The sequence below is a fragment of the Calypte anna genome, chromosome 12 (assembly GCF_003957555.1).
Source record: "Calypte anna isolate BGI_N300 chromosome 12, bCalAnn1_v1.p, whole genome shotgun sequence".
Lineage (NCBI taxonomy): Eukaryota > Metazoa > Chordata > Aves > Apodiformes > Trochilidae > Calypte > Calypte anna.
In genome coordinates, this window is record NC_044258.1 from 4,204,443 (window position 1) to 4,481,086 (window position 276,644).

At 52.0% G+C, this 276,644-nt stretch overlaps 16 protein-coding genes and 1 long non-coding RNA gene across 32 annotated transcripts in view; 5 read left to right on the forward strand and 12 right to left on the reverse strand.

Annotated features, from left to right (window-relative positions):
- Positions 1-1,633: 1,633 nt before the first annotated feature.
- Positions 1,634-3,565, forward strand: LOC103525188 (G2/M phase-specific E3 ubiquitin-protein ligase). The gene is made up of 8 exons (XM_030458625.1): positions 1,634-1,655; positions 1,990-2,084; positions 2,174-2,278; positions 2,405-2,529; positions 2,618-2,780; positions 2,867-2,973; positions 3,181-3,291; positions 3,442-3,565. The coding sequence occupies exons 1-8, from the start codon at positions 1,634-1,636 to the stop codon at positions 3,563-3,565; spliced, it is 852 nt and encodes a 283-aa protein (XP_030314485.1).
- Positions 3,566-11,601: 8,036 nt separating this feature from the next.
- RNF123 (ring finger protein 123) lies at positions 11,602-59,182 on the forward strand. The gene is given in 47 exon segments (XM_030458578.1): positions 11,602-11,667; positions 13,842-14,031; positions 15,066-15,150; positions 17,650-17,729; positions 18,276-18,373; positions 19,539-19,593; positions 19,920-20,005; positions 20,751-20,837; positions 21,368-21,435; positions 22,299-22,424; positions 23,128-23,242; positions 23,344-23,347; positions 24,060-24,095; positions 24,098-24,159; positions 24,285-24,410; positions 25,605-25,628; positions 25,630-25,696; positions 25,895-25,970; positions 26,421-26,541; positions 26,994-27,018; positions 27,021-27,086; positions 27,556-27,626; positions 27,687-27,785; positions 28,458-28,480; positions 28,482-28,506; positions 28,508-28,581; positions 29,044-29,144; positions 30,346-30,452; positions 30,939-31,137; positions 31,490-31,635; positions 31,831-31,914; positions 32,504-32,611; positions 35,350-35,527; positions 36,499-36,573; positions 36,958-37,045; positions 37,256-37,343; positions 37,459-37,543; positions 44,785-44,924; positions 45,115-45,303; positions 46,432-46,507; positions 47,362-47,390; positions 47,392-47,447; positions 57,835-57,977; positions 58,335-58,429; positions 58,528-58,613; positions 58,707-58,723; positions 58,726-59,182. Coding segments are annotated over 46 exon segments (3,951 nt in total). The 5' UTR covers positions 11,602-11,667; positions 13,842-13,949; the 3' UTR covers positions 58,806-59,182.
- Positions 53,532-56,355, reverse strand: AMIGO3 (adhesion molecule with Ig like domain 3). Its single transcript, XM_008499014.2, has one exon. The coding sequence runs from the start codon at positions 55,942-55,944 to the stop codon at positions 54,436-54,438; it is 1,509 nt and encodes a 502-aa protein (XP_008497236.2). The 5' UTR covers positions 55,945-56,355; the 3' UTR covers positions 53,532-54,435.
- Positions 59,183-59,244: 62 nt separating the features above from the next.
- GMPPB (GDP-mannose pyrophosphorylase B) lies at positions 59,245-61,496 on the reverse strand. The gene is given in 10 exon segments (XM_030458579.1): positions 59,245-59,465; positions 59,515-59,757; positions 59,943-60,070; positions 60,142-60,193; positions 60,195-60,221; positions 60,223-60,240; positions 60,317-60,618; positions 61,047-61,095; positions 61,173-61,253; positions 61,340-61,496. Coding segments are annotated over 10 exon segments (1,191 nt in total). The 5' UTR covers positions 61,469-61,496; the 3' UTR covers positions 59,245-59,303.
- A 237-nt stretch (positions 61,497-61,733) lies between these two features.
- Positions 61,734-98,252, reverse strand: IP6K1 (inositol hexakisphosphate kinase 1). Of its 9 annotated transcripts, none has more exons than XM_030458572.1 (10): positions 98,196-98,252; positions 97,553-97,608; positions 97,004-97,006; positions 94,949-95,080; positions 93,080-93,179; positions 70,492-70,837; positions 68,013-68,223; positions 67,264-67,448; positions 65,161-65,336; positions 61,734-64,301 (listed from the first exon to the last, which is right to left on the reverse strand). In XM_030458572.1, the coding sequence occupies exons 6-10, from the start codon at positions 70,712-70,714 to the stop codon at positions 63,792-63,794; spliced, it is 1,305 nt and encodes a 434-aa protein (XP_030314432.1). In that variant the 5' UTR covers positions 70,715-70,837; positions 93,080-93,179; positions 94,949-95,080; positions 97,004-97,006; positions 97,553-97,608; positions 98,196-98,252; the 3' UTR covers positions 61,734-63,791. The 9 variants fall into 9 exon arrangements, with proteins under 9 accessions (XP_030314432.1, XP_030314431.1, XP_030314434.1 ...); XM_030458571.1 differs by having other exon boundaries at positions 98,152-98,241; XM_030458574.1 differs by lacking the exons at positions 94,949-95,080; positions 97,004-97,006.
- A 1,447-nt stretch (positions 98,253-99,699) lies between these two features.
- CDHR4 (cadherin related family member 4) lies at positions 99,700-105,658 on the reverse strand. Its single transcript, XM_030458626.1, has 20 exons — positions 105,598-105,658; positions 105,230-105,250; positions 104,881-105,071; positions 104,647-104,809; positions 104,476-104,561; positions 104,260-104,355; positions 103,690-103,793; positions 103,481-103,617; positions 103,241-103,406; positions 102,998-103,148; positions 102,657-102,759; positions 102,182-102,397; positions 101,973-102,112; positions 101,760-101,892; positions 101,489-101,691; positions 101,265-101,404; positions 101,130-101,165; positions 100,144-100,210; positions 100,023-100,053; positions 99,700-99,882 (listed from the first exon to the last, which is right to left on the reverse strand). The coding sequence occupies exons 1-20, from the start codon at positions 105,656-105,658 to the stop codon at positions 99,827-99,829; spliced, it is 2,301 nt and encodes a 766-aa protein (XP_030314486.1). The 3' UTR covers positions 99,700-99,826.
- INKA1 (inka box actin regulator 1) lies at positions 105,657-108,695 on the forward strand. The gene is made up of 3 exons (XM_030458627.1): positions 105,657-105,838; positions 106,029-106,497; positions 107,782-108,695. Exons 1-3 carry the CDS (start codon positions 105,657-105,659, stop codon positions 108,649-108,651), a joined length of 1,521 nt encoding a protein of 506 aa, XP_030314487.1. The 3' UTR covers positions 108,652-108,695.
- A 10-nt stretch (positions 108,696-108,705) lies between these two features.
- Positions 108,706-116,955, reverse strand: UBA7 (ubiquitin like modifier activating enzyme 7). Of its 3 annotated transcripts, none has more exons than XM_030458554.1 (24): positions 116,897-116,955; positions 116,654-116,819; positions 115,789-115,923; positions 115,605-115,711; positions 115,357-115,447; positions 115,118-115,259; positions 114,937-115,034; positions 114,676-114,822; positions 114,436-114,594; positions 114,219-114,326; positions 114,057-114,137; positions 113,824-113,979; positions 113,552-113,717; positions 113,279-113,475; positions 112,965-113,029; positions 112,646-112,829; positions 112,465-112,539; positions 111,989-112,175; positions 111,688-111,797; positions 111,489-111,575; positions 111,221-111,412; positions 109,456-109,557; positions 109,273-109,373; positions 108,706-108,977 (listed from the first exon to the last, which is right to left on the reverse strand). In XM_030458554.1, exons 1-24 carry the CDS (start codon positions 116,935-116,937, stop codon positions 108,851-108,853), a joined length of 3,024 nt encoding a protein of 1,007 aa, XP_030314414.1. In that variant the 5' UTR covers positions 116,938-116,955; the 3' UTR covers positions 108,706-108,850. The 3 variants fall into 3 exon arrangements, with proteins under 3 accessions (XP_030314414.1, XP_030314415.1, XP_030314416.1); XM_030458555.1 differs by having other exon boundaries at positions 115,605-115,675; positions 116,897-116,927; XM_030458556.1 differs by lacking the exon at positions 114,676-114,822 and having other exon boundaries at positions 114,964-115,034; positions 116,897-116,927.
- Positions 116,956-117,067: 112 nt separating this feature from the next.
- TCTA (T cell leukemia translocation altered) lies at positions 117,068-117,948 on the forward strand. Its single transcript, XM_030458397.1, has 2 exons — positions 117,068-117,400; positions 117,847-117,948. The coding sequence occupies exons 1-2, from the start codon at positions 117,069-117,071 to the stop codon at positions 117,887-117,889; spliced, it is 375 nt and encodes a 124-aa protein (XP_030314257.1). The 5' UTR covers position 117,068; the 3' UTR covers positions 117,890-117,948.
- A 47-nt stretch (positions 117,949-117,995) lies between these two features.
- Positions 117,996-120,131, reverse strand: AMT (aminomethyltransferase). Its single transcript, XM_008499026.2, has 8 exons — positions 119,893-120,131; positions 119,718-119,798; positions 119,470-119,601; positions 119,211-119,289; positions 118,932-119,077; positions 118,664-118,844; positions 118,344-118,499; positions 117,996-118,230 (listed from the first exon to the last, which is right to left on the reverse strand). The coding sequence occupies exons 1-8, from the start codon at positions 120,004-120,006 to the stop codon at positions 118,052-118,054; spliced, it is 1,068 nt and encodes a 355-aa protein (XP_008497248.2). The 5' UTR covers positions 120,007-120,131; the 3' UTR covers positions 117,996-118,051.
- Positions 120,132-120,531: 400 nt separating this feature from the next.
- Positions 120,532-124,120, reverse strand: NICN1 (nicolin 1). Its single transcript, XM_030458628.1, has 6 exons — positions 123,950-124,120; positions 123,286-123,450; positions 122,807-122,920; positions 122,297-122,368; positions 120,889-120,993; positions 120,532-120,762 (listed from the first exon to the last, which is right to left on the reverse strand). The coding sequence occupies exons 1-6, from the start codon at positions 124,118-124,120 to the stop codon at positions 120,721-120,723; spliced, it is 669 nt and encodes a 222-aa protein (XP_030314488.1). The 3' UTR covers positions 120,532-120,720.
- Positions 124,121-125,866: 1,746 nt separating this feature from the next.
- On the reverse strand, positions 125,867-177,298 carry DAG1 (dystroglycan 1). Its single transcript, XM_030458342.1, is given in 4 exon segments — positions 125,867-126,051; positions 126,053-128,368; positions 140,897-141,306; positions 177,216-177,298. Coding segments are annotated over 3 exon segments (2,691 nt in total). The 5' UTR covers positions 141,179-141,306; positions 177,216-177,298; the 3' UTR covers positions 125,867-125,958.
- Positions 177,299-177,619: 321 nt separating this feature from the next.
- Positions 177,620-182,198, forward strand: MST1 (macrophage stimulating 1). 5 transcript variants are annotated; one of them, XM_030458345.1, is made up of 18 exons: positions 177,620-177,731; positions 178,070-178,211; positions 178,337-178,449; positions 178,571-178,685; positions 178,894-179,033; positions 179,106-179,226; positions 179,327-179,445; positions 179,528-179,693; positions 179,793-179,923; positions 179,994-180,096; positions 180,347-180,483; positions 180,579-180,614; positions 180,690-180,801; positions 180,878-180,955; positions 181,023-181,169; positions 181,255-181,361; positions 181,743-181,882; positions 181,968-182,198. In XM_030458345.1, the coding sequence occupies exons 1-18, from the start codon at positions 177,680-177,682 to the stop codon at positions 182,127-182,129; spliced, it is 2,121 nt and encodes a 706-aa protein (XP_030314205.1). In that variant the 5' UTR covers positions 177,620-177,679; the 3' UTR covers positions 182,130-182,198. The 5 variants fall into 5 exon arrangements, with proteins under 5 accessions (XP_030314205.1, XP_030314207.1, XP_030314206.1 ...); XM_030458347.1 differs by having other exon boundaries at positions 179,531-179,693; XM_030458346.1 differs by having other exon boundaries at positions 178,897-179,033.
- Positions 182,183-186,972, reverse strand: LOC103533194 (acylamino-acid-releasing enzyme). Its single transcript, XM_030458344.1, has 22 exons — positions 186,885-186,972; positions 186,686-186,794; positions 186,488-186,614; positions 186,302-186,383; positions 186,128-186,203; positions 185,858-186,000; positions 185,412-185,549; positions 185,247-185,338; positions 185,097-185,137; positions 184,903-185,024; positions 184,710-184,770; positions 184,528-184,622; positions 184,393-184,444; positions 184,231-184,319; positions 183,804-183,921; positions 183,563-183,640; positions 183,410-183,490; positions 183,242-183,330; positions 182,930-183,120; positions 182,745-182,847; positions 182,572-182,678; positions 182,183-182,493 (listed from the first exon to the last, which is right to left on the reverse strand). The coding sequence occupies exons 1-22, from the start codon at positions 186,912-186,914 to the stop codon at positions 182,355-182,357; spliced, it is 2,163 nt and encodes a 720-aa protein (XP_030314204.1). The 5' UTR covers positions 186,915-186,972; the 3' UTR covers positions 182,183-182,354.
- A 171-nt stretch (positions 186,973-187,143) lies between these two features.
- LOC103533195 (acylamino-acid-releasing enzyme) lies at positions 187,144-191,725 on the reverse strand. Of its 2 annotated transcripts, XM_030458343.1 has the most exons (22): positions 191,635-191,725; positions 190,927-191,056; positions 190,711-190,837; positions 190,532-190,628; positions 190,362-190,437; positions 190,123-190,286; positions 189,915-190,052; positions 189,735-189,826; positions 189,618-189,658; positions 189,414-189,535; positions 189,206-189,266; positions 189,038-189,135; positions 188,913-188,964; positions 188,739-188,827; positions 188,526-188,664; positions 188,368-188,451; positions 188,207-188,287; positions 188,011-188,099; positions 187,710-187,900; positions 187,537-187,639; positions 187,363-187,469; positions 187,144-187,295 (listed from the first exon to the last, which is right to left on the reverse strand). In XM_030458343.1, exons 1-22 carry the CDS (start codon positions 191,644-191,646, stop codon positions 187,190-187,192), a joined length of 2,199 nt encoding a protein of 732 aa, XP_030314203.1. In that variant the 5' UTR covers positions 191,647-191,725; the 3' UTR covers positions 187,144-187,189. The 2 variants fall into 2 exon arrangements, 1 of the variants encoding a protein (XP_030314203.1); XR_003988061.1 differs by lacking the exon at positions 187,710-187,900 and having other exon boundaries at positions 187,204-187,295.
- Positions 191,726-192,261: 536 nt separating this feature from the next.
- Positions 192,262-195,483, reverse strand: LOC115598993. Its single transcript, XR_003988062.1, has 4 exons — positions 195,385-195,483; positions 195,152-195,206; positions 194,965-195,061; positions 192,262-194,409 (listed from the first exon to the last, which is right to left on the reverse strand). It is a non-coding gene; the product is annotated as an uncharacterized LOC115598993 (long non-coding RNA).
- A 67-nt stretch (positions 195,484-195,550) lies between these two features.
- BSN (bassoon presynaptic cytomatrix protein) overlaps positions 195,551-276,644 on the reverse strand; it is an 87,297-nt gene continuing 6,203 nt past the window's right edge. Inside the window, 9 exon segments of the mRNA XM_030458630.1 lie at positions 195,551-195,570; positions 195,674-195,743; positions 196,049-196,779; positions 197,086-199,204; positions 199,855-206,481; positions 207,516-207,968; positions 236,118-236,207; positions 236,209-236,901; positions 260,889-261,303. Coding sequence (XP_030314490.1) covers positions 195,551-195,570; positions 195,674-195,743; positions 196,049-196,779; positions 197,086-199,204; positions 199,855-206,481; positions 207,516-207,968; positions 236,118-236,207; positions 236,209-236,901; positions 260,889-261,303 — 11,218 coding nt within the window.

The following is a 276,644-nucleotide window of genomic DNA, read 5'->3' on the forward strand; positions in this document are numbered from 1 at the left end:
GGACTGAATACGATGGATCTCTTTGGTCCATCCAAGCCAGTCTGAAATCACTGCAACAAGCATTGTGCCCTGGAAAACTCCATTCTGCTGTAGTGGGATGGAACACGCTGCTGCTACTTTCCCCACCACTTCGGGGAAGATCCCTCAATTACAGTATCATCGATGTACTGATGTAGTTTCACAACTTGAGGACAGTGACTGCTTGCAAGACTTCAGCAAGTGCAGCATGAGCAGTGGTAGGAAAATGTTTATATCCCTGTGGGAGTTTCCGAAAGGTCTTAGGTACACCTTCCCAAGTAAAGGCAAATTTTCCTTCCTTTTTCCTGTAAGGGAAACTTACAGGAGTAAGGAGTACACCTTTTGTACCTAGCTCTGCCATCCGTGGGCATGCACCTGCTTGCAAAGGAACTGCAAAGTTCTAGAGACAGGCCATTTTTCTGATTCTTCTATTACTACAGAAATTCCCATTTGTGCAGCGACAGAAATTGGATAGTGTGGGACAGAAGTAATTTTTGAATCAGGGAGCGCAGCGGTTGCACGGACTGCAGCTTCCCGATTTCTGTCACGGTTCGTGTCAATGTTTGAAACCAAAGGACCCTGCACAGCTGTCCAGTAGGTGCCAGGTTTGGCTGTTCAAAACATCAAAGCTTAAAATATCGTCACTGTGTTCTTTAATTGCAAAACAAATGGATGAGGTACACATCTCACACAGGATCCACAAACAAACAGTCTGGCGAATAGCACTGGCTCCATTTCCTCTGGTGATCTTAACGCTTTGCCACTTAGGTTGTACGCCCAGCTTCTCACCATCCTGTTCTCCTACTACTGAAGTTGATGCTCTTGTATCTCTTAGACATTTTATCAATTGCTCTACAGGACCAATTAGAATCAGAACCCATTCTGCTTACATGATGGGTCTAGCTTCATATTCTGAGGGCAAATTAGTTATTTGGATCAGATTGAATGGTGCGATTTTTTACACCTGGAGGTGGCCAGTCCAGTCCCCCTGGGCCCATGCAGGTGCGAGATCACTCCCGTTCGTGACATTGGGTCCAGCATCCCTACAGCTCGGCCCCAGCACTGAGGGCCGAGAGAAGCAACCCCACCCAGGCATCAACAGGGACATCCCACAGCTCCCTCTCTTCTGAGACCAGCAGCCCCAGCTCTGTCAGCGACCTGACATCAGGAGCCTCCTGAAGCTTCCCAGGGCTTGAGAGCGGCAGCCACTCCAGACTCCCTGGCCTGTACGGGGGCAAGATCGCTCCTCTTCGTGACATCAGGCCCAAAACACAGACACCAATGACAGAGGTGACCGGCCCGTGTCTGGGGTGCACAGGTGCTGATGTCACAGAAGCCATTGTGACCCACAGGGCCAAGCCACCTATAAAAGGACACTGGGCTCAGGACAGGTGTCAGTGCGACCTGGTGAGGTGAGGACAGCACATAGGAGGGACGGGGCTGGTGCGGGGCTGCCAGGGGAGCAGGGGGACCCCACACGGAGGGGCTCTGGGTCAGTGCCACAAGCTCACCCGCCTCTTGCTTCTCCCTCACAGTGACCAGAGGAGCACTTCTTGGAGATAGCCCAGCGCCGCTGGAACCGTTATTCTCCAGACGCTCAACGCTCACGTGCGCCATGTCTGAGAGCACAGAGCGAGGTGAGAGCAAAGTGTCCCTCCCGCAGCCCGGCAGAGGGGCTGTGTGGGGACACTCAGCGTGGGGCCGAGAGCGGCAGAGGGGGAAGCCGGAGCTCCCCAGCCACCCCAGGCCAGGGATCCTCCTTCCCTCAGCAAGCGGGAGCCAGGCTGGGCAGGGGGCAGCTACTGGGACCCCCCTGCCTGCAGTGTCCCCTCTCCTCCAAGACTTTGAGAGCCCTGCCCCTCAGCCAGCTGGGCAGGGACAGAGCAGGTCCCGGGGACAATCACTCAGAGACGCTACCCCTGGCCCCTCAGAGCTGCTCATTCCTAGTGACATTTGCTCTCTCCCCTCCAGTATGCATGCTGTGTGGCCGGCCAGAGAGCCGCAGCCTCTACATCTGTGGTCCCATCCAGGAGGCACACGGGATCTCTGGCCACATCTATTGCCTGGTGAGTTACCCTGGGGCTCCCTCTGGCGTTCCAACAGGCAGTCCCTGCCTCGCTCCCCTCAATAGCTCCTTGTCTTCTCCCTTCTGCAGCTGTTTGCCAGCGGCCTCTTTGAGCACGGCACTCAGACAGGACATCGACGATGGGATTTTCCCATTGAAAATATTCAAAGTGTAATTGAGGAAGCAGCACGGAAGGTGAGAACCTAACAAAAACCAGAGAGATTTGTGCCAGGAGATGCTTGAAAAAGCTTAGCACAAACCTCGAGAAAGAAATCCCAGACCTGAGGCTGCCGCTGATGGGGGCTGCTCTGCTCTTTCCAGCGCTGCTTTGTCTGCAGTGAGAGCGGGGCCAGCATCACCTGTCGGGAGAGTGGGTGCGACCGCAGCTTCCATCTCCCCTGTGCCACGGAGGGTGAATGCATCACCCAGTTCATTCCTCCATTCAGGTATCTCTGCTCCCTTGCTCCCTTGCTCCCTTCCTTCCAGGAAGAACCCAGCACTGCTCACCTCCCATCCCTTTCCTCTTTTCCCCAGCTCCTTCTGCTGGGAGCACTGCCCACAGATGGCAGTCGATGTGGTCCCAGGGGACAACACCAGCTGTGTCATCTGCATGGAGCCTGTGGGAGACAGAGTCTCCTACAGCACCATGGTGTGCCTAGCATGCAGAAATGCCTGGTTCCACAGGAGCTGCATCCAGGTAGGAGCCATTCCCTCACCTGTGCAGCACAGCAGTCTCTCAGCAGCTCCAGGGCCTCACTCAGGCTCCTTCTGCTTCTCCTACAGGAGAACGCAATACACGCTGGTATTGTGTGTTTTGTGTGCCCGGCCTGCAGAGAAAGGAATGTCTTCGTTGTGCAAATGCTGATTATGGGAATCCTGATCCCATTAAGGTTGGTGTCCTTCTGCACAGCTCACAAGTCTCACTGTCCTGTGCTGTCCAGGCTGTCCCAGCAGTCCTGGCCATCCTCTGTCCCCTGAGTCTGGGCTTCAGCTTCCTGGAGGACTGGGAAAGAGGGCAGCAGGGGAAGAGAAGGGATGCCCTGAATCTGGTCTATGCTGAGGCAGCAGGGACTCAGCAATTTTGCTTTCCCCATTAGCCTGCCATCGTGGATCACAGAGGATTCTCCAGAGCCAGAGGAGAGGCACAGCCGCTGTGATGCCAGGGAGTGCCTCTGCCCAGGAGGCAGGGAGCAGGTGGAGGAAGAGGGGTAAGTTGCCCATGCTGCACCCTGGGGCTCTGCACGGGATCTGTCTCACCAAGGGCAGGAAGCAGAAGGACAAAGAACAAGAGCTGTGCTGGACAATCCTGTGCTACAGCCACTTTGTCCTCACAGTCATCAATCCATTTGCTTCCCCAGGTCCTGGCAACTGCTCCTGTGCTGCTCCTGTGCTGCTGAGGGCACCCATAGAGCCTGCTCCAATTTGGGGGACAGCACAACCAGCTGGGCAGTGCGCCGGCTGTGCTGGACCCAGCACCGGTAAGAGGCAAGGCAGCCAGGTGCCCTCCTGGGCAAAGGCAGGGCCCAGGCTGGGCTTGGCAAAGCCTTTGTGCTTCCGGAGAGCTGGAGGCCACACTCTGGCATGTCCTGACTCAGGCCTGAGGAACCATTCCTTTGACTTTCCTGCTTCCCCTTACAGCTTCCAGCATCACCACGGTGCTTGGTGGCTCCAGCTCCCCAAGCCAGGAGGCAGCAGGGGCCTCCGGCAACTCCCCAAGCCAGGAGGCAGCAGGGGCCTCCGGCAGCTCCCCAGCCCAGGAGGAACCACGGGCCTCCAGCAGCTCCCCAAGCCAGGAGGAAGCAGGGGCCTCCCACAGCTCCCCAGCGCTCGCAAGCGGCCGACGCTCCACTCCCCCAGGGCCCATGCGCGTGCGAGATCGCTCTCGTTCTCGACGTCGCGCCCAAAATCCCTACAGCCGGCCCAGACAACGCCCATCGGAGCCTGACAGCAGCGAGAGCAGCTCCCCGGGCCAGGCAGCAATAGAGGCCTCCAGCCGATCTCGCCTGCTCCAGAGCGGCCGCCGCTCCAGGTCTTCGGGGTCTGTACGGGTACAAGATCGCTCCCGATTGGGACGTCGGCCTCAAACTCCTGACTGCCAGCCCAGACAACGCCCTGGCAGGAGCCGCACAGCAGCACCAAGGGCTGAGAGCGGCTCCCCCAGCCAGATGGCAGCAGGGGCCTCCCGCAGCTCCCCAAGCCAGGAGGCAGCAGGGGTTTCCCGCAGCTTCCCAGCACTCGAGAGCAGCCGACGCTCCACTCCCCCAGGGCCCATGCGCGTGCGAGATCGCTCTCGTTCTCGACGTCGCGCCCAAAATCCCTACAGGCGGCCCAGACAACGCCCATCGGAGCCTGACAGCAGCGAGAGCAGCTCCCCCGGCCAGGCAGCAACAGAGGCCTCCAGCCAATCTCGCCTGCTCCAGAGCGGCCGCCGCTCCCGCCATTCTGGGTCTGTACGGGTGCGAGGTCGCTCCCGATCAGGACGTCAGGCTCAAACTCCTGACAGCCAGCCCAGACAACGCCGTGGCAGGAGCCGCACAACAGCACCAAGGGCTGAGAGCAGCTCCCCCAGCCAGACGGCAGCAGGGGCCTCCCGCAGCTCCACAGCGGGCAACAGCGGCCACCGCTCCAGTACTGGGCCCGTGCGGGTGCGAGATCGCTCACGGTTGCAACGTCGAGCCCAAGGACCATACAGCAGGCAGAGATAACACCTTGGCAGGAGCTGCAGAGTAGCACAGAGGGCTGGGAGCAGCAACTCCAACACGGCAGCAACGGGGACGTACCACAAATCTGTACAGCGGCCAAGGCAATGAAAGACCTGACATGTGCCATCCCCACCTTCTGGCCCTGATCCCCTGCAACCAATTATTTAAGTTATTGTATCTGTTATTATTTCTGTTATTAAAGCTGTTATTAGAGCTGTTAACCTCTGCAGTGGCAGGTTCCACAGTCATGTCTTTGCTTCCTCCTCCGCCGCTCCCTTTCTCCAGGGCCAGCGTTAAGGGCCTCTGTCCAGAGCATGGCTTCTCCCCGGGGCTTGGCTGCCTTGCAGGCTGGCCTTGACCGCCTGCCCAGCACTCTGCCCGTGTGCTTCGGGTACCTCTGGCCCCGGACTGTGCTCACTTTCCTCGGAGGAAGTTCACACGCACCCTCAGGCCCAGGAGTCTCTGCCCCTGCCCCTGGGGCATGGCCCGGCTCGGCCTCATCAGTGCCACCGCCTGTCTCCCCGGCAACGGGGTCTGTGCCCGCCCCTCCCGCCTGCCCCTTGTGGCCCGCAGCCCTACAGACCACAAACCCAGGCCGCAGCGATGCCCTTCGCCCCGGCGAGGCAAGAGGCAGGCATCGCCCCTGGGACGACTAAAGCAAAGCCTTGGCTGGGGCTGCCCCACGGTGGGCGCTTCGGCAGGACCTCCCCGGGAACACAGCCTCAGCCCCGGCTCCTGCCGGCAGGAGCCCCCGAGCCGCCTCGCAAGTGGCTGCTGGAGACGGCAAACTGCCTCGATGCCCGGGCTCCCCTCCAGGCAGCACCGGCACCCCCCGCCCCACATCCCCGAGCTCACCGGCCGCCGGCAGCAGGAGAAGGAGATCGAGGCCGAGGGAGACCCGGCACGGCGCCGTGAGCCTCAGGGCAGAAAGAGCAGGAAACCGCCTCGCTGAGGCCGTGGCTCCTGAGGTGAAGCGGTGCTCCGGGGAGCGGCTCCAGCACCTTGCCTGAGCCAGAGAGGGGCCGAGCTCGGGGCTGCCGTGTTTCCCTGGCCTGCGCTGCGCGGATGAGCTACGTCCTCTGCCGGCTTTCCTCATCAGCTTCAGCCCCTGCCCAAATTTTGTGTGGTAGCCCGAAAGTGTCCCACGTAGCCCAGTTCCCGTTCCTCAACAAGATGGCCGCCGCACCCACTGAACGCTTCCTTCTTGCATTTTAAGCCAAGAAATCCTTCTCCATAGAAGCAGCCAGCCCCAGCTGAGGAATTCCCTCTTTAAGGCTCAGGAGTATCGAGGTAGCACCTGTTCTGAGGGCTTCAGTCCCCTCAGATGCCCTTGAGAGTAAAAAAAACTCCACAGCAGGGTAACCCTAGCCAGTCCTCCTCCAGAGACTTTTGCAGAAAAAGCCCTTCTCTTGCAGAAGGATGGGAAGCTCAGGTCTGCTAGAGTATGACATTGGTAGAGATGAACGGTAAGCAACTGAGAGGCTTGTGCAAGTTTCTTCCACTGAGAATTCCTTGTTACTTTTTTCAGCTCAACCGGAGCTTAAATGGCAAGTCAATGACTGGGGAAACACACTGCGCAGATAAGAAAGCTGAAAGCTCTTGTCTGTACTGATTAGCATCAATAAAAGCAGTGAGGATCTCTACCTTGTGAGTTGCACTTGTCAATGTGTTAAATAATTAATCTGGTTTATGCTGGTGATGATGGCTCACAAGAAAAGGACAAACAATTCTGCAATGGCTAACCTGGTCTTGAGGAGGGATGTGTTGGTATCATTCCCAGTATCGCTCCTGGAAAGGGAAAACTAAAGCGTTGGCAGGGCTTTGCTGGTTGGCTTACCCTTTAAGTGGCTCAACTTGTTTAAACTGCTCGGAGCAGAAACAAGAGCTCTTTTCCCAATCTGGAATATCTCTGTTCTGTCTCCTCTAAATCCTCTGGACTGAATACGATGGATCTCTTTGGTCCATCCAAGCCAGTCTGAAATCACTGCAACAAGCATTGTGCCCTGGAAAACTCCATTCTGCTGTAGTGGGATGGAACACGCTGCTGCTACTTTCCCCACCACTTCGGGGAAGATCCCTCAATTACAGTATCATCGATGTACTGATGTAGTTTCACAACTTGAGGACAGTGACTGCTTGCAAGACTTCAGCAAGTGCAGCATGAGCAGTGGTAGGAAAATGTTTATATCCCTGTGGGAGTTTCCGAAAGGTCTTAGGTACACCTTCCCAAGTAAAGGCAAATTTTCCTTCCTTTTTCCTGTAAGGGAAACTTACAGGAGTAAGGAGTACACCTTTTGTACCTAGCTCTGCCATCCGTGGGCATGCACCTGCTTGCAAAGGAACTGCAAAGTTCTAGAGACAGGCCATTTTTCTGATTCTTCTATTACTACAGAAATTCCCATTTGTGCAGCGACAGAAATTGGATAGTGTGGGACAGAAGTAATTTTTGAATCAGGGAGCGCAGCGGTTGCACGGACTGCAGCTTCCCGATTTCTGTCACGGTTCGTGTCAATGTTTGAAACCAAAGGACCCTGCACAGCTGTCCAGTAGGTGCCAGGTTTGGCTGTTCAAAACATCAAAGCTTAAAATATCGTCACTGTGTTCTTTAATTGCAAAACAAATGGATGAGGTACACATCTCACACAGGATCCACAAACAAACAGTCTGGCGAATAGCACTGGCTCCATTTCCTCTGGTGATCTTAACGCTTTGCCACTTAGGTTGTACGCCCAGCTTCTCACCATCCTGTTCTCCTACTACTGAAGTTGATGCTCTTGTATCTCTTAGACATTTTATCAATTGCTCTACAGGACCAATTAGAATCAGAACCCATTCTGCTTACATGATGGGTCTAGCTTCATATTCTGAGGGCAAATTAGTTATTTGGATCAGATTGAATGGTGCGATTTTTTACACCTGGAGGTGGCCAGTCCAGTCCCCCTGGGCCCATGCAGGTGCGAGATCACTCCCGTTCGTGACATTGGGTCCAGCATCCCTACAGCTCGGCCCCAGCACTGAGGGCCGAGAGAAGCAACCCCACCCAGGCATCAACAGGGACATCCCACAGCTCCCTCTCTTCTGAGACCAGCAGCCCCAGCTCTGTCAGCGACCTGACATCAGGAGCCTCCTGAAGCTTCCCAGGGCTTGAGAGCGGCAGCCACTCCAGACTCCCTGGCCTGTACGGGGGCAAGATCGCTCCTCTTCGTGACATCAGGCCCAAAACACAGACACCAATGACAGAGGTGACCGGCCCGTGTCTGGGTGCACAGGTGCTGATGTCACAGAAGCCATTGTGACCCACAGGGCCAAGCCACCTATAAAAGGACACTGGGCTCAGGACAGGTGTCAGTGCGACCTGGTGAGGTGAGGACAGCACATAGGAGGGACGGGGCTGGTGCGGGGCTGCCAGGGAGCAGGGGGACCCCACACGGAGGGGCTCTGGGTCAGTGCCACAAGCTCACCCGCCTCTTGCTTCTCCCTCACAGTGACCAGAGGAGCACTTCTTGGAGATAGCCCAGCGCCGCTGGAACAGTTATTCTCCAGACGCTCAACGCTGATGTGCACCATGTCTGTGAGCACAGAGCAAGGTGAGAGCAAAGTGTCCCTCCCGCAGCCCGGCAGAGGGGCTGTGTGGGGACACTCAGCGTGGGGCCGAGAGCGGCAGAGGGGGAAGCCAGAGCTCCCCAGCCACCCCAGGCCAGGGATCCTCCTTCCCTCAGCAAGCGGGAGCCAGGCTGGGCAGGGGGCAGCTACTGGGACCCCCCTGCTTGCAGTGTCCCCTCCTCTCCAAGACTTTGAGAGCCCTGCCCCTCAGCCAGCTGGGCAGGGACAGAGCAGGTCCCGGGGACAATCACTCAGAGACGCTTCCCCTGGCCCCTCAGAGCTGCTCATTCCTAGTGACATTTGCTCTCTCCCCTCCAGTATGCATGCTGTGTGGCCGGCCAGAGAGCCGCAGCCTCTCCATCTATGGTCCCATGCTGGAGGAACACGGGATCTGTGGCCACACCTATTGCCTGGTGAGTTACCCTGGGGCTCCCTCTGGCGTTCCAACAGGCAGTCCCTGCCTCGCTCCTCTCAACAGCTCTTTCTCTTCTCCCTTCTGCAGCTGTTTGCCAACGGCCTCTTTGAGCACGGCACAGAGAGAGGACATGGACGATGGGATTTTCCCATTAAAAAGATTCAAAGTGTAATTGAGGAAGCAGCACGGAAGGTGAGAACCTAACAAAAACCAGGGAGATTTGTGCCAGGAGATGCTTGAAAAAGCTTAGCACAAACCTCGAGAAAGAAATCCCAGACCTGAGGCTGCCGCTGATGGGGGCTGCTCTGCTCTTTCCAGTGCTGCTTTGTCTGCAGTGAGAGCGGGGCCAGCATCACCTGTCGGGAGAGTGGGTGCGACCGCAGCTTCCATCTCCCCTGTGCCACGGAGGGTGAATGCATCACCCAGTTCTTCCCTCCATACAGGTATCTCTGCTCCCTTGGTCCCTTGCTCCCTTCCTTCCAGGAAGAACCCAGCACTGCTCACCTCCCATCCCTTTCCTCTTTTCCCCAGCTCCTTCTGCTGGGAGCACTGCCCACAGATGGCAGTTGATGTGGTCCCAGGGGACAACACCAGCTGTGTCATCTGCATGGAGCCTGTGGGAGACAGAGTCTCCTACAGCACCATGGTGTGCCCAGTATGCAGAACTGCCTGGTTCCACAGGAGCTGCATCCAGGTAGGAGACATTCCCTCACCTGTGCAGCACAGCAGTCTCTCAGCAGCTCCACGGCCTCACTCAGGCTCCTTCTTATTCTTCTACAGGAGAACGCTAAACATGCTGGCGTCATGTGTTTTATGTGCCCGGCCTGCAGAGAAAGGAATGTCTTCGTTGTGGAAATGATGACTATGGGAATCCTGATTCCATCAAGGTTGGTGTCCTTCTGCACAGCTCACAAGTTTCACTGTCCTGTGCCACGGGCTGTCCCAGCAGTCCTGGCCATCCTCTGTCCCCTGAGTCTGGGCTTCAGCTTCCTGGAGGACTGGGAAACAGGGCAGCAAGGGAAGAGAAGGGATGCCCTGGATCTGGTCTATGCTGGGGCAGCAGGGACTCAGCAATTTTGCTTTCTCCATTAGCCTGCCATCGTGGATCACAGATCCTTCTCCAGAATCAGACAGAAGGCACAGCCGCTGTGATGCCAGGGAGTGCCTTTGCCCAGGAGGCAGGGAGCAAGTGGAGGAAGAGGGGTAAGTTGCCCAATCTGCACCCTGGGGCTCTGCACGGGATCTGTCTCACCAAGGGCAGGAAGCAGAAGGACAAAGAACAAGAGCTGTGCTGGACAATCCTGTGCTACAGCCACTTTGTCCTCACAGTCATCAATCCATTTGCTTCCCCAGGTCCTGGCAACTGCTCCTGTGCTGCTCCTGTGCTGCTGAGGGCACCCATAGAGCCTGCTCCAATTTGGGGGACAGCACAACCAGCTGGCAGTGCGCCGGCTGTGCCAGCCCCAGCACCGGTAAGAGGCAAAGCAGCCAGGTGCCCTCCTGGGCAAAGGCAGGGCCCAGGCTGAGCTTGGCAAAGCCTTTGTGCTTCAGGAGAGCTGGAGGCCACACTCTGGCATGTCCTGACTCAGGCCTGAGGAACCATTCCCTTGACTTTCCTGCTTTCCCTTACAGCTTCCAGCATCACCACGGTGCTTGGTGGCTCCAGCTCCCCAAGCCAGGAGGCAGCAGCGGCCTCCGGCAGCTCCCCAAGCCAGGAGCAAGCAGGGGTCTCCCGCAGCTCCCCAAGCCAGGAGGCAGCAGGGGTTTCCCACAGCTTCCCAGCGCTCGCGAACGGCCAACGCTCCACTCCCCCAGGGCCCATGCGTGTGCGAGATCGCTCTCGTTCTCAACGTTGCGCCCAAAATCCCTACAGCAGGCCCAGACAACGCCGTGACTGGAGGCACTCAGCAGTACCACAGGCTGACAGCAGCGAGAGCAGCTCCCCCGGCCAGGCAGCAACAGAGGCCTCCAGCCAATCTCGCCTGCTCCAGAGCGGCCGCCGCTCCCGCCATTCTGGGTCTGTACGGGTGCGAGGTCGCTCCCGATCAGGACGTCAGGCTCAAACTCCTGACAGCCAGCCCAGACAACGCCGTGGCAGGAGCCGCACAACAGCACCAAGGGCTGAGAGCAGCTCCCCAGCCAGACGGCAGCAGGGGCCTCCCGCAGCTCCACAGCGGGCAACAGCGGCCACCGCTCCAGTACTGGGCCTGTGCGGGTGCGAGATCGCTCACGGTTGCAACGTCGAGCCCAAGGACCATACAGCAGGCAGAGATAACACCTTGGCAGGAGCTGCAGAGTAGCACAGAGGGCTGGGAGCAGCAACTCCAACACGGCAGCAACGGGGACGTACCACAAATCTGTACAGCGGCCAAGGCAATGAAAGACCTGACATGTGCCATCCCCACCTTCTGGCCCTGATCCCCTGCAACCAATTATTTAAGTTATTGTATCTGTTATTATTTCTGTTATTAAAGCTGTTATTAGAGCTGTTAACCTCTGCAGTGGCAGGTTCCACAGTCATGTCTTTGCTTCCTCCTCCGCCGCTCCCTTTCTCCAGGGCCAGCGTTAAGGGCCTCTGTCCAGAGCATGGCTTCTCCCCGGGGCTTGGCTGCCCCTTCCCCAGACTTCCCGCCTTGCAGGTTGGCCTTGACCGCCTGCCCAGAGCTCTGCCCGTGTGCTTCGGGTACCTCTGGTCCCGGACTGTGCTCACTTTCCACTGGCCCTCGAGTCTCTACCGCTGTCCCTGAGGGGGTGGCCCGGCCCGGTCCGCCCGCCTCCACCGCCCGTCTCTCAGCAACGCGGCCCGCCCGCCATGGCCCTCGCGGCTCGCCGTAGCGCGGTGGTGGTGGCGCGGCTGGGCAGGGGTGAGTTCAGCGGCCGCCGGGCCTGGTTTCCCCCCCCAGCCCCCGGGCTCTCCCACGCCCTCTCCAGCAGTGCGGGGCTCCTTCTTAGCCTGGCCCGGGGGCTTCATCTGCCGCTAAGGGCTGGGAGCTGGGATGGGGGGATCTCGGGGGTGCGGCCGGGTGTAGGAAGCGTCATCCGCTTTCGGGGTTTAGGCACCCGGTTGGGGAGTGTCTGGGGCTTGGAGGCTGTGGGAAGGTGCAGGGCTGCGCCCAGTTTTGAGGGTGTCTGCGGCTGCAGCAGCGCTGCCCGGTTGCTAGGTGTCTGTAGGTTTGGGGTGCTGCCGGCTGCGGGACGTGCCCGGTGTTGTGATCCGTTCCTGCATTGTTCAGTGGTGCCCGGTGATTCAGTTTGGGGGTGCTCCTGAGTTGGGGGTGCCACAGAGCCCCGCGCGGAAGGCGGAGCCGTTTCCCGAGGCACGGGGGTCCCTGGGCTGTCCCTGTCGCTGCCCTGGGGGAGTTCGGCTCGCTAAAGCTGTGTTTGCTGGTCCGGTTTCTCGGCCTCCTCGCCTGCCTCCAGCGGGCTCCGCTGAAGACCTGGCTTTCCCCCAGCTTGTTCCTTCTGCCCTTCTGCTGAACGAAGAGGGGAGGTTAACCCGTGGCCAAGCTTCTGCATGGCACATGGGACCAGCGAAGGGGCAGATGTGTGTCCCTCTGCTCTGCCCTTTCTGTGACCTGTTGAAAGCATCATCTGCTGAGGAAAAAACCCCACAAACCAAAAAAACAAACAAACAAACAAACAAACAAACAAACAAAAAAAAAAACCAAAAACCACCAATGAAACCAAGCCTTGCACGGCAGCAGAGCATCTGGTACGGTGCAGTGTGCCCATGCTGCACTCTGCCCGGGTGTTCAGGCTGCTCCAGCAAGCCGGGAACTAAGCGAGCCACCCTGGGCAGACCTGGGGGACTGGGGGCACTCTGCCACCCTCGGGTGTTTTTAATTTGTCCATACAGAGGTGGAATTATGCCTCATGTCTAGAGTACTTTCAGTGTAGCACACACTGGGCTGTCTGCTGGTTTGGTAGCAAATAGTGTGATTCTGTTTATAATTTAATTGTTTTATTCCTTATTTTGCATCTCTGATGCAGATCTCTGAGGGCTGTTGATCCAGGATGGCTTTTGCCTTTTTCCTGCAGTTTTGCTGGGCAGAGAGATGCTGGGCACTGCTGCTCACTGCTGGATGCTGGGGAGGCCCTGAGGAAAGGGTCTGTAGCAAATCCTGTCCTGGGTTTAGCTGAAGCTCAGGTGATCTGCCAGTGGAGCTGTTCTTGTGTTACTTGGCAAGCTCGAAACTTTCTTGATTCACCTTAATTTCTTCTCTGAATGAGACTGCTGGCAAGTGTTTAATTCTCGCAGCCTTTGTTCCTGTTGTGTCTTCCTGCTGCTCTGCACATCAGAGCTGTTAGTCTAGTGAATGAGGAGACTTCCTGTGATGTTTGGCTATCAGGGCAATCAGAAACAGGAGAGGAGTGCAATTGACATTTTGAAGCTGGGTGGCACTGGCAGCTGAATTTATTCTTTTTCTCCTGGAAGCTGTCACATCAGCTGTGATAGCAACCTTTGCATTCTAGGGACATCAGGAAGGGTCATGAATCTTTAGTCTCGTGGTAGATTTTCACCTGTAGATACTCCTACCTGCATTTGCTTTTGTGCCTGCAAACTGACAGCTGGTCTCTGGGTCTTTTGCTTGGTATTCCCTTGTAGTCCACTTTATCTGTATTTTTTTCTTTCTACTTTGGATAGCAGAGCAATGTAATAACCTTTTACGTAGAAGATTAACCAGATGCATATTTCTCAGAGAATACAGTGAGGGGAGAGAAGGGCCAAAGTATCTTATCAGGAGATGAGTAGAAGTGTGATGAAGTTGCTGGTGCCAGTGAGGTTTGGCAAAGGTGGTAGCTGCTGCCCAGAGCGCCTCTGGCTCAAACTCCGTGCAGAGGTTGCCTGATTTCCTGGTGTTGTTCTGCCTGTGCCTCTGGAGTGTGGCTTAATGCATTGTCCGCTTTGAGAGGATTTGAACTTTTGAACAGGTGGGACTGAGAGCAGGATTGGAGTTAGGTGGCTTTGGGCTCTTGAATGATGTTAGTGCAAGGACTGGCTATTTCTTTTTTTACTTACCCCTGTTGTTCAATCCAGGTACATTGATCTCTGAGAAAGGGAGAAATCTGAAGGCAGCATCCTCCCCAGCAGGTTTTGTTTTAGGAATCTGTCTTATGTTTGCTCTGGAAGTTGTGCTTGTGAAGAATGACATCGAGAGGTGCTGGGACTGCTTTCTCGAGGAAGAACTACAGGCTGAGCACCGAGCCAGAGAAATCCAAGGTCACAGGTATGGGCCTGTATGTGCCATGTAAAAGCAGCACCACTGTGGATCCGGTGAGTGCCTCTTGCCTCACTTGAGATCCACTGCCTTCCAGTTGCAGATACCTCACTGTTATGTGGGGTGAAGGGCTGAAACTGAGTAAATCCCTGAACTGAAATGAGGTTTTTGGAAGGGATGTTCCTGTAGTACTAAGAACTTCAGAAACTCATGCCACAGTGCCCTTTTTTCAGCACACAGCCCTGCCCCATGAGGCTGGAGAATGTCATGTTATCTACCTTTATCACATCTGATTCAGGGAGTTCCCTCTCCAGGGTGGATGGTTTCTCAGTTCCTCAGATAAATTATTTTCTAGGAAATTTTGGTACCTGCTAGACAGTCTTTTTCTTTGGACTTGCCAGTCCAGCAGAAGTGTGCTTATGAGTCAACAAATCTGGCATTTGAGGGCACTGTTGGACTCAGAAATAAAGTGTGCGGCATCAGTGGGACACTGGGGATTGTTCTGCACAATGGAAGCTCAGGTCATACCTTGTAAAGAAGGCTGTGGGTCAGACAAAATGAACTGCATCTGCAAGCCTCTCTGCCTCAGCATCTTGTAGTGCAGTTAAGAGATGTGGGTACTTAAAATGTCCCAGGTTTGAATAAGACATGAGGAATTGTAGTACTGGTAAAAAAATTTATTTTAATTTTTTTTGGAAATGAAATTGGATTCCTATCTCCAGCTTTTGAAGTTACTTTATCTGGAAGCAGTACAGCAGGATTCCTGAGGATGTAGGTCCACCTGTGGGGACTGTTTTATAGCCTCCCACCTGCTATTGTAAAGCAGCTCAAACTGGAAGGAGCCCGTGTTGTGGAGATGTACTCCATAATGCTCCTAGTGACGAAAGTAAGATGACGAATGACTTCTTGAAGCTATGTGTTCTACTGTGCTGAGCTACAAAGCTGAGCATCGTTTTCCCCTAGTTACCAATTTCTTGCATGAAATCAATGTTTGTATTCACCTCCTGGCTCCCTAAACTTACTTCCCCTCTGTTTTTCACAAGGGATTGTGAACAGCAGGCTGCTGAATGATTATCTGCATCGTGTCTTCACCAACACTGACGGGAACCAACCTGCAGCTGCTTACAGGTATCAGACTTCTTCTCATTCACTAGATGACAGTGCTGTGTCAGTCCCCAGACATACAATACTGTAGTGAAAGGAAAGATCTTTTAGTGCCACACAGTAATCTTTGTTAAAAGCAGAGCACCATGTTAGAGAAATGACTGTTAGGTCTTGTCCTTTAATGACTTTTAAATATTGCAGGGCTTGCTAGGAAGGATACTTCAGATTTTTTTTTTTTCATGAAAAACCCCTTATAGAAAATCACTAGGTGATATTTCTGAAACAGACAAGTAGGCATTCATCTTAGGGTTCCTGCTCCCTCTTCATGGTTTAGGAAGTGCAGAATGCACAGGTTTTAGGCACAGGAATGGAAAATAGGTCATCAGTGCCCTGTAAACTAAAAGCTAGGATATTACTGAATGCCGTACATTTCTCAGGGTGTGGAACTGTTGGTGCTTTTGTTAGTAGTAGTCAACAAAGGAAAAGGATACAAAATTCCTGTTCAGCATCTGTTTTCTTCTGCCTGTTTTCAGTTCTTCTTGACCTTGCAGTCCAGAAGCTTGTAGCTTTGGATGAGAAAAAATTGCCCTTGCGTTTAGCTCTTTAGCCAGAGGCAAGTCAGACAGGTTCAGGGCAGGTAGAGAGTGGTAGAGCAAAGCAGGCTTGTAGCTCCTTCTGGCTGACAGTGCAGCAGAGTGGCTGGAGTCACATTCCACGGGCTATACTTAGTGCTGCCAGCTCATATGTGAGCTCAGAGCTGCTAAAAATAGCTCTTGGCTCTTGCTGCTCTTGGTGAGCTCGGGTTATGGCCAGGGGAGGCAAAGTGGGTCATGTTTCTTTGCCATGAGCTCTCCTGCCAGCGTGCCTTGCAATATTCCATCTGCCTAGGCATTTTGCTTTTCAGTAGTTCTAATTTATTTGCCTGGTGATTAATAACTTGAAAGCACAGATTGGTACTTTGTTGTACTGGTCGCTTTCTGCTTTTTTTTCTCCCTTCCACCCTTTTCCCTGGACTTGGCTGTTTTGTAGAAAGCCCAGTAGCAGTCAAATAGGTCTTGAAAACAACATTCGCCATATGAGAGCAACATTTATGGTATGACGTTTTGTCTTCAGAGGACTAATTCCTCAGAGATGAGCTCACTGCTGACATCTCTCTGACTGTCTTATGCTCTCCTAAGCTCCTTCCAGAACTCTTCCTCCATGCTGGCTGCTGATGAGGCTGCTATGCTGAAGCCACCCTCTCTCATGCCAACCAAAACTGATTCTTTGATTTCACTTCTGTGCATCTCCATATCCATCTAGATTAAAAAAGGTCTCTCACCACTGTCTTATGGAAACACCTAGTCCTGGAGAAGTGGGAGATTGTTCCATAGGTGACTTTGGATACGGGAAGCAGGGATAGGAGCAACTGGTGACTCCCATGGTAAAAGGAGAGGGTCCCTCAGGAGCTGCAACATGACCTGTGCTATTCTGTGTATCCCTGGGAGACTTGGAAAGGGAGAGAGGATGAGGTGGGAAAGTTTGCTGCTGTTAAAGCAAAGTAAAGGTAAGGTGGCTGTGAGGCAGTGACTGGATAATGAAACTGTCTGTGAAACTCGGTGTAGGGAAATTCAAAGTGTTGTACTGAAAGGGGAAGAGCCTCAACATCATGCACGGAATGATAAGCCCTGAGCTGATTTTTTACTGGAAGGAATGAGATGGGAGTGGGAATACTGTCTTTATTAAGTCAGAAAAAGAAAGTAGGAAGTTAGAAGCTTATAGGAAGGGGATGCTGGATAAGGAAAACTATTGTGCCTCTGAATAAATTAGTGGCTTAATCTCATCTCGAGTAACAGGTGGTCTTGCCAACTCCAAAAGGGTATTTTAGAGCTTCAGAGGTTTTGAGAAAGGGTAAGTTAGATATCTGGAAAGGCACTTATACAAGACAGACAGACAAGACAAGACACTTATACAAATAAACCAGCCTTGGAAAGAGAGAACTAGGGGAAAGCAGTAGGAGAAAGTCCTCTAAAATAGTGGCCCAGAGGGACTGCATGAGAGACTTCTCAGTATGAAAACAAAGTGCTTTTGGCTGTAGTCAGAGAGAGGATGCTGGGCTAGCCTGACCTTTGTCTGAACTCCTACTGCTGCTGCTGTTGTCTTTTCTGTTTATTTGTAGTTTGAAATACTTGGGGGAAAAAAAGTAAACCTGACTTACGCCATGTTTTTGTGATGCTGGCTGCAGCAAAGTCACAGTCCACAGTGATTGGTAGTACAGCTGGTTTCTTACTGCCACAAAATACCCCTGAGCAGACTGAAGGCTTTAAGATCTTTTGTTACCTACTTTACTTGTTCACGTTATATTCAGTCCCTGCTGCATTTGTTGCCCCAACACGCTGGGCAGCAAATTCCTCACATTCATGAGAAGAAACACAGATTGACAGTGTGTCAGTCTGTCAATTTGGTTCATGTTTCACAGCACAGGACTATGTAGACACGTGTGTCTGTGCTGTAACTTCAAAACTTTGCATATTTCTTCCCTAGAAAGCACCTAACGTTCCAGAACCTGCAGGAGCACCTTGAGCGTTTGCTAGCAGAGGAGAATGGCTCCGACGACAGTCGAGGTAGGAGACACTGAGAGTCTGTCCAGTTTTTGCTTCTGCTTGTGGTGCCTAATTGGGAGGACAAGTTGTATCATGAAAGGCAGTTCCCTGAGTGAGTGTTGTTCAGCCCTCCTGTGCTCTATTTTAATGTACCTTTAAACCCTGCCTGTGAGGGGCTTATCAGTCATCCTTGGAGTGGGTCTGCTTGCAGATAGAGGAAGCATATTTCCAGGAAAAAAATGCCTGGAAAAGCAGTTTTGGGGCAAATGTTGAAGATATTTCACTGATGATGATATGCAGAGCCATTGCTGTCAGCAGCAGTGTGGAGTGCTATGCTCAGTGAGAATACAGAGGCTTGTTGGCAGTTTTTACATACTGGTCTCCACTGTGGGCCTCAGGCTGTTGCCTGTATTCTTGCTAGCATCTGTGTCCCTGAAGAAGTCAGTGTTCTTCTTGTGCTGTAGCAGGATCCACAAGCTGTTGTGTTCTAGCTGGAGGCGCTCATCAGGTTCCCAGTTAAATCCTGCACAACTTTTCCTAACAGGTTTTCTGCAACTCTTGTTTCAGATCAGGTAGCAGAGGGCCGGCTTGGTCCCTCTGCTGTGGTGTTGGACCACACAAGCGGTTTTGAGGGGCTCCTGCTTGTTGATGATGACTTACTTGGGGTGAGTGTGATGCTGAGTGCAGTAGAAAATGGTTTTGTGGGACTACAAACACTTTGGGCTTCTTGGTTTGCTCCTCATAACAGATCCCTGTTATCCCTACACTGGCTTTGTAGTGTGTTGCCAATGGAGTCTACCCTGAAAGCTGTGGGATCCTGGAAGAAATGAGCTCTCCTGGGAAAAGGGATAGCAGTACCCCTAAGTCTCAGCAATCACTGAGTGGAGCTGTGAGGAAGTGAAGGGATTACCCTGTGCCCAGGGGCTCACTGAATATCTTGGCTAAGCAGAGGAAAGGCCAGCAGCCAGCTTTCCTGTCCCTTCCTCCATCAGACTGCCTCTTCCTTCCTTCTGGGCTTCTCTAACAGTGGTGGGAGGCTGAAGATGAGGCTTTCCTTTCTCTTTGTTTCCACTAGCTCCCTGCTTGCCCTTTAGCTGATGTTTCTCATGCAGCAGTTCAGCTGAAAGACTGGACTGGAATTTAATCCTTTCCTACTTCAGTAATTTCTGCACTCTTTTCACCCTTTCACTGAGCACACACATCCTGTGCTCCTGTGCTCATTCTTTTCTTAATCTATGCATCCGTTTTTACCTCTTGCAGAGGAGGCTGCCCTGATGTCCTCTTTCCCACCCAAGCTTACCTTGGCTATACCTAAGTCTTACCCTCCCTTCAGAGCATGCTGGCTTGCCTGTGAATTCCCTATTGCTGCTTTCCTCTCTTCTTCATGTCTGTCTTCTTCAGGTCTGTCCTGAAACTGAGACAGTCAGGAGTTAACAGGGTTCAGCTTCTGGGCAGCATGTTACCTGCCAGTCCTAGGCTTGTGCCTGGACACCCCAAGTTTATAGTTTTGTTCTGACTTGTCCCAGATTCAGATGTCTTTCCGATGTATCAGTCACTTTTGCATCCCTGTCTCAAGTTCACTGAAACTGAGACCTCTGAGGTGATATGTCAACACATTGCCCTTGTACTGCTGCTGTGTTGGGGTTTACAGATGAGCTGTGGGAAGGACCTGGATGGTTCCCCAGGGCCTGCTGGCTCAAAGTACAGCTGCTGGGATGGGGAAGATGTCCCATCTTTCCCCTCCACTGTGTTCATGACTAGCTCTCCACCTCCCTTAGGATCAAAACTATCTTTTTGCCTGGCTAAAATATAATTTGTTTGTTGTTCCAGGTGATTGGCCACAGTAACTTTGGGTCCATCAGAGCCACAACATGTGTGTATAAAGGTAAGGAAAGAAACCAGGGATGGTTTGAGAAAAGACTCTAGGAAGAGTGTATGGGGAGTCCCACAGCTAGAGAGCTCAGGAAATCTGGAATATGTTCCAGATTTTGAGCCTTTTCTTCCCCAGTTCATCCACTAGCTTTTCCAGGTAGTCAGAAGGATGGAGAATTCTGTGATGTCAGAGCGAAGAGATAGGAGGGGAATGCTGAGGATGTCCCAGAGCTTCTTTTTGTGTCACAGCTGTTTCTGTGGGAGCAGTGTCAGGTTCTGTTTCTCTAAGAGTGAGCCAGGTGGCAATGATTTACTGTGTAGCATCTTTTTTTCTTTCAGGGAAATGGATTTACGAGGTGCTCATCTCCTCCCAGGGACTCATGCAGATTGGCTGGTGTACTCTCAACTGCAGGTTTAATCAGGAGGTAGTGTAGCTGCTGCACGTAGCACTGGGCTGCTCTCTGTTCCTCCATAGCTTTTTAGGTCAGTGTGGAGCATGTCATTGGTACTGTGCTCCTGCCCTGCTGGCAGTCTGTGCCAAGCACCAGGTCTGCTCTTTTAAAAAACTTTACTGTACTCTGGTCAGTTCAGAGACTGGTGCACAGCGTGAAGGCCTCACATGCAGGGTGCATAGCAGTGCTCCTGCTGCATATAACCACTGCTGGACATTGGCTTTCAGCTCATGTCTTCTCTGGAGGATGTGTAGGTCTGTGGTGCTACCAGCCTATCCCTCTGAATGCCCTCAGCAGCTGGTGCTATGGGGCTTTTTTGCCTAGGAGAGGCAGGCTCAGGCCAGCTCTTCTGACGCAGCAGGTGGGATGTTTGATGCTGGGAAGGGATGTCAGCTTCAGTTTCACTAAGTTGCCACTGCAACATGTGAAAGGGGAGATGATGGGCACCCTGGGTGTCTGCTTCCACAGAAGCTGGAAGTGTAGGATGCCAGTATTATTCTTCTGACCCAAAAATTAGTAGGGAGTGGTGTATTTATCCAAACCGAAGATCACAAGTCACTGGATTTACTCCTGGAGTGAGGACTTTTCACAGGCAGAACATGTACACTCTCAGCTGCTCTCCCTCTCTGCTGGTCTCCCCCTTAAAACCACTCTTGGAATGAGAATGGTCCTCTGTGCTTGGTCTGATCTGAGTCTCCTCTTTCATGCTTTGGTGCAGGAAGGAGTTGGAGATACACCCGATTCGTATGCGTACGATGGGAACAGGGTGCGCAAGTGGAATGTGACTACGACCAACTATGGCAAAGTGAGTAGCTGTCCTCCCAGGTATAGGATGTAGAGTCAGGAGAAGAAAGCAGGTGGCTCCTTCTCCTACCTGGCCTCTGCTGGGCCTTGTGAAATGCCCTCAAGCTGTTCTCCCTGCTTCAGTCTACTTGTGGGAAGGCTGTGTGCCAGCAATAGTTTGTACTTCAGGGGTGCTGAACGTGCTATGTAGGTGATTTGTTTAGCAGCCTCAGCAGACTGATTCCCAGCATAGTGCTGCTGTTGGTCTCTGGAAGGCTCTGGTTCTCTGTAGCATGTCAGAGGATGATGTAGTGTTGGGATAAATACACGTTTGATCCTGTGCATGTTACTAGCTCTGCAGGGAAAAATGATGCCAAGCAAAGGCCCAAGTGGCTTATGTGCAGCTTCCAGAAGTGTGTGAAAACACTTCATGAGTTGCTGTGAGAAGTACTTCTCCAACTGAACCACAAGGGATTGGTTGGGTTGCAGTCATTCTTCTGATGTGGGAACACCCTGGATATATGTTTAACCTTTTCTCTCCCTTTACTGCAGTCTTGGGCAGCAGGAGACATCGTCAGCTGTCTGATAGACCTCGATGAGGGCACCATTGCTTTCTGCTTGTAAGCATCTTTGCCCAGTTCCCTGCTTTGTTGATTTTCTGTGTGTAATATAAAGGTTTCCTCACTGCTCAGCAGGCTGCTGAGTCCTATTTCTCTACTGTAAGTTCCTTGGTAGTTCCAAGTCTTTGTTTTTCTGCTTTGTGTTCAGAAATCATATAAATTGGCTGTTAAGTCTCTTAAATTCAGAGGAGAGCATTTGACAGAAAGACTTTCCAGCTGCAAAGTCTGTAAAGTTTGTTAGGATTTTGGAGGAGAGGGCATCTCTTGTGATGCTTAATACTACAGCTGGTTGAGTCACACTAATGGCTTTTGTGGTCACTGTAGACCTTGCCTATCCTAGATTCACAAAGAGCTGTGAAAAGGCTGATAAATCTTCATCCTCCAACTCCAGTGCACAGTTCAGGCCAGGCTGAATAAGAATTGTTTCCTGGCCCTAAACTGCAGCTGACGATAAATCAGGTATATTGAAACACTTTTAGATGCTCCATGTCATCTTTAAGAGTAGATTGAGAGCATTATCCTTCTATTTCCACCAACACCAAAGGGGTGAGGCCAAGAATGTCTCCTGCCCTTAAAATGTCCTGCTGTTTAGGACATTTTGTAGAGATTTGGGTTGTCCTTGAAGCTGAGTGCATGTGGTGCAGTCTCCATTGCCATCCTGTGCTATGGAATGAGAACAGGAGTGCTGCTGTGCTTCCCATGGCTGGTACTCAGCAAAGCTGTGAACACGTGTCCCAGCTGAAGAGTGACAGGAGGTGTGACTGACTGATGTGTTTGGAGGGGAAGGCGAATACCTGGATTGCCCAGTTGACCTCAGAACCTTCCAACTGTGACTAAAATATTGTGGGTTTTCCTTCTTTCAGGAATGGCATATCCCTGGGAACCGCTTTCGATAACATCACGAGGGGTGCTGGAATGGCTTACTTCCCTGCCATCAGCCTCTCCTTCAAAGAGTCTGTTGCTTTTAACTTCGGCAGCCGCCCACTCCGATATCCTTTAGGTATGGGGAGAGGTCTGAAGGGAGAAGAGGCTCTCTTGAGACCATCTTTGTAGGCTATGGAATATGCATACCTGATCGCAGTTCGCTTTCTTCTGTGGGCACTTGGGCACAGAGCAAGGTCGAGGAGAGAAGCAGCAGATCCCCCCCTCAGCTGGAACAGAACTTCAGGGCACACAAACCTCATTGCTGGTCCCCAACAGTTTCTGAAATGGGATTTGTTTTAATCTCTGAATCAGCAGCTACTGCTGTAGCTGGAGCTGCCTTTTTCCAGGCACTCACAGCTTGCAAAAATCTCACTCTAGCTTGAAACCCCAGTGCTGCTGGGCCTCTTGCCTGCTGGTTGCTTCTACCTCCCTGCCACACAGGACCTCTGATGTGGGAGGTGCGCTGCCTGCTGACTTCCTATGCAAGCACCAAGACCTGCAGCTCCTGTTAGGGCTGTGCCTGTCTGTGACTGTAGTGGAGGCTGCTCTTGGCCTTTCTGGTGGGAGCGGGAGCGTGGTGCAAAGTCCTGGCTGCTTGCAGTAGTGAGGAAGAGGGGATAAGATCAGCTTGTGGCTGATCATCCTTTTAGAAGGCACTGTGGTTTGAACTGTGACCCAGGCATGAGCTGGTATAAAGTGAAATAGGTGCAGCCTAACAAAAGAAATCTCAAAAGGATCAGATTGCATCTTTCCTTAACACCTGCCTACTTATCCAGTGGAAGGTTACCGCCCCTTGCAAGATCCTCCCGTGGCAGACCTGGTGAAGGCTCGAAAGCTGTTGGGCTACTTGAAGAATGTGATCCATATTGGAATAGATGTGGCAGTAAGCTCATGTCACTGGGCAGGGCTGTGGGGCACCATGCTGGGAAATACTGTTCTGCACTTCTTGGCACATGCTGGCAGCTCAGATGTATTCTTACTCAGGAGGGTCTCAGTGCTTGCATGCTTTTGCCTGGGGCATGTGTGTCCCTGGAGCTCTTTAGCTTGCAAGACTCCTGATAGTTCCAGGACTGAAGCTAAATCATAGTGGGCTTTGTTGTTCTCAGTCCCTATGAAATTTCATTCCTAGGATGCAAGGGCTGATGTTACTTGGGATCAGAACTGCTGGATTTGATTTTGCAGCCTTTAAAGAAGAATTTCCATACCCAAAACTTTTTACTGATGTCCTGGTGCAGTGATGTGGTGAATTTTGGCAGATCTGCCTTGAGAACTGTTTTGGTTGTGGCACTTTTAGCTAGAAACCGTTTTTTTAGTGCTAGGATGAGAGATGATCTGTTTATGCCCAAAGCATAAGGAACACCATCTGCTCTGGTCTTGGCTTGACTGGCAGCCTGCTGTACTAGCTGACCTCCTCTGTAGGGATCCCTGTTTGCAAACGATCACGTGCACTTGAACTCTTTTGGAAAAGCAGACTGTCAAGGTGCTTGCATGTGGCTGATTGTACTGATACCTGGACTGCACTGCAGCTCTCCAGAGGCAAGGGCCTGGCTTTGCCAGACAGAATTCCCATATCCAAGGTTTTCAGTGCAGTCAGACACAGGACGCTAAACAGTAGCTGCTCCAGCCCACCAATTCATTCATATGGGTGAACTGGGCTGGATCCAAGCCCTGTGTTTTTTTTGGGTTTGTCATTGCAGGAGGGAAGCTGGTGGAGAAGGACACATCCATGTGGCAGCTGCAGGAGAACCCACAGTACTGATTACACTGGCACACATCTTCAATTATTTCTCTCCTCTCATGGTGAGTTTTGCCTTCCCGTTGAAAGTTTCTGTAGGTGCCTTGCACCTACTGTGCTTGCAAGGGGAGCTTTTGCTGGGAAGTGACTGTGCCTTGGAGGGACTGTTGACCTGACTGTCTGTCTGTAGTGCAAGGTGTACCTGGTAGAAGATGTGCTTATGACCTTCCTGTTGAGCATCCTTGAGCAAGGAGGGGCAGTGGAGGCCCATCCTCTTATTCAGCAGCTACTGGATCTCATGTGGCTTCTTATGGAGGTGAGTTTATTACAGTGCTGGTTCAACCCCAGGGATCACAGGGTGACCGTGGGACATGCTGAGGACATGAACTGTCCCTAGAAAATGCTAGTAGTGATCAGTTTCTTTCCCTTCCTGGTGACAAGATCCCTTTTTTTTGTGTTAGACGACCCTTCACCTAGCTCATCTGGTTGCTGCTTCACACCCAGGAGGGTTGAATGCAGAGTAAGTGGTAATGGTGACGCTGACAAAGAGCTAGCAAGGCATTGCTAAGCTTCTTCAACTGGTGAAGGGACATGTTGAATACCTTCCTGCTTCTGGGAATGTTAAAGTCATCAGTGAGAAATTTGTTGGTCTCTTGGATGTTCTTAATGCTCATGTGATTGTGGAGTTCTTAAGTGATGCCTGCCATGTGCCCCAAGAGATTGATCAGAGTGTGCAGGACTGGGGTGCAAATGGTCACTTTGCTGTCACCACCTCACACTGTTGGGGAAAAAACTCCTCCAACTTCACGTGCCCCATCCTGTTGAAGCTGGATGAGGTCACTCCTTTGTTTGAGGCAGCACTTATTAGTCCCTGGGAATCTAGGAGTGCTGGAGTGGTTACAGAGAGCCAATCCCCACCAGAGAGCTGGTTGGGGACAGCATGTCTGTCCTGTAGAGTAGCATTTAACAGATAATGGGTACTGGCCCAGCCAGCTGTCATGAAAAGTTGAAAAATATCATGACCTCCTCAGGCCCTTAGAAGTGAAGCTGAACACTCTGGCAGGCCTACTGTGTTTGTAGAAGAGTTGGCTCTCATCCTGCTGGTTGGCTATGAGTTGGACTGAGAAAGACAGCTCTTCCACTATTACATTTACAGAAGAGTAACTTCTTTCCTGTCTGGGTTGCATCTGACAACTCTATGTGTTGGGTAGGTTCAGAGTACACAGGGGTGGGTGACTCGCCCAGTAAATAGGACCTGGGACTGTTTTTTTTTGTAGATGACTTTTGGTTGTTTTGACTAGTGTAGAAGCTTGTTTTGCCTGTGGCAAAGCAATGGCACCAACTTCTGCTTGGACCCTCTCTTGTGGAGTCAGAGGGACAAACACTGTAGGTTCAGAACAGCAGTTTTTTCAGTTTAGAAGTGAATGCTTCCTTCTGAGGCCCCGCTCTGGAACTATAGCTGCTCCCAGTTTCAGCGGTTGCTGTTCAATGTATTTCTTACTTTTCTCAGGAATATGAAGTGCATGAGTGCCTCAAAGCAGCTTCTGATGTCCCTGCTGCGGGCTTACAGGTTCTCCCCCATCATCCCAGACCTGGGATTAACAAGTGAGTTACACTTCTGAATCCTCAGGAATCTGTGATTAACCAGCTTCTGTTAGTCCCCATGGCTAAAGGTTCATGATGGGTTTGGATTTTGCTGTTGTTTGATCCAGAGATAGCAATTCTGTAACACTCTACCTATTTGGAGAGTTGCAGTCCTGTTGTGTAGAGGGAGTCACTTGTTGCTTCTCCCATTTCCCTAGATTCACTACCTCCGGCTCACCATTGCAGTCTTGAAGCATGAGAAATCCAGGAAATATCTACTCAGCAATGTTCTGTATCCTTTGTGCCTCCTCTAGTCTCAGTCCCTCTGTCCTTAGTAGTGCAGCCAAGGAGACTGCAATGATCCGCAGGTCCTGGTGGCAGAAGCCACCTTATCTTTCAGAGGTTGTTTCTAATTTCTTGGGTCTCCTCTGTCTGCCTGACACCATTTCCCTACAAAGTCCTGCTTTGAGGAGGGGAGTGGTGCCATGTAGGTCACATCTTACTAACACAGAGGACTTCATTCCTGTCTGCCTGACCTCTCTGATGTCCCTAGAGCAAAAAGACTTTAAGAATATAGCATTTGGGCAGCTTGTGGTAGCTACGTGGGGCTCAGGAAAAGGGGTCTCTGGTCTTGCAGAGCTTTGAGTGGTGGTTTTGAAAAGGGGTCTCTACTAGAGCTCTGGAAGCATTCTCTGTACTTCTCCCAGCATAACTCCTGTTGCTTGCTTTAACTTGGCCACAGCTTTGATGTGCTCCGTTCAGTTGTGTTCTTCTACATAAAGAGCCCGCTGCGTGTTGAGGAGGCTGGTTTGCAGGAGCTCATTCCCACCACGTGGTGGCCAAACCGTTTCACCAAGGGGTGAGTAAGGGCACACCCTCTGAAGAGAGTGGAGAAATGTTATAGCCCCCTGTCCCCATTTTTTCTGTCTGAGGGAGTTGGATGACCCATGTTTCCAGCTCCAGCACTGGTGTGCTCTGCTGACCTGTGTGAGTTGTAGTCTGTCCATTGACATCTTGCCTCTGTTAACCCTTAGAGGTGATGTTTGGGTGTGTTGACAGGGGAGGGGACAATTTTCTGTGGCACAAGGTTTGGAAAGGAACCTCACAGCATCAAAGGAATGTGGGTTGAATTATTTGTCCTCAGAAGATCTCTTACCATTAAGTGTTCCAAGGCCTGGGAAGGCCTCTTTAGGCCCAGCTGCTATCAGCTGCAGTCACACACTGTCACTTGGTTTCAGGGAGTTTCTGCTCTCCATTGGCAAGACATTTTCCCTGTGCGGTGATCTCTTACTAATCAATGTCTTTCCCCAACCAGGGCAAGGAGAGTAAGGAGGTGAAGGAGGGAGTGCTGAGGAAAGGCTGAGGCGGCGGGCATACGAAAGAGGCTGCCAGCGGCTGAAGAAGCGCAATTGAAGGTCTGTGGGGAAGGAGAGGAATTGCCAGGATCCCAAACCTTCTGTGCAGCCAAGGGGACCAAGCCTCAAGCTGCTTCCAGACCCCTTTCACCACCTGACGGTCGGGCTTGTGTTCCTGCCAGGATGGGCCATGCTTCAGAGGCAGGGGTCAGCCATGCCCATATGTGGGGAGGGGTGCTGGGACCCCACTGTACGAGACCTTGCAGCATCCCGACCATGGGACAGCCACTGAAGTCTGCCCTTTAGGGACAGTGTTTAATCAGCTGTCAGTGAATTGTATTGCTAGGGATGGCAGAGGAGAAAATTCTCCACATGATGGTTTAGCAATTCTACTGTCACCGGTGCCTCCTTGGGCCCCCTCAACTTGAGGAGCTGGGGACAGGGTGCTGCAGGGTGGGAGTTAATGTGAAGGTAGTTGCCTCATCTCAAGTCGCTTGTTTTCTGATGCAATGTGTCTCCTATTTTGAGTGGTGGAAGGCCTCCAGGGTTCAGATTTGAAGGCTGCTTGCCTGAACAACAAAGACAGAGGAGGGGTAAGTGCTCTGTAGATCTTTTGCTCCAGTATCTCCACATCACAGGAACTGTAGGTGTAGGTTTAACATCCGCTTTTCCTCCTGCCAGGGGAAGCCTCCAGATACATCTTCCTCAACAAATTCCGCAAGTTTCTTCAGGAGAATGCTAGCAACAGAGGGGTAAGTCAGAGGGCCAGCTTTCCTCCAAGCCTCACCCTGAGAGCTCTCTGGCACCTTCAGGCTGGGAGCTCTGGCCTTTTGGCCAGGCTCCTCACACCAACTGATCAATGAGGTCTAGATGGTGAGGAGAGGGGAGGAGGGAGAAGATCTGAGGCTAGAAACCAAGTAGCTTATCCAAATCCTGTGTAGTGATTCATGGGAAAGTGGTATTTGGGAATAGCCTTGGGTGGGAGCTGAATATCCTACTAAAACCTCTCAGGAAGCATGGATGTAGTGCTCTGGCACAACTGGCCAGCTGATTTTGGCATCCTCTTTAATGCCTGGTTGGGTACTACTCCTTCTGGCCCTGGGTCTAGGCGTGTTGGTCTGCAGGTTTGGAAAGCAGCCATCTGCTGTTTGCAGGAGACCCTTCACTTGCATCTCTGTGTTCATGAAGCAGCCCCATCTTTCAAGGTGGAAGCATGGTGGTACCCATCCTGTTTGTCAGGTGGATCTCGTTTCAGCACCCATGACTTTTTTAGAGGTGGAAACTGGCACTCTCTCCAGTAGTGGGAAGGCTAAAGATGATAGAGGCTGAGCACACAGAATTTCTGCCTGCCCGATGTGGGCTCCACTGGGAATAAGCTGAACTTTCCATCCATGCCCTGGCTGAAACTCTCATTCTTGCCCTAGAACTTGACTGTGTTGTGCCCACTGATACATGGTGTGCTTCCTGCACCGGCCTGATCGCTGCCCTGCGTTTCTTCTGGATGGCCACAAAGTGAGGGACTCCGGCTGCCCTGACAGTGAAGGTAAGGCCTGGGGGGAGAAGGCTTTGGAGTATCTGTGGGGTTAAGACAAGGTTTGCTCCCTGGAAGTGCTGTCCAGGAGGCTGGAAATGTTGTTTCTCCTGGATGCTTGAGCCTTTTGTCACTGTGGCTGTAGTTCCCAGTCACCCTGGAAGTTCCTGTGTGGAGATCTATTCCAGTGAATGTCCAGACCTGGGGCTTGCAACAGGGCACCTCTACTGTTTGCTAGTTCCCATGGGATGCTCTGGACCAGAGTCCAGTGGTGATAATGAGTCTGTAGGATGTTGCTCTTGTTTCTGTGTGGATCTAATACTTGGTTTGTTGTAAAAATCACCTCTGCCTTAATGGCTTGTGCTTTAATGATGAAAAAAGTTGACACTCAGTGACAGACCCTGAGGTCTGTCTTAGGAGAGCTTACGTGTCTGGTCGGGTCCTGTGTGTGGGACTCAAACAAATCTTCTCTTCTTCAGAGCATATGTCCCTCCTCAGCTCTTCTATAATGGGAAGGTGGATTATTTTGACCTTCAGAGACTTGGAGGTCTCCTGTCTCATCTTAAGAAGACCCTGAAAGGTGAGTGCTCTCATTTCCAATAACTGCATCCAAGTCCTGGAGTTCACCCAAGAGACATCCCAGGATGGGAGCTGTGGGTAATGAATTGTGATAAAATTCAAGGAGAGGTGAATTTCAATAAGATGCAAGTTCTGCTGAAGAAGACACCATCCCCCTTGGATAGAATGTCCTTTAAGTTAAAAGTTTATTCATTATGTCCTTGACTGGGGCCTCTGGCTGGTTGGTGGAAGGAAGGGATAACCTGGAAATACCCTCTGGTGTGGTGCTCTTCCTACAGCACAGATGAGGGCTGGGAGCTGTCAAAACCCTGACCATCAGCCTGGCTCTGCTGGGTTTGAAGGATGTGAAGAATTTACTTGCTACACCACTTTGGGCAAGCATTAGTTGCCTTGTGGATATGCTGCAGCCACAGTGTGTTTCTCTGTAGCACACTACTCTGGCACCAAGCTTACAAAGCCTCCCTTTTGGAAGGGTTAGGAAACCCTTACTGTTTGGTCAGACTTGGTTTGTCTCTAGTTTCTGGCTTATAGGGCATTGCCTTTGGCTCAGATCTTTCCTTTCCCACTGTGTTTGCAAGATTAGGACCATTTTCCTGGTCTCAATTTGATCCTTGATTGTTCAAAATTAGGTTGCTTAACTCGAGAACCATGTAATCTCCCCTGGTCTCTCACCAAGATCTTCCTGGCCAGCTTTAAAGATGGGGCTATGGTCTAGAGGACACATATTCCAGGCTTTGCACAGCATAGCTGTCAGCATGGCCTTCCTCTGGACTGAGAACAATTTCTAGTCCGAGTCTCAGTCTTAGTGACCTAGGGACATCTCCCAGGACAGTATTGAAGAACTGGAGACTTAAAAAATGGCCTAAGGCCCTGAGACTCCTTTCCTGTGCTAGTTCAGTTTGTCTCTGGCAGTTGTCTCCTGGTTCCTTCGTTACTCTGTTTGTTACTGGTAGGAGCACAAACAGAACAGGCCCTGGGTGAGCAGCACTCGTCATTGCTCAGTTTCTGCTGCCTTAGCAAGGGCAAACCTGTTCCACCTAAAGAGGCTGGGGGGGAAGGTGAGCTTGCTCTGCTGCAGCATCCAACTTTGCTGGCTGCTTCTTGGCTGCTGAGAAGCAGGAAAGAGGATGAGCCGTGGGCTGCCCTATGGGAAGTGAGGGGTGACTCCTGCCTTCACAGCTGCTTTGGTATGCTCTCTGCAGATGACCTAGCTGCAAAAGCCAATGTCCTGATTGACCCTGCAGAGTTGCAGGCTGTGACTATGGATGATCTTGATGAAGATGAGGAATCTGCAACATCAGCAGCACAGGTGAGCCATGTATCCACCTGTGGGAACAGCAAGCTCAGCCACTGGCTAGAAAAGCTTTACTTTAGAGGAAGGGAGTGTCTGGGTCAGGACTCTGTGGTCAACCAGATAAATAGTTGCACTTTCATGAGGGTCACGGGAGAGCAGCAAGGTCCTGGAAGCACCAAGCTGGAACAGCAAAATTTTCTTCACTTTCTTGCTACCCCCTGTGCCCATTTCCCTCTGTGGTTGCTCTTGGTGCTTGCATTTGGGAGCGTGCAGGACAAACAGAACAGTGTCTTGCTGTGCAAATCTTATGGTTGTACCTGACACACGCCCTGAGAGGAAGGAATATCCACTTGCTAACGTGTTGCTGGCCCAGCCATGGTAGGAAGGGTATCTGCTCACCTAGTGACCACTGTGCATCTCTACCAACATCCTTGCAGGTACAAGGGAAGAACAGTGGGCAGCCAGACAATTAGAATTGTTTCTCCCTTGGTTTCCTTTCAGTCTCAGCGTCCCTCTGCTGCGCTGGCCATTGGTGGAGCCCTGGCCAGACCTGGTTGGCTCAGCTCTCCCACTCTGGGCCGTGCCAACCGGTTCCTCAGCACGGCAGCCGTCAGTCTGATGAACCCAAGGAGGCCTCTTGGTGCCCTGGAGAAGATCAAAGTGCGCACGTTAAGCGTGGAGCAGCGGACAGAGGAGGACAGTGAGTACTCCTGCTGTGTACTGGCGTGGCCCAGGTGATTTCTGGGAGGATGGTGCGTGCCTTCCAGCCCCCAGTACTCCCAAGAGGAGTGCAGTTTACTAACTGCCAGCATTGCTCCTTGCTTCTTAGGGTGTGCTGACACCCACAAGTCCACAGTTAACCACTTAGTCATCCTGAACATGATACTGGTGATGCTGTCACTCTCTGCATTTAAGGAGGTGCTGCCTTGGTTCCTGCAAGTGGAGCAAGACTTCACAAGGAAGTCTTTGGCTTCAGAGAGGTGCAGGCAGAAGCAGAGGTGCCAAAAATGCTTTGCTTAGAGCTTCTCTCCTGTCTTGGTGGTGCATTGCAGTTGAAGGCAGCCATGGAAATGAAGGTCTTTTACTGGGCAGACCCCCAGAGGAGCCAGACCAGCCCATCACAGAGAACTCCCTCCTGGAAATCCTGGATGGGATAGTGATGATGTACAACCTCAGTGTCCACCAGCAGCTTGGGAAGGTAAGTGGTGGGTGCTGTGCAGGAATCCATTCCCCCATCCACCATTCTTCTACACTGGCTCTGTTTTCTGCTTGTTTAGTGACTGTGTGTGCCCTTTCCTTCTCTTCCCAACCCTTAGGAGGGATCTGGTTGCATGCTTATGTGTCTAGGGAAAAAAATACCCTCGCTTATGGTTGGAATCTGCTTGATTTTCAGATGGTTGGTGTGTCAGATGATGTGAATGAATATGCCATGGCACTGAAAGACACAGAGGAGAAAATCAGCCGCTGCCCAAAGAGGGTAAGTTCTCTGGACTCCTGTCTTCCTTTTCTGGTAGAGTCTCAATAGCTGGCAGAAAGGACAAAGCTCAGTGGGTGATTTCTAGCCTTGGAGCAGACAGTGTTTTGACTGGGCTAGGAACCCATGCCTGGAGCTAGCAGCTGCCTTTCATACTGTGCCAACCCATTGTACCACTGCCTCAAGGAATGGGGGACTGAAGCAACAGCTTTGGCTTCTCCCAGACAAGCTGGGACATCTTGCAAACCTCCATGTGCTGCAGACACCTTGGAGCCAGTCTCTTGGAGTGGGGACCCTCCAGTGCTGGGCTGAGGCACATCTGTCCTATTCCAGCTGCTGGAAGCTGAGTGTATCTGATGATGCATTGAAAAAGTATCTGACAGTAGCTGACCCTAAAGCTGCTGCCCATGCTGGACCAGCGCCTGCTGATTACCGCTCCCTCTGCAGAAAAGCTGCTGATCCCTTTCCCTCCTGCCAGTACTCCCTAGCTAGCCCCAAGGGAGTGTTTGCTTTTGCACTGTTTGTCCAGCTCTGAAAAAGGATGCTATAAATGGCAGTGACAACTGCCCTCGCATCTCTGCTCTCTTTTCAGAGAAGAGACATTCATGAGGAACTGTTGAAGAGCCAAAAGGTCTTCTCTGAGAAGCTCAATCACCTAAGCCGACGTCTGGCCTGGATAAATGTCACCATTTATTCAAAGGTAGGTAGGAGCATAATGAGCCTCTCTGTGCTGCTCGGCTCACGTGTCACAAGGGTCATTTTTCCTGGTGCTGGAGCAATGCTGGTGATCTGTGGGTCTTGCTGTTCCTTTCATGGGCATCACAGATTCCTTCCTAGACCTGTCCCTCATCCTGTCCAGCCTTGGTGCCATAGTGTTTGTTAGTACACAGCCCAATCTGTTCTGTAGTCTTTCTCTTGGGGCATCAGGCCTCTGCACCATGGACACGAGGGTGCAGGTCAAAGGGAGATTCAGTTCTTGGGACTCTTTTGGAGCACAGAGGCTACTGGGAGCCATTTTCCTGAGTTGTGCTGTGCATCACGAGCAGGTCGAGCTACTGCTGCTCTTCCTGAAATATTTTCTTCAGGTGTCTCCCCTTCTTCAGTAGGTTCCCACACATAAAAGAGTGCATTCTGCATTTATCAGCACAATGACTGACTGCACAGGTTGTACCTTTTTTCCTGTGTTCACCATTTTCCAGGATAAAGTCTCAAGTCTGCTTTGTGGTGAGCAGTTTTGCTGTTACACTCAGCTGAGCTCCTATTCCTGTCTTCCTTTGCACATTGCCTCGCCCCATCTCCATTTGTAGCTTTTTTCTGCTGGGGAAGAAGACACATTTTTCCCAAAGATATGGTGGCAGCAGGGTCTCTGCCTGTGTCCTAAGGATACAGAGAGGGGGAGAGTGGTGGTTCCTGTGAGTGCATCTGGCAGAGCTGCAGTGGCTGAGCCTGACTCCTGTGCTCTGTGCTCATGCCAAGCAAGGCTGAAAGGCACAGGGCTGTGCTGCAGTAGCTCTCCAGCTGCATTAGCATAGCCCTGGCTTGCGAGAAAACAAAAACCTCTCTTCCTGGTCTGCTCTTGAAAGGCTGAGAGGCATTACCAGTGGTTTGCAGGGACCTCTGCCATCCCCCCATGGAGAGATACTATTCCCATCTCTAGATGATCTATTGTCATGTGAACCACAGGTACCTGCCTCCTGTCAGGAGTGCGGGATCATTTTTCTGGATGAGTGTCACCTTTCTGGATGAGTGTCACCTTGCTGGATGAGTGTCACCTTGCTGGATGAAGAAGCAGCACCTGGGAGTGAAGGTTACAGCCTTCTCCCCCCAGGCTGTGCTCCTGACTGGCAGCAGGGAGAGCAGACCACTCACTGGCTTGGGCTGTGAAATGTCCCTAGGAGCCAAGCAAACTGCTCTGGAGAGGACTGTGGCTGCATGGAGAATCTTGTCCATACTGCTGGTCCCTCCAGGGCTCTGTCTCACGGCTGTCACAGGTGCCTACAGTTTCCCACTGGTGACATCTGCTCAGGACATTTGTGTCCCTGGGACTTGTGTGCAGTGGAGGGACACATCTGCATGAGCATTGCAGGCACTGCTGGTGCTGATGGAGAGAAAAACACTGGCTCAGTCTGGAGGTGAAGTCCTGCTCTGTGGTGAGGTGTCAGAACACAGTAGAGGGTTCTCCTTCCTCAGGGAAATCAAGTCACCAGTTTATTCTGAGCTGAGGGATTCAAGGTTAGACGAAAGGGAGCACTACAGCTTAGAAACTCTTAGTTTTGCAGTAAATAATCCTGCCTTCAAAGCATTCCTGTGGGAAGACCGTTTCAGCTTATTTTATTACAACACTCTATTTATCCATCACACTGTGGGTAATTACATCTGTGTATCCTATTGGTGTAGGCTCTCTTCAAGCTTGGCAATACCTGAGATGATGTTTTGAGGTTATCAGGTTTTAATAAAACCAAACACAGCTTTCTTTACTTGTCTGCAGAATTGCTTTTTACCCTGAAAGCAACAGTTGAGCTGAGATGTGTGTTGGTGTCAAGATAAAGATGATTTTCAGTCAGTTTAGTTGATTTACACTAGTTCAGCCTCCTTTACATAACAAACCCATGTTAATCTCCTAAAGATGGTAGCTACATACTCTAGAAAATCCAGTAAGCAAATGAAATTACTTATCTGCACCTCTGATTTCAATTTTTTTAATTAGAAATGTAACCGTCTTCTGGTTTTATGCAAATTGCTGTTGCTTATGATATTTCTTGGCATTGCAGGATATGCAGTAATATTTCCTCTTTATATGGCTCTGTTGGTACAGATTTTTGTAGCTTAAGGTTATTGTAGATGTCCTTAAATTTCCTGGTTTTAATTTAGGACCCCCTGAGTTCTGCTTAGAGAAGCAAGAGAAACAGGAACAGTAAGTCTGGTTGAATGGCTGGCACTGAATCCATAAGGCTGTGGCTGCCTATTGCAACGATGTGAGTTGGCCTGTTCCCATTTAATTCCTACAAAGGACCAGCTCTCTTCTCAGAAGATTTATGCTGGGTTTATGCTAGTGTCTGCCTTTCTTTAACCAGTGTACTTGGAATAAAAACTACTTTTTATTCCTTTTCTGTGATCAGGCCTGAGAGAGCAAAGTAATAGTTCTTGTAGGGCTTCAAGGCTCAGTGAGACAGAGCCATAGATGGTCTGATGACACATTGGTGATGGTCTTGCTCTGGGCTTGATGTTGATGTAGACATCTCTGATTGCTCCTTCCACCTGATGTGTCTGTGGCTCTATGAAAGGACCCAATGGCATGGATGTAGTTAATGAGCTGAGAACAGGAGTTTGAGGAACATTTCAGACCACTGAGGTCTAAGCATGGTGCTGTCTGTTGTGTTTCTCCAAAGAAGAAGCAGGACAAAGCTGAACGGGGCTGGTTGTGTTCTCTCTTGGTAGGAGAAGATGCAGGATATATATTGGCTGCTGCGAGTGTGCATCCGCACCATCGAGCACGGCGACAGAACGGGCTCCCTGTTTGCCTTCATGCCAGAGTTCTACCTCAGTGTGGCTATGAACAGCTACAGTGCACTCAAGAACTACTTCAGCCCTGTAAACAGCATGGAGGAACTTCCAGGTAAAGGGATGCGGTGACCTTGCTAATTCTGGCCTGATCAGGTCCAAATAAAGCCATAACCTTATGGTGAAGTGGTAGTTGGGCATTGTCCCTTCTGTGTTCTCTCCCTGTTGTGATGTGCTACACCATGCTGTGTGCTGAGGGGCAGGTGCTCAGGGCAGTTCCTCCAGTAGGTATCTGCTGGTGAGCTGTGGCCATGACTGTGCTCAGGCAGGGAGCCTGTCCTGTGCCTGAAGTGAAAATCATGGGCAGCTATGGAATTTGTTTCCATGGAGGCATCAGGGATGGGCCTGGATGCTGGAATTGCTGTGATTGGCCCAGCAATGTGTGTGCTGGTTTCTGGGTGGGAGGAGATGTGCCACAAGTACTGGAATTGAGAATGCTTTTGAATCCCTCTGGGATATCAATATGTTCCTACGGAGATGACCACCTACTTGATGCCAAGCATCTGTGTTCAGGTGCATTCCCTCTGTGCACATTCTGTGCTTTTCCTGACTAAGTGAAAGCTCTTAGCAATTTGTTTTGTGCTTTCCAGAGCCTACGAAGGCAACAAGAGCTTCTGTTCCCACCAATAAGACAGACCTGAAGTGTTCATATCCATTAGGTGGGAGCTGTGCCTGCTGGGCAGGGAGCAGCAGAATTAAGCAGACTTCTGAAGGCTGGATATGGCTTTTCTGCATAGATGGAGGGTGTTTGTGTTGCTCAGCCTCTTCTGCACTAGGCGTCTCTCCCTGGCCATCTGACTCAGTTGCATGGTTCCATCTTTATCTGGGTAACTGGTTTAGACTGCAGACTGAGGCAAGCAGCTCTGTTGGAGATGAATGTGCTTTCCCAGCTGTCTGTTTAGACAGCTGGACAAAACTGCAAGCAGGAATGAATCCCATAGGCTGTGCTGTGCCCACAGAAATACTGGGGCCAGAGGGCTGCCCATCAGGCCTGTGGCATGACCTCTGCTCTCTCCTTTTTTGCAGGCTATGAGGAGACCCTGATGCGCCTTGCTGCCATCCTGGCCAAGCACTTTGCTGACTCGAGGATCGTGGGCACAGGTAAAGCTGCTTTGGTGTGGTGTGTTGCACATCTAGCCTGTCCCAAAGCCTGTGGCTCACCAGACTTCTGTTGGGATATATTTGCTGAATCTACTGAGTGTTTTATGCCTCCATGAACAGAGGGAGGGCTGGGCACTGCCCTTGTCTGGTGTCATCTGCCCACTCCAGGGTTAGATATGTGACCTGGGATACCCTTCTGAGAGCAGGACTCGTGTTCCAGCTACTTGCATGTCAAGTCTGGGGTTGTTTCTTAGCTGTCCAAGCACAGGCACACTCTCCATGTCAGCTGGACAGCAAACCTCTGTAAGTGAGGGCTGGTTTGTGGTGTTCTTGGCATGCTGTGTGCCTTGGGTCCTGGCCTAGCCCCATCCCATTCCTCCACAGATATCCGGGACTCCCTCATGCAGGCATTAGCCAGCTATGTCTGCTACCCCCACTCACTGCGTGCTGTGGAGAGGATCCCTGAAGAGCAGTAAGTGTTCCCAGGGAGCTGGGACAGGTCTGGGGTGGTGGCAAGGCAGGGTGGGGGAGCAGGTGGGCCAAGGGTTGGTTGGTGGGGGTTGGTCTGGGGAGCCTCCCCTCACCATTATATCAGTGGCTTTGCTCTGTCCCAGCTCTGTGGGTCCTATTTAATCTTCTGTCCCCAGTGCCTCTGTGGCTGACCTGTGTCTCTGTCTGGCAGGCGGATCTCCATGATGAAGAACCTCCTGGCTCCCTATGAGCAGCGTCCCTGGGCACAGACCAACTGGATCCTCGTCAGGCTGTGGCGGGTGAGCTTTCTGTATCCCTGTCCCCCTCACCATCTGGGACTAGGTGGATAATGAGCATTTCACTTTCCAGTAGCAGCAAAACCCAGCTGAGATCTTTCCTTACCTCTTTTGCCAGGGCTGTGGCTTTGGTTACAGATACACCCGGCTCCCACACCTGCTGAAAACCAAGCCTGAGGATGCCAGCCTCCCCAGCCTGCAGAGTGAGTGGGGCCCAAGGGTTGGCACTCAGGGTTATGATGGGTGGTGAGGGAGGAGAAGCCTCTTCCCTAGTAGCCATCTCTACCATGGGCCAGGCCAGCTGGTGAGATGGCTGCTGGAGTAGGGAGATCCTGGCCAAATATCCAGGCCTTACCTTTGCAACCATAATTACCTTTCCTGGACATCCCCAGTCTCTCTGCACTGGCTGGTGACTCTTTTGTGTGCTGGATTAGAAAGGGTTTTGCCCTTCAAGGGAGTGTTGAGAAGCCCTCACCAGAGCTTCATACAAAATGTAAGCCTGGGAGAAGGCTCTCTGATGTCTGCAGCAAGCAGCTGCTGTGGGGAGGAATTGGTGAGTATGCCAAGCAGTGGGTACCCTGTGAGAGGGAGTGGGTGCCTGAGGAGGCAGCGCACTGAACAGCTTTGCAAGCAAGGAGTCTTTTAATCAGGCATCTCAGAGCCTGTCCTGCCTTTGTCCCAGCAGTTTGGGTCTCAGCACTGTCACTGAACTGAGGGGTTCCTCAGCTCTGTTGTGGCTGAGAAGGTACCTTTCATGAGCTGAAGAACATCTCCCAGCTTCACCCTTGCAGAGTCTAGGCTTGTCCTGTTACATTTGTGACCCCTCTCTGCTGCAGGGGGAAGGCTTTGTGCCAGACCTTCTTCCTGGAGGTGCCAGACCCCCTCCCCAGGCTTGGGGTCAGAGCCTGCTGCAGCCTGAGGTGGGGAGGCAGCATGTGGAGGTGTGTGCTGACCCCTGCCCAGTGGGGAGAGCTCCCTGTCTGTTTTAACAGCACTCTTGTTCTCTTTCTCTCTCTCCTGCCTGTGGGTGCCCAGGAGATCTCTCTGTTGCTAGTTTCCAGAGTAAGTTTGTTGTGTTACCCTCTCCTCTCCTGTCTGGTGAAGTAGCTTTAGAGAGTTCCCTCCTTCCCCTCCTCTGCCTAGAGAGACCCTTCTTTGGGGAGCAGGGGGCTGCCCACAGTGATGGCTTTCCCAAGTTATCCCCTGGGAGGTGCTGGGGGACTGGTGCCCACATGGCAGTCTATGAAGCTGCATCTCAGACCTGCTCTTGCTCCTCTTTTGCCAGTGTTGCCTTTGGGGTCAGTGCCCTGCCACAGCCCTCTTTCTCCTGGAAGATGATGGAACATATGCTGGAAGGGACCTTGTACCTGTCCCCTCACCCTTCTACTGCACACACAAACACATGAGGGGCAGTGACCACGCTCCCCCAACCCCAGAGAGCTGGACCAGAGTTCCTCAGCTTCTGAGGCCTCTCTCCATCCATGTCTGGATGGCTCCGCAGAGTCTGAGCCTAGAGTAGGCAGGGCTGGCTACTGGGGACTTGCTCCTGGGATTGCTATTTTGAGGCACAACCAAATCAATAATGAATGCTGATTTAATTGAAGAGGGACATGGGACTCAGAGGTGTCCTTGAAATGCTGCCAGGGAAGGAGAAGATGACCCCCCTGTCTTCCCACACATCAGCCCTCACCTTGTTGCAGTTCGAGTGTTGGCAGGGACCACAGAACAAACTGCTGAGCTTAAAGAAATCCATGCTTGTCTGGGTCTGCCTCTGCAGGCCAGTCTGAAGGGAGCTTGGAGAGTGCCTCTTTGCTGCTCCAGCCTTGTCCCAGTCTCTTGCTTGGAGGACTCCTTACAGGTGGGGAAGAAATGCTGGTGTTGCTGTTGTGACCCCAGGATGCTGTTGTGACCCCAGGATCTCCTACACTGTCTTTTGTCCTGAGCAATGGGATGGCTGCCAGGGTTGTCTTAGGGAGGGGGGAGAGGCTGAGAAAGGCTCTGTATATTCCTCCTCGTGTTCCAAGTGGTTCCTTAGCCCTGCTGGCACCAAAGAGCTCTCATGCAAGCAGGGCTCTGCCTCCAGTTTGGCTCCTGAGAGCAGATGGGGCTCTGTGCAGAGGTGGGGGCTCAGATCTCTTCAGTGGCTGCTGTAGGAACTTGTTTTGCTTTGATGGTGGCTGGTAGGTGAGGTGGGTGCTGTTACAGCAAGTTCAGCAGCAGCAGCAATAGCCCTGTGCCAAGCCCAGCCTGTTTTAACCTGAGCTGCAGGGTGGCTTCAGGTTGCAGCTTCTCTGCTCCAGGCCTTCTGCCCACTCATCCATCAAGCAGCGGAGGGTGGGTGGATGGGAGGACCATGGAATCATTTAGCTGAGCTGTTGTGCAGTGTGGGCCAGAGAATTCACCTGTGTCCCCTTCCCAAGTCCAGCAAATTGTCTAAGCTGAAGAGGTCTTTCAAGAAGAGAAAGACTCTGTCTCTATTTTACAACATCAAAAGCATCATCTGGTGGCAGTTGAACTGTCCAAGCCCCTCTGATGGTGATTCCTCACCCTCAGAAATAAATCCATCACTTTTTCCTGTTGGGAATGTACCTAACCTCATCTTCTGTCTTCCATTGCTGCTGCTGCACCTTTCTCTGCTGGGGTAGAACCCTATGCATTACAACACTTTATTCTTCAAAAGTGCTTGTGTACTAAGGTAAACTCAATTCTTGGTTCTTTTTTATGGTGAAAAGAAAGTGCAACCTCTCTGTCTTATTCAGGAAGGGGATTTTGTTCCTTTGTGAGCCCCTATGTTTACTCTTCCCATGTTTTTAGCATCTCCAGAGCTGCGAGTTTCATGCTGTCTAGAAAACCTCTGTAATCTGCTGGTCACAGAGCCAAAACTTGCATTAGCCTGTTTGCCGGTGCTTTGCTCTAGGAGGTCCTCATGCCTTGCACTCAACCACCTCAAGTTCTCATCCCCTGCAGGCAGCAAAAGCAAAAGCTTGGTTTCCTCCTGCCTCACCCTGCAGTGTCCCCTTTGCTCCTCTCTAAATACACCTTTGGAGATGTCTTGGATTGCTGCATGCCCTGCTCACCTCTCCCATGGCTGTTCCCAGCAGCTTCCTCACATTTACACATGGATCGTTTTGAAAACTCAGATTAGTATTGGGTGAAACTGCTTTTCTTCTGATTCTGCTCCATTTGGGGCTTTCCTCCTGCATGCTCGCAGCTCTTCTGTGAATGCTGCAGCATCCAGAGCCTCTCTTGGGCTGCTGACCAAGAAGTCTCACAAGTAGCCCCATTATAAATCTTGGTTCATTAGCAAACGATAAAGTACATAATTATCTTCCTGTGATGAAAGTACATGACCCTGCTTCTTCACAATTATCTAGCAGGAGCATTTATTGAAGGCTTCCACTTTGTCTGCTTTATTAATTTTTAACTCTGTCTATTATCAGGCCTCTGCTTCTGTTGGACTTTCTCCCGTTACTCCTTTTTTTAATAGTTCTGCCAGAATTTTTTCCTATAGTTGAAACTTTGCATGTAGCATGGTTAGTCATGGATGTTTCTGTTATATCTTCTCCTGTTACTCCTTTTCCCTGTTTTTTCATCAACCTCTGTCTATATTTGATTGTGTTGCCTTTACCTTTTACATTTTAAGGGGTGTCTTTGCTTTATCCTGGTCTCAGTGAATCTTTTAACCCAAGTGCTTGCTGTAGCACTGGGGCTTTCTGGCTGCCTAATAATCTTGAAGAACCCTATGTTTTCATTCACTATTTTCCTCCCACCTGGATTTTTTTTTTCCTCTGACTATTTTGCCTATGTTTTTGTGGGAAGTTTCTGTTGTGGAAGCATCAGATATATTTATAGCCACTTGGGGCCATGCTGTATTGCCCACATTAAATGTATTGAGGTCATAATTTCTGGCCTTGGAAACCACCAATTTTGTTCCAATGACTGATCTTTATCTGCCATAATGAAGCCTTTAGCCAAGATTGAGTGGGTTTTGTATTAAGGAATTACAAATTTTAGAAATGCTAATGACACACCATTGCCAAGATCAGAAAAGCAACTTCCTGAGTATCCACAGACTCCCTGTGAAGTGATGTCTCTGTATGAAATGGCACATGTAAGGGCTGTGTCACTAGCCAGGAGGGCAGCAGTAACTGGGATGGGAGGGAGGTGGGTGGAAATGCCTCCACAAAGGTGTGAACATCTTGCAAATGAAGATGAACGTGGCACCAGCGTTAGGTTTTTAGATACCACTAATGACTGTCCCATGGAGAACCTGATCTGGGGACTCATGCAAGGGGTATAGCTGTTCTTGCTGTAATCCAGGGCTGGTTCCTTATGTCACTTTCAGGGAGGAAACAGTGATCAGAGCATCTCTGGATTTGGAATCTGCTTAGGAGCAACAAAAGCCAAAGAACTACCCTGTTTCCTGATGTTAGCTTAAAACCTTAAAAAAAAATGCTACATAACTGTGGAGAAGTTTGACAAGAAGAACTACTTTTTGATGCTTTTATAGACTGGCACGGTCTTTGCCAGCAGCAGGGAAAGCATTTAAGAACCTAGAATTGGAGGTTTGGAGCAAATTCACACCACTTACTGGAAAAAGACCATGAGGAAATAGTCATTGGCTAAAAATCAGGAAAAACAAGTTATTACAAGCATAAGAGCCTTCAAATGAAGAAGTCTTTGGTTGAGCAATTTGTGTTGAGTCAAAGTCAAGTCATCTTGACTTGAAAAGTTTGTAAAAGAGGCTTTGGCGACAGACCAACAGAACAACCTGCAGAGCTCATCCATGAGGAGTGGTGATCCTTGCCTTGAACTGCTTGGTACTTGAAGGCTGGAAGGGAGCTAGTTCACCAGCAAGGTTTTAGCAAAAAAAACCCTACTTTTTTCACATTAAAAGTCTGGGGAAAAGATAATACAAAATCTCAGCCTTGTGGAAGGACCTTCCAGTTCTGGAAGACTGGGAGAGAACACAGATGGAATTCAGCATCACCAGGTGTAGAGTGGTGAATGTGAAGGGAAAAGGAGTTTAAAGATCAGTGGGGCTGTGAGCTGAGCATAACCCTTAGAAACGATTGCAGGGTGAGCTCCCTGGGACCTGTCTGTGCATGTGCTGAGAGAAGAGCCATGGTATATCAGGTGTGACCTCCCCAGGGCCAAGCAAAGCAGTGGCACTTTTCCTCAGTCTGGTGAGCACATCTTCCTACTATCACTCAACTCTTAATTGTAGCAAGAGCCCTCACCTGCCCCTCTTCAAGCCAGGATCCTGCAAAACCCCATTATTGGATGGTGCCCAGAGCACTGTTTTCCAACCAGGACTGACAGTTTGGGTCATTCTTCCCTAGATGCAGAATTTTATCCTTGTGGAATACAATGTTTGTTTCTTTTCCCAGTCCTTAGGTTTTCCAGGGTGCCTCAAATACATTGAACAAAGTGTTATCTGCAGATTTGATAAGGGTGTGCTGTGCCCCATCATCCATCACTAATAGAGAAGATAATGGGGTGGGCTCCAGTGTTGACTCCTGGGCTTTTCCATTTGTGACTTGTGACCAACAAGTTCCTGACAATCTTGTACTATAATACTTGCAGAAGGGCTCTCTTTGAACTGTCATCCTAATGTCATCTTTTGGGAAATAACAGCTTGATGGCCAGTCAATGGAACAAATTACAGAGCAGAAATTATGAGGAAAGGAGCAGAGAACAAAACCAAACCACATTGTGCCTTTGTACAAATCTACCCTGTACTTGTGGTTTGGATTCTGCGTACACTTCCCATTCCATCTCCCCAGAGAAAATCTGGGAGAACCAGCAAGTCTCTGGGAGGAATGGTGAAGGAAACAAAGACATGACAGTTTCTGTATGAGAAACTGCACAGGCTGGAGCTGCTCCATTTGAAAGACTATTGTAAAGGTCTGAAACCTAGGCTAGCTGGAGGAAGTGGCTGGAAAACATCAACTCACTGTGTCTCCCACCAGAAGGAGGTTATTGCAGGGAAGAAATATCATCAAATAAAGCAAGTAGGAGCCAAGCTCAGATCTGAAATACTCCCACTGCACCTGACTGAGCTGTGAAATCTTTCTCCAGAACGTGTTCAATGTTAAAGGTTTACAGTTTCAGGGGATGTGGTGAGGAATTCACTGAGGACCACTAAATACATACAAAGGACATCTGGCTTGGACAGTCCCTGAGCCTTTTGTAGCCTAGGGCTGGGAAGGTACTTGCTGGTGGGAGTAGGACATCAAAGATGTTTGTTATGATGAAATCCCTCCAAAGATGTGCTTTTAGGCAGGACCAAAGCTGGGGCACTGGTCTGCCCAGACTGATTATACAGTTTGAGACACGAGCATGTCCTCTGTAACAACAGAAGCTTTGCATTGGCTAGTGGGTATCTACAGAATAATTTATCCTCTTCCCATCTGAGCAGATGATCTCCTGCCATTCCTCTCTTGACTTACTAATCCTAGCTAGAAATCTGCCTGTAGTTATGCCTTGCTTCTTGATCCATGGGGATGTGCTGGAGGTCTCCAAGCTTCTCCTTTGCCTGTGCTGGCCTTCCAAACAGGTTGCCACCCCACAGAGCTTCTGCAGTCACAACACAGCTTGTTCCTCTGGGCACCACCATGCTGGTGCTGCCAGAGCTTCCACCTCCTCTTACTCACTTACAGGTTCTAGTAGTTGGGGGGTAAGTAGTTAGATTGGAAGGAAGTCCCTATATTTGTTAAATCTGCTCAGGTTTCTTTCTCCAAGCCCTGTGGTTTGAACTCTGGTATTCTTCCCTCTTAGTGTTGAATGCATTTGTGAGCCTCTCACTGACAGCTGGTGAGAAACATCCATCCTGTTTGTGTCCCCTTCCTTTCCCTGCCCATCTATGGGGACAGGTGCCCCAACAACCCTGACTGTGTTCCCCAGCTTCTGGGTCTGACTCCATCTGTGAACAAGCTCAGCAGTGAGATGCCATGTACCATGGGGACTTGTCTGTGCTTGAGTTGAACATGACTGAGGAACACTCTCAGCTCTGTCTGATCCTACCAAGCCAGCCCCAGGTCTATGCAGAAACCTCCTGGGTGTGGGATTTACCATGTAACCTGGACACATGCAGGGCCACGTGAGGCCAAGGGTGGCTGTGCTGGCTCTGGACAGCTGCTGCCATGTTGGTATCAGGAGCAGTTAATGCTAAGCTGACAGTGGGCCTCTGCAGAGCTGAGCAGGAGGGATGCTGAGCTGCAGGGCAGCCCTCCTGTGCACAACAGCAAGCAGGCAGGGCTCCAAGAAGCACTGGGAGCCCTGACAGGGGAGGTCCCTGCTCAGAATGGCCCTGGCACCCCAGCTGGGGGCTCTGCCAGCTCTGCTAACTGTAAGACACAAACCATCATCTACTGAGCTCAGGACAGGGCTCGCACAGCCGCTCCAGAACCAGGCCACTGAAGCTGTTGCTCTCTGGTTCCAGAGCCGTGTCCCTCCACCTTGCTGCAGCGGCACATGGCAGACCTGCTCCGCAGCGACCGCGACCTGGCCCCCAGCTTCCTCAACAGTGTCCTCAACCAGCTGAACTGGGCCTTCTCAGAGTTCATTGGCATGATTCAGGAGGTGAGTGTGCCAACCAGGGCTGCAGGTCCTGCACTGCATGGGTGAAGTTCAGTACACAGCACTGAGGTTCAATGCACAGCTCTTGGGGCTGGGCATGTAGTGAGTCCCTGGCGTGGGTGGGAGCTGAGCCGGGGTTCTTGGCTTTCCTTTTGGGAAGGGACCCCTTGTTAATGTCTCTGTTGCTTGACAGATCCAGCAGGCAGCAGAGCGCTTGGAGAGGAACTTTGTGGACAGCCGGCAGCTGAAGGTGTGTGCCACCTGCTTTGACCTCTCAGTGAGCCTGCTCAGGGTGCTAGAAATGACCGTCACACTGGCGCCAGAGATCTTCCTCGACTGGAATCGCCCGTCATCAGAGCTGCTCCTTCGGAGGCTTGCCCAGGTATCAGAAAGGTGTGAGGAAGCCCCTCTGAAGGGACACAAGGGCCCCTCTGCCCTCTCTCCAGACATGCAGTGAAATGGTGGCTCCCGCCATTTCAAGTGCCCTACTACTACAGCAAACCCAGCTGCTGCAGAACAAGTGGTGCTTCCTAAAATGTCAGCTGCTCCTCTCCTTTGCAGCCAGTCTGGCCACAGCTGATTTCTACCTCTGCTGGGAGGAAGCAACCTGGTGTAGCAGGAGGTGTCCCTGCCCACGCAGGGAGATTGGAACTGGATGATCTTTAAGGTCCCTTCCAATCCAGAACAGTCTGTGATTATATAAAAGTGAGGGGCCCTTGGCAGGTGGTTTAGGCAAGCTGAGGAATGAGCAGCAGAGAGCAGGGTGCTGCAGCATCCCCCTTGTGCCCTGGTGTTGCTATAATCCATGTCCCATCCCTAGACTGGGATGCAGTGCTCTGCTCATCATGTATGAAGGCAGCAGAAAGAGGAATGATGCATCTGAGAGGTGGTGCTCAGCTTCCAGTGGTTATGTCTTGCCTGGACAGTGGGGCTTTGGGTGTCTGCAGTTGAATCTTTCTTTACTGTCATGGGCAGAAATCTCTGTCTGTAGTGATGATGTTCTGTCAAGCAGAGCAGCAGATTGCTCTCTGCTCTCATCCCATGCTTCAGGGCTGGTGGATCCATCTCTCTGCCAGCTCCAGGCAGCGCAGTGGACTGTGTGTCACCCCACTGATACTGCTTCTGCCCACAGCTTCAAGCATGCTCTTCACAGACTGTGGTTGTCCCCAGGACTGTAGCTTCTACTTGCCAAGGGCTTTGATCCACAGGAATAGCTTGGCTTTTGTAGGTGAACAGCCTACAAAAGCTGTAGGTGACAGATTTAGGTGGAAGATGCTGAGATTCAGGTATCTTGACTTCAAGCTGACTCTTCTCTGGGAGGTTTGGGTCTGATGCAACCAACTGTTTGTGGTGCTACTGTCTTCTGTGCCCAGGGCCAAGCTGTGAATCTCCCTCTCTGTATCCACCAGTTCCCAGTCACCAAGCCTGAACTCCAGGGATGCTCTTTGCATCCTGGTCACAGGAAGGCCCACTTAGAAAATACAAACCTTCTCTCCTTTTCCCTGCACAGCTCTTGAACCAGGTGCTGAACCGTGTGACAGCTGAAAGGAACTTGTTTGACAGAGTGGTCAACCTCCGTCTGCCAGGTGAGTCCATGTAGTAAATGTTCAGTCCCTCTACTTTGAAAACATGCTGGAGGCATTTCCTTGGGAAGTGAGGGATGGCTTGTAGTGAGGTGTGAGGGATCAGACCTCAGGCTGCCTTGTCCTTGGCTGGGAAGCCACTCTGGTCCCACAGGCTGCCACAAAAGTGCTGTCTTCAAAAGACAAGTAAACCTTCCAGGTGGACACAAGTGTTGGTGCTCTACCTAGAGCCTTAGCCTCTCTCTACCCAGCAACTCTGCTTCCATCCAAGATCTCTGTCATCAGGAGGCTGGTGCATGGGTCTGGCTGGCCATGGTGGAAGTGGCAGTCATGCTGTGCTTGGGAGATGTCTTGCCAGAGATTGATCTGCCACAGCTTAGGAGAGATGTGTTTGAAAGGCTCAAAGCCCTAAACAGATTGCAGGTGAGGTGGCAGGCTTGAGTACTGCCCTCCGCATCGAGTCAAGGGTGCACTGAATTGCTGGGGAAGCTGTTCTCAGAAACATCAGCCTCTCTAGAAGTGATGCAGGTGGCTGAGCTGGACCTGTTAGCAGAGACCAGCTCCAGGTGCTGTGTCATGGCATCCCGTAGTTCCTGTGCGTCAGCTGTATTTTCCTGCCTGCTTAGGAGAGACAGACCACCTTTTCCTCTTGAGGTCTGGAAGAGGCAGTGGCCTGAGTCTGGGGCTTGCATTAACAGGGGGCAGCGCCTAATCTGGGCTTGCATTAACAGGGACATCCCTCTGATGGGGACCACCCAGAGAGCCCAAGCCATGGTGGCTGCCTCCCTGGACAACTTCACCACCCTAGCCATGCCCTGTGGAGGCAATGGCTCTATCTTTTCTCTTTGCTTCTGTAGGGCTGGAGAGTGTGGACCATTACCCAATCCATTGTGGCTGTGACGGGCATACTGGTCCGGCTGCTTGTGGACACTGATGTTCAGGGGTGAAGTGGCTTTGATTTCCAAAGCACAGAGTCACTGTGTGGGGCATGGCTTTGGGTGCTGGTGTTGTCAATCGGGAGGTATTGCAGGGGCCCATTTAGGTGTGTGGAAACCTAAGCAAGGTGAGGTGGGTGTGCATGGAGAAGGCAGAAGCCAGAGAGCCATGGGTCCGCTGCAGCACCATCCAGTGCTGCTGCTGGGTGCCAGACTCCTTCCTGCCATACAAGAAAGCTCTGAGAGGTGCCATGAGGTGCTGTACCTACAGGACACATGCACCTCCCTCTCTGAGACAGGGTTCTGGCACTGCTGTGACAGGACAGCCAACTCTTGGAGGTTGCGAGTAAAAACATGTGAAGGCGTGCTGAGGTGTGACACAAAACAGTGCCTACAGAACACAGTGATGGGTGGAAAGGAAATTCATTAAAGCTAACTTTGCTCTGGCCTGTCTCAAGAAAGTATTAAAATGTGCAGAGCTCCCTGGCTGCCCAGACCTGTGGCACAAAGTGGGACAAATCCTGCAGGAACTTAAGTGATGCTGATTGTCAGATGAAAGCAAATATTGTCTTTATGGTAGCCAGTTAGTCAGTGGGACAAACACTGGGGGAGTGATGGCTGTAACCTGGTTGTTTCTGTGTGCCTTGTGCCTGCTTGTACTGGAGTCCTGCAAATGGTCCTTGTTCCCATACCCTCTGCAGCTCAGCTTTTGCTCCCTCCCCATATCATTGTAGGTATTGTGCTGACCACCATGGCCCTGTAGGGTTCTGTAGGAGATGGATCTCTTCTGTCTGTGCTGCACATCCTGCTTGTTTTCACATCTTGTCTCAAAACCGGTGGATAGTCTCCGGCTTTGCAGAGAGCAGAGCCCCATCTGGTTGAGCTGCTCAGCCCTGCAGCCAGTATTTCAGCTTCTTTTTCTCAAGGACTCAAAGATATACACAAATATATCTAATTAATATCCCGCCTCCCATGCTGCCGCACCATCCTCACAGCCCAGGTGTGACCCTGCAAAGAGCATAGCACAAGGTCATCCAATCAGTGGCCTTTCTGGACTGTGAACTGGGTGGATTCTTCTCAACCCCAGAATCCTGTTCCCTGGAAAGGGCAAATGTCATTAATTTGATGCCCTAGCCAGACACTTCTTCCTGGAGGGAAGGGGAGAGTGATAACACAGTTCCCTGCTTGCTAGGCAGGATGACAAGTCCTTCCTGGCTCCTCTCCCTTGAACATCTGTCCCAGCCCAGGTCACTTGTGGGGTCAAAGTGGGGAAGGGGTGAAGCTCTTTTCCCTGACCTCAAGTTTACGTGAAATCGAAGAACACTGGGGAGATTGTGGTGTGAGACAGTCACACCACACTCCTAGGCTGCAGGGAGTCCTGGGGACACAAGCTTACAGACTATCTCCTTTTCCTGAAAAGCCAGTTGTGCTTTGGGTTAGTGAGACCTGGCAGCCACTGTGAAAGGGGTTGTACAGCACCAAGTGGCACTGTCCCTGCCTGCCACCAGCACCAGAGGTGGCTATATACTGTGGTCTGTGTTGGGAAGTGTCAAGTCTCTGACTGATCTTCAAGGGCTTTTTAGTCACCTTGGGCAGTGGGAAGCCAGAAATAAATACAAAACAGAGAAATTGATGCATGAAAAGCACCATGTCCTTATGGTGGACTTAACTGAGCAGCAGTAGCACAGGATGGAAACAGGAGGAAGCTCAGGGAAAACTGTCCCATAAAATAAAATGCTTCTATGTGATTTTGCAAAGCCCTGCACTAAATCTGAGGTTTGATGCATCAGTGATCTATAAAAGGCAAGCAAAGCTTTCAGGGGAGGCCGTTGAGGTCAGTCAAGGCAAAAGAACTGAGGCTGGTGGCTGGAAGACCCCCTCCCGCTACCCAAACAGAGGGCATGGGCAGGCTGGTGGTCAAGATCAAGCATGATCATGGGCACAGTCCCTCACATGGAAGGGAAAACTGAGCCACCCACCTCTTTGCAGCACTCTGAATTGAGGACTGAGGTCTAAGTGTTGTACCCCGCTAATGGAGAGGTTCTGTGATGTGCAGGCACATTGAAAAAGAGCAAACAGGGACAGGATGGAGAAAGCAGCAGGTATGGGAGAAAACCCTGAGACTTTTCTACTGCCTTTGTGTTCCTCGAGGGTCAGTCCTTGTTATATCCTGTGTGCAAATCTCTTGGCACCATGACTGCAGGGTGCTGAAAGACCGGGAGGTTGCAGCTGGGATGAGCAGAGCCCCTGTAGGGATCTTCTCACCCACAGTCACCTCAAAACCAGGGAGATGAGTAGAGGCCAACATCATCTGGCCCCAGAGCAGGGCAGTGGGAACCATCTGTCTCAGGCACATGAATAAAAGGATGGTCTGTGGAATGGAAAAAGAGAGTTCAAACCTTTTTCTGTATGTTGCCATGGGAGATGATTGCCATGGGTCGTGTTGCTGCAAGGAAGTAGCGGAAGAGATTTAAAGGTTCCCATATGTAACCAAGCTTCCAGAGCTTTAATTTATACAAACTCAAGAGGAGACAGATTTCCTTGCTTCTTTGCTCCTTTTTTTTTCCCTTGTTCTCAGTGCAGTGAGCAGGATAACAGGATGGGGTTTTGTCCTTCCTTGTCAGCACTCTGCCAGGCACTGCTTGAAGCAGGTAGAAACCTCTTCCTGGTCCTGTTTGGTGACACTCAGGTTGCCAGAGGAAAATATCATTAACAGAGAGAGATCATCTGGCCAACATGTGCACCTGGAAACATCTCTGTGGGGATCACCTGGGACACTGTTACCCTGCCTGATTCCTGTGAGGAAGCTCTGCCCCAGAGGATGACAACTTGGGACAGGACCTGGGTGACTTCTTTGGCTTTTTTGTGGTTGTCTTTAGTGGCTGTGAAAGGTGCTGCAAGCTTTGCCCTGGGACAGAGAGGATGGGATCTTCTGGGAGGAGTGAGGTCCCATTTATTGGGCCAAATGCTCCCGAGGTAAGGGTGAGAGTGAAGAGAGCCAGGGCATTGCCAGCTCCTCTGGACACATTATCAGGAATGCAGTTGGATGCCTCAGCTGCCCCTTGCCCAGCACTGGACACTCAGCCAGGTATCGAGTCCTCTTGCTGCAGACTCCTGGCATCAAACAGAGCCATTAAGCACAAGGAAAGGGAACATTACCCAGGCTGGGATGTGATGAGACAGCTGATACATCACAACCCTTAGTCCCTGGATGGAGCAGGCTCTGCTTTTGAGAGAGCAGAAATGCATTTCCTCATTGGGTCAGGTCCAGCAGGACCGTGGGTGCTGCTTGTGGTGACCCAAAGCTTCAGTGCCCAACTCATCCAGGCTTATTCATCTTTGTAGCAGGGCCTGGGGGTTTCAGAGCTTGCCTCCCTCGATGTGACCCACTTTTTGCAAACTGGGGCCAAGGAGAATTGATGCAGAGCAGGGCTGGGGAGCTGCTAGCTCAAGCTGGGGTCCCTCAGCAGAGGCTCTTCTGGTTTCCAGGCAGGAAGGTGGAGATTGCCCTGTTGCAGGGAGTCTCAGCACTTGGCAGGGATGCCCATGTGCTGCCCCTTTGCCAGACCCTAAGGGCTGAGCCCTGGCTCCGTGAGGAGCAGAGGGAAGGTGGGGTCTGGCTGGCTGAGCCAGGAGTTGGGCTGATCCTTGGGTTGGCACCAGAGACCCTGGCTGCCTTCAGCTGTTATCATCCCCCCCGTTTGTCTGCTAAATAATTAAGCAGATTTTCTGTTAAAGCCTCCTTGGAGTGAGCTAATGGAGCTGCACTGGCCAGAGCTTGTGGGATGATCCTGGCAAGATCGAGGAGCAGGGGAAGGGCTGAGGCCCGAAGGTGAGGCTGCTGGTCCCTGTGTGTGAGGGCACGTTGAAGGTAGTACCAGGCATATGGGCTGGACCAGGCTTTGCAGAAAGTGAGTGGCCATCGCAGAGATGAGCCACATTGTGCCAGGGCATGGCCATTACTACACTCCTTGGGATTCCCCATGTCCTATAGCCCTGGACCATTGGAGGCAGGAGGAGTGAGGCCAGACAGCACATTCCTCAGTCCTGCCCATGACTGAAGCTCTCATGGTGAGTCTGGAGGGCTGGGGCACATGCAAGGGGCCAGCAAACTTGTCTGCAGGGCAGTTGGATAGGAAATGACCTAAGCAGCCTTGAAGCTGAAGTCCCATCTCCCAGGGACTTCTTGTGCGATTCTAAATTGTGACACTCTGTGATTTCTACCTGAATGCCCATGAAGACTTGGGGAAGACACTGTGGTTACCAGGAACATGCTGGTACCAGCCCACAGGGCATGGGATGGGGATCGTGGGTCAGAAACAACCACACTGTGCCAGCGGGAATGCTGAACACGAGCCAGCAGGACCGTGCCAGAAGGAATGGCCAGGCTGGGAGGCAGGAGCAGGCAATCATGCAGGAGCACCAGGCTTTGCTGTTTCCAGCTCTTTGGAAACTGAGTATCATGAGAAAAGGCTCCATTTCCACCCACGTACACGGTGCACCCAGCCCCAGCAGCAGGAGGACAGGAGGGGACAGGCAATCAGTGTTCTTGTGTTGTTCTGGCTAAGATGTGAAATACAAGGGGAGGCAGGAGTCAGCGTTGGAGGCTGGTCCCCAAATCCTGTCCCTGTCCCCATCTGGTGGGGTCATGCTTTGTGGCTGACTCATGACTTCACCCTGTGGGGTCATGGAGCAAGAGGTTGGTTTTGGCAGTGATCTGGGGCTATAATGTGCAGATGAGTGCGAGAGAGAACAGCATAGTCTTCAGGGACCATCCATTACATTCCCCAACTCCTGCCTGTTAGGGAGGCTGTGCTCCTGGCTGTGTTTTCCTTGCTAAGATGATTTGGCCATTCAGGCTGCTTAATGAACTGCTTTGACAGCTTCAACTGCCTTGCATTGCTTGGTGGAGCTGCAGTGTGATGTGGGGACCTCCATGTGAGTGCAGATTCAGGGGATGGCATCACCTCAGCTCCATCCTCAAAGAGCAGGGGTGCCCCTCACCTACCCATAAGGCACCCAGGCACCTCATCACCCACAGTGCATCCCAGCACGGCAGCTCAGCATCCTGGCTCATCAGGAACTCCATGCTAACACAGGGTGGCAGGGCCAGCAGCGGGGGTGCAGGAAGCCGGGGCACAGGCCAGCAGTGGCTGTCACTCCACATCCCATCGCCTGTGCCAGCCACCAGGCAGCAGCCACGGGACATGTATGGCATGAAGCTGTGCATGGTTGGCATCACAAGGGGTGCTGGTGGCTCCAGGGTGGCTGTTCTCCTCATGCTCTTCCCTCCTTGGATGGGTAGAGGGTTTCTGATAAGAGCTTTGGACATGGTTAAATTTTTGCTGGGAAAAAAAGCTGCTTGTTTCCTGGCTGAGGGACTGGCAGGATGGGTGCTGGTGCTGTACGGATGCTGCAGGGCTCGCTCTTTCTCACTGCCAGCAGCTTTTGTGACTGGGACACATGCCTGTGAGAGGCTGCAGTTTGAGGGGAAGGTGTGAAGAGTGTTGGACCATGTTTGTTCTGCCCAGGTTGCGTCTAAGTTATGCCCCTGCCAGTAGGGTAGCTCCAGAAGCCCCTGATAGCTACATGCTGTCATGTGGCTGGTGGTGGAGGGTGTCTTGACGGGTGTGGGGGGTTACACTCCCATCCCTCCATCCAGAGACAGTGTTGAGACTCATCCAGACAGGGCCAGTCTAATGCCCAGTGGGGCTCCCCAGGGTGTCTCTTCCCCACATCTAAAACCTCATCCCTTTTGAGGTCTGGATGTGCCCTTGTGTCCTTTGGCACTGCTCCCCAGCTGCCAGCTTCCCTGAAGGACCTGCCCTCCAGGGGACAAGCCACTGGACACTCCCTAGCAGCAGCCCCAGGCCACCAGCTCCATCTCAGCACATTTAACCCCTCACTAAGGCCACCCTAATGCCATTTAATGGGAACACAGGCTGTGAGTCCAGGGCACTTCACCCGGTTCCGTGTGCTGGGCAAGTGGGAATTCAGGGCTCCCTGAGACCCCCAGACTCCCCACTACTGTGCCCGTGGGATGCGGCTCCGCACGGCTGCCCTGCAAGGGCAAGGAGACACTCAGCCCAGCGTGAGCTTAAAAAAATAGGCATTTTTATTCCAATGTAACTAGAGAATTATGACCCAAGAGAGGAGAGGATTACTCACATTTATCGATGAGCTTATTAGATTACTGCCTAAGTAGCTGTGCTTTAGCAGCGCATTCGTCCGCCTCAAGGAGAAGCAGGGAAGGAGGTTGGTGCATCCGAGCCCTCATCGTCCTTGGTGGCACGAGGAGCTCTGAGCAATGCGGGCCGGGCGCGGTATTGCGGCATCTAATCCTGCCTCGATTATTTACAGCTTCTTGGGAGGCAAAAGCTTGTAATGTTTGCTTGGCTTCTTGGCTGGTCAGATGCTTAGCTTCATCTCTCCTTTGTGGCTATGTTTGGGGAGGGGGGATGTAACCTCCTTGTGATGAGCTCAAGGTCCCCCCATGTCCATGGCATGCTGATAGGGACTGGCACGAGCTGGGAGAGGATGGTGGCATCACCATCCCCAGGGGCCTCCCTGGCATGAGCAGGGACAGTGCCCCACTTGACATGGCTTTTCCTTGGCCTGGAGTCTGTGTTGGTGGTGCCAGGTTGAGTCTCATGTGCCCATGGAGGTGGCAGATGGCTGGCCCTGGTGTCACCATTGGGTAGTTGGCTGCCCGAATGAAGCAGAGATGTCTCAGGCGTGCTGGGTTCATCAGCGTTACCCTTGTGCTGATGAGGACATTGCCAGTGGCTCATGCAAGTTGCTCTCGTCAGGCACCCATGTGCCCCCAGCCCCAAAACCCACCAGGAGCTCATGGCTGAAGCAGTTACAGGTGATGCTAGTCACCCTCATGGGTCACAGTCAAGCCAGGAATTCAGGGTGCCAATAATCCTGCTTCTAGTAGTGATGGAGGACAACAGCTCTCAGGATGCCCTTGGCTCTCCTCCCAGTTCTGCCACGCTACGACACAATGGGGGTGTCTGAAAAGACGGAGCTGATGGACTCTGAGTCCGACTTGACCTGCAGGACCTTGGGGTGCTTGGCATCAGGGAAGTCCTCGCTGAGGGCCAGGCGGATCTTGCCATTCTGTGTCTCCCTGGCGGGCTCGAGGAAGACCACGTGCTTGCTGGCACTGACCTTGCGGTTTGGCCCATCGGTGGCAGGGGGGGTGGTGCTGAGGATGGAGGACTGGGCACTGCACTCCTGTGGAGGGCTGAGAGGAGCTGGCTTCTTGGAGCAGCTTAGGCAGCGGCAGGGTGTAAGGTACAAGTAGATGATCACAAGCACCAGGCTCACGATGCAGCCCAGCAGAGTGGTGAGGCCAGTGTTGAAGGTCTCTTCCTCCGGCTTGGGGTAGTAGACCGTCACGTTGACTTCACACAACCTGCTGAAATTGCGGGGGCTGTTGATGGCCAAGCCCACATAGACCCCAGAGTGCCAGGGCTTGGCCACTGCAATCTTCAGGCTGCCATTGTGGTAGAGCTCCAAGGAATGGTCTCTGTTCCCTGGGTACTTGATGGGCTCATGGTGAGGGGAGATCCACATGTAGGTGGTGGCCATGGCTGGCAGGCTGGTGTTGCAGGTGAGCAGGAGGCTGTGGCCCACCATCACAGGGAAGGGCACAGGGTGGACATCTTCAGGGCCCGCTGAGCAGTTCTCAAACATTTGGCTATACTTGAGGAACTTGATGAGGGACCTGGGCACGTTGTCAGACACCTTGCAGGTATGTTCCTCAAAGAAATCCTTCACAGAGCTGAAACCTCGCTGCTTCCAGTGCTGGAGCATCAGGTAGAGTGGGCAGCTGCACCTGACAGGGTTGTTGTGCAGGTACAGGCCATTCCTGATGTTTTCAGGCAGAGCTGCCAGCTCCTCCACAGGGATGCTGCTCAGGCTGTTGGAGGAGAGGTCCAGCGTGCGGAGACTGTAGATGCCCAGCCCTTGCACTGAGTGGAAGGGGAAGGTGGTCAGGTTGTTCCAGCTCAGGTAGACTTTTCGCAGGCCACTCAGTTTGGTGAAGGCGTTTTCATCCACTCGTGTAATGCGGTTGTTGTAGAGCAGGAGCTCCTCCAAACTCACCAGCGCGTCGAAGTAGTGCGTCTCGACAGCGTGCAGGTGGTTGGAGGACATGTCAAGATGCCGCAGGTAGGAGGCATTGTGAAAAGCCTGTGGAGAAATGTCCTTAATCTGGTTGTGGCTGATGTGGAGGGCCTCGAGGTGCGGGAGGGCGGCCAGCCAGTGGTCGTGGAGCTGGGTGAGGGCATTGTGGCTTAGGTCCAGCGTGGTGGCAGTGGGCGGCAGTGCCCGGGGCACGCGCTGCAAGGTCTGCCGGCTGCAGCTCAGCAGGTCGGAGGTGCAGATGCAGGTGGTGGGGCAGCGGTGGGGCGGCGGGGAGGCTCGAGGAGCACAGCCCTGGGAGCACAGCTGGAGCAGCAGCAACAGCTTCACCACCCGCCACCAGACCGGGGCCATGGTGCAGGGCAGGAGCCAGACGCGATGGGAGAGAAAGTGCGCTGCGGTCCCCGACTGCCCTGCGCTGGCTTGGGGGGGACTCTACCGAGCATTCGCCCCTTTGCACCCCGCAAAGGAAGATGCTCATTCCAGCCGTGGGGCTTGAAAGGAGTTAAAGCACAGCATCGTCCTGCCCGGCTCTGCCGCCTCTCACCTGCGCTCCTTCGGCCGTGGGCTACCCGCGTCCGGCATCAGCGAGCTGACCCGCTCCGGGCCGGGGCTGCGTTGGGGGGGGCTCGGCGACCGCCTCGCTGCCTCCCGGAGCCGCACATCCCCGGAGCACAAAGTTTCTCAGGGCTCAGTGCCACCGTGTCACATTCCCATTTCACCGGGCCCGCTGAGCCCCGGCCGGCACCTCCCGGGGACGCGGGCTGGCTGATGGGACGCGGTCCCGCTCCTGCCCTATTTACGTGCTGGCGATGCGCGGTGTGGGCCGGGCGGGATCCCATTGGTCCGGCACGGGGAGTGGTGGCCGCTGTGGTGGCCGTGCCCGTGGCCCTCCCTTGCCGTCCTGCCCCTGGGCAGGGCCATGCGCAGCGGGCACCGGCGCTGCCCGTTCGCTTGTCCTCAGGGCCACTTCGCCGATCATCCGGCTGGAGAATGACGAGCTCAGGCGGCTGTAATCGCCACGGCCGCCTGCTCCGCGACTGCCCAGTTCCGGGGCGAGGGCTGGAAGAATAAACTCACCCCACCGGCACCTCTGGGAGCCCCGCCTGTCCCGGGTGCACCCAGGCTGGCATCAGGGATGGCAGTCATCCACCTCCCCCGTTGCCCAGCACCCGGTCTTGGTCCTTCCGGCTGCTCTTGTCTCCATCACCCCCTGCATGTGCCAGCAGGGACCCCCGGCCGTGGGAGCGCGGGGCTCGGGGGATCCCCACAGCAGAGGGGGTACCGCGGGCTGTAGGTGGGGAGGAGGCGGCCGCAGGGTGAAGGACAAGAAGGAATGTCATTAGCGAGCGCTCCGGCGCGTTAATGGAAAGCAGAAAGCCGGGCTGGGGAATTGGTTTCCATTAAGGCAGCAAAAAGCTAATTTGGCGGCTGCGGCTGCCGTTAACCCCCTGCGCCCCGGCCCGGGCTCAGCCTGTGCTGACGGGCAACTTCTCACCCCCGAGGTGGCCGTGTGAGCCACCTCTGCTCCTCGCCGAGCCCGTGACGGGCCATGGCGCTGGTGTCCTGATGAAGACATCCATTAAGGTGCCCTTCATCTGTCTGGCTGTCCGCGCTGATGGCTGAGACTGTGGAGAGCCATAGCCGCTCCCTCCTGCCTTGTGGAGGCACCCCAAGGTGTCCCCGAGGTGCAGGGGTGACACGGGCCCCTGCACCAGCCCCTGCATTCCTCGTACTCTGGCTGTGCTGTAGAGTGAGGGTTATGCTGGCTGCCCTGTAGCTCCCGGGGCACCAGAGGCAGGGCTGCAGCCTCAGCAAGCGCTGATGCACCCCATCGATCCCACGGAACCTCCGAACGGGGGCGGAGGGGGAGGAGAAGGGGGCGTGGTCACTCTTCGGTTGCGTTTCAGCGTGTTTCCCCCACTCGGTGGTGGGAGCATGGGCTGCTGAGCTGTCTGTCCCCTGGGCTTAGCCCATGGGCACAGGAGTTCCATGGGCTAATTGGCACCATCAAATCACCCAAGGGCCCAGCCAGGGCTCCCACATCCCCACTGCCATCACCTCCCCAGGATGGGCACTGCATCCCTGCAGGCTGTGAAGCTTGTGGTGGCACACACCCACCTGGGCAAGGCGCTGGGGAGTTGGTGGCTCTGTGACCATAGGTGATGGGCAATGCCCAGGGAGACCCAGACAGCTCAGAGGGTGGTGGAATGGGGGCAGAGACCTGACCGTGTCTCTTTGCAGGGTCGAGCGTGCAACAGCAGTGCCTGCTGGCAGACCCTGTTTCCAGCTGCGCTCCATCCAGTACCTGCTGGGCCATGCAGAGCCCTCAGCCCTGGCAGCTGCTGCCCCAGCCACGGACAAGCGCCATTTCTCCCTCCAGACCTGTAAGTGTCAGCACCACGCTGGGGGATGGGCTGTAATCACCCCTCGTCCTCAGCCATGGCTGTGATGGGGGACAAGGCTGCTGGATCCATCCCAGTCCCTTCAGCCCTGGGGGAAGGGGTCTGTGGCTCCAGATGGGAATGTGTCCAATGGCTGTTTCTGACATCAGTTTTTGACTCCTCATAGCATCCACATCCACTTGCTGTCCCCAGCATGGAGATCCCTGTTCCCAGCACCAGGCTCCTCAGCCTTGCTGGTCCCCGAGGGCAGCTGCAGCCCCACCCCTGTGCATTGTTTAGCAGCTTTGGGGCAGCCCAAGGGTCACATTCACCCCACTGACACCCACTTTATCCCCACAGACACAGAATACATCAGCACAGAGGAGCTGGCAAAGGTGGAGAAGATGCTGAGCCACCTGAGTGAGGAGTCCAAGCAGGCGGCTGCCACCACGCTGGTGAGTCCCTCTGCCTGCTACCCCTGCTCAGCAGCAGCCTCAGCTTTGGATATGGGGCTTTTGCTGCTACCACTAACCACCTGGTGACCTCCCTACAGCCCACCAGCGAGGAGGACCTGTGCCCCATCTGCTACGCACACCCCATCTCAGCCATCTTCAGACCCTGCTCCCACAAGTCATGCAAGTGAGTAACTCAGGTGTGACCCTCACTGAGGTGACCACCAGCCTCCCACATGGTGCTGGGTGGGGGCTCATGCTCTTTCCTCCTCTGTCCCAGAGCCTGCATCAACCAGCACTGATGAACAACAAGGACTGCTTCTTCTGCAAGGCCACCATCACGGGGGTGGATGACTTCATCAAGCCTGCCACTTCATAGCGCCCAGCCCTGCACCATGGGCTCCCCCAGCTGCATGGGGCAACACCCTGTCCCCAACCACCACTGGCTTCTCCTTCACACAGGGCCAGGACTCAGCATGGGGCCATGCTGTAGGGCGGGGGGGGCTGATGCCAAGCTCTGGGGCCAGCATCCCCCCAGTCAGCCCCACTGCAGCCTCTGCCCACAGGCTGTTCTCAGGGAGGGGAGCCCAAGGCCTCGGCTCCGCTGGGAAATGTGCTGCAGCCCCGGGGCCAGGGCAGGGTGGCTGGGCTGGGCGTTCGGGCTGTTAATTTGCCCCTGGCTGGGGGCTGACTTCATGAAATGCAGCATTAAATTATTCTTCCTTATGTGATGCCCTGAAACATGGGGAGGGGAAGCCAAGCCAGCCCTGGCGAGTGACCCAGCACTTGGGCCAGGCTCAGATGATGCTCAGCAGCAAATGGAAATATAAATATTTAATCCAAGCAGAGCCAGGAGAGCAGGGCCCACCAGAGGCTGCTACATGATGATGCGCGGCTCTGGCACGGACTCGGCAATGGATTTGTGCGGCAGCACGTTGGCCCCATTGAGGTAGAGCTCGTCGTTGACAATGACATCCTCACCCAGCACTGTCACGTTCTCCATGCGCACCTGTCCCAGAGAGGCCCCATCACAATCCTGCTCCTGCTCCTGCCTGCCAGTGCATCCCTCCATCCCTTTGGCCACACACTGAGGAGGTGGGAGGGCAAGAGGTTGAGCCCCCATCCCTGCAGGGGCACCCAGGTCCTCACCCACTGCCCACGGAGCAGCTCCAGCCCACGATGCAGGATTCCAGCCAGGAATGGGAGCGGATACGGGCCCCTCCAGCACGGTGCAGCGTTTGATGCGCACGCCCGTCTTCCACCACCACGCCAGCCCCGATCGTCACGTTGGGGCCGATGACACAGTTTGCCCCGATTTTGGCGCTGGGATCCTGAAAGGAAGAGGGGCTGCACCAGGGCTGGGAGGGCAGCCAGAGCTCTTGGCATGGCCCCTGCCACTTGGCCAGTGTGGGGCCAGGAGGGTACAGCTCAAGGACCATAGTGAAGAGAGCAGCAAGAAGACACAGAGAGCCCATGGTGCATGCCCGGGGCTGGTGTGCTTGGGGCTGGCACTTACCACCAGCACATTCCCTACGACACCAGGCCCCGAGTGCAGCTTGTCAGGGTGCTGAGCCCGCAGCGCCTGCAGGTACATGCACATGCCTGTGAGGAAGTCCTTTGGTTGCCCAATGTCCATCCAGAAGCCTGTGGAGACAGAGCTGTGGTGACAGCCCCTGGAGTAGGGGCAGCAGTGCAGGCAAGACCCATCCCCCCACCCCATGTGCAGAGCCTTACCTGCAACTCCATGGCATAGAGCTGCCCATCCTGTGGCCATAGCTGGGAAGATCTCCTTCTCCGATGGAGGTGGGGCGCAGCTGCGAGGACAGGGTGCAGGGCTGAGCAGGGCACCCAGCACCCCAGCCCAGCCCAGCCTAGCCCCCAGGCCCTTACCTGGATGCGTTGCAGGATGCCAGGGCTGAAGATGTAGAGTCCAGCATTGATCTTGTTGGACACAAAGACTCGTGGCTTCTCCACAAAGCGGCAGATGCGGCCGGTGTCAGGTTCACTCACCACCACACCGTACTTGGCTGGCTCCTCCACACGGGTCACCACCAGCGAGCCCTCACCGCCATGCTGCCGGTGGAAACGGGCCAGCGCCGCAAAGGGGAACTCACAGATCACGTCGCTGTTGAGGACAAAGAAGGGCTCCCCGCCCTCGGCCAGAAGGTCCCGTGCCAGCGCCAGCGGCCCCGCTGCCCGGCCACGAGTGAATCCACAGGGATGGGGTGAGCCCAGTGCCGGCATCCTCCTGCTCCACGCTCTGCCCGTCCCAGTGTCCCTGCTCCCCACTGGCCCTCCCAGTCTCCCTGGTCCTCACCAGGCCCTGCTGTCCCTGGGCTTTTTTGTGCTGGCCCCACTCATCCTACCTATCCCATCCTGGCATATCCCCCCCCGATGCTCCCAGCCCTTCCCATCCCCGACCTGCTGCCTATTCTGTCCTCCTCCCAGTGTCACCAGCGTCCTCCAGCCCTACCCATCCACCCCCACTCTGCTGCCCGTAGTGTCCCCTCCCAGTATCACCAGTCTTACCCGTACACACACGGCTGCCCCAGGAGGCCCCTCCTGCTGCCCCATGGTATCCCCTCCCGTTCCCACCCCGCTATCCCCAGCCCTGCCCTACCTGTGCCCAGCGGCTCCTTCTCATGGGACAGGGAGATGCGGATCCCGAGCTGCGGGCAGAAGGTGAGCGGCGGGTGCGGAGCAGGGGGTCTTGGGGCACAGGGGTGGGGTCCGGGGGGGACCTTACCCGCTGCTCCTGCTCCCGCATGGCCGCCTCCAGCGTCTCCGACATGTAGCTGACCGCCAGCACCACATGGCTGACCCCGGCCTGCGGGGGGGAGCGCGGGTCAGCGAGAGGGGAGGACTCCCCGGCACCCCCTCCCCTGCCGGAGGGTCTCCAGCCCGGCCCCCCACCTGCCGGAGGGCCTCCAGCTGGTGCAGCAGCACCGCTTTGTTGCAGAACTCCACCAGCGGCTTCGGTCGGCTCAGGGTCAGCGGCCGCAGCCGCGTCCCGTAGCCGCCCACCAGGATCAGGGCCCGCATCCCCCCCACGGCCCGGACCGGCCGCGCCGACACGTCAGCGCCGCGCGCGCCTTCTACGTCCCTGCCGCGTCATCACTCCCTCACCGCCCCCGAGTCCTAGTGCCCGCCCCACACCCGGGGCCGCTGCTCTGCTCGGGGGCGGTCACCGAGCAGAGGGAGGGAGCGCGGCCGCACCCGACTCGTGGGGAGGTTGCACCACCCCCCCCCCACACACACACCATAACCCGGGCTCCGAGCCGGGGAAAGACAGGCACGGCACAGCATGGACAAAAACAGATTCTTTAATGGTTTTTGGTTCTCTGTGAAGCACAAACAGGGTGATTATCCATGTAAAAACAAAGGGGGACGGGAGGGCGGGGGGGAAGGCGAGGCTATGTACAAGCTGTGGAGTCCCACGGCGTGGTCCGAGGGGAAGGGGAGAGGGGGCTCCCCCGGGCACAGAAACCTCGCCCCTGCCTAGCACAGCGAGGAGGGGGAACGGCGGCGTCACCGGGGGTGCTCCCCAGGAGGAATGGCCCCAAGCCTGCCCGAGTGCAGCCCACCGGGGACATGGACATGCAGTAGGTGGGTCCGACAGAACACGCTGGGGCAGGGAGGGTCCGAGGTACCTACTGCTACTCCGCCTGCTCAACCTGCTCCCCAAAATCCCCTGAGCCCTGCCTGGAGGGCAGGGACTGGAAACAGCCATGAAGTAGTAGCCCAGGGCTAGCCCAGAACAGAGCAGTGTGGATGAAGGTCCTTATTCCGAGAGCTGGAGAGGATGAATGACTCAGGCAAGCCGGGAGACAGGCAGAGGGGTGCCCTTTAGGACAGAGGCAGCTCCTCCTCTGCCCCCTTCACAGCCGGTGCCACAGCCCTGTGCCTGCCCCGGTGACTCGGGCCAGCACCCACACTTCCCACGCAGGCTGTGCACACATGTGACATGCAGGGCCAGAACCCCTCAACAAGCTTTCCTGAAGCTAAAAAAAAACCAAAACAAAACCACAACAAAACAGCCCAGCCCTGGCCCGGCAGAGTGGCTCAGGCAGCCAGGGACACAGTAACACCATGGAACAAGCCAGTGACAGTGGGGAGGGTGCACTGGAAACAAAGGGGATGGTGATGCAGAGCAGGCTACAGTTTGGTACCACCACGCTACAGTGTCAACCGTTAATGCCCTCACCAAGGGAAGCCTTAGCAAAAGCATCAGCTGCAGGAGGGATCCCAGGCAGCTCAGTGCAGCCTGGCTGGCTCTTTCACCTGCAAACTCGTCATTTATTTTGGGAAAAGACTGACTCGGTGAAGGTAAGCTCAACAGTCAGGTCATGGCACTCACCGTTCAGCCAGGTTTCCCCTGTTCCCCTGGAGCCCCTTGTGGAGAAGGGGAGTGAGCCCTAGCCCTTGGCCTCCCCTTCTTACCTCTCCTTGGGCACAAGGGCAGCCCCAAGCTGCAGCCCCAGGGCCTGACAGCGGAAGGGAGATCCTCGCCTGCAGGACCAACATTACAGGAGGGGAAGGGCTGAAATGGTCCAAAAGGCCCCACTGCAGCACTGGGGTCGTGTTAACTGCTACAGATACTATTGCTAGCTCAGGAGCCGAGTTCTTGCGTGGTCAGTGGTCCAAGGCAGAGTTACTCTTGCAGAGCCCCTTGCCTGGGTCTGCCCATGCCACCTCAGGCTTGAGCACTACTCCAGGTGTGTGGCATTCCCTCCTGGCGCAGCTCTGCCAGGGGTTGCATTTGGTCATTTTATTTCCATGTTTGGGTTGGTTATTCACAGTGCCCAAACAGTGGAAAAAGGCAGAATCAAAAGCAAAGCCTCACCAGCAAAACCCAGGGCAAAGCCAGTGCAACCAAAAGCAAGGACCAGCACCTGTGCTGCTCACCATCAGCCCTACAGATGCTGCTTAACTCTGAGCTAAGTGCCCTTTCCAAATAACCCAGGAGAACTTCAAAGGGGAGGCTCTCCCAGGGGCTCCTGAGGCAGGAGGCTCCTCATGCCACAGCTCCAGCACACTGAAGAGCCCCATGCTCTCAGGCTTTCTCTTCCCTATGTCCAGATCCTCTCTCCAGAATGCACATGCAATGAGTGAAGAACTGGAACACCCAACGCCCAGCAGGCATCTGTAGAGCCTCCTCCAGAAGGCAGAACTAGTGTGGTCAGAACCATCTGGGTGGCATGAGAAGCTCTTCCATCCTGCCTCCCTCTCAGCTCTTCTATCCAAGTACATTTAAAAACAATGGAGCAATACAACTGTTTAAAACCAAAGTTGTCCGCTTTTTTTCCTGTGGTAGTAGGTGGTCTTGTCTGCTCCTGCCACAAGGACAAGAGGCGGCAGCCCAGGGCTACTGGTTTTCCTCACGCATCTGTTCCATGATGTTGATGAGGCTTTCCAGCCCGAACACGTAACCCATGTCAGGTCCATCATGCACAGTGGGATCATCACGAAAGCCTTTGAACGTGCTGTGTGCAAAGTCAATCATACGCACGTCCACCTTGGGCTGGGCAGAGGACCCGGGCTCCGTGCTGCTGCCATCCTGCAGGCTCTCCGGGAGGGAGCCCTCCACCCGCTTCAGGCGCATCTCTGGCCGGCGCTCCACAAACATCCCTGCCCTGCTGTCCTTCCCATCATAAATGATGAGGAGGGAGCTGGAGTAGAAGCGGTAGGAAGCCTGTCTCTCCAAAACTGCCTTCAGGCTTCGGAGTTTGGCCAGGACAGGCTCAAAGAGGTCCTTGCGCAGCTCGATGCCGTTGTGGAGATATTGGTAGAGGGCATTGCGGAAGCCCTCGATGGAAAGACCACGTCCATAGTATTTATTCCTGCATAAGTAATGCCCTGTGTCCAGCTGATAGACCTATAAAGCCAAAGGAAACACATGCATCAAGTGGGAGCAACAGGTTAAGGCCATGCACAGAAAGCCCTGAGCTGCCCAGCACTGACAGGGCAGAGGGGACTCGTGGTATCACCACCAGAGCCAAGGAGCAGGGAACAGCTCTGCCTGTACCCTGAATCCCAAAGCAGCTCATGGATGCATCCCACAGGCACAGTCAGGGTGCCTAAGAACTGGTTCTCTCCCAGGACACCCACAGGGTGGCTCATCAGTCCAAGTGTCCCCAAGAAGCATGATGCAACAAACTAAGTTGACAAGCCAAGTCTTACAGCAACTCAGACAATCCTCTGTCAACAGGAGCTGCCAACATGTGTTGCCATTATTATGTGGCATGTGATTAATGAGAAGCCCTCATTGCTTCAGAGTCTGTGTGCAGAAATCTGGATCACAAGATCCTCTGCGGGTGGGGAGAGGAACAAGTATTACACAACAGTACCAGCAGCAAATCCTTGTGTGCAGGGGGCAGCTGAAAGAAAAGACCAACTTCTGAACTCCCAAACAGCACCAAAGCAAATGCCAGCTGATGCTGGGATGGAGGTACACCTCCCTCCCCAGGCACCATGATATATGTGGCTGAACATAAGCCACAAAAATATCTTTATTAGAAAAATCCCCCAATTGTCTGTGAACAAAACAGCTCTGGGTAAAGGAGGCCACCTCAGGAGAAGCAGGTTTAAAAATAAAGACAAGCATGTAGCACCAATACTGGTGTACCTACCTGAAGTGGAAGGCTCTGTCAACTCTGCTCAGCAGAAAACACTAACTGGGAAGTGCAACGGGGCTGCAAGAAGGAATGTGCAGTTTGCTGCACTGAGGTCCCTACCTGCATCCCACACACACGCACACCCAAGGTGGCTGAAGTGCTCTGTTCACACTTCTTCATCTGCCTAGCAGCCTTCTCCTCAGATGCATCATCTCCATGCTGTCTGGTCCCCATCTTCAGATCAAGTACACAGGGAAGCTTGAAGTGATGCACCACATTCTCCAGCAACAGGAACTCTGTGAGGAACGTCAAGGAGGGCTCACCTGGCAATGAGACTGCTCCCCAGGGCCACCACGGGCAGGAACTTGGGCTAGCAGGAGACAGAGGCAGGCAACAAAGAACAAGGAACCAAAGAACAGAAAGAATGAACAGTTTGGGGAGGTAAAGAAAAGGACAAAAAAACAACTGCAGTGCCAGGACTTTGACATTTGGTAGAAGAAATCAACCTGGAATGTGAAACTGACCAACAGCAAGCCAGGACATCACATGTAGGTACACTGGAAACTCTGCAGGGGGAACTGAGGAGCAGAACACTACTACCAGGAAAGACATCTGCCAGTAAGAATTGCTGGTATGTTAATGGGAACTTGAACTTTAATCAAATTAACCATTTGACCATATGGATAAACAATACAATCCCCATGGACTGAGAACTCAAGGCTCAAGCAACGGCGCAGCTGACCTGCCCACAACAGCAGCACTGCCTGACACACAGGGGACACCGGAGAAGCAACAAAGGCAGGAAATGGAGCAGGAATAGGAGCCTTCCACTACCAGCAGGCACAAAGGGCAAACCCTCCATTAGGGCCCGGTGCAGAGAACAACCCCGGGACAATCAGTGCAGCAGCTTGTTCCAAAGGGGAAAAAATAACCCCGGGGTTTGCCACAAGTAGCTCTGCAGGGTATAGTTCTATGTGTGATGCTGGAGTGGCAGCCAGAGCACAGCAAGATTAAACCCAGGAGGAAGTTTAACATTTAGAAAAATCTATCATTGACTATGTTTGATTTTGAAAGAGGAACTTCATAAAAATAAGGAAGTGTGATTAAAAAGAATAGGGCAGCCAAAAACAATTACTTCTCTGTAAGTGATGCAGGCTGTTTAAAAATAAAAGCTCAAAGCACATGCTTGAGAATAGGAAAAGGAAGCCCAGACACTTAAGATGATGAAGAATACAGCTATTACAAGTAAGGCTGCTTGTATGTGAGGAGAACATAATCAAGCTCCTGCAGGTGAAACAAAAAAAAACCAATCAACCGAAAAGTTGGCAAGTTCAACACAAAAGCATGAGGTGTCATTTGTCAAGGCACAGAACTTAACAAATTCATCTTTAATCCCATGAAGCAGCCAGTCAGACTGCCTGCAGGGCTCAGACACAAAGTACAAAAGGAGATACATGGAAGGGGTTTGAGGTGGGGGTGTGTGAAGAGACCCCTAAGAAGAGCAAGATATTTTTACTGCTTTGTTCACAAGGGAAGAGCTACGGGGATTCCTGAGTGAGAAACTCTCAGAGTTCAGAGAATTCTCAAATGGTAATGCCCAGAGAAGAGACTGTATGTTGAACAGAAAATGAGAGGTGTAACTCATTTAACACTGCCTTAGTGCCAGGAGACTCAACAGGTGCTACAAAAGAGCTCAACTGTGAGACCTGGGGAACTACCAACCAGTGTGACTGGTCTCACAGCCAAAGTCATCAGCAGGGTCTTTGAGTGGAGATCACTGGTCCACCTCCATCCGCCAGATTGTGTGGAGCTCTGGTGACACTCTCAAAAAAGATAAAACAGAACTCAAATTAACTAAAAAAAGGTGATACGGATGAAGACAGCTCCCTCCCAAGGGATTACTGAACATGGTAGACCTGCATCTGCTTCTAGGCAAAGCCTGATGTGAAAAACTGGAGTTCAAAACACAAGCCAAAGAGAAGGACCAGAAAAGAAGAAAATGTGGGATCTAGCCATAACCATGGCTCCTCTGAACAGTGTCAGACATTAGTCTCACTGTGTGGGATGCAGGAAGGAATGAATAGTAAAAAGAACCATACAATACAGCTTTGCTTGTGTGAATGATGAGAAAGCCAAAGGAAATAATCTGCCTCAGGCAAAAACATGTCAGGCCAGAGGAGCAGCAGCACCCTGAAACACTCAGCTCTGCTTCATAAAGGATACTGTAGAGTTTTCGGTCCTTGGACTCTGACCGCATGCGGCTCAGCTGCTGCTTATGGCAGCGCAGGCTCCAGGGGTTGTAGCTGATCTTCTCAGAGCTCAGACCACTGTTCCCATCCAACATCTGGAATGGAACATCTGAATGGATGTGCAAGTCCACCCTGGGACTCTTTGCTTCCTGGATGCTGCTGGATAAAGACAGAACAAACCTGCCTGTTAAGAGTCCACACAGTCTTCAGATATCCTCCCCTTGCACATTACTCCTCCTCCAGAGGCCCACCTCACACAAAACAAACCCCCTGAACAGCAAATCCTCATCAATACCCTGGACTGTGGACCCCCACTCAAGGATCTGGTCTAACATCTCTCCTATGTTGTACTGTAATTAGCAGACTAAACAGGAGACCTGCTTCTCAGAGAGCTCTGCCTGGTGTGGGAGGGCAGAGATCTGTATTCAAAGTACCCTTGGAAGAAAACTTGGGGTTAATAACCAGGTGGACTGTGGAGTGTCTGAATTCACTCCATGCATTTTGGGTCCAAATCCAACAAACTGCCAAGGTTTACCCTGTGTCAGAAGCACTTCACATGGATGAGTTCATCCTGAATCCAGCAAAACTCCTGACACAGTTTGCAGTGCCACAGCCTGCTGACTGTATGGAAGTGCAAAATGCTCTCTATGAAGGGAGCACTAGAACTGGACAGGGAAGAGGAATTTTCCCGCATCATGTTGTCACTGGGCCTCAAAGTCTTACCTTTCAGTGCTGTCACTGGCCAGGCCAGGTTTTTCCTCCTTATGCTCAGTGCCACTGCTTGATCTGTGAAGGCTCCGACGCGAGTGCTTGCGTCGTGGCTGGTCCCTCTCTTGCATATCATCCTGCTCCAGAGCCTCATTCTCCACATAGGGATAGGCCACGAGGTTAATGTAGCCATCGCTGTCTCCCTCAAAACAGACAGATACCACACCTGCCAGAAAGAACAGCCAGGTCAGTCCTGTTCCACAGGGAGGAAATGCACAACCAGTGGAGCACAAACACTGTGCTGTGGAGCTCACAATCCAGAGCAATGAAAGGAGGTTTCAGCCTACAAGAACACAGCACAGAGAAAGAATCCCCCACACAGTGTTCTGTGTCACTACCTGAGGGAACAGTCAGCAGCAGGGGAAGCTCTGCCACCCACAGGAAATTAAGGATAAAAGCACAACTGGTAGGCTGAGGGGTGTGAATGTTTCCTTTCATTCAGACTCGCAGCAAATGTCAAACTGGAGAAAGTCAAGCACAATCTACCAAGACACTGAGTAGGACAATAGGTAAAAAATATATATATATCTAGTTCATTTGGGTGAGTATCTGTGTCATGCAGAAGCATTCCTGCTATTGACAAGGCCATCGCTGGGCAAGGTGTGTGCTTTCACTGCTGAAGTTCTCCAGCATCTCAGCTACAAAGTATGGAGCTGTGAGGCTGACACCTGCCATTCTTAGCACAAGTCAGCCAGTCTGGCAGAAAAGGGATCTGCAAGGTCCTAGTGTTCCTAGCGATAAAAACAGGAGGCCTTGGAAGCAGAACTATCTCAGCCAGGTGCAGAAAAGAAGCACCATGTGTCCTGTCCAGTTTTACCTACTGAAGGCTCCTGGAAAGCTACAGATCTTTCTCAGCACAGACTCTGAATATATCTAGCTGTTCAGTCACAGAGCAGGACTGCTGACACTTGAGTAAGGGTTGGAACTCCAAGCCTGAAAACAAGGCTATCAGCCTGTCTGCTAACTTGCAGTGACAAAAATCTTTTCTTAGCTTGCCACCAGTATCAAATAGCTGCCAGGAGTATTAGATGTCAGATGCACCAAATCAAATGGTTCATCACAAATGTGAGAAAACCTTGCACTGCTCAGTTGATGCAGGCCATCATATCACTGTCTTTCCTTTTTCCTTATCTGACAATGCTAACAAGGTTCAGAAGGCTTAACACAGTTTCAGAGCAGCTCAGGACTCCAGTGTGTCACTACATAAATGCCACGCCATGTGCTCTGGCTGCCTGGACATGCTCCTCAAAACATCTCTGTGAAAGGGCAATTTTACACTAACATCTGAGTGCTCGGGTAGGAAATATTATCTCTAATATTCCTCTCTCTCAGAACAGTAGGAACAATTCTGGGACTACCAGAAACCGTATAGAACTCTCAGATGACATGCAGCACTGGGGTGGAGGTGCATGTCCTCTGCCTTCAGGCTACCAGGAAGTATCTGACTTCAAGGAGATGGATCTCCATCTGGACCATCAGGACCATCAGCTGTTTTAAACACCTCTTCCAAGAAAAGCCTGACATTGTATCAATTTCAGTAACTACACAGGCTTCAGCTGGGATTTCTGATGGGTCACCAGAGCACCATATGGCCCTAGAGTGGCTTGAGGGTACAAGAGGACCCACCTGTTGACCATCTTTCATTCATGGTCTGCATGCAGACACAGGTAGGTAAGCTGACACTGCTTTGAGACCCTCAGGCTGCAACAAAGACCGAATGGCAAGACCCTGAACAGATGGTGGTCCCAGCTGTCCATGAAGCACTGTCCTTCCAGTGCTACCCGGTGACAATCAAGAAGAGGCAATAGGAACTATGAGTCCCCCAGAAGGCTACCTGCCAGTGTCACCATCCTGAGTAATATAGCTGAAAGGGTATCGAGCTTCAGAAGGACACAGATGAGCAGCCAACTTCCTGCCATGATACAGACACTGGAAAATTCCACTCCTTCAAAGCTGCTGGGGACAAGGCTTCACCTCAGCACTAGGAAAGCAATGCTTCCTGCTGCAGCAGCCTTCTGATACGGGTCCATAAATGAGATGGGATGAGGAAGTAACAAATTACAGGACTGGAATGTACAAATGCTCAGTAGATGATCTAACTTAATTTGCTCAAGGTCAAGGCTGTAATTGACAATAACTTGGAAGTAATTACTTCAGTTATGCATCCATAACCTTAAGGTTCAGACTGCAACATTCACAATGCTTATTCTCTGTCTAGAAAGAGGAGCACATTAAACTCTGCATGACTACAAAAAGGAAGACTTCCCTCTTTCCAACCTCTCCTACCAAACTGCTAGACTGGAAAAAAAAAAAAAAAAAAAAGAATTAGAAACAACAAATAAAATGACACCAAAAGACAGCAAGACATCAGTAGGTACAGGAAAATGATGGCTGCTTCTTCTTGAAGCACATAAGAGCAAACTGGAGGCCTCACCTTTGTACTCAGGTGTGAACTCCTTCATTTCTGGGGGCAGAGACTCATAGAAGCGCTGTTCTCTGGTGATGAGGGGCTTGCAGACAGTGTGGTCATCGTAGCGCATCATGCTGCTGTGCCCGCCCACCTGGTGAATGAAAGGCTCCAGCAGGACCCCCCGGTCTCCGGATCGAGTGGCATTCTTGCCATACTTGCCCACTTCCATGGTTTGACAAACACACATTGCGTTGGGCACCAGTTGCACTCCTGAAGCATGGGGAGAGCCACATGGGCTGGGAGGGGTAGCTCAGCAGCAGTCCGGTAGCCACAGGGGGGGGATCCCAGCAATCTGGTTCTTTACGATGATCTGAAAAAGCAAAGGAGGTTCCTGTCAGTGGGAGACCACTTGCATTATCTCCATATTTCCTAGGAAGAGGCTTTGACATTTATTTACATACATAACTTCTGTTCTTTGTTCCTATCCCAGTTGTTCCAGAACACTCCTCACCACCTCTTTTATCTTAGAGGTAAAGACTCTCTGGTTTGGAGGCAGCCTCATCTAGAGCTTCTCCATTAGAGTGACAGAAGAGAGGGAATGGAGGAGATATGAATACTTCGAGCCTCCCATATTTAAAAAATACCATTTTTTTCCTTCCGTTCATTTTATCAGTAAGGCAATACAATACAAGTAGTAAGGCAATACAAGCTACAAGACAAAACCAAGCCCACATCTGCCTATCAGTAATGGTGACAGAACAAACACAGGCAAAACAAACATTTCCAGAACTTAAATTCCACTCTTCATGCTTCTGCAACTTTAACATGCAAATAATTCTTCTGTGCCTCCTACTCTCACACTGTTCCCTCCTTTACTGACTTGCTTCTCTTCAAGCTATGACACAAAAGATTGTCAGAAAAGTCATTCTGTCACTGTGTGTATGCTGAAACAGAATACATTTCACTCAGATTCTCTCCTTCATTAGTCTTAAGCCCTCCAGGACAGCAGCTATTTCCTGATGCCTTCACAGAACTGACATGCACAACAGGCCCCTGATCTCCAGAGGTAGGCTAGAGAAACTGCTAAACCCAAAAGTGCTCTGGAAAAGACAGATGCTCTTTTAAGGTTTGTAAAGTGCCCAGTAAAGCCAGAGGATGATGGAAAAGCAAAGTCAAGACCTCCAAATTCTCTCTGAACGATTTGCCCTTCCCAGCTTAGATCATAGCTGCTCCTGAGGCTGCTGGGGAAAACATCACAGGATTTCCTCCCAGTGATGAGTTATCCAAAGGCTTTGGTACTTATGTTGACTACAGTTTCCAAATTCACCACTTTTCCAGTTTCTTAGCACAACAGCAGCCAACGGCAATAATTTATGAACTGAGGGATCCTGGAGGCCTGATCAAGGGACACAGTTCAAGCTGTTCCTCATTTGGCCACGGGATGTCTCTGCAGCTACATGACAGTGGCAGGCTGGGGGAAGTTCTGGATGAAGATGGATTCTTCTCCCTCCTCTCCATTTCAATCGCCCAAGAGATGCAGCTCAAGAGAAAGGAGGGGTAATTCTTCATAATCTGTTTAACTCAACCTAACCCAAGAGCCCCCTGCAGCAGGACAACGCTTTTCTCTCTGCCACACATTCCTGCTCACTCCCTCACAGTGGATTTTGGGACAGTATGAGTGTACGTGCATTTGAGTTGAATCATCTCTCTGATCCGATGGAAAAACACTTCCTTTTGTGGTTACATGACCACACAACAACATTCAGTGTTAAGGGGAACAATGTGAACATTTCATTGGCTTTAAACGTGGGGTTCAGAGCACAGGAGAAAAAAAGCCACCGTGTGATGGTTCCTTTCTGTAGCAATTCTTGTCAAAATATCTTTAAGTGTTCTTCGAAGTCTCCTCCTAAACTCACTCTAAGTCGTACCACAAAACCAAAACCATCATATTTCTCTTGTCCCTCTTATTTGCTTTATAACCAAGACATTTCAGCAGCTGAGGCTTGCTTAGGTCATATATGCTTTAGTTTGGTTTAATGTTAGTTAATATCCCAGCACAAGCAAGGTCCCAGTATCTGCAAAAGAACAGCACTTCGTATTTAAGACAGATGTGTTACAGACCTAAATCTCGCCTTGCTGAAGCAGCTTTGTCTTTGATTTGGTTTCTTTTATTTTGCCAATGACTAAAGCAGAGTTTTCAGTTATTCCAAACAACACAGGAGGCAAGTTTAACTTCGCTCCTTCCTGTAGTTTAAACTTTAGAGGACAAGAGAAATAAGAAATTAATCTGTGTGGTAACAGTAGCTGCCATCCTCAGAAGGCACGGATGCGATGCTCACATCTAGTCCCAGTTTTCACTGAAAGCTGATCACAAAATGTCTCAGGGTCTCAGTGCTTTAGAGAAGGGGGATAATCTAAGCACACTTGTTAGCTTCAGACAGTGATCACTTCATGGTGATCACAAACACCCAGGTACAGAATCTGCCAAGTTGAAATGGACCTGTCAGAATCAAGTTCAACTCCTGTCCCTGCATAGGACACCCCAGGAATCACACCGTGTGCTTGAGTCATCCAAATGCTTCTTGAACTCACGCAGGTTTGGTGACATCTACTTTCCTGGGGAACTCAACCACCCTCTGGGTGAAAAGCTTTTTCCTTATATCTAACCTAAACTTCCCCCAACACATCTTTCTGCCATTCCCTTGGGTGCTATCATCAGTCACCAGAGAAAAGAGGTCAGTGCCTGTTCCTTTTCCTTCCCTAGTGGGGAAGCAGTAAGCTGCAATGAGGTCTCCTCTCAGTCTCCTCCAGGCTAGACAGACCAAATGCCTTTAGCAGAGATCTGCACTGTGATAGGTGTGAGAATTACTGCAGACTGCACCATGGTGCTGATGTTCCCACTCTTTATAAAACCATCTTTTAAGGGGAAATCTGTGCACGCTTTATGACTCCACATTAAAGCTCTTTTCCAAAATGCTCTGTTAACTCACACCTCCCTTGCACATCCGTCTTTCCAGCATGGCCTTCCTGTGGCTCTAGGACTGTGGCCAGCCCTCAGGACCTGCTGAAGACGAAAGCAGATGGCCACTGATGATTCTGGAGTTGTGCCACAGGCAAGAAATAAATACTGACTTCATGGTCACTCTGACAAACACTGAACTTTCCCTTAACAACCCCAAAGCAGTTAGGAGCAAAGCACAACACAAACCACCAGTATACTAAGAAACAAGACTGCAGCATCTGCTTCTTATGATCTAGTCTTGATGGCAAAGAGCAGAAGCAACTACCATCTGTGCTGAAAAGTATGGTGCTTTCTAGTCACACTTGATTGGGTGACCCATCTTCTACAGAAGAAAATATAGTTCAAGAAAAAAATTCTCCCACTGTGCTGCAAGATCAGTTTCCCAGCACAAAAGCTGACCCAGAGGCCTGAGACATGTCTGTCTAGACAGCAGAAAATGGAGGTGACCCCTGGGATCTGGGCAGAGTACGTAACTCTGCAAGAACCTGCAGCAACATTTAAGAAGTAACCAGAAACATTTGGCCAGCGTGGTATCCAGGAAGTTACAAACCTTTTGAGCATACTTGAGTACCTCACTTTGAATGATGAGCTTCCCTCTGCATCTTTTCCAGTGCTTCCAGTATTACCAAATACAGCCCTTTCTGGACATGCTGCCCTTGCCAAGGCAAGCATGGCTCTTCAGACTGAGGGCAGATAGTGGAATACAATCCTTATGCATGCATCAAAAGCAAAACAAGTTTTAGGGAAAGCTGCTGAAGAATGCTAACTGAGAAAAAGAACACCAGCAGTGAGGGTGGTAGAGAATTGCTATGAAAAAGGCCAGAAAAGGACAATACCAATACTAGATGTGCTCTCCATCCCATGACATGAGCTGAACAAGGGCACACTTTCTTTACCAACACTTTTCCTGCCTCAACAATACACGAGCAGCTGAAGTGCACACAAGGGAAGAGACTGATCTAATTTAAGATAGAGCATGAGTGAACCTACAGAGAAGACCACAAAAAAAAGCTTGTACTGTGAGTCCCTAGGCACCCCTGGTGGTTTTGTCTCCTAGGGATCTGAAGGATGATTTTTTTGTGCCATGCACGTATCACTTCTGCCAGTGAGACCAAGAATTTTCTTCTCTTCCCTAAGAAAGGAGCAGAACCTAGCCTTTCCAGCTGTTTCTGAAGAGAGAGCCGAAATATGCGCTTTTAACTATGACTGGAGTGCTTTAACTACTCATTAAAACCTCCACCTATATCTGGGGTTAAAGAAGACTTTTTTCTTAGAGGCTAATGTAGAAGGAACCACAGAGACCCTTCTGCTGTCACCTACACGTAAAGCAAAGACTGCTTTCAAGGGGGGCTGAGGTACCCAACTCCTTGCTAGGGATCTGGACCCAGAGCACAGACACTGCCTGTTTTCTCACACTGGCACACTAGAGGTAAATCTTTTAAAATTATTATTATTACTAAATGCTAAGCCTCAGCACACAACAGTGTCTTGTGAAGGTCTATCATGTTGGCAGCACACAGGAGCAGGTGCTCTGCAACATTTTGTGAACATCTGCCATGAGCAGTCTGCAAGTGAGGGTAACCAAAGCCAGGGCTCAAACAGCCTCTTCCAGCTTGTATTCCTGTTTGGCTCAGTGCTGGAAAAGCTGGCACTACTGTGAACATCAGGCTGGAGAGCAGGAGAGGACTGCATGGAACAGGAGTGATATAGGCTGATTTAATTCCCTTGCTGCTCTTTTCTCCAGGCTTCCCCTTCTCCACTGGAGAAATGCAGTGCATTGGCAGGAGGGCACAGGCTGCCCTACCAGTGTCACTGCACTGGGGAGGCTGGAGGAAGGTCCCACCCTGTTTAGGTCATCACCACTCTTTCCTTTCCAGGAGGCAGGAAGGATGAGTACTGAATCCTGCTGCACCTCACCACAAATATACCCTACCTCGGCAGCAAAGGGCACCTTCCTTCTCTGTTCAGAAGCACTGGCTTCAGTCCAGAGTTTCCATAGCAGCAAGACCTGATCAAATACGTACATTAACAAAAGGCTGTTTTATCAGTGCTGGCCTAGATTTTCTTCCAAGCTTGTGCCGAGGAGAGCATGGCCATCCAATATCCGCTTTGCATTTTATAGGCAGGAGAATATCACACGTGCTTCCTAGAGAAGAGCTTAGAGGTGATCAGTGCTTGTGAGTCCTCATTGCTTAGCTTTCTGTGCACTTCTGGCTTCTCTTCATCTCATTTACAAAGAGGAAAAAACATCTCAGCTGGATACAGGTTATTTTTAAGCTATTCCAACACAAATGCTGCCGTTCAGCGTGGCTTTCAGATCCAACAGTCAGAGACAGTTAGAAAGGAACTCACTTTCAACAGTCACAAACCACAAGGAAGCCACCAAGAGCCCTTTCTTGTGAAGAGACTCACAGCAGAAAATTCACCAGCAGAAAACTGTACTTCTTGCATCCACAGGGAAAAAACGGAAAAAATGCACACCAAACCCACCAAGGAGGTTGGGCTCAGTGACTAACTTGGAAAGAATTTGTAACTCAACTTCTAGACTAAGTAAGCAGAGGGAACAATTTCATGTCCTGCCTAAAAATCCTGTGTCTGAAGTTTTCACTAATGCTATTAATAAAGAATATCTGCTCTTCAGTCAGACTACGGCCTCCTCCCTACCAGTGAGGCTTAAATAAACCAGCCACATCCCTAAGGAAATCCTGAAGGACTGCAGAGTCATCCAGGTAACTCCACCCAAATACGTCCCCAGGAGAGACAATGGAACAACTGTGCTGAGTTCAGCATGAGGAGGATGGCATTCAGAAAGGGTGCACTTTCATCTCAGCTGTGGGTACCAAAATCTACAACCTCAACAGCATCAGAAGGTGGGACAGATGAGCAGGTAAATGCATCACATTAATCTTGCTGACACTTAAGAGAGTGACTCAGTGCTGGTGGTGCTTGTGCTGAACCAGAGGACCAACACACTGCACAGAAAGCCAATGCTGGCAGAGAAAAGGAAGCTGTGACTTTGTGGTTAAGGTGCACAGAGCTCTGGCAGAGGGAGAGCACTGGGGAGGACTGCTGGGTGCCAGTGGCACAGTCCCAAATGGACAAGAGCTCACAGCAATCAGGTGAGGGGCAAAGTCACAGGTTTGTGCCACAACAGAGGCAAACAATACAATGAGCACCTCCTAAGTCAGTTCTTACCTCATCTCCTGGTTACAAATGCCCCATAAATCCTTGGAAATGTCAAGGTCAGAGCCAAGGAAGTCAGTTTGGCCTTGTCACTTACAGAGTAACTGGTGGCCCCCAAGGTGGAAGCATGCTGTTGTTACACTTGTGCAAGCATCTTTGGAGCTTGAGCTCCCACTCACCTCCACAGAATTGACAAGTAGAAAGGGTTGTACACCTTAGGCTGGTGTCCCTCAGGCTTCTAGCCAGTACCTGGAAGACTGGTGGGAAGATGGGACAAGATCTTCCCAGCTTGCGTGAGAGCAAGACAAAACCTCCAGCAAAAGCACCAAAATTCCAGAAAAGGGAAGAAATTTTGCAGCAATAAAATCAGCTTTCAGGCTTGAAAGGGCAGTTGACAGAAATGGAAAGAAACAGTCAATGTGCTGCACCTTACACCCACCACACACAGAAAGCAAAGCATGGAGGCCAAAGTGAAGATAAAACAGGAAAATGTCAGCTCTGAGGCAAGAGCAAGAGCACAAGCATAATGAACTCTCAGACCATATGTGGGCTGAAGAGGTGTTTTCTGTCTCTTTGCCCTCTGCTATCTTATAAGGAACCCTCAGATGAGGAAAAAGAGAAAAAAAAAAAAAAAACCACCAAACCAAAACCTACCCAGAAAAACAAAATACACAGTCTATTTGAAATTAAAAGTCAGGCAAAAGTTACATCTACCTGCACTTTGTAATTTTTCCCTGGTTTTGGAATGTGTAAAAACATTAGAAGAAGAGAACGTGGGTGAACAGCTAGGCCTCCAGCTCAGTCCAGGTATATGACAAGTCAATGACCATTCATCAAAAGCATGGTCTGCACAAGGAAGATGTGCATGTTGGTGCTTTGTTCATCCACCACATTCTCTATCGTTTGCTGAAACAGATTTTGGGGCAGGAAATAACTGCTTCTCTTGGTTGCTCTTTAAAGTGAATGACAATGAATCCAACCCCGTCCAAATGCCTGGCTTTAAGGAAAACAAACCTCACACGACTATATTCAGATTTCTTTTGGCACTGATGGAGCCAAATCACTTTATAACTCTTCCTCCAGTTATCTCTTCAGTCCATGGTTACACAGCAATCCTTTGACGGCTGCACCAGCATGAGCAGCACTCAACCCACTCAACTGTGCTGGTACAACTGTTTGCAGCGTCACCAGGAATCAAATTAGGGAACTGATCACAGTTAAAAATAAACCAGCACTTTGCTTTGTTTTTTCTAAGGATTACTTTTCAACCCAGCTCAGATCCCCAAACTATTGTACAGCTGTACAAACAGTTGTATCAGCACAAGGTGCCTGGATTGCTGATGGTTATCCTCCTGCCCAAAGCCAACGTTTGCAATTCCAGCTCACCTCTTATTTCATGGCTGCTGTGGAACAGGATCACTTACTGAACTGAACACGTAGGGTACTTCAGTGCTGCAGCTCACAACGGCACAGAGGGTCTCTTTAATGAGACAAAGTGAGGTCACACTGATGGGTACCTTACAAGTAAGGCATGGCTACAGAGCTCCCTTGAGCTGTTGCTTGTCCTAAATTATATATCATTTTTGCAGTCTGCATGCTGAAATAAATATAAAATCATGACTAACAAAGTCAGTGATGCGAGCGAACAGCTTTGGGCCAAGTTCTGAAGCAAAACTCTCTTAGAAATTGCATAACCATTAACTATCTTGGTAATCTTCCATTTAAAAAACTCAAGCCTACACGATGTGCAGATTCCCACTGATATTGAAGACTGTCATTCAAAAAGAGGGGAATCTTTCCACAGCTTTGGCAACTCTTCAGTTGCAGTTGAATTTTAACATGGAAATACAAAAAGATGGAAAACCAAAGTAAGCACTAAGCAATGGTGAAAAGCTAGCATGCTTTAGAAGTGACCATGAGAGAATCAGACTGAAGGTTCTTTTCCTAAATTATCAGCTCTAACACTGTTTGAAACAAAACCGACCAAAAATACTTCCTATTTGATGGCTGCCTGGCAACCTGCTCAAAAGGATCTGGTTCTCAGTTCTCTGCTTTCAGCTGTGACAGGTACCTACGTCAGACACACACCAGTATGCAAGGCCTCCTTGCTGAAAACAAGGCACAAAAAATTGAAAAACCATCAAGATTTGACTCCTGGACCAGGCATGTTAATGAAACACCTTCAGGAAATAAGATTTCTACAGTTTCTCTTGTGTCTGCTCTTGAAGGGAAGACTCAGAGCCTTTAAGCTGTTCAGGAAACTTGTTTTGTAGATGTCATCAAACCAATTCATGAGGACACAGAAAACTAGCAAAAATCAGTATTTGGCAAGTCTTACCCTTTGCTCTTTAACATGCATCTCAGGGTATAGCTCCATGACAGCTTAAATGAAATGTAAGTCAGCGCTTCTGAAATCCATCGTCCCTCCTGAGTCAGCACTGGCACTCGCTTGATCCTGCTCAGAAACTAGCCTGGCAAAAAAGCTTACCCGGAAAAAAAAAAGGTTGTTTTTGCCAATGTGGCTTCCTGGACTGGTTTAGTGCCAGTGCCCAATGAAAGTAAAAGGGGAGAACCATCCAGCAGGGCAAGGGCAAGCAGAAAAGCAGCAGTGCCAATTTCATTCAGGTTCAATTGCCCTGTGACCATGTGCTCAGAAAACAGTCTCACCCTGACTTTAAAGAGACGTGAGATTCTGCCCCCAGCAAAGAGATTGCTCAACTTTTTCATCTCTCTCCTGATGGTTTCTTTATACCAGCATCAGCACTCCTGCAGACAAGAAGATTAAGTACCTGACCTGGTAGGAAACTGAAACAGCAACTTATAAAACAAAAAGCTCTTAGTTTTCAGGAAATCATGTTCCTAACAGATCTGACCATGTTGTTCAACAGTTCCCCAGCATCAAAAGAAGGAAGAAGGTGGGAACTAAAGGCGAGGTGCCCTGTGACTAAAGGCGAGGAAAGGTTAAGCTTAACTTCAAGTGACTGCAAAGCTACAGTCTTACTCAACACAGACAAAATATCACAACAGGACTATGCAGCATTCAAGCAAAACAACTTCTGTACAAAAGATTTAAACTGTCCATTAAAAAAAACAAAAAAACCCAGAAGATCCAATTCTTCATGTTTTAATTTTCCACAACATACCACTAATACTTAAAATACCCTTATTTCCTCAAAACTAAATCTTTAATTTATTTGTTAGCAGCATTATTTTCAGAGCAAAAGAGCTACTAAAATATATAGGGAAGAGTGAGAAACAGCCTGTTGTGATTAACTAGGGCATGACAAACTGTAGCAACATGTGCAAGCAGTACTGGGGAGCAAACCCAGGAGGAACAGTGACAACATTATACAAACAACATTGATTCATGAACAACAAAGAATTCTTAGAAACTGCTGCCTGAGTTACATCCAAGGCTCTCTTTACCTTGGTTAAACTATTAAGAAAGTCACTTCAGAAAACTGACAGCTTCTGCTCAAGCAAAGTTTTCTGGAAACAAGCACTGATCCATCTAATGGGCTTTATGGAGGAAACACCCCAACAATTCCTGTGAAATGCTCTGTCAACAAACTGGTTTCAGCAGTAATGCCCATAACTTAAATTCAGGTACCACTCAGAGTAGTTGTCCATCAATATACCAGAACTCCCTGAGTGCCTTCATCCACATAAATGTGTAAGCTTCACCAGGTATGTTGCAGTGACACTAGAAGTGACCTGAAGCTGGAATTACTGATTTGTCCCCTGCCTCATCATGAGAGAGGTCTTATGCCATGACACCTCTGAAAGCTGCTTGTATGTAGCCCGCACCTGCTGGAGACCAAACACTTCAACATTTGCTCTGCACTGCCATACCTCATTGCTAGTGACACCACAGAGTGTTCTCAGACAAATTTTAGTTGTTCATAGGGTACATTTCATTACTTTAGCCTCACACCCATTTCCTTGTAGTAAGTATCTGTTTTAGCTCGCACTTGTCACTGCCTGTAACACCTGACTCAGGACACAGCACTGATTAGATAAAGGATTCCTGGAAGACCTAGTTTTGCCTGAGAGATGCAGCAAATTCAATTTCTATTTGCCACCTTGCTGCTACCTGGAGGACAGTACACTCAAAAAACAGCCTGGGCTACTTCTGAACACAATTCACTCTTCCAAAACTCAAAGTTAAAGCTGTGGCTGCTTCTTGAAGAAGCAGCAAGTTTCCAGCACCACTGTATTTGGACAATCTTGCAAAAACAGAAGGTCTTTTCAAACAAAACAGGATGTGCATGAGCAAATGCTACATCTCTGTTTCAACAAACCAGAAGCAAAAAGTTTATCTCAATACAATTTTGACTGATGACAATTAGTCACTCACATAGGAAGCATTTATCTTTAACATGCTAACCGATTTTAAACCATTAAGAAAGATCAGTACAACTATCACTTACAATTGGATTTCTCACAACTCTCCAACAGTAGTAAAATATAGGCAGGATAAAGTCAGGCAAAGGTAAAACTGATAAAGCTGCAGAGTGCCAAGCAGAAGCACCATGGTCCCATTTAGATCAAAGCATGCTCTGAGTGTCTCAGGAGCAACAGACTGGTGTCTGTACAGCATAAGACTTCATAATGCTGTCACATCAGACCATCAACCCATACACACACTGTCTTCTGGCAGGTAGTCTCTGTTTGTGCAAATTTGAGGCAGAAAAAATTTTTACAGAAGTCAGGACTTGCAGGATCCATCTAGATCTATTTTCCACTGCTGTGAGATGAAATATGAAAAGGGAGAGAAGCTGATCACAAAGAGGCAGCAGAGCTTTGGACTGCGACTGTTTCTCACCCTAAAAAAGGTGACCTCCCAAAGCCTCTCTGACTTGCCTCTTCTTTAAGAGGATTATGAATCCTACCTTTGGGAGACTGCTACTCAGCTACTGGCCAACTGATACTACACATTAATACTGTGTCTTCCTTCTTAACAGCACAGAAATATTAGAATTTATAAGGTCACTTGAAAGATGAGGACTTCAAAGGGAACTTGTAATTCAAGCAGGGAAAGCCACAGCCAGTGGCTCTTGGTGGGACCCTGCTCTGTGGCTGCCACACGCCCAGCTGCAGGTCTGCTGAGTGCTTTCCTGCTCAAATCCCAGTGCAGTTATTCACACATGCAGGCCACTGACTTCCCTCAGAAGTAGAGATTTCATCAAGGAGCAGCGCGAAACCGGAGATCATCATATGCTAAAAAAATTAAGGCAAGTCTAGTGAATGGGTTTCACAGCTCACACCCAGACTGTCCCAAAGGAAAGAGAAAATTCTCAGCAAGCACGAAGCCCAGGAGCATTTTCAAGAAGCAAGGAGCAGCAATGCACTGTGAGAACACACTGGCATCTCACATGGAAATCCAACGAGCAGACAGCAGCAAATTAAATTGCATACATCTTGGGTTTTCACAGACACCGGGAACACAAAGATTTGTGGACAATTTCCCCCTTATTCTTTTGCGTTTTACGCCTCCCAACAAGCCACCATTTTGACATTTCTGAATGGACTCTGAAACAAGTCTTCTATGATCCCCAGACAAGTGTTACCATTTCCCTTGCTACTTAATAGCACAGAAGTGAAACAATGTATGCTGACACACAGGTGAGCATCAGCAGTTCTTCCTTCAAAGTGATCAAAGTTAAAATGAATTACAAATTCCACAGTTACGAAACCTGTGAGGTCTGGACATGAAGATAAATCTCGACAGGTATGAACAAGTTGGCAGCAAGGATACAGAATCTCTGCGGATGGAGATTTAGGATGAGATTTTACATACAAGCTAACTCCAACGGACACAGTTCTGATTTGGGGTGAGCGGTAAAACATTCTCGGAACATAAAAAAAAAACCAAAAACCAACCAACCAAAAAAAAAAAAAAAACCAACGTAGCTAACACAACAGAAGATCTCAGAAACATCTGTAAGAGCACTCCACCCTTTTGGCTGTTTCAGACTACACAGCACAATAGGCAAGTAAAGCCAAGAGTTCAGAGATTTAAACAATACTGTTATGAAGCTACAGGGTTAACCACAGAAGCACATAAGCCACAAGGACCTAAATCCATGAAGAATTATTACAAAAGCTGTAAATGCAGAGAAGCTCAAATTACATTCCTTAAGTAGTTTTTGTAAAGCAAGAAGTATCTACAGCTTTACAAGAGGCCACTAACTGAAAGACAAACATAATGCTTGGATTTTTAATCTCTTCTTAACTTTTGAATTATGATGCTTTTAAAACAGAAAAAACCATCTTTGATTAAAATTATCAGTTGGTGCAGATAATTGATTTCCACAGGAAAATCCACTATTAAGACTAAACAGAATTTCTAATTGCTATTTTTAATTCTGCAGTGTCAAAAAACCTCAAGACAAATGGTATGTTAGACCATTAACCTCTGCTCATAACTGGCACCTTAATTTAGCACACTACCACACTAGATAACTTAAACTGAATTCTTAATGCTAAAACCCACTGCTGGCTGCAGGAAGGCAGTAACATCAATAATGGAAAGGGGAAAAAAATCCAAAGCAAAAAAGAAATACATTGAATTTTTCAATTACAGTTCCTTAGGCAGACACAGATATACCTGAGCTTGCTCACTACTAAAGAAATAGTGTTCATTCCAGATTGATTAGCCCAAAAAGATTATCAGATGCTCCTTAGTATTTTAGGAAAGCTGAAGAGAAATCAAAGAACACAGTAGATCTGGACTGACCGAAAACCTCCAGCTCACTTTTTATATCAGAAAGCAGGTCAAACCTGAAGAGGCTGCTGAAAAAGAAATTACTTCACATTTTGAGTGACTGTTTTTTCTTCTTTACAAGCCATCCTCTTCAATACTGTCTTCCATCCATTCTTATCACCCTGTAGCAAAGAAGGATGTTCAGGAATAAAACAAAGACTGATGAAGAGCCTACTTTCAGAAGCTATCATACTGCTGTGTGTAAAGAGCTGCTTTGTGAATCACCAGTTCATCCTCCTCTAACTCCATTTACTCTTCAGAATTCCCTGATGTGCTTGAATTCATAATCCACCCATCCTGACCGTAGTGTTCCAACTTGCATACAAAAATATTGTGGGAAACAGCATCAAAACACTCAGTAAGCTTAAGGAAAATGGCCTCTAGTGCTCTTCCTCATCCACAAATCCAATTATTTTGCCTTAGAAGACAATGAAGGGGATCACACACAACTTACTTTTGGTAAATCCATACTGACTCTTCCCAGAAAGGTGTACCAAAGGGATCTGAACCACCACTGTCACCAGGACTAAAGTGAGGCCGAGCAGCCTGCAGGTCCCTGAACTACTCTTCAGGCCTATTTTGAAAACAATGACAATATTTGCCATTGTCAAGTGATTGGAGAAATCCCAGCACTTCTGTAACTGTTCAAAGATGACCAAGACACAGCCAGTTCAGCACCTTTGGGTACAGCCCACCAGAAGCCATGGACTCAGACAGATCAAATTCTCCCAAGTCCATCCCTGACTCTCTTTTCATTTGTTTCCAGTTCCTGTGTCCTCTTTGAGCTCTGCCTCTAAACACAGGGGCTCAGGAGACCTTACCACTGAAGATTTCAGCATAAAAAGCACTTGAAAACCCAAAGCAAGTCTGTGCCAACCATCACTCATTCACCCACCTCATGCAATAGTCTTTGTTTAGCTTTTTACTGCTGATGCAGAGGTACAATTCACCTTGTAATTATCAGGGGTGTTGTAATAAGCACTGTCCTGAGAGAAAGTAGCTGTTTCCACAATCCAAAGACAGAAACGCAGACTCGCATAGCTGAGTTTGTTCTGTCTGTATTCCAGGTTGTCAAAGAAACCACATGTCTCTTTGCAGGATGTAAAACCAACTTGCTTGAGAGTTGCATGACCCCATTTCTAAAACACTTGGCTAAAAAGCCTCCCTTCTCACTGTCAGCCAGGATGAGAAATTTAGCAAAGGGAAGACAGCTCTGTAAAGAGCAAACCTAGGCCCTCCTGAAAATCCCTGAGTGTTTCATGAAGAAGCTTCTTTTCAGCACTGATCAAGAGGAAAAATCTAGATGATGGAATAAGGAATGAAGATTTTTCCCCAGGCAGGGTAAAAACTAGGCAGACTGCTCTAGGTACAGAAAAGGAAATCTTCATGATGACCCCATATTCTCATGTTTTTTTCATGCATAATATCTCATTGTATCAGATGAGGGGAAATGGCAGAAAAAACTGGAAGCTGTTGAAATGTTCCCCAAGAGAAAGGAGAACCAAAGGATTCAAGATTCTTGCAGCCCAGGTCCTTGCTGCAGGCTCCTGGCACTGAGCAGCCATCTCCTTGTGCCACGCTCACACTGCCAAGGGGATGGCAGTGCCTGCTGTGTCTGAAAGCTACGCACGGAAGCATAGCACAAGGAAACAAAAGTACATTTTATCAGATTCCAGAACTTGCAAGTCTCCCCTGCCCCCTTCTGGGAACACACTGGATTTGAAAACTTCAATATCCATTTCCAGTGATAAAATTGTTTACTTGGGCAAATAACCAAAAACCAGAAAGAACTTCTGCCTCTAGCAGGAATCCCTTCAGCAAAGACATGGATATTAATAAGCACATCTCCTTCAGCAGCAGAGGCAGACTCAAACTGTATTTTCCTTACCCATACACTGACACAAACTCATGCCTGCCAGAAAGTGGCCTGACAGTTCACTACAGCTGAACTGTTAGGATTAAGCCAATTAATTTCTCAGGTCATTTCTCAGATGAGCAGCACAAACTCTGTCCTTTACCCCAGTAACTCTGCTACTCACTTCCCCAAAAATTTAAAAAAAAAAAAAATAAAGAAAATGCAGCAACTAGAGCAAAACTTGCATGCTATGCATTAAATGTTCATAAACCCTCTCTGAAAGTTATGGAAACCACATTCTACTAAGCTGCCAACCAAGACTTTAAGAGTCCCTTTGCAGTGACTTGTCACCCCATGTATCCATCTTGAGAACTTAAGTACAAAAGGTAAAACTTCTACTGCTTGCCTCTTCCTCCCACTGCTAACAAGGAAAACACTGTGCTACTCCTTTGCATTTCATAATGTTTAAATAAAAAAAATAAAAAAAAAAAAAAAGAAAGAAAATGGAAGGGGCTGCACTTTACTCTTCACCTCCAGGGTGCAGTCCTGCAATACTCTGCTCTACTCAGAAAATGTCAGCAGGTATTCAAACACTTTTCCTTTGTCTCTGCTTTTCCTGTGGGCTACTGAGGAGGAAAGCAAAGCCAAAACCCCAGGAACCACTCCCAGCTGTGACAAGGGGAAGGGAATTTCCCAAGGAATAAAGCAGGGCTACTGTTAAGCAGCCACTGAGGATCTGTGAAGAGAAGTGTTTCCCATTTAGAAGAGACTGACCCCACCACAGAGATCCAGGAACTCTATCCAAAGAGAACACTGTCAGCAACAATATGTTCTGTGCTCTCCTCTCCCCTTGCAAAGTCAGTTGGTAAGGAGCAGATGCTGGCTCCAGTACTCAGGAAGCACCACAAATGTTTTGTTTCCTAGGAATTAGGACAACATCTAGATTTAAACCTATCAAGTCTGGGAGTTATACATCAAAGCCTAACACAAACTTGCCATGAAGAGCCATCACAAACAAGATAATGGCACCCTTAAGGCATTCCAAACCCAGCATTTAATTTGGTTTGCTCCAAGCTCACTGTAAAGCAACTTTACAACTGCTCTGATATGCTGTGGGCTGTGACACCCCTCTGATCCATCTCCTCCTCCGATCTATACATTGCCCTTTTTCTGAGATGAGAATTAATTATAAAGAAACGAACAGTGTCAGATAAAAAGTTTCTAAGCACTTGGCTCTCTTAAAAGAACTGAGGACTACAGGACCTCTGCCTTCAAGAAATCTGTAGCAATTCTCATTCAGTAAAACTTTTGCTGTTAGAAAGAGAACAAGCTTAAGCTCCAAACAGACATCAGTACTACACCCATCTTCTCACTCATGGCCAGTAACAAACATAAGCTTATCCACAGTGTGGGTCTTACCTCTGCTTCAGCACCACTACACCACACCTGAGTAGCATCCCAACCTGAGGAAGTTCTGCCAAAACTGCAGGTGCTACACAAACAGCAGTTCTGGACTAAAGTAAGATTAATGCTGTGACTTTATTACACTGTCTGTGTAAGCTCCACCTACCCCACCATGCAAAGCAAGGCAGCAGCAGAAGCTTCACAGGCATATGCCATGTGGAACCTCACCACCCAAGGGGACTTTAATCTCAAATACACAGGTAGAGATAGACCAAGGCATTTCATCAGTCAGAAGCAATTTTTAGAGTAAACAGAGGGGCACATGCAGATGAATTTTCTCTTTCTCTGTCTTACTGTAAAGCTCAACAAACATTTTGCTTCAGTTACACTTGTCTTTTCCTACATGGGAAAGGTGACATCACTCACATTTGGCAGGCCCCAAATGGCACTATGTGGTTTTACTGGATGGCCCAGCTTTTGTCTGAACACCATTAAAACATTAAAAGCCAGGAGAATTCAGCAATTCTTAGATCTCACCACTGACGTTTAACAGGTCAGCAAAGTGCTCAGTTGATTAGGTTAAGAGATTCTGTAGATAATCATGAGGTCAATATCTGAGGCCATCTAAATGGAAAAGAAAAAAACCTAGAGATTAGCTACTGGTTTTGGTGGTTACACTGAATGCTTCAATGACCTCAATCAAACCATTCAGTCCTGATGTACTTCAGCCATCAGTAAACAGCATTTGTGAGGGGCAGCAAGATAGTCAAGTGAATTATCTCTATGTTGTTTTGAAAAGACTGCAGTTTGGTGACCATTTTATTGTCCATTTCCCGCCCTGCACTCCATTTCAACCCACTCTTACCTGATAACTAATTTTTCAAGATTTTAACAACAGATGTCTAAGCCCATCAATATTTTAACTGAGTTTGTTAATACAAACTTAAATTAGGACACCTCTTTCAAGTGAATGAGATGCTGTGTTTGGCTGAAGAGCCAAAGGACAATCTAGGAGCACTTCAGTTCCACAAAGACTTAAGGGCATAAAAGCAATTTTATCCAAACAAATACCCTGGTAAACAAATTTTTGTGCCAAAAGCTACGTGGTGGTTTCTTCTGCTAAAGTATTTCTGAGACACTGACACTAAACAAAATCTGGGGCTTTCTTAAGCATCTGAAAAAGTCAGAGAAGACAGAGAAATCCAAGGCAGTCAGAGGTACAGTACTCCCGATTACATTAATGCCCAGGACACAGCTGAATTTACTGTATTAGAAAAGGGAACTGCAGGTTGCCCTGCAATGCTGAGCTGACACCCGTTCTGGAATAAAGACAGCAAGGTTTGTAGGGCTAGGCTAAATCTTGTACTAGTTTAGTAGTATCCTCTAGTTACTAGAACCTGCCCTTGGCTCCTCCTGCAACCCCTTCTATTTTTACACTGCTGATGAAAAAAACAAATTCATCTGGGAAAGGCATACTGTAAAGCCATACTTCTGTATCTAACCCTCATTCCTTGGAAAAAGTGCTGACAGCTCACTTGATAGTCACAATGACAAAATAAGCACTCACATCACTGTCTACCTTTCCCAGGAAAACCAGTGTAATTTTTAAAGTGTGGTTTTACCCTGTAACTGTATCTACATTAAGGGATTCCACTGGCAGAGCTACACATGCTGATTAATGCAGCTGTCCCAAGCATTTGTAGCAGAAATGACCTTATAAGCACGTCCACAGGGAGTTAAAGCCACATAATCACGTTGCAAATCCACGCCTCCTTGTTGGTATCAGTTTAATTTTCCTAAGCAGATGACCCTTACAGGTACCAGGCAAGAGAACATGAGTTGCAAATTCCCAACTTGACAGTTCTTCACTGTGACTTCTTCCAAGAGAAAGTAACAAATGAAGGTGCATTCTCATATACAATACATTCTCTTGTATAGTCAACTAAGGAAAGACACAAACAAACAAAAAGCACAGAGAGAAGAGAAAGAGAAAAATTAGTGACTTGCTAGAAAAAACAAAAACAAAAACAACACCTCACCAATTCAGTGCGGGAGCTGCAGGGAAGGAAACCATGCCATGGAAATCCAGGGATAAAGCAAAACATTTTGATGTTCTGAATAGAAAACAAATTAAAAGTTTTTACCATAAACACATCACGGACAAAGACCATGCACTAAAGTTAGTAAAAAATTTAAGTAAAATGTATGATTCATTATCTGATGGCCCTCACAGCTAAGGTAGCAGATTTTGTCTGAAAGCAGCTACAACTGTGAAGAGAATTTCACACAGGGATACTCTCACATCCCTGTGACATAAAAAAAAATCCAATATTGCAAAACATACTTGACACACAACTCAGGGTCATGGAAGTGATTTTGATCTGGGTCTTTTGTTATCCTGTTAGTCTTTTGGGGATAGGCAAAATCTGCAAGACTCTCAATCACTCATACTGAAAATCTCAAAGCTGTTAAAATACCTTTGGGGCTTTTTTTACAGCTTGCAGTATGTCCTGGAAGAAAAAAGGGCAAAGAATTAACTGAGATGCCCCCAACCAGTTGAGTGAAAATGAAAGGCAACCTGAACCTGAGGCTATCTTCTCAGAAGATATATGAATTGGATGGCTAGTCACAGCTTCCAGCTTGGCAAGATGCTCTGTGTTTTGAAGGGCAAAAAACCTAACCAAACAACCTTGGCATTTAAAAATGGCTACAAGATCATTTTACCTACCAGGAATCAGCACTGCCATCTTTGGTGCTTTATTCTAGCATATCTCATGCTTCCAAGGGATCCAATGTAACTTTGGCTTTGCAAAAAGGAATGTCCAAGGAGAAAAGAGCTCCTAGATGCCAAAGCAGCAGACCCTGAGCATGATTCATCCTACTGTACTTCTGATGCTCTTCCAAGGTCAAGGAACCTTTAATATTCAAAATCTCTCATTATTACTCTCCTTATATACTGACATTGGGTAGCAAGGCTCTTGAAATACTCCACCATACTGGCTGATTCTGTTCTGAACATTCAAAACAAGAAACTCCTTTTCAAATGAAGTGAGAAATCAGACAAACAAAGCCTATATTTAACTTCCTATTCACTGCAGCAGTCACAAACAAGTTCTTGTAAACACTCTACAGGTCACAAATTTCCAGTATCTTATCTAAATGTTAAGCTGCTGAAGTAGAGGTCAAAGCTCTTTCCAGCGGGATTTCTGGAGTGCCACTTTCAACAGCTGAGGCCACTAAGTAACAGAGCTGTAAAGCCAAAGCTGAAAGAAAATAATTTGTTAAATCTTGCAAATTGGCTTGTGTCTAATTATTCAGTGCAGCACCTGAATATATAAATAAATAAATAGCTTTTGCTAAAAAAGCACAACACATTTATTTGGAAGACATACTGACTGGGGAAAGTTTGCTTTTAATAGCTGATCTATCTCAGGTGTATAACCACTACCTTGACTTTTTACACTCGAAATTCCTCTGAAGATACTGTTGCAAACATCTGTCTGCTAAATCATATGCATCCTCACAGCCATCGGGGCTACAACATATCAAAGGCTATATACAGCTTGGGAAAGCAATTTTACTCTTTAATTTCTTTCTCCAGTTCAATACACAGTGGTAACAGGTGCCTCCAGGACCCCCTCTCAGACTGGAAGACACAAACCAACAAGCACCACGGGTAGGAAATGAGAGGCAGTTTTTTTCTTTGAAGATAAGAAAACTGCAAATGGTAGCAAACCTAGAACAGCAGAAACTTCTTTGCTCTCGTGGAAGAGTCAACCTGCCAAGCTCACTACCACAAGGCACTGACCTTATCAGAATTTTCACAAGGTTTTGAACTTTCTTCTGGTTTTCACATTATCACAAGATGAAGTACAAATACCACAAAGTCTGGAAACACTTCACAATCTGACTTGTTACCTTTAACTGCCAGGTCTTAGGAAGATATTTTAACTGCAGCAAATAAAGCTCTTGGTTTATTTTTTGACTGGTGAATGATGTAATACCCTTAACTATTTTAACTAAGCATATTTGAGTCAAGCTGCAATTAGAAATCAGAATTATTTATTAAGATGACTGGTTTTTGTTAATAGGTGAACCAAGCTGTCAACAGGCTCACTGAATCTCAGCTGCTGAAATACATACTCAGGTGTCAGTCTAAGGATGTTACATGACTAATGAAGAGACCACAGGAATAGAAATACCTGTGATGTTAGTTAACTAAAGATAAGAATAATTAAGGGGAAAAGCAGAAACCCCGAGTTCTGCTATTAAAGGAAAAAAAAAATACTAGAATACATAGCACCTGAAGAAGGAGTGAAAACTATTGTGACTCCACATGGTGCACAACAGTGGTACTTATTCAGCCTGACTAATGGAGTTAAAGGCTTTCTCTCAGTTCTGTAAAAATAAGATGTATAAAACATGCCCGATAACGCTTATTGGGTCAGATTTAGCTCACCTTCAAATTTTAATAAGTGCATTCAGGTCAACACTTGTGGTAAAAATGGTGAAATATTTAAGATCTCAATTACATAAGAAAATTTGTGCCCAGAGAAAGTATTACTTGCACAGCATAAGAAAAAACACTTAAGGATATTTGGTCCAAAAGGGAATAAAGCAAATCATTCCAAAATTTGCAAAAACAAGGGTATCCATAACCACTTTTTATTTGATCTTTAACTTAAACAAAATCTTCATATACAAGATTAACCTGATGTGGGTTTTATTGGGGGAGGTGTGGGGATGTTTAAGAAACTGTCTAAAAAACCTCTGCACATAAAGCATTTCAAGTCAAACTGAGCTCCAGCCTGCTTTAAATCTTTTTAGGACAGAATCCATAGACCAAAATTTAAAGATTTTTATTTTTTCCCCCCGACATTTGTGGGATGAGAGCCAATCCTCCTGAGTCTGATGAGCACACCTTCCTCAGGTCTGCTCTGGTCTGGAAAAGTCAATGTGACTTCCACTAGGCAGCAAGTGTTTAAGGCCAAAGATTCAGGACTTCAACCTGCTTCACTTACAATCCACAACAGCACATAAACCAACACAGGGCACAATTAGACCTCATCTTCTGCAAGTGCTCCAACATTAGGTTATTCTTTGGTTTGATTCAGCCACTGACTAAGCCACGGGACTATGCAGACCCCTAGGCTTCTCTTCCAAATCCTTCCTTCTTTAAATAACTCCCTGACATCTGCATTCACTGGGGGCACTGATTTTGGTGCTCGAAGCTGCTTATCGCCTATAGTTAGCTGTAATGAGATCATGACTGCTCCCCACACGTGCTTAAGCTGCTTAGACAGTACTGTCAAAGGACATAGAGCAAACAGCCAGCCTCCTATCTTCTTGTGCCTTCCAAACATTTCTAAACTCCCTTTTTGAAAGGCTTGATGACACTCTGATGCCCAGAGTGAACGATGCTAAATCCAATTAATGATTACATGATATTTTGCATAAAACCCCTCTGTCAGTTTAAAAAAAAAAAAACAGGAAAATGCAACTTCAGGGGAGGGAGAAGGGAAATGTCACAGTAGAGTGTATTAACTATACAATAGTTCACCTTTAGATCAGCACTTAATTCAGCTGTGACAAAGAAAGAGGAGCATCCTTTGCAGAGAAGGCACATCTCTCCTCTCCCTGCCCCAGGAAGGTAGCTGTGGAGCTTAGCATTGTCAGTCATTACCTGCTGCACCTCAAACTAGCACAGACCACTAACTACCAGGTCAGGAGCATCCCCAGCAGAAAAGTGATCTGTGTGACAGCCACTGTTTGAACACCTGTCCTCTCAAGAAAACCAGGTCATTTGAGTCTGTTGGCAAACAAGTGCTTACACCACAGGTACTACTACTGAGTCATATCTTTGTTGATAAAGAACTGGAGGAAAACAGGTAAGCTTGACTTTCTTCCAAACTTAGAATAGCACAAAGTAATTCCTTTCAGCCTGGAAGACTGTCAAGACTGTCATCGTTCAGCAAACTAAACTCAGAATAGAAAGAAAAAAATACCATATGACAATGACAGAGTTGCAAAATCATAAGATAATACAGCTGCAATTCAGCCACCTAAATGGCCAGAACTGCTAGGGTGTAAGAGTTACTTTTCAGATCTTGAAAGCCTAGTTTTTATATAGAACTGACAAAAGTTTGATAGAAAGTTAAATATAAACCAGGACTGAGCTTTTTACTCTGTTGCAGTGCACTTACCTGGGCATTCCTGCAGTATCCTTCACAGATGAGAGCATACATCTTAAAAAGTGTAGCTACACATACTGACTCAAAGGATAAAAGTACCAAGTGAGAGGCAAAAATGCAAGGAGCTTATTTCTCTCTGCATGGTCTTTAAGGTGGCTGCATGTGTATTCTGGGCAAAACAGAAAAGTTACCTTACAGATGTCACCCAAGCTCTCTCTGTTGAGCAGTCACTGGAATATGGACCCAGCCTCTCACAATCAAGAGGTAGCAGGACACCAGCAGCAAGTCAGCCTGCAAGATGTTGTACTGAAATGAGTTAGCAAGCACTCAGTTAGCTTCTATTTAGATCTCTGTTTGCTCACCAGTTCAGAACATTTGAGAAGATACTTTCCCCTGAGTCTAGAACCAGAATTTGCAGTGAGTTCCTTCCAGGAAGCAGATGCTCTCACTCATTCCTCTGGGTTCTGACAGATGCCCTTTACCAAAGGTACCACTGAGGGGACCACTGTCCCCAGCTGCCTCCTCCACCCCTCAGCTGAAGATCACCCACCAGGTGGTGGAACAAAATAGGATGGGTGCCTGTTTTTCATCTGGCCTGGTTCACCAGACTGTGATGGGTATTAATGAAGAAAGGCTGAAGTGTACTAAACTGTGGCAGCTGAACAGACCCTAATATAAGAGATGTAGTGTTTGGCAAAGAAGCAGGACAGCTGGTGGAGAAGATAACGTTTCTCACTACAAAAGTTAAACCAGAGACAGTTTATCTATTGGAGCTCTTAACCACGTGTAGTAACATCCCACCAGGACAGGCACATTACATCTCATAACATTTTTTACTGATTTTATCAGATTTGGTTGACACAGATCTCCTACTAATATAATTACGGCAGCTATGCCTATGTTATTTTTGAACAGAAACAACTGCATCAATGTTAAATCCCATGGATTTAATTCTACAGATATAGAGGCACCCTATAATAGCAAAGCTTATTCCTTTACTCCCAGAGAAGAATATTAAACAATTGCTGTGAACAAAACTGACCACACACTGATGGGTGTTAAGCAAAACAAAAGAAAGCTTACAGAAGATTGCCTTTTATACTCAGTTAATGCCACTCAAAACACACATAGATGAGCCTACCAAAATAAATGAAGACAAATTACTTACACCTTAGTACTATCTGCAGGGCAATTTGCACAGATGGGGACTATACAAGAAGCACAGACACCCCAACATGCCAATTAAGAGAACTGCATTCACTAGAAAGTACATCTACCCAAAGAGTGCTCTGGGAAAGCCAAAAATAACAGCTGCTGCCACATCAGAGCTGCACCAGCACTGCGCACCCGCGACGCCTGCAAAACAGAAACTAAGCAGCCATGCACAAACACTTCCTCTTCCTCCCCCACCACCCCTACCACAGCAGCAACAAACCTGAGATTAAACACTCGCCAGCACCCTGCTCTGCATTCCTGTCACATCAGGAATTTCAAAAAGGGAGACTGTTGCTGTTCCTTCATACATCTGAAGGGTTCCTTCAGCAAAGTAATACAAATACTCAACGTGATTCTTACAGAGGTTTCCATTGCAAATTATTTTCTTCCACACCTTTCCTCTAGATCACCCATTTCAGAGCACACTAGGAACCCATTGTATTTACTAAGTTTGGGTTTGATATGCTCTTTCTCAAAGACTGAGAAGTCTTTCCTAGGCAAGTCCCATTTTATAAACAAGCAAGAACAGAGCCATGGCTCTCCCTGAGCTGCCCCCCACCCACCCACCCAGTGAGTCAAGTTCAGGACTGACAGTATGACACTGCCCAATGCAAGAAGAAACAAATCAGGCAGCATAATACTAACTACTAATACTAACTTCCAAGACTACAAATCCCAGCATCAACACCCAACTACGATGCATGTCTCAAACATTACAAGCTGATTCCTGGTGGGTAGAGTGGGGGAATCCAATAGCACCAGGTAAAGAGCCCAACAATAAGGTTTCTGTCCAACCTTATATGGCTGCAGCAGCTGCATTTCAAACACAGACGGAAGCCACATACCTCCTCTAGAGCTCAGGTTGGGAATATTCAACTTCAAACTGAGTCCCTGCATTTCTGATGTCGATGGAATCCAGGAGACAGAGTTCCACCCCATGCCCCCGTGTGCCAGTCAGAACTCACCAGATACACAACCTTTAGACAGAGAAAAATCAACTCAACACCAAAATCTAGAAAGAGTAGTGATGAAACCTCTTCACACCCACTGAACCAAAGAGCCCATGTCCTGTAAGCAGACGGTTTACAGACATCCCCCCCATACGCTTGTCTTCTCACACGAGTCAAGCTCAACAAGGTTGTGTTTTCAGAGTTAGAGAATTCTACACAAAATTAATAAGCTCCATATGTGAGGACGGGCAGGAGAGAACTAAAAAACCAGGCAGCTCAGAGGGGATGAGAACAGCATGCAACTGCATGATTAAGAAAAAATCATAATGCTCGTTCAGAAGCCTAATTATCTGATTAAGGGTGCAGGTCCTAGTTCAGCCTGGGCATTTTTTGACCTCTGAGTCCTTGCTGGTCTAACCTTGACTTCTCTCTACATGCAATGCAACACGGAGTAACTTGCAAGTCAGTTGACTTACAGAGTCTGGCATGAGAGGGGATTCCAAAACACATCTAATTTTGCTTTATAGAATATTTTTGTAAGATGGAAATGCTCAGTACTGTCTTCCTGATGACAAAATGGTACTGTTCACAAAAGTAGCAGGAAAGAAGCATGGACACTACATTTCAAATTATTTTAAAATACCTGTAAACATGCATTTAAAGGCTGTAATTTTATATGAGTAAATAAACACCACTTTTGTTCCACTGTTTCACAGTTTCAGTGCAAGTTACCCTGAACAAGAATAAGATTCCATTCCACCACCAATCTACCAGTGGTTCCTACCACTGCCCATGCACCAGTAAAATCATTTAAGCACCCACAAAGCTGGGGAGAAAAAAAAATAGCTTGTTTTCAGCTTGATCAGTTCCTAAGTCAGGAAACTAATTCCACCAGCCCAAAGACCCCAACAGGCACCAGTGACAGGGCAGCAAGAACCTCTAGCTGGTTGCTGTCTATACTTACATGAACTTAAAGAGCCTCTGAAACTACACACAGGAGGTGCCACAATCCAAAGTCCTAGTGACTGAAAGTCAATACTATAAACTGTTCCCTTCTCAACAGTTAACCACACTCACTTATTCTTTTTCTATGCAAGAAACATGCAAAAGTGCCACAAGGTGCCTACTGGAAACCCAGAGTAGAAACTAACCTAGGAAAGACACACACCCTATTCAAAAAGGGTCATAGGAGCATATGCAACTCTTTCCACCCCTGTGATCACAATTACTTGTGGTAATGACCTCATATATTGCACCTTCACCCTCAAGGTGCCAAGCATCACCTCCCCTGCTGTCCCAAAAATCCTTATTAGATAGGAAACAAAGGCAACCCCATGAAAAGGACATTTCAGATCGGTCAAACAGGATCTAATCAGGATGTCACAGGCTGTTCATCCAGACAACTGGAAGTAGTCATGTTAAAAAAGCTGGAGAGGGTAAGAAACACCCTCTAGTGCTATTAAAAGAAAAATGAGGACTAGGACAACTGACAAAGCAAGACAAAACATTGTGTGGTTGAAACAGCAACCGAATGTTATCTGGCTCTATACAGAGTTCACACTTAATCTTTTCAAAACATATGACCTTCCTGCCGGCTCCAGAACAAAGCACTTACCTTGGTGTGAAACTAACCCAGCCACAAAAAATATTTCTCAATCTCAGTAAGAAGGAGCTGTTTCACAGGATTAGGATGTCCCTAACAGGCCTATTTAAATTATAGGGACAACACCTTATCACTGATAAACCCAATTCTAAAACACTTCCAACCTCTTGATGAAATTTCTGTAAAAAGGAAATCAAAGTCTTAATTCAGTGATATGTAACAAGAATACAGTATTCTTCTCCATCAAAATTCCTACCATATACAGACAGGTGAGTATATCAGCTGCTGCTGACAATTCAGTCCAAAGACATTTGCACAAGGCATTACAGTACATTATTTTGCGAGACAACCTACCAACTAAGCTTACACAAATAGGCCTACTGACTACAGAAATACTACACTAAGGATGAAAAGAGACCCAAGTCCACACCATTCTGGCAGCATTCAGTGCTTCATTAACTAATCTTGGAGTTCAGCTTTGAAAGCTCTGAATACCAAGCTAAGCAAGGCAAACCTGAAGAGAGGAAAAGCAGATGGAGCAGAAACACAGCAAGACAAGCTGAAATGAGACAAACAGCACACAGTAAAACATATAGCTGGCAAGAAAAATCGGGGCCTTGCTGATTCAGTCTTAAGATGGAGGGGCATCAGTTTAAACTCAAAGTAGCTGAAAACCAAACAGGAGTCAGTACCACCTCTCCTCAGCCCAGTCCTACTTGGAAATCCTGGGGAAGGTGTCTGGTTATGGTCCAGGTCTGCAGACCCAGGGGCACATCTGCCTCCAGAGACTGCCAGGCATCTTCCAGTAACCACTGGGGCAGACCACATCCCCTGCTCCGCAGAGGTGGCCGTAGGTGGGACACAGGAAGGGCCCCCAACCTCACCAGCTTCCTCACCATGTTGGCATCATGTTACCACCGTGGCTCGCCGAATTCCTTCCTGCGCGCTGCTCCTGTGGAAGGGAAGGGCACAAAGGGAGGGGACGCTCAATCTGCTGTCCGGGCAGGGCTCCCTGCAGGGACACGCTGCTGCCCAGGGGGCTGCTGCTGCCCAGCACCCTCCCCACTCCGGGGAACTGCCCCCCTGACCCAGCTGTGCCCCTGACGGGCCTCACAAGGGAAAGCACCGGGGTCTGACCCCATACCCCCCACACACACATCCCAAACACGAGGAGGCGCCCGGGTCCTCCCATCCCCTCCTCACGGGACCGCGCTTCCCCTCCTCCCCCCCTCCCCTCGCCCGTCCCTGCCCCCCCTCACAGCACGGAGCTCGGTCCCCTCCCTCTTCACGGGGCCGCCCCAGGCTCGCTTCCCACTCAGTGAGACCGCGCTGGGCTCTCCCCTCTCCCATCCCCCTCACGGGGCCGCACCCGGTTCTCCCCTTCCTCCCCCCACGACAGTGCGCCCGGCTCTCGCTCCCTCCCCTCAAGGCAGAATGCCCGGCTCAACTCTCCCAACCCTCAGCTCGCTCCTGGCGCTCGCCCGCTGCGGCTCACCGGAGCCGTCCCTGCCTGCCCAGCCCAGGGCTGGCGACACCGACCCCCGCACCACCGCCGCCCGCTCCCGGCCGTTCGAATCAACAACAAGATGGCGGCGGCCGAGGGGGCGGAGCCCCGATGCTGGCCGTCATAGCAACCGCGCCGTCCAAGACCCGCCCAGCCGCCTCTTTCGCCAATAAAACGCCGAGACCCACCCTCCTGGGGCACTCGGAAAATTCTGATAGGTCAATGCCGCCGTCACTCAAGCGCAAGGCAGCCCCGCCCCTTTCCGTGCTCGGACTGCCTCCGGATGGCCGCGCACGTTAGGCACACGTGACGCCCCACTCTGCCCCGCCCCTCGGAGGGCTGAACTGTCTCATTGGCTGTTGCCGCGGAGCGCTCGGCCAATGGGCGCGGGCGGCGGGTCCTGGCGGCCGTGTGAGGCGGGGCCTGGCGAGGCTGGCGCTGCGCTCCCCCGGGCTGGGGATGGGTCCGGTCCGGCCCAGCCCAGCCCAGAGCAGCCCACCCCACCCCACCCCACCCCATCCCATCCCATCCCATCCCATCCCATCCCATCCCATCCCATCCCATCCCATCCCATCCCATCCCATCCCATCCCATCCCATCCCATCCCATCCCATCCCATCATAACCGTCTTCCCCGGGGCCTCGGACGAGTGCGGTAGCCTCGCTTGGTGCGGTGCATCCTGCGGAGGTGGTTGAATTCAACCCAGCTCCGCCCGCCGAGGCTGGGCCCTGCGAAGCAGCGAGTAGCCCGTGTTCGCACACCGATCCGGTGCAATAATGTTTTAATCTGCGGTTCCTGTGAGCTCCCGGGACCCCCGGGCAGTCATTCGGGTGACCGGCTTGGCCGTGAAATTTCCTGGCTGGCTCCTGCCCTCCTCTTCGCTCCATCCAGCTTCCCTCTCCGTCTCCCTCCGCTCCCTCCCCCGGGAGCTGCCGGGACTTGGCGCGCTCCTTTGAAATTCACGCACTCGGTTTCCTACCCCCCCGGCGCCGAGCTGACTCCTCCACCTCCTCCCGCCCTTTCGCTAGGCCCTGCCCGCTTCCCCAGCACAACCGCACCCGTTCATTCGTTTTTTCTCCCTATTAAGAACCCCGGCTCCTCTGCTGGCCCCTCCGCTTGAGCCAGGACATGCTGGAGCGAGGGACATGGGACAAGGGGCAAAAGCTTCTCAAAATCACCAGTGATTGAGTTTTCTCGCCCTATCTGACCTTCTCTGCGGAGAACAGTCCCGGCTGGGTTGCATCCAGAGGCTACGGAGAAGCTGCCGTGGCCGGAGCAGATCCTGCCAAAGCCATCGCTACATTTGAGGTGTCAACCGCAGCCTGGGGCTGGTGCTGCCATAACAGCCATCCTGGTCCCGGGCTGTGTCACCCATGTCCCTAACGAGATGGCGCTAGTGACTGCCACAGGAGGACAGTCACCGGCGGGACCGCTCGGCCACGGCACTCCCCACAACACTCCGGGCAGCGAGTGCAATCTCTGCCATCATTTATTGGCTCTGCCTGGCCGCGGTGGGTCAGGGGCTGCCTGTGCCCTGTGGGCAGCGAATTCATACCCAGAAAAGGGATCCCCTCCTCCTTCTCCCACCTGCCAGCGCCTGGTGCTCTACCCAGCGCAGCACGTGGGAACTGAGGGTCACCGGGAGTCCCTTGGAAGGTGAAACTACTCAGATCCATCGCCGTGCCCCGGTCACGCTGTTGAACAGATAGTCCCTGCCGGTGCCTGATGTGGGAGGTAGCACTCAGTCCTGTGGCCGCTGCCCCAGGTGTTGATACCTGGTGACCACCTCTCCCGTTCCCGAGACCCCACTGCCCCAAGGGATACAGCCCGAGGCTGCTGGGGACATAGGAGAAAGCACTCACAGGGGTCCTGGGCACAGCCGTCAAACTGACCCTGTGCAGACGAGAGACCAGAGAAGGGTGCTGAGCGCCTGCCTGCACGCCCAGCATGGCACCCACCCTAGCCACCATGCCAGACGCTTACCAGGCTGCCAGTGTGGGGACGGCCTTGCTCCTCCTCATCACCCCTCTGCTCCACCACATCCCAGGGGCTGCGGGGGGAGTAAGAGGAGGCCACACTGTCAGTGACGGCCCCCAGCCTCGCCCTCGAGGGCTGCTGCTGGGAGCAGGTCACAAGCCAGGCTCTGCACTGCCGGCTGTGCTCACCAAACCCATCGCTCTGACTGATTTCCACCTACCTGGTCATCCCCTTACCCAGCCTGTGTGTCTCTGGCATGGTCACGGGTGCCAAAAGGGACAAGAACCACGCAAGCCGGTCTGCCAGCACGCCTGCTGGTTTCCCTGCATGACTCTGTACCGTTGTGGCACTCGGTGTGCTCAGCATCCTGCTATGCTGGGGTAGCTGCAGCCTGGGAACCCCCCTACTGCTGGGGGGCTGAGCCCAGGTCGTCTCCCTCTCATGGTCACTAACTACAGCACCAGGTCTCCAGTCTCACCAATGAACCTGGATCCAGCTCCGCATCAGCCTGGGGCAGTTACAGAGCTGGAGGCGGCTGCTGCCTTTCCCGCAGGCTCGCACGCCTGCTCCTCGCCATGCAGACGCCCGGCGCAGGCAGGGCTGGCTCCAGCGCTTCCTCGGGCTGTCCCCTCGCCACCTCTCACCCTTGGATCATCCTCCCAGGGGCGTGTGCAGCCTGCTCACCTCCTCCGTGGGTGCCTTCTCTGGCAAATTTGGGCTGCCAGGCAGCAGCAGCAACACCGTGCCATCCCACTTCACCCACCCCAGCCTTCCACCAACACGGCTGTCCCTCGGCCAAACTACCATCTCTGCAGCCACGGTTCCTATCAGTGCTGCACCCTCACCCTGGGACAGAACCACAGTCAAACATGGGATACATTAAACCTCCCCACACGTACTGCATCCCCCTAACTGCTTGCAAGGATGCTACAGAAGCCTGTGCCAATGTGTGTGCCGACCCCTTGCCACTGCCCCGGCCACACAGCACCCACCTCTTGCCCAGGACTAGCTTGCCAGGGTCTCGGTTGCTGCAGGAGGAGCAGAAGGCAGCCATGAGCCCCTGGCCTTGCTCACTGTGCTGTGCTGTGTCATACCATGCTGTGCCATGCCATGGGGCTGGGGCTCACCTGTGCAGCAGGCTTCGGGCCACACAGCCCAGGATGGCCAGCAGCAGGGCAGCAGAGATGGTCAGCACGGCCACAAACCAGGCTGGGGGGTGCCATGCCACCTCTGTCCTGGTGACCACCAGTGGCTCCTTCTGCAGGGTCTGCAGAGGTTGGAGGTGAGGGGGCAGGTGGGGATAGGGGCTCTGCCAGACCTCAGAGCATCCTGACCAGCAGGCTTTGCTCACCGTGTGCTGGGTGGTGGTGCTGGATGGCACTGGGGTGCTCCGCGGGGTGACATGCACCACCAATGCCACAACAGTGCTGCGGTGAGGGACACTAGGGTGGCCCCACACCTCCACCAGCAGCACAAAAGTGCGGGGCTCAGCCAGGTCATCAGGGAGGTAGAGGAGTGTGTTCCCTTCCAGCTGAAAGCGACCTTCCTCATTGCCTGGACGAGAGTCTGCTCAGTACCACATGGTGCTGAGGGGCTTGTGCTGTGTGTTGGCAGCTCCTCACCTCCAGCAATGGTGTATGTTAGCATGGTGCCCTGGCACACCAGGCGAGTGACAGTCTGGCGGCCACCCGCCCCACTTGTGATCTGCAACTCCTGCACCTCAGGGGTACACACTGGCGCCTGGTCCAGCACAGCCTGCCAGGATCAGGGGAGGTTGTATGGCACCCACTGTGCTCACACCCACCATGGTTCACCCACCAGCCCTCCACCCGCACCTGCAGGCTCACAGTCACATTGCACAGGCAGCTCCAGCGCTTTGCTGGGTTCAGGTCATTGTGGGTGTCTGTCAGCCTCACCGTCAGCCTGTATCTTTTCTGCCGCTGGGCGTCCAGGGGTCCCACCACGTGGATCTCACCTGTGGAGTGGCAGAAGCTGCTGGGTACCCATGGGTGCTGCAGGGGCTGGGGAGGGGCTGAGCACTTACCAGTGCGTGTGTCGATGGAGAAGGGCTGCGCGGGGCTGGTTCCACCCTCCAGGCTGTACTCCAGGCTGTTCCGTGGGTAGTCACGGTCAGTGCCAGCCACACGTCCCACAGCGCTGCCGAAAGTCGCTGTCTCTGGCACGGTGAAGGTGGCACTCCTGGGGCAGGCCGGTGTGAATTCATTGACAGGCGTCACTGTCACAAGCACGGGCACACGGGCTGTGTGGCAAAGGGTGGCTTAGCCATGCTGGCACCACAACCACGCATCCTGCATTGGGGTGGGCACGCTCCCCCTGGGCAGGCTGGAGGACATGAACACAGTGGCACCACCCTTGGGGGGAGCATTTCTGGGACAGGAGGGGAGAAACCTTTCCCCGGTGATCTGCTGGTTTTGGGGTTGGGAGGGGGCTTTTTCCACCTCCACCAGCCTGTGACCCGCCCCATTGCAAACTTCTCCTGCAGGGACAAGGGCACTCACTGCTCCGTAGGGGTTGCCCTCCTGCTGTCACCACAATGGTGGCTGTGAGCTGGAAGCCCACAGGGTCTGCAGCTTCTGAGTCACAATCCAGGGTGGTATTAACCTGCCGAGCCGGGGTGGGGGTGTGTCAGGCAGAGAAGAGGTGTCCCTCAAAGCCAGGGTGTCCCCCAGACTTGCAATGTCAGGGAAGCCAGAGGGAGAAAGGGGTGTGGGGGGGGAATCAGGCAGGCCTGGGAGGCAAAGAGCCTCAGAGTCCCCCAATGTGGCAGCAGGAGTCAGAGGGTCCCCACTGTCCCACTGGGCTCCCCTAGGTCCAGGATGCCACCCACGGCCCTGATCACCTGCAGCCTTGGCCCCTCCATGCAGAAACGAGAGCGGAAGGCCAGGGGCCCCTCAAGGGCATAGCGCAGGTCCCCGTCAGCACCAATGGGGTCAGTACACATCAGTGTCTCCAGGGTGCTTCCAGGGGACACTGTCTCGGGCACCTGGGACCTGTGGTGGGGAGACCAGAGGATCGGCTCCCATCCCTCATGTCCTGGGTATGGCAGAGCATTCCTGCACCCCACATTTCCCCTGAGCCATACACAGAGATAGCAGGGACACAGCTGGGTGCCTGCCAGTTGGTGCTATTCACAATGACATTGACGATGGCAGTGGCATAGTTATCAGGGCACTGGACACTGAAAGCCTGGACACGGAGCTGTGCGTTGGCCACCTCCAACTGGCGGATGTTGCGGATCTTACCTGTCCCTGCAGGAGAAGACACAGCCTGATGCTGGGCACAGGGACAGGGTGGCCCTGGGGACCCTTGCCACGCCACTCACTCTCATCAATGGTGAAGAGTGCAGGTGACACAGGAGTGAGGATGGCATAGCGGACATTTTCACCTGTGGCCTGGACCTGTGTGATGACCTCCAAGGGGCTGGTGCCCTCTGACACATACACATTCTGCTGTGGCTCACTGAAGGCAAGGCAGGCAGCATGGTGTGACCTGGTGCCACCAGCACTCCTTACCCTACCCGGCCACACTCACAGGAAAGTGACATTGGGACAGCGCGATGGCAGCACTTCCACCCACACAGCCCCGCTGCAGTTATGACTGTGATGATCCGTCACCTCGATCCCCAGCTTGAACCTCTGTGGAGCAGCACTGGGGGTGGCCATGGGACAGCCCCAAGTCCAGGGACAGACAGGATGGGGACTGGGGTGGTGTTGGAGACAGGGACAGGGATGGGGTGAGAATAGTAATGGGGACAGGATGGGACAGGACCAGGGACAGAGACAGGAAAGGGAAGAGAGACAGGGATGAGACAGGGGTATGGAGTAGGAAGAGTGGTGGGAATAGAGGAGATGGAAATGAGAATTAGATGCAGACTGGAATGGGGATGGGAATAGAGACAGGAATGAAGACTGGGACAGGACTCAAGATGCAGAAGGGGATGGAGTCGACGGTAAGGAAAAGGCTGGAACACTGTTGGAGCCAGGAGTACCCAGGTGCCTGATGGGAGGAGCACGATGTGCAAACTACAGGCAGTGCGAGAGAGCGTCAAAGCCCAGGTGGTCTGAGAGGTGGCTGTGACAATCCAAGGACACCACTACCCACCTGGGTTCTCTTGATGGGGCCAAAGCCGTTGTCAGGTACCAGTACCAGGCCCCAGCGGGTAAGTGTAAGTGGCGTATCATGGTTTTGGAGCCTGAACTGCAGAGTGACAGGCAGGGGGAGCAGGTTGGGAGCCCCTATCCCCCCTCCCCCCTAAGCCCGGCGTCCTGCCAACCCCAGAGCTAATGGGGGCTGCGGGACCCAGGGACAGATACTCACTGTCAGCTCGCCAAGTGACCCTGGCAGCACGCGGTACAGGGGGGTCCGGGGTGCCACATCTGCTGACACCTGTACCACAGCTCCCTCTGGGCACAGCACAACTATGGAAGCTCAGGCCCATTGGCACCTGTGGCTGCCACCACCCTACACACACAGCCCCCTGGCTCCTACCCATGCTGGCGAAGGGGGTGTCACAGTGCAGCGCCTGCCCTGGTTTCACCTGGACAAATAACTGCTCTTCCACTTCCTCCTCACCAGGACAGGCAGCCCACAAGGTCAGGGTGTACTGATTTGCCTGGTAGGCATCAAGCTCTGCACCCGCACGTAGTGTCACCTGCCACAGGGACAAAGTGCTCAGCAGCATGCCAGTGGGCTACATCCCCGCTCCTCATCCCCCAGCCGCACCTCTGTCTGAAACGTGGTGGCAGACATAGCGCTGATGGCAATGGGGTTGAAGGGGTGTCCGGGCTCCATACTGTGCAGGGTGACATTGGGGCTGCCACTTGCATTGCTGCAGGACACAGTCACCTTGGCCACAAGGGTGCCTGGCACCGAGTCCTCACTCAGGGTTACCACACGTGGCGTGTCAAGCAGGACTGGTGGGAGACCCCAGGATCTGGCCTCACCTCCAGGCAGTGCCACCCATGGCTTGCCAAGCGGTGCTCAAGGAGCCCTCTGCTCCTGCACTCAGGCACCCATGCAGGCACAGGTGTCCCTGCCAAGTGCAGCAGGGTCCAGAGCACTTGGCTCTTACCTGTTGCTCTGATGAAAGTCCCTGCAAAGAGGAGAGTGTCACCCCAGCCTGCCAGGTGTGCCCCAGAATTGGCCTGGGGAGGCTCCAGAGACACCCTCATCATGGTCCAGAGATGCCCCAGTGGTGTCTGGATATGACCCAGTACTTCCCCAGCAATGCACTGAGGACACCCTGGCAATGCCCTGGCCATGTGTCAGTTATGTCCCCTTCTGAACCTGCAGCTGACAGCCCCTCGGCTCATTCCTGGAGCCAGCCCCAGGCACATGGGAGCAGCAGAGGGACCTGTGCCCTGTCCCCCTCCTTTTGGTCCCCCCCATCCAGTGCCTGGCAAAGGGTGCCCCTGACCCTGGGGAGCCTCCAGCACTTACCTGGGGCATGGAGACCGAGGAGGAGGAGGAGAAGAAAGGAGAGGTGTCCGTGCATGCCCATGGCTCTCTGGCTGTTTGGGACAAGCTGGAGCCCGTTGCCACGGGTGCAGGGCACCACCCCGGACCAGCGTCACGCCAGACACCCGTGGCTGCTAGCCCGGCCCCAGGGCAGAGACAAGGTCATGGTCGGGTGCCCCCAGTCCCACACCCTCCTCTCTCAGCCCCACGCCGTGCCTGGCTGGTGTGGGACAGGGGGGCAGCAATACTCCATCAGGTGTTGCCAGCACATCGTGCTGCCCTGCCATGTGGCACGCTCGGGAACCGGGAAAATTAGCTGGGAGGTAATTTTTTACCATGTTCTCCTTCATTTGCAAACCAGAGCTGCTTCTCCTGGAACTCCTATTAAGCGTTATTAGCTCTCAATTAATAAGGGCTGGCGGAGAACGGCCCCTGTGGCGGGGATCACCCATCCCTCCTCCAGTGCTCAGACCTCCGCTGGCCGCCTCTCCGCCGAGTCCTCCCGGCCCCGGGACCCCCGGTTCCCGCGAGGCTAGGGTACTGCCCACCGAGACACTCGGTCCTACTCCCCACGGCGGTGCCCAGCCCCGCTGTGTCCGCAGCCGGGTGTTGGCGGGCGCGGGGCCCCGGGGCGGCGGGGCGGGGCCCCGGGCGGCGGTGCCGGTGCCGGTGAGGGCCGGGCTCACGTTACGGCGGCCCCATTGGCCACGGCGGGGCAGGGCGGGGCCGCCCGGGCAGCAACGGGAGGCGGTGGGCACAGCCGGGCGTTGCGCTGCTGCTCCGCCACCGGCACCGGCGGGACCGGCAGCGGGGCCGGCAGCTGGGCCGGGTATGCACGGCCCCCGCCTGCACGCCTGCCCGGGACAGCTCGGCGCGGACCGGGTGAGTGTCTCCGCGGGCACCGTGAGGGGATGGGGTCACCCTGCCCGCGCCGTCCTGGCATTGCCGTGATGTCAAAGCGGTGCCAGTGACATCACCGCGATGACATCACGCGCAGGGCTAAGGCAGCGCGGGGGACACGGGTGGCGGTGGGGACACTGGTGCCGCTGGGGACACGGGTGGCCATGGGACGCGGGTGCCTTGCCATCAGTGTGCCATCGGCATCGCCACCCTCGATGTGGCGTCGCGCGCCTGGGCTGCCCCGAGGGGTCCGGCGGTGACAGACAGGGTGGCCCAGCCGGCTTCCCCGGGTCTGCCGCACGCCTGCCCCGCTCGCCATAGCCAGCTGCGCCGAACTCCCCGGCCAGCGGCGGGCGGGACGGGACAGCTCGGGGCAGCGGCACGTCGCCAGCAGGGCTGGCTGAAGGGGTCCCAGCCGGTGGGGAGAGGACGGGGACCGTGATAAGAACGGGGACAAGGTGCTGCCGGGCTAGAAGTTCCATAGGGGACAGCCGGAGGGGGCTGGTGTACGAGGACGGGGAGCGATCCCCCTTACTCGATCCGCTTCCCGCAGCTCGGCGCGGAAAGGAAAGAGGACGGAACACCCTGCTTTTAGGGTCAGACAATAGGAATTCAAGAGCGAGGAGCGGCCCGGCTGCGGGAACCAGCCGCCCCTTCCCGCTCCCCTCAGCCCCAGCCCCCCACTCTCCGTCCCAGCGCTTTGGGGGGGCCCCGGCCCAGAGCACAGGCCTGGCTGCGCCCTGACGTCACCCAGGGTGGCCCCGGCTGGAGGGCACAGAGTGGGTGGGTTGGGTGGCCCTGCCAGCGCGTAGGGGGAGCGCCCCACCCCAGCACCCCTGGGTGCCTTGGGGCTGCAGCTGGCGCCGTGCCACTCTGCGGGGTCCCCCCGTCGGGGCGTCCCGGCTGCCATCCCAAGAGGGTGGGGGTGGGCGGGAGGTTAGGGGGGTATTGGGGCGCCCAGATCCTACGTGCCGTGATCTTGTGTCATTTCCCGCAGGCACGGCCGGGGCTGGGTGCCTGCTTGCTCACCCGACATGCCGCTGCACGCCGGCCGGCTTCGCGCCGGAGCCGCGGGAAAGCGGGGCCTGGGGCTGCAGGCAAGCCGGGACCTGCGGCCCGCTCCCCGCTGCACGCCCGGCCCTGCAAGCGGAGCCCCCCCGAGCCGGGGCTTTGGGGGCATGGAGTGCCAGGGGGTGGTGGGATGGGGGGCGCGGTGCGAGCTGGGGGAAGCGGGAACGCCCGCTCTGACCTGCCCTTTGCCCGCAGCAGTCCCGGCGGGAGGCGGGGGCGACGCCGCGGGAGCACATGCCCGGCACACGGCAGGCACCGCAGCACCCCGCCGGTGCTCCGGGGTCGGCCCCTCGTCTCCCGCGCCCCGGGTCGGCGGCGGACTCGGCCTGCAGCCTGGAACCGGGGGGCGAGGAGGAGGAAGTGGGGGGCCTGGCAGCCCGCTCGCCCCCAGCCAGCGAGCGCAGCCTGGAGTTCGACTCGGGGTACTCGGAGGCGTCGGGGGGCACATGGCGGGAGGACGAAGTGCCCGTACGGCGCCGGCACCCACCGCCCTGCCAGAGGGCACACCGGCTTTCCGCCGGCCCCGCTGCCCCGTCGCCCGCTCCCGCCCGCCGCATACGCCCCAAATCCACCTCGGACGCCTGCCTGGAGCAGTGGCGGGTGCTGGAGCCAGCTGACACGCAGGACTGGACCGTGGCATTGCTGTCACAGAGCCGGAACCGGCAGCCCCTGGTCTTGGGTGACAACTGCTTCGCCGACCTGGTGGAGAATTGGATGGACCTGCCCGAGGTGGGCACGGAACCCCGGCGCCGAAATCCCGCCGAGCCGTCCCGCCGGCTGGCCAAGCCCCCCGCCTTCCTCCTCAGCCTCTCGGGCAACGTACGCCGTAAACTGGCCAACATGGCCCGACCCCGGGGTGGCGAGGGTGCGCGACCGGGGGGTCGCGAAGCCACCAAGCGTTTTTCCTGCCCACTAGGGCTGGGGGGGCAGCCCAAGGGCGCCTGCTTCCACCAGTCCCATAGCAACATCGCCCAGCTGGCTACGGACTTCCACCGCTTCACTGCTCTCATGAACAGCCGCAGCCGCCAGCCCATCATCTGCAACGATGTTATCGGTTACATTTAGCCCTGCCCGCACCCTCCTCCGCTGTAAATAAACCCCCCTTTTGTACGGTTTGGGCACAGCAATGTTTATCAGGAAGGGGGGAGGCTGCCTGCACCCTAGCTGGAGGCAGTAGCAGGCAGAAGGGTTCTGTGATGAGGGCCAGTGTAGTAGAGCTCATCTGCAGCTTTTACAGGGAGGTAGGGGAGGCGGCCCCCCCCCCTCAGGGTAAGTAGCAGATGAGAGGGGGACCAGTCTCTTCAGCTTCAGCATCTTCTTCCTCACACACGTAGCTCAGCTCCAGTGCCTGCCGCAGCGGCTCTCCTGTATGTCCCAGGGTCTCTGATAACCTGTAGCAGGGAATGGGGTTTTGGGAAGCCTGACTTGTCCCCCCTAACCTGGCCAAGTGCCCCACGGGACCACAATGCTCCTCTGGAGCGCCTGGAGGGTCTGGGGGACTTGCAGGGGCCAGCAGCGAGGGGCCGGGCAGGGGTCCCAACACGGGAAGTGCTGCTGGCAGGATGTTTATCCAGCAGCCAGCTGGGAGCTGTGCTGCAGCTGAAGCAGCTCAGGATGGAGGGAAAAAGGGGTCTGGCAGCCCCCCCTTCCCTGGTGCAGGATTGGATCCTGAAGCCAGAGACCTACTTCTGTGATAGCAGCTGGGCCTGTGTTTCCTCATCGTCTTCACTGTTGTAGAGCATGGTGTAACCACACAGGAGCACACTCACAGTCCAGCCATATGTCCTCTGCAAGAGGGGGAGTGTCAGAATTTGACCCTGCATCCCCCCCCAGGGTGATCTGGCTGGGTGCTGCCTGTGTTGGGCTCACCTGAAGCCAGTCCAGCACCTCCTGTACCGTCATCTCCTGCCCATCTGCGCGAACTGCCTGCATCTCCAATTGGTCCCAGCAGCTCCACTCATGTCCGCAGTACTGCACAGAAGAGAGCAGGGTAGCTGATGGCACTGCCACCCCCTCAGCATAGGTGCCCAGCCCTACGGGGCAGGGACTGGTAGGACATGAGGGATGGGGTGCAGCTGGGTAGGCAAAGGGACCAATCTGGGGGCAGGGGGACTGCAGTGAGTCAGCAGCAATGGGTGGGTACAGCCATCTATGCCCCTGGCCCTGCTGGGGTCCAGGGACACCAAGGGGGGCGCATCCCTTCCCCTGGCAGAGTGGGGGCCAGGGTTGTTGTGGGGCTGGTGCTGCCCCCAGCCCGGAGCCAGGACGAGTGCACAAAGGGCCATTGAATCACTGCCCAGCCCCACACAATTGCCTCTTCTTGCGCCTGCAGCCCCCTGACCCCAGCTCTGGCCTGAGGGGGCCAATGAGGAGCCAACCTCAGGGCCGAGGGCAGGATGCAGCCCCGCACCGTCTGGCACAGCCACCCTGCCATCTGCCCTCCCCACAGGCAGTGCCAGTCCTGCCTGGTGCTGGCCCAGGTCTGCACGGGAAGGGGCTGTTGGCACCTGGCTGCTGCTCCTCCTGCCTTCTGCTGCCTTCTCACCTCCTGTCTTCTGCTGCCTTAGCTCCAATTGGAATGAAAAGGGCTTAACCCCATCCTCACCAAAGCAACTGCCCAGTGCAGAAGGGATGCCACTACCTGTCCCCCTGGCTGCGGCTGCCACCCAAGGCAGGCTCCCCAAGGGACAGCCAGTCACACTGAACAGGCCTGTGGGACATGTTCTCCCTCCACAGCCAAACACTGGGCACAAGATACCATGTTGGGTGTCCTTGCTACAGGACATGGAGGTGGGGGCTGCCGGGACTGGAGGGCATGGCCAGCCCCAGCAGCGCCCTCCACCCAAGGATGGCACCAACACGGGGCACCATGGCTGAGACTGCATGGGGCTAGGCAACCTCCAAGGAGGTTGTAGGGCGGCTGAGCAGCTCGAAGCAGTGCTGGAGCTGGCGCAAGGCTGTGGAAGAGCCTCCCTCCTTCCCTCCCTCCCCCTCTTCCTGCCCCCGGCCCTGGGCCCCCCAGGCCAATCTGGTTCCAATCGGCGCTTCCTGCCACGCCGGAAGGGCTGCCTCTGCCTCGCACGCCATAAACCCCCAGACAAAGGGGCCTCTATCGCCCAGACGGTCCCAATCTGGGCCTGCCCCCACCCCCGCTCTCCCTCTCCAGCCTCCCGCCGCCGGGACGCCCGGCCCCGCTCTCCCCCCCGGGCGGCCCTTCCCGGCCCGGTGCCAGCTGCTCTCCGGCTGCTGCAGCTGGTTTCTATAAGCCAGATGTGAGCGGCTGCTGTGGCCCCCTGCCCAATGGCTGCGGGGCTTGCAGTGGGGCCCAGTGTGGGGCAGCAGGGCTGCCCTCAGTCCCACAGGTACCCCAGAGCATCCTGAAACCAGGGCAGGCAGGATGGCAGTGGCAGCTGGGTGCCACGGTGTTGGCCACTGATTCCTTCCTGCCTGGTGGCACACCTGGCACTCGGATCCATTGCCAGAGCCCCATGACCAGGGTTGTGCCTCTGCAGGGCCACCTTCTTGCTCCTGGTTCCCCCTGGCATCCCTTCCCTGTGGCAGCCACCAGGTGCTGGGGCGCCCTAAAGACCCCTGAGCATCTCCCCACCTGCCCTGCCATGGGAGAGGCTCTTACCCAGTAGGTGTGGGGCGGTGGGGGCTGGAAGCGGAGCAGGAGGTAGCAGGATGGGAAGAGATTGCTGTTGCGATAGCAGCTGAGGTCTTGGCATCCCCATACCAGTTTGTAGACCTCCAGGCAAGCCAGCCCAGCCACGGCTGCCGTGGTGGTGATGATGGCAGGCACAATCCGCCCGGCAATCCGCTTGCTCTGAAGACAGGAGGGACATCACTGGTCGCCCCAAACAGCACAGAGACCCCTGACTCCAAGGGGCTGCCCCTCTCACCGTCAGCCAGTCGGCAGGGGGGATGCCATAGTTCTCTGCACGCAGGTTGGAGGCTGTTGTGATGAAGTCCACATGGATGTTGTCATCCTGCAGGGAAGAGTGTGAAAACATTAGTGCCTCATGAGGACACCAGTGTCCTGCAGGGACTAGCACCCAGCAGCCCCCTGGGATGAGCTGGACCCTGCCCAGCCCCAGGTACCTTCTCAAAGCGGATGGGCTCCATCAGAGGCATTTGCACCTCTTCATCAGCTAACAGCTCCTGTCTCTGCTGCATCAGGTCCTGGGTGAGCTCCACCCGCCGCATGTGGTCTGGGGACACACAGACCCCAGGGGTGGTACCCCTGTACTATAGCACTGCAGGGGGCATGGCATAGTGCCCTCCATCTTGGTTCAGGTCCTTTGGAGTGCTGGGGCAGGAACAAGCAGCACTGCAGCTCCACTGCCACCAAGCTGGACCTGGGGACACATCCCAGGGGATGCAGGGCCACAGGGAGCCTCACCAGCAGGTGCTTGCACCTCCTCCTGCTCTTCTGCAGTGATGATTTGGAGTCTCTCCTGGGGTGTGAAGGGTGGCAGGACCATGCTGCGGAGGAGGGTCTGGGCAGCCACCCGGTCGCTGCAGGGTGACACTTTGTACACTTGGGCAAAGAGGCGAGCAGCAGCCAGCACATACTCCATGTGGGTGTCCTGGAGGACAGAGAAGGGACCATGGGGTGCCTTGCCCCAGCAATCTATGAGCCTACATGGCTCAAAGCCACCTGCCTTGCCCCAAGGTGGAGATGGAGGTGCTTTTCTTTCTCCTGCAGAAGAGCATACATGGGCTGTTCCTTGCTGACCGAGGAGCAGACCCAGCCTAGGACTTGACAGGGTTCAGCCAACGCCCTGGTAGCCAACAGGCTGGGGGGACACAGGGGCCAGCAGCAAGGGGCAGGACAGAGGACAGGTGGGGGACCCAGCAGCTCTCCCCTGCACTCACATTGTCGGGGTCAAACGTCAGTGGATGGGGACAGGTCTTGTCCCCAGACCAGAAGGGGACACCTGGACTGGCTTCCTGGTGCAGGAGAGCAGAGTCAGTCACGGGGATGCCACCCCCCAGCTGTGATGAGACTGCAGATGGAGGGGAGGTTGTGTGGGGGGTGCCAGCCCCACAGGCTCACATGCTCAGGGGGGTAGAAGTGCAGCAGCTGGGCGATGCCGTCGTGGTAGCAACTCTGCCAGTGCCGGCGAGCCCAGCGCACACAGTCCCACCAGTCCCGTGGCCGCTCCCGCAGCCTGTCCCGCACTTGCTCCAGGATCTGCAGGGCTTTCTTTGCTGGCAGCTGCTCCAAGAAGGCAGGGTCTCTGCAAAATCAGGTGCTGCTGCTGGCCTGGGAGCAATCCCATGTGATGCCCTGGGTGGGATGTGGCAGTCTGTCCTCCTCTCCCCAACCCTGGCAGCAGCCACTGTCCTGACCCTGCTCCCCCAAGATCACTCACCCCATGAATGCGTTGACATACTCCATGGGCAGCTGGAAGAGCCCCTCAAACTCATCAAGGGCCCACTGTGGAGGGGAAACAGGGGCTGAGGACTGGGACACCCCTCTCCTGTAGTTCCCCCCAGGACCCCTAGCTCAAGCCCAGGGGAGGGAGTTTTACTGAGACCAGTGGCAGCGCTCAGACTGCCAGCAGGAAGCAGCTGGAGCCATATCCTGCCCATGGCCATGGCCATGGCCATGGCCGGAGGGGGAAATGGGAAAAGATGACAAAGGTGCCAGGGCTTCCTCACGTGTTGCTGGGGCAGCTCAGCCTACCTGCAGCGTGTGCTGAATGGTGTGGGGGAAGTTGTGCACAGTGCAGGAGGGGAAGCTGCTTTCCTCTGAGGCACCAGCTGGCCCATGTGGCTTAGTCAAGAAGGGCACCATGACCAACACATTGCCCCGAGGCCCCTCTGTGCCAGAGTCCAGCAGTGGCGTGCGGCAGCGGGAGCAGCGTCTCTCCAAGTAAGTGCCTGTAAGGAAGCAGGGGTGCCGGGCATCTGGGGAGCATGGCTGCTGGCTTGGCTCTTAGCTTCTCCCAGCACTCACGGGCCTCCAGTGTGTCCACAGCACTGGCAACACCATCCAGGTGCTGGAAGAACTCATCCCCATAGAGCATCTCAGTGGCAGGTCCCACCTGGTTCTGGTGAGCTGTCACCATGATCTCGGGGTTCATGTGCTTCACAGCTGCCGCAGCCACCACCGACTTTGGCTCCTGGTAGGGCAGAGAAGGGGTTGGCAGCTCTCCCCCACTCCATGGCTGTGAGGAGTCCCCAGGACAGCCATGGAGACCTCAGAGGAGAACTTTGTCCCTGCCTCACCGATATATCCACTGAGCGGTAGAGGAATTGCCGATGGAGGTTGGAGAGAGCGACGATGTCCATGTCAGTCACGATGAGGTCCCCATCTGGTCCTGCTGCCAGCCCCATCATGGCAAAGTTTTTGAGCAGCTCACAGCCAATGGCTCCAGCTCCCACCTGCCGGTGCAGAGTCAGTGTAGCTCCCTGGCCATGCCGCAGCCTCTCCCGGTGCTGTGGGGCCCACCCCAGCTCACCACCAGGTACTTCTGCTGGGCCAGCCGCTCCTGGAAAGCAGCCCCAAAGATGGCGATCTGGCCATCGTAGCGAGAGCCTCTCTGCCAGGATAGAGAAGCTACATGAGCACAGGCACCCACAGCACCCCAGGCACCCCGGAAGTGCTCAGCACCCACTCTCACCGGGGCACAGTCCTCCTCCGTCAGCGTCGCGGCCCCCTCCAGCGCCAGGCACTCCAAGGCGTCTAAGTACAACCACTGGTCCAGGGGCAGGAACTTCCCAGTGATGGCCTGGGGTGAATGAGCAGCAAGTGCCCTCTTCTGGTCACTGAACGCCACCGGATTGCCATGAGGACACGACCAGTGGGACTCCCGGTCCAGGGTCCCCCACTCTACTCACCTTCAGCACCTCCTGGGCTGCCAGGGCTCCGATGATGGAGGCTATGGGGCACAGGTCCCCTGCACTCACACTGGCAAAGGCTCGCACGAGGTCTTCGTCCAGGGAACCCTGCTGCATCCACAGGCTCCGTGCCAGCTCCAGCACTTGTTCAGCATCCGCCTGCAGGCAGAGAAGTGAGGACAGCCCTGGGCTGGCTAGCAGGATCTGGAGGGGCCAGGCTGGGGCAGGCTGGGGACTCACTGGTGCCCTGGGCCGAGGCAGGCGACCCTGCTCCCTGCAGAATGCATGCAGGGCCTGGAAGGCAGCATGCAGGCTGAGGCTGCGCGGCAGCTCCTGGAGAGCTGCCACCTGGATCTTGGGCTCCACCAGCGCCTGGCGCAGGGGCTCCTGCCGGCACAGTGCCAGGGCTTGGGTGAGTGCTTCCCTGGAGCCATAGTGGGCATGGAGTGGCACGGCAGTGCCTGAGCCTGGATGACACCACAGGGCAGAGGGGGGACTTACATAGGAGTGTGCCTGGGGCAGACAAACCTGTGAAACCAGCCCCCCACGGATGTAGGGTGAGAAGGAGCTGGTGTCACAAATCTCCAGCCTGAAGTCATCTGGGAATGAGATGAGGACTGGTGTTAAGGTCACAGCCAAGGTCCCCTGGGCTAGGGGAGCAGGGGCCCCCTAGGTGGCTCACCCAGCACGCGCACAGGGATGGGGTCCCGGCCGTTCAGCTCTGTCATCCCCTCCACACCAGAAAACATCACCAGGGTACCATCACAGAAGAGGTCATGGGGGCTGTTCTCTGCCCTCTTGTAGGTCACCACACCTGGGTTGCCCTGAGGAGGGGAGAGATGTGAAGCCGAGGCACTGTTTCCAGGTGTTACAAAGGCACAGGGGGATGCAGTAGTGGGTCTGCTGAGACCACCCTCTTACCTGGGAGATGTGCTGCACAGCAACACATGCTGGGTTCCCTTCTGCTGGGCTGTTGATGATGAAGTGCTCCCCAAAGTCACAGAACAGCTGTCTGGAGAGGAAGGATGGGGTTTTACTAGAGGAGCTACCTCACCAAGCTGCCCAGGCCGAGCAGCCCTGCCAGCAAGATGGGGACAAGCACGGCTGGGGGCTCTAAGGACAGCACAACCTGAAGACACCAGCAGGACCCTGTGGCAGAGATCCCTTACCCAGCCAGCCCTTTGGCATCAGCCACGATGAAGCAGATGCCGTGGGCATGGCAGAAGTCACCGATGCGGAGCTGCTCCTCCAGTGGAGACTCAGTCAGGACTACAACCTGCACCAGGGCCATCAGCAGGTGTTGCCATCTCAGGGGACACTGGGGTGCCCCAGGGTGCCAGGGTGCAGGCTCACCTGGAAGGAGGTGAGGAAGTCCTCTGACAGCTTCCCAGTGTGTGCTGACACTGTCACACGGGGGTTCAGCTCGGCCAGGACCCGCTGGGATGCCTCAGCACGGTTCTGACCTATGTCGCTCTCCCCCAAGAGGAACTGCAGGGTGGGCACATGGTGGGGCACCCATAGGTTTGGGGTGCTGCCGCGGAGCCCTGCCTTCACTGAGGGGGGACCCTCTACTGAGGACCACACCACAACACAGGACACCCTGAGGCCCTGCCTATAATGATGAGGGGCAGCTTGGGCCATACCCATGGCAGGGACCTCCCATTCTACACTACTTTCCAGAAACCCTGACCTGCACCTGTTATTGGGAGCCCCCACCTCACGACAGTACCTACTACAGGGATCCTCCAGCTGCACCCACACACGTTAATGGGACAGCCACCCACACCTGTGCCTGCTACTGGGACCCCCACTCATATCTGGACCCATTATGTGGATTCCCACTGATACCCACAGGCATCACTGAGACGCCAACCTCTACCTGTACCCATTACCTACACCTGCATCCATTATTAGGCCCCTTGTCCATACCTATACCCATTATGGGGACCCCACCCCTATTTGCACCCATTACCAGAACCCCCAGCTGTACCTGTACACATTACTGGGAGCCCTGCCTGCACCCGTACCTGTTACTGGGACCTCTACCCTAGCCCTGCCTGTCCCCATTACCAAGACACCCACCCATACCGAAACGCCCACCTATAGCCAAGCCCACCACCAGGATACTTGCCCATAACTCTGTTACTGAGACCCCTACCCGTACTGGTACCGGTTCCGGGCCCCCCGCCCGTAGCCGCTCTCCCTCCCGTCCCGGTACCTGCTGTGCGCGATCGGAGGTGCAGGCGGTGCCGCTATCGTGCAGGACAACGCGTCCGGTCCCCGCCAGCACCAGCGCCGCAGCCACCTGCGCTCCCGTCCCGCGCAGCCCCGACACCAGCACCTCCGCCCCGGCCAGACGCCGCGACCCATCGCCCAGCACGTACCTGCGGGGCGGGAGCCGTCAGCGGGAACCAGGGAACAAACCCTCCCGTCCAGTCCCCGCTCCCATCCCCGCACAAACATTTGGCGCGAATACAGCGCTTCCTCCTCCCTGCCCGCCATTCTGGCCCCACCGCCCCTCTATCCCCCGCCCCCTGAGCCCTCCGCCCCCGGGATGACCGCCCCGTCCCGCCCCGTAGCAGGCCGCACCCCCCGGAAGGCTGCGCCTCGGCAGCCCCGGCGCGGCCCGCAGCATGGCGGCGGGGCCCTGGCAGGCGCCGTGGCGGGCGCTGAGCGCGCTGGGCCGGGAGCTGGCGGCCGAGTGGGCGGCGCAGGACGTGCGGGCTGCGCTGTGTCAGCTGCTGCTGCTCTGGCTGGGCCTCAGCCTGCTGGGTGTCCGCCTGGCCTGGCGCGCTTACGGCGGGGCGGTGGCCGCGCTCTGCTACCGGACGGGGCCCTCCGCCCGCCGGACCCCCGGCACCGCCTCCGGCCCCGGTCCTACGCCTGCCCGGCCACGCGCGCACTCCCTCTCCCCCGCCGGCCCGGCCGGACGGAACGGCACCGCCGAGCGGCACTGCCCGCCCCGGTGAGTCCCCGCCGCCACCGGGCCCGATCCGCAGTCCTCGTCCCGGGCTCCCACGGGCCTGAGCGACACCGTCCCGGCCCACGCCCTCCCCGCTGTGACCCCGTCCCAGAGCACCTCCATGAGTGCCCCTTCCCAGCCCCGTCTGTCCAAGCGGTCGTCCTGGCTGCACCCCCAGCCCCCTCCAACCCAGTGAGTGTCCCCCAGCTGCACTCCCAAACCAGTGCACCCCAGTGAGTGGCCCCCCAGCCCAACATGCCCCAGCAAGCATCCTCTTGGTTACATCCCCAAACCAGTACCTCCCAGTGAACTTCCTCCCATCCATGCCCCACAGCCAGTTCATCCCAGCGCACCCCCAAACCAGTATGCCCCTGTAAGTGTAGCCCTATGCTGGGATGCCACGTGAGGGTGCTGCCCCTGTCGCACTCATGTTGTCCCTTCTCTTCCAGGGAGGGCTCAGCAGCAGAACCAGCAAAGACGCACCGGGAGTGAGGAGCACAAGGCCCGCCGGGCACATCCTGCACCATTAAAGTCTTGTGTTCCACCCTCCAGCCCTTGCTTCGGCACCTGCCACAGCCGCCATGGATGAGGCCGGGAGAGTAGGGCAGGGGTGTTTATTGGGGTCAGGGGCCATGGCTGCAGTGGGCACCAGCCTCACTTGGCCATATAGTACTGGGTGGGCACAAAGGGCATCTTGGTGACAAGGGCTGGGTGCTGCTTCTTACGGACCTCAACGGCAAGCGTGGTGCCAGCACGGCTGTGTGCTGTCTCCACGTAGCCCATGGCGATGTTCTTGCCCAGGGAGGGTGAGGGGCAGCCGCTGGTCACTGTGCCTGAGGACAAGAGGACACGAATGGGTGAGGAAGGGCTGGCAGGCCCAGCCCTGTCCCTTGCCATGGGTGCAGCTGTGGGCTGAGTCCATGCCAGCCCCACTGCCCCCACCTACCCACTGGTGTGCCCTCAGGGCCCAGAATGGCCATATGGGGCCTGATGGGGGGTCCCACCGACGTCAGCCCCACACGTTTGCGCTTCGGCTTCTCTTTCACTTGGGCCATGATGATGGCCGCGCCAGGGAAGTCCATGGCAGCGCGCCGGCGCTTCCCTGCAGGGCAGAGATAGGCAAGGGTTGGTGCAGGGCCTCACCACCCTTCATTATGCCAGTAGGTCTTGTTTTGGTGATGCCCACCTGGTCTCTTGAGCCCCGCTGGGGGCATGTCCCTGCTGTGCCCACCCCAAGGAGGTGGTGGGGATGAACATGGCACTTACCCAAGGTCCACAGCAGCCCAGCCTCAGCAGGCGTGATGGTCTCATCGATGTCATTGCCATAGAGGCAGAGCCCAGCCTCCAGGCGCAGGCTGTCCCTGGCTGCCAGTCCTGCCAGCCACACCTCAGGGACACCCAGCAGCTGCTCTGCAAGCTCCACTGCCTGCCCTGCGGGCACAGAGATCTGCAGGGGGGCAGGGTCAGGGTCAGCAGGGTATGGTGTTACCTTTGGTTACCACGATGGGGGGGGCCAGCACAGCTTCTGGGGTACCTCCACACCATCCTCGCCTGTGTAGCCACAGCGTGTGACCTGGCAGCCCAGCACACCAAAAACCGTCGTGGTGATGCTGTTCATGAAGGACAGCTTGGCCAGGTCATCTGATAGCCCTGCCTGCAGCACCCGTGCCATGGAGGGACCTGGGAAGGCAAGTGGCTCTGGGGGACAGCAGTGTCTGGGGAAGGGGGGGGATGTGGGGAGAGCACTGACATACATCGGGCAGGGACCCAGAGGAGGGTGAGGGCTGTGCCCCCCCGTGGTGATGCTCAGTACCTTGTAGAGCCAGCAGTGCGTTGTCTGACACCTCCAGGTGAACCTCAGCACCGGCAGCCTGCAGCTCCGCCACTCTGCCCTGCCAGGGTGACAGCCAGTGGCTAGCACAGGGACCAGGCTGGTGCCAGCCCTGCACGTGGCTGCGGCCACCTCGCCCCATGCAGCCACAGATGCCACTAAAAGGCGACGGGGGGAGGCCTCATTCCCGCTGGATGTCCCTGCTGTCCCCACCTCCCACGGGGCTGGGGCAGCCCTGTACCCTCATGACAGCCAAGTCCTTGTCGGCGCAGCCAGCGTTGGACACCACGTAGAGGTGATCTCCCACTGCGTTGGTGACGATGAGGTCGTCCACGATGCCACCCTTCTCGTTGGTGAGCAGTGTCAGGGTGCCCTGCGAATACAACCCTTGGGAAGATGGGCAGCCTGCCCATCCCCTCCAGTTCCCCTGCCCGCTCGGGGACCTCTGACCCCACCGGACGCCTGGTGCTCTCCTCCTGTATCCTGTACCTGTCCCAGCTTCAGCTCGGCGATGTCCCCCACCACCAGGCTCTCCATGAACCTGACACGGTCCCGGCCGTACACCCGGGTCTGGAAGGGGTGAATGGGGGTGTGAGGTGGTGTGGGTACCCCCACCCATATCCCCAGCCATACCCTCCCGGGTGCCCTCTAACTCCCCGGCTACCTGGAGCATGTGGGAGACGTCGAAAAGGGAGCAGTGGCGCCGGGTGTGCAGGTGGGACTGGAGGTGACCCTCGCCGTAGTGCAGGGGCATGCTCCAGCCGGCGAACGGCACCATCTTCCCGCCGTGGGCCCGGTGCAGATCGTCCAGCGGGGTCCGCTTGAGCCCCCCCGCCTCGCCCCCCCCGTAGCCGCTCAGTGGTGCCCAGCCCGGGGGGCGGCGGGGCAGCGCGGCGCGGCAGCCCGCCCGCAGCATCCTCCCTCCCGGTACGGCCTCACGGCCCCGGGGCCCCTGGGACATGGAGTCCGGCCGGCCCCCGCCCCGCCCCGCCCACCGGCACCGCCTCCCGCCCGCCCACCCGGGGGGATGCTGGCTCTGGGACACGGCCACCACCCCCTCCCCAAGAGAGAGGAAGGCACAGGCAAGACCAAGGTAGCAGCTTTTACTCGGGACCGAGCCTCCAATTCCCTCCAAGCCGCCCCCCCCCTCGGTCCCAGCACCCCCTTGTCCGCAGGAGCCTGGTCCTGCAGGCAGGGCCAGCGCCGCTCCACAGAGCAGAGGTGTGGAGGAAACAGGGCTCTGTCCGTGGCGACACGGGGCATGCCGAGAGCTGAGCCCTGGCAGCTGAATGGCAGAGGCTAACGGAGGCCTCTGGGGCGGCAGCGCTGCCCACGACTGCCAGCCAGCACAGGAGGAGCCAAGGAAAGGGCACGGGGAGAGCCTGGGCAGCTCCCAGGGCCGCAGGAACAAAGGCCGATGCAGGAGCACAGGAATCCGTTTGGGCCTCAGGAGCATGGAGGAGCTGGTGTCCTCCATCTGACACCTTGGGGCTCAGGTGTAGGAAAGCAGGTTGACATCGTAGCAGCCATCCACCTGGAAAAGAGAGAAACCATCTGTCCCTGCCCTGCCAGGGCACCTTGCCCCAAGCCCCCTCCCCATCCTGCCGGGAGCAGCCTCTCCAGGAGGGCTTCCTCAGTGGCACAGGGTGGTGGGACTCACATCAAAGCGCCCGATGCGGGCAGCTGCCTGGCGAGCCCGGATCACCTCTGTCAGCACCCACATTTGCTGCACCTCTGTTGACACCTTCTCTGGGTCAGGGAGCTCCTGGAAGGAAGAGGACATGATGCTCTGGAGAGCAGGGATGGCTGGGACGGGCTGGGTCACCCTGGGCTTGGGCAGTGGTGTGGCTGGGTGGCTATGCAACCCAGGCAGCTGGGCACTATCCCTGTGGTGCCCGTGCTCCCAACCCCCCTGTGGTTTCCCAGTATGTGGTGAGCAGAGCCCCGCTCTAGGAAAACAGTCAGCTGGGGAAATGGGTGACCCTGAGCCCTGGAGGAGGTGGTGCCAGCACAGCCTGTCTCTGCTGGCAGGTGTCCAGGGCAAGGACAGAAAGCAGACCACTGGCTAATGATTAAAAACCTAATCACACAGGACAGAGTTTCCCAACAGCCTCCCTCCAGGGCATTCCCCAGGCCCAGTGACAGAAACCTGGCCACAGGCTCTGTTTCCCCTGGGACTTTTAGCTAGGCAGGACGCACAGGCTCAGCAGCTGCTCTTCAGGCCAGGGTGAAGCCCTGTGCCACTTCTCTCCTGCCTGTGGGTGCCTCCTGGGGATGCTGGTAATGGCCAAGCTCAGAGTAACCCCCAGCATCTCTCCCAGCCCACCCCTTGGCCAAGGGAAACAGGATCTAAGTGATCAGCAAGGGACCAGGGTGGTCCCTCTGCTTGCTGGGCACCCTGTCAGGGACTGGAGCTCCCAGATCTGCTGGGGCTGGCAGAAGCCTTGCTGTGGCAGTGTGAGCTCTATAGCACTGCAGCCCAGTGGCAGAGCTGCACCAGCTGTGTTGGGGCTCATGGCACAGCTCCCATCCCATCCCTGCTCCTACAGGAGATGCCAGTGGCTGATTCATCAGGTTCCCATGGCCCAGACAGCTGCTTGCTGTGCCCAGCCTGGACTTTGCTCACTGAAGGCTGCTGGCCAGACAGATGTGGCCTGCAAGCTGTAAACATGCACTGTGGCTGTGACCTTGCTCTGCCCTAGCTGGGCAACGAGCTCCCCAGGGCAAACCTCAGCAAAGTGCCACCCCATCCTCATGCATCCCACCCACCAGCTGAGTGATGCTGTGCACCCACTGCTCCTACAGGGATGTTCCTGTCCCCAGAGGGCAATCAGACTTTGATATCCCCTCCAATGGCACATCCCCATGGACATATTTTCCTTCTGCACACTGCAAACTACCACAGCACAAGGTGGGGCATTTCAGGGCTCCACAGCTCTTCCTGGTCAGGGACTGAAGCTGATGGGGCAGGAAAGGGGCCAGCAGCCTCACAAGGGATGCTTGTGCCCATGGCCAACACCCCATGTGGGTCCCTCCATCACTGTAATATCTCATGGGGAATCACTCACCCCATGCAGGCTGGGTGGCTGCTCCGGAGGGGTCAGCTGGGAGAGCCAGGAGGGAAAATCCTTCTGGGGGCTCTGAAATAGATCCAGAGGGTCAGATAAGGGGTGTCCACTTCCACCCCTCATGCCGTGGAGCATGCTATGGGTTGGAGCCCACCTGGATTTATATTGCTTTGCATAGATGTATAACTTTACCGTCATTAAAGGGAATCTAGTTTTTAGGGTGGATGTAACCTGTAATTTGGTGCAGCAGCCTCCCGTTCTGTCCTGCTGCTCAGACACACCCACCTCTAAAACGGGCAGGGCTGGGGGTGGCTGGAGCAGCCCCTCCCCCAGCTCCCGAACGCCCCAGCAAAGGACAAGGACTCGGACCCACACCACTGTGTCCTCTGGAGGGAGCCTGAAGTCTTCGGAGCCAGGAAGAACAATGCCAGGCACAAGGGGGGGGACAGTGGCCTCTCCTGGACCTCCCTCCGCCCCCTGGCAGGGAGGGCGGCTCTGGAACCCGCTCACCTTCTGTCCAGGGGGGAAAATCTGCAGCTCTTCGATGGTGAAATGGAGCCAGACCGGTGAGGGCTGCCGCAGGATGAACCGCAACGCTGTCACCTGGCCCACGTCACACAGCATCTGCCGGGGCAGGGATGGGGGGAGCTGTCACCGACGGGGGCACAGCAGGGGCTGGCATTGCTCTGGGACAGCTTTTGGGTTTTGCGCCAAAAAAAAAACCCAACCTGCCCCAGGTGGTAGGAGCCCGAGGGAAACATCACCTCTAGGTGGCTGTTTGGGCCGAGCAGGGCACAGGCTGGCCCAGCATAGGACCCCTCACTGCTGGGGAAGGCTAACAGGGGCTGGAGGGGCACGAAGGGGGCCACTGGGCATGCTGCTGCATGGGGGTATGGTGGGGCACCAGCACGGGACCACAGGGAGTGAGAGCCATACTGGGGTAGTTGGCACAGGGGATGGTGCCATGGCTGCCGTCCGGCTGTGCCGACCTGTTGGCGGCAGAGGGAGAAGTAGTCTTGGGAGCCCTCCTCGGTGTGTGGGCAAGGCATCAGCCGGTAGTCCCGCAGGCAGGTCACCCAGCGCCGGGAGCCGGGGCGCTGCACCCGCACGCTCAGGAACGCTGTGTAGAAGTTCCTGAAGACGATCTCCTGCACCTGCGGGAGGGCGACCTCAGCCCCTGCGACACACCCCCATCGGTACCCTCCGGTGCCAGGAACGGCACCCGCATCCTCCCCATAATGATGGGACCAGGTCTGGCAACCCCACGTCTCCGTACTGGATCCACGACAGGCGTCCCCCACCTCCATACCGGAACCGGGACCAGCATCCCTCTCCCCCCATACCGGGACTGGCCGCGGTATCCCTCCCAACACTGGTACAGGTGCTGCCCCTGGCAGTGCTCCAGCAGCGGTCTCCCCTCACCTCTATACCAGCACTGCCGCCCGGCACCACTCCCAGTACCGGTACCGGTACATCCCCGCCACCGCCCCCAGCATCCTTCCCGCATACCGGGAATATGCCCGGTCTCCTCCCAATACCGTGACCGTATCCGCCCCCGCCATCTCCATCCCGCACGGGCACGCCCCCACATGCCCCCTCCGGGACCATCCCGGTGTCCATCCCCGGTTGCACTCCGGGCGAGGCCGCACTCACGTCGGCGGCAGCGCCGCGGGGGAAGCGGAGGTCGATGACGGCGACGCCGGGCCGGGCCGGCTCGGCCCCCCCGCCCAGCTGGAGCACGGCGGCGGGGCGGGGGGCGCAGGGCAGCGGGGAGCGACCCGGCCCGGCGGGCAGACCCGGCCCCGGCCCCGCCGCTCCCGACATGGCGGCGCCGCGCGGCCGCCCCCTCCTGGGCGGGGCCGGGGCGGGACCGTGCGTGATGGTGTCACCCACCGCACCTCGGACGGGAGGGGCCGGGAACCCCGCGCTGCCGCCAGAGGGCGCTGCGCTCCCGGTGTCCCGGGGCCGCCCCGAGCCGTGCCGGTGCCGGTGGAGGCGGTGCCGGGGGGCGTTTAGTTGACTGCGTGCGGATCATTACACAGAGCGGAAACCACCCAAACCACGCCGGGGGGTGTGTGCATTCCCCTGCCCCCGCCGCCCTCACACCGGGCGCGGCGGAGCGGGGACCGGGCTTTCGCCCAACCAACCGGACCCGCCCCCTCCCGCCCCGGGATAGGGGAGACTGTTCCCGCCCACAGGCCCCCCGGCGGGGACACATCAGGGAAACCAGTGGGTGACGTGATCCAGAGGAAAGAGAGGAAAAGAAGAACCATAAAGTGCAGGAAGGGGCAGCCGAGGGTGGCGCCGCGGCCCCCACCAGCTCGGCCGCATCGGGGCGGTGGGTCCCGGGAGCCGTCACCGGGAGCTGAGCTGGTACAAACTGCTGGCAGCGGCACACCGGTTTTTAAGTAATTTTTAATAAAACGATTTGAGGCTGTATCAAAAATTTAGTAAAAAATTAGATTTGAGAGTTCAGATTTTTTTTCACTATTAAAGATTCCTGGCGCTTTTATTTTTTTTTTCTGTATTTTTTTCTTTTTTTTTTTCTTCCCCTTTATTTTTTTTTACCTTTTTAAAAAACTTTTTTTCCAACAGTGCCCAGTGCGGAGCAGCGGTGAAGACGCGAGCAGCCCAGCGCTGGGTGCCGCCATTTCGGCAGTGCTCTCCAGGAGGATTCCCAAGAGCTTCCCGTAGCACCCTACTATGGAACAAACACCCCATCCTCGCCAAAATGCCTCATGGGGAGGGGTTTTGCTTAAAAAAAGACCACCGCAGCGCTTGCTGGGAAGCGGAGAGAAACCACTACAGCACGGGGCCGCAACCCTCCCGCTGCCTCAGCACAGAACTACAACCCAAAACATGGGCAGCTGCCCCCCCTGCTTAGCCAAAGGTACCCCTCAACTGACTTAGCACATAACTATTCCATGATGTGTGAGAAAAATAGGATTCCTTTCATTAGAAGAAAAATAATAGTAACAAAAGAACCAAGCCCTGACCCAAGAAATCCCCCCGAGGAGGAGAAGGAGGCTAGCTGTCCGTCAAGGGAGCTCTTAACCAACCCCGAATCGCCCTGGGAGCTCACCTGCAGTGCAGCACTGCCCTTCCCCTCCCCAAAACTACACATCCCGGTTTAGGTAAACAGCAGATTAAATGTAAAAACTTAAAAACATCGACTTCAGAAAGTCCCTTGAATTTAATTATTTTTAGGCTACCTTTCATGTTACGTCCTGTAGCTAGACACACGTGAATAGAAAAAACAGTACAGTTAGTGTTAAAGGCAAACAGCGGAGACCCAGAGTGCCACCCCAGTGCTGCCTGCTCCTCCCATCCCATCCCGGTCCCGTCCCATCCCATCCCCGCCCCCCTCCCTGCCCTTTGCCCCGGCCCCGGCCAGAAGCCCAGCCGCCGGGGAAGGCGTGTTTGAGCCGAGAATTTTTTTTTTTTCTATGAATAAAATAAAACCAAAGCTTGTTAGGCAAAAAATAAAACGAGTGTCCCCCCGAAAGTCCTGCGAGCGCTCGTGTGCAGCGGGCGCAGCCGGGGAGGGCCTGCTGGGGAGTGGGCTGGGGTTTCGGGTTCCCGGCTGGCAAGGGGGCTGCCGGCCCACAGACTGCACTGGTGTGGAGCTGGAGGCCCCTTCTCCCCCGAGAGCCTCCCATTTGTTAAGGGGGGACGTAGGGCGGCGGGGACCTGTATGGTGTCATGTTCTTCGGGCGGGAGCCTTTTCCCTCCATGGGTGCGGTGAAGGGGGGGGGGAGGCTGGTAGGGCGGCGCGTTGGGGTCCTCATCCCGCAGCGGCGTGTACTCCCCGATGGTGTCCTGGTTGAGAGGCGTGGTCTCTGGCATGCTCTGGTTGGGGTACTCTGGGGGGGGCAGTGGGGCTTTCTCCTCCTGGAGGATGAGGGGCATGCTGGAGGATGGCGGGGGCTTGGAGTCGTCCAGCTCATCAGCAAAGATGATGGGGACACCTTTCTTTATGAAGGTGGCCTGGTCTTCAATGGTCAGCTTCCCTTTCCTCTTCTTGCGGTAGCAGATCATGGCGATGATGCCAGCCACAAGGAGGATGGCAGCCACAACCACAGCAGGGATGACAGTGTGCAGGTATACATCATCCTCGCTGCTCTTCTCGGGGTCTTTGCCTGCCACCACTGTTGGTGTTGCCTCCGAAATCACCCTTCCATCCTTTGTCACTGGGATGAACTGGATGTGTCTACAGCTGCCAGAGCCAACCACTGACACATTCAAAGGCTTGAACTCGGGCTGCAAGACGTTGGAGAAAGCCAGGGTTGGCCCACCAGAGTCATCTGCAATTTTTTTGCTCAAAGTCCGGATCTGCTCCCGGGGGCAGGGTTCCAGGGGCAGCGTGTTGTTAGTCCACTCCACTATGATGGAGCCTTTGGTGATGTCCTGCACTGTGATGGTGCTGCTGTTCCTGTCACCAAATGCCAGAGCCAGCTTCTTCACCAGCATGATCTTCTTATTGATGTCATTCACCACTGCGGTGTGGTCCCCTTCCAGCCTGGCCTTAAACTTCACTGGAGATTTGTCCCCGTGTGGGCGTTTGTGGACATGAATTTCAAAAGCATCCACAGCAAAGAGCCCACCTTTGTCGGTGGCATACATGAAGTACTCGTGCTTCCCGATGTGGTTGTGGTCTGGCATGCCGTACATGAGCTGGCTGGTGCTGTTGAATTGTACCCACGAGTTCTCCTCTATCATTTGCTGCTCCTTCAGCTTCAAGGTCAGCTGCAGTTTGTCAGTGGTGGTATCTTCCTTGTCGTAGAAGGTATCTGATGGGATTTTAACCTCAAAGTAAGTGCCTTCCCATGCGTCAACCCTGTCAATGTGGTTGGTCAGCTTGGGTGGCTCATTTGGCTCCCAGGGCCGGGGCAGCCCACTGGCTGTGGTGCGCACACGGGTTGGTGGGGAGGCTGTTGTCAGCTTGGAGATGGGAGATCTGGTTGTGCTGGGAGGCTTTGTTGGACGTGGTGTTTTGGGTCTTCGAGTAGGCCTTCGTGTTGTTGCCGTGGAGGAATCCGTCGTGGATGGCGTGGCTGGCTTCAGAGTGGAGACTCTTGGTTTCTTTGTGGTAGTTGTGGGTGGTGTGATCACTGCGGTGGGCTCGATGTACCCAGGCATCGTGGGGCGAATTGGCACGGAGGCCGTGCCCGTGCCTTCTGCTACCCTGGTTGGCTGGATCGGTCCCAGAGTGGGTGTCTGGACAATGGGGCCCCTTGTTCTGATGGTGACCGTAGGCTTCCTTGGCAGTGGTATGGGCTCCCGGACAGGGGGTGCCATTGTCTCTGTGGGAGGTGCAATGGCAGGTGATGTTGGGGTGGGGACAATCCTGGTCGGTGGTTCTTGAGCAGCAGTGGTGGGCGGCCCAATGGCAGTCAAAGGCGTAGGGGTGGCGTTGATCTGCCGCCGCATCCTCTTTGGGAGGTGAGGTTTCTTGTTAGCAATGTGCCAGCCAACAACAGGGTAGCCAAGGCGGGCAGACATGGTTCCTTCCTTAGCTGGAGCCTCCACCTTGCTGATGTTGGGGACACTGTTTTGGCTCAGAGAACATCCCAGTTTCCATGAGAGTAAGGCCCCATTTTCTACCACCTTCTTTGCATTTCCCGGTCCAGCCATGAAGGCCGACATGTCAAAGAGTCTGTTATTTACAACAGGAACCAACTTCATGCTATGAATTTCGACCTCTGAAAAGCTTCTCATTCTGTTTAAGAGTTCAATCCTCTGCTTTGGTGTCATTTTTGTTAAGTCGGCATCCAAAATGACAGTCAGGATAGTGACTGGCTCTTCTGAGCCACACACGAAAGGTGCTGTGTCACCTGTGTCTTGGACAGCCGCTCGCACTGACTGAGGCTCACTGTGGTCTTCCTGGTGGACCTCAATGGAGAAGACATTTGCAGTTTGTGGCACATAACTCCCATTTGGGAAGGGCTGCAGCGTGGTCACCGAGATGTAGTGGACGCCCTTGTCTGTGTCAAGGGGCAGCCCTTCCAGGGAACTGCTCTCTGTGTTCCAGTGTAACCAAGAAGGCAAGGAGTCCTTCCCAGCTTCAGAGATCTACCAAATAAGAGAGAGAAGGTGCTTTTAGAAGCATTTAGCATTAATACAGCTTCTAGCAGAAGTAACATTTAATTTAAACGATTAAAGAAAAAAAAATCTGAAGTGTAACAAGTTGAGAAGGAACAGACTGTGTCTCCTTCTCCACATGGTGGCAAGGACGAGCTCTGCAGGGTACACTGGGTCCCAAGGGGCTTACAGAACCACAGGAGGTCATCAGGTCCTGCAGGTCTGCAGGCACCAGATCCCTAGCACTTGCTGTGCAACTTAAGCACACATGGTTAACTTTCTCCAAGGACAGAAGGCAAGTTCAAGTCATGGGGACAGCTATGAAGCTGAGCGTGAAGTTACATGATACAGGAAAGCTGATTCAACAGCTACCCTCCTCTTCCTTTTCCATCCCTGTCGTCTTGCTTCTTTCCTCCTGTCATCACATCCTGCAAGCCCATCAGTCCAACAGCTCAGCAAAAAATATTTTTTCTGTTAATTTTCTGCTTTTTCCCACTGTCCCTGACTGCCAGAAGCTGGAAAACTGGCTCGGGGTCAGCAAACTTCCTTCTGCAGATTAAAACCAATGGGGGGCTTTGGCCCAGACCACAAGGCACCTCAGGAGGCCAACACACTGGTTACTACTTCTTTTAAGTCAACAGCAACACTTTGTTTTTTTACACTTTGGTGGCACAGACTAGTGCTGCATGGTCCGGGAGCACAAGCTGCCCCTTGAAACTGTGCAGAGCAATGCACACAACGGCAGCATTTCCATCTGCTCCAGAGGAGGGAGCTGGTGGGAACCTTCCTGGCTGCCCTTGCTCCCCAACTTATTCATGCTTTTCCGAGCCTACTGTCCTCTTCCAGCCTTGGGTCCCCTTCCCTGCCAGCCCAGGTCTGGACCTTCTGGCTCCCCTGGCCATTTTGGTCTTGCAGAGCAGATGCTGGTCCTCTCCCCATTGCCACCAGCACAGCTGACACCCTACCAAGGTGCTCACCATCCCAGGCAGGGGAAAGCCACGTGTGCAGGAGGCCTGTGTGCTCCTGTCTCCCACCTGGGGAACAACTGAGGATGGACATAAACCCCCCAAGCTCCTGTTCCCAGCTGATGTCCATCTGTCTGTCTCTGCTACTGTCTGTGCCTGTCTGTCTTGCAGAGCTGCTTGGGCTGTGTGGTGGCAGGGGTGACACTGTCAGCTCGATGGGCTGTGACATTTTCAGGGGGCTGTAAGTACCCTAAAACAAGTAACCTGAATTTCACCACCCATCCAGGCTTGGAGACATTGGAAAACTGCCCTAGCTGGGCTTTTCAGAGCTCACCACGAGGCATCTCCCTCCACATTCAGAGGAAACAGGACATTTTAGGCCCCAGAGAGACAGACCAAGCCTCCTGGTTGAGGTGCTGGGCTTGCTGCAGTCCAATGCAGAGCCATGCTCCAGCTCTCCTCCCGAAAGGGTGCTTTAGTTCCTCCGCAGTTCTGTAAAGCTCATACATATTTCATAGTTTATCCAAACACAAAGCCAGCCAAGGAGCTTTGCAAGGAAACCTGCCTGGCAGGATTGCCCCTGTGCCCAGCAGTGGGTGCAGAGATGGGGCTGGACTCGCCTGGACATCTCCTGCCAGGGAAAGCCCCGGGATGGACAGATCCAGTGATGCTGGAGCTGTGGGGCTGGGTCCAGCTATGGACAGGGCTAGGCAGCCCACTGAAGGCAGGGCAGAAGGGTGCTCTGATCCTCTCCCTGCTGTGGGTTTCAGCACATGGAGGACTCTGGATATGTTTTTGAAGGGTGATGTAGGACCGGAAAGTCTTTTGATGAGAGAGCAGCACAAGAAAGCTTTTGTGCAAGAGCCACAGAAGGTTTCGGCCACGACTATAGGGGCAACACCCTCATTCCTCTCCTCTGTGAAGGATCAGCACTGCTTTTGGCCAGCCTGGACAAGCTGGAGAGCACATCATGAGACACACTCTGGGTACAGTTTATAGAGCAGAGTTTAAAGCTGTTAGCACAGCTTTTAGTTAACTCCTCAGTGGCAATGTCTGAGTAAAAGACATTCTGATTCCTGCTGACACCAGGCAAAGAAAGTCACTCCTAGGGGCCACACACCCTTATGTGTTCTACCTGAATGTCCTCCTCAGCTCTGCTCTTCACCTGCACCTCTGGCAGAGGTTTTGGCAGCACTACAGCTACGTGCACCCGCTCCCCCTGCAGCTAGAACAGGAGGTGCTCTGACCTCAGCCAGCCCAAAGGAAAACCAGCCCTTCACCTGAGAGGGACACACAGGAACAAAGGAGAACATTGTCTTTACTTAGCATTGCTACTGCCAAGAGAGGACAAAGTCAGGGGCTGATCTTGCCCAGCCAGAACTTTAATTCCTTTTTAAAAAAAAAAAAAAAAAAAAAAGTGTAATTTTATCACATCCTCTAAAAACTGAGGTGCCAGGACAGTGCCCAGCACAACCCAGCATTGAGCAGGAGCTGGCTAGTGCAGCATTTTATCCCCTTGTACCAAAATTAGCTGCAACTTGCCCACTGGGGAGAAGGAAGGGCAGGGCTGGGCACACGTTGGGAACAGAAACAGAAGGAACCAGGACAAAGCCGCAGCGTTACTGAGGCTTACACAATCAAGAAGAATAAAAACTTTAATAGTGGTTAAATGTGCACCAAATGTGTAATTTAAGGCTACATTTGGAACAAACCTTCCCTTTCTGTCTGTTCTGAAGAAGCCCTCAGTTACAGGATCACATCATCAGCTTTCCTGGGAGCCAGGGGGTTCCACTGCTCCCACTCCTCCAGCCATGGCCCAGAACTTGAGGAGGAACCTCATGTCACAAGGTGACTCTCTTCAATGATGTGTGCTTCTGTGTCTGAGAGGCAAACATACTTTGGAGAGGTGGCCAAAAGTGCAAAAGTGAGGGAGGCACAGGAATACTTCTCCTTGGAAAACTGTTCTTAAACTACAGTTTACATCAGTTTTTAGGGCTCACACTAGAAAATTAAACTGCAGATAGACAGATTCTCACCAAAAACTCAGCTCTCCTGCAAACCAAAAACAGGCCAGGCACTCACCCACTGGGACGGCTTGTTCTAGCAGGGATGCGATGGCTGCAGAACATTTATAAACCCACTTAAACTTGATTTAAAAAGAGCTGAGCTAGTTCAGCAGTATTCAGCCTGCGAGGAGATGTAGACTGTTTCTCAGGGTTCTGCAAGAGGTGATTCAGAAAATCGAATTTATGTGTGTTATGCCTATGAAGATGCCTGTGTCTCCCCAGGGAAATCTTCAGCAAGGCAACAAGTCCTCAATGCCACGGCTCTGCTTTAAACACAGCTACTGCCCTGGCAGCAGTATTTATCCATGTTCACGTGACAACGGAAAAGCCCCGCAAAGTTAGAGTAGATAATCAAAGCAGTTATTGGGCTGAATAAAAATACTTGCTCGGAAATGAACACTAACCGGCACAGACCTCAGTGTGGGTCTGTCCTTGTCACCGTTGTTTCTGTGCTCATGGTGGCATGAAACTGGGAGCAGGGAGCTCTGGACTCTGTTCTTGCAATTTTTCCTTCAGGTATTGCTTCAAAGGGGATGTGTTAAGGCTACACATAGTTAATGATTTGGGATCTCTAGTTTTCCTGTAAAAAGTTTCCCAGTTTTCTATGTACATAATAAATATCAGCCTTAAACCCTGCCATTTCCCTCAAGGGGTCTGGTTTCAAAATAACTCTTCCGTTGCTCAAGGAAAAAAGGCTGCCTTTGTTTTCCTATTATTTGAGATAACTGTAAATGAATGCTTATCTATGAAAGATTACACAAGCCTGGCAGTTTATTGAAGACCATTAAAAAATTAGCCACGTTCATGATTTTAAATACATACAGTGGTCTGGCTGGCTTTGAAGACCTTGTTCACAAAGTCCTTCCAGATATACATGGCCTGTTATTTTTAGGCCAGCAAGAGCAGTCAGCTCATGAAAGAAGATAGCTTGGTTTGATTTGTTTTTTTAAACTTGGATCTTAAAGCCCTGTAACCAACAAGACAAAGATAAGCAAAAGAGCAGTGAGCAAAACTGCTGTCTCCAAGGGAATGCAAGCAAACCCCACATTCTTGCCTACAAGAACGGCCCCTAATCCTCCAAGTATTTAGTCCTCCCACAGATGAATCCTCTGAAAACGAGGCAACAAGTCCTCTAACAGGAGACAGGTACCATAGGATCATGCTACAGTTCTGGTATGAAATCCTCCCGGCCCTGGAAGTATCCCTCAGGATCTCTCCAGCTCTGTTGCCAGACCTCCCATGGGGTAGCAGCAGCAGTCAAGGACTCTGCTCCTTCCTGTGCCCTTTCAAATCAGTCCCACAAAATCCCAGGCTGCTTTTGGAAAGGGGTGAGCACAGATACTCCTGCAGCTCTGCCAGATCTCCCCCTGCCCTGTGTCCAGCTGTTGCTAAAGACAGACCTTGTGCCAGGGATCTCATTTGGAGTATAATTACTGATGACAATTTCCTGCAGGACAGACCCCAATTCTGGGTTGCTCCTTCAGCATTATCCATTGGGCCAAAAATGATAAACACCCTGGTGGAGCCCCCACTCCACATGAGCAGAAGGCAAGCTGAACTGTGCTCAAATCGACTGACCTGAGCTGTTCTACTTCCTGCAAGCAATTAACCAGTGGGCAGGGGAAAGAAAATGGAAATTCAACCGCAATTCAAATGCAAATATAACTGCAGAGAAAGAGTCAAACCTAAGCTGTTTTCCTAAGCCCAAGCTTTATCTTAACTCCCTGCAGCAGTTCTGGGAAATTCTGTCAGCAGAGGCAACAGGTAGTCTCAGTCCTACACCAGACACACCAGCAGGCAGATTTTGGGCTGTGTTGTCCTGCATGGGCCAAACAAGTGGTGGCAGAGACATCAGATCCAGCCCAGTGCTGCTGGAACTGTGGGCACTGCCATGAGTCATGGTGCTGGTACAGCTGACCTGGGGCCAAGAGAATCCATGAGGTTCTGAGTCAGAGGATCAAGGCCTTCTTAGGGAGGCAGGCTCTGCCAGTGCATCCATTAAGTGTGTTCTTCTCCACCACCACCATGAGGATGGAGGCCAAGGAAGAGCCCTGAAAGGGAGGCTTGCCTGCATGCAACTGGGAGATGATGAAAAAAGGAGCCTTACAGATCCATTCCTTTACTCAAACACGGCAGAACTACAAACTAGGATGTCAGATAGGTCTTGCCTAGAAACCCAAGGCTCAGTAAACAGTGGTGAAAGGAGAGTGGGCACTTCTTGGAGCTTTCTGCTTGCTGGGCACAGTGGTGGTGCCACCATACAGTGCTGAGCAGTGGGGAAGCTTAGTCTCAAGAAAGGGAAGTTGTGTTCACTTGGCACAGCAAGCAGAGAGGAATCTCTGCAGAGGAGATCACGATACCTGCCACGGCTGGCTTTTGGGTGTCCTCAGCAGACAGTGCTCTTCCAATCTGCCCCATGCCTCAAATCTGTGAGGCACAGGAGCTCACAGATGAAAACAAGCTGCTCCAGGACATTTCATGCAGGTGCATCTGCCCCTGAAAATCTAAAAACAACCCTGAGACTTTGTTGCCTCTCAGAAATACGTCAGCATTGGTGACCTGAGTCGTCATTACCAGCAGGAGCTCACCTCTGCTGTTCAGATGTATGGGCAGAGCCAGTAATTGGAGCTTCCTTTGTGCATGGAGTAGGTCAGGGTGGTGAAACTAACCCTGCATTTCATCTGGTCCTGGCTAAAGCCCTGCAAAGCTCTTCCTGCATGTCTCTGTGCTCTGAAGCTCTTGTCTTAAGACAAACCAAACCTGTCAGCTCAGAAAGCTGAGCTCAGGTAGATCAAAACTTCATCACAGAATTGTGACAGTTGTTAAAACACCTCTAAGATCACTGAGTCCTGGCCCTGGCCTTCAAACTTCAGTCCCTGAAGGACTGGGCAGCAAAGCTATTTGAAGTAGCTGCTCTACTTGTATGTGCTCATGAAAACCCTGAACAAGAAGTTTACGTGTCTGCTGCTAATCTGCATTTTCCAACCACTGAACGGGCACGCAAAGCCTCATGCACGGAAAGCAGCCCTCCTCCTCTGTAGGGCTGTGCCAGGCCAGCCCCACCAGCAGTGCTTGTTCTCACCAACTCCTTCCTGACCTGTAAAATGGCTTCACCAGGGTGCAGGCCCAGAGGTGACGCCCAGCTCACGCCGTCCTTGCATACTCCTACCATGACAGCTTCTTTTCCAGATGCGCCTCTGTGTTTGCTATAAGGGCACCATTCAGCGGCCCACTCTGCCTGGGCAAGGGAACACAACAGCTGTTTCACTGGGAGGTCACTACAAAACATTGAGTGTCCCGAGAAATCCTCCTTTCATCAGTCCATGCAAGCAGCTTGGAAGGATTTGTTTAGCCTTATTGTTGGAGCGGGAAGGCGCAGCCCGCCCGCGCCGGGGTTGGGGTCAGCACGGACTGCCCACACCCCGCTTTCTCCCTTGTTTTGGGGGTGAGTGTGGGGCAGGAAAAGCCTCAAACAGCTCAAAAAAAAAAAAAAAGTTCAGTCGGGCTCTTCTTTCAGCATGACTTTTTATAAGGGAAAGGCCAAAGGGAAGCAAAAATACCACACAGAAGGGATGCCAAGAGCTGGGGGTTTAGTGCTGCCACTGCACAGCTAACCAGCCCTGGAGCTTTCCTGCCCTCAGCAGATTGCTGGAAAGCTGGCACCCAGAGCACAGCAAGGACAGGAGAGATGGAGCCACGATCTCAGGTTGGCTCCTTCGCAGGATTCTTCCTACCATCAGGTTCCTCAGTGTCCCTGGATGCTCAGGGCAACAACCCTTAAGAGCAGGACAAAACAAGGAACTTCCCAGCCTGTCTGAAAAGCTGGTTTATAATTAGATTGAGTCACATTTTCCACTCCTCCAAACTCAGAGCTTGTTACTAAGCGTGCACTGAAAATGCCAAATTCCCTGGCTTGGTCTTCTTGCAGGAAAAAGATAAGTGTCCCTTTCAGCCCCCCCTAGCAGAAATCTTATCAGCTCATCTTATTGCTAAGATCGTAGCATGACAGATAGGCAAAGCTCTGCTCGAGAAGTCCTTTGCCTGGACCTGTTCCAGGCCCTGTCATTTACCCCAGCACGCTCCCCTGTAAATAGCTGCTGTTGCTACACTGCCTGGTTAGTCAAAGTCCAGGAAAGCTGGGGACCCCAGGGACAAGTTGAAGCTCCTGTGCTTTGACACACAGAGCCTCTCAACATGCCCAGCTTGATGATGCAGCCCCTCAGGAGTGCTCTTTGCTTGTCTTCCTCCCCTGAGAAATGACACTTTAATAGAATTCACATTCGGTTAAAACTCTGTGAAATAAGGAGTGTTGCAAGAGAAAAAAATTAAACTAAAATAAAAAATAAATCACCATTTTGTGTTTTATTTCCCTGAGGCTGAGTGTGTCCTAGCACTGCAGGGTGGCTTCTGACATCCATCCCAGGCTGTGGTGCAGCCCAGCCCAGCAGCAGGTTCTCCACATCAGGACTCCTGCAACCCAACCTCTGCGATCCCATTTATAAAAGAAGGTCCCTGAAATTTGATGCGAGCAAAGCTGCTCCATAAAAGCCACTTCGACAGACAGCAAATAGAACCACCAGTGGAAAAAACAGGCTCCTGCTTTGCCCAGATAAATACCCACGGCTCCTATAACCGTCCCAAACCTGCGGTGCAGCTGCACTGGGTACATCAGCTACCTGAGTTAATTCCTTTGTTCTAATCACTTTGCCCCAGCTACGTTTGCATACAGCTACAGCTTGTTGAGGCCCCTGCTACGTGTTTTATCTGTCTTCCTGACAAAGTGCTGGTGAGACCATGCACTTGTAAATGGGAAAATATAATAAACAGGAGCCATGAGACTGCCAAGAGCAGCAAGACTGAGCTGTGTGCACCTAAAAACTTGTCCTTAGCACCAACCTACAGACTTGAGCTGCAGATCTGCTCCGTGGGGTTCACCCCACACCTAACACTCCTAGAACAAAGTTGGGTAGGCAGCTTTACCCATCTTCAAGGAAGGCACAGCACGTCGCCTGCTCATGCAGGGTTGTGCCTGGGGAAGCAGCATGCACCTGGACCTTCTCTATAAGGACCCACCTTTAAACAAATGCCACTAAAGTCCATGCCTTTATATATGGTGGGTGCCTGACTGTACAAGGCCTCAAACACCTTGTGTGGGTACACTGGTACTGGAGGGAACTGGATTTATCCCAAGGGATAGGAGTAATGCCAGTCAGTGGCTGTATTTAATACTCAGATCCAGGGCAGTGCCTGGTGTTTCTGGAGAGGTGCCTGCAGCCTGACTGTCTCCTGCTCATCACAGCCTCCAGCCCATGGCTCAGTCAGAAAGCCCTTGTCACAGACTGGGAGACGCCAGATGCTTTCTACAGCAGCTTCTGCCCCAAGTTAGATACATGTTCTGCATGCAGGATGGAAGTATCACCACCTAAATGCCCTCCTTTGTGTGGTTTCTCTCTCATGGACTAAGCCCAGTGTCAGCTTTCTCAGTTTGAGGCAGGGTACCATCACTGGTGGGATGAATGGAGACCTATGCTTTCATCAACAGCCACTATGCCAAAAACTGACAGAGGTGCTATTGGTGTTAGTGCTACTGTCCTCACCTTGATTAGTTGGGTGGTCAACAATGGCAGGCTTAGGTTTTCATACAGGAAAAATGGGACAGCCTTAGGGACAGGACTAGCTGACCTCAGGGGGACAAAGACCAACAGTGCAATATCAACATCTGTGCACCTTGGCTCATGTCCTCATGTGCGACCTCACTAAGTGGAAGCAGAAAAAAATGCAGACCCGGATACTTCAGCTGATGGCAAGATGTCTGAGCCAAAGCAAGACCGACATGGAAAAGCAAACAATCATAGGATATATCAAACAAGGTTATTTATAAAAGAGAAAAGGAAGTTTTGATGCCTTTATATGAGGCTCTGGCAAAATTTAATCTAAAGTTATTTTGTGTAGCTGTGGTCGTGCAAACATAAAAAAATAAACTCAAGCTTAAGAACTGCAGAAGACAGCTGCAAAGATGAGGAGAGGAAAAGAAAGCTTATTTTATGAAAAAGACTAAAGAGGTTGGCTTGCCTAACCTAATAAAATCAAGACAGGGAAATATGCCTGTCAGTTATAAATACATAAAGGAAGTAAATATTATGAAGGTAGAATTGATTTAAGCTAAAGGGCAGCACATACAAATATTTCTAGCCATCTCTAAATTTAGGCTAGAAGCTGCATTTTTAATCAGAGCAGTCAAATTCTGGAGCACCTTCAAATAGAAATGGCAGGAAGGGGAAGGCCACCTAGTCTTTGGTCTGATCACGATCTGTTCTTCAACAAGAATACCCAGCTGAAGGGTAAAGGGTCAGGCCCCACAAGGTCTCCTGTGGAAACGGGGTAAAGGAGATCGTGGTGAGGCTATCAGCACCAGCACCACTGGTTATCCTGCTCCAAGCCAGCATCTGCTGGGAGCCAGAAGGAACCTGCACACCTTCACCCTGCCTGTCTACACAGCAAGGGGCTTGCAAGAGAGATGGAGAGCAGATCTTTTAGCCAAACTCTTGCAAAAATGCCAAGATTACAGCATCAAACGTAGCAGAGGACTGCAAGCTGTTAACCCTTTTTGGAAGGTGCAGCAAAGAGTTCTCACGTTCAAGACACCTTCAGCCACCAGGAGAGCAATCTTGAAGCTTTGCTGCTGTGAGGAAGCTGCAGGAGAGCATCTGGACTGAACTGCCACCAAATTTAACAGCTGAACTGCCTGCAGCTCCCTTTCAGAGGACATCTCAATGCCTGCCCAAGGTGCCCACTCAGCAAGACAGGGCACTGGGGAAGGGGGTTTCTAATTGCAACAGCCACAGAGCCTGATGGCTGCTGGCTCCAAGCAACACAGAAACACGATGCTGAAACTAAGACATAAAACAGGTTTTACTTCTTTTCTGCGTGTCCACTTTTGCATCTTGACTAGCTCCCTGAACACGTTTGAATAAGCTCCCTTTTGCACTTGACCATAAAATCTGACCTGCTCCTGAGCACCTTGGGGGTGGCAATGAGAGCCTGGTGACTGCTCCCAGGAGCACATACCTGATTACACCCAGAGCCCACGGATCCATGCAGGAGTGCATGCCTGTGAGGCACTCCTCCGCCACGCTGCAGATGCCTGGCGTTGTTTCCATCCCACAACCAAGTTTGCAGAGAAAAGTATTTTGTCTACAGCTGGCTGGAATCTGCTAACAAGCAGGGAGAGGACCTGAGAAGCAGCTTGTAGGCAATCCCCACAATACAAATTGAGACTAGCAATAATCAGTGGAAATTATCTAGAAATGAGGCAATCACACCTTCTTCAAGCTCCAGATGGAAAGCTCCTGAAAGTTTAGGGACAGCAATTGTCAGCTTTAAAAAAAAAACAACAATAAACACATGAAATTGCAGCTGATTTGTTTGAAATGTAAGGGGACTGAGGACAGGCAACCACTTCTCATTGTAAACTCACACCCACCACTTCATCTCAAAGGGCACAGCCCTTATTCTTTCTTATTACTGTTTAAGTACACCAGCTAACATGACCCAGAGGTATTACACTTTTACTGCTCCAGCCTGAGAAAAAGACCAGAGCGACTTGCCCTGAAACATTCCACTAACACACAAAAGCACAACAGCACCCAAAATTGTCTACGCAGTTCTCGCAAGCCAGGAAACAAATCCCCACAGCAAAGGTCAGCTCTGCTCAGCAGCCAAGACACGTTCTCTGTGAGAGAGAGACCTTTCAGATACATCGGCTAAGCCAGGCTGCTATCGGTGCCCTGGAGCCTGCTTCTCTTTAAAATCAATTTCAAGGTGAACAGATGCAATGTGCACTTGGGCAAGCCCATGGAGGAGCGTGAAAATTGCTCCCAGCATTTGCTGAGCTACACACAACCAGAAACTGGTGGATCCTGCTCCAGAACAGTCCATTTGCTGCTCTTCAGGCATCTGTTGGTGTTGGCAAACATGCCTCAGAGCTGAAGCAGCCAAGGTATTGTTTGAAGCTATCAGATGGGGTTGAAATAAGCAATCAGAGGGTTTTGCCTCACCTACAGGAGCTATCACAGATAACTTTTGTGTCAGAAAAAGGAGATGGAGGAAGCTGTGGTGTTATCCAAACACTGAAAATTGTTCTTGCCAAAGACATTGTTCTTGCCATTAGACAACACCAGAAAAAGCCACTCCAATGGTGAAGCCCCAAACCGAAGTTACCATTTCCCTAACAAGACCTTGGGCTCACCACTCCTGTCCAGGCTGTTGCAGCCCAGTGCCATACAGGTGCCCCATGCTCCAGAAACTGGCTGTGGTTAGAGCACAGCAGAAACCACCACCACCACCCCATTTCCTTGGCCACAGAGGTAATTAAATGTCACAGACTTTGCTCTGAAGCCAGCCCGTCCCTTTCTCTGAGTTCTCTAGCTGGGGGCTCACCCACCACCTTTCCTCCTCCCCATCTGACTGCTGGTTGATAACAGATGCATTCTTCAGATTTTCTGCCTAGCGTTGGCACGTCAAGGCCCTGGCACCCGTGCTGGAGCCAGCAAGATCACATCTCCAGATCGAGATAACTGCGTGACAGCACACAGAGCCAAAACAAACCTGCCTTCAAGGAGAAGCTGAGGTGTCAGACTTTCTCTCGACTTGCTCTCCACCTTCCTCTGATCTTCTGAGAGACACCAGAAGGCTGTCTTTTTATAATGTTCTTTTAAAATGGATTTTTAAAGATATTTTTCAATTTTGCTCTCTGAAACAAATTCCAAGACTGGGAGTTAATTCTGTTTTCTTTAAAAAAAAAATTTTTTAAACTCACCATCCCTGCAAGCAGACACTAAGAAGACAGCTTCTCCACATCACCCAGGAAGGGGCTAAAGATGAGCAAGACAGTGCTCAGTAGTATTTCTACTCTCCTCTGGCCTATTCCGACACTTTCTTGCCCTCAGGGCTGATTCCAAAACTCAGTTTTCAGATGTCTGCAGTGCCAGAGGCACTGTAAAAAGAGATGGATAAAGAGAAAGGCTCCCATCTTTCCCAAGAGGACACTGAGATGAGGTCAGGAAAGACCGTGTCAAAGGCAGCCCAGAGCCCTGCTGGCAGAACAAGGCCTGTTTCTTCAGCAATGTTTTGCTGCCACAGTGAAGCAAACTCCCCAAGAGTCAGAGCAGCAGTCCCAGGGAACCCCTGGCTCCCCACATCCCAAGGCAACTTCTCCTTACGAATGTGACCATCATTCCAGAGGCAGAGCATCTCACAGTTTAAATACAGCCAACAAACCCTATCAGTCACCTCCAAGTAGTAGCATCCTCTCTTCATTACAGAAGAAAGGAACTTTACAATGAGGTGACAACCTTTCTGTTTTAAACCCTCCTCCTATAACCCTACAAAACCTTAAGGCTGCCTCACAGCACTCTCACGCCCCAGACTAGATTTTGACTCCCCACAAGAATAAAAGTGAAAACAAGCCTCAGAATGACATTTCTCACCTGGACAATTTCTCCATTGGAAGCAATTAAATCTGTGGGGATGGAGACTCTGAAGAAGCGTCCCACCACAGCAGAGCTGTCTGGTATGCCCACCACAGCTGGCACAGTCTCCCGGAGGTCCGAGAGCACGGAATGCATGGAGGCCTCCAGCTGGTTTTCCCAGTCCCGAACCACTTCTGCTGGCTCACTGGGCCAGTGGCAGTGAGCAGAGGCCGCCAGCAGCAGCACGGGGAGCCAAGTCCTCCCCAGGAATGGGGGCTGCAGTAGGCATCCAACAGTCATTCTTCCTGGCGGCCTCGGCGACGGTGCTTCAGCTGGAAAGGGGACCCCAGGGAACCTGCAGGCACCACAGCGTAGGCAGGGGATCCACTGGTCCTTCACAGCAGCCTCATCCTAGGAGTCCTGGGAACCTGGTTAAACAAAGGGAACCCAATCAGCACATTAATTGCACTACCCAAGCCAGCCAGCTAACATGCACAGACCTCCCTGTAATGGACAGAGCCCTACCTGCCCCCTTTGTTTCAGTTTTGTGATTTAATGGCCAGAGTTAACATTATCAGTCAAGAGAGCAAGAGTTTCTCAGCTCCTTTTCTGACATATGGCATCCCTAGAGAAACAAGATCCTCCTGATTTTCCATGCACATAGCCATGACTGCTGCTCTGGAGCCACAACATCCCAAAACAGCCACAAAGAGGGAGATGGCACCTGGGGAGATACAACTGAAGCTAAGAGCACAGCAGTGACAGGTGACCTTCTAAGTCAAGCTGAAGTCAGGCTGGGGCACCAGTGGATTTAAATGCCAGGTACCCAGTATGAAGGCCCCAAAAAACCTCTAGTACTCCAAAGCTGCCATCTTGATGAATGACAGATGCTTCTGCTCCTCTGACCCATCAGCCTGGCTTTCAAGCCATGTCCTCTCTCAGCTTCAGCTTTTGGTATTAGTGTTTAGACTCGATTTGGAGGCAAACAATACACAGCCAAGATTCAGGCTGGGGTAAGCTCTGCACACATTACTACCCACAGTTGAGCTCTCTGCTGCTTGCACAACTTGCCCAGCCCCACACCCTGCCAAGAAACATCTCCAGCTCTCCTTCCTATTGTTGTTTTCTTCTTGTACTTGCTCTGTTCCCATCCCCTTTTCTCTGCTCCCCAGATCAGAGCTTTCCTTGCCCTCCTCTGTTCCTTTGGCATGTTATTTCCTTCTTGTCCCCAGATGCTTCTCCCTCCAGCCTGTGTTCAGCCATGGCACGTAGGAGCCAAGGATCTGTACAGCCCCTGCCACGCTCCTCTTCACAGCCTGTCTGCAGGAGAGCCAGTGGGTTCACATTTGAGGTCCAGGGGGAAGCCGTACTACCCACTCCAAGCACTGCACTCTGCAGCCAGCACTGTCCACTGGGAAAGAGGGGGGGGCACTGGGTCACACAGGGCTGGAGAGCCAAGCATAGACCAGGTGCACAAGCATGGCCTCAGGAGCACGTGGACAGACACATGGACCAAGCAGGTGCTTCTCAGCCCCCTGAGCACATGGGACTGGGTTTCTTCAGACCAGGCACTTGCATGTAATGAAGCAACTCTTTTTTTCCAGGATGAGAGAAAAACATCTCTGAATTCCCAGAGTAAACCCAGCCCAGCTGCTCACAGCTGGCTGCCAGACCTCTGAGCAATGCTTCTATTTATTTTAGCCCATTCCAGCTGCCTTGGGTGATGCACATCAGACTGTCCCAACAGCCCCTGAGGCCAGACTGGGTGGGAAGGGACATACTACTGCAGCTTGTCCTTGCAGAGCTGCTGGGGAAACAGGACATCCAGACCAGCTGTGCTGCCATGCCACAGCCTGACCACCACCAATTGCCCACTGTGGGCTGGCATGTGTCCACACAGGCAACCAAAACCAAGGTGACCAAAATGCGCTCTAGGAATGACAGGAGAGATAAGATTGGTTTGCTCACCCTAAAACCTGCACTCTAGAGAAGCTGTGAGGTGGTATGCAAGGACTAGCACATGCTCACCCCTTGACAAGCCTTTTTACAACTAATGCAGAGGGGCTTATCCCAAGGTAACAGAGCAAGTGAGCATGGGTACAGCTAGCAAAGAGGACTGTGGGGAGTGGAAATTATGAGCTGAATGCAATAACCTCTGGCTATAGCATCCACACGGCAGATATCTGACCTGACCACCATCAGTCACAGAAAACCTGTCTCAAGTGAAAGGCAAAAGCAACAGTGGTGGCAGAACAACACTGCTGGAAACCGCAAGGCAGATAGGAGGATGGTGGGTGAGATGCCACCACCAGAAGAAAGCCCTTTCTCCTGCTGCTCTTCTTCCTGCTGTCCTGACTGACTGAGTCAAGTGGGACAAGAATACATGAGAAGAAACAACAGAAAAGCCAAGCCCAGGCTTTTCCCAAAGGCAACTGAGCACATGGTGGTCTTCACCCTGAGGGAGTGATGCCTGAGCTGCTCTTCCACAGGTTATCATAATGAAAGGTGAAGTGGCTGGGTGGGCAAGGACAAGTCACACTTCCTACAGGGCACATCTCTCCTACCAGGTCCCTGTGTGCTCAGAGAAGGATCTGACACACACCAATTGATTATGGATAAACCCAGAGCCACCTTAGCAAGTAGAAGATTACCACAGCAGATGTCTAGTGGAGAATATCCATCAGGCTGTGTGAATGAGCTACAGAGATAGAGTGGCCTGCTTCAAGAGGTTCTGAGGAGGTCACTGATCATCACAGTGGAGACTCCCATCTCTACACAGTGCCTCAAATAAGCAGAAAGAGGAACCACCTTCGGCCTCTATGGAACCTGGTGTATGGACACTGCAGGGATGATGCCTGTCCATGAGCTACTTCTCCTGTAACCCACTTGTTGGAAAGTCCTGATGTATGAGGGACCAGAAAGCAACCTGCATAGCAAGTACAGGCAGGATCAGAGATGCGCTGGGAGAAGAATGTGGCAGCAGCAGCATCCATCAGCCCCCTGGCTGAGATGTTATCAGCATGGAAATACAGCTGCCTCCCACAGCTCTGCTGAGCCTCACAACCAAGCAGAGGAGGAATGCCCCTTTCAACAGGAGACAGGAGACATCCAGCATATGACTGCACAGAGCTATAAAGACCCCTGGAGAGGTTCAGTCTTCAAGCCAGTCCCTGCCTCTGGCCTGTCATGGGTGCCAAGGAGTCCGTGCAGCACCGTGTTGCTCAACCAAGTGACATAATTTGGCCTGAGGCATTTTTTGTTGGATGAAGAGGAGTATTTAGAAAAAAGGGAGTAGGTTATGGGTATCTATGGTGAACAGGGGAGGAAGATGAAGTCATCACTCATTTCAGAAACAGTTATCAGAGCAGGCAACAAACACTGCCCCTCTGCTACGTGCCCCTCAGCCAAGCAATTCATGCAGGGGCCATGAAGATCTTGTGTGACAGCCACAGGTCGCACAAACTCAGAATTTAATTTTAGAGGATCTACAGAAGAACAGTCTCTGCACATGGAAGCAGAGCACACAGGAGGTACAGAAGGAATTCAGTAGCTGATAACAAAAGCAAAAAAAAAACCCAGAAGAGCTGAGAACAAACTTGCACCGCCAAAAAATCTCTTAACACAGCTCCACCTTACCAAACAATTGACAGAAACTGAAACAGTGCCAGGCTCTCACACTGTGTGCTAAGGAGGAAAGGGAGGGTGGTACAGCTGTCCAGAGCTGGAACAGGGCATTGCCCTGCACTGCTGAGGTCCACATGGACTACTGCTTCAAGGCAGAATGCTTTTCAGGACAGGAGGTCCTCTGCCTAAAAGCCAGTGGTCCTGCTCATCAAATCCACTGGTCACCAGAACTGCAGGCTTGTCTCAATGAAGAACAGAGCAACCATTCCCTGCAGTAAGGCTGGAACAAGCACTGGGGACCTATGTGGAGCCTCTGTCTAATTCAGGGGCCCACACCACTTCACATGGTACTATTATGAGCAAACCTCAGACTCCTATGTTTGAGAAATCATCCCAGTTCTATATGGGAAGAGTCAGTGTTGTGGGTCATTGTCCATGAGCAGCAAGTGGCATGGAGGACCAGAAATCACAATGCTTCACACCATTTCCCCCAAGCACAGAATGGGGTCAAAACACAAACACAGATGGCTTTCTGCAGGTGGTGGTCTGCATCCCAGAGAGATGCCTCTGGGAGGCATCAGGCCGTAGGGCTGACTGATTTAGTGCTTTCAAGTTACGAGGGAAGGCTAGACCACCCCTGCTTCCCTACATGGCACAGTGCTCCTTCTTCCAGCAGGATCTGTTCTGCAGAACAAAAGCAAAGGTTCAGGTTAGTCCTGAATTTCAAGATGTTTCGTTCCGTCTGATCTTCAGAAAGAACAGACTTTCTCTTTATCTTCCTGCTTCTGTGAGAGCATTTTTGGTCTCAACTTTGAGCCTCCAGAGCATTGGATGAAACATCAAAGTCAGCATCAACATCTGCTTCAGTCCCAGAGCTCAGTGCACGTGCCAATGTTGATGCCTGAGCTCCAGTGCCAAACCTCCCATCTCAGAGACCTGGAACTGGGCCTGCTTGGTGAAGTTATGTTGATATGATGCTGTGCTTGATATGATACTGACTTGTCAAGACAATGCTGGAGCTTGCTCCTTCTCCATGCAGCTACTAGGCCCACCAACATGTTAAGGCCATGTTCTACCTTCATTACTGAGGAAAGCAGAATAGCGCAGAGAGAAGATGGGACTCACAGCTGGACAGAGTAGCTACTCCCACCATGAATCTTCCCAGAGACCTTTCCTTCTGCTCATCAAAGAACTGGGGGTTCTGGGCCAGAGGAAGCATCCTGGCAGCTGGAGTGTGGCTGGCCAAGGACTCAGTCTTCCTCTGTGGCTGATTACACCACTGATGCTTCAGCAGGAACCAGTGAAAGTGAAGTCTCCATCCAGCTGCATCTAATCCAATTGCCCCAGTACACAATCACATCACTGGGCTGCGGTAATTAATCACTGCCAGCATATTAATGCCACGGAGCCTAGCATGCAGGAAGCTCATGCAACTGCCATGCAATTCCCCACTCCAGGTAAGATGGCATTTTGGAGAATTAAAGAGGAATCCCATGTACCTGACAGCTTATTTACCAATACCCTCATTAAAAGAAGAATTAAATGAGCAGCCTTTCTCTAAGGAAGACAACTTGGCTAAAAAAGGGCCAGTGCAACTTTCCAGAACAGAGCTATTGTCTCTGCAAAGATCTCTCGTGCGTGTTTCCACAGGAGGATCTCTGGGCAAGTCCTGTCAGCTACTGTGCCTCTGCGAGTCGAGGCAGGGAATGGGAGGGATGATGAAACCCAGCGTCACCAGCCAGGCACACAAAGATGGCACTCTGCCCCACGTGCTCCCTGCTCCAAAAGATGACAGCAGGCACCAGTGGTGCCAGCCCGGCGGCATGGGCCAGCCAGGGGTGGCTGGTGCTCCAGGCACGTCTGCACCAGGCTACAGGAGTCTGGGGAGGGGGACAGGGAGGAGAAACAGCTCGGAGGCAGCAGGTCTGGGCAGGGCAGCCCATCACAGAGTTTATGAACTAATAGATATTGTCTCCTCAAAACTACAAGCATGCCAGCCTGCACAAAGAACATTCTGGAGCGTGAAATTTAGGAAACAGCAAGAGTTTCCCTATTGCCCAGCTCCAGACATCCCCTGAGACAAAGGCAGCAGCCCCTCCAGCAGCCATGTTGTCACAGGCTACAGGAATGTGCTGCAAAAAGCCTCAATGGCTTCAGCCAGGTACGTTCACAGAAGATGATCCAGGCTCCAGACATTGCTGCACCAGGGATAAGTTACGGAAAGGGATGTCAAATGGATGCTGTGTTAAGTTCTGGAAACCCCAAGACAGGAAGGACATGGAGCTGCTGGAGTGAGTCCAGGAGAGGGCCACGAAGATGATCCAGGGGCTGGAACAACCTCTGCTCTGGAAACAAGGCTGAGAAAGCTGGGGTTGAACTGGCACGTCAAAATACACACACACAAAAAAGATGCTTTTATTCTGTTTTGTCCGCTCTTGTGTTTCCACATTGCTGATGGTGTCCGTAACAGGAAACCTGACACAAAAACAGGCTAAGGGGGGGAAAAAAAACCAAACAAAAACCCAAAATAACCCAAAACAGCGGTGCTTAAAATGTGTGCTGGGCAGGGAAACATGCAGCACCATCCTGCTGATGGGGGACGTGGCTGCAAACCATCACTGACTTGTTGCTTCAAGTCACACATACCACAAGCAGCTTGGTGAGGCTGTAAGGAAGTGGTCACTGCAATCAACACCTCACAGCAGTTTTCATTCTGCCAGAGTAAGCACCAAGTTACTCAATTTTCTTGCAGCTTTATGAAAGACGGTAGAGAGCTTTCTATGCCTTTTGTTTGAAGACTAGTTTTGTGCCACCAAGAAGGGATGAAGCCTTCCCACAGCCCTCTCATTTGCATCTAACATATCCCCTTGGCCAAAAAACCCCTCCTCACTGTTCTGCCCAGCGTGGGACCAGAGACACAGACTGACGCCTCTGCTCTGACTGATGGACAGTGGCTGTGGGCAGCTGGGCTGTTCCAGACACCATACGGGTTCTGTGTTCATTAAGACATGCTATCTCCAGCACTTCCTGCTGAGGGAAAGCAGAGGCAGCACCAAAATAGAGAGAAAAGATGCAAAAGAGCAGAATTTCCCTTTTTTCCCCTGTATTGCATATGCCTATTCAGAAGCTGAGCTGCTGCTCTTCCAGATGGCGACTCTGCTCCTGGGAAGACTCCTTGCCCTGGAAAAGGTGAGCACCAAGGATATTCTCCCAGTTGCCTTCCCTCAGGCAGGAGCTGTGCAGGAGGGGGAAGCACCTGGTAGCCCCCAGGACACCCAGCCAGGGCCCCTCCTGCAGAGGTGTGCACAAGGGGCACTGCTGAGCAGCACCACAGAGGCAACCAGAGCCCTTCTGCCAGCTGGACACAGAGTGTGTTTTTCTTTCCCTGCAGAGCACATTTCCCGTGCAAAAGGGCAGTGCTAAGATTTTGGAGGCAAACACCTTCCCCGGCCTTTGCAGCCCTGGGGAGGTACGGTGGGGGAGAGGAGCACACTGCCCACAAGCACCTCTTGACCACGTACTTTGCACACTGACCTGACTCCTGCAGCACTTCTTTGCAAAACAACCACATGGATGTCCCCCTGTGTGTCAGTCCTGCATCCGTGTGTGCTCCTTGTCCTAGGCTTAAACTGTGGCCTCTATGGCAATGCTCCTGACCCATGGCAGTGACCAGCAGCCGCAGGTTTTGGCTGGGTGAGACTCCTGACTCTTTGATGGAAGTTGCAGCAGCAACCACAATCAATCCCTTCCGCCCACTTTGTTATTCCCAGACAGCCAACTCGGATCCTATCTTCAAGTGCATTCAGTTGAAAGGAAACTCAGATATTATCTTCCCAAGTATTAAGAAGGCCTCAGAGATAATTTTTCCCCTGTAATTACAAACACTGCAGGTACAACTGCCATTTTACTGGGCTGGCAGCAAGCAAATTAGGATACAAACAGCCAGCAATGAGCCAAAGCAGGGGGACAGCTTCACCCGCCTTGCCCACAACCCGAGAGACCCATTGTGAGGAAGAGGTGGAGGAGAAATGTGACAGGGATCAAGGGCAGAAGATGGATCCTTCCTGAAGGAAGCCAGGAGAGAACAAAGCAGGATGCACTGGGGCATGAAGGCAATGGGGCATAAAAGCCGACGCTGACCTCTAATAAAAGGACCAGAAGCCAAACTAACCTGAATCAGGCTCAAACACAAACAAAATGGGGGTTTCCCCCAGGACCCAATGAGACTGTGAATATGAATGTTAAAACTTTATGTGAGTTAAAAAACAGTAAGTGGGATGGTACAATTTTCAAGAGGGGAGAGATACCAAAGCAGTGCCTCTGGCTCAAGCAGCACTCAGTAACAGATAGCAGGATCCTGGGCTGGCATTCAGGCTAAGGATGATTCACATTCCTCTCCAGGCATCTTCTCCTGACTGTAAAGGGCATACAGGCTAAATATACAGCTGTAGCAGGGCAAAGCAAGGGTCTGCTGCCTCAGGGCATGCAGTTTAACCTGGCTTTGGTTTTGCTTGTGTGGCCAGTGTGCACCAGCCAGGGGCAACCCTGAAAAACTCTACTTGAACTGCTGGTTTTGATGGGAAACAGAGTGAGAGACTGTAAAAATCCTAATATTTAATTCTATGTTTAAGGGAATGTAAGCTAAAGCTAGTACTAGAATCCACAGGAAATTAAACTATGAAAGGTTAAAACAAAAAAAACCAAACCCAACAACCAACCAAAAAAAAACATTGAGGGCTCAGAGCTCTTTCTATACAAATGCTATAAAAATGCATACTTTGAAGACAAACATGGCAGGCATGTATATATATACATGCATACAAATGCTTTATCAGTTTCCAAGATTTAGTAAAAACCAGAACCCAAGGCACCAAGATAAAACAGGCAGTTTTGACTCTAGATTTCTCTTTTGTCAAGAAACCTTCATGTCTTACTGCATTTGCCTGAAGTTAATTGCAAAGTGAAGGCAGAGGCATTACAGAAAAGCGTTTGAGCAGAAGCCATCCTGTGGGAGAGCCTGAGACAGATGAAACTTGGGCTGGCAGAAGTGCCTGGGGATGCAGCAGAAAGAGGCAGCCAACAGAAAAGACCAAAGCACCACTCTAAAACATCAGAGCAATTGTAATTTGGACCACGAAGGAGTTATTTCACTGGTTAGCAAGGCTGCAGAGCAGTCCCCATGACACCACGCTTGGATTTGAGGGGCACTAATTGCTAGAAACTTTGGAAGTAGAAGATTTAGGACTCAAGATAATTTCTAGAAACATTTCACAGATGTTTTTCACATGAACTTGCAGAAACAAAGATGAGTTTTATATAACTTTGAAACTAACAGACTTCTGTACTAAAATGCAAGTCCTCAAGTGTATCAAGTATACTCAGGTATCCCCAGGTATACTAAGCAGCCCAGACTGTGCCTCAGACATCCCCATCCATGAAAGGCACAAGTAATGATTTTTTAAAAAGCACAATAAACTTTGTCTAACCAAGGCTGTCCAAGAAGGTATCTAGAGAACCCCTCAACAGCTCTAGCCAGAAAGTATAGTTGAGGCACCCGACACCAAGAAGAGAAAGCACAACCCAGGACAGAAGATACAGGATGTCACCCTTTAAACACCAGGACAATGAGGAACCAGAGCCCAATCTTGTGTTCCTCAGCTGGCAGGTTGCTCCCAGAAGCATCGAAGGACACGTGCAAGAGCAGCCAGCGTGACTGTCACCACTGTGTGTCCTGTCCCCTCGTATCACTCATCATTCACCAGCTGTCTCAAGTCTAATTCACACCAGCTAATGACCTTTGAGAGAAGTCACCCGTCCGGAAAGCTGCTTTCTACTGAAGGTGTGCTTCAGAAACAGGTTTAAACTGAGGCACTGTCACCAACAGAGCTGAGTCTTTCCTCTTCCCCATGCTCCAAGGGACAAAATCATCCAGGAGCTTCCAGCAGCACCTGAAATCCCAGTTGGAGCCTGGAAAAATACTTCCTCCTCCCTGCTGTACCAAGCAGAAGATGCTCTCTTCAGATGTAGTCATGAGCACTGAAACCAACGGGGCTGAAAATATTTGCATCCCTTACTTGATTTCTTAATCGAATTAAAGGCTGAACAAAACCCCTTATGAGGTGTCAGAGAATCCACATGGAAGAGAAATGACAAATATCCTAATCAGAGAGGAAGCTTCCACTGGACATTTTGTCTTATTAAGTACTAAAGAGTCCACACAAAAAGAGAAAGACCCTGAGGGATAAAATCCCACGCTCAAGTTTCTGCCATGATTTGGCTTTCAGATCTCATCACACATGGCATCAGTCGCACAGAGGAGAGTGGTGAGCTTTGGGGTGTCCTTTTTGCCTAAACTCTTCCACCTACAAGGCTGCCTACTTTTATTTTAAAAAATAAAAAGAATCTAAAGCTCTTTCTGTTAAATTAGCAAGCAGAAGTTATTAAAGGGGTGAAGGACAGACTGTTGGGCAGGGCAGTCCTGCAAATCCCTTCCTTAGGAAACCTGATCATAATTCCAAATCCTGTTCTGAAGAAAACCCTCTTGAGGCTCCAGCTCTGGTGATACTCCTGAGCCTGGCCAGAGGGTTTGTGGCAGGACCTTGCCCACCTTTTGGCCACGCAATGACATGGCAGGGTACATTTTTTCATAACCAGAAGAGCCCTGTGCACCACAAAAATGACATTCAGGCTTCTCTAGGACATGCTGGAACCACATGGAGCATGTTGGGAGCACCCAAGAGCAGGCAACTTGGGCAGGCGTTCCTCTAGCGCAAGGAACAAACAGCCCAAGGATTGCAGGAGCCAAACACAAAGCTGAAGAAAAGAAAATCTTGATGAGGTTTCACAGTCAAGAGTTGCCTCAAAATGCTCTTTGGCTGGACTGCTTTACGGAGAGGCAGCCACATTTCAAGGGTTTATAATCACCACCTGGGTATTCCACAAAATTCCTGAGATAATGAAATATTTCAAGAGGGTTCTTGAAAGTATTTAAGCACCATAATTTCCTATTAGCTGATGTCACAACACCAAGGCTTCTGCACTAAGCTCAGGACTGGAAGGCAAGGCTTAGGATCTCTCCTCTACCTGCCAGGCAAAAGATCTGCTGCTGCTACCAAAGCAGTGTAAAGCACAAACAGCCAGTATTAAGTGGATGCAAGAAACAAGGCAAACACCACCAACAAAAAGCCATTTTCAGCACTTCAGTTACAAATGCAGCATCGTTTATGTTCTCTGTGGCAGCGTAACTAAGGGCAGGCACATTCTGTTTAGAAACATCCCACCATCCCATCAGCTTCACCACCCCACCCCTACAGCTCCAAGCCAAGGCATTAAGATTCAGCTTTCTGGAGTTGCTCAGCCCTGATTTATTACTCTGCTAGCAAGATGGTCACAGCTCTTCATTTAAATATATTTACTACCCAGTGATTTATGCAGAGCAGCCAGGGCATCAGCTGCAGACCTGCAACTTTCCATGTTTCTCATGAAAACTATTCTAAACACTTCTCGGCAGAAAGAGATGTAAGTGTTCCAACTTCAATCACCAAGCATAAAATGGGAAAGCTCAAAATGAAGCAGTGCTGCTCCCATGCCACAGAGGCAGGGGAAGCTTCAGAAGAAAGAATTAAAGCTCTTGAAGATCATGGCAGCTCCCAGCTGGGCACCACATTCTCTTAAACCTGGAGTCACCAAAAATCAACAAACTGATAACCCCTTCCAACAGGTGCACATTTTTATAAGTGCTTTCTCTCCTTGCTAGAGACCAGGGAGCAAAGGGCTGCCCTGCTTCAGTAAAACTGTCTGCTCTTCACAGCAGCCTCTGGCCCTAGCTGGTCAGCCTTTCGTTCACACAGTAAATCAAAAACAACAGATCACTGACAGCACAAGCTTACTGAGGCAGAAGGACAGTGCGTGGCTTCACAGGTCCATCTGCTCCACAATTGCTTGGCTGCAAGATTGATTAAAATGAAAAAGCAAAGACGAGGACCTTAAAAGACAAGACACTAACAGAGTCTGCATCACATTCCTGCAGCATTTATTTAACCACATTCTCTTTCAGCTAAATTACCTTGTTTACTTGCACTGCCTAATTAAAAAAGTAACCCTCCTCTGGTATTGGCTGTGGCCTTCTTGTCTTCAGCTAGAAGCAGAGAAGGCTGAAGTGGCTCACCACAGGTCCACTAATACAGAAATAACTCCAGCTTTTCTCCTCACCCTGCTTTGACAATGGGAAATCTAGAGACAAGGCGAATTATTTTAATGTGAGACCATCCAGACTATTTCACTTCATTCTGGATCTGTCCAAAAAGAGCTTGCCTTCGGAGAAACAACCCTGATGTGCAAAAAAACAGCACCATCAGCTAAATACATTGCAGGGTTAAGTGCCCCCCTCCCCAAGCAGCACAGCACTGCACCTGCCACATCAAAGAAGTTTCAAGGGTTGTTCCAAGAAACCCCCTGCAGCAATTCCAAGGTGAGCACATCCTGCCATTGCCAGTGCCCAAATTCCACAAACAAGAAAGTCAAAGGGACCAGAAAAAAAAAAAAGAAAGAAAGAAAAAAAAAAGCTTTCCAGAAAGCAAGGCTTTAAACCTATTTCTGAGAAGTTTTAGCTTAAATGAAACGAAAGACTTCATGTGGCAGTAAAGACCCTGCACGTGAGTTGCTGTAGACTTCTGACTTTTCCTGCTGGCAGTGGATAACTAAAAAAACCAGGATCACACTGATCTGCTCAGCCACTAGACTCATTATTTAAAACCAGGACCTGGATAAAAGCAGAAAAAGAGCAGGAAAAAGGGAAGGCAAAATGGCAGCATGGACAAAATGAGGAAAAGGGGCATTTTCCTTCCACAAGCAGCCAGAGAGCCACACAGTGTGACACGTTTGCAACAGGTATATAGCTAGCACCACACCTGCTCTGTTCTCAAAAAGTGGTCTTGAAGTTTTGCTACAGCAGAAAAACCCAGTAATTTCTTCCTTCCTCACAGGAAACTTGTCTTGTATGGACCAGAAAGGTTGGAAACAAGACCTTGGGTTTTCTTTGGGGCAAAAAATATCTCAAGTTAGTGTTTTCCAAATAGCATGCACACAAGCTGCACTCCTCTATTTTGACTTACCATTGCAGGTTTCATACAGAAGAGGAAAGACTGCAGCCTGCCTTCCCAGCATACTGACACCATGTCCTGCAGCACAGGTGACAGCAATCGGACAGGAGCACGGACCCACAGCTGCACACCCACCCGGAAGGTGGCAACAGCTGCTCCCTCCTTGACTCGAGTGGGGAGATGGAAGCACGAATTATAGTAGTAAAAAGAAAGAAAATGTACAGATTTCTTTCTCAGTGCAAAGCAACACAGTAAAGCATGTGATGACTACCAACTCCCTCTGCAAGAATCCCAGGAATGGGGACAAAGCCATCCCAGCTCCAGTGTATGCTCCAGGAAAACACAGTGGGATACCACTCGGAGGTAACATAGAAAATTAAACCAGCCTTCAGCTGGGATTTGCAACAGCTCAGGTGCCTATGGGCCAAGCATCCTATCTTTTTGCTCACCACATGTCCTTTGGGCACCTGCAACACCACTCTCTCCTTCATGCCTGCATTACTTAGATGTTAGATGTACTCAGACTTTGTAACCCCTTGCAAGAGCGCTGCCACTGTGCCCATATTTTCATTACTTGGAGTAATGCTGCTCCCTTTGAGGCACCGTCTCTGCCTTGAGGCACCAGAACAGAGCAGTCTGGCACAGTTTGTGCTGACCCTGGGAAGGGAAGCAGGGACCATCCACTTCACAGCTCAACCACCACCCACAACAGTGTCATAAGTGTTCCTGAGAGCTCCCAACAGCAAATACATTTGTCCTTAATCACTCCAAGCCTTTTCTTCTGAATCCACCCCCCCAAATCACTCTCTCTTTCATTTCTGCTCAGCACTCACTTGATCTTTATTACCAAGGTGATGGCCAGATCCCAGTGATCAGTTTGAGACGACATCCCCTTACTAACTCCTACCCAACTCTCCTCTCTGCTCATACACATTGGTGTGGCTGTTCTTATGTCTGAGGAAATCTGAATCACATCCCAGGAAAACCCAATGGCTCATGGCTATCAAACAGCTATGCAAGAGCACAAGGGCTGTACAGAGAGATGCTCCAGGAGAACACAGGCTGGGAGCTGAGGAGAAGCCAAGGCTCAGAGGGTGTGTTCAGCTTGCCTGCACTTTACGGCTGACCCAGATGTGGGGAACGAATTAACTGCTTATCACAGCACAGCCTGTCCAGAGCAATCCCAGGCCCCCAGTGGCAGGCGCAGCAGCAATTAGGTACCCAAACACCTGCACCATAGCCTGGCTTTGCTTATGGTATTTTGCATCAATGATTATATAGTGTTTCCTTGCCTTAATGTCATTAAGAGATCGTGGGTTCAGGTGTCAGCTGAGATCAGGATGGTCCCACAGAACCTGGTCCCACATTGTACCACATCTGAAGCATGAAGAACAGTCCAGATGTGGGCAGCAACTTAGAAGTCATTCAGCAGAGCCAGTTACAAAGCCTGGTCACAACTACAGCTTCTTCATCTTGAAGCTTAGGAATTAAAAAAGTAGTTATGCTGCAGCGGGGCTGCATAACAGCCCACCTCTGGAGAACAACTCTGGGTTGGTGCCTGAGCCTCTTCTGGGCTTAATAATGATTTATAGTGAAAAAGTGTGGGTTTAGCAGCTCAGTCCATCCCTTACAAAGTAGAGAGACTATGCCAAAAATAACCTGGCTTACTAGTCACCAAGTCCTCACTTCGCAGGTCTCTGATCAGGGACCACAACACGCAGCACCACAGCATCACCACTGCCACTGGCTGCACACTGTGGAGGAGAGGATGCTCTCCCCAACACCCCAAAGGGATTTCACCTAAAGCAGTTTGTAAAACGGCAGATAGCCAGATCTCATTTGCCAGCCTCTCCAAAGGAAGCATTTTCTTCCAGCTCAAACAAGATCTCTGCTGCAGCGTTGCTGCATCTCAGCCTTCCCACCAGACAGGCTGAACTCCTCAAGCAGAGTTTTGTACTTGGCACTTCCCAAAGTCACGCAGGACAACAGCTACGACAGCTGGTCAGCAGCTGAGCCAGGAGAGGGGAGCATCATCACCAAAGATGACTTCTCAAATATAACCATAAGTTCAGTGTTGTCCTCCAAAGGCCTCTGCTACTCTATTGCAGCAAAGTACTGAGCAGATGAAACCAGCTTACAGAACCTTCCACAGTTAAAAAACAGAACAAAAACAGGAGAAAAAAAGGCCTTCAAAGATAACAGCAGTGCCTCCCACCACAGGGCAGCAGCAGGAGACAGACTGCCTCTCATTTACTGTTCAAGACCTCATGCCAGCTGGGAAATCTGCTCGTTGCTGTAGGATGAGCCTAAAAACCCCTCTTCCAACAACATATGATGTTGCAGTAGGTGATGCAGACAATACCTAAAACCTCAAGGTTGCAAATAATTAGTTTTAAAAGTCAGAATACCTGAGAATTAAGGTTGTCTGTGAGCTGGTCATAGCAAGCACCACACTTCACTCCTTTTCTCCACCCCTCTTCCAACTTTTTGTTCTCTCTCCCTTTGAGACAGGGAAGCCCTTCAGCCATCCGTGGGTGTCAGAAGGCAGCACAGGACAGAGGGATCCTGCTCCCAGAGCTGGGGGTGGCCGGTGGCAGCACCTCCCTCCCACCCCAGCAACGATTCAGCCCCTCGGGCCCTGTACAGTCAGCATCTGAAAACCTTGGCTGTCTAAAAAGGATTGGTGACCTGGGAGCCTTTCAGACGCCTGTTAACTGATAAGATACATCAGATAGGGGCATTTCTTCTGGGAGAGGAGATGGCAGATCCTTTACAATCAGATCGGGCATGCCAATGTCCCAAGTACCTCTCAGTGCAAGCCATTAGGGTCTGTTTGGGTTTTTACATGCTGAAAACCTAAAGCCTTTTTTTTTTTTTTCTCTCCAGTCCTTTAAGTCATGGAAATGGCTTTACTGCTTTCTCTGAAAACCTGAAACAAAGCCAGAGACATAGCCTGGGAAATTCCAAAGCGAGCAATTAAGTTCAAGAGTTAAATGAATGCGGCTCCACATCCAGCCAGCCTCCACTGCAGGTGGTGTGACTGGTGTCACCCAAACTCTCACCAGGGTCACCCAGACTCTCAGGGCTGTTCCAGTCAGGCCTATGAATGAGGAACTGCCCCAGCAGCTGAAGCAGGCTGCCCCACACCCAGAGTTTTATTCTGAGTCCACTCCAAATGGGAACTAACTAAGGGAAGTCCTGCAGCAGGGAGCTCTGGCCAAATCACTGCAACTGGGAGGCAAATTCTGGGGAACGTGCTAAGGGGCTTCCAGCACCTGACCCTATATTCTCCTGGGTCCTGCAGCTACACCCTGCTCCCTCCAGGCCTCCACCTGGGAATTCTGCTAGAAGGCAGCTCCATGGGAACATTGCTCCCCAGCAGAACCAGGTCCAGTCGTGTTCTGTGGCAGGACCAGGGGGATGAGTGGCAGGACACAATGAGGATGCTGCCTCCAACCCCGACCATCCACCCTCAGGTTGCAATGCAAATGGCACCATGATAAGCATCACTGCTTAAATTACTGCCTTTGCTCCAGAATCTACACTAGTTTAAAACCTGGAGGAAGCACCTCCCAAATACAATCCCTGTTTAGTCAGAGAAGAGCTTGAAAATCCCTTTTCACTGCTGCAAAGTTAGGTTCCTGAGGTCTTGGTTCTGTGCTGCTCCCTTCAGCTTGCTGCTTTTCTTCCTTGGCAAAGTTATTTCTTTCACACACTGCTCCCTCACAAAATCAAGGAACAATCTGAAGAAAAACACATAAAAGGACCAGAGGCAGATGTGACTTCATCTACATCACCAATGTCCCAGTGAAGCCAAATCACTGAGAATGGAGATGGGTGCCCTGAAGGCCTACAGGCAACAGCCTTGTCCAGACCGGCTGGAGCAGCCCAGCAGAGCACCCAACAAGCAATTAAGGAGAGGTCGAACCACAGCACCTCCAAGCTTATGCCTTATTCTGGGTTTTGCAAGGACCAATGCACAGGTCTGGAGCACTTGAATAACACATCCGAGAGAACAGCCACCAGAATGAAAGCTCAGAGACTGGGAAAAACATCCCTAATGTCATCTCTGACAGCAGGTTCACTCTGCCTCTAACATACACTGCCAACACACCAGGGAAAGCTGCTTAGAGATCAACAGATAAAGGCTTTTCACCATTCAGCCTGCTATTTCATGTAAATCAGGTTGTTTTTCTACCAAAAGGCATCCTCAGCCCAAAGTGCTGGAAAGAATCAGGGGCAGCAGCAAAAATAAAGTTCTCTCACCATAGCTGAACCCCTTCAGAACTCCCTTCCTTGACCAGAAGGTCCCACTCTCCTTTTCATAAGTGCAATCTGGGGTGGCAGAGTCTCCTCACTTGTGAGTGCAGCTGATCTCAAAGCATCACCACCTTGAAGCAGTTTTGTCCACAGAAATTACTCTAGACTCCTATGAGGTATGAAGTCGTGTTTTGAAACGCAACGGTGCAGCAAATTCAATTAACTAATCAAGTTCTGCCTTCTACTTGGGCAATAGGGAACCAAGTTTTCCCAAAGTCCAGACCGAAGATGCAACACATTATTCACTGGGTATGCTGCTACGACCCTTCCAGCAGGATCTAGAGGGTCTGCCTCCACCACCCCCTTCTTCTGGACTCCTGAAGCAGGGTGTCCTGCACAGAGTGAGCCATATCCCTAAAAAAGTGAGAAAGCTACCCTGCTCTTATCTTCAAACCAGGTAAAATCTGGAGGGACATGGAGAGTGAGGGGGGCTTGCACAAATCAAGCCGGAGGCAAACAGTAGCTCTTTAGAGGAATAAAGCACGTCAGCCTGCCGTGATTGATAAGTACATCTGCCAGTCCCCACCTGCTGTTCACATTCCTGGCATTTCTTTCTGCAGCATTTTCTCCCGGACCGGCTGCTTATCAACTGCTGCAGAGGAGATTTGAAGGAAGGGAAACAGGCCCCAGCTTAAACAAAACGAAAGATTTCAGGCCCCAAGCATGCAGTTTTCTTGCATCAGATCAGGGAACCTGCCAAAGGGGGTTATTCCAGGAGCCCTTGCAGGTTCAGAAACTTACAATGGGTTTTAAACATTCCCCTTTGCTCGTTCCTGCCATCACACCTCTACTAAACTCCCAGCAGATAAAGCAGGGACCCCAAAATAGTCTCTACCCTGCAACTGCTCAAGCCAAATAATTTTCTGCATCAGTCAACCACCCCCTAGAATAAAAGGGAGATGAGGGTGAAAACACAGCAGCCTGACAGGGTGAAGGTTTTGCTGCCTTCCCTGTGGAGGAAGGCTGATGAGCACAACCAGCTGCAGCCTGGGTGGGACAGCTGTTCAGAGCAGCAACAGATATTTCTGGGAGTGAAGGAACAGGAATTTTCTTCTGGTGTTCAGTTCTGGACATAAGAGCTGCAAGTTCCTCCTTCAAGTTAGTTTTAACACTGCAAGAAGGTGAAAGAAAATAAGCCCACACAACTACAGTGAGGCCTCAAAGCAGAGGGCTGGAACACGAGCCTGTTGTTGTCAGCAGAAAAAGCAGCTCCAAGGAGCTCTCAAGAGCTCAGTGTCTTTAAGATCCTGACCTCTCTGTCAAAAGAGATCAAAGTTAACCATTAGCAGCAAATTTATTAGAGTGCATACCCATTCTGAAATCCGCTCAGCCTGGTTGCTGCAGGGAGCTAAGGTAAAGTGGGGTTTCTGGAGTCTGGGTGCCCTAGCACCCTCCTAAAAGTCACTTTGTTCACTGAAAGAGGCACAAACACAACTGCAAACAGGTCGATGAGTTTCTGCTTATTTGCAGTCACTGGGGAAGGAGGGAGAAGGCAGTGGGAAATAAACGCAGCTTTCCCCATGCCTGGAAGACGAGTGAAATGCAAACCAGCTTTTTATTTCAGACCAGGGTGGTTATTTTTGTCACCAGGCAGTACCACTCCCTTAAGGTACAGTGGTGTCTTTACAATCCAAGGAGAATGAAAACCAAAATCTGATGTATTCTGCACACTTCTGGGTAGAAACCAAACCCCGAGAGCCAGCTCGGCAAGCACCCCAAGCACCAGTCAGCCCCCTCCTCGGCAGAGCAGCTCCCTGATCACTTTTTTTGGGTGTTTCCCAAAGACGCCATGCTCACTCTCACAAAAGAGCCAAAAGTTAAGGGGAGAGGGGGTGCGGGTGAGCTGGGGGTGAGCAGGTTTGATTAGCTGGCTAACGGGTGCAGCTGTCCTCTGGATTTATGGCTCTTGGAGGAAATTTAAACAGGAACTTTCTATAAATTAACTGCCCATAAAATGAGCATGTTTTCTGAACACACCAGAAGGTCAGGAAAGGTCTGCTCAGCCCCCCTGTTCCCAGGACATGGCACACACCCTCTGCAGTTGCAGTTCTGAAGCAGGAGAACACAGATTTAGCCTGTGAGCTGGTACGAACGTGCTCGTGAAGCAGTCGGTTGTTCTCCATTCACACAGCAAACTAATAATTTATATTTCCCCTAAAACCCCCACTGCAGCCCAGATGACTAAGTAGCCTTTGTCCCAGAAAGTAAACTATGCAACAGCCTTGGGAAGACGGCCACAGCTCCACGTGCCAAATCCTTGCAAGGCTGTTTATTCTGCAGAAGCAACACACATATTGATTTCAACTCCTTCCAGGTGATAAAGTGGTTGTAGACACTGTCCCCAACCCTTCTGGCTTCCTCTTCCTCAAGAGGATTATTCAAGAGGTCAGAGTTGCCAGCTAGGGAGATTCTGGTGACAAAAATGCACCTGACAGGGACCCCAGTTTCAAGGAAACCAGGAAGATGGGAAGAGCCAGGGTGAAGCCAGCACAGTAAATGTGGGAAATAAAAGAAATACAGCAGATCAGTCAGGATGCTTTAGGAGGAGCAGTGTGCACAGTGGGGTACTCATTCCCTACGTTGTGAGAGAAGAGCCCTCAGCAGCAAGGATCCCAGGAAGGACAAGGGGTCAGGCTTCCTCATCCCAGGAAAGGAGGAGAGAGTCATTTGGCCAAAGGGCTGAATTCCTCTGGCAGCACATGGAGCACAAGCCTGCAGCTGCACCTGTCCCAGCGAAAGGGACCCATGCCAGCCGGGGACAGGACCTGCAACACCAGGTGGGCCCCCCAGCACCCTGTTCTGGGAGCACTGGGTTTCCTGTGCTGGTGGGCTCGGAGCAGATCCCTCCTGGCACACCAGCTCTCCCAGCTTGCCAGCAGCAGCCTGGGGGTGCAGCATGTGTAGGGAAATGCTGTCCAAAAGACCTATGAAAATGTTTGGAAGAGCTGAAAACAGAGTTTGGGAAGTGTACACTGACCAGCCCTCAACTCTTCCAGGTATATTGTAAAAATTACAGCTATCCTGTATATCCTGCATTCCTATCCTGGAGTGTATTTTCTATAAATAGTTATTTTAAGTCACTTTTGTTTCAAAAATATTTTATTAGTCAAGTGCAGTGCGATGCTTCAGATTTTCAAACTGCAGGCTGCCAGTTAAATTTGCTGATGATTTTTAAAACTGTGCTTTGTTACTTAGGGCTATAGCGCAGGATCATCTTTGAGGTTTTTTTCAGGTGCCTTTCTACTAACACATTTATTTTGTGTTATAACATCAGGTCCCTATCTTTGTTCACAAACCAACAACATTGGGTTTATTTTCAAATCTGGTTGTTTGGGGTTTTTTCCCTATATATATATAGGCCAATAAGCAAAAGAAAATATAACAGTAACTCTGCATGCAAAGAATCTCTCTGTACAAGTAGGTATTTTTTGTCATTGACAAAGCCAGAGTATGTGCAACTGGCAGCAATTTCTGGGAGCTCTGAGCAGTGCACAAGGCTGCCAGGACACAAGTACTGCACGTAACAAGCCAACTACACCACCGACGTGCCAGAGCTCCCCAAAGGCCCTTTTCCTCTCAAGACAGGGCAAAGCAGACCATCCCACATCCTGACCTGGGCACCCTGCCTGCAAACAGGTCCAGACCCATGCACTGCGATGCAGACGCACAGCGTGCACAGCGAGATCGAACCTTCCCACCAGACAGGTAAAAAGGGAAAACCCAGACGTGGCAGCTGTGGTTCTGAAAGGTCCAAAGCACTGGCAAGCAGCAGGGGAGGGCTAAGGGGAAAACCCACACCCTAGCTCTGCTGGAAGCTTTACCCCTCCAAGCTCCCACCCTATCAGGAATATGGGTTCCTGTGCACTGGAGAGACAGACAAAACATGGCTTAGCCTTCCAAGCACAGATTTCCACCAGTGCTTTACAGTACACAAATTATTAATATTCACAAATAAATCCAGGCCCGCTTAATCCAAAAAACACACAGCTGCAGCCAAGCATGTGTTTTCTTTGGAGAACAGACCAGACACTCCAAGCCTGGTCACCTTACCTAGTTTTGAAAGCCAGTATTAAGTCAACCAAGCAGACATCAACCAATATAAGAAAATATGACATACCAATCCCTACCACAAACCTCCTGCTCTTCCAAACTCGTGGCTGCTATTGAAAAGGGGAAAACACCCCCAAGGTATGGCAGTCACCTCTACCAGCCCTCCTGGGGAGATGGGGAGCAGGCATGCCTGCCAGGGCACGTCATTGCCTGCCAGTGAGCCTCACAAACTATCAGCTCAATTAGGTTAGAGGAGCCATGTTCCTTCACCCAAGGTACAGCAGTTCATTTCAGCAGGAACAGGGATAGATAACACCCCTCTATCTCCTTTCCCATCCTTACAGCTCAGGTTGTAAATTCTTCAGGGGCAGCTGTGAGCGGGAGTGGTGAAGCACCACTCCTCCACAGGGAGCCACAGCAGCCGTCCCAGCAGCTCCAGGGTAGGGTAAGGAAGCTAAAAACTGTGAAAAATGTTAATTTGTTGCACTGGTATGCAGACTGCACATAATAAACTGCTTGTGCTTCACTGGACATAGAGGAGTTGAGGCTAAAGTGATTTGTCTTGGGGAAGTTTACCTTGTGAGTAGGGTACCAGCATGAGCTAAACTGCAGTGGAGCTTTGGGGAGTTGCAAGGCCACCAGTACTGAGATGACCACTGCAGTGACACAGTCATACCAGGCTGAGATCCCCTAAGTACCAGAATGTTAGGTTGAAATCTGTGAGCAAAAAATAACAAGGGGCTGTTATCTGGGAGTGTGGGCAGAGAAAGAAAGGGTTGGGGCAACCAAGAGGTGGGTCCAGAAATAGAGGACTGTAAAAAAAAGAGAATAAGGTGTCATATTAAGAACAAAGGAGGGTCAATCTGCTTGTGGTTGGAGCAGGGACACACTGGGCCAGCCTTCACCCCAGTGTGCAGACTGAACCCCCATGATGGCAGGGAACGCCCCTGGACAGCCTGCCAAACTCTCCACTTGTGTCCGGAAGACTTGCCATGGAGGGCAAAGCAGGATGGACTCACACCCAGGCACAAAACGGCATGGGAGGTAAAGGCAACATTTGCAATTCAACAGTAGCACAATTCATCAGATTTAGCAGTAATAATTACTGGCTTAGAGCTGTAAGAGTCCAGAAAAGGCTCTGACTGTAAATTACTATCAGCCATGGGTTTTAGTGCATCAATTAAGTAGTCAATAACTCTGCTAGTTTCTTGGTCAAGTGCTGCTTTACAATTAACACCACAGTCTCTCGAAACAGCGACGTCTCCAGCCTGCACCCTACAGGGGCTGGAACCGCCCAGGGGCTCTGCTGGGATCTCCCAGCCAAGGCTGGGACTATCTGCTGTCTAGGTGTCTGGGATAACCAAAAGTGCTCTGTTAAGCCTGTGTGGGCAGATGCAGTCTGAGCCACTCGCATTACACATTTGTGCAGCACCCGACACAAAGAGGCTGTGACCGACCGCTGAAAACTGTGCACACTGCCACCACCACGGTGGGAATGCACCATTGGCCACACTTTTAATAGCTTCTAATAATAAACAGGGATAAAGAGCTTATAAGTTTGAAGTGGCAGCATAAAGCACACCTGCAATTAAAGGGACACTCCTTTGTCACACCACATCAGCAAGAGCAGAGCAGGAGACACGGGGCTGGGGACATGGCCACCTCGTGTCCTCCTGCTCTGCCAGCAGGACTGACCTACATCCTCCCTCTTTCAGACTTTGGTGGCAGCAGGAAAATGAGCCAGTCTCATTAATTTCACCTCCTGCTGCCTGGTGAACTTCTCCACAGAAAAAAAAAAAAAAAAAAGAAAAGAAAAGAAAGAAAAAGAAAAAATTTCAAAGATTCAAAGCTATGCTGGCAACCTGGCAACTCAAATCTTCTGTGGAGCAGGAGGTGGCAAGCAACCTGTGGCAGAATTGCTCACCTCATGGCCAAGCTCTGCCCTTCCTCTCCAGAGCTCCTCTAGGGACTGTGAAATCCAGCAAGGAACAAATGCTTCCCAGCAGGGCAGTTAATGCAACAGAAGGGCACACAGTCCATCTTCAGCTGGTGGTTCAGCAAAGCCACTCCTGACACACAGGAGACCCTGTGTCCGGCTGCATGACACTTGCAACGCCACCAACTCCTCCCTGCTGCTTCCTCAGAGCCTCACTGGAGACAAGAACACCGGGGCACCCTATTTTCCTGTGATTTCCAGAGTTCAAGTTTATTTTTTAATCTGATAGTAACAGAAGAAGACTATAAAAAAACCCCACACTGGCCTGAGTGGCTCGAGTCTAAAATAAACATGCCAAGCCCTATTTGTGATGGAGTAAAAATAGCTTCTCATCCCTTCCCAGGACCTCTGCTTCATACACAAAAGCTTCACAGGTTAACTATAAAAATACCAGACGTGCAAGGAATGTCTTGATTTGAGCTCTGCACTGTTTGGAGTTCAGAAACTCCCCTCAGCCTCACAGCAAAGGGACAGGGAAGGGCTCTCAAAGCTCCTCTGCCACCTCAGGGCTAAAGGCCAGGGTCTGCCAATTGCCTTTAATAGAAACAACTGTCCTCCTAATAAAAAAAAAAAATCCAAAAACCTCCACTGGAATTACATCTTGTGCTCTTTCTTGGCTGGATACTTCTTAAATTACACTTATTCCAAAGAGCATTAACCATGAAACACAGCACAAAGCCGTGCCACAGCCAGGACAGGCTCCCTGGGAAGCAAAGTGAGCACAACCAGAGTCTGCATGGAAAGGAGCAGAGACTGTGGCTGGTCTGGTTTGCAGCAGTAAACATCTCTTCATAGCAAGTTCTGCTGAATTAAACTTTTTTTCCCAGGGCTTAAGCCTGGGAATAATAATTAATATACCTCACCTGGCACCTGCAATGCTCAGGCCTGAAGAGAAGAGAAAAAGAGAAGAGAAAAAGAGAAGAGAAAAAGAGAAGAAAAGAGAAGAGAAAAAGAGAAGAGAAAAAGAGAAGAGAAAAAGAGAAGAGAAAAAGAGAAGAGAAAAAGAGAAGAGAAAAAGAGAAGAGAAAAAGAGAAGAGAAAAAGAGAAGAGAAAAAGAGAAGAGAAAAAGAGAAGAGAAAAAGAGAAGAGAAAAGAGAAGAGAAAAAGAGAAGAGAAAAAGAGAAGAGAAAAGAGAAGAGAAAAAGAGAAGAGAAAAAGAGAAGAGAAAGAGAAGAGAAAAGAGAAGAGAAAAGAGAAGAGAAAAAGAGAAGAGAAAAAGAGAAGAGAAAAGAGAAGAGAAAAAGAGAAGAGAAGAAGAGAAGAGAAAAGAGAAGAGAAGAGGAAGAGAAGAGGAAGAGAAGAGAAGAGAAGAGAAGAGAAGAGAAGAGAAGAGAAGAGAAGAGAAGAGAAGAGAAGAGAAGAGAAGAGAAGAGAAGAGAAGAGAAGAGAAGAGAAGAGAAGAGAAGAGAAGAGAAGAAGAGAAGAGAAGAGAAAAACAAGACCTAGGAGAGCAGCACTGCAGGAAAGTCACCACAACAGAGTTTATTCATTACAGCATTTCTAATGACAGATCAGCTGGTCCCACAGGCAAGCACCAACCTATTTATGATTCGGGCTTAAAAAAGGACTAGAGTTGAATCTGCAATGCATCTGAAACCTGCTGGTATTTATGTGTGCACTAAAATGCACCCTGGGTGTTCCCAGTGCTGTGGGCAAAGCTCACAGGAGCCACCAGCCCCTGGAGCCTTCCCAGAAATGGATGGCAGCTGGTCCAGGAGGGACAGGAAGGTCCCAGGCTGAGGCACATCTCCCTACAAGGCCATCTTGTCCTGACAGAAGCACATGCAGCCATCCATCTGCTGCTGTGCTCTCCTGCCTCACCCCAGCCTGAGAGCACACACCCAGCTTTAACCCACCCTGGACACCCTAAGTGCCAGATTAGTGTTTTGTGGCACCCCCAGGGACCACCTTTGCCAGCACACACCCACAAACACAGTGCCCCAGGGCCAGCTCTGCTTTCGTTATTTAAATTCGTCTCCAGAAACCCAGGCTCAGCTTGAGGCAGCATAAATTAAACACTGATTTGGGGCTTTGGGTGAGAGGCAGAAACATGGCAGAAGAGCTCTTAGCAAAGCCACACTCCTCTGTGGTGGGGACAAGAAAGCCAAATTTGTTTTCTAAATACATATTTAGTTGAGCTGGTCATATTGAGAAGCTCAACATTTGTAATTTAGATTATGTCCTCAAACATGCCTACACCACATTCAAGGGTACCTTTTAGTGAGATTTGTTACATGGGTCCCTGAAGTTTCCCTTGCTTGATTAAAGTGAATCATGAGTCAAAAACTTCAAGAGATGGCAAAGCTACAGGTATTCCTTCCCATTATTAAGCACCGTAGCAAATAAATGAGAAAAAAGTGCACCTGTCCAAGTATTGTCTGGCTTCCTCCTTCTCGTTATACACAGACTTCCATCATTTATGGTCAAAACCATTTCAGAGAACAAGCAGGGTAATCTGGCACATTCCAGCTTTCCCATCCCACCTGCCTACACACTATCACCCAAGAATCACCTTGCCAGATGCTTCAAGGTAAAAAAATCACAGCTTGTCTCATTTACATTAATATTTTGTGTTAACTGTTGCATAAATACTGCTGCTCTTAAATAAGGCTTCTCTCAAGTCCCCTGCTCTCCTCACCTGCCATCACTTCCCATTCTTTTAGCTTATTCTGTAAGGGCAGGACTCCTGCAAATAATTTTTTTTCTTATCTGGTATGCACTGGTGTAACACCCCAGCCACCAGATAAGCACTGAGTAACTGACCTGCCAATAGACTCACCTCGTACGTGCAGCCCAGGACTTCAGCTCATACTTCCACAGAACTAACTTCCCCCAACACAGGCACCACAATGATGCTCCCATCCCTGACGTGAGGCAATGTGGTGCATCATGCTTCCTTCCTACTCCAGTGCACTTTTCCTCCTATTCAATGGCCCACAAAGATCTCAGGAGATCATGAAACACGGGTCCCACAAGCAGCACGTGTTCTCCCATGGTGACAAACACTTGGAAACTCAACCTTTTGTAGGGAAAGAAATGTCTGAGCCTTCTTCCTGACTCTTCCTTCCAGGGCAGATGTGCCCTAACCTGCTGGAAGACCCATGGCAGCACAGCAGACAGCTCCACTCTCCTTTTTAGTCGGTGTTAATTCCAGAAAAAGGGTTTCCACCTCTCTCCCCTTTGTGCTGGTACAAGTGTCACAGTTGCACATAGAAGTGGATGAGGGAACTGACACATTAAAGAAGCCCAGCAAGAGACAAAGAAGAAGCAAGTTTCCACCTGGCTCAGCTTCCTGGCTGAATGTGTGGTCTGCAAGACCACTCTTTTCCCCTGCACCAGCACAAGGGGAACGCAGGACATCCGCCAGCAACACCAGCTCAAACCAAGATGCCAAGCACACCAAGCCTGGACCGTGTAAAAACCCATGCCATGCAAGAGCACTGTAGAGAGTCACCAAGGAAAATCCAAACAGTTCCAAAAGATAAAGGGAAAAATAAATTAAACTGGTTCCAGCTGGACATCTCCCATTATTTCCCACTATTGTCCTAACCAGCATCCAAGCAGCACACAGTGACAACGAGGGCCACCTCCTACAGGCAGCTGCATCCTGGTGGCATGCAGAGCAACTCCCCTACAGCAGAAGTCTCTAGCTGGATCTATTCCACATGAATAGTCCACTTGAGCACTTCTGGGCAAATTGCTGCAAGCAGGCAAGTGACCTGAAGCAGGTTTCTTTTCAGCTACTAAGCCACTTTAAAAGACATCTAAAAATACATTAAATGCTTTTCTCATGTGACTTTTCTATGCAAGAGTCTGCTCTGAAGCCTGCCAACAGCAAATGGAACCAGACACTGCTGCAAGACCTCTTTCCTGCATAAAGGGCCTCCAAATCATCAACTTGTACGGGTCCAGGAGACCAATGCAGTCTGCTTGGCAGTATCAGCTGCTGCTGCTCTAGCACCATTTTCCCTAACAGGCTGTGCTTCCGTTCAGGATCATCACCCAGATGGGAGCAGCAATGTTTTGTGTTGTTTCTGCTCCAGAAGGATCTTTAACTAGTTACACCCAGAACGGTTCAAATGGAAACCCCTCCCGACCAAGCCTGAAGAAGAAAAATTACTTCCCAACTCTGCTGACAGAGGCAATTCCTTTCCATTGAGGAGATGTGAGTTAAACAGGACAACTCTTTGCCTGGAAAAGTGCTGTGCAAATCAGTTCAGCTGGCTGCTCTCAAGAAGCCCCAACAGGAGGACACTGGCCACTTCAATTACTCCAGCTGTCCCTCAAGCTCACCTCCTTAGAGTAGATTTATGTCAGTGAGCTTCCCACCAAGCCTCTTCCTCCACTCCTAATGGGGAGCAAACAGCTTTTCTGCTCTGTTGAGATGCAGAGCTGTGGGTTTACAGCTCCTGTACATGTCTGGGTCTGCTGTGAAGGGAGCCTGCTCACAGATCAGCTCAGGCTGCTGAGCAGAGCCATCAGCTTCTACTGATACTTGAGGGTGATTTTTCCTCGCTCTAAACCAGACATCCAGCCATGTGCCCTGGCAGCTCCCAGCTTCAGCTGACCTTTTCCAGTTGGCACATCCTGAGACTGCTGGTCCCAAACAAACCTCACAAAGAATCATCATCTTAAGTCACTGCTTAAAGAAGAATCCCAGCCCTAAACACTTGCCTTGGGAGTTAGCTCAGCCAGACTGAATTCCCATATATGACCAGAAAATAGGACTTCAGCACATGGAACACTCTTCCCCGGGCTCTCAGCTGGAGTGACCAAGCCACATGCTTCACCAGTCCAAAAGACACTCTGAGGAAAGAGCTCTGCACTCAGACTTGCTCTCCATGCTCTCCCTCGTGCTGGTGGTGGGCTTCCAGCAGGATCTGAGCCAGCCAACTCATCGCAAAATGCAGGTATGTGTGGCCAAGGCACAAGGGCAGAACTGCCCCTGTTTGCAGGATCTTACTTTCATTTTAACTTCAGGAAAAATAAAAGCCTAAATCTCACTGCCTCCTCTGTTCTCTGATTTCCTTTACAAAGCAGAGAAGAAGCTGCCTCAGATGATCTTCTGGAACATCATACTAAGGCAATGGTTTCCAATGAAAAAAACATATTTAAAAGAAATGGCTTTCCTCAAGTCCACAGGACTCAGTTTGCCATACAAAGTTACAGGGAGAAGCTTTAAGAGCCTGGAAACCAGGGAAGAGAAAAGGGTCAGAGGCAGCTGAGCTGGGTGATGCCGGAATGAAGCACAGAGCACTGGGAGACCTGCAGGAAACAGCTCCTTCCTGTGAGGGCAGGACAGTACCACCACACCTCTCTCCTGGGAGCTGCCAGTGAGCAATGCATGGCCTGACCTGTCCCTGCAGGTCCTGACTCCAGCTCTGTTGGGGCAGGGGGGAAGGCAGGAGCACCCAAGGACTAGGATGTTTCAGGCTTTGAGCAGCAGCAGAGAACCAGAGTGGGAAGAAGGAAGAGTGGAAGTTCCAGTTTCCAGGAATAAGGGGCTGGGACGCTGGTTTGAGGGGAGGGTGGTGATTGAACCACATCACAGGTCTGGAGTTGTGCTTCTAGGCTCCAGGAGCTTGTCCACCTATGATGGAGGCTTTTAAGCAAACCTTCTCACGCCTATATTAGCCAAGGTAATCACAGAGTGCTTCAGACAGCCACGTTCAAACAGACAGAATTGCACACAACTTTCATCCCAGCTTATCACCATCACCATGAAGGGGAATACTGCTGCCTTCTCAGTGCTTTAAGTGCACAATATGCAATTTTACATCTTTGTCAGTAGCAGATGGAGCCCTTTTTCACATTCACTTTGATTACAAAGTTTTCACTAGGCTACAAAACCCTGTTCTTATACTTTTCTTACAAGCAGTTTACAACCCAGCGCTCATGGGGTTTTGCATGCAGTAGGGTTACAACACCCTTCTTTAGCTTCCTCAATTCTTTTTGAAAGGGGTTTGTATTTATTCTCAGCAACTGTTATTCACAGAAGATCAGACTCCTTATGTCTCTAAATGCTGACCCTTGATATTCAAACACTTTATTCCAAGATGTGATAAAATGTTTCCAGAAAGAGCAACCAGCAGAAGGCTGCTGGCATGCCGATAAACACAAAGCCCTGGCTTCACCAACACTGCTGCAAGCACCAAATGCCCCACACAGAGGACAAACAGGTGACTCTGGGGGACCTGAACTGACACAATGCAAACACCTACAGCACCATGGCACAGACCTTTACATTAGATTATGTGGGATTGTTAGTCCATTTAGGGGATTACATACTACCATCACCCAGCCAGATAAAATACCATTTACTGCCCTTTTCCTGATGCTTTATTACACAGAAGATGGGCAGATCCATGATGTGACCACACCAAGACTTGCAGGACCCCCTGAGCACCCTGTATGACAGCTATCCTGTGCACAAACACCCCGTGACAGAACTTTATGTGAACTCAGTCTGAGAACTAATGAAATAATTTTGTTGGTTTTTCATGCCTATCAAGTTCAGTTGTTGGCAGTACTACTGAAATTAATACTTTCCAACATGTCTTAACTGGACAGGATGCAGGAGAAAGGAAAGATGGTGAAGATTTTGGGAGCAGATTAACAAGGGAGGTTTGAATTTTAGGAAAAATACTAGAGAAAGTCTCCTCCTGCCAGTCTTTACCCTGCATCTCTGGAGGTACAAGTCTAATTTTTAGAGAAAAATAGGTAGGGCTACACTGATTCTGTATATCTTCCCAATAAGATCCTGCAGTTTTATTCAGGGAAGGTTTTTGAATAACCACCTTATATTCTCCAATGCTGGCCTCAGGCAGTATCATAAAAATTCCACTGGAAATATTTCCTTTGGGATGGGAAAACACCACACTTGGGCTGTCATGCAGGAATCAGCTCCTAGAGCAGAGAGAGCTCAGGCACACCACAGGTGTCAGGACCTAACTGGAAAGTCTCAGGGACAAGGGCAGGGAATCACTGCAGCCTCAAATATTTGCGTCACTGCAATCCTGATGCCAAGATTTTCCACTGGCAAACTCCATTTGTAGATGAGTGCCAAACCATCTGCTAGAAGAATCCCTTACTTTGGGAAAAGCAAAGTACTCACCCTCAGAGGAAGCAGCTCTATAGGGAGGGTCTTGGCCTTAGAGGACAAGGGAGTTCCACAGCATTCAGTATCCATACACACTTACACCTCTCATAGAAGCCCACACTTGCATAGGGTTTTCCTGTAGGAATCTCAGCCACAAAGACAACAGAAGATCTCAACTTAAATTTCTACACATTGTTTCAGCAATATTTAGAGAGGGCCTCATGGAACGTTTCCTTGCTGGAGAGGAAACTCTCAGCTAGAGACCAGTACTGAAGGGCTGCTGCAGAGAGTAAATTCACAGAAGAGGCACAGAAGCCACACTGGAAAAACTCAGCAACTGTTTCCATTTTGATTAAAGCAATATTTGAGCAGCCAAATCACTGAGCACTAAAGAAAGAGTGTTTTTGTCTGCCAGTCTTGGTCCCTCTTGCCCGTAACTGAAAAGTCCCAAAGCCTTGTGAACACAAGGAAATCCTTTGGGAACCCCACAGGATCTCTGGGAAGATACACTTCCCAAGAGCCTGGAAGAGTCCATCCTGAGTCTGATCTTGCACAAGGCAGAGGGAAGAAGCCTAAGCAGTGCCACCCTAGTGAGGGAGCAGCAGCACAGACAGCCTCCATGTCACAGTCTGAAGTTATGACAGTGACATAACGCTTCACATTCACTTGTAATTCAACACTCGAGTAGAAAACTGCTGGTTCAAACTATCACCCAGCCTCTTCTTACTCAAGCTCATCCAAAAATCAATCCTTAGCCCTTGGGACTGATACAAAATGATCAGTATCTGCTACTGGAAACTCATCAAAATTACTGAATGCTAATCCACGCCCTATAGGAACACACTTCACAGAAGATTAAGCTTTACAAAGTCTAAATGGACAATCTAGTTCAAAAAACAGAAAAGACTCAGTGTGAATTCATCCCCAATATGCATTCAGCACTCCCATGACCTATAACTATGCTTGAGTAAACTGAAACCTCTCCCGTAATCAGTTTTTCAGCCCCCAAGGAGGGAGGGGAGGAATGCCGCTCATCAGGTCCTTACTGAGGAGCATTTGCAAAATCAAGTATTGCTTGAAAAAGCTTCTAAGCCAATTTGTTGGAAAGCTCCAAGGAGGCAGGATACAAAATATTTCTGAAGCTGCCCATGCAACCATCTGTGAATTGAGCCCTTCTCAGAAAGCACAGTAGAAAATACAGACTATTCCCTTGCCTGGGGTTGCAGTGATGGCAAATGCCACAGCTGAGAACTGTGGTCAGACCACAACACAAGAAAAGGGGAAAAAAAGTTATCAGTGGGAACCTTCATTCAGATATCACTTTAGAGGTCAGATGAGGCAAGGAGTCTACTTTGCTAAAGGAAAACCCAAAACAAAGACAAACATTGCCTACCTACAAGGCTGGGGCAAGTTCTACCATTGTTCTGAAGCCCCATGTGAAGGTCTGCCAGAGAAAATGTGCTTTGAATCCCATCAAGAATTACTCTTCAGACCTAGAGGATACCTGAAGGCCAGTGAAACCACAGGGGACAACTCAACTCTGAGGAAGAAAGCATCACTTTTGGCTAAGAGACCTGTTCCAAGGGAGAGCTCTGCTGACACAATGGCTCCCTGCCTCTGAGGATGGTCCAGCTCCCCCTCAATTACTTTGCTAAGCCAGTGAAGAAAGGGTCTAGCTGAAAAAAGGAACAGTTTTATGCCAAGTTAGCAGGATTAGTTCACCAGTGCATCAGCTCGGCACCACAGCTGGCATGTGGGAGGAGGCAAGAGGGCAGAGAAAGAGAAGGGCCCTTTTAAGAACACCAAGCCATGAGGCTGGCTGAGTTAACTGCTTGTCCTGAACTAACCCACCACACTCCAGCACTGTGACCATGTCCACCTCTCCCTTCTCTACCCTGGGCCTTGGTTCCTTTCCACCTGCACTGCCAGGATGTTGACAGGCTCCATCTGGCTGGGACATTTACAAGCTCCTTCCATGGACACTTTAGGTTACTAATTTGCACTAAGTTAACCCAAGGGGGAAAAAAAAACCAACCCAAACAGCTCAGCGAAAAGACTGCAAACAACACACCCACATGCCCAGAGGTCAGACCTCACCCTTCCATAAGCAGAGCCTTCCCTCAGCTCAGCCACCCCATGCACTGCACTCTGTGGCTCATGGTGCCTCACAGGGGTGGTGGTGGTGGCACTGTCACTGGGATGGATGTTGCCAGCAGTGACAGCTCGGGAGGCCACATGGCAGAACACTATTTGTGTTTGGTGGGGCTGCTGTGAGCTCTCTGCAGATGGACACATGCAAGGGCCACCACAAGGAGCTGTGGGAGCACAGGTAGCTCAGCAGCCCCTCCAGCTCTCAGGTCCCAGCACGCTGCCCAAGGACACAGGAGAGCCACAAGTCCGGCACTGCCACTGTTGGAAGAGATTCCAGGGAATTTCCTAGCCTGCATCAAGCCTGGCTTGCAGAAGCCAGCACTGCTGTGTGACCTTGAGCAGGACAAGACACTCAGGACAAGAATGCATTCCTCATGTGCCTGGTACCACTCACACCCCAAATAGTAACTCAGGCAGAAGCTACCATCAGGCAAGAAGCTCCAATTTTCGCCCAAGTTGTGGGTGGCACAAGGCACACTTGCCCATCTAAGCAGGTCACTGCCAACAGAACAGGTCCCCACTAATTCCCACCTCCTGAACAAAGCCATGCCTGACACCCTGCCCTATCTCCTCATCATCAGACACCCAGCACACCACACAGCACAGGCAGCTTGCTGGGTGTCCCAGGTGACCAGCTCATGGGCCCAGCAGGCACCTGTACCAGGAAAGGAGCAAACCTACCTGTCCAGGGGACCTGGATCAGCTCCTGTGGACAGCACTGCAGCAGCAGATCAGCTGAGACACTCATGAAAAATGCAGCAACAAAGAAAAGCAGTGACATCAAATATATATAGCCATCTTTCCCAATGGCAAGCTAAAAATTTTACCCCAGGAAAGCTGAACCGGTGACAGTATAAGACAACAGATGAGAGCAGGAAGATAAACAAATAGAAACAAGACAATGTAGTGCACATACCTAATGCAGTCAGGCAGGCTGATGTGTTAACTTTCCATCCAGCAGCACCTTAGTAGTTTGCTCCAAGCATCCAACCTCACAGAACCAGCCCTAAAAGCAGAGATTCTTTGAGCTGATCCTTTATTTTTCACGGGTTACGCATGGTCACGGTTCTCTGCAAATAGGGTTTAAGGTACAGAGCTCTCTACACTGCACAAACATCCTAAGAACAAACATTTTCAGCATACCAAGACCTCAGATACGTTAGGTCAATCCATCCAACTGTGTTTATTTGTATTTTGCCCAAATCACTGCTGAAGTCCTCAGAGCTCAAGGAGCAACAGCCTCCCACTGATTCAGCAAGAGACTAGAAGTAATTGGTAGACAGTCTGCAAGCACCACAAAGAATGCCAGAGGCAGTTATTTACATGACCCCTGCTTGCCCAAGGAGATTCCAGAGTTTGCATTTTCCTTATTGAAATTAATCATTACTAGAATTAAATCCTCCATACTACTCCTCAGCTAACAGTAGGAAGCCACACATCACCCAAAACTATCCTTGCAATAAAACCTTCCAGATAACTGTCATGTCACTGCTGAAACCAGACAGACAGTTTTACTCCCATCAGCTGGAGTTCCTCCCCAGGCTGGCACAGCACCCAGACATCTCTCCAGGACAATCTCTCTTTTTATCTCACCATAGGAGATGGAAAAAACAAGACAACACCATCCCTGGAGCACCTCACACCTGTGCCACACACACTAAAGTGTGAAAATTCCTGCAGGACCTTGCTGCTGCAGCCATGAGGTCCCCTTCTCTTCAGGCCCAAGTGGGACACGATGGTTTTCAGTGCAAAGCACCTCTGATGCCTGTCAGCTGGCACACTCACACCAGCAGGAGGCAGAGCTCCCGCCAACCTTACCCCCTCGCTGCCAGGGGACAGTTCTGTGACCAGGCACACCAGAATTCCTCCAGATAAGTTACAGTCAGAGCTCTGAGACGTTTCTAGCCATGCACTTTACCACTGAAGCTAGAAACAAGTCTCACTCTACCTGCCACACATCTTCCTTCACTTCTGGTTGCAGCCAAGCCCAGGGCACCAGGCAGGGAGAAAGGAGAGAAGAGAGAGGTGGACATGCAGCACTCGAGCTAGCAATGAGCACCAGCCATTTCCAAAAGCAGAGGAATGCTTGAGGTTAAGAAAAAAAAAAAAATCACATAAAACCTACTGGAACAGAGTGAGTTGCAGAACACCTTTACTGGTATCAGCCCCAGAGCTTTTGCCAACTCTTCAGGCCTAGTACCAACAATATAGGCAGGATTTACTACCACTTTACACAATGGTGGAAGAAATGGGCATTTCTAAACTAGCATGTGCTGTCCACATCTTTTAGTTATTAAAGACTTTGTGCCAGCTCCCAAAGAAGTGAGCACAAACTCCTGCAGCAAGAAGACAGCATGACCCGGAATCAGCCAGGCTTTGCTGATTACTCCTCTGAGTAAACAGTGGTGTTCCCAGCACTTCAGCTTGCTCTCAAGCTTCTCCTGTTGGCATACTACCCTATATTTAGAAGAGTGCAATGACAAGCATTGGGAAGAATGAGTAAGTGGTTTAGGATGCTCGGAATAGAGACAGAGACAGTGAAGAGACCTATGCTGAACTAGAAACTCTGGAAGAGAGGTAAGGAATTGGTAAAGCTATGGATGGGAAGGCACAGCATTGCATATAGAAGGTTAAACAGCTAATTTTGTGATGGCAAGTATCCCCAAGGAAAGAGATGCTAGCAGTCATCCTCTAACAGCAGCAGGCAGAGGAAAGAAACCCCTGACTAAGAGGAGCTGAGAGCAGATTAGCCAATATTTGGTCTTTTCATACAAAGGAGAGGATTTTATTTCATTTTGGACAAGCAAGCGATGCGAATGCCATTTTCCCAAGTCTAGGAGCCCAAAACTCCTGGAACCAGGGGAGACACACCACCCCAGGGTGTGACTGTGCCCTGCCTGCATCTTCCTATCCCCCTCCTCTCAGAAACACAGACCAGCTTAGGCTCTGAAAGCACACACGGGGGGTTTACAGCCTGCAAAGCTGTGGCCAAACTGGCTAAGCACATCCTCGCTGACTGATCGGGCACGGGGCAAGCTGCTCCACAGCCTGTTGCTTCTGAGGAGCCAGAGAGGCCAGGGAACATTCTGCTTTTATGCCTTTTTGTTCAGCAAAACTTACTTACCCGTATTTAGTCAGCCGAAGCACTGACTGACTGAAAAGCTGAACTGTGGGTCAGCGGTGCCTGGAACAGGCTCTGCTCTCAGGCATGCCTGCAGGGTGGTGCCCCGGGATACGAGGGCTTAGCCCAGAGCTCCCTGCGTGAGCCCATCCCGAAGACGGGTGAGGGCCGAGGGGCTGCCCCACCACGCCCGCCCAGAACCCCCCTGGCCCCGCCAGACACCTGCAAAGCTCCCGGCCGGTCCCGGGGAGAGCCACTGGAGCCCCGCGCTGGGCCCAGCCCGGACAGCCCAGGCAGACTCCGGCACACCCCACGGCACGTCCCGGGACCGACTGCCGCCACCGCCGACCCGGGGGCCGCTCCCACCTCCCCCGCCGGCGGCTGCAGCGAAGCCCCACGCCGCACCCGATACAGCCCGACTGGCCCCATCCCTTGGAGCCCTGGGCCCACTCCGCCACCCGCCCGCCGGCAGGGCCGACCCCGCAGGGCACCTCCGGAGGCGCCCACCCATGCCCGGGCCGGCGGCCGAGCAGCGGCCGGGCAGGGGGCGGCGGGAAAGCCGCGGCGGGGGTACACAAGCGGCCAGCACGGACTGGACCCCACCGCCAGCCCGGGGCGCCGCCCGCGCCCGGCTCCGGCAAGGCCGCGAAGGGCGCGCCGGGTGCTGAGGCGGCGGCGGGGCGGGCCGAGCCGCCCCGCTACCCGCGCACCGGGAGGCCCCGGGCTCGCCGCCGCCTCAACTCAGGCCGCGCCGCCGTTCCCGGCCCGGCCCGCCCGGTAGGCCAAGGGCAGGTCGGCCCGGCAGGTGCTGCCCATCCCCGCGCCGCCACTACCGGGCACAAGGCCGGCTCCCCGAGTCCCCACGGCTGCTCACCGTGCGACGGCCGGGCCCGGAGGCCGCTCCCCGCCGGCTCTCGCCGCCAGCGGCCCCGACGCACCGAGCGGGCGGCGCGGAGCGAGCGCGACCCCGCGCGGGCACGTACCTGGGGGAGGGGCGCCCGGCGCTTAGCAACCGCCGGCACGAGCGCGACGCGGCCAATCGCCGCCCGCGGCCCGCGGCAGCCCCGCCCCTCTCCGCCCCGCCCCACCTGGGCCCGCGCGGCCCCGCCTCCCCCCCGCGCGCCCTGCCGCCGTCCCGCGGGGCCCCGCCCTCCACCTCGCCCCGCCCCAGGACACGCCCTCGCCTGCAAAGTCCCGCCCCTCTCCCAGCCCCGAGCCCCGCCCCCTCTCGCCCCCTGTGGCGGTGACCCCGGCCCCGCCTGGCCCCGGGCCACCGGGTAAATATTTGCCCTAGGTCGGCCCCGCGCTCCAGCAGCCCGGGGACGCGGGGCGGCCGCCATGCAGCCCGTGCTGGGGGTCCTGCTCGCCCTGGCCGCGGCCCTGGGCTCAGGTAGGGCCCCGGGCTGAACCGCTCTGGGGCTGCCGTGGGGGCTGGGGGTGCGGGGCAGGGCTGGGGCCAAGAGCTGGAGACCTCTGCGGCGGAGGGCTCGGACACCCTGCTTTGTAGGGCTGGAGTCCCACTGCTCCATGGGGCATGAATCCTGCTGCTCCGTGGGGCAGGGGTCCCACATTCCATGGGGCAGGGATCCTGTTCTCTGTAGGACAGGGATCTCACTGCTCTGTGGGACATGAATCCCATGCGGTGTGGGGCAGAGGTCCCCATCTCTGTGGGGCCCAGGTGTCCCCGCTGTGCCCCACAGGCACGCTGAACTCCGCCCCACTCCCCAGGCCACCGCTCGCCCCTCAATGACTTCCAGCGCCTTCGAGCCACCGAGCTGCTGGCAGCGCCCGCGGCCCCCTTGCTGCTGCTGCCGGAGCCGGGCTCTGCCGAGCAATGTGCCCGGCGCTGTGCCGCCAGCCGGACCTGCCGGTGAGCGGGAAGTGGTGGGTGTGCGTGGGTCTGTGATACCGGAGTCACTCCATGTGCGTGGGTGCTTGGAGCTCATGTGTGCTCCCACGGGACCCACCGTGCCAGACTCCCGCTGTGCCTCCCAGGGCTTTCCACCACGACCGGCAGGGTCAGCTGTGCCAGCTGCTACCTTGGACCCAGCACTCGCCCCATGTCCAGCTTCAGAAAAACATCCACTACGACCTGTACCAGAAGAAAGGTGGGCTGGTGCTGTGGGTGGGCATGGGCACAACACAGACTGGGCACGTGCCACCCACTGCAGGGTTCCCACTGCCCTGGCTCGGCCATGGGGTTCTGATGTGGTGCCCGGCTCTGCCCAGACTACCTGCGGGACTGCATCGTGGCTGATGGCACCAGCTACCGTGGCACCCGGGCCACCACGGAGAAGGGGCTGCGCTGCCAGCACTGGCAAGCAACCACACCCCACGACCACAGGTGGCCCCGTGTCCCCTGCTGCCCTGGGCAGTGTGGGGCACCAGGGAATGGGCTAGCGTCAGGCAGTATGGGGATAGTGGTAGCAGCATTGGGTCAATGGGGACAGTGTGGGGGCAATAGCAGTGACCAGGGGTGGGCACACCACTGTGGCTGTGCCCACCCCACCGTGAGGGGCTCCCAGCAGCCCTCCTAGCCACCCCGCCACCAGCAGGTTCCTGCCATCCCCCCGCAATGGGCTGGAGGAGAATTACTGCCGAAACCCTGACCGGGACAAGCGGGGCCCATGGTGTTACACTGTTGACCCAAACATCCGTCACCAGAGTTGTGGCATCAAGAAGTGTGAGGATGGTGAGTGCCACAGCCTGGGGGTGCTCCATGCCATGTGTGTCACTCCCCCTTGAGCCCCTTGGTTGTCAGCAGCTGTCTGCATGACCTGCAATGGGGAGGATTATCGTGGCACTGTGGACCACACTGAGTCGGGGACAGAGTGCCAGCGCTGGGACCTGCAGCACCCACACAAGCACCCCTACCACCCCAACAAGTACTGGTCCCTGCCCCAGGCAGCGCACACCCCCCCCTGGCCCTGCCAGGTGCCACAGTGATGGTGCCATCCTCAGCCACCACTCCCATCTCTATCCCAGGTACCCTGACAAGGGTCTGGATGACAACTACTGCCGCAACCCTGACAGCTCGGAGCGGCCTTGGTGCTACACCACCGACCCTGAGCGGGAGCGCGAGTTCTGCCACATCCGCCTCTGCAGTAAGGCCCTGGCCAGTGTCACCGTGTGGCTGGGACTGGGTGTCATGGGTATCACCCTGACGCTGCTGCTCTGCCTCACAAGCAGAGAAACGCCCACGAACCCCCAATATCACCACCAGCTGCTTCAGGGGCAAGGGCGAAAGCTACCGGGGGCGGGTGAATGTCACTGTGTCAGGGATCCCCTGCCAGCGATGGGATGCCCAGACCCCCCACCGCCATCACTTTGTGCCTGAGAAGTACCCATGCAAGTAAGGGGATGGGGGAATGTGCCCAGGAAGGGTGCTAAGTGGACAGCACCCATGGGTGCAGGCTGGGCAGGGGGGGACCCACATGACCCCCTCCACCAGGGACCTGCAGGAGAACTACTGCCGCAATCCCGATGGCTCAGAGGCACCATGGTGCTTCACCTCTCGCCCTACCATCCGCATCGCCTTCTGCTTTCAAATCCGCCGCTGCCCTGACGAGCTGGACACCCAAGGTGAGCCACCCCCAGGCACCTACCCCTGGGGTGCCTGCTGGAGATGCCAGCCCTCCCTGCCTGTCCCCAGAGTGCTATCATGGTCGCGGTCAGCACTACCATGGCCACATCAGCAAAACACGCAAGGGCATCACCTGCCAGCCCTGGGCTGCCCAGGCACCACACGTACCCCAGTGAGTGTGCGAGGGAACGGGGATGGGATGGGCATGGATGACATGGATGGGCATGGATCTCCATATGGATGGAGATGGGATGGGAATGGGCATGGTGGTGGGAATGGGGATGGAGATTAAGATATGGATGGGGATGAGGATGGAGATGATGATGTGGATGGGAATGGGGATAGAGATGGAGATGATGACATGGATTGAAATGGGGGTGGAGACGATGACAGCAATGGTGATGATCATTTCCTCCTGGCAGAATCTCACCCATCACCCATCCTGAGGCACACCTGGAGGAGAACTACTGCCGCAACCCTGATAATGACAGTCATGGCCCCTGGTGCTACACCATGGATCCCCGCACCCCTTTTGACTACTGTGCCATCAAGCCCTGCTGTGAGCCCTTACCTGCACCCCTGCAAAGACAGGTTTTGGTCCCCCCAGGATGGCTGGGTCCTGCTCTGATGCCACCATATGCTTTCTCTCCACAGCCGGCAACACCGTGCCGTCCATCCTGGAGAATGCAGGTGGGTGCTGGGTGGGTGTGTGCTGTGGGGCAGGTGCCATGTGATGGTCACAGCTAATGCCCACCCTGCCCTCAGACACAGTGGCCTTCGAGCAGTGCGGCCGGCGGGATGAGAGGCTGCAGCTCAAAGGGCGAATCGTTGGCGGTCAGCCTGGCAACTCTCCCTGGACTGTCAGCATCCGCAACCGGTGAGTGGGTGCTGTCCCAGCACTGCCACGTGGCTGGTGTCAAACCCCCCCAGGTGCTCACCCCCTGTCTCCACAGGGCTGGCATGCACTTCTGCGGGGGGTCCCTGGTGAAGGAGCAGTGGGTTATCAGCACACGCCAGTGCTTCTCTTCCTGGTAGGTCCCCTGGGGCCAGGGTGTGGGTGCAGGGGGCTCCCTGCACCCTCACATCCCTGTTCCATAGTGACGCTGACCTTGTGGGCTACGAGGTACAGCTGGGGACACTCTTCAAGGACCCTGGCCCTGGGGACCCTGACCAGCAGACCATCCCCATCGCACGGATCGTTTGTGGCCCCTCCGAGTCCCAGCTGGTGATGCTGCAGCTGGCGAGGTGAGGGGCCCTGCCCCATCCCCTGCCATGCCCTGCTGCCCCCGGACTGGGCATCAACCATCTCCTGCTGCCCCTCTCACTGCAGGCCAGCCACACTGAACACACGCGTGGCCCTGATCTGCCTGCCACCCGAGCGCTACATTGTGCCTGCTGGCACCCTCTGTGAGATCGCTGGCTGGGGAGAAACCAGAGGTACCTGCTGTGGGCATCCTATGCCATTTCCCTGAAATGGCATCCCCTTGCTCATAGCACCCTGCTGCTTGAAGTATTCCATGTCCCTGGTATCTCCCTGCTTGCAGCATCCAATTCCATGTCATCTCTCTTCCATGGCATTTTCCTGCCCATGCCATTCTGCCCATACATTTCCCTGCCCATGACATCTCCCTGCCCACACCATTCCCTTTCCATGATAATCCTGCCCTCACTGTTCCCCCTCACATGTAGTGTGACCCCACCCATGGCACCCCTCTGCCACGATGCCCTCTGTCAATGCCATCTCCCCCTTCCACAGCATCCCCTACCCCAGCACCCCCAGCCCATGCCCCAGCTGCCCCACACGCTTACTGCCCGCAGGCACGGGGGATGGCAGCATGCTGAACGTGGCGCGGCTGCCGGTGCTGGCCCATGGCGAGTGCCACGCAGCGCTGCGTGGGCGCCTGAAGGAGAGCGAGCTGTGCACGGCCCCACTGCGTGCTGGGGTGGGGGCCTGCGAGGTGAGCTGGGATGGGGACCTCACCTTGGGTATCCCCTGGGCACCAGCAGCAGCAGTGTGACACCACTGCTCTCTGGGTGCTGCAGGGGGATTATGGAGGGCCGCTGGCCTGCCTCACTGCAGACTGCTGGGTGCTGGAGGGGGTGATCACCCCCTCCCGCGTATGCGCCCGCACCGATCAGCCCTCCCTCTTCATCCGTGTCTCCCTCTACGCTGACTGGATCCACAAGGTGATGAAGATGGGCTGAGCTGGCTCAGCCCCAGCCAGGCACAACTGTGCCATGCAATAAAGGCCTGGCCATGGCTTCAGGGACTGACACTGCCTGGGGTCCTGCTCATTTATTTAATGCCAAACCCCAACCCACATCCCATCCTGCCCTGGCTGTGCTCACTCCATCCACCTCTGTTCCTGCTGTGGTCCCTGGGGCCAATGGTCACCCCAGGCTGGCACAGCGGCAGGGCCACCGAGGGCACTAGGGGCTGTGCTGGCCTGTCCCACCCTGCTGGGGCTGCCCCAGGTGCTGAAGGAACCAGCGGGCACAGTTCCTGAAGACATTGGCCTCTGTCTCCACGCCGGTCAGCGCGTGGCCGCCCTCTGGGTACCACAGCAGCCTGCGAGGCAGGACGGAGGATGCTTAGCTGGCACCCTCAGGGTCCCTCCCTGCTCCCAACCCCCTGCATCTCACTTACCGTGCTGGCACCCCCCTGGCCCGCAGCACCCGGTACAGCTCCAGTGCCTGTGTGGGGCTGACACGCCGATCACGAGCACCCACGCACAGCAGCACCGGTGTCCGAACCTGCGGCATGGACAGCAGTGGGTGCCCAGCGCCCGATACCCCACACCCACCCTACCCCTGCCTTACCTGGGCTGCCTGAGCGATGGGTGAACGGAGCAGCATGGCAGCCATGTCCTCAGTGCAGGGCACCCGCTCAAAGGAGTAGGGCAGCCCCAGGGAGGTGTATCGCCTGTGTCACAGAGGTGCTGGTGGGTGCTGTGGGGATGTGCTGTGGTGTGGCATGGCACAGCACAGGTGGGGGTGGCACTCACCAGTCAGGGATGTCAGAGGTACCCAGCAGTGCAGGCAGGTTGGAGACAGGGCTGCGCAGGGCACAGGCTCGGTAGCGCTTGGGCTCGTGGGTGAGGAGGTGGAGGGCAATGAAGGCTCCATGGGAGCCGGCCAGCAGGGCCAGGCGGTGTGGGTCCAGGGCCTCGCTGCGCAGGACCTGCTCCACTGCCAGCTGCAGCCATGGGGCACCCATCATCATCACCCCACCATCATCATCCCACATCACCCACCATCAGCATCCCAACCTCAGGACCCACCACACACCCTGGGACCCCCAGCCCTGTGCCCCTCACCTGGGTGTCTGCCACATCCTGCTCGCCCACACGGGAGATCAGGGAGTTGATGCTGGCCTGGCCAAAGCCCAGGGAGCCACGGTAGTTCACTGGGGATACAAAGGCCATGGGTGCCATGTCACTGCTGGAGCATGGGTGTCACGTAACCCCCGGCCCTCTGACACTCACCCAGGAGCACAGCAAAGCCCAGCTGGCACAGTGCAGCCATCCCTGGTCGCCAGCGGGCATCAAAGACAGCGTGAGGGCCACCTGGGGCCAGAAGGGATGTCACCTGCGGTGCCACCAGTGCCACCAGGGAACCCCCTCTCTCCCCTCACTCACCGTGGGGACACACGACCAGGGGGTGTGGCACGGTGCTGTCTGATGGGCTCAGCAGGAGGGCCTCGAAGGGCTTGGCAGCTGTGCCAGGGAAGGGGTCCCATCAGCACCCATCACCCAGCACCCCCGCCCACTCCCAAACCAAACCCTAGCCCACCCCCACACCCAAGGGTCCCTGTCACCCAGCACCCCGGTGCGACAGGGACCCCCAGGTGCTCATCAAGCCCAGCTGAGCTCTGCTCACTGCAGGGTGGTTGGACTGTCAGGGTCTTCCAGGTGACACCAGGTACCATTGGGGTGTCCTCCACAGGCACCCAGCGGAGGGGCAGCTCCTGACCTGCTGGTGGCAGCACAGCTACCACCTGGAGAAGGGCAGTGGGTGGCATCGGGCACAGGGCAGCTTGCTATCCTCTGCCATCCTGTGTGGTGCCATCCTCTGCCATGTTGTGCCTACTCATACTGCCCTGTGCCTTGCTGTGCTGTCCTTGGCTGTGCCATACTCTACCTGACCCTGACACACTGTGCCAGGTTCTGCTGTCCCTTGCCACACTGTGATGTGGCTGTGCCATGCCATGCTGTGCAATTCTGTGCCAGGCTGTGCTGTGCCTGGCTGTCTGTTGCTGTGCCGTACCATGCCATACCACATTGCATCACATGGTGCTCTTGCTCACCAGGTTATGTGGACGGTGTGGGGCTGAGCAGGTGGCCACCAGCAGGTCCCACTGGAGTGTGAGCAGCTCCCAGCAGCCTTCAGGTGACCCTGAGGAGAGAGAGAGCACACTGACACTTGCAGATGCTCACCTGGGCACTGCGGGCAGTTTGGTGACACATACCTGCTGTGAGGTTGGTGACAGTTGCAGTCTCTGTGTCCACAAGAAGCAGGTCCTGCAAGGGGGCAGAGCACAGGCAGCAGTGTCACTGTGGGGCATAAGGGTCACATCCCTCTCCCCTCTGTCCCCGGGGCTCACAGTGCGGCTCCGCTGCGGGGTTCCCAGCACAACTCGACGGCTGTCAGCTGCCCAGCACCGTGGTGGCAGTGTCTCCCTGTAGAGCCCAGTGAAGGCTGCCAGGGGGACAGAGTGATTGTGAGATGGAGCCATGGGAACCCTCCTGGGAGCGTGCCCAGTCCTGTCCACTCTGTTGCCCTCACCCTCTGTGGGCTCCTGCACCACATCAAGGACCGTCACGATCTGCCTTGTCTGCCAGGAGAGCTGGGGAGAGCCAGCAGGTTGGGACAGCCCACCCGGGGAAACTGAGGCAGGGGAGAGGGGTCCGAGCCCACCCTAGCATGGCTGGGCACTATTGGCAGCACAGCCATGTCCAGCAACCCCAGGGCCTCTCACCATGCACAGACGCAGGCACTGCCGGTGGGGCCCTCCCAGTGCCCCCTCCAAGTAGAGCAGGTGGTGCCCATCAGGGCTCAGCCGGGGGGAGAAGGCAGCTCTGTGCTCAGTTGACAGTAGCTCTGCAGGGGCAGGGGGTCAGCACCCCGGGGACCCCCAGGGACCCAGGCACCCCCTGCATCCCTGGCACTCACCACAGTTCCCACTGGCCAGGTCCAGGTGGAAAATCCCTGATCTGGAGAGGAGGTGTGGGTCAGGCTGGAGCCCTGCAGCTGTGCTGAGCCCATCTGGCACAGGGTGGGCATTCCAGCACGAGGCTGGGTGCTCCCCCAAGGGGGACCCACCTCCTGTTGGAGCAAGCGCTCAGCCCCAGGCGGAAGGGCTCATGCCACCAGCCCACGAACACCACACCACGGTCACCTGGAGACCACAAGGCCTGTGCGACAACCTGGCTCATCCCACAGCCCTGGGCTGGTCCCCCAGGAAGTCTCCCCATTCCCTGTCCTGACCTGGCCAGGGGAGAGGTGTTCTGGGATGCCCTCCAGCACCGAGATGCTGCTGCCCTCCATGTCCAGGGTGCAGAGGACGGGCACGCTGCGGGTGGTCAGCATCTCTCCCCAGTCCTCGCGGTACAGGAACTGCTCCCCCTGCAGCACAGCCCCATCAGCCCCATGGCCAGCTCCACATATGGCATGCTCAGGGGATGTCTGGCATGCTCACAGGGTACACAGCATCCTCACGGGGCATATGACATGCTCATGGCAAGCATGTCACACTCACAGGCTGCACAGTATACTCATGGGACACAAAGCATGCTCATGGGGTGTATGGCACACTTATGGGGTGCATGGGGTGACCTTGGAGCATGTAGCATGCTCACAGTATGCATGGCATGCTCATGGGGTGCACAGCACTTTTGTGGGTGCACAGCATGCTTATGGGGCATGTAACCCACCTCCTCATTGTTGTCCTCCTCGGCCAGCCAGATTGCCCCTGGAACATCCCAGGGGCAGGGGGGCCGTGGTTTGGGCTGGCTCTTCTCAGACACATAAAGCAGCCGCATCTCTGAGTGGGACCAGGCCAGGCAGGCAAAGGGTCCTGGCATGGTAAGAGGTACCAAACCCCAGCCCAGCACAGGCACAGCTGGGCACTGGGCAGGCACCAGGGCAACCAGCCCGTGCCACACTCACGGGTGTGGTGGAGAGGGGTGGGGAAGGGGTCCTACCCTCTGTGTAGACCTCCCCGTGCTTCCCCAGTGCCGTGAGGTCCACACTGTGGCTGCGCCCGCTGGTGCCCCACACCTGGGGAAAGTGGGGTCAGCACTGCCACATCACAGCTGTGGCACAGCCGCCGCCTATGCTGGCACTTTGGCTATCCCGCTGATCCCCCATAGCATTACCTCCAGCAACTCGTGGCCCTGCCGCGGGCACCGGCTGAGCACGGCACGGTGCTGCCCGGAGGGCGAGTCCTGGCTGAGGAGCCTGTGGGCGGGAGCGTGGGCTGCGGCCATTGGCCATGCCATGGGCACTGGCCACACCACAGGCAGTAGCCATACCGCCCCCTCCCACACCCGTCTGGGCCGTACTGGTGGTGGATCTCGGCGCTGAGCGCGGCCCGGCTGACGGTGATGCCGCCATCGCCGGTGTGCCACAGGCTGTAGTGGCGGCTGAAGCGCAGGAGCCGGCGGCGGGACAGGTCGGGCCGGCTGCACTCTGCGGGAGGGGAATATCAGCGCCAGCCCCACCGGCCCGGACCACTGGGGTGCCCGAGCCCCCCAACTCACCAGTGTAGAGCAGGAAGGTCTGTCCCCCCGCGGGGGCCCCCAGGGCAGCACGAGTGACGGCAGGGAACCGGCTCAGCTCCCGGTAGCAGGCGGCGGGGCTGCCCGCTGCCTGGGCAGGGGGAGAGGCAAGCTGGTGGGGGTCAGCTTAGTGCTCTGCCCGTACCCAGCCCTTCAAACAGGGCAGTGCCCCCTTGCCCACCTCTGCACCCCACTCGATCACCGAGGCCATGGGGCTTTGCTCTGCTACGCTGAGCCGCTGGCGCCTGCCGCTTGTCTGCAGGCGGGCTGCCAAATCGCGTGATCAGCCGGTACCAGGGGCCGGTGCCAGCCCTGCAGCTCCCCCGTGCCATCCTCTGCCGCGGTACACCGTGACCCCAGCAGTGCAAATGCCGACCCATGTAGGAGAGGGGCCCAGAGGCAACACTGGTGACAGCAGCACCACGGGATACACCAGGAGTGCTGAACTACACCGTTTATTGGGGGCCAAAAGCAGCAGGGGGGCCATCAGCACCGCAGGTGCTTTATCAGCCACAGTGCCATGTTCATGAAGCCGTCAGCTTCAGCCTCGACACCGGCCAGTGCGTGGTTGTTACCTGGGTACCAGAGCAGCCTGGAAGGGGAGAAGGGATTAGTGCTGTCCCTGCATCCCCCACCTGGACACCCAGCACTCCACTCACCGAGTGGGGACCCCTCGAGCCTTGAGGGCACGGTAATATTCCAGCCCCTGCTTGGGGGGCACACGCCGGTCATCCTCGCCCAGCATTAGCAGCACGGGTGCTCGGACCTGCAGGAGCAGCACAGCCTCAGCAGAGGCACAGCCAGTGGGGACAGTGACAGGGACGGGGATGTACCTTGTCGATGTAGTGCATGGGTGACTTGTGCAGCATCTCTGTCAACTGGGCCGGGTCCGGCAGTGCGTCGGGCATGTAGGGCAGTCCTGTCTCTGTCAGGCACCTGAGGATGAGAGGGATGGGAGCACATGTGGGGATGGGATACTGGGGAGCTGAGGGGCGGTGGCACTCACCAGTCAGGGATGTCAGTGGTGGCCACCATGGAGGCAATGTTCACCACAGGGTTGCGGACCACGCAGGCTTGGTAGGTGTCAGGGAACTGGCCGAGGAGGTGGCAAGCCAGGAAGCCCCCATGCGAGCCACCCACCAGTGCCACCCGGGTGGCGTCCAGAGGTTCTTCCTGTAGCACCCGCTCCACGCAGAGCTGCCGCCATGGGGGACACCCACTGAGGCAGGTGGCCCTGTTTTCCCTCCTTGGGGACACTCGCAGAAGTGCAGAGTGCCCCCCATCAGGACTGTATGCCAGTGCTGTACCTGCACATCACGCACGTCCTGCGTGCCCACGTTGCCTGGCAGGGAAACCACGCTGTCCTGGCCAAAGCCCAATGAGCCACGGTAATTCACTGAGGGGGGATGTGTGCTGGTGTCAGAGCCCTTCCTTCCCCCTGCCCAGCCCCACCATGGACACTGTGCCACTCAGCAGTGCACAGGCCCCCCCGTTACCACTCACCCAGCAGCACAGCAAAGCCCATGCAGCAGAGAGCCGCTGGGTACAGCATCCACCCAGCCGTGAAGACGGTGTGGGGACCCCCTGCAAAAGGCAAAGGTAAAGTGGGGGTGATGTTGCCTGGCCAGGGCAGAGGGCACAGTGGGGTTGGGGGCAGCTCTTACCATGAGGCATCACAACCAAAGGGGGCTTCTGGGCATCAGAGCCCTTGCTGGGATGCAGCAGGATGGCATCGAAGTCCAGGCCCCCTGTTGGAGGTGGGGTGGGGGGTCAGAGCTTGGCGGGGGTGGCAGAGCCCTGCCTGGCACCCTGGGGTACTCACTGAACCGGGGGTGCTCCTGCTCAGGTGGGGGCTGTAGGGTGCGGATGCCCCAGGTGATGCCGGGCACAGGGGGTGCATCCTGCAGGCAGACCCACTGCACCTGTGCCTCCTGGCCGGCGCTGGGCAGGATCGACACGTTCTGCGTGGGGAGAGTGGTCAGTGCCAGCACTCAGAGGGGCTGGAGGGCACTGAGGAGGGGAGGCATCACCTTACCAGTGTCGGTGGGCAGCTAGGGGTGGAGAACCTGGCCACCAAGATGTCCCGGTTGATGGTGAGAACAGACCAGCTTCCCTGGGGGGCATCTGGGGAGGAGGTGGGAGTGAGACCTGCAAGTGTGACCCCCTCCCCAGCCCTGGCCTGGCATGGTCCTGCCTGCCTGGCACTCACCAGCTGTCAGTGAGGTCGTGGTGCCTGTCACTGTATCCACCACAAACACGTCCTAGGGGAACATGGGCAGAGTCCAGCAGTGCCCTGACCCATCCTCGCCCCCCCGCTTTCCCCCCAGCCCTCACCTGCTGGCTGCGCTGGGCCGTGTCCAGCACCAGCCTGCGGCTGTCAGCTGCCCAGCACAGCCCTGGCAGTGCCCCGCAATAGATGCCCGGGAAGGCGCCTGTAATGAAAGCGGTGATGCTCAGCACCTCTCTGTGCCCTCCTCAGTGGCCCCCCAGGGCCCTACTCACCCCACACCTGCCGTGGCACAACCTCCAACACTGTGCTGGTCTGCTTGGTGTACCAGTCATACTGCGGGAGAAAAGGATGGGATGAGTTTTGCAGGGTCTCATCTAACCTGCTCCTACCGCATCCCAGAGAAAGCACCACCCTCCTGCCAGCCCTTGGCCCCGCCACCTCCCCAGTGTGTGTCCCTGGTGTCCCCTCGGTGCTGCTCACCATGCGGAGGCGGCTGCACTGCTGGTGGGGGCCTAGGGCATTGTTCTCCAAGTAGACAATGCGGCAGCGGTCAGGGCTGAGTCGCGGGGACCACACAGCCCTGGTGTCCTCAGAGAGCAGCTCTGCAGGGACAGGAGGGGACAGTGAGGGGCTGCAGGGAGCCTGGGCACTGGCAGATGGGTGGGTCAGGCACGTGTCACTCACCACATTTCCCTCCTGTCAGGTCCACGTAGAAGAGCGCTGACCTGCCAGCAGAAACCAGTGTCATGGGGGAGGGCAGGGGGCCTGGCTGTGGGGTACGGGTGCCCCCCTGGGACTCACCGGCGGTTGGTGCAGTGCCGCAGCCCCAGGCGGAAGGGCTCGTGCCACCAGCCCACAAACACCACACCAGTGTCACTGGGGGACCAGAAAGCCTGCAGGGAGAGAACCAGTGACCATTTCAGACCACTGCTGGCCCCCAAGCCCCCCCTCCTCCAGTTCCCTGGGGCTTCCTGTCCTGACCTGGCCAGGGGAAAGGTGCTCTGGGATGCCCTCCAGCACTGATATGCTGCCACCCATGATGTCCAAGGCGCAGAGGACGGGCACGCTGCGGGTGCTCAGTGTCTCCCCCCAGTCCTCGTGGTACACAAACTGCTCACCCTGCGGCACAGCCCCATCAGCCCCATGGCTGCCCCACCAGCCCCAGCTGTCCCAGGGTGGGGCACCCCACCTTGAGGGGTGTGTCCTCCTTCTTCGGTTGCCCCACATCCTCATCTGAGGCACCCAGCTCAGGGGCTTTGCTCTGGAAGAAGGACTCAGCCTTGGGACGCTTCTTCTCCGCCACGTAGAGCAGGTGGGTCTCCGAGTGGGACCAGGCCAGGCAGCCAAATTGGTCTGTGGGAATGGGTCAGGCACTGGCCATTCTGTACCCCCCGGACACCCAGTCTGTGGCATATTCCCACCCCTCACCATCATCATAGACACTGCCATGTTTGTCCAGTGCTGTTAGGTCAATGCTCTTCACCTTGCAGTTCTGATCCCAGACCTGGAGGCAGAGACACCAGAGCAGTCCCCAGCCACAGCGTAGAGTCAGTCCTGAGCCCCTGCATGGGTCCAGATCCCCCTTGCCCCACCCTCACCTCCAGGAACTGTTTCTCCTTCTTCTCCTTCTCCTTGCCAGGGACTTTACGCAAGACAGCCTTCAGCGCCCCGCTGGGGGACTCCTGGCTCAGCAGCCTGCAGGCAGGTGGGCACCCATCAGCCCCTTGCCATTGGTACCCAGAGAGTACACCAGTACAGGGGACAGGATGGGACTCACTCATCCTTGATCTCAGAGCAGGTGCCTGCAGGCCCTGAGTAGACGATGGAGGCCCCATCATGGAAGATGAGGTACTGGCGGCAGAACTTGACATTCTCAGCCCGTGCCAGGTCCCGCTGAGACCACTCTGCAAGGAGCAGGGTGAACACCCACTGGGTTCCTGCTGGGCAGGCAGAGATCCCCTGGACACCACCCACAGCCACCCTGTCCACATACCGGTGTAGAGGCTGCAGTGCTTGCCCCCATACTGGGTGGTGACATTGGGGCCGAGGCAGGCAGCGCTGAGCCCCGGGTGTTGGCTCAGCTCCTGGTACAGCTGTGACACCTCCTCCATGCTCGACAGCACCTGTGGGACCCACTGAGGTGGCTGGAGGCCATTGGGCCATACTGGGGTGCTGAGGGGGAGTGGTAGGCACTTACTGGGGCACCAGGGTACATAGGGGGGGTTTAGGAGCGTGTGGGGGGCAGTAACTGAGGTTTATGGAGGGGGTACAAGGGTAGGGGGGTCAGGTACTGGGGTCAATACCAGGGGTGCAGAACTGGGGCAGTTACTGGGGAAGCAGTGGTACAAGGGGGCACTTACTGGCATGCAGGAGGAGGGGTTAGGATGGTACTGTGGGCACTGCCCGGGGGTGCAGAGCCAGGGCAGTTCAGGGGTGCATGGGGGATTAAGAGGGCACCGGAGGCAGTTCAGGGGTGCACGGGGGGGATTAGAAAGGTACCGGGGCAGTTCAGGGGTGCATGGGGAATCAGGAGGGTACCGGGGGCAGTGACTGGAGTAAGGGGGGGGGGGGGGGGGGGCTCAGGACCGGAGCAGTTTCCGGACCACGGGGGCGGGGGGTCCCGGGGTGTGCAGCGATGGGGTTAGGGCAGCGGGGCGGGACCCGGGGCACTGACGTCACCGCATCCCCCCCATCCCCTCACCGGCGACTCCATGGCAGCTGCGTGGCGGGGTCAGCGCCGGCACTTCCGGGAGGGAGGGGCGTGGTCGGAGTCTTGCGGCTCCTTCCATTGGCTGCTGCGCTCGGGCCGCCTCCCTCGTTGTGGCGCCTCCTGGTGGGCGCGGGCGGAGCCGCTGCTGGGGGCCCGGAGGCTGTGGGTGGTGATGGGACTGCCCGGCCCTCCGGCCCGGAAGCACTGGATCGTCCGCGGGCCCGTTTAAAGCTGTAGCCAGGGACTAGGGCGGAGCTCCGCAGCCTTCGGGTCGCCCAGAAGTGTTTTTCCCGGCAGGTGACTGTAGCACAGGTGTTCCGTGTGCAGGAGATCAGGCCACAAGTACCCCTGCCCAGCAACACCTGGAGTGTGTGGGATCGGGCCCTTTGGGGCCCAGCAGGGACCCCTCTGTCCAGTTGTTCCACCAAGATGGGCAATGAGGCCACTGGTGCCCATGAGGACCCCCCCAAGCCCAGCAGTCCCAGGTATGGGCCACGTGTGGTTCTGGCCAGGCCCGAGGACTCCCAGCCCAGCTGAACCCATCATACTGGGGGTCCAGGTGCCCCTTGTTCCCCCTTTTGCCACAGGCAGATAGAAATAGGGGCCAGTCTGTGGTTTGTGTCAAGTCCTTTTTATTCTGTTCCCACAGAAACACCTGGTGAGGGGGCAGCTTCTGGGAGGGAGTCACGACACAGTGGCGGGGGTGGTACGGCACGGTACGGCACAGTACAGGGTCACTACGGGTGGCACAGAGCACAGCAGACACGCACACCGTCACAATGTTCAGAGGGAGCGCACCCGGCATCACACTGACCGCTGGAAATGGCGCTCGGCCGCGCTCAGCCCTTCGTCTTCGCACCCCCTGCCCCCCCTCCCCAGCTGGCAGACTGCCTCAATTCAGGCTGGGGGCCTGGCCCAGCTGGGTGGGCTATGTACCCCCTGGTCCCTGTGGGCACAGAGGTGAGGTGGCAGATGTGCTTGGGTGGCGAGATGGGCCCCGGCGGGGGTCTCAGTCCCGCGTGCGATTTACACACTGTACAATTATTTACAGCGGAAGGAGCGGTGGGGGCCAGGAGCCCGAAGGAGGCACCCTCAGGCTATGCACCTGTCATCAGCAGGGAGAGGCCATGAGCGTGCACGGGGCCAGGGGTCTCCTCCCTGCAACAACTGCCCCCGTCCCACAGCCACAGGCCTCCCCCCAGCCTTGGACATGGGCAGAGCCCCTGTGAGGGACCTGCCACAGCATGTGGGCTTCCCACAGTAATTGGGGCCTCGATAACAAGTGCATAAATCTGCTAAGAGCTTTCAGTACAGTGATGGACTTATGGAAAAGAAAAAAAGAAAAGTCCAGGCAAAGAACAGCAAGCTCTGAAAGGCAGGTGGAACCGTGCAGAGAAGTAGCAAGCCATGCTTTACGACGGGACAGACGGTCACGGGTGCTAGGGCTGCCCTTTGGCAAAGTGGCCCTCTGTGGGTCGAACATGCCACAAATTCATACGCACGGGTGGTTGGTAAAGAGTAGTTATCAGGTTGCTTGGCGGCTGGCGTTGCGATGAAACCCTTAGGCGCGACAGTGAACCGATGAGCTATTCACAGGTCTTGTTCTGGAGTCGTGTTATTTCGTTGCATAGAACATCAGGTGGGCGAAAGGGCGGCTGCCACCTGCCACAGGGGGCACCAAGGGGGTGCCACCAGCGTGGGGAGGCGGCGGGTTGCAGGCTGTATGCTGGCGAGCCCCCTCCTTGGGCTGCCTCCCCCTCCCTGGGAATCCCCTCCTGGTAGGGCAAAGCAGACTTTGGCCACCGGCTGCCACGCTGGCTGTCCCCGTGTCCCCACGAAATGGCTTGAGAAGGACTTGGATTGCACAGTAAGAGGAAGGATACTGCCGGAGGCAAAGCTCTCCTGATCTTGTTCCACGGGATTTGTGCTCTTTTGTAGCCTCCTGCACTCTATTGCTTCTACAGACGACAGCCCGTGTGCTAACTCATCGCACAAAGCAAAGAGGGAAGAGGATTTGGTATAAAGTTTAAAAAAAAACAAAACAAGAAACCCAAAACCAAAATAAAATGAACCCAGAGAAACTGAGAAAAAAGGAACCCCCCCTCAACGATGCCCCGTGCCCCCCCCAGTGCGGATGAGGTATACACAGAAATCAAAGTGGGATGATTAAGGCTGTTCTTTGAAAGAAAAGGGGTGCCCGGCGGCGGGTGCGCTGGCTGCGTGGCGAGGCCAGTGTGGCCCTGTCGATGCTTCCAATGGCTTCGGGGCGGCGCCGCATGCCGGACACCACGCTGCCTGTCAGAGTTCTATGGCCTCATATTTCGGTAGTGAAAACAGTGTTAGGTCCTAGCTGAGGCGCTGCGGGGGCTCCCCAGCGGGGCTGGGAGCAGGCTGCAGCGCAGGGGCACAGGGATGGCCCCAGCAGGGCGGACGGGGTCAGGAAGGAGGAAGTGGCGCCCATGGCGCCCAGCCCTCGGCTTGCGGAGGGAAAAACCTATGAAGAGGCCAGAGCTGGGGTTCAGAGGGAGCAACTCTGCGTATAATCTTGAGAAAGGGCCGCAGCCCACCTATGGGGCCTGACCCAACTGTTTGGATCAGGCCTATCCCCTCAGAGTGGCTGTGGGGGGCAGAGGGTGCATCCACCCACTCGGTGCTGGGGCTTGCCACCTGCCATGTCGGAGCAGCTTATCCACCCTGGGGTGTTCACCAGGCCCCCACTTGGCCGCCGTTTGGTCCAGCATCCAGGGATCGCCCTGCTTTCAAAAGCTTGTAAGAGAGAGAGAGAGAGAGAGAGAGAGGTGTTAGCCCAAGCAGCTATGTCCCCATGGTGGGGACAACACCAAGTGCAGCACTGGCAGGAGCGAATGGGTGGAGGTGAGCCAAGAGGCACTGCCGGTAGAGCAGCTGCTGCCGCCCCCGCGCTGGATGGGCTCCCAAAGCAGAGCTTGGGCTGCCCAAACCTTCCCCACAAACCTGGGGTCTACACCAGCATCCACATGGCATCGGCCCACGCAGGGCTGCTGAGATCAGGGAATATGGCCAAGCCCCCATGCCTTGGCTTGGTGCTGGAACTCAGCTATGGGTATGGGGACAAGTGGCCCAGCATGAAGGGGACAGGGCTGCACCATGTCCTGCTCATGCTGGGGGCTGGGAATGTGGCACAGCAGGGCTCAGCAGTTGCCAGAGGGGATGGTGGTGCTGTGGGAGCCTAAGGATGGCATGGTGGAGGGGACTGGTGCAATGGAGAGAATCAGTGTGATTGGGGGAAGGGGAGACTTGTGTGGAGGAGACCAGCATGTGGTTCTGCCCTGGGGCACTCACCCTTATACTCAGAGTCTGGCGCTGAATGCTGAATTCGTTGGCTTCTTCATAGGTTTTTCTACTGCAACAACTCAATCTCCACTCACTTCCCAAACTCCTGTGGCAGGAAGGAAGGAGCAGGAGGGCATCAGGCATAGCTGGAGCCAGAACAGCCCACAACACAAGTGTCTGGTGTGGCTGCACTCACCTTGTGCCGTTCTCTCACCAGAACGAAGTGAACTTCTTGCCAAAAGCCGACACCGCTGTGGAGAAGCCAAGAGAGGCATCAGACATGCCACAGCCATCCCAACCCCCCTCCCAGACCCAAGGCTTGGGAACACCCCATCCCACTGGCTGCTCCTGGCCACCCCTGCATTGCCCAACCCCATCTCAGTGCAGAAGAACATCACCACCACCCCTGTCTCCAGGAGCAGCCCTCACCTTCAGTCAGTTTGCCTGCTTGTTCCGCTGCCCCCCCTGGCAGGATTTTGGAGAAAACACTCTCTCCTTCTGCCCCGGGCTGCCCTGTGGCTGGGCCAGCAGGACCACGCGGCCCTGCCGCCCTCGGACCGGCCTTGCTCTCTGCTGGGGACAAACAAAGCCACTATTAGTAGGGAATGGGTCTGGCTGGGGGAGACTGGTGTAGCCCCTGCGGTGCTGGGCAACCAGTACAGGAGGGACGGCACTGTGCACCGCACCCACTGACCTGCTGCTCCCAGAGGCTGTGCTGTGGGAGCTCTCCCTGGCTGCTGTGGCACTTTCGTTGTGGGTTTGGTTGTATCCGTCTGCTCTGCTTTTGGCTGGAATAGCAAAAACAGCTGTCAGGGCTGCCCCTCCTGGCAAAGCATCCTCCAGGGGTGGCCTTGGCTGGGGAAGCGTAACACCAAAACCCTCAACAGTGCTCCACAGCTCTAAAAGGGAGAGGATCCAGGGCACACAGATGTCCCCTCAGGTGGATGGCTGCTCCTATGGCACCTGTAGGTGGCTGTGATGGGCACAAGGGTGGCTCTCATCCCAAACACCTCCCCTGCCAGCCCCTGAGCATAGCCAGCTGGGCCAGTCCTGGGGGTAGGAAGGTGGCCACATTGGCCAAGCCCATACTTACCGCTGGTGTTGGGTGCCCGCCTGGCTGTGCGTGGTGTGTGGCCGGTGCTTTCCCTGTCGCCTGGGCTGGTCCAGGCTGCTGCTGTGGTGGCCGGGATGATGGGGGTCCCTGCGCCCTGCCCCTGGCCTCGGGCTGTGCTGAGCCCACCGGCTGGGCAGTCTGTCGTGCTCCTGGCTGTTGCCGCGCTGCCTGCTGCCCTGCCTGCTGCTGCCTCGCTGCCGGCTGCTGTGGGTGTGAGAGGGGCTCTGACTTCGGTGCTGCTGACCCGTGCGGCTGGGGAGTCTTCTGTGTCTTGGGAGGCTCAGCACCATGGTGGTGAGCAGAGGAACGGGACGAAGTGGAGTAGTCAGAGGTGCCAGAGCTGTAGGACGCACGGGACTCAGGCTGCTGGGCCTTCTTGGAGGTGGCCGGCGGCCCGTGGCCACGGGGCTCGTGGCGGCTGGGATCCCGCGGGTGCTGCTTGGATGAGCGGCGTGGGGGCTCATCACTGGCATGCCGGGAGGTGCTGGAATGGCGCCCATACTCCCCATGGTGCCGATGCTCACGGTGCTGGGGGTAGTCATCATGCTGCCATGGGTCCTCATCAGGGGGCTCATCATAGTCATGGTAGGTGTGCTTAACTGGGGGTCTCTTCTGTGAGGAAGAGTGGCCACCGTAGTGCCTGACCCTCTCCGCCCGCGCCTCCCTGGGTTTATCAAACCAGTCTGTCTCCTCCTGACCCAAATGATAGGCTTCGGAAACCAAAAACAAACCACAGTCAATCTTTTGCTCGAGGTCGCCCGAGCGGAAGCCATGCAATGAGGTGGGAGAGGCAAGCAGCGGGCACGCGTGCAGGGGACAGCCTGTGCTGGTGGATATGGGACACGGCACAGCATGGTAGGGCACCGCGCGGGACTGGCTAACACCGAACACCCGGGGTGGGGGGAGGAAGGCACATATCAAGCAAACTGAGGCAGTGAGAGTGTCTCTGCGTACGAGCAGATGGGCATGCCCCAGGGAAGCCATGCTCTGGGGTGGTCACCACGGGGAGCCGTTACCTTCACTGTCAGAGACAACGCAATGGGCATCATCCATGCCGTAGCCCTCCTCGTGCTTGTACGAGTGACTCCTTGGCACATCTTTGATGTGCTCTTGCACATCAGGCAACGAGTGGCTGGAGCAGAACTGGGAGCAGGGGTCCCCAGCTGACTGGGGTCCTGGCCCCCCTGCAGTGCGTGACCCCCCCACTGACTTCCCCAGGGGGCTGACAGGGCTCTCCTCCTCTGAGGGCTGTGTGCGGATGGGGGCCCGCCCACGGCTCTGGCTCATGCCGAGGGATGAGGGCTTGGAGCCACCTTTCTGGGAGCGCTCCACAACCTCCCGCTCATAGGACTTGCTCCGGCCGCCCACCTCACGGCCAGAGGACTTTTCTACCCCATAGCCTGAGGAGCGAGTTCTGCTGCTGGCAGAGTAGACCCGCTCCTCCTCGTCAACCAGATCCCGGCTGGAGACACCATAGTATTTCTGCTGCTCATAGACATTCTTCTTCAGGCCATGGGTGATCTCATCTTGCAGCTTCTTGGCCCTGGAGGCCACATTGCTGCTGCCAACTGCGGTTGTTGCTCCATAGGAGGCCAGGTCTGACTCCACATCTTTGGCTTCTTCGATGGGGGAGAACTTGGAGATCTTCTGCTCCATGCCCTGCTTCCTGTGCTTGCTGCGCTTTGAGGAGACAACAGCGGGTGCCAGGTTCTTGGAGGAATGCTTTGGCAGTGCCATGCTGGAGCTGTGCTTGTCTGCCCGTGAAGAATGCCGGTAGTCACCATCGCCATAGTAGTAGGATGACCCAACGGAGCTACCCGACATCCTGCCATTGCTTTCCATGCCCCGGTGGTAGCTGTTCTTCCCTCGATAGTCAGGGCCATGGTGGTCATAGATGTCCTCCTCAGACTCCTCCTCGGCTCTGGTGTAGCAGCAGGGCCGGCTGGAGCCCTCAGTGTCTCCCAGCTCGCTTTTCTCTCTGCTGTGGCGGATGTCGGTACCTGTGCCTGCTGGATCCACTTTCTGCCCTTCCACCGCTGGGCTCTCCTTGGTGAGCTCACTGATGTCCTCAATCATCACATAGTTACGGGGTATGTTCTGCTCCAGGTTGGTGTAAAGGGACTCAGAAGAGAAGCTGGCTGAGGGACCCTGTGCTGCACCACCTCTCTCGGCTGGCCGGGTCTCAGGTGCCTTGTACTGCTCGTAGCTGCTGCTCACTGTTGCAGCACTGAAGCTGACATCAGGAATGGTGGAAGAGCTCGTGGCTGCACTGATGACCTCGTAGTTGGTAGGGATCTTCTGCTCCAGGTCAGCCAGTGAGGTCTGCCGTGGCTTCTGGTGCCCACCAGCTACGTCCGCTGGGCCCTGGAAAAGGGCAGGCTGTGCTGCTGGCACGCTGGCTGCCCCCGCGAAGGCGCTGGGGGCTTGGTAGGGGTTTGGAGGCCGGAAGCCCGGCTGGGCTGGGGTGGCCAGCTCTGGGTACGCAGTGCTGGAGGCTGGGAAGGTGCCAGGCGAGGCAAAGGCAGGCAGAGGGGCTGCTGGCAAGCCATCCGGCACAGTGCTGGCTGCGGGGTACTGTGGGGGCTGCAGGCGTGCAGGTGGGAAGGCGGCAGGGCCTGGTGGGGCCGGGTAGGGGTAGGCCCCATAGGAGGCAGCGGTGGCGGTGTAGTCAGGGTACTGCCCAGCAGGTGTGGGCCGCAGGCCAGCACCTTCGTAGGCAGCCAGGCGCAGGCTGTGCAGCTCACTGTCGGACAGGTAGTCACGGCGGTCCCCAGGGTAGCGCAGGTAGGGGTGGTCCTGGACGCCCCCCCGCTCTTTCAGCAGTGACTCCTTGCGTTGGGTGATTCCCAGCTCCAGGTACTTCAGCTTGGCGTCAATCTCCTTCTCCTCTTCATCTAGTTCTGCCTGCTTCTTCCGCAGCTTGGTGGCTTCGTGCTCTACCAGCTTCAGGTCGCGGTCCAGCTCCTTCAGCAGGCTGGCCTTGGTGACCGGTGCAGTGGCCTTGCTAGCCAGGCTGCTCAGGTAGAGCTGGGAGGTGGCTGGACTGGCCAGGGGGACGTGGGGCTCCTCAGGTGGTGGGCTGGGCAGTGTCCGCTTCACCTTGCGTGCCAGTGGGCTTGACTGCAGTCCCCCAACCTGCAAAGCCAAGGGACAGCTGGTCAGGGCTGTGGATGCGTGCCCCCTCGTGTCCCCCCACCCAGGGGCTACAGTGAGGCAGACCACTGTGCACGTGTTCCCCCATGCACTAAGGAAGCAGCGTTTATATAAAAGCACGATAAATAGGATGGAAGTAACAGGCAGGGCTGCTCTCCGTGAGTAATTACCGGGGGTGGCAGCCGGCCAAGTGCTGGGCTGCCTGCGCAGTGCTGCCTCCCGAGAAAACTGCCTTCTGTCCTGGGCCCTTGGCAGTGGGGCTTGGGGGAGTGGCCAGGCTGGGAAATGCCCCACAAATTGCAACGGGCTCTTTGTGGGGCAACCACAGTCCGTGGGGGCAAAGCTGGGAGAAACCCCAAACAGAGCGGTGCAGGGCAGCTCCCAGGGAAAGGAGGGGGACCTGGCTGGGGCAATGGAAAGGGGACAGGGAGCAGCCCTGATCCTGTCCCCCCGCTGCAGCTCCTGCCCTCTGACAGAGGAGCTCCAGGCCCTCCCTCCAGCTAACAGCTTCTTGTCTGTCATCAGCAGCCCTTTAAATTATTAATTGTTGCTGTGCTAACGAAACCGAAACATCCCGAGGTGCCTCCTGGGGTTGTTCCCTGAGGAAAAAGATGTTTCCCACCTTGATGTACCTGGGTGCCTGAGAGTAGTGGGTGCTGGTAGAGGGAGAATCTGTCCTTGCCGGCCTCTTCAGCAGTGGGGCTGATGGGCTTGGGGTCGGAGAGGGAGCGCTGCATGGTCTTGATGGGGCGTGGGAGCGTCTGCTGGCGCTGGGCCGTGTCAGCGGTGAAGTGCTTCTGAGGGGGGACGTGAGCCTTGTTCAGCCGCTCGCTGGTGGCAAAGGAGGACTCCAGGAGGCGGTGGGGAGAGAGGGGGGAGACAGGTGAGTAGAGGACCTGGGGAGAGCGGGGCGGCTGGCGGGTCACCAGTTGTGAGAGGGACTCAGCTGGCAGATGGGACTGGTAGCCGATTTCCAGGGGATCTGGTTTCTTCTTCTCAAACTTTCCCAGGGTCTGTTGCCGGATGGCATGGGGATCCAGGGGGCCTGCACTCACCATCTGCATGTTGGTGGAGTAGGGCTGAATGGTGGTGGGCACCGTCAGCTGGGGGACCACGACACCAGGCTGGGGGGCTGGCTCTGGCTCTGTTTGGCAGGCCAGACTCTCACCCCGTTGTGTCTTCTCTGGGGCTGAGATGTACTTGACAATCTCCACCCTGGGGTCATGGGTGGTGATGTGGATGGAGGGGGAGACACGGAGGAGCTGATCAGGTTCTGTCTGCACCGAGCAGTCGCTGATGGTCTGGATGCCCACACTGGCCATAGCACGAGACGTCCCCTCCGCCTTGCCCTCGGCACTGGCCTCAGCATGCCTGGAAGGCCGGGAGCGCCGGCGGCGTACAGGCTGCTCCCATTCCCCACTGTCCTCCTCATCTGTTTGCACACTGCAGTCAGCACTACGCCGCGTCCGCCGCCGCCGTGACAGCAGGTACCGCTCCTCACCATCCTCCTCATCTGTCTGTACACTGCTGTCTGCTGTCTTCCTCGCCGCCATGGCCTCCTTCTCATAGGCATCCCGCAGCCGTGGCATCGAGTTCCTCTTCTTGATTCCCCGGCCAGGTTCCCAGGACTCGTCGGCTTGCAGCGACATGTCGGAGACTGAGCTGCTGAGCGGCCGCTGTGGAGTGGGGTACCGGGAGCCGGGGGGCCCTTCTGGTGGTCCCTGGCTTGGTGGGGGCCAGGCTTGCCCATTGTGCATTGGTCCCCGTGGTACCTCGGTGGGCCCCTCAGGTGGGCGGGCAGTGGGCTCAGGGAAGGTGCTCTTCTGCCGCTTCTGCTCCTCCAGCTGCTGCTGCAGCTGGTGCTGGAGCTGGTGGATGTGCTCCAGCTGCAGGCGTTGCTGGGCAAGCTGCTCCCGCTGCAGTGCCAGCTGTGCGTGCCGCTCCTCCTGCTGCTGCTGCAGCACCTGCTGCTTGATGCACTGCAGCTCCTGCAGCTCCCGCTGCACCAGCATCTGCTCCTTTTCCCGGTGCCGCTGCAACTCTGCACGCTCCCGCTCCAGCTCCTCCTGCAGCCGCAGCTGGCGCAGCTTCTCCAGCTCCACGCGTTCCCGCTCCAGCTGCAGCACGTGCTCCTGCTGCTTCCGCTGCCGTTCCTCTTCACGCTCCCGCTCCTCACGCTGAGCCCCATTCACTGCTGGCTTGGGCACTGCAGCTGCCTGCCCACCCTCCTTGCCAGCTGCTGGTGCTGCAGGTGCCACTGGACCCTCAGTGCGGGAAGTGGCCCCTGCTGGCTCTGCTCGCTGCAAGCCGCTGGCGGGGGTGGTGGGCGCAGCAGGAGCTTTGGGAGTGGGACCAGTGGGCTGCGGTGCTGTGCTGACAGCCTTGCCCAAGTAGACCGGTGTCTCCATCAGCGAGGTCGCCGGGGCTGGCCTGCCAGGGGCTGGGTAGCGGTAGATGCCCTGTGCTGCCAGGGGGACACGAGGGGTGACAACTGGCAGCCTGGCCAGGCTGGCCAGTGGGACAGCTGTCATGCCACCTGTGCCATAGGGCCGGTACAGGCCCCGCATCATGGGCCGCATCACTGAGGCTGGCTGGGTGGTGATGGGCAGCGTGGAGGCAATGGGTGTGTTGATGGTGGAGTAAATCATGCCGTCAGCCGCCCGCACCGTGGCAGTAGATGGGAACATCTGCCGGACGGTGCCCAGGCGGACACCGGGGACGTTGTACTGCGCTAGGCTGCCCAAGCCCTGCCGCCCCTCAGGAAATGTGGGGTTGTACATCCCGCTAGGTTTAGGAGGTGTGGGGCCCTGCTGCTGAACTGCCAGCCCCCCTGTGCCCCCTGACCCGGCGCTGGGGCCATAGGGCAGCAGGTCAGGGCCGTTGGCGTGCCGGCCCCCGTACTGGTCCATAGAGTTGAGGGCAGCACACATGCGGCTGATCTCACGTGCAGTGGTGGCACTGTAGTGGGCCAGGCTGGACTCCTGGAAGCTGGCCAGGTCCCCTCGGGGTGAGAAGCGGTAGTCAGAGTAGATGTTGGAGACTGAGCTGTACCTCCTCATGGGAAGCGGGTGGCCCAGCAGGTCTGCTGGCTGGCGGAGGTCAGAGAAGGAGCCGTACTGCAGCCCCTGGCCCAGGTAACCCCCTTCGGCGAAGCCCACACTGTAGGAGTGCTTCATGGTGCTGAGGTCCACAGCAGCGTCCCCTGCTGGGGAAGCAAAGGGCTGATCCCCCCTTATGGGGTAGTAGTTCATTCCGATTTCAGAGAGGTTCGTATCCGACATGGAGGAGTAGAGGCGGCCAAAGGCACCAGTGGGGTAAAACTTTGGCTCCTCATAGAGTGCAGGTGCTGGAGCTGGCTGTTCCCGGTAGGGGAAGGTCTCTGGCAGCTCTGGTTCTCTGCTGCCATAGAGGGGCCCGCTGGCTTTCCGGCTGGGCGCTGCCGCCTCCCCGGTTTTCTTCTCTGGAATTTTGGAGGTGGGATTGAAAGCGCCAGTGCAGCTGCCACCAAAGGGGAACTTGTAGACCATGTCACAGCAGGCCACTTGGCTCTCTGGCTTCATTCCTGTGAGGTCCAGCACACTGGCTGGTTGCTCCTCCTTCAGCACTTTGGTCACTGGACCAGCTGCCTCCTCCATCTGCACCATCATCACCTGTGACTTCTTGCCACCCAGGGCAAGGAGAGGACTCTGGCTCTTCAGTTCCACTGGCACTGCCCGGTACTGCTCTGAGCCCGGCTCTGGTGGGAAGGCCTGCGGGAGGCCACCAACATTCTGTGCCCCACCAGTCTGCGAGATGAGCACATCCTTCTTCACCATCTGGCCTGGCATGCCATACCTTGCAAATTTGGTCTGAGTGGGAGCAGTGGGCTCGGGCTTACTGCTGCCTGCCCCGCTCGCTCTGACAGTGGCTGTCTGGACGCCCTGCTCCACCTGCTTCACCTGTGCCAAGCACACTGGGCTCCCACTCCCCTGCCCAAAGTCCACTCGGGTCTGGAAAGGGTCTCCATAGACCATGGGCTGCTTGGCCTGTGAGAGGAGCACAGGGGAAGCAATGGCCAGACCGGCAGTGCTGGCTGCTGCAATAATAGCATGGGGCTGCTCCTGGGCATTGAGATTGATGATCAAAGGCTGGATGGCTGTGGACTGCCGGCTCGGAATGTGGTCCAAGGTCAGGCAGTACTTCCTGGCCTCAGTAGCCAAGGAGGTGAGATCCATGCCTTGGTCAGTTATGATGATGGGGGCAGACTTCAGTGCCGTCCGTAAGTCCACAGCGTTGGTGCTTGGTGCCTTGGGCCCTGGCTCCACTCGAGACGTGCCAGGGATGGAGGAGATGCGGCAGAGTGAGATGTTTTCTGCGGGGAGCGCTCCCCAGCCATACAGCCCTGTGATGCCATCAGTGGCTGAAGTCATGGCAGGTGCTTTCTGGGTGTGTTCCTTCACTGGCTGTGCCCTGATGTAGGTACCTGGTGGCTGCTCTGGCTCTGGCGTCTGGCTGTAGCCGTGTGCTAGTAGCTGCCGGCTGGGCCTGGTGGGGGATGAGGTGGGGGAAGTTGGGGAGCCAGAGGTGACTGGCTTGGTTTGGCTGGCTGCATCGGTTGCCAGTGTGATCAGCATGAAGGGGGCATCCTGTGAGGAGGGCTGCCGGGCCAGGCGCGGTGAGCCCGTACGGTGTGGGGTCTGCGTCCCCTGGGCCACCATGGGTGAAGAGCCACCTGCTGTGTGACCCTCGTAGGGGTGGAGAGGGCTCTGCGTCTGTGTGGAAAATTCTGCTGTGGCCTTTGTGGCATGGGTGGGACTCATCGTGGGGGAGGTGGGCGAGAGTGGAGGGCTGGAGCTCTTGAAGAATGAGTACGCCTTGGGTGGTGTGGCCTTGCTGTCGCTGGCAGCTGGGACTTTCTCCCTGGCAGTCTGCACACTGATCTCCACCACTGCTTTGCTTCTGCCAGTGTCCTCTGTCTGTGAGCCGTAGCTGACGGTGCTCTTTGCTGGACTGTAGCTTCTGCTGGCTACTGATGGGGCCTCTGGTGCTGGGGAGCTGTAGCTCCGTGACATACTCCCTGGACCACCTGCTGCTGTTGTCACTGTGCTGGCACCTTTGCTGTCTTTGCCGTAGGTGTAAGGAGTGGTGGCAGCCTTGGACGCTGGGCTGGGTGCTGCTGGGGCACTCTTGGCCAAATCTTGCCCCTCCTTCGCAAAATGCTGGGTGACCCGTACGTCAGGAATGATCTTCCCTGTGCTGCTGTCAGAAGTGGCAAAGGAGACAGGAGCAGAGAGCTGTGTGGGGCTGGTGCCAGGGGTAAGTGGGCCACCATTCTGCCTCATCAGGTCAGCGTAGGCGCTCTCGGTGTTAAGAAAGTGCTTCTCCTGGTATGCCTCTTCCTGCCCCTTCACCTTCTCTCCCTGCTCGAGGGCCAAGTCAAAGGAAGAGGACCGGTGCATCCTGGAGATGCTTTGGGAGGTCTGCAGAATTTCCTCATACACTCCTCCTACCTTCGGCAGGGCGCTGGAATAGCCAGGCTGGGAGGGGTGCGTGGGGCCACCATCATACTGGTAGTCCTCAGAGTACTGGTACTCAAAGCTGTTCTGGCCCTCGGTACCACGGTAGCCAACCTGCTGGTAGGTGCTGCCATAGGAAACGTTTGGTTGGGTCTGCTGGACCTGCTGCTTCTGCATCATCTCTGCCTTCCGCATCATCTCCTCGTAGGCTTCCTCAGCACTCTTGAGGGGCTTGCTGGCAGGCTGGCTGGGGCCGCTCTCCCCCTTCTCTGTTGGGGAGTACAGTGACATGAAGGTGGGCAGATTGTACTCACTGCCCGACTTGTATAGCTTGGAGGTCACAGCATCAAAGCTCTCAGCCTCTGAGTCAATGGAGGGCGAGTACTCAGAGCAGGAAGAGCGATGCAGCTCCTCCATCTCCGCTGCCTGCCGCAGCTCCTCAGTGGGGGAGGCGTCCTCGATGGGGGAGAGGTTGCTGGGGGGGGTTTTGGAGCGTTCCCTCCTCCGCTGGGCCCTCAGCTCCTCCTTGTCGCGTTTGGTCTTGCGCGCCGTGCTCCGGATGCGCTGCTGCTCCACCTCCCGCATCTTCTCCTGCTCCCTCAGCAGCTCCTCTTCCTCCCGCAGCTCCTCCTCCTCGGATGAGTCCTCAATGGTGGGCAGCAAGGGGCCATGCGAGCGGTGGCGAGCCTTCCTCTGCTGCTTCACCTCCTCTAGCCTCTGCCGGCGGCTGGGGCTGCTGTCACTGTCCTCCTCCAGGGAGGAGATGGAGGTGGGTGACGTGCCTGAGGTATAGCTAGGTGTCGTGGCTGGCAGGGTGGAGGAGTACTCACCCCGGGAGCGCTCCTCAGGGGAGCCTGTCAGGCTCTCCATCTCCAGCTCGGGCTCCCGGTCCAGGCTGGTGTCTGCCTCCTGGCTCGCCTCCATCTCCCGTCCATAGCCAGTTGTGCTGTTTAGCTCTATGGTCTTGAAGCGTCGCAGTCCCCCCTGGGTTGTGCTCAAGTCCTCGCCCTCTGCCACCTCTGTCTCCTTCCTCTCCTCCTTGTACAGGCTGCCAGGGCCCTGTGGCAGGCGCCGCTTGCCTGATGCTGGCTCTTTGCCCTTCTCCACCTCGGCCTTCTGCCCACCTTTGGAGACACCATATTTGGCACGCCCATAGCCCTCCTCCTCCTCCTCAAGGTTGTCCTCTTCTGCACTCATCTCCAAGATCTGTCTCCGCATAAATTCCTCATCGTTCATCTCCACCTCCCGGCCCTTCGGCTGGGGGGGTACTGGGGAGAAGCCCCCCTCGCTGCTGTCCTCCACGTAGTCATGCCGCAGCTTGCTGCCAAACTCATCCGAGGACTCTGCACTCTCCCGCCGCTCCCGCTGGTTCTCCCACTCCAGTGAGTCCTCATCCTCCTCCAGGATGTCCTCCAGCTCCTCATCTGAGTCAAAGGCTTCAGGAGTGATGGAGAGGTACCGTGGCCGCTGCCGCTGCCGTTGCTCCTCCCGTGGCTCTGGGAGAACCTTGCTGTGCTCAGCAGGGGCCGGTGGGGCGCCCTGGCCTTCCAGGAGGGGCCGCATGCTGCTCTCCAGCTTGGTCAGCTCAGAAGGGCTGGGGGGGCTCTGCCCAGATAGCCCGGTGCCACTCAACTTCTCCTCCTCCTGCTGCACCAGGCCCGTGATCTCACTCTGTGAGCTGGAGATACCATCAGAGGAGTAGCCGGTGTCGCTCAGGCTCTGGGGGCTGCGGGACAGGTCTGGGGGATAAGGCTTGCTCCCGTCCTGTGGGCAAGAGAGAACACAGCATCAGACCCCAGCAGCTTCAGAGCTGCCTCTTCCCTGATTCCTCCCAAATCCTCCCTGAGGATCAGGCAGAAAGTCTGGGCAGTGCTGGGGGCCAGCCCAGCAGGAAGGCTTGGGGGCTGCCGCCTGCCCCCCTCTCAGTGGCCCATTAGCAATTTGCCTAAGGCTGCCTTTTAATGAATTTTAATTTCCTTGATTGACAACCCTGCAAAGCAGCCTCCAGAAGCTGGGCAGGCCTCAGGATCCTCGTTAGAGGCCAGCAGAAATAAACAGGCCGTTTTAATTAACGTTACAATTAGGCAGTGCAGGCACAAGCCTGTGAGCCTGGGGGGAACCTGCCACTGCACCCGGCCCCAGTGCTACTGGCAGGGCCTGTAACACGGAGGCACCAGGGACCTTATTTGATTTTGGAAGTGCTAGCAGATGAGGATGTGAGGAGTCTCTTTTTTCCCCTCCAGGGGAAATCCATCCCCTCCCAGCTGGTGGGGACCTCCTGCTGTGTCCCCTCCACGAAGGGGGCTGTGCCAGCTGTGTTGGGATGGTTGCTTGAGTGGGAAAACCACGCCAACATAGCCAAGCTTTTCCCCAAAATTGTTCTGAGCATTAAAAAAGGTGGAACAGAAAAATGCCCGCTGCTGCAGCAGGGGATGCCATGACACCTGTTTTCCACTGAACAATAAATGCAACTGCCCTTTTATTATTTCAAAACAAATCCAAAGGCCAAAGATAACCTGGATTACTGCATTATGCTCAAAATGATGTAAATAATAAGGGATAGGCAAATACCAGCATGCTGCCAAGTTCCAAAGCACTTTGGAAGTGCTGAGGCAGCAGGGTTTGGAGCTCACCCTTTCCCAAAAGGCCATTTCCTGAGAGAAATGGTCCCTACGACATGGTTTCTTCTCTGAATCAGAATAACCCGCTGCTCCTGAGCACAGTTCAGCACCAGACCTGTGCTGGGGGAGATGCAGTCCCCAGGGATGCTTGGAGCTGGATGTGACCTGAGAACTCACCTCCTGCTCCTTCGCCCGCGGCGCCTCGGAGGGTGCCCGGCTTTCCTGGCTCTCCCTGCTCTCCTTGCTCTCGGCCTCCAGTTTTGGGGTAGCACTCTTCCCCTTCAGCATGGTGCTCTCAGGAACTCTGGAAGGCTCTGGGGCAGCTTTGGGCAGTGGCTTTTCCTCTGCCGGTACTGGCGGCTTCTTCTCCACTGGGACAGGGCTAGGGGCCCGGGTCTGCTCGGCAGCCCGCAGGCTCCTGGCAGGTGAGGGCTGCGGCTCGGGGGGTGCCGGTGCCTGGGTGGGTGCTGGGGCAGGTGCTCTTGGCTGCTGGCCAGTGGCTGGTGGCTGGTGGCGTGGGGAGCCGGAGGGCGGTTGCTTTGGGGCAGGCAGCGGCATCGGGGCAGGGTCGCCAAGACTGCCTTCGAGCAACCGCTGAGTTTGGCAGTTCAAGCACAGCCATTCGTTTTTCTGCAAAACAGAAACAGGAAAAGTTCTGTTCAAACTCTAGGAGCTTCATCCCTACAGGCACTCCCCTGAGAAGTTTAGCTGATGGGACATATTGTGATGGTGCAAAGGACTCAGACCCCTCAAACCAAGAGGCCAGGTGCTGAGCAGGCCAACACTGATACGCCGGCATAGGCTGTGGAATGGTGTGTGGCACTGAAGCCGTACCCTACAAGCCATCCAGAAGAGCCCAGCCATCCAGAGGAACCCCCCCCTAGTCTAATCCAGACCCCAGTAGTGTTCAGCCAGAGGGACTATAGCTACTGCAAAGGGATTTCACACTCTTCCACACAACACCTCCACATCACCAGATCGTTTCATCTCCAGTCTTGCCCGTCTTTCAGTTTTAAGTGAAATTAAACAATGAGGGCAGATCACTGCCATGGCTTAACACTTCTGGGGCTCCACACAGCTTCTCTTTTGCTCTGATTTGGTTTTTTGGATACAATAAAGGTTTAATAGCATAATCGTAATGCTCATGGATCACTTTTTCTAGGTTATCAGAAAATACTGGGTACACCAGTACGCAAAAATTTCCAAAAGTACACGCTGTGCAGGAAAAGAACAAGACAATCTTATCTAGTGAAATTCTCAGCAAGAGCCATCGTTTTATGACCTGGAAAAAGCAGCTTGCACGCGGGGCTGTGAGTGGCAGAGTGCCCGCGGGGCTGCAGCAGGGGCTCTGCATTAAGGGATCAGAAGCACTCTCCACTCACCCCCCAGGTCGTCCAAGGATTATTTTTACCCACCCAGGAATGTCCAGGAACAGGGGCCTGACATTTCCTTCCCTTTCAGTGTTTCATCACCTTAAATCTTTTTAGTTTTGCTTCTAACAGTGTGATACGGTTTTCCTCAGACTCCTCTTTTGTTGATCTGTTGCTTCTGAAGCTTGGGGTGGCCAACCTCAAGGGGTGACTTGCCCCAGAGGAGCTGTCACATTGTTGCAGAGGTGGTCTCAGGCTTTAGCTGGACCAGCCTAGGATTTGGGCTGCTAGCCAGCAGCATCTCCAGGGGCCATAGAGGTCATACTCTCCATGTAGAAGATGAGGTTCACCAAAATGGCCTCAAGGAAACAGCCTCAAGGTGTGTCATGGGAAGTTTAGAATTTGGATAGTACAATTTCTTCACCAAAAGGGTTGCCAAACCCTGGCACAGGCTGCCCAGGGAACTGATTGAATCACCATTACTGAAGGGATTTGATAGAAGTATAGAGGTGGTGCTGAGAGACATGGCTTAGTGGTGGACTTGTCAGTGCTGGCTGAACGGCTGCACTTGATGATCTTAAAGGTCTTTTGCAACCAAAATGATTCTGTGATCCTATTCTATGAGACTAAGAACAGCACCTATGAAATGGCAGCAGCATAATGGGCTTGGCACTTGCCTCCAACACTCAGGAGGCACCCACATTTTGGGGAGCAGCCGGAGATGCTTTGCAGCTGGTGGTGGCTGGGAGCAGTGGGCTTCCTCGGGGACATTTCTTGGCTCAGGCAGCACACTGTGCCAGGAGCACCCATCCAGGCCATGCTCCCTCGGGAGCTGTGGAGCAGGGGAGCTTCTCCTGCAGGGAAGAGGTAGGCATGCAAAACCTGCCCTCCCACCCCACCACCTGCAGCAGCCCCTGCTCTGCACACAAACATCTTTAGAATACATTAGGGCTTCAGAGGGCCATAAAAAAATCCCTTTCAGCATGGTAATATTTAATTACTGCTTAATCAAAGAGAAAGTCTAATTAAGGGGTAAGTACAGCTTATTGTATCTCAATGATTGCATTTGTCTTCTTTTATTTCAGAACTTGCTCTCGTCCCCGTGCCTCTGAATCAGATCTCGTCGCCTTGCTCGGCTGTGTAATTATTTCAGACTGCAGAAGGAAACGCGATTGTATGACAAAGATTGAATCCCTGCCTCGTGAAAATGTGTGGCCTCTCATTTTTCTTTCAGGAACCCCATTTTTCTTCACAGAACTCTCTCTGCGAGGCGCAAGTGCAATGCAGAAGGGACAGGCTGGCTGTGTCAGGACAGAGCTTAGATCAGCTCAGCTCCTGCCCACCCCTCTCTGCCATCATGCCAGCTCCCCATTAGGTCCTGCAGAAGCCAGAGATCAGCCCACCTTGAACAACCCAGCCTGCCCCATCCAGACTCTTAACATACCCCCTGGACAGGGCATTGCCCATGTTTGTGATGACCCATCCTGCCAGACTGTGCTGGCTGAGATGTTTTGGATGAAGGGATGGGTAAAACTCAAGCCAAGGATGACCATGGAAGGCCAGCACTGGCTACCGACTGCCAACTGTGGATGCCAAGTGCCAGTCAGACTTTGCTGTACAAAGCCCCTGCACTGCATGTGAAGTTGGACCAGAGACCCTATGCTCCTCCACTGTGACCTCCCCAAGTCCATGTGGACAAGGGACATGGCAGAAGGCAGGCATCAGTGGAGAGGACCTGGAGGTGTTATCAGGATGAGGCACAGGGGTTCTCCAAGACCAGGTGAACACAGGACTGCCATGGGGATCTGAAAGCTCTGCAGATGGGTCTGAGCACCCTTCCCTCAGGATCCTCCCATCCATGGCTCTGCAGCCACTTCTCCTGGCAGCTGCCCCAGTTTGAGCAGCTCACCCTGCAATCCTGCTCTCACAGATGTGACAGCTTCACTCTTTGTGGGATGGCACTGGGAAGCAGATTAGGCAACAATCTCTGGTAAAAATAGCCCTGCCAAAAAGATAGTGGAGCTGGACTCTGAGATGTCCCTTGCCTTTCACAGCAGGCAAAAAGGCTGGGGACAGAGAGAAAGGCAGGAACTGGAAAGGCAGTGGGTGGAGCTGGCACTCAGCCTCCACCAGGCATGAGAGGTACTGGCCAAGCCATAGGAGACACCCAACATGTTTGAAGTTTACCTTTGCTCTTCCTCACCTTTCTTTCAGCACCCTGGGGGTCTCCCATGCCAGGAAGACCCTGCCACCAGTCCAGCACCCCATACTTTAACCTGAACCCCCATAGAAAATCACCATGCAGTGACAGCCTGGTGTGGCAGAAAACCAGCGAAGGGGGAACTGAATTTTGCTGAACCATGGAAGAGGCCTTGGCCCCACCAGCAGCCACTGCCACACAAAGCTGTGTGCACCATGAGCCCAGAGCATGCTGCCAGCACAGCCTGTGTCATGCCCCACCAAAACTAACACTGATGCCTGCCATGCTGCATAATACTGCAACTATGAGGATGCTGTGTCTGAGGAAGCTCACAGTCCTGCACCAGCATCTACACTCTGCTCATGACAAGTGACCTGTCTCTGTTCTGTGGTCCTGCAGCCATGTCCATGTTTGGTTATCCTGCCTCCCCTCCTCTGCTCCCTCTTGGAGGGATGGGCTCTTGGGAAGCAGTGTCCCCATCCACGTCCCTTGGGCCACAGGCATTTCCCAGCTAATGCTGCCAACGGGATTAAGCTGCCCCTGAGAAAAATGCAAACATTTGATGACTGGCTGCTGTGCCAAGAGCTTATAAATCTCCATTGAGATTAACTAGATCCCATGAAGATAATAATAATTAGGCTGTATTTAGTGTTTTACATGACCAAACTGTTGGGTGCCTAGGAGTCAGGGTGCCCCTTGCCGGATCGGTAAGCAGGGAAGAAGCTTATGGCAAAGGCACAGTGGTGCCTGTCTGCACCTCTGTGCTTAAACTGATGAAAATCACAGCTCCCCCACAGCTCCCTGATGGGGGCAGGGGGAGAGGCAGGTTTGCTCCCCCCAGCAGTGGGCATGGGACTTTAATTGCACGGTGCACAGGTCATGGGAGTTGGGACATAGGCAGTGCCAGAGGGACCACAGAGCAGGCTCTGGGCAAAGGAGAGCATCAATAATTAAAGAGAGGGATAAAACCAAAGTGCACAGGAGATCCTGTCTTAGGTAGAGGGGGCTGGGAAGGCCAGCTTGGGGGACAGAAGGTGCCAGTGGCTGCTCAGTCCAGCTGGGTTATCAGCTTCCAGCCCTGGGAGGGTTCACTGTCTGGTCTGACCCCTCAGGCTCCCAGCCTTCCTCACCCCCAAACTCGGGGAGTTGCAGAAGAGTTCTGGAAAAAGTAGGTTTGAGGGGAGAGAAATGGTGCTCCTGTGGTCAATTAGGGGCTGGATGGAGCCTGGGTGCAGGACTGGAGCCCTGTCCAGTGACTGAGAGCAAGCGCTTTCATTCAAGGCATCGCATCCAGGCAGTAAGAATGATCCTGGTTTTTAATTGCTCACGAGGTGAACAGCAGTGGGGGGGGGGGCAGGATGAAGCCACAATTTCCCGCAGGCTCCAGTGACGGGACAGTGATTCCCACGCTGATGATTGCCCGTGCTGCTCCCAGGGGTGAGGGAGGACTGGCAGCATCCTGGCTGGCAGGGGAGCCCTGGAATTCCTGTGGGTGATACACGAGGACAGCAAGCACCAGGGGGTCAGTGTGCATGGGGGAAGCACCCAGCTACCCCGGAGCTCCAGCATCCACTGGCTGGCGGCCAGCACTCACCAACCTCTGCTGGGTTTTACCCTGCAATTGTTTTAATTACTAATGGGTAACAACAAAACTGTAATTAAGTAAAACAGAAGTCCTGCATAGTCTTGGTCACTGCTACTGCTTGGCAAGTTAATTAAATGCTTAATCCCCCAGCGCTGTTGTTTTTTTTTTAACGACGGAGCCAGTGAGCTCAGTTGCACGTGAACCCTCTGTTCAGCAGCTTGGAGGTCTGAGAACCTGGCTGAGAGCTGGCAGCGCAGGGTTTTCCCAGAAGGTTTCCCAGCTTCCCTGGTTAGTTCCTGACAGTCCCACTGTCCCCATCATCCCTGCAACCTCCCTGCAACCTCTGGCTCCTGGCAGATACACATCCATGGCCTTCATCACAGTACAAACTGCTCCCTGCAATATCCTTCCCCTAGGACTCTACCCAGTTATTTATGTTCCAGGGTATTATTTTACACAATCAAAACAATATCTATTAAATACCAGAACAAAATTCTGCACAAAGTAAGATAAGCAGCCTGAGGTAGGAGTATCTTGCCAGCCAGATCTCATCTCTCAGCATTAAACGTGGGCAAATCTCACAAGGAATATTTCATTTATTTGCTGACAAAGTACTGTGCAGGGCTTACCACTGTGACCAGATGGGTGCCTGGAAAATATGGAAAACACTTCTGGTATTTGAATCAAGATCCAAGCTAACAAGAACCTCATACTCTCACTTCTCAAGCTCTCCTCCAAATAAACCTCACATTTAGGAGGGCTCCTGACCCCAGCCACCTTCTATACCCCATCTTGCAGCAACACCAGGGCCAACTCCTTGCACATTCCATCTCTCAGGTGCTCAGCACCCTCCTGCTGAGAACCCCCATGCTCCATCCATGGGCAGGGACAGCTTCCGCACAGTTTTAAAGGCAAGGGACTGAGTCATGCTTGATCACAGGCATGCCAGGCTGTTCCAGCCCCATCTCAGGCAGTGCCTAGGGTCTGGCTGGCAGATTCCTCATCCTCTAACTGCTCCTGGGCTCTTCCCATCCCTTGGCAAAGCTGTTCCCTGCCAGCAGCCTCTCTGGGCCAACCCTGGTGCTCAGTCATTTGACTCTGCAGATGCTGCTGCCCAAGCATTGACTGATGCTATCCCCCCCTCACTTTCAGCCCATTCTCACATATCAACTCTCCTGAGCCCTTCCAAACCATCTGGATTTAGTTTTCAGAGCGGGGGAGAAGAATGCTGACCTGTGTCTCTTGGGATGCTGGCCTATGGAGAGGAGGATGTGGCATCATGGTCCTGACCCCACAAGGGTGTGTTCAACCTTTCAAAAGGATGTTTTGCCACCAGCAAATAACCACAAGCCTAGTTTTACCTCTGCCTCAGCCTTTATCTCTCCTAGGAGGCTGAGACAGAGATCAGGAGGCTAGACACAGCAGACACAGGAGGTAACTGTCAGAGCTGTGTCTGTGGTGGGAAGAGGCTGGAGAGGCTTCAGGTGACCCCAGTGCCAGGAGGGGATTGAGACTGGGGGGAACTGGAGGCAGCAGGCAGGCAGGGGTAGCCCTGGGAGCTGGGGCACAGGCAGGGCTGGCTGTGCATGGCTGGTGGTGCACACAGTGTGCTACCACCCCAATCGTGCCTTTTTTCCCCTAAAAATGTCCTCAAAAATCCCATTCACACTAGGAGCAGAGTTGCCTGCGCTTGCTAATTGCATTTGTGCTGACATACATGTGCTGCTTCAGAACTTTATGCATGTGTATTGAAATATATTTTTAAAGCCTGTGAATACAACAGAAGTGCTAAATGCAACTTCCCCACCCGGTCCCACAGAGCAGGTCATGTTTTGGGAGCCTGGCTGTCCATGTGCCAATGCCAGCCCAGCATGGGGAATGCAGGGATCTGGCAATCTCCAGGGAATCCCTGTGCATGCTGCCCACTGCCTGGCCCCTGTGGTGAGCAGCACAGCAAAGAGCCAGCGCTCTCCCTCCAAAAAGCCGTGGGCTCTCAGACCATCCGCAGGGAAAGGCAGCGAGGGGACAGCCACAGCTACCACAGCTGGGTTTTCTTGGCTGCCAACTGCTCCATGCTGATTGAACTTCATTACCATCAATTGGGCAAGTGTTCATACAACCAGGGCTGAAAACAATCAGTTATTCCAACCCCATGCTAAATATAGCAGTTGACTAAGCAACCCAGTGATGTGTTTTCCAGCATCAGCCTATTCTTATCTGTTCCTGTGGCCTCTTAGGCTGATGGAGCTGTCAGTCCCTCCCCAACTCTGCTCTAGATACATGCCTTGTATCAGTGGCCTTCACACTGCAATAATGTGATTAAAAGCAGCACAGGGTAATGAGCTCGCTGGGATGAACTCCGCGTTGCAGGGCTCATTTTCTGCCATCTGCTCTGCTCCATCCCTCTCCCTTCTCTACGCTGGGACCTCTCTCAGATGAAAAAAAGACACAGAAAGGGAAGACAGGAGAAGCTGGGTTAGGCAGAGCACTGGGGCTTCTATCAGCTATGGGGATGGGAAGGACATGGCAGTGGCAGTTTCCAGCTCTGGCTCTACTGTAGCCTCAGGGGAGATGCCAATTCCTGCACCAATGCTCCCTCCCTTTGCACCCAGCCACCAGTCAAAACTACCCAGAGGGGATCAGGAGCAGAGGTGTCTGCCCTGACACACATCCCCTTTACTGGTGCCACGGGGAGGAGAAGGCAAAGCAGAGACAGGGAGAAGAACAACAGCCAGGTGCCCAAGCAGCCACCACAGTCCTGGTCCTGCAGCACTCAGGAGTATCCTCTTCCCTTGGGTCTCCCTCTCCTTTCCCCAGCACCTGCCTCACTCCAGGGATTTTTTCCATCCCCTGCTCTTGGCTGCAGCAGGGATCTATCAGCCCACAGCACAGCCCGGGGGTCAGGGCAAATACTCCCTGAGGTGCTCACAGCCTCCCACCCTGCGCTCCAACACACCACATCGCCAGCACAGGATTATTCCAGCTGAAAGTCTTTGCCTGATGAGTAATAGCAACATTCCCCTCTGCTTGCCTTCGAGGAAAAGCTGTGCTCTTGCCAAGTCCAGCTTATTCCACCGCAGCAGCCAATGTCCAGGCTGGTGAATGCCACCACAGTGGGGAGAAAACAATGCGGCTGTAGGAGAGCTACAAACGTGCTTCTCACTGGCACAATCAGCCTGGAGGTCCCGTGGCTTCTTCTCCAGCTGCAAAGCACAGTGGCTGTGCCCCCGGGTCAGGGAAGCCCCTTCTGTGTCAGACCTAGAGACCTGCAGAAAACTGATGGGCCTGTTGGGGTGTTGGCCTAGGGACAAAGCAATACAGTGCTCTGCTCTGTTCTGCCTCTTGAGTTGTCCTGGGGCTCCAAGCAAGGGTCCTTCTCAAATCTGGCTTGAGAGAGTTTAGAGGAAAACTCTTCTGCATTATTAGGAGTTGCAGTGTTAGAGTCATCCTTTGACTACTCTTCCACATTGTTATTTCCATCATCCCCAACTAATTTCATTCCCACAGAGCAGGGAAAAAAGCTCACATTGAATGACTCAAATGCCACAGGGCCAGTTGGACAACCAGTTTGAATCATGGAATCCCGATTATTCAGGTTGGAAATGACCCTTCAGATCATCAAGTCCAACCATTAACCCAGTTCTGCCAAAGCCACCACTAAATCATGTCCCTCGGCACCACATCTACACAGCTTTCAAACCCCTCCAGGCATGGTGACTCCACCACTGCCCTGGGCAGCCTGGGCCAGGGTCTGACAAGCCTTTCAGTAAAGAAGTTTTCCTTCATATTAAATTTAAACCTTCCCTGGCATAACTTGAGGATGTTTCTTCTCATCCTGTCACTTGTAACCTGGAAGGAGAGACTGATCACCCAGCTAGGACCCCAGGATAAACCCCCCAGCTCTGGCACCCAGCGAAGCACCCATGGCCAGCAGCCCCAGCTCTGGAGCATCTCAGGACCTGCACCCTCTAAGGTTGAAGCCATAAACCAGGCTCCTCCAGCTCACCCCACCCATCTAACAACACCTCCAAAATTAGAAGTACCTTCTGTATTTTCAGACCTCACAGAAGAAAAAAAAAAAAAAAAAGTCTTCTCATATGGCAAGAATGTTTCTAAGTTAAAGGACTGAAACTATTTTGCAATCAAGGAAGCATATTTCCAAACCAGTCCAATGGCAAGAGCCTGGGTGCTGTGTGGGCTGTGTGAAGGGGCTGCTAAAAAAGGGTACACAGCTGTTCAAAATTTGGAAACTGATGCTTTTGCAGAATATATATAGACATGCCTCCCCACTCAACATATTTCCTTCCAGTTCATTAGATTAAAAGAAAATTAAAAATCAGCAGGATTTTGAGAAGAGCACTTTGATGCTTTTGGCTTGTCTAAAAGCCATGGGGATGACGGATTGGGCCATGGGTTAGCATCCATTGCCCTCAGAATGGTCTGTTGAGCATCAGTGTCACCACCATGCTGCTCCAATAGCCCAGACATCCAGCAGTAAGCCAGGTGCCATTGGGCATGGGAAGTAGAGGTGCCATCTCCCAGCATGGCAATGGTGGTGGAGGTGAATGGAAGCTGGTTTGCCTCAGAATGGTGAGAATGTGAGACATGGAGGCCAACCACCCCTAGGTGGGACATGAGCCAGACTAGTTTTGGGGCCAGATGTGACCATCCTCAGTGCAACCCAAGTTCTTCCACCCCCTTCTGTACCAGATCACCCCTCAGCACTCTGGTTCAGATAAACTACATCCTTGTTTTCATGTGGTTGCCACCACTGAGCAGCAGCTTTGATTCTCATTTATCTCCCTTGGTATTTCCAATCTGGATGTGCTCCCTTTTTTCCCTGGCCATTGGCTACCACCATGTATCTTCTGCTCCCTTCAACATGACCCAGTGTCCCCTCCTGCAGTGAGCAGGTGGAGATGGAGCTAACCCTGGCCTGGGACAGACTCCAGATGGAGCATCTTTCCAAAGAAGTGGGACAAACAACACATCCAGACTGGGCACCTGAAGGTGTCATCACAGGAAGAAATGCATGACAGTGATGCTGTGTGTTTAAGAAAAAGGAAAATCACAAAGAGTAAGAAAATAGGAGGAACAAGAATGTGATTCTCAGACACTGAAAGGGCTTTTCCTTTTCACCGAGCCTTACCATTTTGCTCTGTTTTATCTTGGAGAAAGAGCTAAATTAACTACCAGCTCAGTTCTGACAGACTGGATTCAAATGGATGAAGAATTAAGAAGATTTTCTGTTCACAATGAAATCCAGCCAACAGCATTAAAGCAGCAGAGGGCTTGTTCTGGTTTTCAAAGATTAGCTATGGTTGTCCCAAAGAAGACAAGCTCCAATTTTTCCATTTTGCTCCAATGAGAGTTTATAAATCTATCTGGATCATTTAGAGTCCTTACAGACCAGACTGTGATGACCGTCATCTAATCACATAGAAGAGAGGGACGTGGTGCCTATCCTCCACCATGTCCTGGCTCCCCACCCCCTATTGCCCTCACACAGATCAGTTGCCCCCCATGAACCTTGACCAAGGACCCCACTGGGTTCCTGCTTCGGCACTGCCAGGGATGCACCCACTGAGAAACCACATCTCTCAGCAAGCCTCACCACCACCATCACAACCCAGCTCTGCATCCAGCACCAAAACCCCGCTGCACAGAACCCCCCACCAATCCAGAAGTGATACATTGCTCATTTTTGTTTGAATCGATCCCACCATGCATTGTAATTTACCCCCTGATGTAGTACTCCTTAAGGAGATTTATCAGCCTGCCAGCAGCCTTATCTTTAACAGCCCCCATTATCGGGATGTATTTCTCAGCCAAGGTTAACAGCAGCAGGAGGATCTCCCAACGCTGGCTGCATGATAATAAACCTGCAGCAACACCCAGGAGATGTGCGTTGGGTCCAGCAGAGCCTGCACCCCCGTCACCACGGATCCTCACACCCTCTGGTGCACTGGCATGGTGTAGGTGCAAGGTCTGGGTTATTTCTTGCCTATGTTTGATGAAACAACCTTCTTGAAAGAACCTCCTGTCTCTACAGAAACTGAACCTGTATGTGGAAGATACCAAGTTTGCAGCAAAATAATGATAGCAAAGAGAAACCTGGCAAGACTCTGCAGGAAACAAATATAACATTCCATTCTTTTTTCAACAGAATGGTAGACAATCCAAGAAAAGCTGAGTTTATCAGAGAAGTCTTATTTAATCAAAACTTTGGTTTTTCATAGGCACTAGTGTTGACTAAAATATCCAGCCATCCAACTAGTAATTTTCTGCATCTGATAAAAGCAGATTCAAGCTGTCTGACTGCTCTCTTTCAGATTGCAAAGGGCCCCAAGTGTCTATCAGGCAGCAGCCACTAACTTCCAAACCAGAAGAAAATCTGCATCTTCAAGAGCTTCAGATTTCTTCTCATTTCAAGCTGCTCAGTCCCCAGTCCCCTTGTACCCAAACCAGTTGAGCAGCAGCAAATGGGGCTTGAACCTATTTCATGACAACAATGGATCAATTTCAAAGCATGCTGCCTGTTTAGCCATTGAAAAATAGGACACCAAGGGCTTCACCTTTGGGTGGAGAGCAGCCAGTGCTGTACAGACACAGACAGACATCTCAGGTAACCCATGACCCCACTCATTTCAGCCCTTTGCCTCTCTTTCTCCATCCTGTTCTGTTTCTATGTCTATGGCCCCTGCCAGGATTTTTGCCCTGAAACACACGTATTCCTAAAGAAGCTTTGGTTTCTGCAGGCAGTGCAGTTTGACTCCATTAAACAACTGCTGTTTCATGAAATTCCATATACGCTGTTCCAGGCTTCAAGATTGTGAGTCCTGATTTCAGTGGCAGAAATATTTTAATTAAATGAACTACCTTTATGGAATAAAGCAAGTGATAAGCTTGAAAAATTAACTCTCATAATCTTTCATGCTTCTCTGCAGGTCAATAAACTATTACAGTAAAAGGCTGGGAAAGGTTCTAGAAACAAGGGTTGTTACAACAGAGATGGATGAGCCATTTTACTCCCCAAACTGTACTGTACACATCAGTATCCTCCCATGCTTGTGCCTGCATCCAACCCCTCCAGCAAAGCCAGGGCAGTCACTGTCTCCCACCCACTCAGATCTGGCCCCCAGCCCCTCCTCATTGGGAGAGCATTCCTCTCCCTGGACTCATCCCCTGCAATTCCTGACTCCAAGAAGTACTTAAACTCTAGGCCATAAGAGCACACTTGGAGGACCCACCCCTTGCCCACAGAGTGGGTATGTGTCTTGATGGGACAAATACAATTTTCATAATCTTTAAGATTTATTGCAAAACTTAAGCTTATATTCAAAACTCCCTTATTTTAACTTAAGCTTATTTTAAAACTAGGTGATAGCCCACTCCCCCAGCTGCCACATGGTGATTTGATGGTGACCCTGACACAGAGAGATGTTCCCAGCAATGGTGCCAGGTCCCTCTGCAGCCATGAGGTAGGAACTGGCTTCAGGTGGTGGTGGAAGAGCTGATGTTTTCCCTCTCAAGGGTAAAATACAGCAAAAGTACCCAAAACAAAATAAAATGGTGAGGTCCAAATCACAGGAATATTTACTCAGCTTAACATGCATCTGTGGAGGCATTTCCTCCCCCAGCTGCCCCTTTTGTAAAGACAGACAGATGCCTCCTGTGGAACCTCTTGGCTCTTCAGAACCACAGGAAGAACCACCTCATATAAACCTTGTAAGTAATTTAAGAAGCTCCACTTGAAGAGTCATTCAGGGCCACTGCAGAACCCTGCTCATCTGAAGGCTGGCAACACTTATCTGACTCCCAGCCTGAAGAAAGAAACCCAGATTTGTTAAAAATATTGCTGCCTGGCTCTAGTTTGCTCTGCTTTGCCTGGTGTCCTATTTGCTCTCGGCAAACAGATGACTGTTGGTCATACTTAACAGCTCTGAGTAAATCGGGAAATTATGTAAAGCTGGGAACTTCACAGCTCCCTTGCAGACAGTGAGCCCCTTTGGTGCAGTGTGGGGGTTTGTTCCCAGCAGCCCCCCAGTCCCACCCTGTGAGCACCGGGCTGGCTCTCGGCCACACGCATCCTGGTGGTCCAGCTCCAGAGCCTGCAGGTCCCATCCTTACAACCATGTCCCTGCTTTCAGGGGTTATTCCCAACTCAGTACCTCAGTTCTTTGCCAACCTAGGAATTTACTGGGATAATATTTGTCCTTTGACTCAACCAAAGCCCATTGAAACCAATGCTTTTCTGTTTCAATGGGCTTGGGAACCAGGTGGTCTTTGTGCTCCAAACAATTAAATATATTCTAACAAAAAAATAACCCAAACCAAAATCCTCACATCAGAGATCAGAGACAGCCTGTTAGCTATCTCCCTGTCACAAATAATGGCCAAAAGCTTCTTGCTGTGGCACAGGATCACACAAAGCATTCAGAGATGCAATCTGAAGATCCCAAAGCTGATCTCTAAACTAAAAAAGCCCTCTTATCACTCCCAAAGGTGTCTCTTTTCCCCAAATTCTCTCTCTGGGTGACAGCACTTTTTTGTTGTATTCTTTTGCTTTGAATAATTCAGGGCAATGAGGTCTCCAGGCAAACTGTGAAAAGTATTTTCTCCCCACTTCTCAACCTTGCCTTTCTTCTTGAATCTGCATTGGGGGAGGTGTAAAAGCCAATGCAGGACCTCTCTACCATGTCCCTTCTGCTGTAGGGCTTGGAGTGACTCCTGTCCCACCCTGTCCTGGGGCACACACGTCAATGGGTGCAAAGGGGCTCAGTTAAAACCTTCCTTTGAGATGTTTTATCATGCCAAGGAGAAGGTTGGTGAAGGTAAGCACTGTATCTGTTCTATAGTCACTCCATAAGGAAAGCATGAGAGTGGGCATTGAGGGATGAGAAAGGAATGCAGGACTTGGACTGCTCTCCACTTGAGATGCCCTAAGGTTCATCTCACTTAACTGTCTAAAGTTTGGGCAGACAGTCTCAGTGAATCATCTGCCCCAGGTGTGAGATGAGTATCCCCAGGGCAGGGAGCCAAGACTTTTGCAAGGAATCAGTCTTGGTGGGTACTGCTCTCTCCATCAGTGTAGAGAGGTGCTTCTACTGCCAGCTGAGCCTGGGTGCCAGGCCTGCAGACACCTAAGACCAGAGGAGACAAACCCTACCCTCAATGGCAGCAGCAGGACTGGTTTGGGTTGGAAGGGACCTTAAAGATCATGTAGTTCCAACTCCCCTGCCATGGGCAAAGACACCTCCCACTAGCTCAGGTTGCCCCCAAACCCCATCCAAGTTGGCCTTGAACACTTCCAGGATGAGGAAGTCACAGTTTCATTGGGCAACCTGAGACAGTGTCTCACCACCCTCACAGGAGAAATTTCTTCCCAACATCTAACCTAAATCTCCCCTCTTCCAGTTTGAAATCATTCCACCCTGTCCTACCACTCCATGCCCTTTTAAAAAGTCCCTCCCCAGCTCCCCTGAGACCCCATTAGGTACTAGAAGGTGCTCTAAGCTCTCCCCAGAGCCTTCTCTCCAGGCTGAACAACTCCAACTCAGCCTGTCTCCATAGCAGGGATGCTCCAGCCCTCAGATAATTTTTGATGATTTTTGTAGTCCTCCTCTGGACCCTCTCCAACAGGTCCAGTTTTTCCCTGGCCACAGCAGAAGAAGGCTCAGCAGAGAGTCTCAGTGTCCCAAGCCACCTGGGGCAGCCCAGGCAGGGCAGTGTGGGGCTCCCTGGGCATGGCACACCTCGGGCACAGCACACTGCCTTATTTTAGCAGGCAGAACAGATGGCAGTGGGAAGATAAGGAGGCAAGGCAGAAGCGAAGAGAAGGCTTTTGAAATAAAGCCCCATGCTCTGCCAAGGGGGTTTGGTGCATTTTGATGTCCAGAGCCAAGATGAGCTTTGAGGCTCATCTCAGGGGTTTGCTGACGGGGGACCTACAGCCATGGAGAAACCTTCCCTGGTTCCCAAATACCACTTGGCAGGGACAGCTGGCACTGGCTCAGCCTGGGTGAGGCACAAACAGATTGAAATAATCCTCAGCAGAGGGAGGAAGAGCCCTGGCAAAGGCTCTCAGCCCTGGTGAGAAAATGCCTCAGCTCCATCACCTCTTGCCTGCAGGGCTGGGGATAGGCCAGGACCATTCCCTCCCCTGATGCTGCCATGGATTTCTGCATGGCTGAGCCGGAACATCCCTCAGGGCTGTCCAGGATCCTCCCTGCCTAAAACGTGAGGCATGCTCTGGAGAGCAACCTGGTTCTTCCTCCTCTTTGAGTCCCTGAAGAGATGGGGACCACAACAGCAGTGGTAGCCCTGAGCTGAAACTCCAGATCACCTTGAGAAGATGGTTTACCTTCCACTTGCCACATGAAGCCCCTTGCAGCCCAGAGACCCTTCCCCACCAACCCAGCTGCCAAGATGCTCAGGAAGATGCTGCCAAAGCCTTTGCAAGGCAGATGACTTCCATGAAGGCTGAGCCACGCTGCAGTACCCTTCACCTGGGTCCATCTTCACCATGGCCAGCAGGACAAAGCAAGAAGGGGAAGGGGAGCCCACAATAACCCCAGCTGAATCCTCCTGCCTCTCTTCCTGCCTCCATTGTGCAAACACAACTCCAGCAGCTGTGCCTTTAAAATTGTTTCTCTTCCAAATGCCTTGGAAAGTTGTTTGAGTTGCAAAGTACTACCTGGGGCTTTCGCATCAGGTTCTTAATTACCTGAAACGATTTGCTTTGTCAGGGAATGGCTTCCAGGAGCTCCTAAACAGCTTTTAATACCAGGAACAGCCTCAGAAGGGAAAGGCTTTTCTTCTGGCCAGTGAGTTGAGCAATGGACAAAGCTACTACCTCCCCAGCCCATTTCTTTCTGCTAAGCAAAGAAGTTGGGCAGTATTAAAGAGTAAATTTTATATTCCTTCCCACTAGTGCAAGCAGCTCCCTAGGCTGAGCTCTGCAAACTGCAATTTTCCTGTGTGCCACAAGTGAAAGCACAAGGAGGAGCAGGTGACTTTGGATCACACCAGGGATATAAACCAACCATCACTGAGGTTGCAAACAAGTTCTCACCCACCCAAAGGAGGGCGTTTTGATGCAGCGAGGAGGTGACAAGTTTCTCTTTAGTGGGTTGCTTACTTAGAATTGCCCATTTTACATGCTTTCCAGATCTCACTTCCTTAGGTGCCATTTCAACCAACATATTTAGAAACTCTTGGCAAAGTACGGACAAAATAATACGTAATTTTGGATGTCCTTTTCCAAGAGCGCAGGCGCATCAGCTTCAGCTCCCAGAGAAAGTACAGCAAAGCTGTGGCTCCTCTTTAAACTTTCATTTTATGTCTCATCCCATTTCTTATGCTTGGCCAGGATCACCCTTAAAAATGTTGGGGGATTTTAACTTAAAATCCATCGGGTGGCTGAGCACTAACAGCCATGCCACTCACAGGCAGCACCTCCCAATGCTGGAGGTGAGAGACCCCAAGATGAGCAGGTGTTATGAGGAAGGAAAAGGGGCAAACCCAAGGAACTCCAACAAAATTATTCTATCAAATCACCAAATAATTCTACAGGCAATTTGGATGTGGCAGAACCCTGAGTCTCCTGTTTCACCCATGGACAGTCTGTGATACACGTACACATGGCAGCCCATGAGACAGCTAGCAAGCATCAGAGGAGGCAGGCAGGGTGGCAGAAGCTGTCCCCTGGGTGGTTATTTTCTGCTCTTTGATGCTAACGTTTGCACAATGGGAAAACTTTTCAGTGAGAAATACATTTGCTATTAGAGCAATCAATATCCTTAAAAAGCGTGAGAGTCTCTGGAGGCACTGAAGCCTTCCCAAGCCTGGCTGCCAGCCCTGCCTCCACTTTGTGAGCTTCTCAAGGGACTTTTCTTTAAAACACTACAATTTCTCAGAGGATGATAGCACATTTGATGGAGTGTTTTATCCCCTGGGGCTTCCAAATATTGCCTGCACGATCAAGACCTGTTCTCCAACACACCCCTGGCTTAACCTCATTTCTTTATGGTTAAGCCCCAAACACAGGCAGTGTCTTGTGAGTCCCTAAGCTCTTCACCCCACAGCAGCCCAGGTGCTGGATCAGCCTTTCCACCCACCTGGGAATAGAAATGAGATAAAAATGAAAGATGGAAAAGAGTGCAATTGTTGTGGGATCAAGCAGGAGCATCTATGTTAATGCCTTGGCTTATAATTACAATCGCTTACATTAATAGCTGCACCTCCCAGCTAATCCCTCCTACGCTTCCGATTATTGGAAAGGAGCTGGTTTACAGCCTTATGTTGAAAAATGAGACTATGGAAGCACTGGGCTTTGTAAGAAATCTTGTCTCAGCATCAGGGAGGCTGCAGCATGGCTTTCAGTCTGCCCAACAGAGCAGCCACTGCTATGCACGTCTTCCAGAGGAAAAAAAAGAGATGTGTAGGAAAATGAAGCTGGTTTAGTCTAAACAGCAGGGGCAGAGATGAGGTTCTGCACTGTATAGGCTGACTGAAAGCTGGGAATGCTTGGGGAGTGGAAAATGAAGGGATGTATCTTTCCTTTTGCTAGGTGAATAAAACACATGCAGAGAAATCAGTCATAGAATGGTTTGGGTGGGAAGGGACCTTGAAGATCACCTATGACCAAGCCAGGGTTGACAAGACTGAAGAGCCTGGACACCACATCAGGTATGTATGGAGCCTGGACACCACATCAGGTATGTATGAAGATCCCAGGGTGTTAAAGTCTCTGTAAAGTTTAGGTACCCAACTCCTCTGCATGGGAGAGCATAAAATAATTATAAATAATTTTTTAAAAAATTAAAAAAAAACAAACAACAAAACACAAACCTATTTTTTGTGTCTGGGGCCAGCCAGTCCCTGCCCTAGGGTACCACACGGGCACCCAGCTTCTCACCCCTCCAGAAATTAAACTGTCTCTGTGAAACATTTCCCTCTCAAGTTTAACAGCAAATGTCAACCAAAAAGTAATTTAATAATCTGTTTCCAGCCAGTTCCTGACCCCCATGCCTGAAAAATCATTCAAAAGGTGACTGTGAGGTGGCCACAGGCCACACTAATAGGTCCACCACTGAGACCAAAAATCAGCCTGGATAACACAGGAATAAACCATCTCTCAATCTCCATTCAGGGACCTGCCCCAGCTTCAAAGACAGAGCTGCTTCAAAGAAAGAGCTCGCTTTCATGTTCTATTTTGCTTTTGCATTTATTTTTCCAGCAGAATGGTACCATACAACTTCCAGCTCACCAGCCCAGCAAGCAGGCCAGGAGGAGAAGGAGAGAGCTGCCAGCCACCCAGCAGACCCTCTTGGTCCATTCAGCATTTTGGTTTTTACCATGCTGTGAGGTTTCATTTTTTGAAACAAAAGGCTGAAGCACCCTGGCTGAGGTTGGCAGCACCACCACTCTGACAGGGATTGATTGATTGTCCCTTCAGCACAGCCTCATGGCCATTTCATGGAGAAAGCCAAGGGGCACCCAGCTGGTGGGGTGCTGAGCCTCCGCTTGTCACTGTACCACTAATGCCACTGATTTCCAGAGGGCTTCTTCCCTTGCCCAGCAGTGTTTTCTCCAAAGCTCAGTGTACTGTGGGGAGATGAGATCTTCTAGTCCTCACCTCGCATGGCTCGCCCCAGCACATGTGTAGACAGGAACTAGGGCATTCCAGCACATGGCAGGGCTGGAATACCACTACGTGCTACGTGAAACATTATTCAACCAGCACAAAACACTGCAGTGCTTGAGATGCAGTTGCCATAAAACTGTCAGGTCCTGTTGGCCCTTGGAGAAGGACACAACCTTCACTGACATGCACGTGGCTGAGGAAGGCTTGGGCTTGCTTCAGCAGGATGGCATCAACATTCCAGAAACCTGCATTGCCTGCTGGGGCTTGGCCCTGCCCTTGGGTTCTACCAGCAATGCCCACAACATGGAAGTCAACACAAGAGCCTGGCCTGAGCTAGCAAATGGGTTAGCCCCAACACACGAACATCCAGCTGGCCATCCCATCACCACTGGCTTCTTTCCCAGCATGCCCACATGCTTCACCATTAGCAGCACCCCTTCTCACTCTAATTTTGTTCCATGCTAAATGTGGGAAGATGCTAAAGATGCTAAAGACAGATGCTAAAGACAGTGGGATACAACTGCAAAACTCCACTGGGTTCTCTAGGGGAAATGATGGTGTTTTGGAAGGTGGATCAACACCAACAAAGTCAGCCTGATGTTCCCATTGCAGCTGGAAAACAGCATCTCTGCTGCAGCCCAGCCCTAAAGCTGCCTCCCCCTCAGCTCTGAAATCCAGCATTACAAAGCTAATTAAATGCTTGATTAAGTGTCCCAACATGTTCCCAAGAACTAAAATGGCACATTGTAAAAAAATAAAAATAAAAAAGAAAGAAGAAAAGTCCAGGTTGTATAATGGCCTCTGAACACATCAGGGTAACCTGTGTCTGCTCCCAGGGGGGCAGGAACAGAACAGCCAAATCCCCAAATCCCTTCACCATCTCCAACAAAAAGAGCTATTTCTCTCTCTGCCCACTGCATCTTCAGGTTGAATCTCTGATTTATGTGGTCCCAACAGCCTTGCCATCTGCTGCTGGTACTTGCCTGGAGACCATGCACCTCCAGTGTCAGTCTCCCCAAGTGCTCAGAGCCTACTGCTCCAAAGGCCCCCTGACAACCTGACCTCCTCCTTCACAGACTTGTTGTCTTTGTAAGAGCACTGCACACCAGAGGGAAATGTTCTCCACCTCCACCAGCAGCCACTGCTGTGGGCAGGGGAGAGATCTTGTGACAGAAGAGCCCAGGCACCCCTCTGAGCAGCCTGCATTCAAGGGTCATTGCCCTGGACTGCCCAACCAGCCCCCTCCAACCTTGGTGAATTATTTCACCAAGCTGAGCATCACAGACATGATTCAAGCAACACCACCCCTAAAGCAGAAGTATCTGTAACCCTACATGGCATGTTTGGAGGCCATCAAGCATCCCCAGCCCGGACCCCTCTGATCCCACCACTGCCTCTTCCAGGGGAGGTATGGCAATAATCTATTGATGCTGGGTAATCCATACACTGAGGACTGCTCCTGAGTTTCTTTAGCCACTGACAGTTCAATACAAGCTGCAGCAGGAATGAGAGTCCAGGCTGTTGCCATCCTGCTGAGAGCCCCCACAACATAACTCTTCTGCACCCCTGCTGTCCTCCAGCATCTCCCACTCTTGCTGCATCTGCCACACCTTAAGGATGACACCGCAGGAACCTCTTGCTTTGTCCCCATGCTAGCTGTGTGCCTGAACAAGATGTCTGCTGAGTGATGTCCCCATGAGTGGGGCTCATCTGACAGGTGATGAGGACATCTCTTGGGTTGATCCCACAGTGACACTACCCATATCAGCAGAGAAGCACAGGGCACCTCAAGGCATGGGGCTCTTAGGGGTGCCCCACGAGCACAGCTGCCAGCTCTGCCTTGAAGAGCAAAGACAGAAAATCCTGTGCTAAAAGCAGGTACACCAGAATTCTGTGAATGAACTGGGCTTTTTTTGTTCTTCAGCACTTATTTATAAAAATCTCACTGATATCCATAAAACGCTATGCCAGCTTTAGCTCGTCCTGCTTCCTCTCTGAGCTTCCACTTTGCCTATTTTTGCTGCCTTCAACCTTTCATGTGTACAACAGTAACTCTTTTCAAAGCTTCTCAAGGTCAACAAAGTCCCTAACAAGGCCTGTTAGGGCAGTTATTGATCTTTTCTCAGTCTTTCTCAGAGTGGCTCTGAACTGTGAAACCTCAGTCAGGAGATGGAAAGTTACTCAGGCCCTTCCCAGGCTGGTGAATTTTAATATTCATGGCACTTGACTCATGAGAATATCAAATCCTCTCACAGCGATAGCCCTGGTATGTCTGTCTCCACATCCCTGCTGCAAGGTCACTGTCCCCTCTGCCTCCTTGAGGACAGCAAGAAGGTTTTCTGAAGGATGAGTCTGTGCCACAAAAATTTCATGGACAGAATACCATCACCCATTAGAAGTGGATTTGCAGCACCTAGCAAAATAAATACCTGCTGGGAAAAGACACCAGAGCTTAGCAGGGGACAGGAGCTGGTACCAAGGTCTAATCATGCTACATGGGCAAAAAGAACTTCCCTAAACCATTCCTTGGCCTTCCAAGGAAACACAGTGATCACTATTGCAGAGATGAAGTTTCACCATCAATTACAGAACTAAATCCATGCCACTGCCTAATGGGTCCGTATCAGTAGCACTCCCAGCCTGAACTGTGGCAGGAACTGGCAGAACCTCCCCTTCCATCAGCTCCTGTTGCTGAGGAGCCAGAGCAGCCCCTGCTCCCCACAGGCTGGCAGGCACAGCCTTGTTCCCCCCTATATAGATCACTGCTTTCTGCTGGAGCACGGGGTGGTGGTTTGCCATGGGTGGCAGCAAGTGATGCTGCCACTCACAGCAGGCTCAGGCACTGTGCCCACCCTGGCAACAACCCCACCTCCAGCACTGCTCAAGCAATACTGACACCCCAAAATCCAAAGGTCTCCCTGTTTTAATCCCAAATATTTGCCCTGCTTGTGCTGTGGTGAACACTTAGGCTTTGTTCTTGCCTGTACCCATTGGCCTTCCTGGCAAGATGGCTGAGGACACCTTAGCACTGCTGGCCAGGCAGCTTGCTAGCCCAGGAGCTCAGCAACACAACAGGAGGTGGCTCCAAGTCCTAGGGCACAGCAAATATGCTCTGGAAAACCATCCTGGCATTGGGAAAGCACCATTCACTTCAAATGCATCTTCATTTAGAAGCACAGAAGGCAGAAATCCCTCACCTCACTCAGCCACTGTCACCTCTCTGAATATAGAGTTTGGTTTTATGAACCATTGAAAACAATCTGCAGGCACGGGCAGTGGCTTCCTCTGAGGCATTCATCAGAGGGTTCACTTGAGGCTGACATTTGTCCACTGTAATATGATTGCATCTAAGTCAGGAAAGGAATCTGGAGCTCTGGGGTTTATTCTGATTAATAAAAGGAACAGGGTTCTTAAGCTAATTTTCCAAGTGGCCAGAAGCTGAGAGCAGGTCAAGCAAAAAGAATCCCAGCACTTGAAGTCCTAGAAGCTCTGAAGGCACAACCAGCACAAGTCAAGAGTATGCAGAGGTATCATCTAATGGGGCTCTGCAGAAAAACCCACAGGAGGGGCTGTGACAGCCACAGAAACAAAGACAAGACATGGGTGGGACATTGTGGATGCTGTGCATCACCCAGGTCACCCATCCCCACTGCCCTCAGACCCTTGCACTTGCCAGAGGAGAGCCCAGCATCGCCCAGCTCAGCAGCAGAAGATGGATTAATTACAGCGGGTTAAGCAGCACAGAAAACTCCTGAGTCACAGCGAGCTGTTAATTACCAATCCGTAAAGGGATTTGAGGGCTCGCAGTGGCGAAGCCGACTTCATCTTGTGCTGTCATATGCAGCCCTCTCAGATACGTTTATGTGACTGACCTGAATATTTACACCCCTGGGGCTAGGGTATTTAAAAAAAAATAAATCATTATTTTTACACAAAAATTCAGAGGAAACTCAGCAATTGCTGGGCTCTGTATTTCATGTCTCTGACTCTCTCTTCCTCCTGTAGGAAACACTGGGGTCTAACCCACCCTTCGACATGGCAGATTGCTCCTCCTCCCATCCCTGGAGAGAAGACCCAGCATCTCAGCAGCCAGCCAAGCCCCGGGGACCCTGCCAAGCTGTCACCACAGGACACACGATTTCATGGAAAACGGCCTCAAAGGGGTGACTGGCAACAGCTGCTCCCTGCTGCAGCAGGGGCCACAGAGCCCATCTGTCGGTACAGTCCGACCCTCTGAGCCCAACAGAAATAACAGGATTCCAATTCCTATGGAAAGATGATGCCTGCAGACTTTAAGTGCCTATTCTCACTTGCCACCTACCCACCCCATCACCATCCTCAAGCAGGCAGCTCTTTGTCACATAGAGCATCCCCCAGAAGAAGGATGTGGGGCTCTCCAGGGCGGTGAGCTGCCAGATCCCACCATGGGCACTGCCTGCAATCTGGATGAGGCATGTTTTCCTTAAGGCACATCTATCCTGCTTTTCCTCCAGGAAAGGGGCACCAGGGCTGCCCAGGAGCCATGCCTGGACCTAGACGCCAGACCAGGGCTGGGATTTCCACACCGGGACAGTGCTGAGCTAGAGGAACTCTCTTAACCCAGCTAATCCTCTTTGGCCAGGAGCTACCAGATAATGACATTCCTGGTGAGAGCACAGACCCTCGGGAAGGGGGCAGGGAGGCTTGGCACTCCAAGGCTCCAGCATGGGCTTGGGATGCTGGCTCCCATAAGCAGCTTGCTGTGTTCCTCTTCATGAGACCTATGTGCTGATGCTAGAATGATTTTGGCACAAAACCTTTCCTCAGCCCCCCCCTTTTCCTCTGATCCATCCTCTGGCTGCCGGCAGCAACACCCTTGCTCTGTGCAGAGCCTGATCTCACAGAGCTCTTTTTCCACTTAATCGAGCTCCCTTTTTCACAGGCGTTCTGCCCTGCAGCCAAGCGCAGGATCTGCTGCGGCTGCTTCTGCAAGTAGGGCAGGCTCAGCCCCATTCTTGGTGACAGGATCTCGGACCTGAGTGGCACAACATCGGACCCCAGGGAGCTCTTCTGCTCACGGCCCAACTTCTCCCAATGGGAGGTCTTGGAGTGAGATGAAAAGAAAGATGCAGGGCTTTCTGGAAGTTATTCAATATGGTGACACACAAGGTCTTCGCAAGAAATCCATCTGAATGGGCTTGTTACTGGGTGTAGAGACAAGGGGAACAGCAGAAGGGGAATGTATGCCACCAAGGGCTCCAGTGTATGCTGCTCCTGCATCTTGTTGACTTGTGACATCATATCCAGGACAATGTAATACATTATCTATGTGTATAAGGAACACAATCAGGTGCCCTACAGCACTGACTGGTGAGCCCAGCCAGGGAGATGCAGTAGCATGCTCAGCACAAGAAAATTGCTATAAAAAAAGGATGCTTGTTATAAAGCATGAGGAAAGCAAGAAAACAAGTGTAATTTTAGACTGTGGTTTAGTGGGCACCATAAATCTGTAACAGGACCCTCCTGAGGGTAAAGGTATTCACTGGGGGTCACAGCCAGGCACCCTGGGAGCAGCAGTGTTCTCCAGCAGAACTTGTCACCATTACTGTTCCAGGCTGGTTAATTAGGCAACGGGCCACCCTGCCACGCTTAGTTAGTACCATGACCTGCATTGTTCATTTGGTCCTTAATACAAAGCTCCTGGAGTCAATTGGGGTCAGTCAGGGTCACTGGGAGAGCATGGTGCAGCACAGGACAATCATGCTGCAAGCCACCACTTGCTCCCTTAGCAGCCTCTGCCACTGACAGGTAGCATTGCTGAAATCCCCAGGAAAATGTCCTGGTACTCATTTTTCCTGCAACAGAAACCTCTTCCCACCCTGTATGTCTCCAGTCTGAGGCTGCTGGGAATTTGGGAGAGCTGCAAAGCACCTCCTCTGACTTGGTGGGAACAGCACCACAAGCCAGCTCCCGGAGGAGGTGTGATGAGGTGGGAGGAAGCTCCAGGCACCTGTGCTTCTGGTATTTCACATAAACAACTTATTTAAAGCTGGGCAACGTGTATCCGGCTGAGCACGCAAGAAAAGTGGAGGTCATTCTCACTTTTGGGCTGCTTCTCTCTGCTGGTCATTCACAACTGCCAGAGCCATGAGCCACCACAGCCCACACACTTCTCCTGGGAAGCATTACCAAAAAGCCATGCTTGTACCTGAACTCTTCAAGTGTCCACAGCTCCTAGTCCTCACCAGCATCTTCTGACCATGCTCACCAACAAGACACAGGGCCAAAGGAAAGTCATCCATGCTGGTGGATCTTATGGGAGCTTGGATGCACTACCCAGCTGCTCACAGGCAGGATGCTTTGGGAGCAACCTTCACCTGGATCAGACTACGTGGGCACTCAGCCCACAGCAGTGCAAAGACAACAAGGGAACCTCATCACCCTTTTCTTCTGGTGGCTCAGCACCTACACAGCTCAGCTAGTGACTTCACAGAAAAAGGAAACACTTCTAGTATTTTCTTCTGTTAGGTTTGAGTGCACTTTGCTGAACGAAGCACCAGAGAGGAGGCGGCTCCTTGGATACTTCACCAAGCAGCTGCAGAGGGTGCAAGGGGACAACAGGGACTGGGAGCCTCCAGTTCCATCTTTAGATCAAGAGTAGGATGGGGATGAAAATACCATGGGTAAACAATAACACATCTTTCCAGGAAAATCAGAAGGCTTAGGGGGCTGAAGACAGGGACAAAGCTCTTTCCTGCTCTCTGCATTTCGCTCTCCATTTTCTTCTTCTAGTTTTATAACAGTGATTGTCACACGACAACACCTCCCACTCCCCTGTTTCACCCTAATGTTGAGCATGTGTCCGACTAGTTAAGACTTGTCACATCCCTTTTGGCCATCCATCCCCATGGCAGAAACCCACTAGAGACAGGTCATCAGGAGGCTGGCTTCCAGCAGCATGCAGTATCATGCAACATGGTCTCACCTCCACCAGCAGGCTGGTGCATCTCACGAGGTCTGACTAAGCATGCAGCTCCTCCATACCTCCTCATCCCCTTCCCTCTGGCCACATGTTCCCCTGAAGACCCATGTCAGCCACTCATGGGGACTATTCCTCAACATCCAAGATCAATTTGGAAGTCAGTGCATGCTAAAGCACAAGGATTAGTGATTGTTAGGATGTTCTTCACCCTCACTACCATCCTCAGTCCCAAGAAGCTGAGGTCTCCAGGGAAGCAGTGCTGCCAGTGTGCCTGTCAGTTCACACCTCCCACCCAGGGACACCCATCCCCCCAACAAGTACCAGCTTCAGTATGAGCAATGCTTCCCACCAAGCTGGGACAGCCCATGCTGATAAGAAAGATCAGTTTTGCTCAGCCTAAAATCACTAGTGCCTCCCTGGCAGTGGAGATGGGCTAGTTAGCAAAAAAAGCTAGTCCTGTATGGGGCTTGAAACATTATCTAGGGTTTTTTTCCCCTCCCAAGATGGTTACATGGTTTTGCTCTGAAACCATAATCACATGTGGCTCACCGTGACAAAGCTGTGACTGCTTGCAGTGATGATACAACTATATTTGCAGAATTTTAAGCTCTGTTTTGCTGCAAAACTCCATCCCTTCCCTCCAAAAACCAGGCCTGTGCTCTCCCCCCTTTTTGTGACTCAGTCTGTTTGAAGCTGGTGGTGAGGACTTTGCCCAGGCTCCAGCAGTACTCTCAGAGGGCGACCATCCATCTCACCTGCAGCTCATGCTCCTCTGCACGTACCAGACCCCAGTGCAGATATCCTCATTAGTTTTCATGCAACTTCCAAGGGCAGCTTACAGTCAAGGTCTTAATTCATAAAGCAATTAATGATATCAAGCCTCACTACTTCAAAGAGCACATTCTGGTATTTAAGTGAATCTTGGGGTTTGGGACAAGCCCGTGTGAGCTCTGGGCAAAAAAGGATCAGACCATAGAGCAATTTGCTCAGAAGATCAAGCAAACCCATAGCCCAACTGTGTTAACAGAACTTGCAGTATTTTCCTTTCCTCAGAATTTTTTTGTTAAGAATGCTCACAGATCAAGCATCGCATTTCTTCCTCAATTCAGAAAAAAAAAAATAATCCCATAAACCAACCCATCTGTTCCGAGCCACATAATGATTCTGTGTAATGACACCACAAAGCCCTGGAGAGATCTTGCTGTGGGTCTTTGCTCTCTGTGAAGGCACCTGGGTACCGCAGTGATCAGGAGCAGCAAGAAACCCTGAGGTGGTAACACACACACAGGGGGAGTTTCCCAAGAGTGTCTGAAGTTACTTAGGTACAAGCTGAGGGAGCCAAGACAGAGTCCAGCCTTCAAAATCTGAAATTTAACCCCAGGTATAAGTGAGCAACCCTGGAGACAAGCACTGGAGAGAGGTCACCTTTCTGTGGTACCTACAGAGAGCACCATGTTATCATGTACAACCTGACCCCAAATTAATTCTGTGATTAATTAATGAACAGACAGGTGCCAAGGAGAGCCCATTAAAGCCTTTTCATCAACCCATCAGCTTTCTGAAGCCTGCAAACACACCACAGCCTATGGGCATGCCAACACAGGGCCTCAGCCCAACCAAAGGGACACCTGGGACCTTCTCTTCTCACCCAGAAGGAGCAATGAGCAGAGTGTTTCACTCAAAAATGGTATTATGGGCAAAGAGGTAAACCTGGTGGGTTTACACCTTCATGCACATGCTGCACACCATGCCAGGAGAGCAGTTCTCCTCAACTGCAAACGTGACAGTGAACAGCAGCAGCTTCAGGAACAGGAGAAAATTACTGTGTGTAATTGAAACTGCAGGGAGGAGCTAGGCACATAAAATGTAATTATCCACTGCAGAACAGAGCCAAGATTAGCAACCCTACTTCTGGTCATTTGAAGTTCCCATTAACTTTTCCATCTGCTAATATTGGCTTTGTGTCTTACTGGCTGCAAGATGCAGTGCTTCCAAGAAGAAAGCCCTGGGCCTTCTCTCTTAAGGGTCTTGACCACCTGTAGAGGAAGGGGCAAGGATCTAGGTTTTAATGGAGCCCTTCTCCAATGGTCTGGAAGATCTCCATCCCTAGCTACAGAGGTGGAAGGGGCAAAGAGAAGGCTCCAGCTCAGCCTCAGTTGTACCACTCTCGTCTCCAGGTGTTAGTGGCTAGAGGTGGCTAAGATGCCTTTTTGGTGCTTGGGAATGTGATCTGGGTGAGCACAACAATTTAGAGATCTCCTTGACTACACCTGGAGAGAATGGGTGGACCCTCAGACCACCTCAACCTCTGTTCTCCTCTCCTTGCACTCCATGTCAGCAGCCCACAAGACACCAGTCAATTCACGTCCAGACTGTGGCTGTGACATCTCCACATCCATCCTGTGCTCAGGTCCCTCCCCTGCCTGCACCCAGGCACAACAGGGCAGGACCCTCACCATCTGGAGAGGACAGAAAACTACAACTGGACATGGTGTGCCCTTAGCTGATTTGAAATCCTCTTGCTGAGGTCCTGCCACCTTCCTGCCCCATAGCATTTTCCTTGGACAATCACCATCAGAGGATGCAGGAGCTGCAGGACATCCCTCACCAGACTCTTCCCAGGTGTGGCTGGGAACACCAGCCATTCCTCCAGCCATTGCTCAATTCACAGCACCAGGAGGATGCTTGTTGGTGACTCTGGTCCCTGCATGACCTATTTCTATTTCCTCACTCTGTCCACTGACTCCCTGGACACCTTTGGGGAGGGGCAGGCATTGCTGAGGACATTCAACATGATAGCCACCCCTTGCTTCACTCCTTGTGTGAAACCAGCATGAAATAAATGTACACATATGAAATTCCTCCAGCCCTGGGGCTTTCCACAAAAGAGACCTGGCTTCTTAAAGTATTTTTTAACCTTCTGAAGGAAAATGCACCATCTTTTCTCCTTTTTAAAGAAGAAAGCACTGACTGTCAGCTCAGAAAGTGCCCACCCCACCCCTCCAGCCCCCTTACCTCTACCAGGTGAGGCGTGGGGTTGAAGCCACACATGTTGCAGACCTGCTGGTGGCAGGTTGTGCAGGTGTTGTAGTTGGGGGGGCTCGCCGGACCCCACGTTGATCTCTGCCTTGCAGAGGGGGCATGAGACCCTTGCTTTCGGCACTTCCTTTGGCTTGACACCCTGCTCTGGCTTGGTTGGCTTGGCCACCGGTGTGGCAGCAGCCCGGCCCTGCGCCCCCGGGGCTTTGGGACCAGCTTCTTTGCTGGCATCACTGAAGACAATTTTTGGAGGCACTTTGCCAGGGGACGGCTGGCTGGGAGGGGGAGCCTCTGGCTGGACAGACATGAGTGTGCTCGCCTGGGTCAGGAGGGATGCCCCAAAGCCAAAAAGCTTCCCTGTGAGCCCCTCCTGGGGCTGCTCCTGGGCTCCAGGCCCGGGGGCTGGGGCAGCAGGCTTTGCCCCCGCATCTCCTGTCATCTTTCTCTGCTCGGAGGGGGAAGGCTTGGCTTGCTGATGCTGCGGGGAGGACCTGGCCGCCTCTGGAGGTTTTGGCTGGCCTTGGCTGTGTGGTTCCCTCTGCGGTGTGGTGGGGTGAGGCTTGGGTGGCTCGGGCTGCAGGGCACGGGTGACTGGAGGAGACTTCTCTGCAGCTGGGGGCAGTGGGTGTTTGGCGGGGGAGTGGGAGGGGGATGGTGAAGGAGAGTGCAGCTGCTGCTGGCTCTTGGAGCGAGGAGCAGTGGTCATGTCCATTCCCAGCGCCCGCTGCATCTGGCAGTTCAAGCACAACCATTCCTTCACCTGCAAGACAAGGAGAGGACATGGATGGTGAGTGGCAGGCAGTCCCAGTGCACCTTCAAGCTCCCCTGAACAAACCCGAGGTAGCTATAGGAACAAGGCATCAACCCCCAAAATACATTTTGGTAACACGTTCCTCACCAAAGCATCTTGCAGTCAGGGTGAACAGACCCCATCTGTCACAGGTACCCATGGCATGACATGCCAGTGCAAAAGAAAGCTTTAATTAGCCTTGGTTTGCTTCCAAGGCTTCTGCTGCAAAGCTCCTGCTAGCCTCGAAGCCTTGCTGCAGGCAGCCCAGTCTGTGTCTCTGCCAGAGGAGAGGGACCTTCCCCAGGGCTCCTGGCCCATCACCTCCCTGCAGCCCATTTGAAGCAGCTCCCCAGCACCAGCACACTGCCCATCCTGGGGAAAAAGCCACCCTGAGATGCCTGAAGTTTCCCTGGGGACAGCAGAGATGGCTTTTCTGGCATCAGTGTGGGGGGGTTGCAATAACCCACCCCAAAACCTTGCACTGCAGCCCCTCAGGGACAGCAGGGAGCAGCTCCTGGTCCAGGATGCACCCATGCTGCTTGCTGGGCAGGCAAAGCAATGACTGGGGAGCACACCAGTGACCTTTGCACTCATCAAGATGCAAATGAAAAATATAACAGTTCCTGGCTAAGTGGTGATAAGTGAAAGATCTCCCCTTCTCAAGAGATTTTCCCTGTGAGGCGCTTATGTCTGGATTAAGTAAATTAAAGAGGCTGCATGAAAGCCAAGAGCATCCCCAGGATGCCCAGTGGCTGTGCAAATAGCAATATACAGCACAGGCTGCAGGACCACCAGGGCTTCCTGTAAAAGATTGCTTCAAGAGAAGCAACTAAGGTGGCAAAAAGGACCAGAGCATTCCCAAAAAAAAGGAGAAGCATCCAGAACAAGTGGACCCAGAGCCTGGCATGAGCCGCTGGACATACAGAACTTCCAACCTCCACGGGCCAGCATGCACCCCATGAGGGATGGATTTTCCTGTCTTTCATTTCAGGAACCGTCTCCTCATCAAGGTGTTACAGAACACCTTGGAGGCTCAGTTTAATCCCCACTGTAGAGAAATTAGGCCCTTCAAATGAACCACATTTTATTTAGTTCCTGAAAATACTGCTTTAGTTTTTAGCATTTGTTACAGTCTTGCAGTCTCTCTTCTGACGCACCAAATTCCTCGTGTTATTTTTGCTTTCATATCCCCTGGAATTTCTTCCCACTATTCTATTTCAGGAGAGCATCTCCCCAAATCCCATCAGCTTTGGGTACAGTCCCTGTCAGCTCTGATTAAGGGAAAACCAATCCTTTCTATTCGGGTTCTCTCTCCCCATAAAGTTCCCAGGATCCGTGAAATGCAAATCTTCCCTCTCCACATAATCTCCTCACCCACACTTTAAGACCCATCAGAGGGATGGAAACTGGGGGAAGAGGAGATCTTCCCAGACTTTCCGTTGGGGATGTTTAAATCTAGATTTTTAGGGACCACGTGGCACACTCCTGGCTTTGGATAAATGGTATTTATTGTAGCCCAGTGCAAGATTTAACTTATTTTCTGGAGAAGAAACAAACACTTCTCTGCTCACCTGCATAAACTCCCAAACACAATATTGAGGGCATTTAACTGATTGCTTGTGACTCTGTGCCAGCTTTAACAAGCAGCAAGGATTGCTGGTGAATACTGAAGAGCTCACAGCTCCAGCTCTGTTGGTTCTCCCCTCCCTGTGCCACAGACAGTGCCCCCTCTGCCCATGGCCAAGGCTTGTGCAGCAGCATGTACTGGCCCCTGGGTCTCATGGCCATACCAGTGGCTCATGGACAAGTCCACCAGGATCATCCTGAGCTCAAGGGCTGGAGAAAAAGATGGTGAAGCTTTCTCTTTCCACAATAAAGTGGTCTTACATGACTGAGACAGAAAAAAGCCAGAGGGTTTCCGTATGGGAGAGAAACCATCACATTGCTCTGGATGAGATGACTTGGTGAGGAACATCCATCCTGAGGAGCAGGAGAAAGGGGTGCAGGGAATACAGTGGGGTGGTACACAACCAGAGTGAGCAATTGTAATATGAATTTGATCTACAGATGCAACCAATGACATGGTGTGTGGATTACACAGTTTGAAGGCGACTTAAAGGATGCTGGAGGGAAGGTAGAAAAGAGTAACGGCCAAGATGCCTTACCAAAGATCCTTCTCCCAAGAAAGAGCAGGATGGCAAAGCCTGGGTGTAAATCTCTGCTAACCCTACCCCTGAAAGTTTTGATTTGGTGGAGAACTGGGCAAATCAGACAGAGAAACAGAAGAAACAGTGGATTGTTCAGCTGGCTTGCATCATGGTCCTCTAAATGCTCCTCTTCTTGCCTGCAGGCTCATCATGCAGGTGGAAGATGCTCAGAAAAACAGTACAGAAATAGGGAATAGGAAAAGAATAATTTCTCCTACTGCTTCATCATCACTGCTAACAGTCTGGGTACACAGCAAAGCAAAATGTCTACTGGTGAAAAGGGAAAAATCTCAAATTATTGAAAACTGGAGTTCCAGCTCACCTTCTGGGAGTGCTGAAGTCATTGTTAGACTCTAAAATAAGAGGAAGAAAAGCTGTGTGCTCTTGAATAGCCTGAGACGGGCCGTTCCAAGCATGCTCATCTCCTTCACCCCAGGAAATATGACTGGTGGAAACACTCAAAATTGCAAAGAAAATGAGGATGGCAGAGAAGAGAAGCTGGCTGCTGCACAAAGCAAAGGCACCATTAGAAATAGAAAATCTGCAAATATCCAAGCTCAGCACACCAAGGTCAGCTGAGAAGCTGTGAAGTGCTTAAACCACAAGAAAACAAAGGAGCTTTGGGACGAAGTCTCCTGGGGAGCAGTAGGAAGGATTGCTGAAGGGCATCAGGACAAAGGCCAACCTAGAAATGACAAAGGTACATCACTGGGTGGAGAGGGGAAAGCTGTTAATGAGTGCAATGTGGCAGAAGTGCTGTCATTACTGTCAAGCATTTGGGAAGAAGCAGGATAACACTCTTTACAAGGATGAAGCACTTCCAACTTATTAGCAATGGAGAAGAACATTCAGCCAGCACCAGAAGATTTAAAGTGGGAAGTTCTGAATAATTTTGCATCCAAGAGATCTGAGAAAACTGCGTCTTGCTGATACTCATTTTCAAGAGGAAATTTTAAGACTGGAAGAGTCTTCAGCTTGAACATCCAAGAAGGCTGAGGTATGGCCCAAAGGGGACAGTTAGCCAGACATCTGTCCAAGACAGAAAGACAGTGCTGAATTCATGCAGCAAGGAACTGAAGGGCCTGCACAGAGGCCAGTCAAGATGGGTTTAGATAAAATAGGTCACAGCAAGCAATCCTGATTTGATTCTCTGCACACTGGATATTAACGATGCACAGAAGCAATATGCTTGATATCCAGAAGGTGTTTTGACCTAGCAGTGCATGAAGAGGTGACAAAAAAGGCACTATAAAATAGGAATAGTGAAGCTGCTAAAAAGATTTTAGACAAATTACCTGGCTGAGCTGGGACACAAGGACTCAACACTGCTGAAGTATCTTACTACAGCTGACACCACTCACATAGGGCAGATTTTGGTAAAACAATAAATCCTAACTAAGAAGAGTCTCTGCTGCCTGGGAAACTTGTGGTCACCGTGTGTGGGAAGCCTGGAGCTGGAGGCAGGAATGAGGAGGTGGCTCAGCCTCCTCTTCCAGCACCTACGAACTCCTTCCAAAGCCCTCAATGGTTCTGCACTGACGTTTTAAGGAGATCAGTAAAGCACTGCAGGAGATACAGACCGGATCTGTAAGACTGATTCTAGGGAGGCAGAAAATGTCTGAAGGGAGTGAATTAAAGAGGTTGATCTTTTTCGTTTTTCAAGATTAAGAAGTGACTTGATTACGATATAGCAGCACATTCAGGGGAAACAATATCAGGTACTGAAAGGTTCTTAATTAGGCAGAAAAAGGCATAAAAAGAACTAATGACTGGAAAAGGAAGCCAAATATATTAAGCATCACTTTTAACAGCAGATGTTTCTAACCATTACAGCAAATTATACATATGCTGTTGGGCTCAGCAGAAGACTAAGGAGGTAAAGCTTGCAGGCCTTTCATCTACAGGGTATTTTATATGCGCCCTGATTCTGGAAGCTTTGAAAGTTTGAGCCATCAGTCTTCACTGCCATTTGCTATGTCTGCATCCAACCCCTGAGCAGCCCTATCCTCATACCAGTGCCCAACACACCCACCACCACCAGCCTTACCATTCCCAACAGACCCTGGTGACATCTCAGGCTACTCCTCTAAAATCCTACTCAAATCCTGCTATCCCTAACATATGATCAGGTCTGCAAGCTGCAGCCCTTGCAGGGCCACCACTTCCAGATGTGCCTCCCCCTCTGGATGCCATCCTGAAGCTGTCAGCATGGACCATTTGCAAATCCCATCAGGCATGGAAACTTCCAAATCAGCATTTCCATAAAAGAAAAAACAAAACAAAACCAAACTTGGAGGCAGGAATAAACACAGCACGTGGTGGCTGTGCCCAGGGCAGATTTAAACACCAATACCAATTGTAAAAGGGATCAGGTATAGTGGGCCAGATCCTGTCCCTCTGCAGAAGGATGCAGTACAGGAGAGAGGAGTTCTGCACCAGGAAGACACAGAGGATCAACGAGCATCCCCCTGTGCTGCAGTGCACTGATCCCTCCAGAAAACCACTGAGAAAAGCACACAGATAAAAATGATCTGGAACGATAGAGACAGCTTGAGCTTACAATGCTTCTAAAGTTATTCTAACACCAGCTATTTTAGGAAACTGTGGAAACAGTTCGTCCCCTGGATTTGTTACCAGGAGATGCAAGGGGATGCTTGTACTGTGCAGATGGTTTTGTTCTCCTGAGGTAAGACAATACAGCTCTGAAGGTATCCTAAGTATAGAGTTCAACCTTTGTATTAGCCAGGAAAAGCTTTAACATGAGCCAGTAAGCAAAAAGACTTCTTAATTGAACAACCAAGATATCTTCAAGCCAAAATTTAGGATTATAACGAAGAATAATTCCATCCCTGCTGAGGACAGGTTATTTTGGATCATTTAGAGGTGACCCAGCATGATCTCCTACAACACAAATGACAAAGTAGAGCATTAGATGACCATATTTAAGACTTTGGAGACTTTGGTTCCTCACCACCTTTACCAACTTCCAACACCTCACTGCCACCAAACCAGTATGACCTTGCAAGCTATGTGAGACTCTAACAAAGGAGGCTACAGGGCACTTCAGGGATACAGTTCATCTGACTTGTATTATATGATTATTTTGGGCTGGGAAGGAAGAACAGCCCGAGTAATCTCAAGTCAAGTATGGTCAGTCCCATCCAAGGAACTCCATTTTGAACAGGAAGGAGGAAGTGAGCTTTGTTCATCTGCAGCATCAATTCATTTAGGTTGGGAAAGACCTTTAAGATCATCAGGTCCACCAGTTAACCCAGCACTGCCAATTTTCCACTAAACCACATCCTTAAGCACCACATCTGCAAGTCTTTTAAATACTTTTAAATACTGAAGCCACAACTTCCCTGGACAGTCTGTTCCAGTGCCTAATAATTCTTTCAGTGAAGAATTTTTTCCTATTACCCAATCTAACCCTCTCCTGGCACAATCTAATTTCCTCTTATCCTATGATCACTAGTTACTTGAGTGAAGAGACCAACCCCTGCCAGCTACACTCTCAGGTAGTTGTAAAGAGTGAAGAGGTCTCCCTTCAGCCTCCTTTTCTCCAGTCTGAACAATCCCAGTGCCCTCAGCTGCTCCTTGTAAGACCTGTGCTCTAGAGGGAAGAGTTTTTTTGCACTCGTCGTCTAACGGATGACAACAGGATGCACAGCTAGCTGAAAAACAAGAAGTCAAGATCATGGGAAGTCAGAAGAGAAAAGAAGCATGGGTTTTCTCCAAATTGTCCAAAATACATATTTCATATTCTACAAAACTGGAAATTCTGAAAAAGAAACGTTTGGGAAGAGCAAGACAGCAGGAGTCTACAGCAAGCTCTTGTCCTCTGAGAGCCCCAGGCAGAGACCTGTGGGAAAACAGTCTGCGGAGGCTTAAGGATTCCATGTACACATCAATATGATTGTATGAAATCATTTATTAACAACTTGCACTCACTTTATATAGAGAAGCCTTGTTTACACCATCTTATCATGCAGGTGGCTTTGTATTCCAACTACACATACCATTCTCACGGATTCTTCTCATGTAATTATTTTCCTCTTCTGTTGCCAATTAAGTTATCTCTTTCCCAGTAGCTCATTCTCAGAAAGCCTCTAACTAGGCCTCAATAACCATTAACCCAATGTGGCCTAAATTGAAGTAAGTCAGGATTGCTCACAACCTGTATATTTCTGAACTGTTTCCCCAACAGAGACCTACCCCAGAGCCACCTCTCATGAATCCAGCCCCCAGCAGAGACATCCCAGGGGCAGGGACACAGCTCCCTCCTCTGCCTTTTGCAGCCACCATCACAGCCAGAAGCAGATGCATACAAAAATAACCAAAGCTGGAACTGAATGAGGAAGGTACTGAGTTAATCAGACTAACAGGGAGGCTCGATGCCAAGATCATTGATGGGATGAAGATGAGTCTCATTAATGGGTGCTACTGGTTTATCCTGGAGGAAAATGGCCACAGCCTGGCCCCTCCCTTGAGCTGCTAGTAACCTGCCCAAGAGTGTCCTTAGGTGCCTTTGCTTCAGCATCTCTGTCTGAAGATGAAGAGCCGTCACCTCATGAAATCAGCCACTCAGCCAAACATCCCCTCCTCTCCATGCCTCCCGGAGCTGCTCTGGAGGAGCTCTCTGGGGGGCATATCTTGTGTTCTACATTGTCACACTGAAACCTGCCAAAGCCATGTTGCCTGCAATTAAAGTGACATCCTGATCCAAGAGAAGCAGCAGTGCTAGAAGGCAGCCCTTGGCTAGAGAATAGAGGGAGAGCGAGCTGCAGCAGGGAGCTGGGACACTGCCGGAAAGGCAGGAGGTGGGAATGTCTGTAGGAAAGCAGGGAAAGCTCAGCAAATTCTGGAAGAGCTGCTGAGGCATGAAAAAAGCTACCACAGGGAGAAGGCTTCCCACATCATCTCAGGCTGGCTTGTGGAGTGAAGGACAAATAGGAATGTATGGCTTATTCTTAAGTTTTGGGGTTGTTTTTTAAAGCAGGACTATTGTGACTTCTCTGGTAGCAGCACAGGGACAGCTTGCCACCTGGCAGCCCCAGGCTGGTCTGGAACAGCACGGCCTGGGTGCAGATCAAACGAGAAGCCTACAAAGCATCCCGTGGGAGGTTGCAATGTGGTACCAGCCAGGGCTTGAGAAGGGGAGGAGCAGAGAACAGCAGGAGATGAAGTCTCCTACAGCACCCCTGGAGGACCAGAAGCAGCCCAGGATGCAGGAGCTGTCATGTGTCCATGGCCAGGCTGCATGTCAAGATAGAGCCAAAATTCACATGTGCACCCAGGTGGAGAGGAGGCGGATACAAACAGGCAGGCAGCGTGGGCTGAAGCTTCCTGGTCCAAATCTAAAGCACAGTTTGAGGAGCACTCAGGGCTCTGAAGGGACTGTGCAATTATGAGTCTTTCAGCACTTAATTGACAAGGGAATTGGTCACTGAGGCACTTCTGAAAAAGGCCACCTTATGCTCATCTTCATCTTCAAACATCTCAATACAAATAAAACACAGTCCTCAGCACTCCTGCCCAGAAGGGGAAGCCACTGAAACCATCAGTAATCATCCTGCTAATGCTTGCCAGAAAATAATCAACTTGCTAGCTTGCTGGCGAGAGAGAGGAACCAACCCCCAAACTCATCTCCTGCACTGCAAACAACAGATGGGAAACCATGTTTGTCCAGAGAATCGAGCTGTGGAATAAGATAGTGCCATTTCATCCTATTAGTCACTTCTTCACCAGTTTCCCTGACTCTGGGTAGCAACCCCCAAAATAACTGAAAGTAAGTCTTCTCTTCTCCCCAAAGGCTGTCAAAGGAGGCACCAACCAATATGGAGCTCTGCAGACCCTCTAAGGTATAAAGGCAACCTCCAGCTCCTGTGCCTCACTGTTTGGACAATCCTTCCCCACCCCACACAGCCACCGACGCAGCAATGAAGCGAACGTTCTGAGAAAATCACTGCACACAGCAGAGCTCTGCAACCAACCTTGCTCTGCCGTCACGGGCAGGACAGTGCTCCCCCAGCAGCACCCCTCATGGCCCAGGCACCCATCGAGCTGCCAGCATCCCCCTTCTCCTCCACTTGCCTTTGCTGTTGAAGAGTCATGGCGGGGCAGAAGGAAACGTTCCCAGTGCCAGACCCAGTGCTGCTCCTCTGCTCCCCTGGAGCCTGCGTCCCCCCTGCCAAAGCAAGGCACTGCCCAGCTAAGCACGCCGGCAGTGCCGCCGCCCCAGGCAAAGGGACAAGTCCTTCCAGTTCATTAGGGAAGGTTTCTTGTGCAATTTGCTGCCTCACTAGCTCCTGTTTAGACAGCCTTTGTTCCCTGTCCGAAGGAGCGCATGAAAGGTTTGGACGTCTGTACGTGCTCTGAGGATGCTGTCCCCTGGGCTCGGGCAGGGAGGATGGCAAAGAGCTCACCCCAGGTCTGATCCTCCTGAGCTTTGCATGCCAACCTGCTCTAAGTGCAGCCTCAGGTCCCCTCCTGCTCCATAATGTGGGAATCCCACCCCAGCCCCAGCAGCCCAGGAGACCTAATGGCTTGATTTACCTTTTTCTGCTGCACCCACACCCGGATGTCCAGGGTAAGAGGAGCCTCCAGTCCTGCTCGCTCATTGTCTTCTGCAGAACTAAAATAGCAGCCTGGGAGGGAGTGGGGAAGCTCAAAACTTTCCATTCACCAATACCTCCTGCCCAAAGCATAGAAACACATGAGGCCACGGGGTTTCTCTGGGTGCAAAGTGGGTACCACATACAGCAGGGATGCAGTTCATAGCTGTACTGCTATACAGAGCACAGGATGCTTTCAGTAAATGGTATTGTAATAGATTAATTTAAAAGCAACCCAGTTTCCAACGGGTAACACAGAATAAATAGTCATTTGTTAACTGCATGGCCTCACGTTTATTCATTTACTGTATGGTTCCACTTTTATTCAGTTATGAGTGGGCCCTGCCTTGCTCATGAGTTTCTGGCTGTTTGAGAACCCTCCTGGACAATTACAGTAATAGGCTGTAAGCTCTCTGAACACCACTGAGTCCTTTTATGCCCCAAACTCTGCATTACCATGGCAGCATCAACACCCAAACACAGCAGAGCATCAGTCAGGGTGGAGAGGATCACGATCCCGTGACCCCATAGAAAGCATCTGGGACCAAAGTTTTAAAACAATAATAACAATCATGGCACCAGCATAAAGAACCCAAAGCAGTCTCAGGGACAGAGTCACAGAACAGGCATTATCAAGTTTTCTCCAGACTGAAGGAGACAAATTAGGTCTGAGAAAATAAGGATAAACCTCGGCCAATGCTTATTTATGAGTGAAGCTGCTGGAATGAACAACGTCTGCAAATGAACATATCAGAGTGGATCAATGCATCAAAGCAAGATGTAATTTCTGTCTTGCTTTTTAAAAATTATTATTCTGGATTAAATAAATGTAATAAATGCTCTTGTAGAATTCAAGGCCTGAAGATAGACAAGACATTGCACAATCTTTTTACATACCTAAACAGATGTAATTGCTCAATTATTTCAGATAAACATGATAAATTCCCTGCCATGAATAATTTATAATCCAGCTAGACACACAATCCGTGAAACACCCATCTATGGCTGCAGCAAAGGAAAAGTGAGCAGATGCCATGATCCTCAGACACCCCAGATTGCTCCCAAATGCTTGGCCAAAGGAGCAACAGCATAAGCGGCCCACGTTAGGTCTGATCTTGCTTAAAATGACTCAGCCTGTACCTTCATTTAGGTTATTGTGTTGCTCAGAGGATGCAAATATTGAGCAAATTAAACAGGAACAAAGTTCAGATGTGCATGTAGGAGGAGACAGGCACAGCACCCCCTCCCCCCTTCTGTTCATAGTCTGGGCTGTGCTGGGACAGCCCTACTCAGGAGCTGGCTGTACTGGTTTTTCCAGGCATTTCATTAAAAAGTTATGAAGATTCAGAGCTGCAGGAAAGCTGCATGGGATGCAGCATGCTGGAGGATGGAAGCTACAGAGGGTGTCATTAGGAACAGCATGCAGGACCCCACGGAGAAGGCAGGGGAGAAGAGCACTGCTGGAGGGATTAAAGGTCCTGCCCAGCCAGGACTTAGCATGCGTGAATAGAAGGCCCAAGAGAGGGACCTGGAAGGGGTCCAGAAGGTGGGTGAATCCCAAGCTGCCCAGGCAGTTTTGGAGGGCCCCATGCTATGGAAGGATTTTAGCCTTGCACGGCCCCATCAAAGCAGCCCACAGACTCTTGTTTCTCTGCCTTCTGGCTCTGGCACCCAGAATGGGCTTACAAGTCTGTCCAGAAACAGCTGCTCCAGTCACCAGCTACGTATTTTAATAAATTAGAATAGGCTTCCTGTGTTGGAATGCTTATTCCCATCCAACCATTTCTACACCTTGCTCTGAAGTCACAATCTACTAAGTAAAATACAGCGATTCCAAGAGAAAAATCTGCAAACAATTAGAATTTGAACAGGTACCTGTAAAGCCACACCACTGTTAATTGGGTTTTTAGAGCCATTATATACTCTCTAAGAAGAAGATACTTAATTGCAAGCCAGTCTGCAACAGCAATCACCCTGTCTTCAAAAAAACTGCTAATTGCAAAGCAAGATGTAAATTGGTCATTCAAATCAGGATTTTTTGCTTTCTGATCCAAAGTAATTATTGCCATGGAGATCTAAACTGATACACCCTGGGAAGGTGAATAAACTCTTAATCAGAAGGAACCCTGCTGTCCAAAAGGATGCTTTCCCTATCCTCACCCAGGCCAAAATATAACCCTACCCAATTCAGGGAGGTCTCTGCTGCACTCCAGACGTGGGGCTTAAAGGGTCACCCCAGAGCAACCTGCCCAGGACCCAGCAGCCTAAGTCCAAGCCCTGGGTAAGCTTACAGGGTTTGTTCTACTCAAAAGAGGGGACAGGTCTTTGATTACAAAACTAGAAACTGTTAGAGGGAAGAAAATTTTTCCAATAGAAATCACTTTTCAGTTTTGTTTTTTTTTTTTGAAAGCTCTCCAACCATCAGCAGCTTTGGGTCAACACAAAAAGCAAAACAAAACCAAAAAACAAACTTACAACAAAAAGCCCCAAATCCACTATGCAAGATTTCTCTCTCAAACACCCTTTTTGTGCAAACACACTGCTGCCAAATGCTATTTAAAGTTGCCTTTAGATCTTTAATGCTGTCGCACCCCGTGGTGCAAGGGGAGCATCCCCCTGGCCAAGACTACACCCCTGCTGCTGCATTACAGCAACATTTCCAGCACTAATGGCACAGAAAGAGGAGGTGGAAAGAGAAATGAAGATGTATTGGACACAGTGGTGCATGCAACCCAAGGAATAAAACAGGTTGCTCATTTGAAAGAAGTATTTAAGGGCTCTTTGATGAGAGCACCTGACCATGCCATTCCAGCTGACAACTCTGTCTGCAGGAGTGGGCCAGTGGTTAATGAAAACTCAAATTAACTTGTCAGGTAAAGAAAAGAAAAGCTTCTCTTACTTGTAACTAGATTATTTTTAAATCAAACACCACTGCTGCGACAGACAGCCATCTCCAAGCAGTCTCCCTGCGTCTCTATTAGGATGTTTTTGGAATGGTGCACAGTTAAAAGTACTTCTTAGTCAGACCCTACAAGCTCAGTCCATGGTTTGTAGGGGCTGAATGTGCCCAGTACTGGTGCAGCCACAAGCCCAGGAGCACACTGCACCTGGGTCAGCCATGTCCATCCAGACAGCAAGGAAACCACAAAGGGAGGAAATGGCACAGTTCAAGCTGATTTCACCCCCCTTTTGATTTGCTCCCATGCCAATTGGAAACCACTTTTGGAGAGAAACAACAGATCTGGTCACCTCTCCCCAGCTGCAAAGCCAGGTGATTCAAGTGCAATTCCCAGCCACAGGACTAACTGGGAGCTACAGAGCATTTCTTGCAGGCAAGGTAGCAGGAGTGGTCACTGCTCCTTCCCTCCACGTTTGGGTGCTCAGCTGGAGAGGTCTTGCTCCTGATTTTCAAGTGTCATGCATCAAAACCTCCAGCTGAGCGCTGGGATCTGTGCCGACCAGGAGCAATCAGACCCAAACTGCCTTAAATTGGGCAGATAAGGGATAGATTGGCTGGCATGAGGGAAGCAGCAGGACCTGTGCACCAGGGAGGAAAAACATTTTACAGCCAAATAAATACTACCTTCCCACATGCTTTCCTGTGCCCACAGCCTTTTCTGTTAACTCCTCTGCCTGGCTGGGCTGGCTCCTGGAGAAAGGAAAGGATGAGCAGCAGGTCTGAACCATGGTGTGCACCAGGCATTGGGATGAGAAATGGTACACTGCATGGGACAAGTGCCTGCAGATGGAAGATATGGGAAAAAGGGTTGCTTGGAGAAGAAGGGGGACTTGGGGCAACAGCTTGAGCTGGCCAAAAACCATCAGGAAGAGAAATAAAGCCTTCACTTTTTTACAAAAATAACATGATATCCAATGCTGGGTCTTGGGTGGGGGGTATGGTTGTCAGATAACTCAGTGCAGTGGTGCTGGAGCTGATCAGAGCCCTCCAAACAACACATCCTTCAAAACAATTAGTTCATGGGGCTTTCTTGGGCAGACCTGTAGAAACTTTATGCCCAGGATATGGACCAAGTGTTATTTCAACATATCCCCCAGGTCTCAACAAGAATTTAAGACCTGAAATTAGTCATGGAAAACACTATTTCAGAAGCTGCTGGACTTTTTTTTGCTTTCTAATTCAAAAAGGCAGTAACAATTGCTGCTGAGAGCAGGTACTGGGATCCTAGAAGCAGCTCAAAGACAGATGGCAGCAGCAGCATGCCTGTTTGGGGATATTTCTCCAAGCACACTCCAACTGGAAAACCACAATCACATCATCTGGAAAATTAACATGGCAGATAAGAACATAACATAGAGTTTGTAAAAACAAAGTTCTAGGCATTAGCTGGCCTGGCCAAGCATCTCAGTACTGACTTGGAACTCTGAAAAAAACACCAGGATTCATGCCCTGGTCTGCAGAAGGTCCCTCAGGACCAGATGAGTGTAGCACGTCTGGGCACAAGGGCTCAGTTTAATGGGGCCTTACCTTTTAGGGGGGACCCCTTCTCTGTTTGAGCACTGTTGGTCTTGCACTAGCAAGCTGTGCTCCACTCACCACCAAGGGCATTTGCTTTTCTCAAAAGGTTTTGCAATATGTAGAGCATGCATGGCCCACTGAGGGCCAAACAGAGGTATGCACACACAAGGACAAGCCTCTCCCTGTGATGAGTATGCTGATTATTTCAGAGGAATCCCAAAATCCAGGTAATACAACTCTTCCACAGGTCCCCAAGGTAATTTTATCACCTACTGCTAGTTTTTAGCCAGACCTTTCCATCCATCCAAGTATTTCATCCACTGGGCATCACATTTTGCTCACAGGGGGAAGGAGCAGCACAGCCATTCAGGACATCAGGAAAAACACAGAATGCCTCCCAGGGAAGAAAGAAGACTTGGTACATCTGAAAAGGCAGAGTGGAACCAAAGCGTGGCACAGAGCCACAATAAAGCTGGTGTTGGAGGAAACACCCAAGGAGTTGCAGGGACGCAGACTTCCCAGCTTTCCCCCTGCCTACATCTTTGGGCGCTGGAGTACTCTGCAAGTAGAAAAGAGGAAAAAAAAGCCCCAAAATCCCAAGGGGACTTTCCACTCCTAGAGCCAAATCCAGCAATTTCCCCACTCTGGCAGACCCAGCTGGCTGCCACTCTGTACGTGCACCCCTATACGTTTTTGCATCCTGAGCAGGTTTTCAATAGGGAACACTTGCTGAGCCCACGCTTCCCGCAGAGCTGAGGTACAAACAGTGACAAACTCTTTTGCTCCTTGGGGACAGGCCTTCAAATAGCTGCTGGCTTGTAGCAGTCAAGACAGGCAGAGCACTGCCACTGACTCTGCTGGGCTGTGCTGTGACTGACGCAGCACCGTCTGCAGCGCTCTGATAAGGATATCGGATGATGCAGAATAATTCAGGCTTTGCTGAACACATGAGCCCCAGCGTTTGTGCTTCTCTTTCTGTCTTGGGGGGATACTGTGTCATGCTCATCAGTATGGGAAAAAAGTGGCTGTAGGTAGGTGGGCATCAAAACTTCCTCTGTCCTGCCCACCACTGCAGATTCTTCCAGCTCAAGATCTCCTGCTCAAGGGTCTAGACAGTCTAATCCCATGGCTTAAGCACAGAGAGTGGGACAGAGCAGGTGGGGAGGGAGCAGAAAGTCAATGACAAGTCATCTTTGTGCCTAGGGGGATTCCGCTGGACTACAACTGGGTGGCAGGGCTGCTGCACAAGCAGTAGGGGCTCAGGTAAGATGCAGTAGATGGACATCAAAGTGGGCAAGGGGCAAGGGTGGAAGGGTGTCAGGAAGAGCACAGTGGACAACACGCAGATTAATGTAATCGGAGTATTGCCATTTAATGAGAGCAGCAGTAGCCCTTTTATACACAGGCAGGCTGATAACATAATACAAGCGTATTGCTGATTGGTACAACACATTCTTCATATGCCACAGTGCACTATCTAACTGGTTAAATACAACTGTTTATGCGCTATGAGATGCTTTCCCATCCTGTCATTCTTCTTTTCTGTTGCCAACTTCCTTATCTTTTGCCCATAGCTGATCTTTCAATAACCTTGCAGCTGGGCCTCAAGGCCCTTAGCTCACTCTGGCTAAAGCTAAATAGTCAGGATTGCTCACATTTGTTTTTCTCCAAAACTCTCCCAACAGAAGGGGAAGGGCGTATTGGCCTTCATTCTTCACAACTGACCTCCAGACATTAGTGCCGTGTTTCATTCATGCCTTCACTCATTTTGACAAACTTTTAATCCCACAGACCTGCTGCAAATTCCACTCCCATCCATTGAGACCATATCTTTCCCTATTGAGCCATCCCAACACCGTGGCTTTGATTTCACCCAGAGCAGAAAGCCAAGCCAACAGCACAGCCTGCTTACAGCCAGAACTGAGTCCAGAACTGAAACTTCCCACCCTTCAGCTGGCTTTGATCAAAAGGTCTACAAGCCTAGCCAAAATGGCATTTCAATTATAGTTCAAAGAACCAGTTTTCACAGCCCAGTTAGCCCCATACCTATGCAGATAAGGGCTGCCCAGGAACATGGCTGCATGATGAGCAGGCAAAGAGCTTTCCACAACCAAGCACACATCACAAACGAGACTGTGCAAGCAAGGACTATAAATCCTTCTGTGATGGTTGCTCTCTGGAACACTGTGTGTGGTGAGTGGGATGCAGAGGGACATTCCACCACAGGAGATTTCACATGCTTGACCAGTAGAAAAACCATGACCAGCATCTGCTTGGGCAAAACAGCTCCATCAACCACCACAGCATAGAAAGGGTCTTATTCATAGAAAGGCTTGGGTTGTAAAGCACATTAAAGATCATGTAGTTCCATCCTCCTTGCCATGTGCAGGGACACTTTCCATCAGATCAGGCTGCTCCTGCCTCATCAAACTTGGCCTTCAACACTTCCAGGGATGGGGCAGCCACAGCTTCTCTGGGCAAGCTGGGCCACCACCTCACCACTCTTACCAGACAGAATTTCTTCCTAATGTCTAACCTAAATCCCCCGTCTCACAGCTTGAAACCATTCCCCCTCATCCTATTACTCCATGCCCCTGTATAAAGTCCCTCCCCAGATGCCCTGTACCCCCTTTGGGTACTGCCTGGGGAAGTCCAGTAGAGGGAAATGAAAGCAAGTGGCCAACACAGCAAAGGTTTCAAATACACAGAGAACCTCTGGCTCGGTACCCTGCTGTGCTTTGGAGAGCCTGACAGCCATTCCCAGCCCTCAGCTTGCTTCTCCTTTTAATGATCAAGTGATAGGCGAGCTGAGAGCTAGAGAAAACCCACGTCTGGTCCACGCACAGCTTGCTGTAACTTCATGTACCAAGGGAAAGACGAGGTGGAGCGGTGGTGGCTCAGTGACAGGAGATGCCAGGAAGAAAGCCAGCAACTTTCCATCTCCCCAGAGCATTCATCTTCACTTGCAGTTGTTTTTATTGCCCCTCTCCACTGCAGCATCGCTCTGGTGTGTGGGAAGCCACGCTCTCCTGTCCCCTCCAAACAATTTAACACGTCACTGTGGACCACTATGTGTCCCTGCAGTCAGGTCCCTGCTGCTGCAGCTCACTGGAGCCACCGTCAGCAACACCAGCCCCTTAGTCACTGGGAACTGTTTAGCCAAGATATTTTTTGACATTTTCTGTAAGTGAATTTTGCATTATTTGAATCATCTACGCAGAGCGTGGCGAAAGGCAGCACACGGGAAAGAACAGCCAGGATTACTCATGAGCTTTTTTCTTTTTTTGGGTTGTTGTTGGCTCTAACTTAAACTGCGATCTGTTGAACAGAGAAGTCACACGTCGCTGCAGACGGCTGGAAGAAGCCCCTGCATGGGCTGCAGCAGGGGCTGAAATGGCAAGTGAGTCTTTATAGGTAGAAAGGCTCAGCAATACAAGCATGCTACTCTCCAGCTTTGCATTTGTTCTTTTATTCAGTGCTAATCACCCCATTTATAAAAAAGAGCAGAAATAAAGAAAAAGCAGAAAAGTCTAAGCAAGAGAAAACAGAATCATCCTTCACTGCAACACTGCAGATCCAGGATGAAATGAGGACTGGGATACTCAGTGTAGGGATAAGCAGATTAAGAGGTGAAGGGCAATGGTGAGGAAGTGCTAAAACGGAGGAAATACCCACACAGACACGCAACCTGTTGGTCCTGGGGGATAAAATCAGGGCTCCTGTCAATATTTTCTCACCATAAAAAAAACCCCACAACATATTCACTGCAATTGCAAAGAGCATCTTTCTAGTGCTGTGCTTTTCTGTTGTGCTCACAGCACGAGGTGCTCTTGAAGCTGTAGTAGGGCTTCTTTAGGTGGGCACATCCCCTCAGCAAACACCACTCCCAGCCAGACCACCACACCGATGTGGATCCCAAACACCACGGAGGAATGCTGCTCACTACAACAGAATGAGCCAACATCCCTGCCCAGGGGGGAGCTCCACAGACAGCCCTAATCATTGCATCCTTATAAGAAGGCACTGAGCATCACATGCTGTGCATACAGGTCACCACTGGCTGAAGCTCTGCTAAAAACAAGCAACAAACTGGAATAAAACTTGCCTTTCCTTCCTATTGTGCAGCCTGGTTCAATGGAAAATTTCTCCTGGACCTGCAACTTAAAGCTAACGAGAGATTTATTTTTAAAGCTCTGTCATGAAGAAGAATGAACTCAAAAGAGAAATAATTTGGAAATGGGTGACTTGACTCAGCCACACAGAGGCCTGGCTGGATATAGGGTGCACCCTTACTATATAAAGACCTGTCTGACACCACAGCAGCACAGAACTCCTGCCTGCCCAGGGACATCCTGGCTTTTGATCTGATCACAGGAGGAAAAATCCTCACTCCTGAACATGCTGGAAGGTGCACAGAAAGGAGGACCACTGCTGACCCAGCCAGCCCCAAAGCATCCCCAGCTACCTGCTCCCCCGCCATGAGGGCAGCTACTGGGGCAATATTCCCAGGGGATAAGAAACTGGAAAAACACTCTTTTTTTTAACCTTTTTCCACTACAGGATCTGCTTTTTGGGATCCAGCATTTCGCAGACACACTTCTCATTCTTTAATGTAAGGGAGACCTCCAGTTTCTAAATATGGCCTCACATTTCTGTGCAGGCACAGGAACACATCTCTGGCACACGGTGCTGCACGTACTCCAACAGCTGAGAATGAATAACTGGTGAGGTCCCAAGGGCAGGAGAAAACCTTGCTGGATTTGCTGTTCACCAAGAGAAGAGACCACGTGAATGCAGCCTCGCTGCTCCTCTTCTGTCAACAGGCCCCTTGCAAAGAGCTGAATTAAACTCGGAGCTGATGTTCCCAGAGAAACCTTGGAAATGAAGGAGATGCCACACTGGCATGCCCCTACAGCCTCTCAGTGAAAAGGCCAGAAAGGAGAAGGACCACTATGGTTGTTTAAAAAAGCAGAGAGAGACAGGGGATATTTAATGCCTCATTAAATCATGTTTAATTATCTATTGGCAAGCAATATATTCACCCTTTTTCACCCAGTCCTCCAGCGTTCACTGGTCAGGGAACATAGCCCAGAAACCACCACATTAACACCCAGGAATCACGGGGCAATGTGTCAGAACACAACATACTGTAAAATGTGGCTTCAAGCCACATTAATCACTCAAACATAAATTACAGTTGTGCATCGGCGATCCCAGGGCTACCCAGAGCCCAGGGCACCTGCCTCCAGGAGATCTCCACAACATCACTTCAGCATCTCATATCTTGAGGTAAAGCCACCAGTGCCAAATGGGGGGGGGTTGCCCACGCTCACACAGAGAGTATCAGACACCTGGAACTGTTCCAGTGTTCTACAAGTGACTGGCAGGAGAGGGGTGAAAGGAAAAGACTGGGGATTTATGGCCATTAATAACACCCATCGTTTGAATGTAGCACTAATAACTCCCTGGCACCCTGAAGCACAGCCCTTTTGCTCATGGGGCTGCTGAACCATAGCATAAATACTTCAGACTGGGCCCTTAATTCACAAACCCGACAGGTTTTACTGAAAAAATCAGGCATTAACATGCTGCAAGGTATAAAACCGAGACAATGAACCAACTGAGAAATAGGTTCTTAGGAAGAGCAGCACATGAACATCCTCACAATTCCTGTAAGTCAGGTTTCTTTGTTTGGGTTTTTTTGGGTTTTTTTCTTTGTTTCATTCATGTGGTGATGCTGCTGGTAGAGTGGGGCTGAAGAAGGCTTCTGACAACAGCCACCCATCCCTCTGCACTGCTCCTGCCAGCAAAATCCTCTGCTGAGCACCGTGTGATCCCTCTGCTTCCCTTAACTCCTTCTTTGCTCCACTGCATCTGTTTTCTTACAGTATTGACCAGAAAACCATCTACTGTAACATTACTGTAGAATGAATACAGCCCTGTATCATACTTTCATTCTTGCACTACTTGCTTCTCACCTCCTCAGACCTGATGGTCTGTTTTCCATTAATAAAATTTAAACATTTACATTAAAACTTTATATTATTTTAAATAATTTACGTATTACATATTATTTAAATATCTCCACTACAGAACTCAGTAGCTGCTGAAAGATTTTTCTCTCCTGACAAAGCTGGGAAACCAAGCAGAATATTTTTAATCCTCCCTGAAACTTCCTATTTTCCACTTGCTAAAGGTCCTTGATCAAAGGTTGGTGATGATCTTACATGGCACAGAGCATGGAGGGAACAAATTTATTCTCAAATATTTAAAATATTTTATATTTTCATATTATGCTACATTCATAATGAAAAAAAATACAAAGAATCTCTTCAATTTTCCTGAGTAGAGGTCAAAACGTGGGCCAGTACTGATGTTTAACAGCTCTCACCTCTTCAGACAGTCACAAGTACAGCAAGTGCATTCAGAATAGCTTGGGGACAAAAGCAGGGACTTTAAAAAGAAAGGAATTTTGCAAAGACCACACACGTATAAACGTTTTTTCATGTCAGGGGGTGAATTGCATGCATCTAAATTGCATCTGATGAATAAGATTTCAACATTTAAAAAAGCACAACATAAATGTAAAGAAGAATGCAAAGGGGTTTTATACTCCCAAAGCAGTGTTAAGCAAACCTTATATATATTAGGCAGCCAGGCATTTTGAGTTTTCTTTCAGCACTACAGCACATCTTCTAATGCTGTGCCACTGCTCTTGATGAAAATTCAACACCAAGTTTCACATTTTTTCAGCTTAGCACTGAGGATGGAGAGGAAATGAATCGGAAGAAACAAAAAAGTATTTAAGAGAACACTGAAGAGGGAATTAATTTCTCAAATTAGCAGTGTGCAGTGGCACTTCAAACCCCAGAGGCACAGTAAAGATGCCTGCAGGTCACTCCGTATGGTACCAAACAGAGCAAATCCAATCAGATGAACATGCTGCAGGATCAGTCAGGCGAAAGCCACAGGAGTGGCATTACAAAGGGAAAGATGTATAAAAAGAGGATTTTCAAAACCTATTGTGCTGCCTTGAAACTGAGCTATGCCCCCCCCAGGAGGAGATGACAGCCTTGCCCATATAGTCTTGCAGAACAGGCTGTCCAAAAAAAGCCCTCAAAGACAACATGGAGGAAAACTAGAAAAAAAGTTTTAATGAGAAAATAAAAATACTACTCGACCATTAGGGCTGCAATACTGTATTTAAAATAACACAGCTCCACTGAAAAGCCTGTCTCACACCCAGGCATGTAAACAAACTGTTAAATTTTACTATGCTATTTCAAAACTTCTTGTCTTTAATGGTGTCACCATAGCTCCCTGCTTCCCATTTCCCCTTGCTTGAAATAAGTGCCTATGGCGAGAGCACTGACCTTCAGGAATAAGGAATGAATGGGAAAACCGTCAGGCCAGCACGCGACCAAAGTGAAAACGATGGCAACAGTTATTGCAGAGCACAGAGAGGCACAGAGGGAAGAATATGATTATCTACGTGTAAAACATTGAGTGGCACCAAGAGCAGACAGGAACTTGTGTTTGCCCAGTCTTGTGAAACAAGAGCGAGCTGGTGCTCAAAGGGATAAAAAGAGCAAAGAAAAAGAACCGAAAAAGATTGTTTGGTTTTGTTTTGTTTTGCTCAAGCAATGATCAGCTCAAAATGCCACAGAGGCCAACGGCTTCATCATGATGGAAATCCACTACATGCCTTTAAGATAAAATGGCCATCAAGTCACATGAATAAGAAAAAGGAAAAATAATTTTTCAAAGGCATGTACCTGCTTCTGAGCAGAAGGTATCACCTAATGACCCCGAGTGAAGGTATTTTGCTAGGAGATACAGTTAACCCTCCTCTGAAAAATCTGTGCTTGCTACTTGTAAGTGGCAGTATGGAGTGTGATGGACTACAACTCATGCACTAAGGCCGTTATTTTATTTATATATCTGAAAGATATATAAGAAAACAATTTTATAATATATATATTTAGAAAATAGAATTCAAAAGACAAACAAAACTTTACATAAACACCAGGACCTCAAAAGGGTTTAAGAAGTCAACACACACAGCTATGTGATGCCAGACAAGTACTGGAGTTCCCAACTCATCACACCTGCAATTTCTGGCAGTCCCACAGGAGGGGATCTACCAAGGAAAAGACAATTTTGGTTTTCCTGGGTTTGGTTTTCTTAGAAAATGTGGTATTTTTGATTACTTAATCCTGCTACAAAGCCTTGAAAGCAGACAGAGAAGGTACAAATCTTCATCTACTTCAGCACAAAGTATAAACATCAACTGTTCACCTTAAAATATATTCATAAGGAAATGCAAACAACCTCATCAGCAATACTGTGCAGCCACCCTGCAGCACCTGCTGGGGCTGAGGGACCAGACTGGGTGCATTGCCCTGTGGGGAGAGTCAAGCAGGGGAGCAGGTGGGACCAGCAAGTCCATCCTTGGGCGCTTCTGAGACCCAGTTGGATAGAGCCTGGAGCTTCCTTGTCTGATATCTGCTTTTAAAAGACTTGATCTTAAGTGTCTTTTCCAATCTAAATTATTTTATTATTTCAGTAGAGGTTAGATTAGCTGACCTCTGGAGATCCTTTCCAATCAGTTCCTGCCACCAAAAAAGAGAGCAACCTCCATTCTACCTTCCATTAACCCTTTTGAACACCACCAGATTGCTGCAGGTGCTTCACTGTGTGACTCTAGAATAGCAGCACAAGTGATTCTGCTGGGGAAAGTAAGTCAGTCTTCAATGAGGCAACAGCCACTGTTGCTCCCCTGGCCAGCCCATCACAGAGGCTGCCAACACAAGCTGCAGACAGCAATCTTGGACAACTGATTTCAGCACCCAGCTCCCTCAGTGACCTACTAACAAGTCATAAGGTTGCATGCTGATAAAATGCATATTAAACTCAGGACAAATAATAATAAATAATAAACAATAAACCCCCCACACATTGGTTTTGGTGCCAGCTCCAATATTTTATATTTGATATTTAAAAATGCTCAGCACTCAATCACATTTCAGAGGACACAGAGACCTAGAGATGTTAGGACATGGCCTGGAGACTAGGAGATGGTCCAGAGATGCTAAACAGGTATATAATGTAGGTATCTGTAAGAGATCTGTAAGAGAGACTTGAGTAGGGGCCACTGCAGGAAAGCTCTGGGGGCATGACAGAGGAGACAGGCCCAGACTGACCTGAAACTGACCAACTGGGACATTTTTTGTTTGTTTATTTGCTATATCTAACTGCTACTATTCATACAACAAAACAAACTTACAAGGAAACAAACGATTAGCAAATCAGTTTAGAAGTGAAACAGGAGTGTGACCCATAGCATTACCTTGCAGGAGCCTGAATTTCCACCTCAGAGCCCTTTGTTAGGATCTGAGAATTTATACTGCTCTTCACAAGGGCCAGTATCTCACTTACAAGGGTACAAAATCAGCACCCAGTTAATTATATTTCACTGTACCTGGGCTATCAGCTGCCTCAACTCTCCTTCCACAGGAGAAAGGGGCTGGAAGTCCAGAGTCTCTCTCAAACAACAGCGTTCAGAAACCTCTCTTCCTGCAGCAAGCATTGCGTGCTAACCAGAAGCAGCTACCAGCACTAAAACAGATACCCAGGGGACTTCAGTGTGGAAGACAACACAATTCAGCCACTGGAGTAGCACCATGGCTTTCTAAAGCATGGCTTGGAGTCTGAGAGTAGGAATCCCCACGCTTTGGCTCTTAGCTGCAGAAAGCACCCACATCCCTTCCCACCCTGCGTGGAGGTCACGCAGACATCCACAGGTCATCCTGGGGAGCCCCATGTCCCAGCACCCCGGGTTGGTGCCACTGCAGGGTCATCCCTCAGGGAACCTGGCACCACCATTTCATACATTCTATGTGACACATAGCACTCCCCGAGCAAGACACCATCTCCTGCATGACTTTGCAGTTTTCTCCTGCTGCTGAGCCTGATGCTGACTGAAATTCACCTGCTGCAAAAATCTCTCCCCTTGGGACGAGTCAGGGCCTGAAGAGATGGACACCCTGGGGTCTGCCAACCCCCTGCTCTCCTCCCACTGTCAAGCCCTTTGACTTCAGGGGGTTTTGTGCACATTGACCTCACTGCAGCCACGTGTTTTGGGGTCACAGAGACTGAACGTCTCTGCTGCACTACTGTTTCACAGTTGTCACTGGGGTTGGAAAAGACATTTAAGATGATATTGTCCAACCATTAACCTAACTATCATATCACTCAAAACAACATCTACATCTCTTTTAAACACCTCCAGGGATGGTGATTCAACCACCTCCCTCAGCAGCCTGTTCCAGTATTTGATAACCCTTTAAGTGAAGAAGCTTCTTCTAACATCCAATCTAAAACCTCCCCTGGTGCAACTTGAGGCTGTTCCCTCACATCCTATCATTTTCTTTTAACTAATTTACCTCCCCCATCTCATTATGGCTCACATCATCACTATTATCCCCTGAGGAACAAGCCGAGCCCTTGCTCTTCAGCAATGCTTTGCCCAGAAGCAAAGGTGAAGTTCCTGCACTCTAAGAAAACCAAACCAAAACACGAGGCCCTCTCCCTACCATCCATGGCGGAGGCTGCCCCAGTGCCCACCGGGAATGCTGCCCGAGGGAGCGGAGGCCTTACCTGGGTCAGGTGTGGGTTGGGGTTGAAGCCACACTGGTTGCAGACTTTGCTGTGACACTGGGTGCAGGCATTGAAGTTGGGCTGGCCAGATGTGGAGGTGAGCTCTGTTGTCTTGCAGATGGGGCAGAGCGTACTGCTGGGGAGCGGGGCAATCTGCGGCACCGAGTAGGGAGAAGTGGGGGTACTGGCCCGTTCTGGTGAGACCGAGGGGGACCTCCCCGAGCCCTGGGTCCTGCTGTCCACCTGCAGCATCTTCCGCTGCCCCTCCGCCGGTGGTGGTCCGGGCTGGCCCTGGCCCTGGCCCCGGCCCCTCATGTCCCGGGGGCTGGGGGAGCTGGAGGCAGCCTGGGACAGGGAGGGGGATGCCGAGCGCTGGCCTGGGGCCTGATCTGGCTGCTCCAGTCTCCTCGTCGTGCTGAAACATCGTTAAAAATACACAATAAACCCGGGTTTAGTACATTGACAGAAACCATTTAAAGCACCCACCTTGTCCACCCCCCAGCCCCAGCTCAGCCTGGCCAAACCACACTGCCAACCAGGGACATTGCTCATCTTGGCAGGAGGGTCCACTTTACCTCATGAAACAAGGCACAATTTCAGCTTTCTCTTAGCTAACCCAGCAGCAGAGCTGTAATCAAATTATCTGGCGTATTCCCAGCTGAACTCTAGTCAGAAAGTCTCACAGAAAATAAGAAGCTCAGCCTGCTGCCAGTCCAGGGCTCCCCGGAATTTCTCCAGTACTATCCAATGCTGGAAGAGTTGGCACCAACCATGGTTTGCAGGTTGTGGAGCCCTTTCTGCAGGGAGATGGGCAACATGTGCTAAGCCATTTTCTCACAAACTACTTCTGTAAGTTGCTGTGAAGCAACAAGACGGGAAAGAGCTCTGTCTACTGAGGGAAAACGCAGAACAAGCAGGAGAACTACTTATAATTTCTGGTCTGACAGGCTGCACCTGGGCAAGTCACAGGTGAAAGAAACCAAGGGCTTGTTTCCACAGCAGTGGGAGATTAAGAGAGAGGGCGCCATCTCTGCTGTATTAATCATTAGTAAAGCCAGAAGGGTGGGGAATGTAGGTCTTGGCTAGGCAGAAAACCATCTGGGAAGGTTTTCTGTTGCCAGGACAGGGTGAGGAAGCCTCCCTGTGTAAACCCCAGCTTGCCAGAAGGAGCAAGGCTGAGCCTGACTCTGGACCTGTCACTGCCCTGTAACATGTTCAGGATGCTCAGCACCCTCTTGTGGGTGCTCCCTGACACCCCAGAGCTCCAGTGGTCTGAGAAGCTTCGTCTGCCAAAGGTTTTGAGTTCTTATCCTCAAGACTACAGTTCTCTTGTACTCTTGAGGTCTTGTACTGCAGAGCCTGGATTGAAGTCCTGCACACCCCACCTCCCATGTGATTCCAGAGCAGGTACCCTGCAATGTGCTGCTGATGGACCACAGGAGAATGACAGTGCTGTGATGGAAGACCTTTCTCTAATTACAGAATAATTCAGTGCATGTGCTTATCAGTAATGCCACAAGTGTTTCTCAAAAAGGCAGCAGCTCTAATGCCCTCGCTAGGGTGATCTACAGCTGTTTAAGGAAAAATATTACTCAGAATCTCAAATTTAATAAATTGTTGATTTACCCAAGCAGGGTCTGACCTTATAAAGGTTTAAAGTGGAAACTTAAATGCATAAAACTAATGAAATTCAAAGTGCATGTTGCCACAGTAATAGGAAGTCAGGTGAAAATAAATATTAAAATAGCACTTTGGGAATACTTTTCAGCTGCAGATTGAAACCTACTTCTCTGAAGGAGGAATCACCCAATGATAATAAAGAAAGCAATGAGGGCCTAACAGAGCTGCGCCAGACTTTAGAGCAAACAACCCCCGGCCCTGCAGCAAGACCTCCCCAGTAAGTGTGGTTTGCACACTGTGCTCCTCCATCATCAGCTCCGATGCCCTTGAGCTCAGAATTGACATTTGCCTCCTGATACTGAGGGCTGCAAAGCTGCTGCCCCAGAAAACACATGGCACCCTTAGCTGGTGGAGATGGGGGAGCTTAGTCCCAGGCATTAGGAGAAAGTGATGGCGGAAAGCAAAAGGCATTTTCTATCCTTCAATGTAATTCTTCAAAGCATTTATGTATTAGAATACACACTAGCCTAATGGTGTATTAAACAACATATATTTTATATTATCATATATATACATGAGAAACATATTTTCAAATAACATTATCTGGAAAAATTAACATATATTTGGTCAAGTAACTGTTGAACAAGAGAATGGCTATTCCACTGCAAATTTTAAAATCCGTTTTTTTTTTTTGTGTGCCATTTGGAATGAAAAAATCTGTTTGCCATAAAGGGGGAATTCTGACCCTGAACCAGCTCTCCCCACAGAAATACCACTCAGCTATGGTTTTACTCCCCAGCTCAATGAAAAATGTGAAAAACTTGGAGCAGCTACCCAGAGAGGAAGTGTTAGCTCTATATTAGTAGTTACCACCTATTTCTTGCAGCTTGTATTTAATAGTACTAGCAGTCTGGCTTATTAAGTTCAAGCACTTTTTAAAAAATAAAGAGTAAATGTTTTGCTTAATGATTTTTTTTGCCATTATCAGTGCAAGAAGTGCCATGCTTCTGATGGTCGGCTCTGTCACAGGGAGCTGTCACACAAGGCACAGAGAAGTTTCCTACATCTCCTGCCCAAACCAGAGTCTATGGCTCTCTTGAAAAAGCAAAAACCCATGAGAAAAATACATAAGGTGCTGTTACTTAGCTTTAATCATCATCCCTGGTGCAGAAGAGGGAGAAGGGCAGTTGGGCACTCACTTCCTGGCAGGATAGGGCTGCTATGTAAATGCCTCCCAGCTTGGGATGGACGTACCCCCTGGCTTCCTTCACATTTTCAGATGCAAAGAAATACCATGCATTATCTCCATCTTGCCCCCAGCAGCGGTTTCACTCATATTATCACTGCATTCATTTATTTGATGCTTATCCAAGATGCCTCAGCCATCCCATGACACAAGCTGGCCTGTCTCTAGAAGCAGCTGAATGTGTCTGTGAAATTTTAAGACCAGAAGGAATCATCTGGTCTGTCAATACAGTAACACAATGCAGGAGAGATGCCCCAGGAATGAACATGAGAACAGTCATACTGAGTCAGATGTAGGCCCACGCTTGTTGCATCTTTTGCTAGGATGTTCTGATGTCTCTACATCTCATTCCCACATACAAACCCTTTTTTCTGTTGTTACACAAGTCCAAGCGGCGGCTCAGCCCCTTCTTGCCACACAGCTCTCCTAATCACCAATAAAAGCATTAATGAACATTAGGCTGCTAACCCTTTCCAAAGGAATTTGCACTACTAGGTAATTCATTAACAATTAGATTTAGATGTCTTAACAAGGCAGGATTTCCCCCGTTGGTATTGATTTTTCACCACCCTAATTGCTGAATCATAAACATTGGGCAATGCTCAGTCAAACATCTCCGCAGGGCCCAAATTCAGCAGCACTCTCACACTTACCTGTGATTGTTACACAGTTACACAGTTAACTCTCACAGAGTTGTAATTTTGTCCAAGAATACCAAGTGTGTTTGGCTAAGCTTATTAACAACTATACTGTCGAGCTTTCCATTTATTGTATTCTGTCCATTAATGTTTTATCAAGAGGTCAAGCAGGCAGCTCTCCTAACCTTCCCACAACCACCATCAGGCTGGGCATTAGGGAAAATGCCATTTTCTTCCTTTTCCTTTTTTTTTTTTTAATTTTTAAATTGAAAAATGATGGCTTTCTTCTAAAACCTCCCCTATTTTCCAGCATAAAGCTGCCACAACATCAAACCACCCCCATCCTGACACAATGCACTGCAAAGCACCCACAAAAATGAACCCTTGCTTGCCACGTAGCCCAGAGCTAAAAATTACCCTGAGGGATTGATCTGTACCCAGGTCTGCTTCTCTGTCTGACAATGCTGATTTAAAAGGTGCAGAATGAACCTTGTTCTACTCAGGAATGAGCACGGATATGGAACCAGCTTTTCTATTTAGGTGCAAACGTCCTGGCAGGATGGGAGGAGATGGAGAAGGACCAGGAGGGAAGAGCTGTTGGAGATGATCAGAAGCATGAAGAGCATAATGAAAAGCAAGGGTCAAAGTGATACTTCACAAAATTGAGCTCAGCTGTGCAGGATGTCACAAGCACCTTGGAGTTTTTATGTTTTCCCTTCTGTAAAACTGTCATCTTTTCATTGAAATAAGAAGAAACAGGAAGGCTTTAAAACCAAAATCCTATTTACAGCCAAACCAATTGTTAGATTTTCAGTAGTCTGGTTGAAATTTCATTTCAGAAAATGATGGTTTGTCCTAAACATAACTTCTGATGACATGGCCATGCCAGTGAAAAGACAACAGTGGCTTTAAGAAAGATGAAATACAGTGACACAGTATTGTTTTACAATATCCTTCCAGTACATGGGTACAGCTTCCTTATTTGGGAATCCCTAGGAAAAGCCAGGGCCTGTAGAAGGGAATTGCTCTAGTTTAACTCAAATAGATTCATTGGTGCCACTAAATTTTACAAAGACCTGAGCTTGAGGTCTGCATCCCAAGAGGTGTCAACAAGTCCTTTTTCAACCAGATGCAAACTCAGGAGCAATAACCACCACAAGGTAAATGCTAACACTGTAAATGACTTTGCTATAAGATCAATAATAAGGACATTACACAAAACCTACACATGTGGTTGGTGACTCAGGTCTTGTTCGGGTGCCATGTGTGGAAAAGCTCAAGAGCAAGCATGTGCATTGGTTTTCTCCTAATTTATTGTTTCCCCCTAATTTCATGTCCGCCCCTGAACATGCTGGCCACAACCATCTGTTTAGCTGCCCCCAGACCCTGCAGCACCCACATCCACAGGGGGCTGGCCAAATAAATCCTTCAGGAGTTGCAGCACTTTTAAGCAACTGGGAAACATGGACTGCATCCCTTTCTCTGCCTGGTGGATAGTTAAATGAGTCTCCTGTTCACTGGGCAACCGATCTAATCACTGCATTATGATATATAAAAAGAACAAGAAAACAAATGGCAGCATCACTTCAGCCCCTGCAAAAGCTCTTCAAAGAAGAGCTTGTCTGTGGAAGTGGGCTCCTGGCTTTAAAGCCATATCAAAAATAAGCAAAATGAGGGGAACAAGACAGACTTTTCTAGTAGTAGAAAAAGAGGGAAAACAAATGACTGCTTACCTGAAGTAAAAGGGTGTGAGAAGCAAACAAAACAAGATACAGAATGAAAAGAGAGCTGTGTAGACACACACCCGAAAGAAGGAAGCTTGGTTAAGGAACAAGAATTACAGCTGCTCTGCTACGAGCAGAGATTTGACCTAGTTGGTTTGACTGAAGCCTGATGTGAACATCCACATGACTGATTTTAAAAAATCACTGAGTATAACCTATTTAGAAATTTAAAAAAAAAAAAAAGGTAGCTAAGCAAAAAGGGAGTTGTACTCTAGGTCAAAATGCCACTGGGTTTGACTCAGAAAAACAAAATTCCTAATGCTTATGGGTTGGTGTAGGAACTGTGTGGGATAATATAAAATATTAGCTGATATGTACTGCCTGTCATCAAGGCAGACTAGCAAATAGGGCATGCAACCTTTAAATAAATAAACAGAAAAGGAAGTGTCTGCTGTGGAGGGCCTCCAGTTCCAGCCAAGTGCATTGAAAATCTTCCACCAGCAATGCTAAAGCATCCACTGAGCTCAGGAGTTTATTATTGGCAGCAGGTCCTTTAAAATCACTACATCCCACAGGGGGAGTCCTGTATGAGACTCCGCTTTGACAACCACAGAAGCAGTTGTAGAATTAAAAATAAGCACCTGCCTAAATAGAAGAGCCTCCAACTTAGTGACATTTATGTCCTGGCAGGAAGAAGTTCATGCTGGAAATGTGTATACTGGATGGTTTAAAAACAGAGCATGCCACCCAGGTGAAAACCAAGCTGAAAATCTGAAATGGTAACCAGAAACTGTCAGGGAGTATTTTATTATAGGCCACACAAGTACTCCAGAGAAAGGCCACAGTTTTTAATGATTTGCTGTGGTGAGCAGTGGGAAAACCCCATTTCCTTGCAGTTTTGTGCTCCAGGATTGCTTTATCCCTGTGAAATAAGACACAACCTCTCTCAGGCACTTTTCCCATGACTGAGGCATCCCTAATGTGTGTCTGCTGCTGCTGGCCAGGATACCTGAGCTCCTGATGAAGGAACAATTAGTAGGAGCAATTGCCTGACCGGGCAATTAGTAGGGTCCCTGACCTTCACCCACAGGCCTGCTCTTATAAATAGAGGAGGACTTGATATCCTGGAGCCCTCCCTGTTAGACCCCACTTGAGGGGGGAAAAGTTGTGGCATAAGCCACCTGCACTTACCACCCCAGCACCACACTGCCATGATGCACCATGTGCCCCCCAGCTCTGCTGGCCTCCCCTTTGCAGCAGACAGCACACTTAGTGCTGCTGCCAGCTTGTCCCCTAGTTTAAAATGCAAAGGTCTACCCAAGTCACAGAAAGGGAACAAGAACCAGAAGTTTTCCAGCTCACAATCACACTACAGGGGTGTGACTTGATAAAGTTCAAAGCCAAGATAAGGATGAGTCTCAGTTTACCCCAAACTAGCTACTCCCCATCTTACTAGCACCATGTCTAGTTCAAGGGATAATCAGCACGACTGAACCACCAACATTACTCATGCTGCTGTACCACATGGGATAGTTGAGAAGCATCTGTCATCTTATTGCCTGAACCGTGTGTACCTGAAGAGTAGGTTATGGCTGATTTAAACTCTAATTAAAGATTTACTGGCTAATTTTCATTGCTACACATTGCCTTTTTGTGTTTGTGAATCATTCTCAATTGCAGCTGGATGAGATGTTGGTGCAGGTCCCTGATATGACATCCCTTCTGACTAAACTATTCTATTCTATTCTATTCTATTCTATTCTATTCTATTCTATTCTATTCTATTCTATTCTATTCTATTCCATTCCATTCCATTCCATTCCATTCCATTCCACTCCACTCCACTCCAAATTTTGCTATGTGGCAAATAAATACTTAATTTGCACCCAACGTGGCCTTGGTTTGGCCAAGAGCAGCTGCCAATGCCTGAAATGTGCAGCCAGCACTGTCAGGATCTTGTCAAGTCCCTCAGAGCCACTGGCAACTGGAATGACAGAAGAGCCTGCAGGTCTCAGTCCAACATACATCAAAGAGATTTCTTCTGAGATAGCTTTAGAGGAGCAGGCTCACTGAGGGTCAAAAGATTTGAACCAGACTCCTTTCTGACTGATATAACTATTGCTGCGAACATTTACAATCTTGAACTTCAAAGCATTAAAATCTCTCGGGGATAAGTGGGGAGTCCTATATCCATTCTGCAAGGAGTGCCAGGGGAAATCTGTTTCCTCTGTGATAGCAGGAATCTACATGTAAATCTCTCAGAGACCCTTTCTTGCTTGTGATGCCAGTAGCTGAACAGGGGAGAGCCAGGAGGGTGCAGAGGAAAAGCAGGAGCCATTCCTGTGAAACACCAACCCTGAGGTGAGCATGGAGGTATCAGAAAGGTCCATCTGATTTCTGGGCACTTAGGAAGTACCTAGAAGCTACAAAGCAAGGAGGAACAGTAGCTCTTCCAATGGGGCTGGCAGGAGGAGAGGAAGTGGGCACTGCAGGACACAGTCCCAGGGGAGAGTGCTCAGCACATCTGCCTGGCTGCAGGACTCACCCCATCGAGAACACCAAAAGACATAGGTGCCTCCAGAGCTCCTCTCCTCTTCATTGCAGGACTTGGAAGGTCTGCAAGACACTCTGAAGAGCCCTGCCACAGAGACAACACTATGGACTAGGTAGGGAAGAGGTGGCTGAAGTGTGGACGAATGTCCTCAGCAGTCATGGGCTTGCCAGCACCCCTTCCCCTGCATTCCCCCCTCACTGTTTGATGTGTGGCCTCCATATCTTTCCCAGGTCCCACTGATGGCTGTCAGGAAGCCACACATGCATGATAAAAATTATAGCACTTACAAAGACAAACTTGAAAATCTAGTGGACAGCAAAAGGACAAGTGTGATGGGCAGAGCACCTCAGCCAAGGAGCAACTGATGTCCTCGACCTCCATCCACTGACATCTTATAACTGAGCCCTAGCAGTTAAATGGTGAGAGAGCTGATATCCAGGGTCACATTTAACTGCAGACCTTTGTCCTCCTCAAGCTAACAGCAGGAATAACTTCTGCATTTATGAAATGCTGGCAAAGCCAAAGCTAAACCAAGGAATATTTATGGCACAGGGCACAAGAAAACTTATGTTGTAAATCTATGATTACAAAAAAAATACCCTTGAGAGCCTCTCTGATATTAATTGGCAGCAATGCAATTTTTGGCTGCGGTTGTTAACTTGTCCCCCTAAAGCAATGCAGAACAAAGCAACTTGCTCATAGCTTAGTCCTGCTTTGAGATGCCAAACTGTTGACTGAAACTTTCAGTAATGGTGGCAACAACACACTCAGCTTCAAGCTATTGCAGGACTGGAAAAAACACACACAAAAACATATTACTAATAGCATTTTTATACTTAAAGGGGGAAAAATAAATCAGAAAAAGTGAAGAGCTTGTTAAAAAGAAATTAAAAGCAGCAGGTGGCAGGGCAAGAAGGGAAGTGTCCACAGCACCTGTTAACAGATTAGGGCTGCAGGCAAAATGTGCTTGATCAAGAAAGGGTTTAAGACATGGTCAAAATAAGGCAAGGTTAAAGAGTGGAGCAAACAAGGCTACAGGAGTAAAAGAAAAACCTTCAAATGGTAAAAATTATATCTAGAAGATAAAAAAAACCAAAAAAGCCCACCCTTCAATTTTTGGCAAAATAAATTAAAAAAACCTAATGAAACATTAAAAATTATTGCTTAAGAAACAACTTGTAAAATGGGACAAAATTTAATAAATTTATAAAACTTTAGAAATAGGAAGTCCACCAAGAATCTGGAAAACTGAAAGAACAGTGAAAAGCAGTGGAAATATAGAAGGAGTGCCAGATCATTAAAAAAAGTATAAATCCAACTTTTGCCGTGCTGTTTGCTAAGGGGGATGATTAGGATGATTAGGAAATGTTAGTTAACATCTAGAAAAGAAAGCAAGAAAAAAAAAAGAAATAAAGGATGGTGAAATAAGGGGGAGCATTATTGTGGGTTAATAACTGATGATGATGATTCAGGACACCGAGGACAGAGGTTTTCACAAGCAGAGCTGCAGGAGGATCCTGCCACAGGATAAATGGATTATATTCATAAATGGCCTGGGAAGGAGGGGAATAATGATGGGACAAGTTTGCTGATCCATACAAATTTATTCAAACTATTCAAAGCTAAAACTGAATTCAAAGGAGGTTTCGAAGGCTCTCCTGAAATGGATGTCTAGAAACTCCATGGCAGGTGAAATCCAAGGTCAGGAAATGCAGAGTTATGCACAGAAGATGAGAAGACAACCATAGCCAGGTGTAGTGATGGGCTCTAAATGAGATATTGCTGCTCTGCAGAGTTCTTCAGGCCATTTTGGACAGTTCTCAGAAACCGTCAATTTAATGTTCATCAACAAATATAGAAAAAAATCAGACACTTAAGTTATTTGGGGAAAAAAATACATTCTGAAAAACAATTCAAAAAGAAGAGTAGAGGCAGCCCGATCCCCTAACTCACTTTTGGCTTTTTTCCCCCTAGAGAGTAGCATGAAGGTCTCTTTGGAGCTCCAGGCTTGCTTCAGTCCAGGACCTGGAGAGATTTCTGTAGCTGTTGGCCTGGGGCAGGTAAGAGCTCTGGTGTGAGAACAGTTTGCTACTGGTGGGTTAAAAGAGGTCAACCCAGGGGTGTGGCTCCACCAGGAGAGCATCCAGGGTCCACACCACCCACGAGTCCTCATGCTGCTATAGAACCCCAGGCAGCAAGACATTTTGCCTCTGACCATGAGGAAGCTGGAAAGATTGCACGGACATTTTTTTTTTTTGGATGCGTTCCACCCATGCTCCAAAATTAAAAGCTGATGCGCAAAAAAAAAAAAAAAAAAAAAAAGTATGATTATCTATCTCCATGACAGCTTGAATCAACTAAAATCAGCCTGGAATGAGGAACAACACTCATTCCAGGCATAAAAAATAGGAAGATCCACCAGAAAGAGAAGTGATGTTAAAAAAGAGGCAGTAATGACAGACCAGAAAGAAACTGGCTTATATTTTTAGAATTTTAAAAAGACAAACCCAGTTAAAGCAGCATTTTCCAGGAGGGGAAATCAGACTGCCATCACTGCAGAGAGACTCCTGGTGATGGCAGCAAGTGGCAACAGAACCACCCTGACTCTGCCTCCCTGCTTGTCTGAGCCTGGGCAAATGAAGCACGAGACCTCGTTTATATGTTTGTGTGTGGCTGTGAAATACCGTAGCATCTTTATAAATCTTGCAGTTGTGTCTTGGCCAACTCATAACTGTCCCTTTAACTCTTTCCCAGGCTACTTAGGTCCTTAATTATACAATTTTTGTTGTTATCTCAGCTTACCAGGTGAGCTGATATATAAGGTTCAGAAGACTGCTCAAGAGAAGATCATTTGGGCAGGGCCTGAGGAATCAACTCATGTCCTCCCAGAAGAGTTCCAAGTACTGCTCCCATAGAGGGGTACATGGAAAACCAATGAGCCCATACTTCCCTGCAAGGACAAGACAATCTGGTCCAACATGACCAAACACCCTTGGATTAAAACTTCACATCAGCCTGCAGCTGTCAAAACCACGTCTCAGCTGCAGAAGTTATTCCATCCCTTACGTTCTCCACACTGACACGTGGTCCAGTGATGTCCATTGCTGGACACAAGCCCATGGCTGCACTTGCCCACTGGGGCTGCTTGCACAGGGTGGGGGCAGTGCAGTTGTTTGTGTGTCTTCGATTTGCACCTTCTGGTTTTTGGAGATTCGAATTGAAAGCTCAAATGCCAATGGCAAACCCAACCTCACAACAAGCAAACATTTTTGTATATAAAACTCATTATTCACCACAGGAGAGAAAAATCAAACCCCAACGTAATACATTACCAGTCCTGTCAGAGACACCATCAACATCAATATTTCAAGCTGTTCAGTTTAAATGTACTTTTGGAATAGGCTGAGTCTGAAATTCCTCTGCCAAATTCTTTACAGGATCAAAGGAAAATGCTTCTTCAGTGTCTGCAATTCTCTGAGGTGCCTTTTCCCTGTGTGCATTTCCCTGCAAACCTCAGACCAGAACATTTGTCCCCAAAGAGACTGATGCATCTGCTCGTCTGATGTATCTGTCCTCGTGGTTCCATGGAAAAGCTGAACTTGGCAGAAATAGAAGCAGCTAAAATTTAAAGCTGAGTTTATTGAAGTGAACACAATTTTAGGTATGTTGATAGGTAGAAGGCATTTAGTTCCTACCCACAGCAGCTAGCTCGCACATTTCAAAGGACATGATAACTTGTTAATTCAGAGGGTTTGGGACTGTATTTTTAGTTAATAATAAATAAAAGTTACACTGGTAATTATCAACATGTACTGGATGAGGCTGAGTTGTAGAGCCACCAAGAATCACATCCTAGTCCATTAACCAGAGCAGTGAGGAGATACAGAATGAGGAAGGCAGACAAAACAAAACACAAAAGGGAAGGCTAAGGAGAGACAACTATAGAGTTTTCTCTCAGTGATCATTTCTGGATGCCTTCTTTTTACCAGGTTGAGGTAATCGGTGACATACAATGAAGTAACATGGACCATCTTCTCCACTCAAACAAGAACTGATGTTCTGTCACAACTGCAGTGCAACCACTCCAAACTTAAGCAAGTGAAGTGGTAAATGGGCTTTACCTGCTCTGAAAATCAGTATCATGAAAGGCTGAGGGGACACCAAAGGCCTCCATGCCCCCTCTGCTGCCAAGCCCTCAGTGGCCAGCTCTCCCCCAGGGCAGAAGGGTAGGCAGGGATGTGCTGTCCAGACTAAAAGTTCTCTGCTCTATACACATGGATTCAACCCATCCGTCCTTACAAGCTCCCCAGCCATGGCACTCCCTAGCAAAACATCCACAACACCTTGCAGACAGGAGGGGGAAGGAGAAGGCTTGGAAATTTCCACTCTTTGGGACCACATACAAAAGGACAGTCAGGGCAGGGACTGAGCATCAGGACCAGTGAATGGAGAAACCAGCACTGATTGCCCACACACACCTGGCCCCGACACAATGTGCTCTGGCACTATCTGTTGCAGACATCTCACGAGTACATAGCACAGCAGAGGCAGCCAGGGATGTGCTTTGGGAACAGCCTGAGAGCATTTTACCACCCTCCCAAGAGCTATTCCCAGCAGAGGAGCAGAGGAGAGTGAAGAAGGTCTGTGAGACCCAAAGGATAACCACTGCCTGGGTAAAAAGAACCCCAAAGTAGGGTGGCTTACCACCAGTGGGCAGAGGACAACACTGGTGCACTTCAGTGGAGACATGGGACAGATCTGTGCACTGTCTGAGGACAGCACGTGGTTGGCCATATCCTAATGCTGATCCTGCAAGGTCCGAATCTTGGAGCCCCACAACAAACCCCAAATGTGGAGTCAGTAACACAACAGAAGTTACCATAGCTCAGCTGTAGTGAAGACACACTGAAAAACCCCTGCATTACTCCACCCCATAACCTTGGAGGTTATTGCCAAGTGTGACCAGAACTGTTTAGGTTGTGACCACCTTGGGTGCCTAAACTAGATCAAACTCAGCCTGGCAGAGGGCAACACATGAGCATTGCATTGCACAGCTGCAGCACAGACATACCTGGAAGGGCTTCAAACCATAGGCATTTAGCCAGCAGTTAACTGGGAGTTTAGTGTTTAAATAAAAAAAAAAAATTAAAAAAAAAAAAAAAAAGGAAAGAAAAACCCCAACCAAACAACAATTTTTCTCCCTAAGAAGATTAATAGGTGCATTTAAAGAAATCAGTCTGCAGGCTTGATGAGAAAGAGGCAGCACAACCCGAAATGGAGACCTCCTACAGTTTTTCAGTCCAGCTGTACAGTCAAATAATAGTTTATGTAACTAGGATTGGAACAAAATAAATTAAAAGTAATTTCATGTTTCATCAAAGGAAAAAGTACAGTTTGGAGTCAACGTGAAAAAAGCCGTAGTTCAGTCCTGCATTTTCCCCAAGCCTTTCATGGGCTTTGTATTATCAGCTGAGCTGGTTTTTTTGCCAAAGGAAGGCAAATTACCAAGTCCCTTAAGAACCCATTTTACATTTCCCAATTTCAACAACTCCCGTTTTATAACTCATAACTTCATATATCTGTAACTGAAATGTTTTCTTTAGGAGATGAAAGATATATTAAAAAAAAAACCAAACAACCCAACACCACGCTGTTTTTCCCAGGCTGCAATCTGTTTTTTCTAGTTAAAAAAAAATTTTTAAAAATTTAAAAAGTGGTTAACAGATACAACATGTCAATCAGTAATTCCAACACACAGTTTCATCCTTCCCCAGACATAAACTATGGCAAAATCTCTTCATGCTCCTTATGTCTAGACCGATGGGGGATAGACATGAGCTACTTACAGACTCTTTCTTATACTGGGGAGCCCATGGTAGACCCAGTTGGGTCTCATTCTGGCTGGCAAGAGGGGCAGGAACCTTTGGAATCCCTTTATTAGATGAACAAGACATGCCTAACATTGGCTTCACACCCACAAACAGCTTCCAAGGACAGAACATTCTGAGCAGGAGCACCCTGAGACCACATTAGAAGAGGTCATGTAGTCCAAGCATCTCCTAATAGAGCTCAAAATCCATCAATAAAGACAAATGCCAAAATTAACCCTCACTTTGATGATGTTATGAACCTCAGGAGAGCACTGGTCCTGCAAATCACTGGTCAGCCTCATCTCCCTCTTGGCAACTGGAGAAGCCTGTGAGCCCTCATTGCCAGTAAAGGCTCAAAACAGGCTACACAGCAACATCTTACTGGCAGGGAGGGAAAGAAAGGGGATAAAAGGCTCAAAGGCTGTTCTCAGTCATTGATACCTGGTCTCTCAGAGCCTCCCTGCCCAGCAGTACCCACACAGATGGGTGCCGGCAGCCGGGGCCGTATAAGGAGGACACCGGGTTTTGTCCTGAAAGCATGCTGCAGACCGAGCAGCATTTTGGTCTGAGGTGATTTTTTTTTTTCCTGTGGCCTTCAGAGGAGCTGTCAAAGCTTCTCCTGAAAGCTGTTCAGCCAGGAAACTGCTTTGTCACGTCTGAGAGCCTGAGGTCCCTGGCAGAGCCAAGAGAAAAATGGTCAGTCATACCTGCTCCAAGACACTCAAAATGCAGCAACATTTCTCAAGCAGCAGGGATGTGCTTTCCACACCCCATCTGCTTGCTCCAGGTTGTGTTGAAACTGTCAAAAAAGGGGGAAACCCTCTGGGAGGCAGGAAGGGGAGGCAGCAGAGGTTCACACAGCTGCAGGTGGAACAGGCAGAAGATGGCAGTCTGAACCTCTCACGGGGGTTCAGAAGCTGTGGGACATCCCAGTTAGAAGACACAGCACATCACTGAAGCCTGCTCACAAAGAGAAAACAGTGAAAACCACAGGGACAGCATTGACAATCTTCAGAGATTAGGGAAGGGGCTTCCTGTAGGTTTGAGGAGCTTGTGCAGAGCTTGGTGCAACTCGGGAAGTCACTGTGTGACTGCAATGCAGCGAGAAGACTTGGTGTCCATAAGCTGTCCCTTCCTCACATCCTGTACCTGCTGTCTGGCAGTAAATGTGGAGAAAAAGGGCATGGTGGACAGAGTAGAACCACCACCACACCATCTCCAAAGGCTCATCTTTGATTCCTGAGACACATGCCCCCATCTGGCTGCAGAACCCCAAAAAGGTGAACATCCCAGTCACCACTGCTGCTGGTCAGGATGGTCCAAGTTCACATTTTCAAACACACATGAGCTTGAACACAGCTCACTGGCTGTCAGGAAGCCAAATGAGAGTTAAACCTCATCTTTGCATGGACTGCTGCAGGCAAATCAAAACTGTGTTTTGGCTTTGCAAAACAGAGTATTTCATGGAAGATCTAAGTCATTACCTTCAGAGTGGGACTAGACAATAGGGTGACTAATGATGTCTACCAGTGGGTAATGGCTGAGAGGTCTCTTCTGGTCCTGTGCTCCTATTTCTGACCACCAGTACCTTACACAACCTTTGACACCTGAGCCCATCACCAGAAAGCACCAATGAGTGGAGATGTTCACCTTGGTCACTCTGGGAGCTGGCCTCATGTCAGGAAGTAAGAGGAGGACAAGGGCAATCTGAGCTGACCTGTAACCAGGGGGGTTACAAGAAGGGGGTTTGCAAGAAGGGCTTTTGCCACAGGAGAGGGACAGGAGAGAGGTCTGCAGGCTCAGTCAAGAAACAGTCTGGGCAGGAGAGGGGGATTTGTTGTAGCTCTTTGTAGAAGATGCCCAATACGCTTCACCGCGCTAAATACGCACGCGCTTCTCTACAGACACTGACCCAGAAACACAGCTACAGCACTTCTGACAAAAGAGAGTGCACCACACTACTGAATCACATCTGCAGGGGGAATAAAGGCAGCACGAGCCAGATGATCTGAGGCACATGCCAGATCCTACAGGTTTGGGCTGAGGGGGACTGGATGTTCTAGGAGATGAAGCTTTTATTTAAGCTTTATATGATCATCCATCC

Excerpts from the sequence above, each read along its gene's own strand:
- LOC103525188 (XM_030458625.1), top strand. The coding sequence starts at position 1,634 with ATGTCTGAGAGCACAGAGCGAG. Across the intron at positions 1,656-1,989 it reads GTCTGAGAGCACAGAGCGAG|TATGCATGCTGTGTGGCCGG; the intron begins GTGAGAGCAAAG and ends TCTCCCCTCCAG. Across the intron at positions 2,279-2,404 it reads TTGAGGAAGCAGCACGGAAG|CGCTGCTTTGTCTGCAGTGA; the intron begins GTGAGAACCTAA and ends TGCTCTTTCCAG.
- AMIGO3 (XM_008499014.2), bottom strand. The coding sequence starts at position 55,944 with ATGGCCCCGGTCTGGTGGCGGGTGGTGAAGCTGTTGCTGCTGCTCCAG.
- IP6K1 (XM_030458573.1), bottom strand. The coding sequence starts at position 70,714 with ATGTGTGTTTGTCAAACCATGGAAGTGGGCAAGTATGGCAAGAATGCC. Across the intron at positions 67,449-68,012 it reads GCCAGTGACAGCACTGAAAG|CAGCATCCAGGAAGCAAAGA; the intron begins GTAAGACTTTGA and ends GTCTTTATCCAG. Across the intron at positions 64,302-65,160 it reads TGCGTGTGTGTGGGATGCAG|GTCTATCAGCTGGACACAGG; the intron begins GTAGGGACCTCA and ends TTGGCTTTATAG.
- INKA1 (XM_030458627.1), top strand. The coding sequence starts at position 105,657 with ATGGCTCTCTGGCTGTTTGGGACAAGCTGGAGCCCGTTGCCACGGGTG. Across the intron at positions 105,839-106,028 it reads CCCCACGCCGTGCCTGGCTG|GGCTGGCGGAGAACGGCCCC; the intron begins GTGTGGGACAGG and ends TCAATTAATAAG. Across the intron at positions 106,498-107,781 it reads GACAGCTCGGCGCGGACCGG|CAGTCCCGGCGGGAGGCGGG; the intron begins GTGAGTGTCTCC and ends CTTTGCCCGCAG.
- CDHR4 (XM_030458626.1), bottom strand. The coding sequence starts at position 105,658 with ATGGGCATGCACGGACACCTCTCCTTTCTTCTCCTCCTCCTCCTCGGT. Across the intron at positions 103,618-103,689 it reads TGTCCCAATGTCACTTTCCT|TGAGCCACAGCAGAATGTGT; the intron begins GTGAGTGTGGCC and ends CCTTGCCTTCAG. Across the intron at positions 102,113-102,181 it reads CTCCATCGACACACGCACTG|GTGAGATCCACGTGGTGGGA; the intron begins GTAAGTGCTCAG and ends GCCACTCCACAG.
- UBA7 (XM_030458554.1), bottom strand. The coding sequence starts at position 116,937 with ATGGCGGGCAGGGAGGAGGAAGCGCTGTATTCGCGCCAAAT. Across the intron at positions 113,980-114,056 it reads CCCAGCAGAAGTACCTGGTG|GTGGGAGCTGGAGCCATTGG; the intron begins GTGAGCTGGGGT and ends CTGCACCGGCAG. Across the intron at positions 112,540-112,645 it reads ACTTCTACCCCCCTGAGCAT|GAAGCCAGTCCAGGTGTCCC; the intron begins GTGAGCCTGTGG and ends CTCCTGCACCAG.
- TCTA (XM_030458397.1), top strand. The coding sequence starts at position 117,069 with ATGGCGGCGGGGCCCTGGCAGGCGCCGTGGCGGGCGCTGAGCGCGCTG. Across the intron at positions 117,401-117,846 it reads GAGCGGCACTGCCCGCCCCG|GGAGGGCTCAGCAGCAGAAC; the intron begins GTGAGTCCCCGC and ends CTTCTCTTCCAG.
- AMT (XM_008499026.2), bottom strand. The coding sequence starts at position 120,006 with ATGGTGCCGTTCGCCGGCTGGAGCATGCCCCTGCACTACGGCGAGGGT. Across the intron at positions 118,845-118,931 it reads CAGGCGAGGATGGTGTGGAG|ATCTCTGTGCCCGCAGGGCA; the intron begins GTACCCCAGAAG and ends GCCCCCCTGCAG. Across the intron at positions 118,500-118,663 it reads TGGGCTGCTGTGGACCTTGG|GGAAGCGCCGGCGCGCTGCC; the intron begins GTAAGTGCCATG and ends TCTGCCCTGCAG.
- NICN1 (XM_030458628.1), bottom strand. The coding sequence starts at position 124,120 with ATGTCGGGAGCGGCGGGGCCGGGGCCGGGTCTGCCCGCCGGGCCGGGT. Across the intron at positions 120,994-122,296 it reads AGCCACCCAGCCTGCATGGG|GAGCTCCCTGACCCAGAGAA; the intron begins GTGAGTGATTCC and ends TCTTCCTTCCAG. Across the intron at positions 120,763-120,888 it reads CCCGCATCGGGCGCTTTGAT|GTGGATGGCTGCTACGATGT; the intron begins GTGAGTCCCACC and ends TCTCTTTTCCAG.
- MST1 (XM_030458345.1), top strand. The coding sequence starts at position 177,680 with ATGCAGCCCGTGCTGGGGGTCCTGCTCGCCCTGGCCGCGGCCCTGGGC. Across the intron at positions 179,924-179,993 it reads TGACGAGCTGGACACCCAAG|AGTGCTATCATGGTCGCGGT; the intron begins GTGAGCCACCCC and ends GCCTGTCCCCAG. Across the intron at positions 180,956-181,022 it reads CGCCAGTGCTTCTCTTCCTG|TGACGCTGACCTTGTGGGCT; the intron begins GTAGGTCCCCTG and ends CCTGTTCCATAG.
- LOC103533194 (XM_030458344.1), bottom strand. The coding sequence starts at position 186,914 with ATGGCCTCGGTGATCGAGTGGGGTGCAGAG. Across the intron at positions 185,550-185,857 it reads AGGAGGACAACAATGAGGAG|GGGGAGCAGTTCCTGTACCG; the intron begins GTGGGTTACATG and ends GCTGTGCTGCAG. Across the intron at positions 182,494-182,571 it reads GCCAGGGGGGTGCCAGCACG|GCTGCTGTGGTACCCAGAGG; the intron begins GTAAGTGAGATG and ends CCTGCCTCGCAG.
- LOC103533195 (XM_030458343.1), bottom strand. Across the intron at positions 190,838-190,926 it reads GCACTGCAGCCTCTACACCG|AGTGGTCTCAGCGGGACCTG; the intron begins GTATGTGGACAG and ends TGCTCCTTGCAG. Across the intron at positions 188,828-188,912 it reads CACGACCTCACTGACAGCTG|ATGCCCCCCAGGGAAGCTGG; the intron begins GTGAGTGCCAGG and ends CCTCCTCCCCAG.